General features: G+C 41.0%; 3 protein-coding genes across 3 annotated transcripts; 1 reads left to right on the top strand and 2 right to left on the bottom strand.

Moving 5' to 3' along the window:
- Positions 1-20,755: 20,755 nt before the first annotated feature.
- GUCA1C (guanylate cyclase activator 1C) lies at positions 20,756-61,111 on the bottom strand (the record flags this gene model as incomplete). The annotated part of the gene is given in 6 exon segments (XM_079766315.1): positions 20,756-20,847; positions 20,850-20,975; positions 34,637-34,751; positions 39,427-39,576; positions 60,908-60,928; positions 60,932-61,111. Coding segments are annotated over 6 exon segments (684 nt in total).
- A 5,435-nt stretch (positions 61,112-66,546) lies between these two features.
- Positions 66,547-215,295, bottom strand: MORC1 (MORC family CW-type zinc finger 1; the record flags this gene model as incomplete). Its single annotated transcript, XM_079766314.1, has 27 exons — positions 215,222-215,295; positions 213,077-213,130; positions 207,154-207,188; positions 203,139-203,207; positions 196,198-196,288; positions 193,726-193,834; positions 188,620-188,779; positions 186,635-186,740; positions 168,502-168,627; positions 160,664-160,743; positions 159,920-159,993; positions 157,651-157,715; positions 155,323-155,466; positions 152,677-152,831; positions 133,827-133,955; positions 130,461-130,566; positions 125,126-125,264; positions 111,259-111,324; positions 109,707-109,946; positions 105,038-105,142; positions 91,428-91,497; positions 89,330-89,396; positions 84,692-84,838; positions 79,473-79,560; positions 78,143-78,196; positions 70,356-70,550; positions 66,547-66,699 (listed from the first exon to the last, which is right to left on the bottom strand). The coding sequence occupies exons 1-27, from the start codon at positions 215,284-215,286 to the stop codon at positions 66,547-66,549; spliced, it is 2,892 nt and encodes a 963-aa protein (XP_079622440.1). The 5' UTR covers positions 215,287-215,295.
- A 30,275-nt stretch (positions 215,296-245,570) lies between these two features.
- Positions 245,571-268,349, top strand: LOC307097341 (uncharacterized protein C3orf85; the record flags this gene model as incomplete). Its single annotated transcript, XM_079767339.1, has 3 exons — positions 245,571-245,619; positions 266,426-266,559; positions 268,260-268,349. The coding sequence occupies 3 exons, from the start codon at positions 245,571-245,573 to the stop codon at positions 268,347-268,349; spliced, it is 273 nt and encodes a 90-aa protein (XP_079623465.1).
- Positions 268,350-288,358: the final 20,009 nt, after the last annotated feature.

Genomic DNA, 288,358 nt, shown 5'->3' with positions numbered 1-288,358 from the left:
TGGTTCTTTAAAAGATAAATAAAATTGACAAACCCCTGTGTAGACTCACTAAGGAAAAAAAGAGAAAATCCTCATATAAACAAAATCAGAAGTGAGAAAGGAGACATTACCACAGACATCACAGGTATACAAAGGATCATACTAGATTACTATCAAGGATTATATGCCACTAAATTCAATAACCTAGAAGAAATGGGTAAGTTCCTAGAAATATATAATCTTCCTAGACTGAATCATGAAGAATTGGAAAATCTAAATAGAACAATCAATAGTGAGGAAATTGAAACAACCATCAAAAACCTCCCCAAAAATAAAAGTCCAGAACCAGATGGCTTCACTAATGAATTCTACCAAACATTCAAAGAAAATTTGATAACTATCATCCTAAAACTCTTCTAAAATTTTGAAGAAGAGGAAATATATCTTAACACATTTTATGAGGCCAACATAACTCTGATACAAAAACCTATCAAGGATAACACTAAAAAAGAAAACTACACAGCAGTATCTCTGATGAATACAGATGCAAAAATCCTAAACAAAATACTAGCAAATAGAATACAGCAGTACATCCAAAAAATAATATATCATGATTAAGTGGGGTTCATTCCAGTTCAACATACACAAATCAAACAATGTAATACACCACATTAACAAAAGAAAAATCATATGATCTTAGTAGGTGCAGAAAAAGTATTTGATAAGATACAACATCCATTTATGATTAAAACACTCAATAAAATGAATATAGAAAGAACATATTTCAATATAATTAGCCCATATATGACAAACCCTCAGCTAAAATCATACCAAATGGTGAAAAACTGAAAGCTTTTCCTCTAAAATCTCTACAAGACAAGGATGTCGCATTCAACATAGTTCTGGAAGTCTTAGCCAGAGCAATCAGGGGAGAGAAATAAATAATTGACATCCAAATAGGTAAGGAGGAAGTAAAAGTGTGACTTTTTTTTTTCAGATGACATGATTCTGTAGATAGAAAACCCTAAAGACTCAATAGAAAAAGTATTAGAAACAATAAATAAATACAGTGAAGTTGCAGGACACAAAGTCAATGTATAAAAACCCACTACTTTCCTATATACTAAAAATGAAACCAGAAAAAAATATAAAAAATTCCTCTTTTGCAATTACAGCAAAAAGAATAAAATACCTAGGAATAAATTTAACAAAGGATGGGAAGGACCTATATATAGAAAACTATAAAGCATTATTAAAAGAAATTGAAAAAGACACAATGAAATGGAAAGATACTCTGTGTTCATGGACTGGAATGGTCAACATAATTAAAATGGCCAAAGCAAACAGTGGAACCTTGTTTCTCAAACTTAATTCATTCCAGAAGGTAGTTTGAGTAGCAGTTTGTTCGAAAACTAAATCGTTTTTTTCCCATTAGAAATAACGCAAATTGAATTAATCTGTTCCAGACTGCCAAAAGCAAAAACAGCATGAAAATATTCACAGCAAAATTTCCTGAGATGTTAACAATGTGAGGTTTAGCAGTAAACTGACTCATACTTGTGCATTCTTTCCTTTGTTTGTTGCCTGAGAAATGTGTGATTGATCATACAGGTATCAGCATGAAAGGGTTGTCAGGTCAAGAACTGAAGTTTTGTCAACCAAGACATTTTTCCGTAAACAACGTGGTAGAGAACCAAATTGTGAGACATTTCAGAACCAAAGTTTGACTGTATTCAGATTAAATGCAATCCTCATCAAATCCCAATGTCATTTTTTAAATAAATAGAATGAAAAATCATCAGATTTGTATGGAACCACAAAAGGCCTCAAATAGCCAAAGCAATCCTGAGAAACAACAAGCATAAGGAATCACACTCCCTGACTTCAAATTATACTACAGAGCTGTGGTAATAAAAACAACATGGTATTGGCAGAAAATCAGACACACAAACCAATGGAACAGAATTGAGAACTCAGAAATAAGAGACATGTATATGGGCAAATAATTTTTTTTACAAAGGAGCCAAAAATAAACAATGAAGAAAAGAAAACCTCTTCAATAAATGGTGCTGGGAAAATTAGAAAGCCACATGCAAAAGGATGAAACTAGATTACAGTTTGATCCCATGTACAAAAATTAATTCAGATGGAGCAAAGACCTGAATATAAGACCTGAAACAATAAATTACATAAAAGAAAACATAGGTACTAAACTTATGGACCTTGGTTGCAGAGAACAGTTTATGAATTTGACCCCAAAGGCAAGGGAAGTAAAGGCAAAAATAAATGAATGGGACTATATCAAACTAAAAAGCTTCTGCACAGCAAAAGAAACTGATAACAAAGCAGAAAGACTTCCAACTAAATAGGAGAGGATATTCATAAACAATAGCTCTGACAAGGGGTTAATATCCGAGATATATATTTAGAACTCAACACCAAACAAACAATCCAATTAAAAAATGAGCAGAGGACATGAACAGATACCTCTACCAAGAAGACATGCAAATGGCCAACAGATATATGAAAAGATGTTCAACTTTGCTATTTATTAAGGAAATGCAAATCAAAACTATAATGAAATATCATCTTATACCTGTTAGAATTGCTACTATCAATAAGATAGGCAATAACAAATGTTGAAGAGGTTGTAGAGAAAAAGGAACACTCATTCACTGTTGGTGGGAATGTAAAATGGTATAGCCACTATGGAAAATAGTATGGTGATTCCTCAAAAAGATTAAGAGTACAGTTACCATGTGACCTAGCAATACTTCTTCTGGGTGTCTATCCTAAAAACTTGAAAACACTTATTTACAAAGATATATGCACCCCTATTATTTATGGTGGTCAAGATATGGAGACAAACAAAGTGTCTTTCTATAGAGGATTGGATAAAGAGATGTGGTACATATATACTATGGAATCTATTCAGCCATAAGAAAAGATGATATACTGCCATTTGTGACAACATGGATGGACCTTGAGAATATTATGCTAAGCAAAATAAGTCCATCAGCAAAAGCTAAAAACCATATGATTTCATTCATATGTGGGACACAATTGCAATTCATAGACCCAGACAACAGCATGGTGGGTATAAGAGGGAAGGTGTTGGAGGGTAGTAAAGTATAAAGAGGGCCAAATATATAGTGATGGAAGATGATTAGACTTTGAGTGGTGGGCACACAATGCTATATATGGATCATGTATCATAGAAACCTACACTTGAAACATATATATTAACCAATGTCATCCCAATCCTATCTAATAAAGAGGAAATATGCTAATTGACCATCATGCCTTCACAAAGATGGCAGTGCCCACAGCCAATAAGGAGGGAATATGCTAATTGACTGTCACGCCCTCAAAGATGGTGGCACCCACAGCAACAAATGGTGGCACCCAGTCCCCTCAGCTCTGCTGGGGCGGCAGGCGCGCTGCACAGCCGGGCCCACCCCCAGGTGGGTATAGCCACTCCGCGTGCCTGCCTCCAGAGTGCCCCAGTCCCCTCAGCCCCCCATCTGCCCAGGGCCGACCCGAGGGACTACCAAATGACTGAACAAGCAGGCTGCATGGGGCAACCAGGCCAGCAGGGTGGGGCAGTTGGGGGTGACCAGGCCAGCAGGGGGGGACAGTTGGGGGCAACCAGGCCAGCAGGGGGGGCAGTTGAGGGTGATTAGGCTGGCAGGGGGGGCAGTGAGAGGTGACTAGGCTGGTGGGGGGGCAGTGGGGGTCACCAGGCCAGCACGGGGGGGGGCAGTTAGGGGCCACCAGGATGGCAGAGGAGGGTAGTTGGGGCAACCAAGCTGGCACAGGGGGCAATTAGGAGTGACCAGGCAGGCAGGTGAGTGATTAGGAGCCAGTGGTTCAGGATTGTGAGAGGGATCCCGAATTGGAGAGGGTGTAGGCTGGGCCCCCCTCCCCCGTGCACAAATTTTGTGCACCCGGCCTCTAGTAAATAACAATAGTAAAATGGTTTTTAGAAGAAATAGTACACTGATATGCAGTAACAAGACTGACTAAAGATCTGATGTAGGATTGTAAAACCATGAAAAAATTATGTGCCAATTCTCAGAAAGTAACCCACTGTTGAACCTTGAAGGTGCTGGTTCAAAGGCAAATAAAAGGGAGTATTTTTACTTAAAAGTAAATATATGTATTCAATTGAAAAAAATAGTTTCAATAATTTATTTTTAGTGAAAGTCATTTATAATGAATTATTGAAGGACATTAAGGCAAATTAAGAATACAGTTTCAATAATTAAGAACAATACAGTGGTATTATGGCCCTGGCCAGATGGCTCATTGGTTGAAGTGTCATCCATACACCAAAAGGTTGTGAGTTCAATTCCTGGTCAGGGCATATACCTAGGTTGCAGGCTCCTTCCTTGGTCGGGCATACACAGAAGGCAACCAATCGATGTTCTCTCTCACATCGATGTTTCTCTCTCTTCCCCTCTTTCTAAAATCAATAAGCATATCCTAATGTGAGAATTAAAAGAGTCAAATTTATGAAGAATGTGGATTATCAGTTCATCAATAAATTTTCTTTGATTTTGAAGTAGGTGAATATATGTAATATGATATTTATTATATCTTGATTATATATTATTTAACCTGGCATTAAATAAAAATCAAAATCTTGCAGAAGTTATTCCTATAAAAATGAAGCTCAGTATTATTTAAGTCTCTGACAATGACTCAGATACAATAGTAACCAAATAGTGATCTTTCAGCTTTGACATATGAAAAATACTGTGTTGGTAAGAAACTAGCACAAACACTTCTAAATAATTGAATGAATAACCAAATAACTATAACAATTATTTTTAGGTAAATTTATGTGTGACAAAGTTAAGTTATTCTCCAGAGAGGTCAATTAACTGTTAGAGATACATTACTGGAACAACATATTAAAGACATTACATTAGAGGATGAAATGGACATGTCAATGTGTTTGGAATAATTCTGTGAAGGACCAAATGTGGAAAGTTTTTGCAAAACCAAACAGATATGGGACCAAAAATGATGAATGTAATTCATTGGGGATATATCCAAAATACTCTTCTAGCCCATAAGAAATGCCCCACCATGAGCTGCATATAAAAAATGATGTTGTTTTCAACTACCTTCAGAGTAGCGTTGTCAGTATGAGAGCACGTAGATGTAGGAGAAGCACCTGCTGTTGCACAAACCCACAGTTAATTGGAAGCCCAACAAAATCAGAAACTTGAAAAACAAAGAATATGAATGAGCATAAGAATAAAAATTAGTTAACATAGATCAGAAAATTAAAAACTGTAAAATATAAAGTATGAGCTTATTCTATTTTTGACATGAAAGAAATGTTTATACTCAGGTCTTCAATAACTATTCAGATTTGTCTGAAGTTAAAGTACATATACAAGAAGAATAGCCTGATGTACCATGGAATAAATTCAGGGTGAGAAATCAGAAGACATTGGATTTAGGTAGCAATTCTTCAATGTATTTGCCATGTAACACATGCAAATCACTTTAAAACTGATTCTCAGTTTACCCATAAGTAAGGATAATAATACCTATGCCAGGCAACAGATGTAGAAGATAACTAAAATAATTTTGGTAAAAACATCATAGAAAATGGCAAAGTTGGTGTTCAATATTATACATTCTAAATCCACAATTTAACTGTGCTGATTTGAATTGGAAAGTTTCTTTGTTAACTGGATTAGCTGAAAACAACTGATATAATTAAGATGCTATCTTAAAGGTAACATATCCTCTCTAATAAAATGGCAATATGCAAATTAACCATCACTCCGCTACATAAACCACGCCCACCAGCCAAGCCACGCCCACCAGCCAATCAGAGCGAGTATGCAAATTAACCCCAATCCAAGATGGCTACAGCCACAGAGAGCAAGGTTTCCCAGGTAACAGAGTAAGCCAAGCTTTCCATAGCCGTTGCAGGCCTTAGCCTCCACTCAAGCTACAAAGTTTCAATTATAGAAGGTAAACAAATTCAAACAAATGGCGGCAGAATGGAGCTTGAGAGAGCAGGCCAGGGTTGCCAGCGGCAACAGGGGAAGCAAAGCTTTCCACACACCCTGGCCGGGCTCACCCGCTTAAGGCTACAAAGTTTCAATTGTAGAAGGTGAATTAACTGCCACAGAAATGGCTGCCTCCTCAGGCTACAGAGTTTCAATTGTAGAAGGAAAATAAATTCCAGATACCAGGGCCTCCCTTTGGGTTGCCAGAGGGTGTGGCCGGCCTGCAGACCACCACAGGCCCCTCACTCAGGCCGCCCCACACCCCAAGGGAACCCCACCCTTAACTGTGACACCCTTCAGGGCAAACCAGCTGGCCCCCACCCGTGCACCAAGCCTCTATCCTATCTAATAAAAGAGTAATATACAGATTGATCATCACTGCAACACACAATATAGCTGCCCCCATGTGGTCAAAGATCCTGCCCCCATGTGGACACAAGATGGCCACTACAAGATGGCCAGCAGGAGAGGGCAGTTGGGAGGCACCCGGCCTGCAAGGGAGGGCAGTTGAGAGGGACCAGGCTTGCAAGGGAGGGCAGTTTGAGGTGATCAACCCTGCAGGAGAGGGCAGTTAGGGGTGACCAGGCTGGCAGAGGAGGGAAGTTGGGGGCAAACAGGCTGGCAGGGGAGCAGTTAAGCATCAACCAGGCTGGCAGCGGAGTGGTTAGGGGGTGATCAGGCTGGCAGGCAGAAGTGGTTAGGGGCAATCAGGAAGGCAGGCAGGCAAGCAGTTGGGAGCCAGCAGTCCTGGATTGGGAGAGGGATGTCCCAGATTGGAGAGAGTACAGGCGGGCTGAGGGACAACCCCCCACTGTGCACGAATTTCGTGCACCGGGCTTCTAGTTTATAAATAAAGCTTGATTCAGAATGAAACAACCAAATCTCACCTTCGGCAGAAGGATTGTCAACATCTGAGTGTTACATTTAAGGAAAAGGTAAAAAATAAAGAATGACACTCCTTAAATAGAATAAGAAAAAAATAGCTATGGAATACAAATATTTCCCCAAACAAACTAAAAGATTGTAGAGGGCCGCCTGGGAGGCACCTGGGCATTTCTTTTCATTATCGTCAGCTGATCTCAGGGTGTAGGCAGAGCCACGCCCTGGGAACATGCTTCCCCAATAAGGCTGGACATGTTAATCGGTTCTGACTTCATAGCAGCCCAGGTGTCAGCAGGGGCGGGTCTAGATATGTAAATCCAGTAATGGTAGGGCCTAGTTAAGAATGCAAATAAGCTCCTTTGATCCTAAGTTTTGGTGTTACTTCCTGGATTTTTGGGATATAAGATAAACCTGCTGGGTGGCTCAGGGTCGTCGTCGTTGTCGTCATGCTGCTTCTCCAGCAGACAAAATGGCATCCCACCCAGCCCCCAGCTTTGTGAATCTATTTCTGTGTCTTGCTCTCTTTATTTCTATTATTTCTCAATCCCTGACCACCTCCATTTAGAACCGGTTCGTTCATCTCTCTTTCTGAGCGGGACGTGGAAAAGGTAGATCCCCACCATGTTTGTCCCCCGCCGCATCAGGCCCCCGCAAAAGATAATGTGGATTTTCCAGTGGAGGTGGCTGGAGTATGAATGTTGGTGCCTGGAAAGTATGCTCATCTAAACTAATAAAAGGGTAATATGCTAATTAGACCATACGTCTTCCGGATGTCCTTCTGGACAAAGCCACGATGGTGGGGGCTGAGGCAGAGGTGGTTAGGGGTGATTAGGGCAGCAGGGGAGAGTGGTTAGGGGTGATCAGGCCAGCAGGGAGAGCGGTTAGGGGCATCAGGCCAGCAGGCAGAGGCAGTTAGGGGTGATCAGGCCTGCAGGGGAGAGTAGTTAGGGGTGATCAGGCTGGCAGGGGAGAGCAAGAGAGCAGTTAGGGGCATCAGGCCAGCAGGTAGAGGTGGTTAGGGGCCATCAGGCTGGCAGGGGAGAGCAGTTAGGGGCAATCAGGATGGCAGGGGAGAGCAGTAAGGGGTGATTAGGCCAGCAGGGGAGCAGTTAGGGGCATCACGCAGGCAGGCAGAGGCAGTTAGGGGTGATCAGGCAGGCAGGCAGAGGCGTTAGGGGGGATCAGGCAGGCAGAGTGGTTAGGGGCCAGTGGTCCTGGATTTCGGATTTCAAGAGGGATGTCTGACTGCCAGTTTAGGCCTGATCCCTAGAGAGGGTGCAGGCTGGGCTGAGGCCCCTCCCCCCTCCCCCCCCCCCCCCCCAATATATGAGTTTCATGCACTGGGGCTCTAGTGTAATGTACAAAAGAACAGCTGTATGAAAAGAAAATGGAGTTGGATGTATTATCACCAGAGAAAAGCAAAGAAGGGTTTTAGACCAAAAAGCTTTGTGGGAAAAAGGAAATAAAAGCAATTATGTAAAGAATACAATATGATAACATGACGCTCAGGTAAAAGGAAAGAGAACTAAAACAACACGGAGGGTGGGGGGGGGGAAGTAACAGGTTAAAACAAGTATGTGGCAAGACCAGCTGTATTGAAGAAGCACCTTGAAGGGAGGAACTCAAAAGAAAAGTTCAAGGACATCACACATTCCACCCTACTTTTAGGATTTAAATGTGTAATCTGGATTAAGATGCTCAGGACTTGTGTGGGTTTAGTTTTACAGTAAGGAGTTTTCAGTTTTACTGGATAGGATCTGAGCAAAGAGGGGAGTAGTAATGAAGTCTGGAGGTTCCAGCTAAGGAGAAAGGAAGCTCAGGCTCCTGAAAGGGCTTCCTCTGGCCTGAGGGCTTACGTTTCTTTACAAATAAATGGAAGGATTTAAAAGCTACCTGTCCTCTCAATGATAATTAGTAAGACAAAAAAACAGCTTTTATTTTGCTGTAAAGCAGTTACATTGGCAGGACTCTGTTTGAGAAGAGCTGGGTGAGTTTTCATAATCCTGCTCTGTGATTCAGATACAAACACTTGTTTCGGGTTCATGGTTGGAGGGTGTGAGCAAACATTTGCTTTTATGTTTTTCCCCTTCATAGTGTTCACCCTTCCATGTACAATACTTAACAACCAGAAACAATAGCACATGGCTGAAGCTCCATTTTTATATATTTTTAATGTGAAAAACGTGGCATAATTCTCTAGTGAACAGGAGATATTCTAATAGGACTTAGATGTATGAGCAAACCACACATTTGTTTATCCTTCTCAAACAGAGGGAAAAGGCTGTATAAAATTATTGTTATTATTTGCTTTAGAGGACAAAAAAAAAAAAAAGAATACAATCCTATGGGACTGGGGAGAGAGAAGTAACAACCATAATCCCTCTAAAGAACAGATTTGGACACATTTATCCATCTATTTCATTCTAGTGCTTGATAGAAGCAGGCATCCCAATTAAAGAAGAAAAGGAAACATGAAGAGATACAAAGAGGTAGGAGAGAGTGGAGAAAGACATGCTCAGTAGGCAAGGTTGGATCTAGCTCTACATACTGGTAGGATTTTTCTGTTCATTCATTCATTCATTCATTCAAAAACTCTTTAGCCTACTAATTGCCAGCTCAATGATAAATCATAAAGATAGAATGGGTAAAATAAATAATCATACAAAGAAATATAAATTATAACTAAAAAAAAAGAGAAATAAAGGATATTGTTAAAGAACTTAGGGAAGTTTCCCAAAGACATGTAGTTTGAGCTAAAAGCTCTACGAGGGGAATACTGAGTAAATAGGAAAAGAAAAATATTTTCTGAAGTGCGTACAACAGAGCAAAGGCCCTAATGCAAGAGGAAGTAAAGTGAAGAGAAATTGAAAGGAAGACAATGTGAATAATGTAGAGAAAGCACAAGGAAAATACGGTGTAAGCTGGGGCTGGAGATGTTGACAGAGTCAGACAATGTTGAGCCTTATAGAGCTTCCTGTTAATGACCTGGGGAAGGTTGTTGTTTTTTATTGTTGACACTATTACAGGTGTCTCCCACTTTCCCCACCTCCACCCATCTCCAGTCCTCCCCTCCCTCTGGCCCTCACCACACTATTGTCCTTGTTGGGAAGGGTTTTGAATTCCAGTGATCAATGCATAAGATTGTCAAGTTTTCTAGCTCTATTACCCATCACAGCTTTTCAACATGCCTCTCAAACTGTTATTGTCTTTTGGGGAGTAGAGTGTGTTGTGGTTGAGAGGACGTGATTTAGAGTAAAAAACATATATTTAAGTCCTGATTTGGGGATTTAATTATCTAAGGTCACTTAAAATTAATCTGAGTTTTAATTTATTGATTGATAAAGAAGGACTTGTTTAATAAAGCCTCCTCACATAGCTTCAATGAAGATCAAATAGGTAACAAGTGTGAATGTTCTTTGCAAATTGGGACGTCTTGTACAAATGCTATTATTTATTGTTACTGAATTAAATTTAGTTACTGAATCAATTCCCTTTCAAGGTTTATTGTTGTGTGGTGTTTTTTTTTGCCTTGGTGAAAAAACACTGAGATCCATGTGTGACACTTTTTATGGCCCTTGACAATTGTGGGAAGTTCTTTCTTTATTTTTTAATTGATTTTTAGAGAGAAAGGAGGGGAAAAAGGGAGAGAGAGAAATACTGATATGAGAGCAAGAAATCAATTAGCTGCCTCCTGTCCACCCCCTACCAGGAATCAAGCCTGCAATCTAGGCATGTGCCCTGACCCAGAATTGAACCAGCAACCTTTCAGTGTATAGAACAACACCCCACCAACTGAGCCACGCCAGCCCGGGTGGGAAGTTCTTGTTAAATGTGTGATTATATCTACATCTACATCTACAAGTATATGCACATCAATCTCTCTCTTATCTATATGGACCTAGCATCTCTACTACCTATTCTGACTCAGTTACTGAAGAGAGATTTCTGTACAGGAGAAAAGATCAGGATAATGAACATGCCTTGTTACTGTGAGGACTTTATCCGAAAGAGGAACCCAATTGTAATGAGTTATGCATATTATATAGAGAATTCCTTTTGCCAGGTTACAGGGAAGCTTAGAAACCTAGAAGTGGCTATAAACTCAAATGCTAGGTAGATCATTTTAGTGAAACAGACTGGGCATATTAATAGATGGTGGTGAAAGCTGTGACAAACTAGGAAGCACATTTTTTGTCTAGAGGGAGCAGCTGCTACTCAATAGCTGCCCAATAGTCCCCCCAATCTTCCAACTTTTCAAAAGGAGGAAAAAACCTAGATTTTAAAAAATATACAGAACACATCAAGAATTTCTGTGTCATCCTTGTACAAGGGCCCTGCTAATCTTCTCTGTACCATTCCAATTTTAGTATATGTGCTGCTGAAGTGAACACAATTTTTTTTTTCAATTTTTGGAACATACCATGGATACCATAAGTGACTGTATTTGGTCCATGAACTTCTTCTTGGAATTCATGGCCTACAACCAACACAGGCAGAGCTCCTTCCTTGTTCACTCTCTCTAGGGTCTTAATTAAACCTTAGTCCTTCATGGTTTAACACCACAATGGTGAAGCAAGGCCTGCATAGGAGGAGTCAGCAAGCAAACTGCCCATCAGCTGGATCAGTGGTAGCAATCTTGGCTGCACATTGAAATCACTAAAATGCTGATATCTGGATTCTAATCCCAGAGATTTTTATTCCCCTCATCTGGGTTACCACCTGGGCATAGGAATTTTTTAAAGCTTCCAAGTAGATTCTAATCTGCAGTTGTGGCCAGGGAAGTGGGGAAGGGAAATTGAGTTTGCCCAATGCCTGGAGCAGTGGCTATTAATACATTCAGTCAGCAGTGGGAAAGTTCTGAAGTCTGGGGATTTGCAGCAGCAATGAAAACATTTCATCTGAACACTTATAGATTAAATGCCTAAATAGGCAAAGATTTATACAATATTTTTAGACCATGTTTAATTCTTTCTTATTTTTAAGACAATGATTAAAATTTGCATAGACTCTGCAAGTTTTTGTTTTTACAATTTAATAAATGGTGGTTTTGCCTTACTTAGCTCTTTAAAGAAGAGGTGATGAAAGACTACTACAGGCGGTGTGAGATGAGGCCAAGTACTTATATAACTTCAGTGTTATATGCTATTCTGGTCTATTGAGCTTTCCTTCCCTTCTTCTGGAAGCACAACTCCTCTATGCTGTGAGGACCCCATTCTTAAGATTCAGGTGCGGCTGACTGACAATAGTTCTCTCCACTGCCTACCCCTCAATATACACCAAGTCAAAGAGGGTGTGTGTGTGTGTGTGTGTGTGTGTGTGTGTGTGCGCGCGCGCGCGCGTGTGCGCGCGCGCGCTCACATGTGCATACACAGCTAGCCAAGCCTGCATTCCCCTGGCCAAAGTGATTAATGTAGGCAATGACTAAAGACTGTCTTCCATTTGCTATATGGGTGCTTGGGGTCAAAGAGAAGGGGAGAGGAGGGAGACGCTCTTTGGCATGGATAATTGTAAGAATAATTTAGGTTAGATTAATTTGTGTTCATCTATCCCAGCCTCAGAAAGGACAAAGAAGAAAATGAGGCCAACTCAGAGAGACAAGAAGACATGAGAGACCCAGAGATCTGATAACATCCTGTGAGCCCTGTACTCTGTAACCAGCTGTCTGAATGTTTGTTATGTGAGTAGAACTCCCTTTTCTACTTAAAGCTATTTTGAGCTAAGTTTCTGCTGTTGACTATTATGTTAGAACTAGTAGCCCGTTTGCACGAAGATTCCTGCAATAGACCTTCATTCACCTGGCTGCCTGCACCAGTTTTCTGCCGGCACCGGGGACCCAGGCCTTGGCTGTGGCCACCGCCTTCTGCCTTTTTCAGGGTTGGGGCTTGGCCCCGGGCAGTGGCCTTGGGCTCGGCCACACCCAACGTCCCTGCTACCGATCGCAGGAGCTGAACCCCAGTGGTTTCCTGCGATCGGTGCAGGCTCCCCGCTGGTGCCCAAGGCCCGGAAAGCCTCCGCCCCAGGCTTTCCCGGCCTTGGGCTCGGCCGCACCCAGCGTCCCTGCTACCGATCGCAGGAGCCGACCCCCAGTGCTTTCCTGCGATCAGTGCAGGCTCCCCGCTGGTGCCCAAGGCCGGGAAAGCCTCCACCACACCCCAACGTCCCTGCAACGGTTTCCTGGTGGGCGTGGTTGGTGGGCGTGGCTTGGTTGGTGGGCGTGGCGAAGGTGCGGTCAATTTGCATATTTGTCTATTATAAGGTAAGATAGCATCCTCCTGGTATAAGAAGAGTCATCAGTTTATTCTAAACCATAACACAGACACCTGCTAAAATGGAGCTTAGTTTAGGAGACAGGAAGGCAAGCTTTATTTTCCACACCCGATTAAAATTGTATCAGAAATACTCCAAGTGGAAAAATAAGCTGTACACCCATAAGACCAGATAGAACCTCAGGGGAGATAAGCTCTGATCCGGCCCAGCTTTATCCAGGATACAGGGTGTGGGAGACGAGCTCAAGGAGCATGAACAGAAGAAGGTACACACAGCATGTTGTTGTTACAGTTCTTATCTCTCACTGTTAAACCAACCTATAAATTCAATGTAATTCTAATGGAAAATGCCAGCAGAGATTTTGTGGAAATTGACAAGTTGATTTTACATTTTCTATTGAAATCCAAGGGTCAAGAATAGCTGAGATAATTAATTGCAAAAAAAAAAAAGTAGATGCCAGATATCAAAATTTATTATAACACTACAGGGATTAAGAGTTTGGAATTGACGCAGGAATAGACAAATAGGTCAATGAACTAATTTTAGAATTACAGAAAAGCTGCAAAAATGGTACAAAGAATTCCCTTATATCTGTTACCCAATTACACTTAATATTACCATCTTATGATTGATTTTTAAAAGAAACTTTAAACATTACGTATGGAATTGTTTCTATTTTGTTTTAATTTGTGATGTGTTTATTTTTCCTATTAACTATGCCCTTGAAAACTTTCCCTTGTGTCTGCTAATCAATTATCACTTGTATTTTCTCCTTTGCAAATTTTTTATCCTAATAATTTCACAATCTTTGGAGTCTTAGTGTTTTTCTTATAAATTTTTCTGAACTTTTATATTTTGATGTGTTTGTTGTCACACTTGTACAAATGAAATCAACTTTTTATTTGTCTTTTAATTTTTGATCTAATAGTTCATATTTTTACAATTTTTATAGTATTAATTTTTTAAGTATTTAAAAATCATATTTTGAGAACAATTTTGCTCTCAACAGTGGCTTATCATTCTATTATTTAAGAATATATTTTGAATTCTGAAAAGAGCCAGAAGTCATTTGCAGTCAAGTCAGGTAACCAGAATACAGATACATATCATTTTGGTAAGAAAATAAATAAAACAAAAACAGAACCATAAGCCAGCTATGATGATAATATAATGGTAACATTATGATTTTCTTGTGTGATTAAGAAACTCTTTAAAAGCCAATTTCAAATGCATTCTTTAAATGGCAGCATCAGTTGGAATTTATGCGCTCCCATGGAAACTAATTTGAAGGATAATAAAAAAAGTATTTCCCCATCATTACTTTTGTGACAAAAGAAAGGGTATATGAAATAAAAGAAGCAGGGAGATTAGTTAGGAGTTTGCTATAATCCAGGTGACAGATAATGGCAGCCAAAAGCAGGCTGGTAGTGTGGGAGGTTATAACTTGGTAAAGAAAGGGGTCGAGTTCTGGATATATTTTTAATTAATATTCTTACATATATTGATCTAAATAATATATATTAAATTATTATCATAATATTTAAATTATCTTAATGGATTGCTATTAATGTTGATATTACATTTCTTAATGTCCTCATTAAATGTGTAAAATGTTACCAAAACGTAAAATTTATTATCAGAAAGTGTGACCATATGTGCTGGAGCAGAGACCAAGGGTGCAGTCTAATGATAAGACTTTTGCTGAAAATCAGTGAGGACTCATTGCCATTTTAAGAGCATGAAAAAAATCTTAAAAGTCTGTATAACTAACAGTTTGAGGGCCTGTTCCCTGTTGGCATTTTAAAAGTTTTGCCCATTCAGAGATAATAATTTATAGATGATTAGAGGCCCAGTGCATGAAAATTCATGCACTGGAGGGGGGGGTCCCTCAGCCTGGCCTGCCCCCTCTCACAGTCCAGGAGCCCTCAGGGGCAGGAGGTAACCCGGCGATCAGGGGAAGGTGATGCCCCCATCACACCTCTGCTGCTGCCACTGCTGGCAGTGCAAGCCTTGGCTGATCCTGGTTACCTGAGCCTCGGGCAACCCTGGGCAGCTGGGCAGCTGCCATCCGAGGTTTGCCTATACCTCGGGCTGGCCCTGGGTGGCTGGGGGGCTCAGGGGACTAGGGGACTCCAGAGGCAGGCGCGCTGAGCGACCAGACCCGTCTGGGGGTGGGCCCAGCAGTGCCACACATCTGCCACCCCAGCGGGGCTGAGGAGACTGGGTGTCACCATCTTGTGGCTGTGAGCTCCGCCATCTTTGAGGGCGTGGCAGTCAATTAATATATTCCCTCCTTATTGGCTGTGGGAGCCGCCATCTTTGTGAGGGCCTGATGGTCAATTAGCATATTCCCTCTTTATTAGATAGGATTGTATTCTCAGACCTCATTAGAAGGGCCAATTAAATGTGGCTTGAGAGCCAAGATATTAAAGTGTCTGGGACAAGTATGTAGCCTTTGTCTAGGGCAGAAAGGGAAATATTGCCTAAGAAGTAACTTTAGCTTCATATATCTGAGGTCTTAAAAATTCTAATTAGAAGAACAATATGTACTAAGTAAATAATGTGCCAGGCACTATTTTACCCAATCGTATATTGATGGGCACTTAGGTTACTTCCATATCTTGGTTATTGTAAACCATGGTGCAATTTACAGAAATCCATATATCTCTTTGAATTAATGTTTTTTTTTTATTTTTTCCAGATAATTACCCAGAAGTGGAATTGTTGGGTCACATGGTAGTTCTATTTTTAATTTTTTGAGGAATCTCCATACTGTTCTTACTCTATGAAGTAATTTAAATCTCATTTCATGAGTGTGGAAATTCAGACTAATTGAATTTAATTACCCTTGACTCATCAACGGTAATAGCAAATTTGGGAGGCAGGATTTAAATTAGTCTGCATGCATGCAAATCCTTGACCTTTTGCAATATCTTACAAATAAAGTATGTAGGACTCCATGGTTCTACGGAATTTAAAAGGTCAATGCTATAAGATAGAGTGTGGATGGATTCTGGCCTTCTTCAGAAGAATAGTGAAGAATCCATTTGAACACCTGTGGTTTCTATGCCTGGCCATAGACCCCTTATCACTAACCTACCATTCTGTACATGATGAAGAGCAACTCACAATGAGAGATGGGTACAAAAATAACAATGGAAGACAGAGACAATAGGTAGCAACCTGAAACCCACTGGCCATAAAAGTCTTTAAAAATATGAACTTCCGGCAATTTGCATCACATACAATTTTTCTTAAATTTTGTTTCTAAGCAAATAACATTTTTGTGGTACTGAGTTGTCATTCCCTGCATTGTGAAGGAACCGAAGTGATTTTTCCTCCGCCTTGAGAGCTGAAGGGACCAAGACTCAGAGGGGTAAAGTGGCTTGTCCAAGGTCACTAGAATTCAGATCTGGATATAGTTCAGTGCTTTTTCCACCAAGCAGTTCTGTATCCCTAAATAATTATCTCAATATTGTCATGCATCTGATAAAACTTTGTATTCCCTGGGTTTAATTTGAATGTCCAATTTTGCATACCTACAGCTATCTTCAGAAACAAACTTGAAATATTAAATAAATAAAAAAAGCTATTCTCTGTCCACACAATTTTAATGAGTTAGATTTCTTCAGCAAAACCCTAGCTTAGTTTCAAATGTCAAGATTTTTCTGTATTTCATTTTTATTATTAAAGGTTATTCCAATATAAGCAGGGTAGTGGGAGCAGAGCAAGCAGGCACTCATCTTGTTTCTTTAATGGACTAACTCTTCCTGTAGGCCTCTTCATTGTTTCTCAACCATATAGTTCAATTCAAACAAATCATATTTCTGATTTATTTTCTCATCATATTATGCAACATATTTTGGAAAGAAAAATAAGGGAAATATTTGCCCCTCTTAAACCATTTCTCTGCTCCCACAGTCTATTAAACAGCAGTTCTATGTCAGTAGACAGTTTGCTGGGTGGAATATTCTTTGTCTGGGCCAGAAAGAATCCAGGCTTAATTGAAGGAGCAGCTGACCACCTGCCACTGACTTGAAGAAAAAGGTGAACAATATGGATTAGAACCTGTTCTCATCCTGGACCAGCTGCCATTAGCATATTTCCTCTTTTTTTCTTTCTTTATATTTTGGACCAAAGAATCAGGCTATCTTCCTAGAACATCTTTAACTCTAACAGAGCGATTCGAGTAATATGATTTTAGTCGCTTTCACTTTTATAAGGTAAAAATTATTAGACCCTTTAATATTTTCCCTTTCATCTTTCTTTTTTAAAATAGTGTTTTTCCTTCAAAGCATAAAAGAATTGTAGCAGGGGGAGGAAAATATGTTACAACATCTAGGTTCTCTCTAGATTGTAATAATTCTTGTTGGGCCACTGCCCTTTGGTAAATGAGAATGACAGTCTCAGAAATTAATTAAAGCTTTTGAGGTTCTTCACACACTAGACTCAACTTGTCCTGGAATTCCTTACTTGAAATATTGCTCTAAAACCATTAAGGCAAAACATGTGGAGTTCTGATTAAATTTTTAAAAATGCATTTTTAAAAAATCATTGGGCAGCAGGCTTTACTTAAAGGTTATCATGTGAAGGGAAAAAAAATTTCCTTAAATAAAGACCATGTTTATTATGAACATCACTTCATATGCAGACTAGGACTGTTTCCTTGGACTGGGCTCATGATACCAAGTTGCAGAGGAAAGCATGGAGAAGAAACTTGACTCCAGGGAGATATGAAAAGAAAAGACTTAAGGGAAACAATGTGGTTCTGTTTTCCAGCCTCTTTTTTTTAACCATGAATTAATCCAAATTATTTTGAACCTAAATTTCAGACTCATCTTCTTATCACCACCCTCAGCAAAATTATAGAGTAAATACTATTTTATTATTGGTTTTCTTATAACAAGCAGCTAGTATCTTTACACTCTTTGTACCCAACAACCAATGTTCCTAAGAAGTTGACAAGGGTGCGCTTTGTGGGCCTGCCTGTCTTTCTTACAGATAAGACGAGGCTATCCTTTGGAAAGGGAAGGATTCACGAGCCCTAGGGTCAACTTCAGAAGAGGTCGACATGGAGTGGGTGGGGTACAGTACATGGAACAGAGCTTAGAAATCTAAGAGGCAACATCCAGGGAAAAACTAAAACCAAACCTGAGTAAACTAAACAAAGCAGTCATGATCCCAAAGCGGGTAATGGGAGGAGGAGGATTCAGGGAAGAGGCACAGGGCAGCCGGAGCCTGGGGAAGCCAGATGACAACTACAGGGCTCAAAGCATAAGGTGGGAGGTGGGGTCTGGGGTAAAGCAGAGCTAAGATACTGGTAATATGGGACCTAGGGGTGGTAAGCTGTCCTTAAGGTGTCTATTTGACTCACCTGACCTATCCTAACTGTACTAGTAATTAGGATATAAACTCTCAACTCCAAACCCATCTTTCCGTATTCCGCTTTGTGAAGCTAGGCTGGGGTCATATTGACCCAATGGCTTCTTTGCCAGCTTTTTTCCTGTTAGCTAGGTTCAGCCCAAAGAGGATGCTAGAGGGGTATTACCAGGCATTAATTTTGGGGAAACAAAATTACTGAGTCCCGGCTACCAGACATAAAGTGAGCCAGGTCACTGGGCTATTCGGATTCAGCAAGCCCACTTGGCACAGTTCTAGAGTAAGTACTCAATGCATGTAAGGAAAGGAGCGGGTGGTTCCTCACCCTAAATAGAGTTGACCCTTCAGTCAAAGTCCAGTATTAGCCAGGCTCCACTCAGGGAAACAAAAACCACTTTAGTTATTTTAAAGGAAAAAAAATAGTGCAAGGAATTAGTTAAAAGGACATTGGAGGACTGAAAAATCAAGGGGAGGACACTGAAGTAACACAGACATGGCAAGAAGCAGCTCCCACCCTAGGTGGGGGGAACAACGGGAAGAGGTTTGGGTTATTAGAACATAGAAGCTTGGAAGGGGGAGCTGGGACCCTGTGGAAAGGACACTAGGTTCCTCAGAGGAATGGGGCAGGAGATGAGGGAGGCCTAAAATAAACTACCACTGCCAGAATGTGGTTGTTGCTAGGCAAGACTGTAATGGTGTTTTTCTTTTCACTTTTGGCAAATGAGTAGAACTTTGTGTTATTAGAGTGGCAATGATCTTTCTCACATTATTTTTTTAATCCTCACCAAGGATATGTTTTTATTGATTTTAGAGGGAGAGGAAAGGAAAAGGAGGGAGAGAGACACACACACATTGATGTGAGAGAGAAATCTCCCTGGGTTGTCTCCCATATGATCCCCAACCAGAGATGAAACCCACAACCTGGTATGTGCCCTGATCAGGAATTGAACCTGCGACCCTCCAGTGCATGGGACAACGTTCCAACCAACTAAGCCACACCGGCCAGGGCTGTGATAATTTTGTTTTAAAATATTTTGTATTATATTGTGTACTTCTTTGTGAATCTCAAAATCTTTTGGAAACCCCTAGAATATTTCTACCTCCGTCTATACTACTGTTGTCTTTATCTTCATCTATATATCTGTAACTTTTTTTTTACCTCCATTTAGTTTATTTTTACTGCATGTATGCCTCATCTACACCTCTGTATATGCAATACTTTTATCCACATCTGTAACTGTGAGGGAGACAGGGACAGTAAACTCTGTCTTTATAGTTTCAATTGTGTGTTTTAACCCAAATTTGAATATAAAACCATAATTAGGAAGCTTTTTACAAAAAGACAGCTCACGAATGCTCTTCAACCTCCACCAGGTTTCCAAAAGAAAGCCTTGCATTGAAAGATGTACTAATGGGCCTATGATATAATAGAACCCCAAACTTAAAAAGTCCTAACCCATCAAGAAATCTCATTCATCATTTCCTTTTTCAGAAAGGATATAAAAAATAAAATGTCAGAACTATAATGTCAGGACCATTTAAAATGTCAAGTTCTTGTTGCATAGCTTGGCTGTCTGCTGTTCTGATCAAACCTGCAACTGGCATAATAATTACAGATGATGCATTGCATTTTCATGTACAACTGGACCCAGATTTATAGCAAATCAAACAGAAACATTCTCAGTGCCCAGCCTGAAATTTTCTCCTTTTTCTACATAGCTTAAGACTTTGCCATTGGAACATAACATTAATACTGATTCAAGACATCATTTGGGCCAGGAATGAGAAAGAAGGGCAGAAAGAAAGTTTCTCAATAAATCAGAACATAGTCATTTGTAATATACAAATGCAACAAGAGCCAAGAGACAGTAAACACGTTTGCCAAATGCATGTTTAATCTAAGAAGAATGCTAAATTGTGGAGATACTGCCTGGATCATCTAGTTCCATTTCAGATGCCGGTTATTTTAGTTGTGCAAGGAAACATACATGTAAGCTCTATTTTGAACTAATAGATATGGAGACAGCTCTTCAGTTTAATTGTCGTATTCTGATCTGCTCAGAGAATACTAATGTCTAAGCAGAAAAATAGCAATGCTTCTGTCTAGGATCTTTATGGAAATCTTCATGGGAATTAAGATGAGTGATGTATTCATAAACTGACACCAATTATAATAAAATCCTGAAATCAATAACATGTACATGGGGGGCATTTCATTTCTTCTTAATTGAGATCTGGGAAAGGCACTCCGTGGTTGGCCTTCCATTGACAAGCCTTGTTAGATGGTTTGAAGGAAGCCTTCTCCCGTGTCTGCCTTCTTCCCATTACAGATAACTTTCAGTACATTGGAGAAGTCAAAGCTCTCAGAAACAACCTCCAAAAGATCCTGATCTTTTTCTGTACCACTGATAAATTCTTCTAAAGTCAATTTTCCTAGAAAATAATAAACAAACAATAAGAGGCTTTGTCCATACTACTCACTGGCATATACAATATAGTCACTGGTATTATTATTGACATACTTCTTTTGACATAATTTTACCTCAACCAGACTCTAAATTCTTTGAATATTCTTATAAAGAAAAGCATTCGATGGAAGGGTTGGTAGTGAAAATAAAGATGATGAATTCATTCCATTTTTATTTTGGGTTGAGAATAAAAGATAAAGCACCCATGAACACATATGCATTCACATCTTTACACAGTATTGATTACTTAGCCATTAATCTTGAAGATATACAAAGTAATAAAAGCATAAAGATTGAAGATTTCTAAGACCTGGAGGAAATTGTTTGCAAGGCTGTTTTCAGTGTTCTTCTCTCTGAGAAAAATATTCTAGATTGTCCAAAGCTGGGAAGAAGGTTAAACATTTATTCATTCCACATATAATTATAGGTCATTAGTTCTCCTCTTCTGTTCTGATTTTTTATTCCTAATATTATTATGTTGACTTAAGCCTTAGCCTATGCTGGCCAGTCTGATGCTATAAAAACACTATAGACCCTTGAGTACTTGCTGCCATACTTTTCCACTAACCTCATTCCACAAGACAACTTTTCAACATTTTGGTGGAGATGGGGTGGGGCCCTCTGTTGCCTTAAATTATCCTAATATATAAAAACCCAAGGTCCATAATGACTGACCGAAGGCTCCAATGAACATCAGAAGTCAGTCCTGCTGACTGCCGAGGGGGCTATGGATCAGGCCCGGAGAGAGGCCCAAAGAGAGATGCAGGTCTGATCCACAGCCTCCGTGGTAGCTGTTGATCAGCCATTGCCTCTCTCTTTCTCTCCAGGCTTCGCCAGCAGCATGCCTCTGTTTCTTTCCGGGCCTCTGAGGGGGCCAGATCAGCCCCGCCTCTCTGATCAGGCCCAGAGATAGGCCTGGAGATGCTGACTGGCATAGAAACCAACCAATCAGAACCAAATCTGGGTGATCTGTGAGGAGCCAATGGCTGCCCAGGAGACGGAGCTTTTGACGCTGACTGGCATAGAAACCGACCAGTCAGAAACAAATTGGCCAGCAGGGGAAGGCAGTTAAGGACGAGATCAGGCTGGCAGGGGAGGGCAGTTAGGGGTGTTCAGGCAGGCAGAGACAGTTAGGGGCGATCAGGCTGGCAGGGGAGGGCCGTTGGGGGTGAGATCAGGCCAGCAGGGGAGGGCAGCTGGTGGCAATGAACTGGCAGTCAGACATCCCCCAAGGGGTCCCAGATTGGAAATGGTGCAGGCTGGGCTGAGGGAACCCCGCACCGTGCACGAATTTTGTGCACTAGGCCACTAGTTTGTATTATAATTATGAGCAGATTCAACTGAAGGAGTAGAGATGCAATTTATTATTTCAAAGAGATTGTACCCAATAGAGTTTTGGCTGAGTGGAAGGCCAGCCAAAGACAACTACATTCAGTAACTAGAGGATGTGCACTTGGGACAGAAAGTCAGCAGAGACTGAAATCAGGTGTTACACTGTACCTGTACTTTTTAATGATAAGGACAAATATCTAAAATACAACCATGGTGCCCAGCCAGTGTGACTCAGTTGGTTGAGCATTGTCCCATGTACTAAGAGGTCACTGGTTTGATTCCTGATTAGAGCACATGCCCTTGTTGCGGGCTCGGTGCCCATAGGGGGCATTCAGGAGGCAGCCATTCCAATCATTCCCTCATATCAATGTTTCTATCTCTGTCTCCCTTCCCCTTCCTCTCTCTATAAAATCAATACAAACATTTTAAAAATAAAAATATCATAGTGATTCAAATATAAATAAGCATGAATCATCACATTCTCATAATATACATTTTTCTTTCACTGGCAAAATACTACAATACATTTTCTAGAGGGAAATCTAATCTTTGCTCCATATGTTTTCCTTATGCCAAAGAAGTCTGTGCAAAACCCTAGTTAACAGAATTCCCTATGTCTTACAGGGAATGTACAAGTGTGGAATAAACCAATATGAAGTAGAGAAAACTGAAAATAAAAAAGTGTGGGGAGTGTGTGGGTGGGGAGTATCACACAGGTGAAGAGATAGGGTGGGGGGGGGGGGGGGAAGAACCACAAGAAACAATAGAATAACTGTCCTTTGCAAAGGAAATTCACACCTGCTAAATTCTCAGCCCAAGAGATTTTTTCAAATGAGGAAAAGGGAAGTGGGAGTGGAGATAGGAGAGCTGAAGTAGATTTTTGACCACCCAGTTGTCACACTTCTCTGTTTCACTGCTGGCCGTGAAAGAAGCATGTCTGCAGGGCGGGTGTATAGTCACCAAGTTGATTAAAAAGCAATGCAGGTTACTGATGTAAAAAAGAGAAAAAGGAATTATTTTTCTTTATATTTTGTATTGTGATATAATTATATTCTTTTTTCTCTTTTTATTTTCCAATTACAGTTTATATTCAATATTATTTTGTATTCATTTCAGGTGTACAGCTTAGTGGTTAGACAATCATATACTTTATACAGTGGTCCCCTTAATATTTCCAATGCCCACCTGACACCATACAAAGTTGTTACAATATTATTGACTGGATTCCCTGTGCTGTCCTTTACATCCCCGGGACTGTTTTGTAATGACCAGTTTGTACTTCTTGATCCCTTCAGATAGCTCTCCACAGCTGGTCAGAGTTGCAGGTGTTCTTCCATCACTCAGTACCAAGTTCAGCACTTTCACTGGTGATAGGACAGCTACCCATGACTTTTTCTTTAGTCCTGTTTTTGCAATCTGGTCATCCTCTTCATCTTCCTAGTTTGTGTATTTCTTCCTATTAACATTGTAAATATCTTTTATAACAAATCAAAAAAAACACTGCTCCCCAACCCCACCCCCACGCCCAAAGCCAAATGTGATTGTACATGTCCACATTAGCAGATTTGCTCTAAATAAATCAGTCTGGTTTTAAGAGGTTTTTTAAACCAGCCTGTGTAAAAAAGGTTTTTGTCCCCAATTATTTCTAATTCTTTTACATTAGAATTTCTGTTAGATTTGATTGAGCAATTGAATCGATACCCCTCCCCCAGGAACTGGCTTTTCAGGCCTTTTCACTATGGACATTCCCTTTGCTGAGACCACATTTCACTTGCTGTGGCCACATTCCATGATCTGCCCTCCGGGTATGCATAAAGTCTCCGCCCAGAAAAATCTCCCCAAAAGTCCTTTAAAGGCAGCTGCCTCCTGTCACTGGGGCCTGGAGCCTACTAGGCTCAGCCACCTGGTGTGCAAATGATTGAAAAAATTCATAATCCCTCACCATTCTGGCTCCTGTGTTCCTCCTTCGGCAACCTAACAATTTCAAGAAAAGAAATGGTGTTGGGGCTGGGAAATTAGCAAAGATGAGAATGGGGAGTCTCAAGAGATAAGAATGACCAGATATTCAAGGAAGGATGCTGGAGAAGATTTCCAATGAAACCAGCTTTGTTTTAAATATTAGGAGGCTTTTGGAAATTTTATGCTGTAATCTTGATAGCTTTTAAATTTTACTTTTTTGCACTAAAATGTGACTGCTTTAGGTTCATTATATGTTACACAATTTTACCATGAGATGAACTACCGATAAAAATTTTAGTTAACACTTTAGGAACAGCTTTATTGTCCAGTACAATTGATTTTTCTAGAATATTCGCTTCTTTCGATTGGCCAGTTTAAATTAGTCTGAAAACTTGACTACTATTTTACTGTCAAATTTAATACTCTAACAACCATCTTATTTTACCCTGTAAATATTAGTGGAGAGGATTATTTGCCTTCTTGAGTAGGCCCTGAGCATTCCTGGTGCTAGGCTGAATTTAGATATCAAAGACCCCAGTTCCCCGCATCATGGGTGCAAGACATCTCCATCAAGTCTTGTTGCAGTGAGAGGGCATCTGCTGTCGGCCAAGACTCTGTTACCTGGGTCCCGATTTGAGCTGGGCATGGGAAGCTAAGCAGCCTTGAGGGCAGGAGACCTCCCTCAGCAGGGGTGAGGGTTCAGGCCCCTGCAAACTTGGGGGTGAAGGTCTGAAAAGGGGGATAGTAGAATATCATGTAAGGAAAAATATCCTGTAAATAAATTATATCTAGAAAATTTTTACTTTAGAAAATTAACTTTCATTTGTAATGCTAACAGCAAGACACGCATTAAAACATATATGGTGTCAAAACAAGCCAAAGGTAAATCGTTTGGGCAAAAAATGAAATAGGATCACAAGTCAAATTTATAGAAAAGATCCCTTTATTAACTTTTGGTCGAGAATATGTTTGTATATTTTCAGAAAACAACTACGAGACCATGTGGATTCCTGCAACAGAGAGGAATTGACAGGAGTGCTCCAGCCATGAATACAGAAGAGAAACAGTCCAGAGATGGAAGACGCTGACAATGCCTTGCCATACTAGCAGTCAGCAGATGTGCGTCACTGCAGATTGCCCAGGACCAAACCAGAGAGGGTCAGACCTGCATTACCACCATTTGTCCATCATCCAGAACTGAAATATCATTGCTGTTATGTACACATAAAGATCTGTTGGACATAGAAATTGGGACTCAAAAGAACTGTTGGCCCAGAAAGAAACTCACTACAGACTAATTCATTTGCCTCTCAGCATAACCATTATTGCTTGTCTCATTTTCAGTTCCTATAAGTGTATTCCTAGTATCACATGAGCTCACTCATCTAGGGGAAAAGATGAACAACATAGACTGAAGAACAAGAACAGCATCGATCAGACTGTCAGACCTCAGAGGGAAGGTAAGGGAGGGTGGGGATAAGGGAGATAGATCAACCAAAGGACTTGTGTGCTTGCATATGAGCCTAACCAGTGATCACGGACAACAGGGGGGTGGGAGCATGCATGTGGAGGGGTTTGGGATGGGAATGGGGGTGGGGGGGTTGAGGACAAATATGTGATACCTTAATCAATACAGTAATTTAAAAAAAAAAGAAACCAGCTTTGTGTTTGTTAGAAAGGTGGCACTAGAAGTATTTAGAAGCATTTTATAGCCAAGAAGTTTTATTTTGTATTTCAATTACAGTTTATTAAGAGTTAGTTTCAGGTGTAAAGCATAGTAGAAGTAGGGTAATTACTGAGCAGACATTTAGGGTAAAACAAACAAACCAAAAAAAAAAAAAAAAACACACACACACACACACACAAAAACGGGGACAGAGCATAAAGGAAGACATCACTGAGTGACTAATCAGAGTTTTTAAATACAATCATAGCAGAGATGTTTTTATAACTTTATTTTTATTGTTGACACTCTTACAGATGTCCTCATCCCCTGCCCCTTTGCCTACCTCCACCCAGTCCCCACACCCCCTTCCCTCTGGCCAACACCATACTGTTGTCTGTGTCCATGGGTTATGCATATACATATGTTCTTTGTCTACACTTAAAACTCAAAATACAATCATAGCAGAGTTTTAAGTACAGGGTTTCGTCCCTTATATGAGGAAACTCAGTTTCCTCTGATCTCCTGGTGGTTCTCAGTTTCCCAGTTTGCTTCACTGTGACCTTCATGGCTTTCCAGAATGTTCCAGTCTAAAACACATCTTTAAAAAAAAAAAAATATATATATATATATATATATATATATATTGTTTTTAGACAGGAAAGGAGAGAGAAATAGAAACATCAATGAGGAGAGAGAATCATTGATTGGCTGCCTCCTGCATGCTCCCCACTGGGGATCAAACCTGCAACCTGGGCATGTGCCCTTGACTGGATTCGAACCAGGGACCCTTCAGTCTGCAGGCCAATACTCTATCTACTGAGCCAAACCAGCTAGGGTACATCTTTTGTGGCTCAATGTCTTCCTTCAGGTCCTGTCCCTGTTTTCTTTTACCCTAAATGTCTGCTCAATTATCACCCTCTTTCATTTCTCCTTTGGCTTCCTTTTGTCTCTTTTGACTTTCACTGTTTATTTTTATGAGCCACTTAAGTCTCCCTTGTCCCTGTGCTATTTGGCACTGTGTTAAACTTTCGGCACTTAATGTTGTGTGAACAGCATCTCTAAATCTTCCTTAATCATGTCAGGAATGACTTCTAAGCAGCTCATGGTAGAATGGGGATTGCTCTTTGTCCTGTGGTAAAGGTTATGGAATTCCACGCTCATTTATCCTGACTTGTTTCGCTGTCCTCTCTCTTTTCATTCTTCAATAATATTGAATGTTGAACTTCAAATTTCTGTCTTTGAGGAGAATTCGCATCAAGTTCTCCTTCCTGGATGCTATTGTGCATAATCTATATATATATAAACAGACTAGAAGCCCGTTGCACGAAGTTTTGTGCAATAGACTTTCCTTCACCTGGCTGCCAGCAGCAGTTTTCCGCCAGCACCAGTTTTCCTCTGGCCACCTGCCGATCGGAGCGCCTCCCGCCAGCGCGATCACTGGCTACCCGCCAATCGGAGCGCCTCCCGCCAGTGCGATCGGCCACCCCGAGTTCCTCCAGTGCTGTTTCCTCTGGCCACCTGCCCATCAGAGTGCCTCCCGAAGGCTGGGGGCGGGACTCGGGGTGGCCGATTGCGCTGGCTGGAGGCGCTCCGATGGGCAGGTGGCCAGAGGAAAACTGGTGCTGGCGGAAAACTGGTGCCAGCAGCCACGCAATCGGCCACCCCGAGTTCCGCCACCGGCGCCTCCGCTGGCCCCATGGGTCCTCCCGCAGCGCCAGCCATTGGGGGGGGCGGGGACTCATGAGTCCCTGTCCCCCGCTCCTCTCGCCAGCCCAATTGGCCACCCCAAGTCCCGCCCCCAGCCTTCCACCGGCCCAATAGTGGGCATAGCGGAGTGATGGTTATTTGCATACTTCCCTTTTATTAGGTAGGATAATATGCAAATTAGCCTGGCATCATGACTGGCTCAGGAAGAGGCTGCATCACAACCACTCAGGAGGAGCTGTGCCTGCAGATGGGAGGAAGGGACTGCGTGTCGACCCCAGCCCCAGCGGACACACACCAGGGGTGGGGGCGTGTTTCAAGCAGCTGAGGCGCGGCTCAGAGCACACCCGTGGTGGGTGGTGGCAGCAGCTGAAACAAAGCAGCCTGGGTCCCAGATGCTTGGCAGTGGCAGGAGCAAAGCAGCCTGGGTCCCGGTGGGTGGCAGTGGCAGCTGGAGCAAAGCGGCCCAGGTCCTGGGTGCCAGAAGGAAGCCGGTGCCAGCAGTCAGGGAAAGGAAGGCCTATTTTTGCATGAATCTTTGTGCATCAGGCCTCTAGTATAAAAATAAAACTAACTTGCTGAATTATAATACACTAGAGGCCCAGTGCACGAAATTTGTGCACGAGGGGGTGTGTCCCTCAGCCTAGCCTGCACCCTCTCCAATCTGGGACCCCTCAAGGGATGTCCGACTGCCCGTTTAGGCCCAATCCTACTGGAACTGGGCCTAAACAGGCATTCGGACATCCCTCTCACAATCTAGGACTGCTGGCTCCCAACTGCTCACCTGCCTGCCTTCCTGATTGCCCCTAACTGCTTCTGCCTGCCAGCCTGATCAACCCCTAACCACTCCCCTGCCAGCTTGATTGACCCTGACTGCCCTCCCCTGCAGGCCTGGCCACCCTTAACTGCCCTCCCCTGCAGGCATGCCCCCCCAACTGCTCTGCCCTGCAGGCCTGGGTCCCCCCCAACTGCCCTTCCCTGCAGGCACGGTTGCCCCCAACTTTCCTCCTCTGCCAGCCTGGTCACCCCTAACTGCCTTCCCCTGCAGGCTTGATCGCCCCCAACTGCCCTCCCTTGCAGGCCTGGTCCCTCCCAAATGCCCTCCCCTGATGGCCATCTTATGGTGGCCATCTTATGGTGGCCATCTTGTGTCCACATGGGGGCAGCCATCTTTGACCGCATGGGGGCAGCCATTTGTGTTGGAGTGATGGTCAATTTGCATATTACTCTTTTATTAGATAGGATGATCATGGTAAAAAATTCAAACACTGCTGAAAGGTATAATGAAATGCAAGAATCTCCCTTTAACCTCTCTCTGGCCCCCCATTTGCACTCTCCATTGATAATTAATTCCTGCTAATCAATCTGTGTTTATATTTTATGAAGTTTGCAATGCATATGCATATATAAGTTAATTTCCAAAGTAGTTTTATTTTAAAAAGGCTTTTCTTCCCACAGATAGCATTGAATATTATGCTTGTTTCTTCTTTATTTCTTCCTTTACTTTTCATATGACATCTTATCAGTCATTCTTTTTGCAACTATTTCTAGAGTATCTACTATGTGCCATGAAGTGTGAGAGCGCAGGAAATACCAAAGAATATAAAATGAAAATAGTTCTTGCCCTGACAAGTGTGGCTCAGTTGGTTGGCCTTCATCTGATGATTATTGGTTTGATTCCTGGTCAGGGCACATACCCAGGGTTGTGGGCTCCATTCTTAGTAGGGGGAATGCAGGAGGCAGTGTATCTATGTTGTGCTCTCACATCACATCAATGTTTCTCTCTCTCTAAAGATCAATAAACTATTCTTTAAAAAAGGAAAATAGTTCTTACCCTCATGGAGCTTATAGCTCTTCATTTTTTATTTTCTTAGCATTATTCCTATATTTCTCTTTTGATTAATCTTCTAACTTTGAGTTGTTAACTGCAATGATAATTATGTGTAGAATACTTTGGAGTTGTTATGTATTTTTTGTATGAACAGATTTGATGTTAGTAATTCTTTTGCAAATAATTTGCAGTCTAATTGGGATTTTCATATATGGTATGTTCCTGAAGTTTTTCTGTTTGTATCTTGGTGAGTTGTGATCTTTATCTTTGGTGTCAATATTCATTGGATCATCAGGTACTAATGATATGCTTGCTTTTTATACACATACTAGAGGCCCGGTGCACGAAATTTGTGCACAGAGGGGGGTTGTCCCTCAGCCCAGCCTGTACCCTCTCCAATCTGGGACCCTTCAAGGGATGTCCGACTGCCCATTTAGGCCCGATCCCTGGGATCTGGCCTAAACGGGCAGTCAGACATCCCTCTCACAATCCAGGACTGCTGGCTCCCAACTGCTTGCCTGCCTGCCTTCCTGATTGCCCCTAACCGCTTCTGCCTGCCAGCCTGATCACCCCCCAACCACTCTGCTGCCAGCCTGTTTGCCCCCAACTTCCCTCCTCTGCCGGCCTGGTCACCCCTAACTGCCCTCTCCTGCAGGGTTGATCACCTCCAACTGCCTTCCCTTGCAGGCTTGGTCCCTCTCAACTGCCCTCCCTTGCAGGCCAGGTGCCTCCCAACTGCCCTCTCCTGCTGGCCATCTTGTGGTGGCCATCCTGTGTCCACATGGGGGCAGGATCTTTGACCACATGGGGGCAGCTATATTGTGTGTTGCAGTGATGATCAATCTGCATAGTACTCTTTTATTAGATAGGATAGAGGCCTGGTACAGGGGTGGGGGCCAGCTGGTTTGCCCTGAAGGGTATCCCTGATCAGGGTGGGGTACCCTTGGGGCGTGGGACGGCCTGAGCGAGGGGCCTGTGGTGGTTTGCAGGCCGGCCACGCCCCCTGGCAATGCAAGCAGAGGCCCTGGTATCTGGAATTTATTTTCCTTCTACAATTGAAACTTTGTAGCCTGGAGCAGAGCCAAGCCTGGGGCTCCCTCCGAGGCCCGCGGCCATTTGTGTTGGGGTTATAATTGAAACTTTGTTGCCTTAAGAGGGTGAGCCTGGCCAGGGTGTGTGGAAAGCTTTGCTTCCCCTGTTGCCGGCAGCAACCCTGGCCTGCTCTCTCAAGCTCCATTTTGCCGCCATTTGTTTGAATTTGTTTACCTTCTATAACTAAAACTTTGTAGCTTGAGTGGAGGCTTAGGCCTGCAACAGCTGACAGAAAGCTTGGCTTCCTCTGTTACCTAGGAAACCTTGCTCTCTGTGGCTGTAGCCATCTTGATTTGGGTTAATTTGCATACTCGCTCTGACTGGATGGTGGGCGTGGCTTGTGGGTGTGTTGGAGGTATGGTCAATTTGCATATTTGTCTATTATTAGATAGGACTAGAGGCCCGTAGCAAGAATTCGTGCATGGGTGGGGTCCCAAGGGGGGTGGGGGAATGCCAGGACACTATTGGCCCTTTAGTCAGGCGGAGATCTGGATCTGTCCCACTGACATTCATGCTGATTTCGGGAGCCACCTGGTGGCCACTTTTATATTGTTTCTTCCTTGCGAAGTGTCTAGGTAGGGGAAGTGGCCATGGTGCCCAAGGCTGACTTCCAGGAGGCCAGCCGTGCGGTTGGTATTATACCAGAGGTGCTGGTCCATTGGTGGTGCCTGGCCTGTTCTCTGAAGATTAGACCTGCAGGACTACTGAGGGAGTGAGTGGTTGCTGCTGGGCTGGTCGGCCTCCGGGAGGAGTTGGTCAGCTGAGCGGCGCTCCCACTGTGGGAGTACACTGACCACTAGGGGCCAGCTCCTGTGTTGAGCATCTGCCCCCTGGTGGTCAGTGCATGTCATAGTGACCGGTCGTTCTGGTCATTCTGGTCATTCAGTTGTTCAATTGCTTAGGCTTTTATATGTATAGATACATGCTTATCTTCATATATATATAATGTTGGCATATAGTCAAACACTATTCTGATATACTTAATTGAACATTTCTATTTCTACCAACACTGACGTTTTTATAACAATAAAAATAAAAATAATCATATTTTATTAGGCTTGTATAAATGTAGAGACATTCTCCTCTGTGGTACTAACTTCCCTTTTATGTGTGAATGAAGCACTTATTTCTCCTCTGCCAAATACTGGCAAAGTTCTTTTACACTTCTGCAAATATCAACCTTGTGCATCTTTATTACTTTCTCTTCCTTGTCCTCTGGCGCACTGAGCTGTCTTTGTCCAACAGTACAATTTTATCATCTTTTCTTTGGTCCTTCTGGGAAGAACCCAGTTGTCTCTTGATGAGATGATATAACAACCTTTAATAATTTTCATATAAAAAGCAAACTCTATCAGTTTTAGCTCTCCATATGCATTTGTCAAGACACAGCAATTCACTGTTATTCCAAAGTGCAACTAGTTTATTTGATATCTTCATTTTGTAAAAGCCAATGATATTTTTTCTTACATACATGTTTCTTTCAGAGAAAATGATTCATGTGATTAGCTCTATAAGCTATTCCATAAACCAAAAAGCATTCTCTCTCTTTTAACATATTCTTCCAGGTCAGAAAGCTCACCTTTCTAACTACAAATAACCTCAATTATTTCCTTAGCACAATACCTTTACTCCCCAGATCCACAACCTTTCAACCCAGATTTTTCTTTCTAGACCTCTTCCAGCCCATATTCCCCATTTTAATGGTTCCTTATACTTTGTTCTTGAGAAAACTGCATAGATAGTACTAGTAAACAAAGAGTCTTCCATCATTGTCTTGTTTTCTGGGACATATTTTCTGTTCCTTCAAACTAATAGAATCTGAGCCTCTTCTTAAGAATACTACAATTCTCATATTTCTCCAAGGAAGGTCACCTTTTTTCTATCCCACTTCTCCCTGCCCTAGAAACAGGATTTATAGATATTTTCAAACATTCTTGACCTGACTTGTGAAAATCACTGTATACTAAGTCTTATACATTTGTGATGTCCTATCTCATCCTTTAATCAATGATTTTGTCCCCCATGGAGAAATGGTTTATTATCTCTAATCTAATCTAATCTAATCTAATCTCTGCCATCATGGAGGACCTCTAAGATTAAACATTGAAACAAAGCAGAAAAAAATCTGTAGCATGTCTCCTGTTTGGTGATCACCATTTTTGGTTGCATATCCCAAGCAAGGTTTCATTGACTTCATAAGACTTTCCATTCTCCATTTCTCTGTTCCTTTTCTAGCTTCACTAAACTTCCTTATCATCTCTGCCTAATCTGCATGTGTTCCTTGCAAGTTTTCATATGAACTGATTTATTTTATTTTCAATCTGTAGAGACCCAAATATGAGTGATTACACCAAATGCTTTGATCTTGGTAAAGTAGTAAGTGAGCATTCTGACTTTAGATTAAGGTGAGGCTGATCTAGAACTAGATCCTCCTTACAGGGAGGATAGACGGTATTGATTATTTCCAAATATTTTTCTGAAAATTCTACTCTTGTCCAGTTGTTTGGCTCATTCCTAATGGTGATTTCATTTGAACTCTCTTTCAGCCTCCTCATCATCCCGTCCTGCCAGAATGAGCTACCACATTTGACTAGTGCAAACTGCCATACTCAACATGGGTCTCTACTGCCCTCTAATGTCCACTATAAGAAGTGACCCAGGTGGACAGGTTGAACCTGTGGAAAAAGTTACTGTGAATTAATGACAACCATGGCTGGAATCCCAATGCCTCACAGCCATACTTCTTAAAAATCTCTTACTAACATTATCTATCTATATAATAGAGGAATTGCAAATTAGCAGGAATGTCGTAATGTCACGACCGAATAGCAGGGACCTGAGGCTGCATGGCGCCTGGCTGGGGCAAGGGACCTCAGGCCGCACCACCCACCCAGCAGGGTTTGAAGGGGGACCTCAGGCCGTGCCCCCAGCCCTGCAGGGCTTTATGGGGGACCTCAGGCCATGCCCTCTGCCCCAGCACCAGGCCGGGAGACCTCATGCCGCGCCCCCCACCTGGCAGGGCTTGATGCGGGACCTCAGGCCGTGTCCCCCACCTGGAGGGGCTTGACAGGGGTGGAGCTGGCTGGGTCTGGGTCTCACCCAATGGGGGTGTGGCCGGCCAGGTCTGGGTCTCCTGTGTTTTCGAAGTGCATGCAGGTGGTGGACGGGGACTTGACTCTAGGTCCCATGGCACACCTCAGACTCTGACAGGAGGGAGATTTTCATATACATTTTATTAATTTTCTTTCATCTCTGACACTTCTGTTATAAAGAAAGGGCAAATAGCAACATTAAAATATTTCCTCTAATTAATTCCCTTTTAATGTGCATGAACTTTGTGCACTGGGCCACTAGTATTTTATAAAATTACAAATTTTGTTATTTTTGAAGACCATTCCTAGATATGCTGCATCAATATCAAATTAATATGCTCACTAGCCAATTGTGTAAGCATTCTCTCTTCTCTTGGAATATCTGTCTTCTCTTTTCACTCTGCCTCTGAAGAAGTGAACCTTCTTTGATCCAAAGAGGAATCCATATTTTAGGGTAGAAAGAGCAGATGGACAAATAAACAGAAAGAGCAGGAATGGAGGCAAGTTTGGACAGCTCTTTCCAGAAATGGGTAGCCAATGGGAAGAAACAGTAATTAATACTAGAAGAAAATATCATAATTGAAAGAAGGGTTTCTTCAGTAAGGAACATTAAAGTTTCTTTGTAAGTTTATAAGAAACCTCTGGTAGAGTGGAAATAATGACTGGAACATGTCCCAGAGTAAACAGTAGAGGGCCCTTCATCTCATATTCTCCTACTTTTCTTTCCTCATATCTCCCTTTACTCTCCATGCTAAAATATCAAGCACAATGTATTGAATATAAATATGGTCAATAAATATTTCCTCAATTAAATTGTACCAACTGGAAAACATTAGACTGGTCAAATTCTGTAGCTCAAATGATATCACAACTAGGGATCTCTTTAAACATTCATGCTTTTGTCTGAATGGCACTTCCCACCACCACCATCTCTTACTTTGGAAGAAAACTGAGCCTGAGGAGAGTAGCTGCCTTCCCATCATGGTTTATACCAATCTTATGAAATACCAAGTTGGCGAATTCTTCAGGACTCAGAGTTTGCTGACCATTAAGGGCTTGTACAGTCTGCAAAGAGAAATTAAATCAGGGAGTTCAAGTTTGCTGGAAATAAATACATTTTATGACATTTCTACCCCAATGTGACAGAGTTTGGGGATGCGTACATATCAGTTTTGCTATCTAACCTGTTCTAATTGTTAAAAATAAAAGATTGTATGCCAGTTCTTAGTAATGAGGCTTGGAAGTTAAATGGACAAAGTACAGTCTGAAGTTGGATTTCATACAGCACAGAGGGATCTGTCCAACACGTTAGGTCACAAAAGATGCCAGGAGCCCACCAGAGAAAAAACTTGTAGCCGTCACTGTCATCACAATTACAGACCCAGAAAACAGACAAGGTTTTCAATTTCAGACCTAATGTCTTCGACCTTATGAATGAACATAAAAGGATGATGTGTAAGTCTCTAAGGCTTCCTTTCTGGCTTCTGACAGTGGAACCTCTGGTCCTTTCTGCCCTTTTGTAGAATGTTTGACTGGGAAGAGATAGGTGTGCCTTGGAAAGACACTGAGTTTCTCTCACACTCTGCCAGAACCTCTTCATAAAAAGTTTCAGGGGAATCAGGGAAAATGACACTTCCAGTTCTCCCCCCGCCCCACTCCCTACCCAAGGTGATTAAATTAAATGACCTATACCTGACATAGAAATTCATTATAAAATGAAAGAGAGAGACACACAGAGAGAATAAATTAGAAACACAGAGAGAATACATTTGAACATAACTATCTTGATTGAACATCAAGGGATCTTTGGAAGCACTGGTGGCAACACATTTCAATTAGAGGGAATGGTCTTAAATACGACTGTCTCTTTTACTGCTTCCCAAGCACTACTAGTCTTGAAGCCAGGATTAATCATAATAAATAGTGGCAAAGCACCGCTTGTGGCTTTAGCAAGTCGAGGTCTTACCATCAAACATAGGGTAATACTTAGAGTGATGGTTACATCTATGGAGCATCTTATTATATGAAATTTTTAGGGCTTTTCAGTGTCTTAGCAGAGACCCCAACACCTAGAAAATGTGGGCAGGCCTCCATATTCACACATCCTGAATTGATACTAGACCACATGTAAGAGTCATAATAAACGATTATAAAATTTCTAGGAGTTGCCCACCACTCATCCCCTGGCAATGTCTGTGAGAGTGAAGGCTTGATTGGAAGGTGACAAAGCTTGAGGGGATAATATTTTTGGAGGGAATTGTCAGTGTGCCTTGTGTCTTTCCTCTTCTTCTTATAGGAGAAGCATGTGGGGAGAGATCAAAGAGGCATAGTTTGTTTCCTTCCTCATTTAGCACATGCTCTTTCTCCTGCATTTGGCTGAGCTTTTCTCTGGCTACTCTCTGAGTGGGAGCAGGAGGAGGTGTGAGAGAAATGGAAGCAGCAGAGCTCTGACTTGGTACTGACGTGGTTATCTAGTTTCAGAGCTCCGGATGGCAGATGTCTAAAGTCTACCTTTTTCTGAGGACCGCCCCCCCACACACACACACACACCTCCTTTTTATTACTGAGACTCTCTCTTGCAGTTCTCTAAACATAAGCATGCATTTTGATTTCAGCTGATCCTTCCAGGCTCCTCTACAGCCTCCAGGTGTTTCTCAACACATATACACAATTGGCATCTTGGACGAGACAATTCTCTCTTGTTCAGAATCATCCCCTGCATTGTATAATGTTTAACAGCAGCCCCAGTCTCTAAACAATAAGTGGTGGTAGCACCGCACCCTCCCCAGCTCCCCAGCTGACAACCGAAATATCCCATGACATTGCCAACCATCTCCCGGAGAAGAGTGTACAATCGCTCCTGGTTGAGAGTGGACTCAGAGAACACCAAAGCCCCACTGAAACAAATCCTGCACCAGAATCGTGTCTCCAGCGCAGCAGTTATAAACACAGCGGGTCCCCACAGCCAATTGGCCTGGAGGACAATTCCTCCCAGTGTACCAACAGCAATCAAGACTTAACTACACCAAGACTGTGCACACAGCCCACAAATGGGTGTACTAAGAGCAACCACCTTGGGTGATTGGGGAAGCTGAGCTACTGTCCCCTAGAGGTCACCTACCACACCAAGCCACTCCATCAACACAGGGAGGCAGCCAAAATGCGAAGACACAGAAGCATGTCATGAATGGGAGACATGGAGGAAAGTAAACTACTGGACGACACAGTGTTCAGAACCACATTTATAAGGTTACTCAAGAATCTTCTAAAAACCTTTGCGAAACTTGAAGAGACCTCCAAGGAACTTAGTGAGACCTTCCAGGACCTTAATGAGAATGCCAAAAAAATGGAAAAGGACCAGTCAGAAATTAAGCATACACTGTCTGAAATAAAGAATATACAGAAACTCAACTATAGATCAACGTACCCCAAGAGTCAAACCAAAGATCTGGAATATGAGGAATCAAAAAACATCCAACCAGAGAGGTGGAAAGAAAGAAGAATCCAAAAGTGTGAGGATAGTGTAAGGAGCCTCTGGGACTGCTTTAAGTGTACCAACATCCGAATTTTTGGGGTGCCAGAAGAAGAGAGAGAGCAGGATATTGAAGGCCTATTGGAAGAAATAATGTCAGAAAACTTTCCCTACCTGGTGAAAGAAATAGACTTACAAGTTCAGGAAGTGCACAGAACCCCAAACAAGAGGAATCCAAAGAGGACCACACCAAGACACATCATAATTAAAATGCCAAGAGCAAAAGACAAAGAGAGAATCTTGAAAGCAGCAAGAGAAAAACAGTTAGTTACCTACAAGGGAGTACCCATACGACTGTCAGCTGATTTCTCAACAGAAACTATGCAGGCCAGAAGGGAGTGGCAAGAAATATTCAAAGTGATGAAAAGCAAGAACCTACAACCAAGATTACTCTACCCAGCAAAGCTATCATTCAGAATTGAAGGTCAGACAAAGAGCTTCACAGACAAGAAAAAGCTAAAGGAGTTTATCACCACCAAACCAGGATTACATGAAATGCTGAAGGGTATTCTTAAAGAAGAGGAAGAAGAAGAAAAAGGTAAAGGTAAAAATTATGAACAACAAAAAGACATCAAATACATACATACCAACAAGTGAATCTAAAAATAAAGTGACTAAAAAATCTGAAGAACAGAATGGACTGGTGAATATAATAGAATCAGGGACATAGAAAGGGAGTGGACTGACAATTCTCAGGGGGAAGAGGCTCTGAGGGGTGCGGGAAGAGATTGAACAAAAATCTTACACCTATGAATGAAGACAGTGGCGGGGGGTAAGGGCATGGGGTGGGGTGGGGAATCAGGTGGAGGGGAGCTATAGGGGGGGGGGGGGAAAGGAGGAACACCTGTAATAATCTGAACAATAAAGATTTATTTTTAAAAAATCTATGTAATTTTCCCATAAGACTTAGACAAGATCACTTTTATCCTTTAGTTCTTCCTAATTCTTTTGAGACTCTCTCTGATTACCCTTTCTCTCCTCGAAAAATGGATAACACACAGGGAAAATTTTGCCCTCAGTGTTAAAGGCCTGGGGATCCCTTATGCACAGATCCTAGGATAAGAAGCTCTGTTCTGGGTACTGCTTTAGAGGTTTCCCCTAACATCTGTATGCTGTATTAGATATTCAGTGTTTTTAAAGTAAGTTTGAGTATATTTATTTAAGAAGATATTTTCAAATTTATATGGGGTTAGGCACTTTCTGTAGAACATTTTAGATTATTAATTTTGTGTTGCAACCTGTAGTATATCTGCAGAATTTCTGAATTTAGTGCTTACGGAGTTTGATTATACAGTGCCCCTTAATACATTTTGAGAATGATCTATGTGAGATTAAAGTGGAAGCAATAATAGTATTATTATATTTTTGAATTCTTTCCATATGTTGATTAGCTCTACATTTGCTAAAAGTTTTAAATTTTAACAACTTTGTCTACTTGAGGTATTTAATTAAAATTATAGTTCCAGCCTTCTTTTGCATTTTTACTAATATTTCTGCTATAAATTATGTTTGTAACTCAACTCCTTCATCTATAAATGAGAGAATTTAGACCAGATTATTTCTAAGACATCTGATTCTAACTCTGATTCTGTTATACAGTGTATTACATTCATAATGTTTATTTTACTTTATATATTCATTTAGGTACAGTCTTCCACTTAATCACCTTTTACTTTGAAATCCATATTATCTCATACAATGATAATAACTATTCCCACCCTGTTGGTAAAGGGGGGCTAGATTTATAAAAGGACTTATTGAACTTTAGAGATGGAAAGGATCAGATATTCCTGAGCTGTCTGTCAGAAATACTTTAGTCAGCTCCCAGAAAGATTAGTCCTCAGGTATCTTTATTCTTAGTCCATGTCTCTTGTTATATAAGCCATCTTCTATTTTATCTGCTCTTTGCAATACTTTCTGCACCAAGGCAGAGAAAAAAGACAAGTTGTTTTAGAATGTCATGTTTATTTCATTTTTCATCTTAATACTCCGCTAAATTTGTGAACTTCAGAGTGGACGACATACAGAAGAAAATGATTTGCAGTTGTACACTCAGTAACCAATAAGATAGTGAAACTTGCATTGTTTCAGCAGTTCCAAATGCATCTCCCAAAATAGCCTATCACATAGCCGTCACCAACTCCATAGGGAGGAAAATTGAATTAACTATATAACATTCTGCAAAGGATATTTGACTACTTCACTTACCATGAAGATGTTTAGCAGTTCCTTTTTGTCAATAGAACCATTTCCATCAGCATCATACAGCTTAAAATACCACTTTAATTTTTCCTCCATTTTCCCTCGTACAACTAGATTTACAGCAGCAGTAAACCCTAAAAAGTCAATAGATCCATCTTATGGAGAGCGAGGTGGAAAGAGAAACAAATATTTTAAAATAACAATTGTTTTTTATTTGAGAAGTTATCATTTATGAGCAGACCTTTAGCACAATTTAATATAACCCACAAAATTTTAGCATAGAACTTTTTCCTGGTGTTTCATTTAAAAAATAATATATAGGGCCCTGGATGGTGTGGCTCAGTTGATGGAGCATCATCCCATGCACCGAGAAGTCACCAGTTCGATTCCTGATCAGGGCACATGCCTGGGTTCAGGGTCAATCCCCAGTAGGGGGTGTTCAGGAGACAGCTGATCATGTTTCTTTTTCTTATCAATATTTCATTCTCCCTTTTTCTCTTTAAAAATTAAATTAATTAAAAATAATGATAATATATAGGTATGTGTATAAGAAAAATGGGTTTTAAAAAAGAAATGAGTAACTTTAATATGTAGTTAAGTACCTTTTTTGGATAAAATCTCTACTTCTTATACCTAAAAAGAAATGGTTCTAAAATGCCATGACGGAAGGCTGAACCCTCACCACTGAGCACCTACAGTGGTTGTCTTCTCCTTGGCATCTTCAGGTGTTGCTGTTCACTCAGGGAGAAGACCAGGTACTCATTTTTAGTGGAAGGAAAGCATCTCAAGTAGCCAGATTCTGCACTCCTTGTTAAAGACTCTGGTTGATCGTTTTGGACTGCTAAGTTCCAGGATTCCTTTTAAGGGACTCATTTTTGGTGTCAACCAAAATTTATGAGCTTCTTTATTCTAGTAAGATTTTGTCAGATGACAAAATCTTCCTCTCTAATAAAATGGTAATATGCAAATTAACCACCACTCCGCTACATAAGCCACGCCCACCAGCCAAGCCACGCCCACCATCCAATCAGGGCGAGTATGCAAATTAACCCCAACCCAAGATGGCTACAGCCACAGGGAGCAAGGTTTCCCAGGTAACAGAGCAAGCCAAGCTTTCCAATAGCCATTGCAGGCCTAAGCCTCCACTCAAGCTACAAAGTTTCAATTATAGAAGGTAAACAAATTCAAACAAATGGCAGCAGAATGGAGTTTGAGAGAGCAGGCCAGGGTTGCCGGCGGCAACAGGGGAAGCAAAGCTTTCTGCACACCCTGGCCGGGCTCACCCACTTAAGGCTACAAAGTTTCAATTGTAGAAGGTGAATTAACTGCCACAGAAATGGCTGCCGGAGCCCCAGGCTTGGTTCTGCTCCAGGCTACAAAGTTTCAATTGTAGAAGGAAAATAAATTCCAGATACCAGGGCCTCTGCTTGGGTTGCCAGGGGGCGTGGCTGGCCTGCAAACCACCACAGGCCCCTCGCTCAGGCCGCCCCACGCCCCAAGGGAACCCCACCCTGATCCGGGACACCCTTCAGGGCAAACCAGCTGGCCCCCACCCGTGCACCAGGCCTCTATCCTATCTAATAAAAGAGTAATATACAGATTGATCATCACTGCAACACACAATATAGCTGCCCCCATGTGGTCAAAGATCCTGCCCCCATGTGAACACAAGATGGCCACCACAAGATGGCCAGCAGGAGAGGGCAGTTGGGAGGCACCCAGCCTGAAAGGGAGGGCAGTTGTAAGGGATGAGGCCTGCAAGGGAGGGCAGTTGAGAGGGACCAGGCTTGCAAGGGAGGGCAGTTGGAGGTGATCAACCCTGCAGGAGAGGGCATTTAGGGGTGACCAGGCTGGCAGAGGAGGGAAGTTGGGGGCAAACAGGCTGGCAGGGGAGCAGTTAAGCATCAACCAGGCTGGCAGCAGAGTGGTTAGGGGGTGATCAGGCTGGCAGGCAGAAGCGGTTAGGGGCAATCAGGAAGGCAGCAGGTGAGCAGTTGGGAGCCAGCAGTCCTGGATTGTGAGAGGGATGTCCGACTGCCCGTTTAGGCCCGATCCCACCAGGATCGGGCCTAAACGGGCAGTCGGACATCCCTCTAGGAGTCCCAGATTGGAGAGGGTATAGGCTGGGCTGAGGGACAACCCCCGCCGTGCACGAATTTCGTGCACAGGGCTTCTAGTAATAGAATAAAAAGCCTGACTCTTGGAATGGGTGCTCTCTATATATCTGTGTGTCATTAAGCTTCAGTTTCTCTGTGCTATGGAAAAAAGATGCTGTAAGCTTTAGAACTCATCACTGTATGTTGTGCAAGTATTTGTGGACATATGTAAAATAAAAGTTATATAATGCTTCTACTTAAAAGAAAAAGATTTTGTCATATTAGTCCATCTTAGAAAAGACTGTTTAAGTGTTGCAAGTTTAGGTAGTTCTATCCTTTTTTAAACTGGTGAAATGTTCTGAGTTGAAAAAGACAAAGTTGTATAATTCATAAGAACCATACACTTCAAACTTTGTTCAGCCAAACATTCAACCATCTTAATTAAGAAAGGTGGTCAGCTCTGAGTGTGTGACTCACTTGGCTATTTTTCCATGAGTTCAGATGCCGGTGATAGAATATCCAGCCCAAGACATGCTGTCAGTTGCATTTTCATTGGAATATTTGGAATGTCAAGTTGTTTTTTTAATCTTCATTGAAAGTATTACATATGCCCCCTTTTCCCCCCATTGATCTATTTCAGCCCACACCCACCCCCCACCCCTGGCCTTCACCACCCTATTGTCTGTGTCCATGGGTTTTGCGTTTATGCAGACAAGTTTATTGGTTACCATTTGCAGCAGCATGGATAGAATGTCATTTTTTATAAAACTGGATGTGACATAAAGTACCCATTTCCCTTGGAGATAAAGAGTGTTAGACTCATTGGTCTGTAAAGTGATATGTGTTTGTCCTGAGTCTAATTCCACCAGATCTCTAAGAAAAGCAACTGAGAAATCAACAGTAGGTCTGGATGTGAAGCAGAGCCTGTTTGGTTGGGTAATGTTTTTTTTGAAAAAAGGCAACATCATCATCTCCGATATTGGAAGCCAATGTGCTTATCACTATAGCATTATCTTCAAAATGTATTACATTTTAAAATATTCTTCATGCTTTGAATTTTTTACCTCTATAGTAAAAAATATGCAAAAAAACATAAAGTATTTAAAAATCATATCACTACATTTGGGTGTTAGAGTTTTACATTTTACAATTTAGGCATCTTTACTCCACTGATAACTTTAATACTTCTGATGAGATGATGAGACTAGAGGCCCAGTACACAAAATTCATGCATGCGTGTGTGTGTGTGTGTGTGTGTGTGTGTGTGTGTGTGTCCCTCAGCCCAGCCTGCACCCTCTCCAATCTTGGACATCCCTCTCACAATCCAGGACTGCTGGCTCCCAACCGCTCTCCTGCCTGCCTGCCTGATTGCCCCTAACTGCTTCTGCCTGCCAGCCTGATCACCCGCTAACCACTCTCCTGCCAGCCTGATCGATGCCTAACTGCTCCCCTGCCAGCCCAATTGCCCCTAGCTGCCCTGCCCTGCTGGCCTAGTAACCCCTAACTGCCCTCCCTTGCCAGCCTGGTCACCCCTAAATGTCCTCCCCTGCAGGCCTGGTCACCCCTAACTGCCCTCCCCTGCTGGCCTGATCACCCCTAACTGTCCTCCTTTGCCAGTCTGGTCACCCCTAAATGTCCTCCCCTGCAGGCCTGGTCACCCCTAACTGCCCTCCCCTGCTGGCCCAGTCACCCCTAACTGTCCTCCCTTTCCTGCCTGGTCCCCCCAACTGCCCTCCCCTGCCAGCACGGTTGGCCCTAACTGCTCTCCTCTGATGGCCTGGTCACCCCTAACTGCCCTCCCCTGCAGGCCTGGTTGCCCCCAACTGCCCTCCCCTGCAGACCTGGTTGCCCCCAACTGCCCTCCCCTGCAGACCTGGTTGCCCCCAACTGCCCTCCTCTGCCAGCCTGGTCACCTCCAACTGCCCTCCCTTGCAGGCCTGGTCCCTCCCAACTGCCCTCCCCTGCTGGCCTAATCACCCACAACTGCCCTCCCCTGCAGGCCATCTTGTGGCAGCCATCTTGTGTCCACATGGGGGCAACCATGTTTGACCACATGGGGGTGGCCATCTTGTGTGTTGGAGTGACAGTCAATTTGCATATTACTCTTTTATTAGATAGTATAAGACGTGGGCTAACAGATTGGTATCTGGTTGAATGAGTCTCCTAAAGGAAGTTTGCTCAAGTATATAAAACATAAAGTGATTTTACCTTTTCTCCATCTGCCTTTCCTATTGCCTGTTACCACCACCTTATTAATCCCTAGCAGAGCTGTGGCTGAGACAAGGAAAACATGTTTTATAGAGCTGAAATTTAAGATGACATCAAGATACTGTATCTCCAGATTTGGCAGGATATGACCATTATTTTTCAGAAACAGAACTGACAGGTGCAGAGAATGTAACCTGGGTGGACAGTATCCAACCAGGGGCACATCTGCTCCCAGGTCTCCCTACTGTGTCTTTAGAGCTGACCAATCAACACAGCTGTTTCCCAAAGGTCACAGAAGCACCTTCCCTGCAAAGACTGAGTTGGCTAGTTATAAAGTTGATCCTCCAGTGTCCCCATAACAACTTGATATTTTGTGATGGTTTGTTTCATTTTTCAAATCCTGCATCAGTGATCACAGTTTTCAGTGTCACCTGCATGATGAATGGCAACAGGCTAGATTGAGCAATGTTGCCTGTAGAACAGTTGGTGTTTTTGATGAGACACAGTGGGTGAGTGGCCCTAGCACCTTCCAATTCAGGCTCTGAAAGCTCTGGGCAAACCCTACCAGGGAGATGAGCATAAATATTTTTATTGTATGGTTTTAAAATGGACAACCTGCTTAACCTACAGCCAAAGTTGATTATGGGTACAAAACCTTTCTACTTAGACAAGTGCAGTCTCTTCAAAAGCTCCTGGAAGAAAAATATTTCCTGTTTGCATTTCGGCATTTTGTTATGTAGTCAAACAAATTACTCCTTACAGTCTGCAGCCAACCTTCTTTCCAATTATCTTTCTGTTAAGATTTTGTAGAAATTTGCATTAGGGAGATGATCCCAGTGAATGTGATTTAATAGCTTCTGTTAGTGTTGGAAAGGGGTTTAGGTAAATGCTGTTCTATAAAGCGAAAAAAAGAAATGATTGCCTTCAGTTAATCTGCAGATTTCAAAGATGGGAATGGGGGCTGAGTTACAAAGAAGGTGAGGTGTCCCTGCAAATGTGAATGCAATAGAGAATGCCCCAAAACTGTTCTTAGGGGAAATCCAAAGAAACACTGTTATGTTCATAGTTCTGTAGTTGGGCTACAGGAGTCCCCAGGACACACACAATTGCCTGGTGATGTCAGAGTGGGGTTCTTAAACTCCCTGTATTAGAATTATGTCGGGACAATGAAATATGCAGATTCCTAGACCCTAACACCAAACAACAGCATCAAAATTCCTTGGGATGGGGTATAAGAGTCTGTATTTTTAAATGCTCCCAGGTGAGTCTTAGATATCCCAAGACTTGGGAACCATGGACCTTAGCTGTTTTTCTTATCCACGTCTTTCTTTGTAGGCAATGTAATCATCTAGCCATCTCTCCGAGTGGCTATTGTAAGTGTGACTTATTTTTACATGAATTTATGCAACCTTATAAGACTGATTAGAAAAATTAATTCTGACATAGTCATACAAATACAGTCCAGCAATCAAAAATTAATTTCAAAATAACACCTAGTCTTTACTTTCATTTCTGGAACAAATACAAGTTGCACAAAATTTATGCATTTCTTCGCAACACCCCTTCCTCTCCCATCTGCTCTTTCATGTGCTCCCTGCTGCTCAGTCTTCAACAATCTCCATAGCTCAATGTCTTCGCTGCCAGCCTAGCATGAGACCATTTCACCCTCTTACTCCACCAATTCTTCTCATTATTCTGCATCACAAAATCCTAGAAAATCAGTTTGGCAATGGCAGGATCCTCTTTAGAGGATGAGGGAAGGTTGGCAAATTGGGAACACACAAAGCCATTCCATGAGCCTCAGGAATGAAGAGTTTGGGAGGATGTATACAAAAATAATTTTAATCCAACACATTTATAGATTTATACATCTGAGGATGGAGTGGTTTACAGAAGAGTCAAAATAGGGGTCAAGATATGGAAGCATGATAGTTTCTCAGGCATCTGGGGGAGTTTGGCTCCATTAATATAAGTCATTTTATAGAAAGGGTTTAAAACAAGAAAAAGAAGTCTATATATATTAGACTTTAAAGTCTATATATATTAGACTTTAAATTTAAACTTTCTCCTGGTCTCTCAAATGTATGAAAACTATAAGCATGCTTTTTACATCTATAATAATGTGTGTGTGTGTGTGTTTTCTGTAGCATTTCTATCCAACAGAAAATCCATAGGTGAAATATGTGGCCTCCAGAAAATGTTCATGACCTGTCAAAAATCACAGTTATTTTCAAGATATAATAAATTTGAAATGCAGGTAGAAAGTTGAATTACAAAGCTTATATACATATGAAAATAATTATTTTATTTATTACTAAGAGTTATGATTTATATTTCAAAAAGGGAATAAAGTCCATGTTCCAAGCACTGTACTAGTCACTTTCCATGCATTATCTTTAATTCTAACAGCAATTTTACAAATAGCCTTATTATTATTATTATTATTATTATTATTATTATTATTATTTTATAGAGGAGAAAAGTGATTATCAGAAAAGTTAAACTAGTTAAAGTAACAGGACTGGCATGTGGGAGAGTCCAGGATTTAAACCCAGTCAGCCTTACTTTACTCTAAGACTTTTGTCCTTTGTACCACCCTATAGTATCCCCAAAACTCATTACAACTGAATTCTCTTTCTGGAAAAGGTGTCCATAGGCTTGAAGAGATGGGGCATGCTCGATGCAGCATATTGCTCTGGATTCCTATGTGTGAACTCTTTCGTCTCTCAGTTGCTTAAAGTAAGGGAACTCTGAGTGTCTGAGATGCTGTCCCTTGGAGCTTGTGCTGCCTTCATGCCTGGGGCTGCCCAAGTAAAGCAGGCCTGTCTGCTCTAAGCTGCTTGGCATCAGGGAGACTTGTGAGCCAGAGGGCTCTCGGGGCTAACACTTCCAGGCCCTCCCTCATCCGGCCCCATAGCCATCTGGCCCAGCAGGACAAAAGTTGTTCATTCTCCTCTTGCCCTCTCCTGCTGCCTAGTGTCTTTGATGAAATTTCCTCTCTCATTTGTATCCTTAGCCCCTGTCTCCATAGACAACAGCCTGTCCCAGGAAATTTACCAAGCTGCCCCTCCGGAACCTGAAGCGTACCTACTGGTCCTGCTTTCGTCGATCCTATTCTTAGTCTTCATCCATGCTGTTGGCTAGGAATCTATAGCCTTTATTTGATGTGTAGCTGGTTCTTGCTTTGGCTCAGCATTTCCCCCTCTTCAGGGCCTCACACCTGCATTACAGCCCTGAGTAATCCTTCCATTCTCCCCACCCTGTAAAGTCCCTGGGTAAAATATCACTGTAGATGTCATCCAATATATCTAATATGGTCCTGCCATCACTCTCTCTCTGCTTGAGTGACCCCAAGAAGCAGAGACATTAGGGTAACTTGTCTTCATTTACTTGATTCAAATCATAGAATTAAAGCTCTGGAAAAAGTCCTTCGTTTTGCAGATGAGAAATGGACTCGACTATGGATAATAACAATTATAGTAATAGTCATGATGACAATGATAACTATTGGTGTTCACATAATACTTGCTATACGTATTGTGCCAGGTATTGTACTTTACATACATGAGCTCATTTAGCTCTAACAAGACAGTACACAGTACTGACCAAGAAGCACATCATCCTGGGTCTAGTAACACTAAGACCACAGAATAGAGATAATTGTCATAATAACAACCTCATTTGTTCTAGTGGAGCCTCTTATTCAGGAAAACAAATAATTCAAATCTAACAGAAATCCACCAAACTATAGACCCAGATTAACCCCATTTCCTCCCACAACATTAACTTTCTGCTGCTTTTCACAGCATCACTATCTATGAGAAATGCATGAATTGTCACAGCCCTTAACCTAAAGACATGCAGATGTTTTCTTTTTCCACATGTGACACTTTTCATTGACATTTTACCAGCTGTGATGGGTCAGTAACAACATAAGAAGTGAAATGTTTGAAAATGGTTATTCAAATGGTCAGAAGGAAGGAAACCCAGAGAGCTGGTGTAAGCACATTACAGGATTGAGCAACACTTATTAGGGATATTTAATTTGCATTTTAGGAACTGCAAGGAAAGCAGGCAATATAAGGGCCACCTTTATCATGACAAATACATGTGAATACTTTTAAAGCACTTTTGTAAATTTATAAGGGAATTGTTATGTATGACCTTGCCCATTTTCACCTCCAGGCAATTATATTCATAAGAAACACAGACTCCTTTTCAGCCATGGAATTGCTGGAACGTCCTGAGGAGCGACTCCCCTCTGTAAGATGAGAAACATACGCTGGCTTGGTAAATTGGTTCTCTTATGTGATCTTTATGCAGATCAGACACGGTTGTTCTGGACTTAACCATGACTATACAAAATCAAGGATCCTAGGACACAAGGCTTCTCATAATATTTACTCACCAAGTGCTTGATTATTAATAGGTTTCCTGGGTTTATCAGCAAGCCCTGACCATCTGCCCCCAGGTTGCAGCCAGTTCAGCAGGTGTCCGACCCACTGCGAATTAGAAGCCAGTCTCCTGCAATTGGCGATGCAAGACAATTGTCTGAGCTTGATCATTTTTGAATGAGCTAATTACAGCAATGGCAGCCTTTTGCAAGGCATTTCCTCAGGTAGCAAAGGTGGGTTTCCTCTTATAAGTACTTGTCTCCTTAAACTGACATTGCAACAGATACAATAAAATTCAGCCTCACCCTGATTCAGTCAGCCTGTCTCATAATGGTGTTGCATTTCCTAGGAAAGAGCCTGGATCATTGTCCTTTAATGAATAGAAGAGTTGAGTAGAAAATGTAGAAATGGCAGAATAGATGGTGGAACATATTTACAAGTAACACATCATGTAATACTTGCTTCAAGGCCATGTTCCTTTACCAAGACTACAAATAAAAAAAGTTGAGGAACTGCTTCTGGATTAGTAGTTTTGGATATAGAATCCCTTTTTTGTATGTATCCATGGTACACAGCCCTTTGTTGGCAGGAATGGCCCTAGAACCCAGTTTTTTGCCACTTTGTGGTCTTTCTAGTTTAGCAGTGGTGCTCATGTCTGGCTGCACATCCCAACCACATTGCAACTTAAAACAAGCAAAACAAAACAAAACCTTGCTTTGATTTAATTGGACTGGGGTAGAGACCCAGCCACTGGTATCCTATCTAATAAAAGAGTAATATGCAAATTGACCATACCTCTGCTACACCCACAAGCCACACCCACCAGCCCATCAGGAGTGAGTATGCAAATTAACCCAACCAAGATGGCTGCAGCCACGGAGAGAGCAGGAGGCTTGGGTTTCCCTGGCAATGGAGGAAGCCAAGCTTTCCGCCTGCCCTGGCCTGCCTTGGCCTCCACTAAGGCTACAGAGTTTCAATTATAGAAGATAAATAAATCCCAACAAAAATGGCAGCAGACACAGAGCTGGAGAGGGCAGGAGGCTTGAGTTATCCCCGATGATGGAGGAAGCCATGTTCCCACAGCCCTGGCCTGCCTTGGCCTCTGCTTAAGGCTACAAAGTTTCAATTATAGAAGATAAATAAATCCCAACAAAAATGGCTGTGGCCACGGAGCGAGCAGGAGGCTTGGCTCCATTCGGCTACAAAGTTTCAATTATAGAAGATAAATAAATCCCAGATACCAGGGCCTCCACTAAGGTTGCCGGGGAGTGTGGCTGGCCTGCAAACCAACAAAAGCCCCTTGCCCAGGCTGCCCCATGCCCCAAGGGAACCCCCACCCTGATCCGGGACACCCTTCAGGGCAAACCAGTTGGCCCCACCCATGTACCAGGCCTCTATCCTATCTAATAAAAGATTAATATGCAAATTTACCATCACTCCAACACACAAGATGGCTGCCTCCAAGTGGTCAAAGATGACTGCCCCCATGTGGACACAAGATGGCCACCACAAGATGGCCAGCAGGGGAGGGCAGTTGGAAGGGATCGGTCTGCAAGGGAGGGCAGTTGGGGGCGATCAAGCCTGCAGTGGAGGGCAGTTAGGGGTGACCAGGCCAGCAGAGGAGGGAAGTTGGGGGCGACTGGGCCTGCAGGGAAGGGCAGTTGAGGGGGGGACCCAGGCCTGAAGGGGAGAGCAGTTGTGGGGGACCAGGCCTGCAGGGGAGGGCAGTTAGGGGTGACCAGGCCTGCAGGGGAGGGTAGTTAGGGGCAAACAGACTGGCAGGAGAGCAGTTAGGCATCAATCAGGCTTTTTGGGGAGTGGTTAGGGATTGATCAGGCTGGCAGGCAGAAGCGGTTAGGGGTAATCAGGAAGGCAGGCAGGTGAGCAGTTGGGAGCCAGCAGTCTTAAATTGTGAGAGGGATGTCCGACTGCCCGTTTAGGCCCGATCCCAGTAGGATGGGCAGTCAGACATCCCTCAAGGGGTCCCAGATTGGAGAGGGTGCAGGCTGGGCTGAGGGACACCCTCCTCCTCCCATGCACGAATTTTGTGCACCGGGACTCTAGTCCTATATAATAAAAGCCTAATATACAAATCAACCCAACTGCAGAATGATTGGTTGCTATGATGCACACTGACCACCAGAGGGAAGATGCTCAACACAGGAGCTGCCCACAGCCCGCAGGCCCCAAGCCAGCCAAGATGGGTGCCAGCATGGGCCCACCTATTGCCCTGCAAGTCGCCCCACAGATTGGCCCTGATTGCCAGCCAGGCCTAGAGACCCTCATGAATTTCGTGCACCGGGCCTCTAGTTTTTCATAATAACCCCACGTGCTTCTACTATGTAGCCAAAATTAAGAAGCACAATTCCAACAGATTTTGTTAAAATATATGAGTTACAACAGCCAAAGTTTAAATGTATATAAGCAGGCACAATTGATATCTTTAATGGGTAAAATTCTGTGAAAGGCTCAGCCAAATGTTAATAATGGATGATATATGTGAAAATGTTCTGTAAATTATAATATGCTAAACAAATATGAGGTGCTTTATTATCACCAGCAAATGTCTCCTGAGAGCATCTATGTTGGTGGTTGTGAAGTTAATAGCCTTGGTCTTTACCCTTAAGAGACTGCAGTCTAAGAGATGGCCATTTGTTTCCAGTAAATGTGCCCCAAGAATAGCAGCGGTAATTGTGGTCACCTTGTAGGTCAGACAATCGGACACTGCCTTACAGACTGCAGGGCAGCCAGGGGGTTAATGAATGGCAGCAATTATGACTCAAGTTAAAAGCCAGGTGGCCTGATCCAATTTTTTTCCCCCAAGAAACTTCTTTTAATTAAACCTTAAGAAATATCAAAGGATGAAAAACAGAATCAGTGTTAGAGCTCTCAAAGAATAACAAGCTTGTTCATCTGAAGGCAACAAAAGAAGTCAAAAAAGAAAGCACATGAAATTCAATGTCATCAATTCCTTTGCAATGAAAAACAAAAGTAAAAAAAAAAAAAAAAGAACAAACTGGAAAAAAAGTATTCATGACAAATACTGCAGAGGGTTACTACATATATAACATAAAAACTTCACATTAGTTAAGAAAAAAATTCCAATCCATAAACCAGCACAAGGCAAACATAAATGGGTTTCTTTTCAAATCACATAAATCTTTCGCTTGCTCCAGTTTTTAAGGGCTCTCCCACAAAGAGAAGTGAAGGAAGCAGATAACCAAAGGTCACTTCTGAATTTCAAGTAGAGCTGGAACTCCCATGCAGGAGTTGTCCTAGTTAGATTAAGAAGACAGTTAAAACTCTAAAAATGATTCCCATTTAATTAATTTAATTCTCAAATGGGCAAACCATTGCAAGGGGCCAATATTGCCTCAAAGAGCACAAAGGAACGCCTAGGGCACTCGGATCAATTAGAAATGAGAAATGGCGGGAAAGCAACTCCTGCCCCTGCAGGCACTCTTTCATTTGGAAATAGAATTTGAAATTGAAAAAAAGTAGAGTTAATCTTCACTGTTATGAAAACTGCGGGGGTTGAGGTCAGAGTTATCTGCATTTTACAGATAAACATATCATCGCTTTGTGGGCTGTGTTTCCTATTTTTGCCAAGTTTCCTCCTATGTTATTTCACAGAAGCTCAGTGAAATGCAGGCAGGATAGGTCTTGCCTGATTTTAGAAGGGATAACTTTCACACAAAGAGATTATGAGCCTCGTCCAAGATTATACACAGCAGTAGGGTCAGAGCTGAGGGGCTGGGCCACCATCCCCATGATGACAAAGAGATTCACCACAGGACTTATCTAAAAATAGCAAGGACTTCTGATACATTAAAGCTAGGATTTGATTTGTGAAGATATTTATTGGAAAACTAACATGTATTAAATCCCACAGGTTAGCGCTTATCCTCACTTTTCTTTCATTCACCATTCCTTCCCTCCTGCTTCCCAGGAGTTGTCTGAGGCTGCTAATTTAAGTAACCTGAAAATTTGCTTTGGCTGTTTTGTTTTATCCTAGTGTCTAGATGTATTCTAGTTCTGACAACTGTTTTTCCACGTTAAATCATCATTCTATTCCTGGTTTGATTTCCAAACCCACAGATTCAGAGAAACCATTTTTACCTCCCTTGTTTATCTCGGAGTCTTAAGAGGCAAATCTTCGAACAAGTGTTCTGGGTCCATTTCCCCTCCAATCCCAGCCGCATCTCTACTCCTGCTCCAACAACCAGTCTTTTCTTACCCTACTTCTGCTCATTAGAAAAGGCCTCGTCCCTGCCCTCTTGCATGCACATATCTGGCAAATGATTATTCCTAGAGCACCTTTGATCCTATCTAAGGGCTGGCACTGGCACTGTTTGGATAAAATCCAGATGCCTCGGTGTGTCCCTGAGGGCCATACATTTACCTTCTTACCTAATACAGGAGCAAGAACACAAACCAAGAGCCAGAGGGACTCAGTCCACAGTCCCTAAACCAGCACAAGGCAAACATAATGGGTTTGGACTGACTTTCTGCTCTAGATTCTCCAAGCCAGTCACCCACTATTGGCATCTCATGCTTTGAGTGTCTCGTGCAGTCCCAACAACAGGCTGGTTACCTGTAGGAACAAAAGATACAGATGAGGTGCCTGGCATGTGCTCCCTTGGCCTTAGTTAAGTTCCCCATACCCTTGTTTCTTTTATCTCATACTTTAATTTGAGCTTTTCTCTTCATTGAAATTCTCAACTCCTTTCTTAAAGGTGAAATACCACCACAAGTTAGAGTATAGCCCTTCGGGTCAGACTGCCAGCATTCCAATCCTGCTGTGTAGTTTTAGACAAGTTAGATAACGTGTCTGTACCTCGGTTTCTTCATCTGTAAAATGGGAATGATAAAAATGGTGCCCACTCATATTATTGTTGTGAGAATTCTGAAATAATAAACATAATATCCTTAAAACAGTGACTGGTACAGAAATAATAATTTAAGTTCTTCACTTTGCTCGAGATCCCCAAATGCCTCAACTTCTCCAGAAAGCCTTTCCTAACTAACTCTACAACTTAGTCCTCATTGCATCTCCTGGGCCCAATAAATGTACCTTGAATAGAGCAGCCATACTAGTATGTCATATTATACAGCCTTATTTTATTCTTTGGGCATTTAATCTTGGTATAATGTTTATCCTCAAGTAATTTTTCAACTCTTTGGGGGCACAGAAAATCATGTCTTCTACCTACCTACTCACCCTCACTCCTCCACATCTCCACAATTTGAGTGTGATTTTTCTACCAATTCCTACCCTGATGGGATGAAATTAAAGACTTCCCCGGCCCTTCCATCCAGACTGCCTGTCTAGGAAGAGGCTGGGCCACAGATCACATTACTGGGCAGGGTTTAAAGCATCTTACAGCCCAGGCAGTATTGCTCAGTGGTTGAGCATTGACCCAGGAACCAAGAGGTCCCCAGTTCAATTCCCGGTCAGGGCACATGCCCGGTTGTGGGTTCAATCACCAGTAGGAGGTAGCCGATCAATGTCTCTCTCTTATCGACATTTTTATCTATCCCTGCCCTTCCTCTCTCTCTAAAAATCAATAAAAACATATTTTAAAAATAAATAAATAAAAGCATCCCTATAATACCTGAGACCCATCTGGAACCTTGCAACTAGAGTTGGGCTTTGCCCTCTCAATCTTTATTTACTACCTTTTGTTTGTTGAGGATGCATTTGTCACCCCTCTAAGATTGTAAACTCCTTTGAGGAAAGGGACCAATTTCTATTCATCTTTGTACCTACTTTCCTTCCACAAGCCTCCAGGTCTTCAATAAATATTTGCAAGTGCAGTGGGATAATAATTGATGTAATCAGGATGTGACTTTGCCCCCTGGAAATCCTCCCACGTTCAGTAAAGACATTTATTGCTTGAGAGATAAGTCATTATAGCAAAAAAAAAACAGAAATCAAATGCTCATTCTTAGATCTCGAGTTTCAGGAATTTAAGCCTTCCAGGATTCTGAGAATAAAATTGGTGTCATTAACAAAAAATTTCGAAGAATACATAAATTAGAGCTAGTTTCTCTAGTTTCTCCTGGCTATTCCCAAAGTAGATAAAGATTCCATAGACTGGGGAAGTATGGAATAGGGAAGGAAGAGAGAGTTACAAGACACTGGGCAGTGGGGAGGAGGAGGGAGAGGTTACCACTTTGAAAGGCCAAGAATGGTTGGAGGGCTGGCTGATAGATACGCCAGGTGGGGTTGGCAGATGTAAAAGCAGAAGCACCTATGATTCACTGACTGGGTGGAAACTCGCCAAGTTTCCCTGAACCTGACATAGTTTTGGAGGAAAGGCTGTAAGGAGTACTGTTGGACAATTCTGAACCAGTCTACAAGGCTTCTGCGCCTACGAGTATAAAGTAACTGAGAGAAAACTGGACCCAGCAGGCCCAGCTGAGCAAGACAGCAGCCTTGTAAGCGAAGTAGGAGGTGAGACATGATGCTACCTCAGCAAAGGCCTATTAATACTTTGAGGTTTAGATGTGTCCATGGGGTTTATATGCAACCCTGGAAAGTGGAGGGAGACCTCTCCTTGGTAAAATGGGACTAAAAGTATAAATTAACTGCATTATGGAAAACTAAAGATACATTTCTTCAATGCCTGAGTATGTGAGCTGAAATTCTTACCTGCTACACAAATTAAAAATATTTAATATTGGTACAGCCACTGTGGAAAACAGTATGGAGTTTCCTCAAAAAATTAAAATGGATCTACAATATGATCCAGTGATTCCACTTCTGGGAATATATCTGAAGAAACCCAGAATATTAGTTAGAAGAATATATGCAGCACTATTAAGCCAAGACTCAGAAGCAGCTAAAGTTCCATCAGTAGATAGTGTTTAAAAAAAGCTGTGGTACGTTTATACAATGGATACTACTCAGCTGTAAAAAAGAAGAAAATCTTACCTTGTTCCACAGCATGGATGGACTTTAACTTATGTTAAGTGAAATAAGCCAGTCAGAGAAAGACAAGTACCATATGATTTTACTTATATGTGGAATCTAATGAAGAAAACAAACAAAATAGAAACAAACCCATAGATACAGAGAACTGTCTGACAGCTGTTAGAGGGGATGGGGTTTGGGGAACTGGGTGAAAAAAGGTGGAGGGATTAAGTAAAACAAATAAACAAAAACCTCATAGACACAGACAATAGTATGGTGATTACCGAGGGAAAGGAGGGTGGGGGTAGATAGAAGTGGGTAAAGGGGGGATAAATGATGACAAAAAGAGACTAAACTTTGGGTGGTGAATACACAATACAATATACAAATGATAAAATTATAGAATTGTACACACAAAACCTATATAATTGTATTAACCAATGTCACCCCAATAAATTCAATACAATTTTTAATGTATGTATTTTTTCCAGAGAGTATTTGAATTTATTCATTTTTTTATTTTTTGTTAATTCTCTCCAGAGGATATTTTTCTATTGAATTTTAGAGAGAGTGGAAGGGAGAGAGAGGTACAAAGAGAAAGAAACATCCATGTGAAAGAGACACATTGACTGGTTGCCTCCCACACGTCCCCACCAAGGCCAGGGGATCAAGCCTGTAATCAAGGTAAATGCCCTTGACCGGAATTGAACCTGGGACCCTTTAGTCTGTAGGCTAATGCTCTATCCACGGAGCCAAACCGGCAAGGGCAATGAAAAAAATTAATAAATTTTAAAAACCTTCCTTGAGATAATCACTATATCCTTGGTATAAATACAAGACAAAAATGGAGGGAAGGAGAGAGGAATGGAAAGGAAAAAGTGTGTGTATAAAAAAGTGAGGATACTAAAGTTGTCACTTCTCCTATTATTTTATTTAGTTACTTTGTAAATATCTGTTCAAGATCTACTATAAAATATATATATATATGCCATAGGTGCCTGGTCTGGGGAAGCCATGTAACCAATCCATGTATCTCTCTCACATCGATGGTTCTTTTCCTCTCCCCTCTGCTCCCTTCCTCCCTCCCTCTCCCTCCCACTCTCTCTAAAAAAATCAATGGAAAAAGTTTCCTCGGATGAGCATTAACAAAAATAAAAAAATAGAGTCCTTATTGTTATATTGAATAATGAAGTCTTTGTAGGTGAAATCGTATAATGTTTGAGTGGTTTATTTTATTATAAAACAAATTTCAGAAAAAAAAATAAGACTTCGAAGCAAAATGAAAAAATTTTGATGTGTTGAAAATGGATGATGGGTCAATGGGAGTTAATTATTCTACTTTTGTATATTTGTAAAATTTTTGTAATAAATTTTTAAGTCTCTTCAGTTTAAATTTTGAGGGTTTTTTTTGCAGTTAGCCTTTTGTTTTCAAATGCACTGTTAAATTGGCTAAATAGCAATTAATAATATTGTATTAAAATTCTCAAACATAGTAGATAATGCATCAATGTCATCTCTTCGGGTCTTCCTCCCTGAGACCCCTTCCTTCTTTTTCATCTAGATTAGCAGCACGTTGGGCTTTCTGCATAATATTTTATCTGGCCTTTCCTTCTCCATGATCCTGGATGGAACATATTTATTTTCCTATGTTGGATTCACTCTGGCCCTCTTTGTCAATAGATTCCCTCATTTTACTGAAGCATGTGCTCCAGTAGCTTCCTAAGGGAGGTGGGGGGAGTGTGAAGTAAAATTTTCAGTCATTGAATGTCTTTATTTTCTCTCACATTTGATTTGGCTTGATACTTTCCCCCTCAAAATTTTGGAAGCATTTATCCATTTAGCTGTACTTCTAGTCTCTTATATAGGTCTTAAGAAGCTCAAGGTTATTTTACTTTTTTGAGAGAGAGAAGAGAGAAGAGGGAGAGAGAAACCTGCAACCTACGTATGTGCCCTGACTGGGAATCAAACCTGCCACCTTCTGGTGTAGGAGATGACGCTCCAACCAACTGAGTCACACTGACCATGTAAGGCTATTTTGATTTCCATTTATTTCCCTTTTGGAAGATTTTAGGATCTTCTTTTAACCATGTTGTTACAAAACTTTTCAGCATATGCTGTAGGTTGATCTTTTTTCTATTGATTGTGCTGGGCCCTTGTATCTGATAGGTCTAGGAAATTTTTCTAGTTTGTTTTGTTTTGATCTTACACTAAAGGCCCTATGCACAAAATTTGTGCAAGGGCCTTGGCCCCTGCTGCCACGGCCGGGACCCTCTGCCTCGGCCCCTGCCTGCTGCGGCTTTGTCCGGAAGGAAGGACATCCAGTCTAACTAGCATACTATGCTTTTATTATTACAGATGTTCTCTGGGCTCTTTTTCTGTGACTCTTATTCATAGGATATTGGACTTCTTAATCCAATTTAAGACATTTACTTGGAGAAATGATATGTGGAAGGAAATAGGAAGAAAATCAGGGAAGCTTGGGGGAGATGTCAGACCAAAATGTTAACCTGTCCCAGGTGAAGAGAGCAAGAAAAATGTCCTAAATACTCCTTAAATCTATGGTTGTGGACAAAACCTCCAGGGAATCCTTGAGTCAAAGTCAGGTGACAATGGAATCCCCTGTCTTTTAGGAATAGATAGGCCTTATTATTTCTGGTGCGCTCGTTCACTGGTGGTTATCTAAACCCAGGCATGGACTCAATACAAGCGCAGTGATTGGTCTCAAAGTGACTCACTGGGGCCATGGTCAATTAACTGCCTTTCCTTGTGGTCTGAGGTGCCACCATCAGTACGTTTTACAATCATGTGACATTGAATGTGTTCGTCTATGTCCTGTGCCTGGAACTGTGTCAGGCACATTATAATAAGCATTCAGAGAGCATTAACTATTGTTACTGAGTGCCAACGAGAAGCCTGCAAGGGTGTGGGGTTGGGCAAAGGACTTGTTATAAACCTGATACTCTAAACTTCAGAATCTATTTACTTTTACTTCATGCACTATTCAAATAAGTTTGGTCAACGAGTACAAGCCAAACCCAGGTTTTAAAAGGGCAGAGTAAAGCCCTAGCTGGTTTGGCTTGGTGGATAGAGCGTCGGCCTGTGGACTGAAGTGTCCCAGGTTCGATTCTGGTCAAGGGCACATGCCTGAGTTGCGGCTAGATCCCCAGTAAGGGGTGTGCAGGAGGCAGCTGATCAATGATTCTCTCTCATCATTGATGTTTCTATCTTTCTCTCCCTTCTTCTTTGAAATCAATATATATATATATATATATATATATGTAAAAAATGGCAGAGTAAAAAGAGATTGGGATGTTAAAGCTTTAACAAAAGCAGGTATATTCAGGAATTTTAACATTAGGAAACTTAGCCCCAGCAACTTCAATAGGCATGGGTGCTTCATGGTATTTTATGAATGTAACAACCAATGTTCATAATAATGAGTGATATCAAGAAAATGTTTTGCCAGCACTTTGAGGAGGAGGAAAGTAAGAAATGCATTTTAGAATGATTTCTCCCCAGAACAGTGAAAGCAGCAGAGGAGCTCCACAGAAAGAGTAAATCCTCCAGATTATGGACAGCTGATAGTTTTATTGATCTAATTACATCCATGGCCCTTTTGTTTTCCTTTGCATAATTGCATATCATTTTTTACTCACTTGACAATGAACAATCATTAGCCTTCTCATTTTATGACTTGATTTTATGTTGAGATCCCCACACCCCTCATGGCATTTGTCATCACTGCCTGGTGCTCTTGCTTCCTAAGCAAACATAAAATCTCTACAATAAATCACGAATGCTAGCACAGCTTCCAAGTCGTTTACATTCCTGAGATGGGCTTGGTCACTGAGAGGATTCTCACTCCTATGGCACATGCCCTAGGCCGCCTGTCTGGACATGGTGTGCTTCCCTGACAGCCGGCTTCCTTTTGCCAGCACCCTGTTTCTACTCAGCACTGCCTGTCATGTGTTCCTGTCGTGCCTAGGAACCACAGACATACACAGTGCTTTCACAAACAGTGGGCTGACAGCAGGTTCACTGTCCTGGGATATGACATCGACACCTTTGGAGAATAACTGCAGAACTTGATGGGAAGTCATCTTCTCAGCTCTCAGGAGTAGGGTCAGAGCCAAGAAGCTGCTGTCTAGAACAGACTTCCACTGTGAAACCGAGAATGACAGTGTGAGAGAGCAAGCGAGCATGCCCTGAGATGGCCACAGAGGTAGAGACAAAGAGAAACAACACGCGATGTGCACATGGTATCCTGCCTTAATTCCACTGCTGTAACAAAACACCATGGCCTGGGTAGTTTAACGCAGTTCTTTAGGCTGGGAAATCCGAGACCAAGGCACAGATTCCCTGTCTAGTAAGGACCAGTTTCCTGGTTCATTGATAACTGTCATCCCATTGTGTCTTCACATGGGAAAAGGGTGACAAAACTCTCTCTGGGGGTCACTCTATAAGGGCACTAATCCCATTCAGGAAGGCTCTGCCCTCATGACCTGATCACCGCCCAAAGACCCCACCTCCAAGTACATCACATTGGGGTTTAGATTTGAACATATGAATTTGGGGTGGCACATTCACTCTACAGCACGTCCAGAACATATTTCAGAGTTAAGAACACAAGCAGAATCTTTCTCATTTTCCCACTGACCTGTAAGCTCCGTAGGGGCCGACCCCCTTTTGCCTGCAACTATGCTAAGTACAATTTATGAGGAAAGCACAGTCATGCTACACAGGCGGCGCTTCATTTGTGTTTGATAACAAGAAAGAAAAGACAACAATGTCCTCAAAGAAATTTGTTCCTGACTTTACTATAAGGATTAAAATAGGCATTAATTTCACGCAGTTCTTGGTTATTAACTCCAGTTCTTTGTTATTAACCCCTTTGGTCATCTGCTTTTTGGCTTTGGAAAAGGGCTGTGCTGGATTCCACACATCCTAACAGTCAGGCAATCATTTTAATTGTAGTAAGTTCATCAGTCATTCTTTCTCTTCTATTGTCATGTCCGGCCTTCCAATGTCATCTGTTTTTCTATGAGTAGTATTCCCCCTTCCCTTTTATTCTAGATGGCATCAATACACTTTGAAATTTACTGATCTACAAGTAAAATAACTGAAATGCACAAGGAAAAACAGGCAGCAACATCTTTAGCCTGGGATTTCAGATTACTTTTTTGATCTTATTTTTACTATTCCATATTTTCTTTTCTCATCTTAATATTTTTTCCAACACATGAAATGAAATGTGCTGGGACTCCTCAGGAATGAGTAAATTTAGGACAATAGCTGAGTGACTATCTTTAGAAACTAAAATTTATCTGAATTTAAAATTATAAATAAATTGTTTTGTTTTTCCCCCAAAACTAAATTAGTCAGATATGAGGGAAAGAAAAGTATTATGAAGCATTTCTACTTTTGAGTTGGGCATGAACAACACATTGGCTAATTTGTATTGATTTTATCTGCCAATCTAGATGCAATCACACCTTAGAAAGCAGATTTTTATAATTTGCTTTTCTATAAAATGTCACCATTGCATTAAACACTTTGATAATAGTCTTTGTAAATCAATCTGCACTTATTAGATTTGTTTAAATGATAGCATTAGCATTCCATGTGGAGATTTAATTTTGGTTTTAAAATAGCTCCCTACATGCAGAACATTTCCGAGGGTGGAGTGGCTGGTTCCCAATTATTTTCACGCCGTCAGTGCTAAACGCATTCAATAACTCACTCACCCACAAGCTGTGGGGTCTCTGAAGACCTCCCCAATTCAGAGGGAAGCACATGTTTTACCTCAGGCTACTTTATATTTTTAAAAAGGCAAAATGCAGAACCATAGCCAAATGCAAAGTAAAAGTTCTTACCTTGTTCATGTCAAAGGTATTCTAGACTTGATCAACATGTTGATTGGCCTTTTGATTCAGACCTTGCAGACCTAAGAGTGTCTTAAATTCATGTAGAGTTTGCAGGCCGGAGGGATATTCCATCATAAATTTTCTGTACCACACATAGCTCTCCTTGGCAGGAATTGCTGTCAGGCCTTCAGATATAGATGCGCTATTTCCCATCATGACTCAGTCTGCAGGTTTTCCTCAGGTTGTTTCCAGGTAGGGTCTATCTGTATTTAGTCCCTCACGCTTCATTAAAACTTGAGGCTAACATATGCCCTTGGAAAGCTACTCTAAACCTCTTACAGCTAAGGCTAAATAAGAATAGAAAGCCATTGAGATGAACTCATCTGTACAGTTTTAAGACTAGGTCTTTTACTGCTAACTGATGGGATTGTGCTAACTAGCTATTCAGAGATACAGCTCTCTGTGTAGGGCAGAGGCAGTAAGTTAGAGAGAGTAACTCTTGCCATATTGTTAGCCATAAATTCTGCCTACGTTATAGTGACACAGTGGAGCTAATGAAAGAACTTTGAGTTGCCATCAGGAAGTTTGGGTTCAAAGCTTTGTTTGCCATGTAATAACTACATCAAAACATTACTTATGTTCTCCAGTCTCAGTTTCCCTATCTGTAAAAGAGTAATAAGACCATTTGCCGTTTCACATCTAATTATTGTGAAGATAAATTTAGATGAAAAACATTTTTTAAAACCATGAGGGAAACTAGACATTATGAGTATTGCTAAATGAAAAGAATGTCTACGTATAGGAGAGGGAAGTGGGTAAGAGGTAACAATATTATTAGTAGTAAAAATAAAGTTGTAGATGTAGTATGCAGACAAGTGTGGTTTACAGCCACAATGAGGAGTAAGAGAATCACCTTATTTCCACGTAGAGGGTCCTCTGGTTCCCAGCATGCTGCTCCTCTCCTAACCTCACTCCATTCCCCTCACCCCCAATTCCTATTATTGACTTAGTTCATAAGTCGGTCTCTGCCTTAGTCCCTACTCCTTAATGCTGATTACGTGTTTAAAACCCCAGATTCCTCAAGAACGGGAGCCATTGGGGCCTTAAATGAACTGTCTTGATAGGAAGTGGTAATGGTTAAGGTGAATATGATTAATTTTGTTTCAAAATATCATTATAGATTTTCAATAGAAAATTTTAATTTCATAGAGTTGTGTAACAAGTGCTCAATAAGATCATAGAAATTTGGAACTCATTCATTTGGTAGTGTTATTTAACATGATTAGAGTAGATGAGATAATAAGGACTCAGCCCTGGGCATTATTCATTTATGAAACATGAATAATATCCTGTTAGAATCTTCAAAATCTATTCTCTGGAAAGTCCCTCTTCAGACTCTTTCTAAATGTCTGCCAGAAGGGTGTTCAGAGGCACTGACTTCTTATCACCATTAGCATTTATTAATCACTAATTTTTAAATTAAAGGAAGAATGGATACTGATGATGGCAGAGAAAGGTAATGAAAGTTTTCAAGGGACCAAGAAAATCCCTCAAGGAAGAAAAAGTCTGAGTAGGTCAAGAATACAAGGACATGAGATTCAGAAATCACACTTTAAAAAACTACATAATTATTAGTTGTTGATAAATGAAATAAACTATTACAAGTTATATGAGAATTCTTATATTGGATGCAATATTGATATCTAAGTAAACATCAGGAGTCTTGCTATATACAACATTAACCAGTTATGAGATAATGGGAGAAAAATAATGGGAAAAGGCTTCATTTATAATAGGTCAAAGAATAAATCTAATTAATTACAATGAATATTAACTAAAATGTTCTAAGTGTATTTGAAGAAATATTTTAAATGCTAATACACGGCACCAATGAAGACTTGAACATATAGAAAGACATATTTTGTTTGGTCTTGGGTTGAAAAATGTGATATTTAAAAAAGGCAATTCTATCTTAATCCATAATATCACCACAAACCTAACAAAATACAGAAAATTTGAGGGTGGGTGGTGACTAAAAAGCTAAATCTAAGTTGAATGAGAAACATGCAAGGACACACAGGAAAATCCTGAAATATAAAATTACTGCCTAGTCCTACCCAGACAACATGGGCCTGACATAAGAAAAGAGGGGACAATCAATGAAAAATGAGAGAAATTATTTTTAAGAACTTGGTCCAAATATAAATAGGAATTTAACATGCAATAAAGGTGGCTTGCAGATCAGTGGGAGAGAAGATTGATTATTTAATTAATAATTCTGGACAATACTGTGACTATCTGGAAACACACACAAAATTGGATTTTTAACTTACTCCTTACACCAAAATAAGTTCTAGATGAATCAAAGATTTAACAATATAATTATTTAAATCATTTTAAGAAAACAAAGTAAATTTTCTTTATACTTTTTCCATTGGAAAGTCCTCTCTAAATATGGCTGCAAAACCCAGAAGCCATAAACAAAAGAAAATTAAACAAAAAAGTTTTAAAATCCTATATGGCTAAAACCACTATAAAAATTTTTAAATGAAAAATTATAAGAAAATATTTGTTATACATATAATATAAAAAGATAATTTCCCTAATATGAAAATCATTCCTATACATCAGTAAGAAAATATCACCGAATAGAAAATGAACAAAGGCTAAATTTAAAAATTCAAAAGAACTTTAAACATTAAAAGATTCTCAACCTTACTCATAAGAAATATACATTAAGCTACAAAGATATACCACATTTTATCCATTTGATCAGCAAGATTGGAAAGATTGATAATTCACTAGGTAGGTAAACGTGTGAAGAAACAGGCACTGCCCCAGCTGGTTTGGCTCAGTGGATAGAGCGTCAGCCTTCGGACTGAAGGGTCCTGGGTTTGATTCTGGTCAAGGGCACACGCTTAGGCTGCAGACTGGATCCCCTGTAAGAGGCGTACAGGAGGCAGCTGATCCATGATTCTCTCTCATCATGGATGTTTCTCTCTCTCCCTCTCCCTTCCCCTCTGAAATCAATAAAAATGTATTAAAAAAGGCACTCATACATTGATGTGGGAGTGTATATTAATACATTTGTATAAAGTACTATTAGGCAATATCTATACTAATAAAAGCCTAGACAGCACTCGTGCCCTTGCTCCCTCACATCATCACAAGATGGCCACCACAAGACAGCCGCCCCCACATCGTCACAAGATGGCCATCCCATGTTGTCACAAGATGGCCGCCACAAGATGGCCAGCAGGGGTAGGGCAGTTGTGGGCAATCAGGCTGGCAGGGGAGGGCAGTTGGGGGTGAACAGGCCTGCAGGGGAGGGCAGTTGTGGATGATTGGGCCAGCAAGGGAAGGCAGGTGTGGGCAACCAGGCCAGCAGGGGAGGGCAGTTGGGGGGTACCAGGCCTGCAGGGGAGGACAGTTGGGGGCAATCGGGCCAGCAGGGGAGGGCAGTTGGGGGTGATTGGGCCGGCAGGGGAGGTCAGTTGGGGCGACTGGGCCAGCAGGGGAGAGCAGTTGGGGGCGATCAGGCCAGTAGGGGAGCAGTTAGGCATCAATCAGGTCAGCAGGGGAGCCATTAGGGGGTGATCAGGCTGACAGGCAGAAGCGGTTAGGGGCAACCAGGCAGGCAGGTGAGTGGTTAGAAGCCAGTAGTCCCGATTGTGAGAGGGATGTCCAACTGCCAGTTTAGGCCCAATCCCTCAGGGGGTCTCAGATTGGAGAAGGTGAAGGCTGAGCTGAGGGACACCCCCCCAATGCACGAATTTCATGCACCGGGACTCTAGTCTATTAATAATAAAATGTACATTCCCTTTGACCTAGCAATTCATCTTTGATATTTAACAGATATACTTGCACCTATGTGAAATGAACATATTTAAAAGAATATTCAGCCCTAACCAGTTTGGCTCAGTGGATAGAGCGTTGGCCTGAAGACTGAAGGGTCCCAGGATCATTTCCAGTTGAGGGCACATGCCCAGGTTGCAGGCTCAGTCCTCAGTGTGGGGTGTGTAGGAGGCAGCCCATTCACGATTCTCTCTCTTTATTGGTGTCTCCCTCTCCCTCTCCCTTCCTTTCTGAAATCAATAAAAAAATATATATATTTTAAAAGAATATTCACTGTTGTGTGCATGTAAATCCAAAATAATAGATAAAATGTAAATATCCATTGAATAAGAGAATCGTTAAGTAAATTTTGGTATGTCCTTGGAATGGAGTAACAAGGAGCAGTTAAAGATGAGTGCTCTACATGTATGGATCCTGATATAGAATGATCTTGAAGGTATATTAAATGGCAAAGCATCAACATCTTTTGGCTGCTATTCCACATTTATCCTATCTAATAAATAGGGAATATGCTAATTGACCCTCATGCCATTGCAAAGATGGGGGCACCCACAGCCAATAAAGAGGGAATATGCTAATTGACTGCCATGCCCTCAACGATGGCGGTGACCGACAGTCCCTCAGCCCCGTCGGGGCGGCAGGCGTGCAGCAAGGCTGGGCCTGCTCCCAGGCGGGCCCAGCCGCTCCACACGCCTGCCTCCGGAGTCGCCCAGTCCCCTCAGCCCCCAAGCCACCCAGGGCCACCTGAGGTTCAGGTAACCAGGGCTGGCTGAGGCGTGTGCTGCCGGCAGTGGCAGCAGCAGAGGTGTGATGGGGGCATCACCTTCCCCTGATTGCCGGGTTGCCTCCTGCCCCTGAGGGTTCCCGGATTGTGAGAGGGGGCAGGCCGGACTGAGGGACGCCCCCCTCCAGTGCATGAATTTTCATGCACCGGGCCTCTAGTATCTATATAATGATTTGTATGGTTTTATATGCACTGATTTTACTTGAATGGACTCACAAGAACTGGTAAAAGCATGCCTCTTGAGAAAACTAATAAGTCGCCAAAGACAAGCAGGGGGTGGAGAATTTGCACCATATGCCACTTCACAAGTTCTGAATTTTATGCTTTGTGCATGTACATAAAATTAAAATACACAACTCCACAAATAAATATTAAATATTTATTGTTTTCGTCCAATGCAACAGACATTTCTAAACAAACATAAAAAAATCAGTTATCAAAGAAAATGTAAAAACACAATGCTTACATATGTGTAATGTGTGTTCACATTATACTTAGAAGAGTGTTTCTTTTACAATAACTCAATAAGAAAATTATGACATATATACAATAGCTCAAAGTTTTTTGAGGATTTGTATTTTCTGCTGAGTACTGGCTGTGGTGGAAAAAGAGCATAATCCCTGTCTTTTTTAATACAAGTTTCAGAAGAAGGTGATTCTATAGTTCTGTGTACATTGATTTTGATAACCACTGTTTTCCAGTTTTTACAATCTTTTAAGTAAAATCAAAATTTAAGCCTAAATGGCATTTCCATCTTTCTTAGTTGCTCACCTGGGAATTACAGAACTCAAGAAATAGTTTCTGAAAGAACAGAAAGAGTTAGGGAATAGGACGGGAAGTATGTAAATTGTTAATCACTCTCCATTTCCAAAGTATAACTAGTACAATTTCTTCAGTGTCAAACAGGACGAACTTCACAATAACAAGTACAAGAGGAAATATTTTTTTTTGAAAATAAGTTTCCTTTTTCTTATTAGCATTTTAAAGAAAGGAATGACTTTTCTGACATTTAGTTTTGAGAAGTACTTTCATTGTTCTCTAAAGGGAGACTATGTCCTGCATCTGTACTCCCTTTATTCAAAGTGTTCCCCAAAAGATGATCTTCTTTAAGCAAAGCTTCTAAACAACTGTCAATCTGCTCCATGTCTCCTACTGGACCTCCCTGGAAAAGAAAAGCAACAGTCATAGCAGGGAAACAAGCTACAACTATAGCCTGGGTGTCCTCTGAACAGTCTTCTCTGTGATTCAGGTAACATCACAACCCACCTTCCATCTGAAAAATGTTTTTAACGTTTCAAAATGTTTTCACATTTAACCCCATTTTATGTCTGCAAGGGGTTAGAAAGTTGGATCATTTTTTCTTCTTTAGTGGAGGTTAATTTCACTGTTGTTTTTTCCTTCTACTTAATTACTTGTTTTATTCCTAAAGCCTCTCCTTCACCCCCCACTCATCTTTCTCTGTCATAGGCTCTTACCTCCCATTTAAAAAATTCATGAATCTTTAGCCTTATAACCCCAAACAGATGACTAGGAAAATTTTGACTTTTCTGTTTCTCCTCTTTCCTCTGTAGCATCTTTCCCTGCGACGCTTGGCTTGCTGCCCGCATCTGCTCCCTTTTCTCTTTCCCCCCAGATCTCTGAGTTAATTTCATGCTCTCCTTCCCTGGGCTTCTTAATCCATGAACAGCTGAACAAATGCTCCTTCTTTACTGACCTAAATCTCACTCCCCTCAGGCCCAACCATGGGATCAACCCGCTCTCCAACTGAGGTGATGGAAAAGAGAATTTTTAGGAAGGATCTTTCAGAAACAATCCCAGTTTTATTATTGTTCCCAACAAAGGTGTAACACCACCATCCTACTTTCTCCATCCGTTATCTGATTCCATGCTTTGCTCCCACTGCCCTGGATCTGCTTAGTCCTCTAACAAGACTAAATTGTATTATGTCCCAGCTTTGTGATATAACCCTGTTCCTGGAAATAGGTGTCCACAATATTGATATCACTGACCCTGGGGAATACCTTGTGTGACCTTTTCTGACACTGACCACTCTCGGCTTAGTTGGTCTAGTCCAGTGGTCAAAAAACCGCGGCTCGCGAGCCACATGCGGCTCTTTGGCCCCTTGAGTGTGGCTCTTCCACAAAATACCACGTGCGCACGTACAGTGCGATTGAAACTTCATGGCCCATTCGCAGAAGTCGGTTTTCGGCCTGGGCGAGTCTATTTTGAAGAAGTGGTTCTAACACCGAGCCACACTCAAGGGGCCAAAGAGACGCATGTGGCTCGCGAGCCGCAGTTTGCTGACCACGGGTCTAGTCTAATCCTCTGAATACTGCTCTCTACCTGGCCGACTAGATGTCCTCCTAGAACTTCAGGTGGGTTCCCAGCTTCTTCATGTGCCTGCCGTGTCTGCTGGTGGGTTTACCTCACCTCGAGTCCTTGCTCTATTCCACTGCAATTGCTCTGGCAATCAGAGAGAGTAAAAATGGAAACTTCAAGTCAGGGATGAGAGCAAATATATTTGGGCAGGAAACTTTTGAGTCCCTCTCCAATGATACTAGATAAAGAGTGTCATACTTGTGGCCTAAAGCATTTTGCCTCCTTACCAAACTTTGAGAAGAAAGCAAATTAAATTAGTATAATTACCCTGACTATTTTGGGGAGAGCCCAGGGGTTTGGCATAAAGAGCAAATTAGCTCTAGCCTGTTTGGCTCAGTGGTTGGAGCATGGACCTGCAGACTGAAGGGTCCCAGGCTTGATTCTGGTCAAGGGCACATACCTGGGTTACAGGCTAGATCCAGGCCCCATTTGGGGCGCTTGCAGGAAGCAACCAATTAATGTGTCTCTTTACCATCAATGTTTCTCTCTCTGTTTCTCCTTTTCCCTTCCATTCTCTCTAAAAATCAATGGAGAAAATATCCTTGGGTGAGAAATAATCAAAAAGAGAGAGGGGAGAGAGAGAGAGAGAGAGAGAGAGAGAGAGAGAGAGAGAGAGAGAGAGAGAGAGAGGAATTATTATTGTTTCTTTTTTTTTTTTTCTTAGCCAAATACACATTTGCTTTTCTGAGAACCAACAATTTTTATGAACTTTTCTTATAAAGAGTGATATTCAATTTCTATGATATAGAATTTCTTTGGTCTCTCTAGTTTTCCTTCTTAGTGAAACAACTATTATGACTGAAACTTTACCATATGCCAGGTTTTGTATTAGACCTTTTGCCCATAAAAATATTTCCCACCCTTTACAGCCACAAGAAACAAAAGGAGCTGCAGTCACATCCCACTCTTACAACAATAAACCAACTTGTATAATAGGCTCATTTAGTACCACTGATAGAAGCACAAATATAATTACCATTATGTGAAAACAGCATTAATTGTCTTTATATTTTAATAATGAAATATTTTAACTGTTGCCTAGACCACCCAAGGTGGGGAGGGGTCTTCTCTTTTGGCTCTCTACTTCAGTTAAGCAAAAATATTTTCTGCATTTTATTTTGCATTCAATATAATACAAAAACTCCAGAGAAAACAAAATATGTTTATTAGTTTTTAAGAACAAATGGACTATTAGCTTGAAATGTTCACAGCCAGGACTGAAACCCAGGCATTCTGCCTTCAAAGTCCATGTCCCTCCCCAAACCCCTTCCTGGCAAGACAAGCCTCAGTCCTCCCTGTCAGGGCTCGCTGGGGAGACTCAGCCCCTGCCCTCGCACCCTGCACAGTCCAGGAAGGCCCTGTCTGTGTCCCAGGTTAGAGATCTTTCTGAGGAAAATGCCATGTGCTCACTGTTGATTTCTCAGCTTATTTCTAGCATTTACAGAAAGACTTTTCAACCTTGGCTATATATATTTTAATTTTTGATGTGTTTTACCTAACATTTCTATGTAATATAGTAGAAGATAAAATTTTTAATGTTACCTAACATTAAAAATGTTCTAGTATGTACTTTAAATATCATAGGAGCCCAATTCTTTTTTTTAATTTTATAGTTTTAATATTTTTCTACAAAAATCAACAATCTTCACGTAGTTACATTTGCAACAAAGGCTCATGGGGAATTTCAGTTGTTGCCGTTACTAGGAAATAAACATGAATGTAAAAATGTAGAAATAAACATGTCATGTAAAAATGTAGACCTTATACTCTTATTTACAACTTTAACAATTCACATGGAAGACTGACAAGATGAAATAGTTTATGGAAGACTTTATGTATGTAAGAGAATAAGCATTTAAGTCAGGTGAGTCCTAAACTGTAGCCTTTCTAGTAATTGAAAGAGTTTTTCCTGTGAGGATGCTAATCATTTGTCCAGCTTTCAGCTGCTTCACTGAGCACCTTAATTCTAGAAGCCCAGTTCTTTATGCATTAAACTATACACACAAACAAGAGAGACAATAGTCCATATATACATGGTGTTTCCTGACCTCTCCAATCTATCCTCTAAGATTAGAAGAGTCTACTTTTATTTATGTATCAGGATAAAAATAAATGAACACAGTTTGCTTTCTGAAAAGATTTAGAAAAAATTTCCTGCTAGAAACATACTATTGAGGAGACCTGAGGGTAATCAAACTATACCAACAGCACAAGGCAAGATTCTGATTTTGTTGAGAGAGAGAATAGACCTTTAAAAATGTTCTAGTGTGTACTTTCAAAGTTCACTTATCTGTCATTTCAATATCCGTATAGGGAGAGTAAGGGCTAGGTTAGTGACTTGTCCAAGGTCAATAAATAGATAATGCTGTTAGGAGAGGAAGCTAGCCGAGTGCTCTTTCCACAAAGTTTATTCCCACCACTAAAAGTCCCATCACTTACCAGCTGAAGTTTCTGCAGCAATGCTGCCAGTTTTACACGAAGATTATTCAGTCTATCTTCAGTGACTTTTCTTTTTTGTTCACATCGCACCAGAGATATTTCATTAATCACTCCTCTTATGTTAGCATCATAGATAATAGATTGCATTTTTCTCTTCAGATTTTTTTCATATTGGGCCATGTACACATCCTGGATCTGGGAATGTTTGTTTTTAAGTTTTAGTATATTTTTAAATTTTACTTTTCCCCCTAATATCAGAAAACAATTTTCTATTTCAATTACATGCATATATACTGTGTGTCAACTCCATAGATACTAAGTGTCAACTCCATGAACTTAAGGAACGTACAATCTGATGAAAAAGAAAGAAAAAGGAAGGAAGATATATAATAGTCCAGTAACTATAATATAGCCCAGTAACTATAATGCTTTGGAATGAAGAAGGAACCCAGTACTGGTTGAATTTGTTCAAGGCACGAAGGGGAGAGGTCCCTTTAACTCTCTCCACAGAACCAGTATCTCATAGACAATGACAGCAGGGCCAGCCACTCGGGGCTTTCATGGCAGATAATACTGTGTTATTTATAACTCAAGTCTGTAGCACCTGAAAAGCACAGCAGCTACAGTAAGAGAATTCCTGTTCTGTCTGTCGCTTTCTCGGGGTCCCTTTCCCCGATGTAAAGAGTACAGTCATACACTAACGCATACAACCCTTGCTCATTCAAGAGTCTTGGTTGTTTTCTAAGAGCTCATGTTGCGCGTGAGGCACTCACAGAGTAGAGATAGGTAATGCAGAGTACAAATGCTTCCCATTTCAAAATGACATTAATTTCTTGTGTCAACATTTTGAGAGGGCCTGGGAATCCTACCTAATAATAGACAAATATGCAAATTGACCATACCTCCGACACACCCACAAGCCACACCCACAAGCTATGCCCACTATCCAATCAGAGCGAGTATGCAAATTAACCCAAACCAAGATGGCTACAGCCACAGAGAGCAAGGTTTCCTAGGTAACAGAGGAAGCCAAGCTTTCCGCCTGCCCTTGCCAGGCCTAAGCCTCCACTCAAGCTACAAAGTTTCAATTATAGAAGGTAAACAAATTCAAACAAATGGCAGCAGAATGGAGCTTGAGAGAGCAGGCCAGGGTTGCCCCCGGCAACAGGGGAAGCAAAGCTTTCCGCATACCCTGGCCGGGCCCACCTGCTTAAGGCAACAAAGTTTCAATTATAACCCCAACAGAAATGGCTGCCGGCCTCGGAGGGAGCCCCAGGCTTGGCTCCACTCCAGGCTACAAAGTTTCAATTGTAGAAGGAAAATAAATTCCAGATACCAGGGCCTCTGCTTGGGTTGCCAGGGGGTGTGGCCGGCCTGCAAATCACCACAGGCCCCTCGCTCAGGCCGCCCTATGCCCCAAGGGAACTCCCACCTGATCCGGGACGCCCTTCAGGGCAAACCAGCTGGCCCCCACCCCTGTACCAGGCCTCTATCCTATCTAATAAAAGAGTACTATGCATATTGATCATCACTGCAACACACAGTATAGCTGTCAAAGATCCTGCCCCCATGTGGACACAAGATGGCCACCACAAGATGGCCAGCAGGAGAGGGCAGTTGGGAGGCACCCAGCCTGCAAGGGAGGGCAATTGTGAAGGACCAGGCCTGCAAGGGAGGGCAGTTGGAGGTGATCAACCCTGCAGGAGAGGGCAGTTAGGGGTGACCAGGCCGGCAGAGGAGGGAAGTTGGGGGCAAACAGGCTGGCAGCAGAGTGGTTAGGGGTTGATCAGGCTGGCAGGCAGAAGCGGTTAGGGGCAATCAGGAAGGCAGGCAGGCAAGCAGTTGGGAGCCAGCAGTCCTGGATTGTGAGAGGGATGTCCGACTGCCCTTTTAGGCCCGATCCCGGTGGGATCGGGCCTAAAAGGGCAGTAGGACATCTCTTGAGGGGTCCCATATTGGAGAGGGTACAGGCTGGGCTGAGGGACAACCCCCCTCCGTGCACGAATTTCGTGCACCGGGCCTCTAGTATTCTGATAAAAGAGATAGATACAAGGCAAATCCTGTTTTGATAATCATGTGAAAGTTTTTATAATGCGATTTCTGTGCACTAACATGACTGGGTTGCCAGGAAAATTGCAAGGTAGCTTTATTTGTCTTCTGGGTCTACCCTTTCCCTTTCATCCCTTCTCCACCACACTCAATAATATGTGCAGGCCCTTGCCAAACATTGTCCACATGGTCTCCTTTGCGCTCATTGACCTCATCATGAATTTCTTCTCTTTCTAAAAAATCCTTTAAACAAACAAACAAAAACTCCTAAGTATATTAAGTTCTGTTTAATAGACACTCACCAACTATTTCCTAAATTTGAGGCATTGAATTTAATAATAGGTAATACAAAGACATAAGGTTCAGTCTTTGCCCTCAAGCAACTTCTAGTGTTAAGCACAAGGAATTAGACTCTGGAAGCCTTGACCTAACTCTGCCTCTTTTTACCTTATTTCCTGAGTTCTAGGCCTTGTTCCAGGAATACACCAAGCTCATTTTGCCTCATACCCTTCACCTCTGCTATTTTTCCCTGTTTGAAAGTTTGACCCCAGATTTAGACAAGGCTGCCTCCTTGCCTCAGGTCTGTATTGAAACGTGGCTCAGGTATTCTGTGCTCACCGGGAACAGCTTCCCTTTCCCAACACACACCATCACTGTCTATCCCCGGCCCTGCAGTTATTTTATGGCATATCCCATTATATGTTTATTTATTTATGTGTTTAGTATCTATCATTATGTGACACTGCACTATGTTTTATTTATGTGTTTATCCCTTTCTCTAGAATGTTACCTCAATGTAAAAAAAAAAAAAAATGGTTTTGTTCACCTCTGCATTTCCAATGCCTGCCACACAGTGAGGCCTAAATACTGGGGAGTTAGGAGAGCAGATATGTAGCTTTCACAGTAAGGGGATTTAAGACATGTGGGCCAATCTTCCTTTGGAATCCAGGCCACATTCTGAGATCGTGGAGGAGAATCTACTTTCGAACATCCTCAGGTCAACCTACATAAAGTTGATGACTTACAACTAAGGCAACAACACCTCCTCCACGGAGTTTCACAGATGCTTCCTACGGAGGCTTCAGTCAAACCCAGGGAGTGACATCCCCATGGTTTGCAGGTGGAGTAGGGTAAATAATTCAATTCAGCTGGAATAGGGACAGGTCAGATAGGTCAGATGTCACCAGCCATCAATGCTTCTTAGTTTTCAGAACTCCAGAATCTTACAACTTGTGCCAGGCTGAACAATAGCCACAAAACCCTCTTTTATATAAGCAATTACAATAAAACAAATAAAATTGAAAAAATAGATAAAATATAAAAAACAACATTTAGAAAAACAACAGCAACAAAAAGGAACACACTATTGACACACTTAAATGGACCTAAAGGGCGTTATACTGAGCGATTAAAGCCAATCATAATATAAGACACATACTGTATGATTCTATTTCTATAAAATACATGGTAAATCCTGTTTTGGAGATGGAGAACAGATTGGTGGTTGCCCGGAGTTAGGCATATTTGTGCATGGGAGGAGGGACTATAATGGAGATCTTTGTGGTAATGGGAGTTCTGTATCCTGGTTTTAATGGTTACATAAATCGGCATATATGATAAAATGAGACGCATATTTTACCAATTTCATTGTCCTGGTTTTGACATTGTAATATCTATACTAATAATAGCCAAGGTGGTCGTCACATCCTCATGTTGTCACAAGATAGCCGTCACAAGATAACCATCACAGGATGGCCATCACAAGATGGCCATCACAAGATGGCTGCGCACACGGTGGAGGTGGGGCCCGGTGGCCACCCTGTGCGGTGAGGCCTGGGGGTCCCGCGGCTCTGCACAGTGCGGAGGCGGGTCCCAGCAGAGGAGGCGGGTCGCAGCAGGGGAGGGCAGTTGTGGGCAATCAGGCCAGCAGGGGAGGGCAGTTGGGGGAGATCAGGCAGGCAGGGGAGTAGTTAGGCATCAATCAGGCCAGCAGGGGAGCGGTTAGGGGGCGATCAGGCTGGCAGGCAGAAGTGGTTAGGGGCAATCAGGCAGGCAGGCAGGCAGGCGAGCGGTTAGGAGCCAGCGGTCCTGATTGTGAGAGGGATGTCCCAGATTGGAGAGGGTGTAGGCCAGGCTGCATTACATTATTTTGTAAATTTTTGTGTATCTATAATTACTTAAATAAAAAGTTCAGAAGACAACATTGTTAATATGGTATGACGTTAAGAATGTTTACATAGCACATTACATTCAAAGTCATATGTAATTTCTCAAAGTTCACTGTCTTGTAACCAGCAAACTATATCTCCTTCAAATACCACCAGCCTGTTGTTTCCTGATTTATTCTTCTGCCTTTCTTAGGTTAACATTTCTAGGAGGTTTCCATAAAAGGTAGCAATTTTGACAACTTTTAAAGTTCCATATACAGGACTTCCAGTTGTATTGACATTTTAAGGTGAGTAGATAATTTTAACAAGATGAGAGGCTTGGTTCTGCTGGATAAACTTCCTCTTGCAGAGGAATTGTGGCAGATCAAAACCTGAATTCTTCCCAAGCAATAAACTTAAATTCAACGCACAAATAGTAAGACCCAGATGCATTCAAAGTTACTGATTGAATGCCATCAGTGTACAGGGTTTGGTGAGAGAGGATTGTTAACTTTAAAGATTCTATAATCTCGTTTGTGGGGGAAAAAAATACCACAAACTACTACAATACAATGCAGAAAATTTAATGCTAAAATCAAATGTTAAGGCTCTCTCTCAGAGCACAGAAAAGTCAAGATTAATTTCCCTTGGAGTGAGCAAGGCTTGATGTAGAAGGCAACACTGACCAGGTCCTACATGGGGTGGGCAGGATTTCAAGAGGTCAACTGTGGACTGGCAGAGTACATAAGAGTATTCTGGGGTACAGCATAGGGAAACGCTCAGAGGCAGCCTAGTCTAGTAGGTTGGAGCAATTTCAATCTGGATGGACCAGATGGCTTGTGAGGGGAAAAAATAAAGGATGGTGGTTCTGTTACAGGTCAGTGAGAAGCTAGCAAAATTTCAGGGCAGGAGGAATAGGGAAACTGAGATAAAGTTAAAACAAGGCCAAACAATGTGACAATTTGCAGTCAGCTTGTAAATAACAGGCCCTTATCTTCCCAGAGCCAAGGAGGCTTCAGAGCAAATGGTTAAATGACTAACTAAAGAATGCAGAAAAGGAGAGAGAAGGGAGGTGTCATTCTCAACCACCAAAGAAATCAACACTTTGGCGGAAGGAGAAAGGAAAGGACAGTTTCTTTCGTTCTTTTTTTTTTTACTCCCAAAGTGGAGGATGGCTGGATGGTCGTTTAGGCTTTTATATATATTGATGATAATAATATACACTAGTGGCCAGATTATTATGATCTCTGAATGCATAATAATTTGGTCACTCAGTATATATCCTATATAATAAAAGGCTAATATGCAAATTGTCCCCTCGACCAGGAGTTCGACCAGTAGGCAAGCCGGCCAACTGCCCATGTCCCCTCCCCCTGGCCAGGCTGGCCGGAACCCACCCATGCACGAATTCATGCACCAGGCCTCTAATATATGTATACACACACTCACACACACACACACACTGAGTGGCCAGATTATTATGCATTCAGAGATAATAATCTGGCCACTCAGTGTAGTGTTAACATAGGATAAAAATATATTAAAAGAAAACTTAGTCTTTTACTCTATTCTAGTTTGGAAATGTTGATAATTAAGTCTTCAAGCTGAAAATGTTCAATTACTCCTTTTTCAACAAGACATTATTCAGAAAATAAACTCACTTTTCAGTTGACCAATGATGAGAAACTAAGACCTACAACACTCCTTCATTTATGCCTATCGCAGCCCAGTAGACACTCAATCAGAAACATCAGAGGCAAATATATCAACCAGGATGTGACATTTAGGCACACCCTAAAATTCAAATACAGCCTTTCTAACAAGAAATCTGGTTTAGGTTCTAATTTTCATTTCAAGGTTGCCTAGTTATATGTCTTTGGGAACTTATTTCACAATTCTATTTCATTTATAAAACCAGATTACTCAAATATACTCTATTTCTTACTAAAGAGAAGAGGCAATGCCTTTGCTTATAGTTGTGCTTTGCATAACTTCAGGGGATACCATTCACCTCCTAGTCTTGATAGATTTGCATGTTGTTGTGATAGTTTCCCAGAAGATGACTGTACGCATTGTTAAAAAAAAACAAAACAAAATTTAACAGTAAATTTGAAGATCTAATTGGCTTTATTAAGCAATTCATTATTTGGGCAGTATCCCATTTAGTAACAAGAAGGGCTCTCCAAGGGTTTGGACAAAATGGAAGGCTTTTATAGAAAGAAGGGTGGGGCAAGGGAGCTTTTTTTACTAACAAAAGAAAAGATTATTTTTAGACTAAGATATCTTTTGTGGGGAAAGGGAACAGGGTTTTTATTATGTAGATTGCCTTTTCTTTTTATGGGGGATGAGGAGGGGCCATAAGACAAATTACTTCATTAGTATTGACTAGAAAATTCCAGGTTGGTTGATTTAGAATACATTTCCAGGGAGAGGTTAAAACAGCAATTAGGTCAGGTATTAAATCTAGGTTTGGTATCGTGGGATTTAATGCAAGGGATGCTATTTTGAGTGGTTTCCTCTTTAACAGCATTAGCAGATGGAAGAAGATGCTAGTATATTTGTTAATGATGGAGCTGATGTACCTGTTTGAGCAAACCTGAGTGTCAGTGAAGAGTAACATCTCAACATTGATCTTAGTGTCATGAAAGTTCTAGGTGTTGTGGCCTCTGAGGAATCTGTGAACCTCCGGTTGTCTTGGCTCCAACACTCACTCCCTTTGTCCACTTGGGGATTAGGGTTAGAGTTTACATCTTGGAATCTCTGTTCCCTTGAGTGTGAGTTAAGGGAGTTGAGGCATATGATATTTTTAGATATTTCTCTAATAGAACTGAACGACCCTATGGACTCTTTCCCTTCCCCCTCCCCCTGGAAATCTTTAAGACCTACATACACAGTATTATTGAAAACATATACCGAGAGAGAGAGAGAGAGAGAGAGAGAGAGGTTGTAATGAAATACACCAAAATAGTAATAGATAGTAATAGCAGTGATCTTGGAATGGTTTGGGACTATGAGTGATTTTTCTTTTCTTTTACTTTTTTTAGTAGCACTAAGTATTTTTCTAATGAAAAAAAATCATAAACTTTAAAAACTGTTGATAGGATACTAAACAAACAAACAAAGCCAGGGAAATATGAATTTGTCCAGAATACAGCAGGTCCTCAAATACAGTAGTTTCGTTCAACATTGTTTCATTATAACATAGATGAGATCCCACAGGAATTTCACTCTTGTTTACATCAACAGCCTACAGCATTTTACTTAAAGTCAAGAACCTATCTACGAAGTTAAGAGAGGACTTAACTGTAATTAAAACTTTAATCTATGATCAATTTCTGGCTTAGTCAGTGACTATCTTTCTTAAAGACTCCGAATGTCTTGTTTCTGGTACAAATAACAATCCTACTCCAAGCATTTCATAAGCTTTATGCTGTGAAAACATTTGCGTTTTAAAATTCAAAATTCCACGTCTTGATAAGTGAAGGCAAATTTGGTTTCCTTCCAAACAGAACATTTGGAAATGTATATTATTTCTCCTTTGGAATACAGGATCATTTAGAATATAAATGACTACATTGAAAGGAAGCTTACCTGTTGGAAACACATTTTCAGCTTTCTGTTTGTCTGCTCTGTGCACTGCTCCAGCTGTTTTCATAAATTATAATAAAACAGGATATTAACTTTTACAGAATCAGCTGTCTACAGCAGTTACAACATGCAATATCTAATATAAAAGAAGCATCAAGTCCTAGAACTGGCCAACCCCAATACAGTGGGTCTTTTAAGCCTGGGTCTAATTAAATTAATTCACTAAGGTATACCTTACCTCATTCGAAAAAATGATGAAGGCAGTCCACATAATTAATACAGCATGGTTAAAACAATTGCAAAGAACATAATCAAGGTGAAGGAAAAGTAAATGATAAACAATAAATATTCAAAGCGATATCAATAAGGTAGTTGGAGTCTGCATTTCTTAGATGGGAACACCCAGAAATAGACGGGGGGTGGTGGTGGAGGAATCACTGTATTGAAGACCTGAGCAGTCAGGTAAGTAAGTGACCACTACATGTCAGCACAGTGATCACGGGGGGCCTGGCAGGACAGCCGCAGTGAAGCAGTGGAGTCAGAAGCAGGACGGAGACCATGAGGTGAGAGCACAGGGTGAAGAAGCAAAGACAGTGATTATAGATTAGAGAACTAAGGACTTCATCCAGGATCAAATTAAAGCACGTGGCACTATGGCCAAATTAATAATTTGGTGCTCATTTCACTGACAGTCTTTCCACACATACCCATCTTTCCCAAAAATCACACTGAGCATGAGGGTGGGAAGATACCCCACCCTCTGCATCATGCTGGCCCTTTTCCACACTGGGAGCAGCTCTGAGCTGTGGGCCTGCACTCCTCACTGAGCTTCACCAGGGCCTGTGGCGACTGGGCAGCGTGTGGACACCCACTGTAAGGCAGTGTGAGTCTCACCCTGTCCACCCAGGTAACTAAGTAAAGTTTTCCTTTCCTTCATATATGGTCCGTCTCTGAGAATAGATTTGATAAATGCAATTGTTTTCATCTTTCCGGATGAAGTCTCAGTGATTCTAATAAGACACTGAGGTGGCTGATGAAGTGTATCTGAGAGACAGAAATTCTGTTTTTAATGCAAGGGAGGGAAGTTGGACTATGTCTCATTTCCATTGACTAGTATCTCTGCAACCGACTGTTCTCAGTCTGCAAGATCTTACTGAAGCTTATTTAGCCCTTGACCACATTGGTTTTAATTCTGAGTCGCCCATTTGGTATAAAGATCCCCATCTTCATTCACTTAGTTCCTCTTACTGGGAACACTTCACATTTTTCTTCACTGAAAATTAAATTCAGGCTCTTCTATCATTCCCTCAGAGTTCCACAAAAACTGACTTACCTCCAAGCTTGCCACAAATTCCTCCACAGATGAGTAGCCAATTTCTGATGGTAGCTGGTACTCAGGAAAGAAATATAGAATAATCTCCCTGGGGGGAAAAGCACAGCAGAGATGGGAATGTACCAGGAAAAGAGACAGAGCACTCATCTGTCAGACTGGCCCTGACTCCTGGGTGTTAAACATCTTAGCAAACATGAACATTTATGCCCACCACACTGTTTTACCACTGGCATTAAAGAGTTCTTCAAAAGCATAAGCTGGGAGAGGAAGGAGTATGGCTATTAAAAGGCAATAGGAGGAATCCTGTGGTAACAGTATTGTTCTGTGTCTTGACTGTCAATGCCAATGTCCCTATTGTGATCCTGTTCTATTGTTTTCTAAGACGTTACCATGGGGAGAAGCCAGGTAAAGGGTAGACGGGATCTCTGTATTATTTCTTACCACTGCATGTGAACCTACACTTGTCTTAAAATAAAAAGTTTATGGAAGGAAGGGAGAAAGAGAGGAACGGGGGGAGGGAGGGAGGGAGGGAAGGAGGGAGGGAGGGAGGGAGACAGGGAAGGCTCACAATTCCCACCCCTAGCCAAGCAGCTCAGGAAAGCCCAGCACCCCCGAGTGCTCTGGGAAGAGAACTCAGCATTGCAAAATTCCTGGAGAGAAACAGGCTATGGGTTACTGACGTTTTTCCTAAGAAAATGAAACTTAACTCTCCAGAGGAAGTCCTTTCATTGGGCCCTCCAGGACACTCTCACAAATCACACGTGGACCCTGCTCTTCCTAAACAGGGATGGCCATTGTTCTAACAGGTGCTTCATTTGGCAAAAGGCAGTGACACTCTCCCTTCTCTCGAGACAGCTTTTCTAGGATTAATCACCTAGATCAGTGGCCGCCAACCGGTGGTCCACGGATACTGGTGGGCTGTGAGGTCTGAAAGGTTAGCGACCACTGACCTAGATGACACATATTTCATTCCGGGGAGAATATGAAATCTAGACACGTATAGCTACACATCTTTAAATTGTATAGTGCTTTTATGTTGAAGTGCTCCAAGAACCTTATGTACAATATCCAAGGGACTGACAAAACTTTTCAACTGTGAAATAATATGGCACACAAAAGACAAAACAGCTGTTTCTTATCAACTGACATTCCCAGTATTCTAAGTATATTATTGTGCTAATATTTATTTATAGGTTTAAGGAGATTCGATCTGAAAAGTTAAAAATTTTCAGCATTGCATAGCATCCAATATAACACACATGTACACCCCAAACCCCTCCCCCCCACACACACAATCTGCAGAATTATTTGTCTGGCTAGTAAGAAGGCGAGTGGTTGGGCAGAGTGATATGGAGCCTTCAGGAATTTGAGAAGAGCAGAGATCAGATGACACATAGAGAAGAGCTACATCTGGAGTCCCTGGGAAAGAGACCCTATGGTTGGTTTGGTCAACCTTATGAGAGTTCTTTTACATAAACCACTCCTCTCTCTCCATAAATCCAGCTTCTCTTCCTCCAATACAGGGCTGAACTCTCTTCTGAGCATTGGTCCTTTTCATGGTGGATATGAACTCTTTTGGGTTTACAGATTATCAGCAACCTCCAGAGGAAGTACTTCTAGAAAAACATGTTAAGATGAGAATGAGAATGCAGCACCACAGGTACTGATAGAAAGGACCCTAATCCATAATTTGGGGAGCCCCAAAGAGAGGAGTTAGCCAGCTGCAGGGAGCAGGGGCTGGGGCATTGCTATCTGCTTTATATACATAATTTTTATGGAAACTCTGATTTAGGAGTTATTCCTATTTTGAACATCTCTGGTTTCCTGGTATTAAGGACCTTATCCCCACCCTTACCATCAGCCTCAAGCAGGTTGGCTGTGCTCTCCTTTTTGTCTCTCCCTCTAGGACCCCAGGATTCAGCCTTTTGCTCTCTCCTCCACAGAGCTGCTACTAACAGCTTTTCCTTGGGAAATTCTGTCCCATAAGACTAACTAGAAAAGCAGACATTTTTATGGCCTTCTAAAAAGTCTCTTTTTTTGTAGGTTTAGATAGTAAACTTCCTGAGGGAAACAGACTGTTAAAAACAAAACAAGACAGGAAAATGCTAAACTGAGCAAAACACTCTAAGATAACAAAAACCACAAATGTAGGAAGTAAACAGAGGTGCCCTGACTCTACTTCAGCCGTGTGGAAAGGGTAAGGATGATGTCATGTCCAAAATGAACCAAGTGGAGGGAAGGAACGCTCCACACACCTGAAAGGGCTCTAACTACTCTCTTAACCATGTGACAAGCAAGGACAAATCTGGCCAACAATAGTGAGTCTTGCCGAAACCGGTTTGGCTCAGTGGATAGAGCGTCGGTCTGCAGACTGAAGGGTCCCTGGTTCGATTCCGGTCAGGGGCATGTACATTGGTTGCGGGCACGTCCCCAGTGGGGGATGTGCAGGAGGCAGCTGGTCGATGTTTCTCTCTCATCGACGTTTCTGACTCTCTGTCCCTCTCCCTTCCTCTCTGTAAAAAATCAATAAAATATATATATTAAAAAAAAAATAGTGAGTCTTACAGAACACAGTGCCCTCCACATTGTACATAACCAGCCACAATCTTCATGCCTTGAGGGATTTAAAATCTAGTTAACACAAGGAATAATGTTAGACACGGTGTAGAACAGGAGCAGTACAGGAAGAAAATAGAGAGAGAGAAGACAAGAAACCTGTTTTCACTGGTGAAATGTAAGAAAACACACTACTGCTGTTTGAGGCAAAAGAGAAAACTGGTAAATGAGGAACTCATTTTGTTCCAGTTAGAGCCTCATGTTCTGTAAAATTCTCTTTCTACTGAGCATTTTTATAAAACCACAAAAATTCAAGCTGGTGCAGAAAAGATCTGATTTATTAATGCATTTAGCTTTCAGAATGTTCAGTTGATAATAGCATGATCATTTCAAGCACTAAAGATTCTACATGTTCATTAGGGAGATGGTTTCTGGGAAACTTTAATTTTCTATTGATGGCTAATTATAAAAGTGGATGTACTTTAAAGTCTTAGTATACTCAATCAGATTATCTCCTTTTTGATCAAGTGTGACTCATCAAAATTAATAGTAATGATCCACTTAGATGAAGAACAAAAAATAGCCAAGTTAAAAAAAAAGAAAATGATGTTACACAGTGATACATCCAAACATTGCTGCAACACAACCAGACAGGTCTCTTGAGGTTTCATAGTGTGGATGGACACACACACACACACACACACACACACTTTCATATGTATACATGTGTCTATATTCCCATGTGTGTATATGTGTATAAACCTACGTATATGTTTATATACACAGTGTTGAGGAGCATGAGATTCCAAATCAGGGAGCAGGAGGCTAAACCCAGCCCTGTCCTTAGTAGCTGTACAATTTTCTTTGAGACATTGAGTGTGTTACTCAGTTTCTCTAAGCTTCAGTTTCCTTATCCATAAAAAAAGTTAAAAGTAATACCAATCTTATAAGTTTGTGGAAATAAAAAGCAAACATATATAAAGCATTTGGGTGAATGCCTAAAATATTGTAATGGTTCAAAAATTGTAGCTATTAATGATCAAGAAAGCCTGTCACAATCATTGGACATGTGATCACATCCATACTTTAATAATATGCACACATTTATTCACATATACAAAGGCTCATATATATGCTATTTATTGCATACTACAATGTCTCAGTGACCAATGGACATGCCGGAATGTTAAAACTAGTAAGTAAAACACCAGGATTCAAATATATGGCTAACTAATTCAATGCTGAGAATTTACCTATCACTTCTGATCCAACAGTCACAGAAGGTAAGAAACTGGTTGGAGAATCCCAATCTTCAGGGACTATGCTATAGGCTGTGGCCATTTGAGACTGACATCCATCTAGATCAGTGGAGAAGTGGTCTTTTTCAATCTCTTAATATCTGTCCAACACTGAGGTCTGGCCTGCGCCTGCCTCTTTCCCAGGCTGATGTAAGCTTGCCAACCCAGTCACTATGGTAGATTTGGTGGCCAGAAGTTAGTACTCAGAAATGTAGCACACTAGCTTCATTTCTTGGTTAACAACTTGTCTCTGAAAGTTGTTAATAAAATGTGTCTTGATGCAAAGTCCAAGGTAGATCCACCTACATATAAGCAAGAGTGCTTTCTCCTTTCTCCTACAGCAGGATAGGTGTTGGGAATGTGTTCCTAAAGGACAGTAGGTGGGGGCTTCACACCCATATAAGCACAGCTCCACAGCCCTGGATGTTGCCACAGAAGTTTCCAAAAATTTGCAGGACAACTGCAGGACAGAGTTCCTGTCATTTATATACAACCAACCTCTACCTTTCTTTTTCTTCCTATCTGCTTCTATTCTTTGCTAAGTCTCTTCTCCGGGAATATTCTATCAGCCACTCATCAGAAAGTCAAAGTAACTGCCCAAAGGAAAAACAATCTTCCAGCTAGGGCATGTTGTGTGGCCTCCTTGGCTGAAAGCCTCTTACCACACAGTCTCCTCATAGTCTGCAACCCCCAACCAAACCAACAGGCTGCACTAATGCAGCCATGCTACTGCTCCTGCCCCCACCCTCCCACATGACACCTATTTAGAGCATTCTTCTGTATACTAACTTGGCTTGACTGTAAAGCCCCCTCCTATCATGGGTCCCTATTTGGAAAAACTGAATCCTGGCCTTTGCCCACTCTGTCTCTCCATCCTTTGAGAATTGAGATCCAGACATCTAAGTTCTTCATTAACCATGGCCACAAATTTAACATTCTACGCTGAGCCAAAAAGTAAAACTATTTCCCTCAGGAAGTTTAGTATCTAAAGCTAAAAAAAATGACACTTTTTAGAAGATCATACAAATATCATGAGGAATATTAATAATAAAAATAGGAAGGAAGGAAGGAAGGAAAATTATTTCAATAAGGCCAGCTCAGTAAGAATTATTCATTGTATCCGAGAGAGGACTGATGTCCACCATAGTGCTGGACCATGTAACAACAGGCATTTAGCAACTCTAGTTCTATTTCAAGGGACATTTACCCATGATCTGGCTAAGTCAGTGTAGTTAGGAGACAAATCTTAAAGTCATTTGACTAAATTTTCTCATTATTATCACTTAATAAGGAAAAAAATCAGGAGTTGTCACTTCTAAGAAATTTTAACAAAGCATGTGGAAATATGTTAGTAAATATCTTTACCATAAATTAGATGTCAGTTTTCTTACTGTTTCCTTGACAGATGGGCTCTGAGAAGACGCTGTCAACGAAGAACCAACTTCACAGCCACTACTCACAGCAACTCTGGCTTTATGTCCAGAACTTGGACCCAAGTCTTCCACTGGTATGCTGGGCAAAAACAACCGAGATTTATTATTTCAAAGTAGGAATCACATTAGATACTAATAACCTCAGAAACGTCAATATATGACAAAGAAAATGTGAATACACATCATATAAAAGGACATACGTGTGATGCTGAAAACTCATTTAATACTAGTATAGTTATATAAAATCAATCCCCAAGTAGAAGAATTACTATTTATTCCTGACAAATCTTGTTCCAAGGTTTATGGGTGGTCACAATTAAATAAAATTGGTGGTGATTTATTATTTACAACAGTAGTCATATATCATTTGTCTCTTATTTGGTGAAAGGCTTTTAAACTAAAGTTCTAGTTTAGCCTAGGGTGGGGGAGGTACATATAGAAAGAAAACAAAACAGGGGCAAAGTCAATTGAAAGAAAAATTTAGTCAAATCTGGAGGAAGAAGAACGTTCCCGGTGAAGTGTAATGATCCCGGGATAGAAACAAGGTGGCTGATCAAAGGGGAATGAGGAGGCCAGGGCTGTTGAGGTGGAGTGCAGGGGCAGAAGGAGAGAGGTATGGGTGAGGACAGCACTGGCCATGGAGTGGGAGCTGGAATTTATTCCAAGCAGAGCAGGCACTACCATGATAGTGCCTTAAGGTGATCTGATACGTGTTTTAAAAGCATAACTGGCCGCAGCATGGAGAATACACACAATGAGGATGCATAAAGTAGTGCTGAATGTTAATGAACCCCAAAGCTTTCAATGTGGTGGGAAAAAGAAAAGTCAAAGGCTGTGCAATATAGGAAACAAAGCTGGTGGGCAGGTGTGGAACAAATCATGTAGGGGTGTGTCTGTCAGTTAATAGATTACTGTAATCCTTTCACAATTGAGATGATATAAATTAAAAAGAGTTCTATATCTTTATATTTTTATACTTTTAACAATTGGATAATAGTTCATACCAAATGAAATGTGCTTCTATTGTTCTTTGGCATTAATTATACTAACTTCAGCTATATTTCATTTAAGATGAAGAACATTATAATGCTTAATTGTCTGTTAAAAATACTTGTACAATGTCTGAATGCCCATTAACCAAAACTTCCTTTATGCTGAAATTTAACTAAAGATAAATCCTTAAACATATTTTTATCATTTTTGGCATTCTGGAGATTTATGCTGGTGGTAGGGGTGGAGGGTAAAATGCACTACCCCCGAGCACAGGGATTCTTCTCCGAGCCACTGTTCCTTCTTCGGCCAAATAACAACAGTGCCTGCCTCACAGAGCTGTGCTGAGGATTAAACAATACAAAGAATGTGTCTCAATGCCTCCTGTTATGAAACAACACACACACACACACACACACACACACACAAACACACACACACACACACAAACACACACACACAAACAAAATGTGTTTTAGTTTTTAGATGGATTTTAAATTTTAACTCAAATCTTAATAAATAACTCTAGGTTAAATCTTAATAAATAACTCTAGGTTAAAGCATTATCCATAAAATGGCCTCACAACACTGGGTGTGTTGGGGGCGGGGGGTATTACATTATTTCTTCACTCAGCAAATATGAAAGAGTGCCCACTTTCAGTCAGGAGCTATTCAGGACTCTAAGGAAACACAGGTGAGCAAGACAGCGTCTGTTCTCGTGGAGTGAGTTAGCTTTGAGTGAAAAATATATAGAAAATAAGCAAGTTAGAATGTAAAACATTAAAAGAAACAGTAGCAATGAGATAGATATTTAAAAATAGTAATAAGTGCTCTAGAAAAAACAGAACAGGATGATATGGTTTGACCATGTTCCTTGTCAGAAGTGGGGTGGCCCATTTTAGACTGAGTGGTCAGGGAACACCTCTCAAAGGCTTGGAGTTATGCAGAGGAAAAGACATGGCCCATCCTTCATAAAGGCCACACGCAATGGAAGACGGACATTCAGACAGACAATTCCACTTGACTGGGAAGCACTGCTCACCATTGTGGGACAGACCATCCTAACTAATAAAAGAGTAATATGCAAATTGACCATCACTCCAAGACACAAGATGGCCCCCCATGTGGTCAAAGATGGCTGCCCCCATGTGGACACAAGATGGCCACCACAAGATGGCCTGCAGGGGAACGCAGTGTGGGCAGTAAGGGGTGACTGAGCCAGCAGAGGAGGGCAGTTGGGGGAGACCAGGCCTGCAGGGGAGGACAGTTGGGAGGGACCCAGGCCTGCAGGGGAGGGAAGTTGGGGGGGACCAGGACTGCAGGGGAGGGAAGTTGTGGGCAATCAGGCCAGCAAGGAGGGCAGCTGGGGGTGACCAGGCCTGCAGGGGAGGGCAATTGGGGTGGGGGGACCAGGTCTTCACAGGAGAACAGTTGAGGGGGGACCAGCCCTGCGGGGGAGGACAGTTGGGGTGGACCATGCCAGCAGGGAGGGCAGTTAGGGTGACTGGGCCGGCAGAGGAGGGCAGTTGGGGGAGACCAGGTCTGCAGGGGAGGGCAGTTGTGGGCTATCAGGCCAGCAGGGAGGGCAGTTAGGGGGACCGGGCCAGCAAAGAAGGTCAGTTGGGGGAGACCAGGTCTGCAGGGGAGGGCAGTTGGGGGGACCAAGCCTGCAGGGGAGGGAAGTTGTGGGTGATCAGGCAAGCAGGGAGGGAAGTTAGGGGTGACCGGGCCGGCAGAGGAGGGCAGTTTGGAGACCAGGTCAGCAGGGGAGGGCAGTTAGGGGGACCAGGCCTTAAGGGGAGAGCAGTTGGGGGGACCAGGCCTGCAGGGGAGGGCAGTTGTGGGGGGCCAAGCCTGCAGGGGAGGGCAGTTGTGGGTGATCAGGCCAGCAGGGAGGGCAGTTAGGGGGACCGGGCCAGCAGAGGAGGGCAGTTGGGGGGGACCAGGCCTGCAGGGGAGGGCAGTTGGGGGGGGACAAGGTCTGCAGGGGAGGGCAGTTGTGGGTGATCAGGCCTGCAAGGGAGGGCAGTTGGGGGGACCAGGCCTGCAGGGGAGGGCAGTTGGAGGGGGACCAGGCCTGCTGGGGACGGCAGTTGGGGGGGACCAGGCAGGGGAGAGCAGTTGTGGGCAATCAGGCCAGCAGGGAGGGCAGTTAGGATGACTGGGCCGGCAGAGGAGGGCAGTTAGGGGAGACCAGGCCTGCAGGGGAGGGCAGTTGCAGGGGGACTGGCCTGGAGGGGAGGGCAGTTGGGGGTGACCAGGTCGGCAGGGGTGGCCAGTTAGGGGCAATCAGGCTGGCCGGGGAGCAGTTAGGCGTCGATCAGGCTGGCAGGGGAGTGGTTAGGGTGTGATCAGGCTGGCAGGCAGAAGTGGTTAGGGGCAATCAGGCAGAGGCAGGCAAGCTATTGGGAGCCAGCAGTCCTGGATTGTGAGAGGGATGTCCAACCGTCCGTCGGACATCCCTCAAGTGGTCCCAGATTGGAGAGGGTGCAGGCTGGGCTGAGGGACACCTTCCCGCCCCAATGCACAAATTTCGTGCACCGGGCCTCTAGTAATAAATAATTATTGAAGCTGAATGATGTAATATGATCATTGCAACAGAGGCTCTGTGAATACCTTTGTGGTCAGGGGGACCCCAAAGGAGAGAACACTCAAACTGAGAGTTGAATGAAACTTGACCGGTGTACAAGTTTCAGAGGACATTCAAACAAAGGAAGTAGTGTGGACCAAAAATGGAGGTATGTGATAAAACAGAACTATAAGCAACTCAGGAACTCTGGGAAGCAAAGCGGAGGCTACAGAGAGAGGGCCAGGAGTGAAGGGGACCTGTGCCAGGCTCAGGATTTGATCATTTATCTTCACAGTGACAGGGCTATGAAACTCTTTTGAGTATGAGTGAAGTGATGGGATGTGAGTGTTAGCATGACTACTGTTTAGTAAGTGTGGAACATAAAAGCTCCTGTCCTTTCTTGCACTTTATTCAAGGAGCTCTTATGCAAAAGCAGCAGGGAGGGCGGTGTTTGGATTCAGAGACACCCGGTCTGAATATCTGAAAAACAGCTTAGATAGGTTTGTAGTAGAGTGAGGGTAAGAGTTTGCTTCCTGGAAAACATTCTCTTCATTCTGTTAGGTATCCAAAACATTTACTTGCGAAGTCTCATGTCAAGAAAGCTCTAGCATGCAATGATTATTATAATTTCATACATGTATGACAATTAGATAATGAACCACACAAAAAATCGGTTCATGATTTCATAGTTATACCTTATATATGCAACATTTTCCATTCTTGGACCACATTACCGTAATTTGAATTAGTTGCCTGCTGTGAGTAGGAAGATAAGCCTGCTTCATTTTATAATTCCTAGTCCTCACAAAAGAAAATGAAAAGGTTTGGAGGAAAAGTAAGAAATTTAGTGCATTCTATTCTTTCTTGTCTCCTTTATAAAATTTGGTTCCATTCTTAATTGCTTTTGCTTGTTACTATTATTTTCTTTCTTTTTGTGTTTAAACATTGATAATTACTTTTCAATAGTGTAATTTCACTCTCTTGGATATTATATAATTGCGGTACACTCACCTTTTCCAGTTAGGTAATGAAGAGTTTCTCTTTATTTCTGCAATGTCACTGAACAGCTCCTGTTTTTCTTCAAAAGAACATAAACAAAATTAAGTCAGTCACTTTTTGATTATCACATAATAAGCTGAAAGAAGTGCTATCAGTTCATTAACTACCTGTATACAATTTGGCTTTGTATTCAAACACCCTTTTGTAAATCTGCACCAATATGTTTTCAAGGCAGTATATAATAACCTTTTTTAACAAAGTGTATACTAATATAGCATATGTAATAACCCAAGGGCCTGTAACTTGTTTTTTCATTATTTCTTTGTAGTGATGCGCACTGTCTGCTATTGCTGTGCATGGGGTGATTTGACTGGGGCTGTTCAGATTCCCTACTCTCACCAACCTGTCTACCCTCTGGCATCCTCCTCTCTTCCATTTTGGGTTCAGGTTCAAAGATCCTGACAGATCCCAGTTAGAAATGTGTCTCGGGTAGAGAATGTAACTTTAAAGCAGGAAGAGATCTAGAGTTACCTATCCAATCATCTCACTCAGAGAACTTCAGAACTGCAGGTTCAGAGAAGTCAGTGAGTTGTTTACAGTCCACAGAGAACCAGAAATGCTTCAGTCCCCTTGGATTGGTGTTAAGAGTTTTTGGGGACAGTACAAGAAATAAATCAATGTGTCCTTCCACCTATCTCTAGAATTCTTTGTGATATCTGTCCAAATAGCTTGTTACCAAATAAACCCTTAGCAACAAGTTTAGGACCATCGAAGGCCACGAGGAACAGGACAGAGCAAGGAAAGTTTAGATGGTGGGTAAATGGCTGAGGCTCTGCTGACTCTTAAAGGAAACATAAGAGAGGAGAGACATTTTCCAAGCACACTGAAGGCGCTATTTGTTTTGCTCACAGACTTTCATACAAAGTGAAGTTTTTTTAATCCAACAGCCAACTAATCCATAATTACAGTCATTTGAAAATATTTCACAATTTGTTTCTTCTAAAGCCAGGGTGATTGTTGGAAATTAAATATTAATTTTAGGGTCAAAATTGTATTAACAATTTTTCCATTGCAATTGGGAAACCCAACAGGCACACACTTGAAGGTCTGTTAATAGTTTAAAACTTCTGTAAAAGATTGGCTTTAAAATTTAGAGTTCCTTACAAAACAAATCCTGATTATAAACAGCAAATTATTCTAATTAAGATGGAAAAGAAAAAGTGTGATTTCTTAGGGACCTCACTAATGAGTTCAAATATAAAGATGTGAATGAATGGGTGATTAGGTTACCTAAGCAACAAAGTATGAAGGGAGAGCTTACAACCAAATGTGAACACAAAATGATGGCATGGATCAACACAAAAATGATTGTGAATAATGAAGCCAAAATGAGCTGAGACGATAATAAGATGACAATAAAAATAATGTACTTACTGCTTAGACCCAATGGTATAATATTAAAGTAAAAGAGAGAATACATAGAAAAATAAAAATAATGGAAACTAAGAAAATAAAATTTTCTGAGTCCAGCTTGTTCCCAGCTTCTCTCTCCAGGGAAACTGTCTTTAAATTGAGTATCATAAGATGGCAACTTTATGTTTAAAAGAAAGTTCACATCTCTCACCTGAGACAAATTAGACCCCAAAGACATGAAGGAACTAATAAATGTGATCACTCTTGTTGATCTCAGAGGATCCATGATAAGCAGGGAAAGGATTAAATGATTGAAAGTAGGGGAATGCTATTATAATTTTCAAAATAGATTCTGATAATTATAGACCTGATATCAATTCTCAGCAAATTATGAAACGAAATTCAATGAGAAGGGTAACGTAAGTCTAGTGTTGGGTGCTTCAGTCAGTGTGGCAGTGCTGGGGCTGGGGGCCCGATTCTCAGGCAGGAGGTATCTCTCTGCCTCTTCAAAACACATGCGGTTGTTGGCTGTTTTCCCACCCCTCCTCCCGTTACTAAAATAACAAATTTAATTGTTTTACATCCAAACTGCTGCTAAAGTTGTGGCCTATTTCCCACTGAAGTTATGTCACACAGTCATAGTGAAAACAACTCAAACATTATAGCTAATATATATAAACTGAATTCTATTTTTTACCTTTTTTCATAAGAGGACCTTCCTTTTTTTCATGTTTCAAGGAAACATTGCTGTCACTTGGATCTAAAATCTGAAAAACAAGCTCTTTATTTAAAGCTGTACAAAAACATAGGACGTAACATTGGGTGCAAAAACGACCTGAACATCAGTACCCACACCAGAGGAGAGACCACAGCATTGACCGAAATACAGTTTTACGTGTATGTTATGAAGGGTGACAATCACACGTGTTGTAGAAAATTATTTTGGCATGCATCATCAGGATGAGTGCATGATAACTGTCATATTTACTTCTACCATTTCTTTAAAGGGATGTTTACATTCTACCAATCTTTGCACAGATATTTTCAAAAATCCCTTATCTTGCATAGGTGTAACAATGACTCCAACAAATGAGCCAAGTATTTGATTCACCAGGAGCAACAAATGAGCCTCTGCTATTTGGAAGAGGCTCATCACACCTCTCATTGGTACAGAGCAAGCATAGAGTATGAGCTCAACAGCAGTGCAATGAAGTAAACACTGGGGAGGTTGGAGGCTGGGGTCTAAAGCCCCAAAGCATGATGGGGAAGAAGATGGGGATGGTGATTGAAGAGACACCTTGCCTTTTGACAGAATCCCAGAAAATCTGTCTAAAAGGGGTTATCAAGCCTTAATGTGTTAAATGCAAGGGCCAGGAGTGTTGGTGGCACCTTAGTGAGCAGATGTGTATGTGTGATGCTGGAGTGGGGGGCACAGCGGGGGTGGGAGAGCTGGGGGGGTGGCATATAGAAGCCAGATCATCACTTTGGGAATCCTCTATGACCCATTCAACAAGGCTCACACAAAACAAACTTACATTTTTTGGAATGTATTTCTTTGGGAGAGAGTTAATGTCTTTTAGAAAAACAGACCTAGAATGCTCCCCACATTATGTATTGTGTGAATCTGTGAGAAGGTGGGGGACAGGCAGTAGAAAAAGAAAAATGTCAAAGGCAGAGATAAGGCAAAGCTCCCATCTGCTGCTTGATCTGAAGACGCCTGAACACACACTAAGACACAACCATGCTCCCCACTTCCATGGCCTGGTGGGAGGTGGAGCTGTCTGTTTTCTGAGCTTGCCCACGGTGGATGTGCTCCTATTTCATGCCCTCTCCGCCATGCTGAGCAAACGTGGGAGGGGGAGGCTATCAACCCGCCTTCCCTCCCTTCCCAGGAAATGCTGCCGGAGAGCAGGTGGAATGGGCACACATGCAGCCCAGCAAGGACAGAACCGCGGGGCTGTCCGGCATCCCCCTTTTCCAGTTCACCCAAGTCCAGGGGAAGGAGAGCCTTGTAGGCAGAGGAAAACAAATGAAACTGATGCTAAGCTACCTTTGTCTGTTTAAAATATTTTTGTACTTATACTGCAAATAGATTCATGCTCCGGGAAGTAAATAAAGTGCATATATTTTTAAAAGTTAATTTTGCAAAATGACCTTCAAATGTATCTTGTTTATTCCTGATGTATCATAACATTTAAAGGTTTCTTTTGATGTGCTGATATTGAAGGAAAATCTATATACTTTGTTAAGTGTTTCTCACTTTGAACTAAATATGTTTTGACCAGTTTATAAGCCACATGAACGATTTCCCACAACAGTTAGCAGCAACCACAAGATAAGCTTACAAGAGGAACAATGTAATGCCTTAAGTTATAACCACTTTGTTATCATCCATGATGGTCTTGCTTAGGATGTGTTCCATTTTCTTTAATGAAAACCCTTCTTATGATGAAAAACAGATAAGATGGCAGCGGCTAAGATTAATAAAAATGACAGCACTCCCAGCTAGGAACTTCTGTTGCTGGTACTATTAACACAGTTTCATAAAATTATTTTTGTATTTCATTGTATAGTCCTCTGCTTTGAACTCTGCCTCTTGAAGGCTGATTTCATGAAGATCAGATATGTACCTTCTCCCCAAAAATGTCTCTACCATCTCTATTGAAAGAGTGATTTCCTTCTTTTCCTTTCTAGTATTTTCTTTATTCTTTGCCATAAAAATGTTTAAAAGATTTTGGATGAATAACTCACAGCCTACAGTATTTTCTTTTACATAACACCATGTAAATCTCTGAGTTCCTGGATGCTCCCTTCTATTACAATGTGCTTATGGCTTTGAAGGTCTGAATGTCTTCAAGCTGAGACAAGAAGACACAGGCAGTTAGCTGTCTTTTCATTAAACACTATTTGTGTACTTTGCTATTTACAAAGCTCTTTCACATATATTACTCCATTACAGAAATGTCTGCAGTCTGTACGCTTACCTCTGCAGTTTAGGGATATTGTTTTCCTAAGATTTCACTCAGTCATGAAATAGATAACACCTCCCACACAGTAAATGAGATGATAGTTAAGTCTGAACATGGGGCTTTCAATACCTTAATTAAAATTATGTTAACAACGAGCAGAGTGGAATTTGTCAGTCCCCAAGAGATGCAATGGATTGGCAACATACCCAAAACTCAATTTTGTGAAGTATCTGTTTAACAGGATAAATACATCATAAATAAGTTAGGGAAATGAAAAAGAACACCCTGTAGTCAGCTGTGTAACCCTTACGTGAGTCAAGGACTGATTGTGTTGTGGTTTCTTTCCTTCTATTCCTTTGTCCCTCAACCCTCCACCCCAGGCATTTATCATCATCGAGGACCCATGAAGGCTCCCAGACCAGTAAATGCCTTCCTGTCAAACGCAGACCCTTTCTGTTTTCACTCTTCCATAGTTAACATTGTGTTCTAGGCTCCTCCATTTCAGTCATTCATTTACTCAATAAAATTGATCCCCAGTCTGGGTCAGACACTGTTACAGTGAAGAGACAAAGTACTGCCTTTTTGGAGCTTATTTTCTAGTAAGGGGGGAAAAAGATATGAACTCAATAAAAAAGAAGATATATAATATAATATCAGGTAATGTAAATTCTGTGAAGAAAAGTAACGCAGGCTAGAGAAAGGTATGTCATAACTGAGCCCAGCTGCTTCTGGGCCTCTCTGTTCTCATCCCATGCCCTCATTTCTCCTCACTAGACACTTTCCAAGCATCCAAGGAGCCTCCTCTCACAAGGTTATTAATGTATTTGCTGTTAATATGTTTGTTCTGTTCTCCTAATTTCCTTCTAGTCTTTCCTCAAACATCCCCTCTTTATACAAAATTAAATCTCAACCTCACCACTAATGCTGGCACTTCCTATATGCTTCTGCTTTATTTTGCTCCTTAGTACTTATCATTACCTGCCATGCAACATATGTTACTTATTTATCTTGTCCACTGTCTGATTGTCCACTAGAAGGGAAGCACCATGAGGGAGAATTGTCAATTTTTTTCATGCTGCATCCCCACTGTCTAGGACAGTACCTAACTCTTAATATATTCATAGAATAAAAAAAAATGTTCCTGCTCTTCCCAGTACTGCTTCATTATCACATTTCATAACATGAAGAATCAATTCTTTAGACAAAATATCCATGATTAAATATTCTTTCTCAAAACCTTCCTAGAGCTCCTGATGGCTCACTACCTCAAGTACAAACTCTTTATTTGGCTTTCAAAGCTCTTCTTGCCCTGGCCAGGTGGCTCAGTTGGTTGGAGCATCATCCCATACATCAAAAGGCCATGGGTTTGATTCCAGGTCAGGGACATACCTAGGTTGTGGGTTTGATCCCTGGGAGGGCACGTATGGGAGGCAAACAATCAATGTTTCTCTCTCATATCAATTTTTCTTTCTCCCTTCCTGTCTCTCTAAAAATCAATAAAAACATATCTTTGGGTGGAGATTTTTTTTGAAAAGCTCTTCTCAATGTGATTATAAGTTATCTAGGCATAACTGCCCTCCCCACCCCCCAAACAGGGTCACTTTCTAGCTCTCCCTTTATTCCACAAGCAATCTCATGCTCTCAATTTTAATTCTTTACCCCCATCTTCTGACCCATGCAATAGAGGTTGAATTTGCTTTCTTTAGAATTACAGAAGGAGATTAAAACAATATTTCTCATAACGCACAAAAACTTTTCATTGTCACAAATCATCCCACTCATTCACATAACAACCTTGAAAGTAGGTAATATTATTCCCATTTTATAGATAAGAAAACAGAAGACTTTACATCATAGGGAATATAATAAGTAATCCTACATAATAAAGAGCTAATATGCTAATTGGACTGAATAGCAGAATGACCGTCCAGACACCCTTCCGGATGACCATCCGGATGACCTTCTGGACGAAGCCGGGGCTGCGAGGGGCTATGATGGCCAGTTGGGGCTGCGAGGGTAGAGCCCCTTGCATGAATTTCGGGCCTCTAGTATTATAATAACTATGTACAGTGCCAAGTGGGTACTGGAAATATGGGGGGCAGACACTTTATAAAGTGTATGATTGTCTAACCACTAGGCTGTACACCTGAAACTAACACAAAATAATATTGAATATAAGCCATAATTAAAAAATAAAAACTCAATCACATTAAAGACCTAAAAATAAAAGTCAAAACTATGAAACTATATAAAAAAAGAAAACAAAAGATCAAAAGTTGATACCACTGACAAGTGGCATGTAGGTCTGAACTTGAACCTGGGTTGGTCTATCAGAGTGTGGAGCCTGACTCTTTCCATAACATATTGCTATCTTGTGGTTTTGTAAAACTGTCTTCCAACTTTCCTTCTCCTTAAGGCAAGGGCCTTTTATATCTTACTATTTTTTTGGTGTCCCTCAAAATCTCTAACATTGTATTGTTGAATAAATTTGTCTTAAGTCCTTGGGGCAACTTTGGTTTGTATCTTGTAAAGAGGCTGGCTCTGCTCATGAAATTTCTGATACTGTGAGCAACAATCACAGAATCATACCGGTTCATAGAAAGGAAATGGTAACATCACCAGCCATGAAAACTGATTGAGAATTGGCCTGCTTTTAAAATTAAGGCAACTTCAATCATCTCAAAGCATTTATTGCAATATCAGTGTAGTTTCCCATTGAAAATATCTTAGAGGAATCAAAAAATTATGTGTATTTAGGGTGAATGTAGCTGGTTTAGGGACTAGGTAGGCAGGTTATTTGCTTTTCTTTTTTATCTTCTTCTGAGTTTACTGAGCCACTTTTCACTTTTATTGTCAAAAAGCACTGATGCAAAAACAGAACTTGGAGTTGTTGTTTTTGGTTTTTGTTGTTATTTGTTAGGCCACAAACCTAGATGCTGGAAACTCATCAGTCTTCCATTCGTTCCTCTGCTTTTATAAAATACCATGGAACCCAGAGGAGGTGGATAGATGACTTTCCTGAGCCAGAATCATTTGAAAAATGCCCAAATAGCTAATAGGTGTAATTGGTAAAGAACATAGCTCAGTTCTGTGATGGGAAGGTGGTTCCATCCACTCATTTTTTATTCATATATCTTTGCTGAGCCCCAGAAAGTGCCACACTTTGGGTTAGACACTGGAGGTTACATCTTTCACAGGAATACCAGACTCTCCATCACCAAACTCTTACAATACATGTCGTGGTAATCTGGTCATCATTTTTTAAAATGTCTTCAAATTGGGGAAATGAAATAAATTTACTTACCAAACTGCTCTCAAGGCCAAGTTCAAGCAAAAAAAAAAAAAAAAAAAAAGACCTGAGTGCTGAGTGACCACAGATGACATAAGGGCTAAAGACCATCCAATCAAAAAGGCATTATGCTTCCTGGTTATAAAACAGGCAGGACTAACCTAACCTTAAACAACCACACCAGAGATATTCTCTCAGTGTCTTAGCAATCTGAATTTGCCACTGACAGAGCAGTAACTGAAAAAAATATTATTTTAAAAATATGAAAAAAATACCCAAATACCAATATTTAGGAAAGAGGTAAATGTTGCTTCATATTACAGTCAGATATTTGAATGTCAACTTGGTGTATGTGCTCTACCAAGATGAATAAAACCATGCATAGCAAAAAATCCGTACTTTTACCACTGTGGCTTGAGTCTCAGCAAACTATTCCTCCCCAACTTCTCTAACTTACTGTTGGCACTGTTCATTTTATTCCCCTGGTGTTCCTCAATTTTGAAGCTTTCTTCAAATTAATCATTTGCTTTCTTGACCATCTGTTGTGGTCTGGCAACCTAATTTTCCCAGTTACCTTTTAGAACAGATCCCCTAGGAGGTCTCGTCTGTAGAGTCAGTTCTTATATCTCATCTGATGACATAACTTGAGACTGCTTGCCTGTCAGGATGCTTGGTAATCTTGTCCCATTGCTTCATTTTTATTTCTCCTGCTTCTATTAAGCATGCTGCAGTGACAGCTGATTCGAATGCATCACTTGGAGGGGCACTGGGGTGATGTGGAGCTCATATGCCAAATTTTGCCTGGAGTAAAGCTGAACTGCTGATTTATCACATGGCAGTGCACCAGAGTTTTTCACGGAACTTAGACAAATCGTTAATTACAACAGTACCACAGGGCACTGCTCCAGTAAAACAGAGCCTTGCAACCTGTCCTCAGAGGCTAATTCCCCTGACAAAGGCTGATGCATCTGTAAGAGGAGCTATAAAAGAATTTATACTCCCTTCCTGTTGGTGGTTAATGGAGACAAGTGTGAACTTTACCTGTGGGTTTAGAAATGCTTAAGACAGAAATATTTCAGCATATTCAGCATGTGTTAAAAGAGAGAGCAGGATGCATTTTGAGTGTGGAAAATGGGAAGTAATAGGATTTTCTGGAGGCCAGAGGTCAGGTGACACTAGCTCATAAAATGGGTCTGTGGTTATGTTATGACCACAAAGATGATTCGAGTGATTATCTTGGACAAGGGGAAGACTCTCCCTCCCAGGACTCATCCTGGGATGATGGCCCTGATGACTGTCCTGTGACGTAGGCTGACTGGAAAGAGAAAAGCCAGGCCTCGAGCAGTAAAGAACTTCATTGTACAGGTCCTATCTAGGGTGGATGGGGGGAGGAGGAGGAATGGGCTAAAGAGAAGTTAGCCTATTCTGAGCAAGGAGTAGATGATGGATTGATTTTTTAAAAATAAGTTCAAGAATCCTTGCTGGAGAATGCCCATTCATAAAACTTTGAAAACCTGTCTAAGCCAAAATGTTGACTGTTAACCAATGCAGTATATATTTGTACCTTGAAATCCTCACCCCTATGGAGTAAAGTATACTCCAACCTATCTGTGTGGAATGGGCTGGTTGAATCAATGTGGGGGACAGGATACAGATATATACAACAAAGAGGAAAGTCATAATAAAAAGTGGCTAAGAAAGTGAGAGCTGAAGTCAAACACCTAAGGCTCAAGGTGCCCACTGCTGGCAGTGTGACCCTGAGCAAGTTTATTTTCCTCATCTGTAAACTGGGGATGAAAAGAGAACTTACTCCTCAGGTAATAATTAAAGTCATTAAATTAGATAAATGCATGTGAAGTGCAGTACCTGAATTTCATCAGAGCTGCATAAAAAAAGAAAAGGCTGCCTCCACTAAGACTCACCTGTGTGTGCACAAAGAGAGAATTTCAGAAAATACAGCTTTACGGGGCCAGAGATCATCAATCTGGGTCACACTAGTTTCCCTGAAATGGGGAAGGGAACTGTAGCTGAGCTAACAAGATTGTGATAAAATATTGAAAGAAGTTTGCTGCCATGCAGGCTGATAGCTCCACACACATCACCTCCAAAGGCATTTTGATGAGGATTAAGATGTCCTTTAAAAGAACTCTTCATTATTTTCATTACTGGTGGGTTTTTTATTTAATTTATTAGGTTGGCATTGGTTAATAAAATTATATAGGTTTCATGTGTACAATTCTATAAAACATCATCTGTATATTGTATTGTGTGTTCACCACCCCATGTCAAGTCTCCTTCCATCACCATTTATCATCTTTACCCTCTGCTGTCACCACCACCCCTTTGCCTCTGGTGATCACCATACTGTTGTCTGTGTCTATGAGTTGTTTTGTTCTATTTTATTTTGCTTATTTCCTTCACCTTTTTCACGCAACCTCCCTCCCCTCGGACATCTGTTAGTCCCTTCTATGTATCTATGAGTGTTGCTATTTTGTTTGTTAGTCTACTTTGTTCATTAGATTCCACATATAAGTGAAATCATATGGCACTTGTCTTTTTCTGGCTGGCTTATTTCACTCAGCATAATACTCTCCAGGTTGATCCATGCAGTCACAAAAGGTAAGATTTCCTTCTTTTTTCACAGCTGAGTAGTATTCCACTGTGTAAATGTACCACAGCTTTTTTATCTACTTGGACACTTGGGCTGCTTCCAAATCATGGCTATTGTAAGTAACACTGCAATGAACATAGGTGTGCATATATTCTTTCAAATTAAGTGTTTTGGATTTCTTTGGATAAATTCCTAGAAGTGGAATTGTTGGGTTATAAGACAGTTCCATTTTTTATTTTTTGGTGCAGCCACTTTTTTCCATAGTGGCTGCACCAATCTGCATTCCCACCAACAGTGCACAACAGTTCCCTTTTCTCCCCATCCTTGCCAAACTTGGTGTTTGCTGATTTATTGATGGCAGACATTCTGAGAGGTGTGAAGTGATATCTCATTGTAGTTTAATTTGCATCTCTCTGACGATTAGTGACATTGAGCATTTTTTCATGTGTCTATTGGCCATCTATATGCCCTCTTTGGAAAAGTGTCTATTCAGGTCCTTTGCCCATTTTTTAGTCAGGTTGTTTGGTATTTTGGTGTCAAGTTGTATGAGTTCTTTATAAATTTTTGATATTAACCCCTTATCAGATGTATAATTGGTGAATATGCTCTCCCACTCAGTAGGTTATTATGACAGTTTTATTAATCTCAAGAAAATGGCTGATGTTTTAACTGCATCCCAGTCAAAGGTTTCCAAAGCTCCAAATCTGATCAAGGTCTGATCAAGAACACTCAGTACATAGACTCTGAAAATGAATGGCCTGCACTGGCTAAAAGGGCAAGTATAAATTAATATAAAAAAGAAATAAAATGTCATGGAAGTGACACCAACAAAGTATATGATCAGAAGCAACTGGAGGTGAGGAAAACGAAGGGAGAATGGTGAATGTGATACAAAATGTAGAGCAAAGAGACAAAAGTTAAAAATGACTAGAAAGTAAGGATTATCCCATTGGGATTAAAAATAAAACAACTAAATAATGTGGGTTTTTACAAATAGCTTCAATAGACTGTAGGCCTTGGAGAAAAGGAACATGAAGGGCAGTCAATCAAGAATTAGGGGAATGGGAATGGGAAGAGGAAGACATTAGGAAAACAGATGAAACTGTTGTAACCCTGAGCCACAGCAGAGGAGATGATTTGGGGGAATGAATGATTATAACATGGTGGAAATAATCAGCTATGGTCAGAGTCAACATAAATCTGAGAAGCAAACAATATTCTTATCATTTCACTCAAAACTGTACAACTGGTCAGTCAGAGAGCCAGAGCGAGGTGTGTCTGAAACTTGGAAGAGAAGGAAATGAAATGCCCTAACATGGAAAAAAAATCCTTTCAGAAGACAGACAGACATTATTAACACAGCAGAAGCAAGAACATGCTGCTGATCAGAATGGATCATACAACGTGAAAAAATACTCTCATGGGAGCACAGGTAGGCACAGTGCGAAGGAGATGGACACAGCAGGCTGTTTTAACTGGAAGCCTTTTCAATGTTCAGACATACTGCTCACCAGCAGCTGTCAGATTGCAGTTGGCTGGCCCACGAAGATTGGTGTACAAGGAAAGAATGCCCAGTGTAAGGTCAGTCTGAGATTTCCAATTGCAGTGAGGCAGTATTCATCTTCTAAATGACTAAAATGCCATTGTGATCTTATACAACAGTCTCATGAGTTCAGATCATGGGAAATCATCCCTGTAGGATGAACTTTCTTCTGTGTGCTGAACATATAGTTCTGAGCCTGTTACACCTGAAAATAATAAGACCCTGTGTCCCAGCAAATTCATCAAAATAACAAAAACCACCTGGTTATGGGGAGGGGTGGAGAGTGCCCCGTGCAGTAGCTAATTGTTCTTCCTTAAGTAATAACCTCTCATAGCACTGTTAGCCCCCGAGTGCCTTCCTTCTTCAAATGTGACAGATATAGGTCGGAATTAAAGTACACGCATGCACACATTCACACAGGCACCATAAATAGAAGATAACCGGGAAGATGCCCAGGGGTTAAGAAGAATTATGTTTGATTTCTGAGTTTAAGAATGTATCGATAGTCAAACACTCAGGATTATTTCCTACTAGGAATTACTGCAACTATAGCCAAATGGAGAAATTACTATGCAACTTTGGATAATCCTTATTTATCTGAATTAATTAGACCCCATGAGTTTCAAAACAGACTTCCTATTAGGATCACAGGGACACAAATAAATGATACCACATGCATACACACAAGTAACTTAAGAATTTGAGAAATATTACATAAAAAGACAAAAATTTTAATATAAATATCATACCTACTAGTAATCTATGAAAAGCACTAACTAAAAGCTTGGAAAAGCCCTAGCGAGTTTGGCTCAGTGGAGAGAGCATCAGCCTGAGGACCGAAGGGTCCAGGGTTCAATTCTGGTCAAGGGCACATGCCGAGTTGCGGGATCGATCTCCAGTAGGGGGTGTGCAGGAGGCAGCCGATCAATGATTCTCTCTCATCATTGATGTTTCTATCTTTCTCTCCCCTTTCCCTTCCTTTCTGAAATCAATAAAAGTATGTTTTGTGTGTGTGTGTGTGTGTGTTTTTTTTTTAAAAAAAAGCTTGGAAAGGTGACAAAGCAATGGCTGCATAAAATACAAGCCAAGAGTTTGAAGATCCTGCAAAGCAGGTGGATACAGCTATATGACATTTTGCTTCAAAGAGGTAAATAAAGTTGTCATTATTTATAATAGTAGTTGCAGTTTTCTCTTCCTTTTTGGCCTCAGATTAAATTTTTTTCTTTGGAAAATAATTTGTTGTTCCCTTTCTCCACATCCTGGATTTAGTTGTCCCTTATTGGTCAATAAGGAGGTACTTTCCTGCTCCCTTTCACAAATCAGTCCTAGCTCTTTTTAATATCCTTTCAATGGTTTCTTAAAACAATTCTAATTTATGGATGAAGTGATATGCAGCCTGGGAGTAATGGGGGCTAGGGGAGGTATGAATGAAACAAGACTGGCCATGAGTTGATCATTGTTGGAGATGCAAAATGGTCACATAGGAGTTGATTGTACTATATTTGAAAGTTTCCATAATGAAAAATTTAAAAAATAAAACCAATTATTATTAAACCTTGTACCTCATGACAATGGTTTTCTGCCAAAGGGATAGAAATTGGGCTAAAGTCAGAAGACTTTATTGGCTCATTTGTAACTAAAATCTAATCTATAATTCCAAATAGCATTCTGCAGTACCTTACCTAAAGACATGAACAATGAGCCAAACCCTTTTCTAAATACGCTCATTATGTTATGTCAAAAATAGCAACCATCTAGGTAACTATAGTTATTCTTATTTAGATTAAAATTTAGCTATAAGCTTCTTGGAAATAAAGGAAAAAGAGAATCATAGTAAGTAATAAAATTCATGTTCTGATAAAAAAAAGTCAATAGATTTTTTTCCTGGCATTAAATTCTAATATCTGAATGAACTTTGTATTATAATATAATAAAAGCCTAACATGCTAAGTGTCCAGTCGACTGGTCGGCCGTTCAACCAATCAAAGCATAATATGCTAATGACTCGAGTCCCGATGCACGAAATTGGTGTAAGAGTAGGCTTTTCTTCCCCCTGCTGCCGGCACCAGCTTCCCACTGGCAGTGGGGACCAGGGCTTCCCTCTGGCCGCTGGCAGGCACCCGGGACACCGGTCTAATTAGCATATTACTCTTTTATTAATTACTAGAGGCCCGGTGCACGAAATTCGTGTGTGTGTGGGGGTATCCCTCAGCCCAGCCTGCACCCTCTCTAACCTGGGACCCCTCGAGGGATGTCCGACTGCCCGTTGAGGCCTGATCCTACTGTGGATCGGGCCTCAACGGGCAGTCGAACATCTCTCTTACAATCCAGGACTGCTGGCTCCCAACTGCTTGCCTTCCTGCCTTCCTGACTGCCCCTAACTGCTTCTGCCTGCCAGCCTGATCACCCCCTAACCACTCCCCTGCCAGCCTGATTGATGTCTAACTGCTCCCCTGCCAGCCTATTTGCCCCTAACTGCCGTCTCCTGCAGGCCTGGTCACCCCTAACTGCCCTCCCCTGCAGGCCTGGGTCCCCCCCCACTGCCCTTCCCTGCACGCCCAGTCACCCCCAACTTCCCTCCTCTGATGGCCTGGTAACCCCTAACTGCCCTCCCCTGCAGGCTTCATCGCCCCCAACTGCCCTCCCTTGCAGGCCTGGTCCCTCCCAACTGCCCTCCCCTGCTGGCCATCTTGTTGCAGCCATCTTGTGTCCACATGGGGGCAGCCATCTTTGACCACATGGGGACAGCCATCTTGTGTGTTGGAGTGGTCAATTTGCATATTACTCTTTTATTAGATTGGATAGATATGCTAAGGCCGCTCAACTGCTCGATATGACGTGCACTGACCACCAGGGGGCAGACAGTTAACCGGTTGACCAGTTGCTATGACGTGCACTGACCACCAGGGGGCAGATGCTCCAACCGGTAGGTTAGCTTGCTGCTGGGGTCTGGCTGATCAGGACTGAGCGAGATGGGCTGGACATGCCTTGGAGCTCTCCTGTGGTCCCTCCCCAGCTGGCCAACTTTCTGTGTCTCTCCCTGGCCCTGATCATGCACCAGTGGGGTCCCTCGGCCTGGCCTGTGCCCTCTCAAAATCTGGGACCCCTCGGGGAATGTCGGAGAGCTGGTTTCAGCCCGATCCCACAGGCCAGGCCGAGGGACCCCACTGGTGCACGAATTCATGCACTGGGCCTCTAGTATAACATAATGGACAATGTCTTTAACTTGGTTTCACAGATGAAGTGTTTCTCAAGTGGTCAGTCCCTGAGTCATTCTTCCTAAACACCAAGGGCTTTTGCACTGGGTTCGGTGAGGCAAAGCAACTCTGTTGGGGTCTACGGTAGAATAGTCCAGAAATATAGCTTTTTGATATGAACTACCAAGCTAGATTCAGGGTTACTAAATCAAGGGGAGTAAATGGAAAGTATGTCTGTATTTTTTAAAAAGACATCTCTTAGCAGGGCTTTTTGACAGTAGCCTAGTTTAAGTCAATTTGGAATTATACTTTCTGATGTGAATTCATATTACAAATTACAGAAAGGTTCAGATGCTTTGAATTTGAGCATATAGGTTTTGGGATGATCTTCAAGTTATATATATAATGTATATGTATGTATATAATGTTAAAGTTTTCACAGCCTAATAACTAAAATGAAAAGCATCCTGAGCTAGCGGTCAGGATGTATGAGTTAGTTTTATTTTTACTAGTTTGTTTAGCCTTGGACAAGTAACTAACTTTTCTAAGTCTTGTTTCATCACCTAAAAAACTAGGTCATTCAATTAAATGTTTCAGTTACTTTGAGGCACTAATGAGAAATGCTTCTTGGATTCATCTAATCTTTATGAAAGTGAATAAATCTCAAGGTGTCATTTAGCCAGTAAAGTTCATCTCACCAGGATTATATCTTGATCGCTGTTGCTGGTTTCAACTTCAATCAAATCCTGACATTCTTGCACAAGGTTCTGATTCTGCTTCCTTTTCATTTCCCAAGAAGAGGCCTATGACAAGGTATTAAGGAAAATATACAAGGATTAGTAGCAATCGATGATACACATTAAACTACCTTCATTCACCCTCTATTAACTTCTGTACAGAAGCAGATCTCTGTAGGAGAAACAGAGGAAATTCAATTTCTGATCGTTGCTCTCAAGAAGTATATGATTTAGATATGCATTAGTAAAGGTTAAATAATAACAGGCAACAATTCAAAAGACTATCATAAGACAAATTAAGTATGAAATGAATGGTGTAAACTATGATGCTCAACAGTGAATCAAAAGGCTTGTAGTATTTTGCAAAGGAGCTGCAAGAATTACTGCCCATATACTGGATAAATAATGTCTCATATGGATATACACACTGTTCTTAAAATTTATGGAGGTATTGCTGAAGAGAATAAGATATGCATTCATTTCACAATATCTACGATGGCTTTCTCTTATTATGTAGTTCTTAACAATGGATACTAGACATGCCTAGTATTATGTGAGATATCTACAGTCATGCTACTGATATTGAAAGGATGTCCTCATACTTGCAAGGTGAGAAACAGAATGGAAAAATTTATGATGCAGGGTAAGGGCTTCTTTGATTAGAAAGGCTAGAGGCAGACTCTTAGCTTCTTGAGGGCAAGAACTGTGTCAATCTTAGAGTCCTCAGCACTTGGTCCAGAGTAAGTGATATATATATCACTTACTGATCAGAGAAATGGATTAACAAATAACATGGTGAAAATTTAAAAGAATTAAAAGTTGCAGATGTAGGAAACAATAAGAATATTAGTTTTAGTGGGAGACCTGTTTTCAGGAAATGGGAGGAAAGTTGTTCGGGATAAAAAAAAAAAGTGGAATCTCCTGAGAAACACAAGAGTGTGATAAAAACAATTCTCTAGGAAGAACAGTTAATTAATTAATTACCTGTATTAACAGAGCAGAACTGTGGTGCAAATGAGCTAAATCATTTGCTAATACCAGAGCCCTTTTTATCAAGCTGTTGGAGCACGTGATGAGATTTACTCAGAGCACATCTGCCTTCCTAATCCCATCTACTTAGGCTAATATTAAAATTAATTACACTCCTTTCACCTCCTTTGGCAGTGGTAGTGCCTAGTACTGTATTTACTAGACAGGATATTAAAAATTCACTGCAAATAATCCTCAAGTAATTAAAAGTTGTTTCAATTGCCGTTTAAAAGCTGATTAAATTCATTTTTCAACAGATTATAAAGAATGACACAGTCTCCTGATCTATCCACCTCACTTGTAGATTTTGGTAAGTATATGATATCTTCTGAGGTAAAATTATCTTACCTTTCCAAGAGTTGACATATAACCAGTCTCCCTTTCTTCACCCTCCACTGGCTAATCAAACTATTCTATTCTTCCCCGCTCTTTACTCCAACAAAAACAGCAAAATGCTTCCTGAGGTCATCCATATTACCTCTCAGTCATTAAGTCAATGGACTTTTTTAGAGGCCTTTTGGCCTCTCTGACCATCTTACCTTGGGTTGCCTTTTATTTTCTCTGCCCTTGGCTTTAATAATAAAACAAATTCCTGATTTCTTCTCCTACTGCTCTGGCTAGTCCCTCACAATCCCTTGTGCACACATCCTCAGACTGCTAGGCAGGTTTCTATGTAGTCTTTCTTTTCTTCTTACTCTTACTCCTCACTTGGCATGTCCCCTTGAGAGTCTCAAACTGTATAAGCTGAACTCATGCTCCTCCTCACAAGCCCAGCCATCTTCTAGCATTCCCTATTTCAATGAATGGAATCACCATCCAACCAGGTGCAAGAGCCAGAGGTTCTTCAGTCATTCTTGCCATTTCCCTCTGCTTCATCTTCTATATCCTATATATCACCCAGAAGTGTCAGTGTTCCCTCCTCAAGACAATAGAAGAAACAAATGGGTCCATTTCTCTCTACTCCCCCACCATCACCCTAGCCCTCGATACTGGTATTTCTCATGCGAACACTATAATTGCCTAACTGCCCTGCCTGAATTCACTCTGCTCTCTACTCAGCCAAAGTAATAGTCTCTCAAGGAAAACCTAGCCATGCCACTTCCCTGCCTGAAGCTCTTCAATGGTTTCCCATTGCTTTGAGGATAAATGGGAAACCTCTTATCAAAAGTTATATATAGGATCTGTATGGTTCTCGTCACTCCATCCTCGTCTCACACCGGCCTCTTTCAATCTCACTGCCCCATCACAGCTTAGTTGTCTTCCTAAGGCACTTTGTTTTCACCATGCTCCCTGTCACAGCATGCACTGCTCCTGAGTCCTCTGCTCCAGTGGCCTCAGTTTACCATCCTGCCAACTATGCCACTGTCAGAGCACTCTTTTTTAAAAATATATATTTTATTAATCTCAGGAAGGAAGGAGAGAGAGAGAGAGAGAGAAGAGAGAGAGAGAAAGAGAGAAACATCATTGATGAGAGAGAACCATTGATCAGCTGTCTCCTGCACACCCCCTATTGGGGACCGGGCCCACAACCCAGGCATGTGCCCTTGACTGGAATCGAACCCGGGACCCTTCAGTCTGCAGGCCGATGCTCTATCTATGAGCCAAACGCTGCATGCTGGTACAAGTATGGGAGTACAGGTTCTGATCCTGTCCAACTACGCTAACTGTAGGGTCTGATCCCCTCTGTCAAGGGCTAGACCTTCTTGGATACTGGGTGGTAGACAGAGAAGCCATGAGAAGTTGTGGGTGTGTAAGAATGAGTCTTTATTACAGGCCAAGTGGCCATTGCTAACAAGGAGCATCAGACAAACCAGTTCTTCACAACAGTCCCATACAGGCAGCTGCACACTGGCTGGTTAACAAATACATCTTTCCCACAAAGCAGCAGCAGCCTCTGTACCTATAGCGATTACCTGAGCAACTGTGTGTTGCCTCTAGACCAAGCATGTCAAACTCGCAGCAAATAAACGAGGCAAATCCCCAATTTCAAGATTGGGGATTTGCCAACAAATCCCCAATCTTGAAATTGCACAATTAGTGGAAGTCAGGGTTAAAGGATAAAACTAATTTATACACAAGGTATTACTCACATGCAGTATTTTGGACATAGCAAGGGCTGAATGAATATCGGCTGAACACATGAACTTGTATGTATATGATACACAATTCAAAATAAAATTCTGATGATTAAAGACAGATTCAGCTTGGCTTCTCTTTTCTCAAAAAAAAAATAAAAATTTATGGCCAAAACTTCAAAGTCATAGGGAGTTGGACTTTCAATATTTTAAGAGAACAAGCTAGCCAAAAACGGAATGGTAAAGGCTGCCTAGGAGGTAATGAGTCTCCATCACTAAAGATTTTCAAGAAAAGTCTATACACCATTTGCCAAGGATATTACAAAGGAATGTGTGATATATTTCTGTAATGTAACTATTGTTCAGAATAATTGCTTCTGAAAGAACGATGCCTAAAATACCTGGTCTCCCACAATGCATAACATAGTATATTACAGAGGGCAGAAGTTCAGTAGATATCTGCTGATTAAAGCAGTTTATTCCTTTCAGAGCCTACAGCAGTTCTTTTTAATATATTTTATGGTGGCCGATATCTACCCTTGAAGGGTGAATTTAATTTTTGGAAATAAGAAAAAGACATTAGAAGTCAAGTTTGATGAACAAGGCAGATAAACTAGGCCGTAAATTTTGGCGTGTAAAGGATTTAAAATGGTAGTGAGATAATAATGTCTGTAATAATTTAGCACTGTATCTGGCACACTCAATTTTGGGCACTGTCATTATTGTAAACTGAATCTGAGGGCTAATTCTCAAAAAGGACTTAAGTAAAGGTAACATTGTAAGAATGAAAGTACAGTGATTCTTTTAAAAGAAAGAAACTCTCCCTGGCCGGTGTGACTCAGTGGTTGAGCATCATCCCATGCACCGAGAGGCTGCTGGTTCGATTCCTGGTCAGGGCACATGCCTGGGTTGTGGCCTTGATCCCTAGCAGGGGGCTCCTGCAGGAGGCAGCAGATGGATCTTTCTCTCTCATCATTGATATTTCTCTTTCCCTCTCCCTTAAACCAATAAAAACATCTCTAAATAAATTTTAAAAAGAAAAGAAACTACTTTGGATACATGGACATTCTCAGGTAGAACATTTATTAAAATCAGTCTCAACATTTAGTTGTACTATTGAAATTATATCCCATTTTTCCAGAACCATGACTACAGGGGTAACTATTATAGAATTTGGCTAAGCATTTTTGCTATAAAGCATTGGATGCAAAATCCTCAAGTCTACAGGTTTATCCTATATGAGTATCCTATATGAGTATGTCTTAAATACAGACATATTCTTTGGGGGCCCTTTAGTTGGTTGAGCTCTCCATACATATTGCTGATGTGCTGATATTAGCAATCTGACCTTTCCTCCAAAAGAGAGAACACAGAAGAAAAAATAGACATTGGGACCTTGTCCAGGAAACTGAGATCACAATTAGAGTGCTTTAAAATGTGAAAATGAAGCAACGCCTTTACCACATGCTATTTCCAGAGAAGAAGAATACTACACATTTGGTGACTAAGAAGAGAAAAAAACACACCTGGGATCTCTCAGTGAGTCTGACCTTTTCTGGGAGGGCTGCTGGATGTCTCTGCTGTGGCTCTGACTTCTTCCTTGTAGACTTTATCACTTTAGTCTCTGAAACGAACTCCACATCAGAGTCCGTCCCTTCCGTGTTGCTCTTCCAGCTTCTTTGGCTGGCGGAGAGCTCAAAGGATGCAAGAGACTCATGCTTCGACTCATAACTCGAAGGCCTGATTTTCCGAGGTTTTGTATTTTCCTTAAACAACGAAGAGTATGTTTTTATTTTTTGGTAGTCAGCTTATTTATAATTAAGCACCATTTTTCTAAAAACCTTATAACACTTGGTGATATTTATTACTAATAAAAGCCTTAAAAAGCAGAAGCTTAGAAACAGACTTTAGTAAATGTATACGACTGTAATGGCTCATTCAGAATCTGACTCAATAGAGCTGTGCTGAGCCAACAAATATAATTTTGAGAATTCAGAAAACCCCAAATTGAGAACAGTGTGCTTCTTGATTCCTTCCAACAGAAATTTACTTGCCTTTGGCTCCCTGGTGCATATATATCAGTAATCTACTTATCTAAAAGTTGGCTGGGTTTATCAATCTCATAACCTGCCTGTTAACAAATGTAAACAACTAAAATTATAATTTTCCATATTTTCTGTGTGATGTTATAACTGAAAGCTTTATGTAAAGATTTAAAAATTTTCCCTCTACATTTTAAATTTTAGATAATAGACATTTGAGGTCTGGTGCATGACATTTGTGCATTGGGGGGGAGGGGGGTCCTTCAGCCCAGCCTGTGCCCTTTTGCCGTCTGGGAACCCTTGAGAGGGTCTTTAGTGCTGCCACAGAGGCGGGAGAGGCTCCTGCCACTGCCACTGTGCTCGCCAGCCGTGAGCCCGGCTTCTGGCTGAGCAACACTCTCCCTGTGGGAGCACACTGACAACCAGGGGCTCCTGAATTGAGCATCTGCCCTCTGGTGGGTCTGTGTGCGACACAGCGACCAGCTGTTCCACTGTTCAGTCGATTTGCATATTAGGGTTTTATTATATAGGATATGACATTTAGCAAACATAAGAAACAATGTGGCAATTACACATATATTTCTAGGCAAATATATCCACAGATAGCCTCTCTCTTTATATTAAGTATATGAATATAAGTATCATATATATCCATTGAAAATATTGGAAAGAAATACATTAAAATATATTAAATGGTCATCAGCTCCAGGAAGTAAGACAATACATGATTTAAATTTTCTTATTTATATTTTATTTTCTGTATTTTCCTAATAAACATGCATCACTCTAATAAGAAAAAACATGGTGACAGTTTTAAAAGAATTCATTAGTGCTTCACTTTTTTTAAATATATTTTTTGTTGTTGATAATATTACACATAATCTCCCATTTACACCCCCCCCCCCTTTACCTCCTCCTCCCAGAGTGCTTCACTTTCTGAAGCTCAGAAACCATGATGACATTTGGCCCTTGATAAGGCTTATCCTTTATATGAAAAACATCACACAAATGGCTCAATCCTACTTTAATCACTCACCTTAGATGCTGAAATTCGGCAGATGGTAGTGGACTCAGCGATCCTGCTTGTTGGTATAAACTGAGGCTTTTATGGAAAAAGTCATTAGACAAATGTGAGTAACAAATAACTTTCAATTGGCATATTACAATAATTCAATATTCTTCATTGCTTAGAAAAGAAGTTGGAGGTTGCATATCCTCACCGATAACTGATAATTACTTAGGGGTCCCTTTCAGTTTAGTTGTTCTGATTAGTGGGGACTGAATGGTACAAGAGAACCCGATGGCTGTTGAAGCATTACAGATCAAGTGTCTCATGAGCAAGGTCAGGGTGCCCCTGCATCAAGCACCATCTCCCCAGGCCTCTCTCCCCTTTCGGAGACACTTGGTTTCCTACTCAGAGGTCCCAGCATCTGGAATGCATTCTGACCTTCAGCAATAGCCCTGTCTAGGTCAGAGCTCCGGGCCTGAGCATCAAGGGACTTTTGAGGGTAGAGTGGCTTTAATGGTGTCCCTCCTCACTGGATGCTGCCTTAGCCCCCTCATCCAGCTGCTGCTTTGTACGCAGAGGCAGGGCTAGAGGGAGAGGAAGCATTTTCTCTCCCTGAAAAAGAAGCACCTTTTAAGCTAAATTGGCTGTGATGATCGTTATCCTAAAATAATGAGACACTAATGAAATACACAGAGAGGATAAAGAACCACACAGGCTCTGCACCCCAGGCCCAGCTTCACTCCCCTTGGGTTGGAACCCTGGGTAGGGGACCACTTGCACCTCCTTTCAGTGCACCCATCATCTCTTGCTGTTCCATTGCAGTATCAGCTCGGTCCAGATTCTCTAGGACAGAATATTTACCTTGCTCCTGTAAGTACCTATCCCCCAAATTGGTCCTGACTCTGATTAAGGGTGAGATCTGTCTTCTGCAGAAAATTTTTTAGATGTGGATGGAATGCAGAGATTTTGAAATAGTGCCTTTCCCTCTGTGCTCAGATCCAAAAGCCCCTGGTGCATCTTATAACTGCAGGTAACTTCAAGGCAACCCTTCCAAAACTGAATCCATTATTTTGCCTCTACCTGCACTCACCCCAACCAGTACTTCCTAGTGCATTCCTCTTTCTTTCTTTTTTTAAAATATATTTTGATTGCTTTCAGAAGAGAGAGGGAAAGAGAGAGAGAGAAACATCAATGATAGAGAATCATTGATCGGCTGCCTCCTGCACACTCCGGGGATCGAGCCTGCAACCCAGGCATATACCCTGATCAGGAATCAAACTGTGACCTTCTGGTTCTTAGGTCAATGCTCAACCACTGAGCCATGCCAGCCCGGCAGTGCATTCCTCTTTCAACTAATGACATCACCATACACCCAGTCATCCAAGCTAGGTTATCTCTGGCTAATCATCACTCTCAATCCCTACCACCTAATCAGTGATCAAGCCTTGTGGATTTCTCCATCTAAATATATTTTAAATTCAAAACTTTGCACTGGCCTCAAATAACCATAGTTTTGGTTGATGTTGTTGTTAATCTTCACCCAAAAATATTTTTCCATTGATTTTTAGAGAGAGGGGAAGGGAGGGGTAGAGACAGAGAAAGAGAAACATCCATGTGAGAGACACATCAAATCTTGCCTCCTTCTGGTACACGCCCTGACCAGAATCTAACTGCTCTAACCACTGAGCAACTGGCTAGGGTAAATAACCATACTTTTTAAAGGCTTTTATCATCTCTGATTGAACTATCCTATCTAATAAAAGAGTAATATGCAAATTGACCATCACTCCAACATACAAGATGGCTGCCCCATGTGGTCAAAGATGGATGCCCCCATGTGGACACAAGATGGCCACCACAAGATGGCCAGCAGGGGAGGGCAGTTGGGAGGGACCAGGCCTGCAAGGGAGGGCAGTTGGGGGCGATCAAGCCTGCAGGGAGGGCAGTTAGGGGTGACCAGGTCGTCAGAGGAGGGAAGTTGGGGACAATCAGGCTGGCAGGGGAGTGGTTAGGGGGTGATCAGGCTGGCAGGCAGAAGCAGTTAGGGGCAATCAGGAAGGCAGGCAGGCGAGCAGTTGGAAGCCAGCAGTCCTGGATTGTGAGAGGGATGTCCGACTGCCCATTTAGGCCCGATCCTACTGGGATCGGGCCTAAATGGGCAGTCGGACATCCCTTGAGGGGTCCCAGATTGGAGAGGGTGCAGGCTGGGCTGAGGGACACACACACCTTGTGCACGAATTTCATGCACCTGGCCTCTAGTTTTCTATAATCTCCCATTTTCTTGCCTCTAGTTCAGAGACTTCTCTAGACCTATGTCACAACCACTTTCTATACAGTATTATTTTTTCCCTTCATTAAAATAAGGAAGAGGAGGAGGAAGGGTGGGGGTAGATGGCATTCTCAAAATTAAATACATGTAATTAGAATCACCTGGTAAGTGTTTAGAGAAAACTGATGCCATGTCCTTATGCTCTAAAATTCTCACTGAATTGTGTGGAGAGGGGGCCTAGCATCAGCATTTTATAGAGATCTCCACGTGATTCTATATGCAGTCAGGATTGAGAACCACCAGCCTAGCAGACAGAGTCTCATTTCTGCAGCACCTAGCATATGGAATGGCCCATACAGACATTCAAGTCCCTAAAATAGAACCAAACAGCACTTACCATAACATACAATCAGCTTTCCAATGGTTCTGCCTAAACTTTCTAAATTCCTCTTCTGAGCCATTTTCTATCCCTCTGATGCCCCCTGTTGCCCTCACAGACTCAATTCCCAAACCCTACAGTATTTCCCAGGTTCAGTTTTATGTTCTCATGCCTTTGTATAGCCTATTTCCTTTGCCTGTAATAACTTCCCAATCTTCTCCATTTTTGAGATTTCACTCATCCTTCAAGTCTCTGTTCAAATTTTATACATTCTAAATACATCTCCCAATTCCCTAAGGGAAAATTGCTTTATCTTCTATGCCCATGTAGTATAATTTCTTTTTGATGTTTATATACTAGTAGATAATATATCCACATGCAACAACATACATTTAAGTCTATTTTTTATGTTTCCTTACTACTCCATTCTCCATCTGTCCAGTTCACATTCCTCTAACAAGTAACCACTGTTGCTACTTTTTTGTTTATATTTCCAGAGATTTGTTTGCACATTGATTACAAGCATATATAAATAAATTGTCCCCACTTTTTTGAGGTAGGGAAAAATGTTAGTATTTATATACATAGTCTGCATCTTGCTCTTTTAATTAAGGATATATATATATCCTAGAGATCTTTGTTAGTACTTTAAAAATTTCTTCATCGCCTTTTTCTGCTGCATTGTATTCTAATGTATTGCTGCACAACATTTTTTCTAACCAGACCTGTTGATAGACATTTAGGTTGTCTCAATATCTTACTACACAAAGTATTTTTCAATGACTTGTAAAACAGGCAACTTTATAAATAAGTAATTTCATATTTATGTGAGTACATCTGTCCAATCAATCTAAAAGAAAAATGTCTGGGTCAAATGGTATATGCACTTTTAATTTTGATAGACATTGCTGAATTGTCGCCAGTAGGCTTTTGGTTGGTCTAGCACCATGGTTGGCAAACTGCGGCTCGCAAGCCACATGCGGCTCTTTGGCCCCTTGAGTGTGGCTCTTCCACAAAATACCACGGCCTGGGCGAGTCTATTTTGAAGAAGTGGCGTTAGAAGAAGTTTAAGTTTAAAAAATTTGGCTCTCAAAAGAAATTTCAATCGTCGTTCTGTTGGTATTTGGCTCTGTTGACTAATGAGTTTGCCGACCACTGGTCTAGCACATAGTCATTCTCGTGAATATTCCAAGAGCACTTAATAAAAAGTTCATTCTCTATTTTGAGAGTACAATGCTCTATATATATATATATATCATAATATGCAAATCAACCAAAGGGCCAAACAGTGGAACGACCGTCCGGATGACCTTCTGGACAACCTTCCGGATGAAGCTGGGGCTACGAGGGCGGCTGAGGCACCCGGGACTGCGAAGGCCTACTCTTGCATGAATTTCATGCATCCGGCTTCTAGGGTATCTATATAATCATTATTATTAACTGTTAGGCATTCCTAAGCTGAGAGCAAACTAAAGTTTTTTATTACTAATACTGGTGGCCCAGTGCATAAAATTCATGCATATTAAAAGGGAATTAATTAGAGGAAATATTTTAATATTTTAATATTGCTATTTTCCCTTTCCCTATAATAGAAGTGTCAGAGATTAAAGAAAATTAGTAAAATGTATATGAAAATCTCCCTCCTTTCAGAGTCTGGGGCACGCCACAGGACCCAGAGTCAAGTTCCCACCCACCCACGCACACCTCGAAATTGCACGAGACACAGACCCAGCCGGCCCCATCCCTGTCAAGCCCCGCAGGGTGGGGGGCACAGCCTCAGGTCCCCTGGCCCCAGCGCCGGGGCAGGGGCATGGCCTCAGGTGCCCCAGCCCAGCCTCGGGTCCCACAGCCCTGGCACCAGGAAGGGGGGCACAGCCTCAGGTCCCCCAGCCCAGCCTCAGGTCCCCGGGCCCCAGCATGATGGCGTGACATCCATTTGCATATTAGCTCTTTATTATATAGGATTATTGTCTCTTTTTCTATGTATCATTTGTAGGTTTTGCTTTATGGAACTCAACACTACATTAACTGGTGAGAGATTTGTAATTGATACCATCTTCACTGTGAACTAATGACTTTTGCCTAATTAAATGCCCTTCCTTGCACTGTTTAATAGTCTTCCCCTTGAATTTCAACTTGTCTGGTTTTAGGCTAGACCCCTAATTTATTTTTGTATATTTATTTGAATTCAACCCTTCTGAATTACCATTTTAGATGTATGTCTTGCATACAGTGTAGGCTTGATCTTTGCTATGTGTTACAACCTGAATTTCCTTATCCTTTATTAAGGTAAGCTTAGGCCATTTATATATATTGATTTGATATATGTGTTTGGTATTAGTTGTCATATGGTTTTATTTTGTTTTTCTTATAATTTCTCTTAAGTTTTTAATGATACAGTGTGTTTGTGTGTGTGTGTGTGTAGGTACTTCTGATATGTAGGTTTTTTTTCTTTGTGTACCATTATAATGACAACTTTACATAATACCCTTATTCTTAGTTCTATTTTAGATAGTGCCTATAAGTTTCCTACTCTGAATAGTAACAAAATTTATTTTCTCTTCCCTCTTTTCTCACACTCTGTTATTTATTGATATTATCTTTGTTAGTGTTTATACTAGTTCCAAAAAGTATGTTTAAATTGCTTAAATGATAGATCTTATTCCCCTAGCACAGGTCAGACAACTTACCTTTCACCTTTCATTCTTGACTCCTATTTTTGTTAGCTGGATTATTACTACATTTTCAGGATATTTACACTCGGTTTGGTACCTAATGTTACATGAGTTTTTGTCTTATTTCTAGAGTTAAATGCAGTCTGCTTATTTCTAGTTCTTTGCTGTAGAATTTTATGATATTTCTTGACTGGTTCAAATTTGACCTCTAGTTGTTTCCTCAAACGGAATCATGAGAACAATATTGCCTAAAGTGTATTTTTTTTCTATTATCAAAATTCATTTATAGGTTTTTTATTTGAGAATGGTATGATGGATATAAAATTCTTGGTTTACAACTCCTTTTCTTAAGGATCTTATAGTTTACTTCACTACCACCTGGAGCTGAGACTTTTGTAGAGAATTTGAAGCCAATCTATTTTTTCCTCCCTATAAATGATTTGGTCTTTATGCTTATTCACCAAAGGATTACTTTTCTTTACAATTGAGTAACTATACTAGAATATGCTTTGTTGTTGACTATTCTGGAACAGTTTTCTCTACCACGTTTCAAATACATAGCTTGAAGTTCTATTTTTTTCTTGAAAACTTTTTCTGACTTATACCTTTAAAAATGTGTTCTGCCCATACTTCTTCTTTGGGTACTCCCTATTATGCAAATATTGACTCTTCTTTTATTACGTGTGTGTGGACACCTTTAACTTCTCTCCCACAATCTTGGAGGGGGAAAATGTCCATCCTAAATTAAACTCTCTACCTGAGTTCTAGTAATCCTTCTTACCTGTTTTTGCTGAAAATTTTCTACATCAGTCAGGCCTCATCTCTGCTGTGAACTTTCTCCAATTGCACTGGTTCCTTTCTCTTAGTCCAGAAACATTGCCAAATCTCTCCCAACCACAAATTTTTCCCAACCTTAACTGCCCTCCTACCTTTACCCCTATCTTCTCTGCTCCTTCAGTAAAAGTTTTCTAAAGTAGCTTATTACTTATTGCTCCCATTTCTTTATTTTTCATTGACTCCTCAACCAACCTGGCTTATTCTCTGAAACTTATCTTGCTTATGTGAAAAATGACTTTAAGTTATAAAAACCAATGGATCAAGACAATGAGAAGACAAACCACAGACAGGAAGAAAATGTTTGCAAAAGACATTTTCTTTCTTTGTTCTTTGGTAAAAGAACAAAGTGTTATTCAAAATGTACAAAGAATTCTTCAACGACAAAAAAAACAAGCAATCATTTAAAAATGGGCCGAAATATATATGTAACCTTACGTTCACTGCAGCATTATTTACAACTAGAGGCCCGATGCATAGAATTCATGCACTGATGGGGGGCATGGCCTATGAGGATCACTCATCCTGGTCAGCCAAGCAGTGCTCCCACTGTGGGAGCACACTGACCACCAGGGTGCAGCTCCTGTGTTGAGTGTCTTCCCCCTGGTGGTCAGTGCGCATCATAGCTACTGGTCGACTGGTTGTTCTGGTTGTTCCACCATTCAGTCACTGAGCTTTTTTTTTTTTTTTCTTTTTAATATATTTTATTGATTTTTTTCACAGAGAGGAAGAGAGAGGGACAGAGAGTCAGAAACATCGATGAGAGAGAAACATCGATCAGCTGCCTCTTTTGCCCACCCCCTACTGGGGATGTGCCCGCAACAAACGTACATGCCCTTGACCGGAATCGAACCTGGGACCTTTCAGTCCGCAGGCCGATGCTCTATCCACCGAGCCAAACCGGTTTCGGCGGTCACTGGGCTTTTATTATATAGGATAGCCAAGACATGGAAACAACCCATCTGTCCTTCAGTGGATAATTGGATAAAGAAGATGTGGTACATATATATAATAGAATACCATTCAGCCATAAAAAAAAAAAAAGATGGAATACTGCCATTTGCTACAACATGGATGGATCTTGAGAGTACTGTGCTAAGTGAAATAAGTCAGACAAAAAGGACAAGAACTATATGATTTCACTCATATGTGGCATCAAACAAATAAACAAAAAGAACCAAACTTATAAATACAGACAATAGAATGATGGTGACCAGAAGAGAAGGGGGATAGACCAAGAGGGTAAAAGGGGTCAAATACTAGGTGACAAAAAGAAACTAGGCTTCTGATGGTGAGCACATAATAGAGATTTCTCTGAACAGGGGGAGGATGATTCTAGACCATTGTAAAGCAAAGGTCATAGACAGACATCAGTTAGTTCTCTGGGACTGATTTAGAACCTCCAGATGTGTCAAGAAACCCTCCCCCCACCCCCTTGTTCAAAATCAGAACTATCGTGAAGTACAGTCCTTAAACTGAATTCAAAATGTAAAGTTGGGTCCTGAGTAAGAAGGAGATTAGGTCAAGTGAGTAGCCTGCCTTGGAAGGCAGTCAAACAGCCGTACCCTACTCTGCGCAGATTTAGGACCTGCGGTGCACCCAGGATACCAGGCAGCCTCTGACTGTCCCTGATTAGCATGCACGCTAATTGAGAAATGGATGAACATACAGTTAAGGTGCTTAAGGAATTTTTGTAGGGCAGAGATAAAATAGGCATATTTGTAGTGAAACCCAAATTAGTATTCCCTCCATTAAAAATCATTTCAGGCAACACACCTGAACCTCTACTTGAATCTCTGTGGATGGAATAAAAATGACTGACTGACATGTGGCAAGACTGCCTGCCACTGCCAAAGCTACTCCTGTCCCTCTTGGAGTAAAGATCAGCTCCCTCTGGACTCACACTGCTATGTGCCTCTGTGGCAACATTTGGTCACTTCTGTGAAACCCAGGAGCAAACGGCAATGGATGGTATTCCTTGGTCCCAATCTCCAGGGCAGAATAGGCTGACCTATGAATCCGGGAGCAGGGACTATCCTGGTCTCATCACAGAACACTGCTCTCAAGCCAGATGGTACTGATGTCCCTCTGACTGCTGGTGCTGTCCTGTTTGCTTTGTAAACTAAGAAGGTTGTTCTGTCCGGTAGTGTGACATCAATTCCTCAAGAAGGGATAAAAGAATAATCTGCACAAGCAATTCAAGTTAAGAAGCTGAACACCTTTTGTTCCTAACAGTGAGCCAGGGGTGATGGTGGGAGGTACACAAGATGCTTGCCTTCAAGAAACTTCTCTACTAGTTCGTCATGAGCAATTCGTTTAATGTCTATGCTGTGAACACAGGGCCCACAAGGGTGAATATATTATGCATCATCCCTTTTGGAAAAGCAATGCATCACCTGTTATGTAAAAGATCCAGGCCTAAGTGTTGTTGGGAATGCAGGAGAAATGGGATCTTTGTAGGGAGAGTAATGAAGTAAAATATTTCAGCTACAGTGTGTATAATAGCCTCTTGTTAGACAAAGGACTTTAGGTGTCATAAATTTTAGATTATGGCAGTTTATGTAAGGAGGCTGAAAAGTACTCTTGATGAATAAATATGTTTACTAAGACATCTGTCTGCATAGTTATACAGGTTTGAAATCTCAGCATCCTACACAATGATGACACATTAAAAAGATGAAAATGTAAATGGGGAAAAGTGTTCACATTCTTCATTACAAAGTTGTACTTAGATATGCCATTTCAACTGGAAAACATAGCTAAACGTCGTTAAGCATGTCTTCTCTCTCCACGTTTAGTGCTAAAACAACCAATGTGGGACTTGTCAGCTTAAACTACATATTGCATTGTTTGTGTCCATGTGAGCACTACAAAAGAAAAGTATGTTACTGCTGGAGTTCTTTTTCAACAGGCGTGGGGTTTAACAAAGATGCAAAGACTGTGAACACAACAATAAAATCCAAATACAGTCTCTGCACTCCCATCCAAATGTAACACTTTATTTTGAGCAAGTGTAAGGACATTTTGGTTTCCAATAACATATGCAAAAGGTTTTAAGTGCAACCTATGTAGAGTCAACCAATCCACTTAAATGAGAAATATTTCTTTTTGTACCTATTTGTAAATAATTCTGCATAAATCAAATTCCTTTGATCCTTCGTTCTTGTTTAGCAAACACCTGTTATGTAAAAGATCCAGGCCTAAGTGTTGTTGGGAATGCAAAGATAAATAAAAATGGTCCCTCCTTGCGAAAAGCTTACAGTCTAATATAGGAGACATTATATACACAAGTAACTATAATACCAGGGAGAAAGCAAAATTTGCTTGAAAAAAAACACCCATCAAGGACAAAGGGAAATGAGAGAAGCTTCATATAGGAATGACATTAGTTTCAGATATTGAAGGATGAGGGGAGAGGAAGATGGCAAAATGACAAAACAGCAGGAAGAAGAGCACTCAGAGCAGCATGGAAGTGGAGAACACACATAAGGAGCACGGAGCAGCTCAGTGGGAGACCCTATAGGAGGGAAGAAACTAATTCAAGAAAAGTAACTGGTCTCAGATAATAATGCCTGGATTCACTGTAGGATAAGAAATAAATATTGATTAGAAAATTTAATCCAGAAAGACCTAGAGGGCACACAAGCAATACAGCCCATTTGCACAAACATATTGGTTATATAAACACTAGTGCCCCAGTGCACAGATTCGTGCACATTGAAAGGAAATTAATTAGAAGGTGGCCTGCAGGGCTGGACTGGGCACGACGGGCCGGACATGCCCTGGAGCCAACCTTTCTCAGTCCCTCCCGGGCCAGCCACACTTGGGGTGGCGCCGGGGCTCGAAGGTCATCTGTGGAGTGAGCAGGGTCACTCTGGCAGGTGGGGTCCCTCGGCCTGGCCTGCGGGGATCAGGCTGAAACTGGCTCTCCGATATCCCCCGAGGGGTCCCAGATTGCGAGAGGGTGGTTCTCGGGTGAGGCACCCTGGAATCGGGCTTCCTCCTCTCTGGTTCTGGGTGTGTCACCCAAGAACCGCAGCTGCCAAGTCACCACAGCTTAGCAGCTCCTGCATTGAGTGCCTGCCTCTTGGTGGTCAGTGCGCATCATAGCTGCCAGTCAGACAGTCAGCCGGTCGCTTAGCCTTTTATATATATAGATACTACCCATTAGCATTACTTATGTATAAATGGGTAAATGTGAGTAGGCTTCATTCAGGGAATTAGGTTATCATCTGTCTTCTAATGACTGAGAGCCTCAAGTGGATTTAAAGTGATACCAAAAAAACCCTGAATGAAATGTATCCCAAATTGTATTTCTTGGGCACAATCAAGACACATTCATCCTTGCCATACAATTGAAGGTAGAAGAGAATCTAAATTGTATGTTAAAACAAAGAAAGGGGGAAGTTAGCTCTACTTAATGGTTTTATTTTTTTTTAAATATATTTTATTGACTTTTTACAGAGAGGAAAGGAGAGGGACAGAGAGCTAGAAACATCGATGAGAGAGAAACATCGATCAGCTGCCTCTTGCACACCCCCTACAGGGGATGTCCCCGCAACCAATGTACATGCCCTTGACCGGAATCGAACCTGGGTCCCTTCAGTCTGCAGGCCGACACTCTATCCACTGAGCCAAACCGGTTTCGGCTACTTAATGGTTTTAAATTGTTGTCTTGGTTTAATGAAAAACAGAATAAAAATTATGCAGATAATAGGACAACTAGTTAGTAGCTGAGCAATTCAAGAGACAGGGAAAATGGAAATGCTTCATAGTTTGGCCAGCAGGTGGCACTAGTCACTCAGGTTATAGAAAACAGCAGGTACTAAGGGGTGAGCTGGAAAAGCAGTTAGGAACAGATTACTCCTTCATTTACTCAGCAAGGAGAAAGTGGAGTGGACTGTTTCAGAAGCACAAGGGATAAAGAGGGTCTTGGCTTGCTGACACAGCCTATCAATTATATCTTGAATTTGAGCTCACCTATTAAATTTATCAGTGAAAACGCACACATTTCCCTAACAAATATGATCTGTTTGTTGCCTTTGTAAATGTTCTGGGGCCCTTTTTGTCTGTGTTTATCCTGTGAGAGAATGAGATCAGTGCTAGAATGAAGCAAAAAGGAAACAAATTCCAACTTCGCTATTTAAAGATGTGTGACTTGATTCAAGTTATTTAACTTCTTTGAACTTTACTTCCCTCTGTTGTTATAATTGATGTAATCAGCTGGAATGTAGTGAGGATTTATAAGACACCACCCGTTGAAATGACAGCTCTGGACGCAGCTACTTCATTTTCTCCCAGAGGAACAGGTCCAATCATTGGAATACCGCTTTTATCGGAATAGTGTCCTAACTCACTGTGGCTCTTCTCTAACTAAGACGTCCTGGGGTGGTGCTCTTAGAAATTAGACTGTCACTCTACACGCCAGTGGAGTATATGAGGGGTGGAGAAGAAGCTGTAGATGTCTCATACTAGTACCATAAGGCTACTTTGCCATTATTCTATCCCTCTTGGTTGTCAATGACAAAAGCCCAGAAACCACAGAATCTAAGATCCAGAACTGTATTTGATTTAGTCAACTGTCCATTTTTTTAGATCAGGATGCCTTCTGCCATGAAAGTTGAAGCACAAGAGAATAAGAAGTGGGGTGTGCAAATTTAGGTCATTTTTATACTTGCTTCACAGGTCTGGTCAATGGATGAGTAGGCATTTTTGTAGTCGGAAGCAGGATGAGAGAGCAGGAGGTAGGCAAACGATAATTACCTGGCATGCCTCTAATTATATCCTGATATTGAGATGCTAGGCTTATTTTCACAAAATGGGGCAAAGAGAATGGCGAGCAGTCTATATCCTTTAAACTGGTGAAAGTAGGTTTGTGTTTGAGTACTGCTAAACGTCTTTGTTTATATTTGAAAGAGACTGAATCGGCAACCCTGGCTCAACTTTTTATGAAAAAGTCAACTACCGAGAAAGAAAGAATAAACAGAATGGATGGCCCAAATCTGTTATTCCACCAGCGACCATCAATCAAAACCTCTACCTCACTAATGAATAAAACATCCAATCCTAACAAACAGAAAGGTAGTTAAGACTTCATGATGGGCACTAGTACTTGCCAGGGTCAGCTCTGGCCTTTATAGGGAAAAAACCCACAACAACAAAGATCAAATCAATTCAGGTTGCGCTGAATGCCTCCACAGAGCTACCAGGAGTGATAAACAAAATAAGAAACAGAACAAATTACAACATTCCACAGTGGAAAGATATGACTCCACCTAATTATTTATGAAAATAAGTGCTCTTAGAAGTTAGACTGTCACTCTACACACCAGTGGAGTATATGAGGGGTGGAGAAGAAGCTGGAGCTGATTTCTCATACTAGTACCATAAGGCTACATTGCCATTTTTCTATCCCTCCTGGTTGTCAGTGACAAAAGCCCAGAAATCAAGGAATCTAAGATCCAGAACGGTATTTGATTTAGTCAACTGTCAATTTTTTAGATCAGGATGCCTCTGTCTACCTGATCGCCCCTAACCACATCTGCCTGCCTGCCTGATTGCCCCTAACCACATCTCCTGCCCCCCCCCCCCAATTAAGGTAATACCCTTCTTTACTTCTGACCTGTTATAAAACCCACCACTAGAGGCTTTAAATTTGTAGAAATCTGAGCTGCTTTTAGGGTGATAGGGAATGCATAGAAGAATGTATTCCCAAAGTGACTATCAGTATTTTCCCCAAAGAAACCTTGCCAAGCCAGACTATAAAGGAGGGTCAGATTTCTTGAGCTGTGATATGCAAATCAGGTTTCAGATGGCAGCTGATTTGCATGGCAGATCCCTTGCCAGTGGGGAGAGGAAAGAAAACAGAAACTGGGGTAAAAAAGAAGGCTTATCTTCTAAGAACCCAGGAATACACATACTAATAAGGCATTAAATCTAGGGGGTCTTACCTTCCTCTCTGCAAAAGAGTTTTTGATTTGAATGAGCATCTTATGTCCTGACATGTAGAGAGGGGTCACACATTTGGACATAGGCGGCTGAAATTCTCAAGTGCTATTTGAAGAAGTTGACATGCTATACTATTAAGAATTATTGAATTTAGGTGCCAAATCCATAAAGGAAACAGAGATCTAATGACTTTATTAGAGCAGATATTAAAACAATATTTCTGCAAATTTTCCTTCACTTGAAATTGTCATGGTTACCTACATTTACTAATAGTAATGTTTTATTCATTGAATTTTCTTAACAATTAAATATGATTCTGAATTTCTGTATTAACAGGCTAATATTTATTTAAAAGAACAACTCTTTACTTTAAAAATCCGCCCTTAAGGAAGAAGCTTAATAAATTTAAAAGAGCCTAACCTTTGGAGTCACACAGACTGGTGTCCCAGTCTCGACCACTTGACCTTTGACATGCTGGGTGACCTCTATGAGGCTCTGCGTGCAATCCTAGAAGGAAATAAGCTCCCCGTTCCTCACACCACTGCTGTGCAGTTGGGCTCAGATAACACATGTCCAGTATTTTTTAAGAACTCTCCTCTCTGTCTGGCCCCCGGGAGCCGTTGTGCTCACCTCTAGAACAGTCCTTAGATCCAAAATTGGGAGGAGACGACAAGAGGATGGAAAAAAGAGGCTGCACGTTTTATCTGGGTAAACATTATTAGTCATTTGCACACATGAAACCAACAGCTCAAGCATCAGGGTGGATTTTGAAAAGAATTAACTGCTTACCTCCAGCTGCTGTTCTGCCAGTTGATCCTGATACCTTCGGACTGACTCCTGAAGTCGCTTCTCTTTCTCATTTTTTGATGGTGATACTGTGCTCGTGGTGCCCAGGGGGATGGGAGGTAAGCGTTCCGCCTGATGACAACTTCACAATCAACAAGTACAAGAGATAATATAATAACATCAGGAGGAAACATAAAACTATTTACTGTCTGTAAAGGATTCTTTACTTCTACAAGCATAATAAAAGTCTTTGTGTCTTATTTCCAAAATTTGAATATAAGGGAAGAGCATTGTATTGATGACTTTAGGAAATACAAGACCTTAAATCATGAAAAAGAGCTTAATGGGGGGAGGAAGGGAACAGCTAAATGGAAAAAGTGAAAGGTCGTATATATTTACCAGAATGAGAAAGCTCTTCATTATTTACTAACTAGTGGCCTGGTGCACAAAATTCGTGCATGGGGGGGTGTCCCTCAGCCCAGCCTGCACCCTCTCCAATCTGGGACCCCTTGGGGGATGTCCGACTGCTGGTTTAGGCCTGATCGGGCCTAAACCAGCAGTCAGACATCCCTCTCACAATCTGGGACCACTGGCTCCTAACCACTCACCTGCCTGCTTGCCTGATCACCCCTAATCACTCTGCCTGCCGGCCTGATCACCCCCAAATGCCCCCCCCCACCAGCCTGCTTGCCCTCAACTGCCCCCCCTGCCGGCCTGCTCACCCCCAACTGCCCCTCCACTGGCCTGCTTGCCCCCAACTTCCCCCCTGCCAGCCTGCTCACCCCCAACTGCCACCCCCTGCTGGCCTGCTCACCCCCAACTGTGTCCCCCTGCCAGCCTTCTCACTCCCAACTGCCCCCCCCCGCCAGCCTGCTCGCCTCCAACTGCCCCCCCCCACGGCTGGCTTGCTCGCCCCCAAGTGCCCTCCCCCCCACTGGCCTGCTCACCTCCAACCCTCCCCTGCTACCCTGATAGTCCCCAACTGCCCTCCCCTGCTGCCTGATCACCCCTAACCACCTCTGCCTCGGCTCCACCACCATGGCTTTGTCCGGAAGGATGTCTGGAAGGTCTCCTGGAAGGTCTCCCGGTCTAATTAGCATATTACCCTTTTATTAGTATAGATGCTTCATTTATCTCCCATTATCAGGAAATGAGGCCTTTTGCAAAAATGTTTTTAGATCATTAAATCTTATTTTATTATTATTAAACACTAGAAGCCCAGTGCACGAAATTCGTGCACAGGTGGGGGGGGTTCCTCAGCCTGGCCTGCACCCTCTCCAATCTGGGACCCCTCAGGGGATGTCCGACTGCATCTAGCAATCCAGGACCGCTGGCTCCTAACCACTCACCTGCCTGACTGCCTGATCACCCCTAACCCCTCTGCCTCCCTGATTGCCCCTAACCATGTCTGCCTGCCTGCCTGATTGCCCTTAACTGCTCCCCTACTGGCCTGATCACCCCTAACTGTTCCCCTGCTGGCCTGATTGCCCCTAACCACCTCTGCCTCGCTCCGCACCCGGGACCCGGACCCAGGTTTCCCTCCCTATGGCCGGCTGCAGGCACCCAGGCCCCGGGCCGGCTTTGCCTGGGCCATGGCCACAGGCACCAGGGACCGCGGGGCAGGCGGCTTGTCCCTCTCCTGGGCCATAGGCACAGGTGCAGCCACTGGTGCCCAGGACCACAGGGACCGTGGGGCGTGCAGATTGTCTCTCTCCCAGGCCACAGCCTGGCTGGTCCCCATGCCTCTCTCATGAGCTCATTTGTGCCTGGCTGGTCCCCATTCCTCTTTCCTCAGTGTTGAGTGTCTGAGCCGTTATGGCGTGATGGTGTGAGAGCGTGATGACCATTTGCATATTAGGTCTTTATCATATAGGATTTCCTCCCCCCCAACCCCCCCAAAAATATTAGAGATAGAAATCCATCTGTCTGTCTGCAATACACCAAATAGTTCTGCTTCTGAAACACACGGAGCCTTTGCATGCTGATTCAGGATCACTGTGAAGGACCTTGATGTGATGCGCTCACTGACAGCCCTGGGGGAGTGGTAGAGTCCTTCACCAAATAACCCCCCAATAACACCCCCTGCTGCAGCGTCCTTCTCTCCTGCTGCTGTCAGTGTATCTGCTTCTGGTGATCATTCTGCTTCCCAACCTCTAATCACCAGTGTGTTAACACATGTATATCATCAAGTAGAACTGTGTCTAAATGACAATAAACAGGCTGCGAATGAGGGTTTCCCCTGCTATGGCTACAAAAAGTGCTAAAGACTTTTGGGACATATGATTTGAAAGGTTTGAGGCCTTTCCCCCTACTTTTGGTTTTTTGGCTATGTGCTGGGAGCTGAGTTAGCCATATTGTTGAAAAACTGAGAGATTATATTGTTCACCTTGGAATCGAGGCTTGGCAAGGATAAGAGGTTCAACTCCCACTGGGCATGGCTTTGTTTCATGGCTGAGGATGAGCGGTTAAGGTCAAAATGTTAAGGTCAATTCTTAGAGCCTGCTTTACACAGGGGTTTTCTATTATGTAGGTAATAGAAAAAGGAGAGGGAAGGGACAAAATACATGGGTGTTAGGCTAGGAGAGGGAGGAGGAGGAGGAGGTTGGGAATAGAGAGACCTTCTCTCATCTGAAACAGTGCATAAGCACTTTTGATCTGAAGCAGATCAAACCCACAATTTCTTTGCTTTGGGGAGCTGCAGCTTATATATATCTTATACCTACCAACAGAGAACTACAAGCAAATTCAAGTACTACTGTGAAAAAACTTCACACACACTTAATTCCACCCACGTATGGTATTTGTTGTTATTGTTCTTTTCAAAGAAAGGTGGTGGATAAACAAATCAGGGGACACCTACTATATATGTAGCCACCCGTGGTGTTAAGATGAAGACACCTGTGGGGCGGTACCTATAAAGTTTCTATTTCATGGGAGAAAGGAACCTTAAATTTTTATTCAAAAAAGAGAAACCCCACATATTTTATGAAAGTGCTATCCATTCAAATATCTTCAAAGATTTTTGGAAAAAAAAGTTAAATTTTAATATACAATTCCATATATTTAGCAAAGCAAAGATTTAAAAAGAAATTATAAGTATAAAAGAACTTTCTGCATTTTAGGCTTGGTCCCTCAGTTTTCTGCCAACATAGCTAAATTTATCTTGCCTGTCGTCACAAGTGGCACTGTTTTGATGTGCAAAAGAGACAGAATTAGAGCAGCTTTGAAACAGTACTCTCTGATGGCATCACCACTTTTCAAGGAGAAAAGGGTATGAGTGTAAGTAATGATAATTTGGCAATAAGGAAACTGTAGAGGGTAGTCTCCAAGTTCTATGGGTCTGACAATGACTAAGACTGATCTAAGAAATCAAGGTACTTGGTTAGTCCTGTGGAGAGGGGCCAAAATTCTCCAGGGGCATGTCAGATTGACTTTACAAGGGGTTCAGCTAGACCCAGAAAAGATGCAAAAGATACTATTATTACACCCCACTCTAGGTGATGGGAAGCTGAGTTAAAAAGAGATTGGACCCCAGTTGGTATAACTCAGTGGACTGAGCTTGGTCCCATGCACCAAGAGGTCACCAGTTCAATTTTGATCAGGGTATATGCTGGGTTGCAGACTCAATCCCCAGGAGAGGGTGTGTAGAAGGCAGCTGATCCATGTTTCCATCTCTCTTTCCCTCTCCCTTCCTCTCTTTCTAAAATCAATTAAAACGTATTAAAAAATAAGAGAGAGAGAGAGAGAGAGAGAGAGAGAGAGAGAGAGAGAGAGATTGGATGCTTGTTCAAGGTTTTTCACAGCTAATAGAGGTAGGAGTCAAACCCAGGCAGTCTGGCTTCAGGGTGTGAACTCTAAAACATTATTCTACGCTGTATGAAAAGTTCTTAGTTCACAATAAGGGTCAATGTTATTAACTATTCTTTTGTTGTTGTTGTTTTGAGGGTTGGGGGCTTAGGTCAATTTTATTTATATTTTCAAGCACAGGTCTTTCCACACAGAAATTTAAAAACAACAGCAGCAACAAACTTCTATTAACACTTCGATAAAAATAATGATACTGGCTATGAAAACACTATATATCAGACTATTAATACTGAAACTAAGCCAACACTATTCCTATTTGGGAGATATTTAAGTTCCAAGTTAGGGCTGAAATCAGGTTAGGAATCAAAAGACGTTGGCTAGTGGCTTCATGAATAGGTTTCTGAGGCCCCTTTTGGGCTTCACTTTTCACTTCTCTACAACGAAGATGTGAGACTAGATCAGTGTTTCCTAAGCGCACTCCCTGGAGCTCTAGCTCTTTGCCAACAGCAGGGAACAGAAGTGGGAAGTGGATGGGTACCTTTGGCCCCCATATTCCCAACCTTCAATTCAAAATGGGGCAGTTCTGCATTTATCTAGTTCATATATTTAGGGTCTGAAGCAAATTTTATTTGGGGGAAAACAAAACAAAACAGGTTCTGCTGCAAACCAAGAAAGGGAACCTAGAAAACCTCGGATCATGTGAAATCTAAGAGCCCTGTCTGTCATCTGACTTACTTTCTTAGTTTCTAAATATGATTAACCTGGGGACTCCAAGTGGGGTTGTAGTAGTAGTTTCTGAATATTTTCTTCTTTAAACATTTTTTATTTGTCCTTTATTTTTTCTAGACTGGATAAAAGTAATCCATCAAGAGCTATTACCCTAATGTCTCTATTAGCAATATTGATGATTTACTTATCCAGGCCAAAGGACTTACAGCAAACTCCATGGAAAAACAATGCTTGACTTAGAAGTGACTTTATTAAAGGGGTATACTAACTCTTCTGCCTCCCCCCAAGAAAAAGAATATAAGTTTAAAAGGACCTGTAATAACACTGGCATTCATCAATATTTAATCGGTCTTTTTCCTGCTTTTGTCTGAATTTCTTCTTCCAAGAGCACAAAGCAATGGAATCAATATATGACTTAAATAGAAAATGCACGTGGTCTAACAGTTTAGGGCTCCTGGAGACACCATCTGGATAAAACTCCTGTATTATAAGGTGCTATGTTGTGTGAAAATGAACTGAAAGGCAGATATCTCTTAAATATGAGTGGTAGTCTCCCACCAGTGGAAGCCTAGAGCTGCACACCCCAATGTTTACAAAGCATTACAGCCAGGCCTCTTTCATCTTAATGGAAAAGCACACTAATCAACTATCTTTCCACAACTGGCAAGGTGCTAGAGAGAGTTCCAGGGGATGACAGCGACTAAGCTGAAATGTACCTAGAGCTAACATTTTCCAGTTTCATACATATGTATTTCAGGAATTAAAAATGGATAAAGAATTTTAGAAAACCATCAAACACTACCTGTTTTCTGAGAGGTTAGGATTATTAGCACAAATCCAGATGTCCAAAAGTTCTTTTTCCTGATAATCAGTAGAGGGAGGCAAGACTCTCCATTTAAGGCAAAGATCTGATCGTCAAAACAAAATCACACACAAGAAAGACCAGTCAGAAGTGTATCCTTCATAGTAAGACGTCAGGTTGCATATACCAAAAGTATGAGGTATCTTTCCAGCCAAAGGCAAGTGAATCCTTGATCATATACCATTACTCTTGATGGCACAACTAGTCTATGATTCTATTAGCTACCCTTGGACACTCCTAATAAATTATTATTATTATTATTATTATTATTATTATTATTATTATTATTGCTTAAGTTCTTTCCAATTGGTTTTTTGCTTTCAGCCAAGAAAATTTAAGTAATTGATCCCTCTCTCTTCTTAAACCACATGAAGACTTCCATGACTTTCCTTTCCCATTTCTTTGCCTTCCTTGTCCATTTCTCCCTCGCGGTCCCTCCTTGCTTTTAGGACCAAGACACTCCATACTCTCCAGGCTATTCTTAACTTAAACTCCTCCCAGACATACTGCTAATGCCTCTTAGGTAAACATTTCTCTCTGCTCATCTTAGATGGAGGCAGTTTGCACAGTGGTTAAGAACCTGAACAGCTCCACCAGTTACTACGTCTATGATCTTGAACAAATTATGTCTTTGTGTTTCAGTATCATCATCTGTAAGAAGAAAATCTATTGGTACTTACCTAAAAGGTTACTGAGGGTTAACATACATAGTAATAATGATGAAAGCCAGCATTGATAGACATTATCTGTGCTGGTTAATTTTATGTCAATTTGAATGGGCCATGGGGTGCTTGGTCAAACAATTCTGAATGTGTCTGTGAGGGTGTTTTGAATGAGATTAACATTTGAATTGATAGACTGAGTAAAGCAGTTTGTCCTCCCTAATGTGGGGTGGGCCTCAGCCAATCAGTTGAAGGCCTAAATAAAACAAAAAATGGCTGACCCCCTGGAGAGTAAAAAGGAACTTCTCTTTCCTGATTGTCTTGAGCTGGGACACTAGCTTTTTTCTGCCTTCAGACTCAAATTAAAACATCAGTTCTTTCTGGGTATTGAGCCTGTCAAGATTTACTCTGGAACTACATCATTGGGCCTCTTGTTTCTCAGGCCTTCAGACGTGAACTAGAATTAAACCAATGGTTCTCCTGGGTCTCCAGCTTGCTGAGTAAAGATCTTAGACTTGTTAGCCTCCATAATCATGTAAGCCAATTCTCAATAATTAATATCTATCTATCTATCTATCTATCTATCTATCTATCTATCTATAATATATATTTTTTCAGCCAGCCAGCCATTCTATTGGTTCTGTTTCTCTGGAGAATCCTATTACACTATCCTATGCACTTAGTGAACTTTACATATTTTACATATGCTAATACATTGTATTTGCACAGAACTGTCTGATGTAGCTATAAATACTAACCTCATGTTATGAAAAAGGAGACTGAGACTTAGAGAAATTAAGGAATTTGCCTCATTCCATAGCTTCATAATACTAGAGATTGGATTCTAGCAGTATCTTGCACACATTAGACCAGTCAGGTCCTTAACCCAAGGCTCAAGGTTAGGGAGGTGTTCGCTTGGTTCTGTGTAACTAACTACAAAGTCTTACAAACTATGGTGTGCTTTATTTGTTTGCTTGGCTCCCTCACTGGACAGCAGACTCCTTGCAGATAATAGAGTGTCTTTAATTCTCTAACTCTAGGAATAGTGGCTAGAAGATATACCAGAGGAACACAATAAGTGCTCAATGCTTCAATGATGTTATTCTCCTATCAAATAATGTCCAATGCCTCTCCATTGCTTATCAAAGTAAAAACTCATTATCTTGGCATTTGAGACCCTCTAACATGTTTATTTAATTTGATATTTTTGTCTTTTATTATTTAGTCACCATTCATGTATTCAGTAGTCAATTATTAAGTACCAACTATATATTTAGCACAGTATTAGGTATTAAAAACAGAAAGATGGCTGTTTTAAAAGAAAGATAAACAATCCAATGAAAAAATGGGTAAAGGACCTAAATAGAAATTTTTTGAAAGTGGACATACAGAAGGCCAAGAGACTTATGAAAACATGCTCAAAGTCACTAATCATCCGAGAGATGCAAATCAAAACAACAATGAGGTACCATCTCACACCTGTCAGAATGGCTATCATCAACAAATCAACAAACCACAAGTGCTGGAGAGGATGCAGAGAAAAAGGAACCCTCTTGCACTGCTGGTGGGAATGAAGACTGGTGCAGACTTTGTGGAAAACAGTATGGAGTTTCCTCAAAAAGTTAAAAATGGAACTCCCATTTGACCCAGTAATCCCACTTCTAGGAATATATCCCAAGAAAACAGAAACACCAATCAGAAAGGATACATGCACCCTATGTTCACAGCAACACAATTTACAATAGCTTAGATTTGGAAACAGCCTAAGTGCCCATCAGCAGATGAGTGGATTAGAAGACTGTGGTACATCTATACAATGGAATACTATGCTGCTGTAAAAAAGAAAGAACTCTTACAATTCACAACAGCATGGAGAGACATGGAGAGCATTATGCTAAGTGAAATAAGCCAGTCAGAGAAAGATAAATATCACATGATCTCACTCATTTGTGGAATATAATGAACAGCAAAAACTAATGAACAAAAATAGATCCAGAGACATAGAAGCATCGAACAAATAGTCAAACCTCAAAGGCAAGGCAGGGGAGAGTGGGAGGTGGTAAGAGATCAACCAAAGGACTTGTATGCATGCATATAAGCATAACCCATGGACACAGACAGTAGGGGGGTTAGGGCATGTGCTGGACGGGGGCGGGCAGTGGTAGTGGTGGGAATGGCCAGGGAGAGGTCAATGGGGGAAAAAGAAGACATATGTAATACTTTTAAGCACTAAAGAATTAAAAAAAAGAAAGATGGCTGTTTATATCATTCCACCCCTAAATTTTTAGCTGAATGTTTATCTGATATTAACACATATCTCCTGCTACTTCTCTGCCTATCAAAATTCTATTTTAAAGATCATGGCAAAGGCTACCTCTGTCATGAAGCCTTGCCTCAACTTCCTCTTTTTTTGAACCCTCATAGAACTTTGTGCCTCTGTTCTATCATTTATCTGAATTTCATCTCTATTATAATTATTTTCATGCTTATCTTTACCTTTCTCCTAGACTCTAACCTCACTGCATATAAAAATCAGGTTTTACCCACCACCTTTGTCTCCTTCACGCACGATTAAAGGCACACTGACTTGCATATTTAAAAACTCACTAAATGATTGCTAATTTGAATGGAATTCAACACTCACCACACTGAATGATGAATGGGATGGCCATGGCTTGTCTTCTTTGATGCTGAATAGACTCTAAAGACCTCTCTGTGTCTTTGTTATTCTGGTATCCAAATTCATTCCAAAACAATGTTAGGTTTCTATTACCTAAAAACAAAACAAAACAGGAAAAGAGTAATAAAAGATAATCAACAAGATTAAGATGATAAGCAAAGAAAAGTTTAGATGTAAACACATGTATGTACAATATGATCTCAGCTATGTAAAAACCAATACACAGAAATAAGATGTTAAAGTATTATTGTTGCTTTTCTCTGAGTATGGGTGAAATTTGTTTTCTGTTTTATACTTTCTTACATTTTCCAACCTGTATATAATATGCAATAACTTTATAATAAAACCAAACACAATAGCAGTATATACATATATATATATATACACATAATATATATATGTATATATTACATATATATAGATAGATAGATATAGATAGATATCTATATCTATATATATATATTTGCAATGAAATACAATGACATTTAAAACTTTTTTCTTAAGTACTCCCAGGAGGGATGGCACTGAATAAACTTAAAGGCAACCCTTAAGACTATTTATACAGATATTTATGATCTTGTCTCACAGCCAGAGTTTATCTTTATTTTGTCTCTGCCTCCCTTTTCTACCAATCTTTATTGTTTACGCTCTACCCTCACGCCAGATTCTCTACTCCTTCCTTGCTTAGAAACAGCACTTGTCATGAAGGACCATCCAGCAATTACACTGATAGGAATCTTCCCTACAAACATACACAACAATGGCCATGTACATATTAGAGCACTATTTGAACAGAAAAAAAGGGGGGGAAGGGAACATCATGAAAGACTAGAATACGAAATGAGTAAATTCCATTTCCAAACAAGGAAACTTTTAAAACGGGAAGTTAAAGCTAAATGTATTACTTCATCAAGACATCAAAGACAGAGTTTTAATTTTATTTAAAAAATGTAAAACAGCCTACCTAGTATAGTCAATTATTGTGATTTATAAAAAGCATCTTATATAATAAAAGACTAATATACAAATTGTCCCCATGGGCGGGAGTTTGAACTGTCGGGAGTCAGACATGCGCTGACCACCAGGGGGTGGTGTGGAATGAAGGAAGGCCCCAGCCGGCAGCCGGCAGGGGCTAGGGACCCTACCCAGGCATGAATTTCATGCACTGGGCCTCTAGTATACATATAAAACTTTGGTGGATATTTCTTTTCCTGAAAGGAAACAAGATGTTTTAATAAGGAAAACCACTGGAGAGAGAGAGAGAGAGATTGAGAGGAAGACAGGGGAAGATACTTTTACTTTCCATTTTTTACTTTCTAAACACTCAATACTTTTATATGTGCACTTATTACTTTAAAAATACACTTTTTAAAAAGAATTTTTGTGTACCATTCTGTCCAATATGACCACTAACCACATGTGACTACTGAGCACTTGACATATGACAGATACAGAACACTTCATCAATTTCAAAGTTCAAAATGAGGCTCTAAAATATAAACCTTTGAATTAAAATGCATGAAATAGGACTGGCCATATATCACATGACTGTGTAATTCACGCAAAATACAAGTAAGCATCCTTACACCTTACTAATCCTGTTAAAATTTAGATTCAGAATGTTTTGTGCCTGGAAGACCAGACAGCCTTCAAAAGAGATTTTACAACTGGGCCAGGCTGAAAGCTGCCTTCACAAATTCCCAGGTTCCCATTGTCTCTGCACAAAATCCCTAACACCATGGTCGGCAAACTGCGGCTCGCGAGCCACATGCGGCTCTTTGGCCCCTTGAGTGTGGCTCTTCCACAAAATACCACGGCCTGGGCGAGTCTATTTTGAAGAAGTGGCGTTAAGAGAAGAAGTTTAAGTTTAAAAAATTTGGCTCTCAAAAGAAATTTCAATCGTTGTACTGTTGATATTTGGCTCTGTTGACTAATGAGTTTGCCGACCACTGCCCTAACATCTCTCTACTCAGATTTCCCTTTAGATTCTGCTTCTTGGGCTTTTCTCAATTTAGACTTTCATATTTTTGCTCTTTGCTCAGCATTTAGTCTTGGCCCAGCCCTGACTCCATTTCTGTGCTGCACGCTAAATCCTGATATAGTTTTTGGTGTCTGGACTGGGCTCGTGAAGACTTTTCCTCTGATTTCCACAAGAACTACTCAGTTAAGGTAAGAGGAGTTGTAGATTAAAGTAAGGTGGCTTCCAGTGCTGTATCTGGCACACATTACGGGTATAATTGTGGAAAGCCACTAAAATTTCTTAATCATAAAGTATTTCCAATAACCTGCCCAACAAGTTTATCAAAAAGAGTAAGTGTAAAGGCACATTTAAAACTATAGAACCCTGCAGACATTTAAGTTGCTTTTGAGTTGCATTTATCTTCTCTCTAAATGTTACTTCCTGCAGAAGACTGTGCCTTTCAAAGGAGGAGCTGTGCTTTAAAACATTGCATGCCCTTAGCACGCAGCTCAGCATCCGGTACCTAAGAAACCCTCAAAAACTACTGCTGCTAGTCTTGACAAAATACCTCATTAATGTGTTCTGTGGGATAAAACGAAGGTGAAATACTATCTTTCCCTGAAAACATTAACTAAACACAGTTAACACAACACAGCTACATTTGAAAACGCATATCAACTGTGAACCCTGACACAAACATTTAAGAGTGATAAAACTACTAGGATGTTAGAAACATAAACACACACTCCTCGAGGGTAGAGTGATACCTTCTCTGTGATCACACCACTCTTACAGCACTAACACCCATCTCATTTCAGTTTGCTTTGTGCCTATTTCCCCCTTTGGATAGTGAAATCCTTGAAGACAGTGGTGAAGTTCAGGATCTTGTTTTCAGTAGCTGACACACAGAGCTTAATGTTTACTTACAGGATTAAATAATACTAAAGAATTGCAGGCTAGCCAGACTGGTGTGGCTCAATGGTTGAGCATCGACCTATGAACCAGGAGGTCACGGTTCGATTCCCGGTCAGGGCACACACCTGGGGTGTGGGCTCAATCCCCTGTGCGGGGTGTACGGATCAATGATTCTCTCTCATCATTGATGTTTCTATCTCTCTCTCCTCTCCCTTCCTCTCTGAAATCAATAAATATATACATATATATATATATTTATATATATTTTATTGATTTTCCACAGAGAGGAAGGAAGAGGGATAGAGAGCTAGAAACATCGATGAGAGAGAAACATCGACCAGCTGCCTCCTGCACACCCCCCACTGGGGATGTGCCCGCAACCAATGTACATGCCCTTGACCGGAATCGAATCTGGGACCTTTCAGTCCGCAGACCGATGCTCTATCCACTGAGACAAACTGGTTTCAGCAATAAAAATATATTTTTTAAAAAAAGAATTGCAGGCTATCAAAGGCACAAATAGAACATTCACTATACCAAACACCTACTGACCAGAACTGATGGAAGATATGCTATTCAAGGCAACAACCAGGGCAAAGAAAGTTTTTAAACTCAAAATCAGAAATGGGTTTTTCTAATTGCCAATGAAACCTTGGTTTTTTCTCTTCAGATAGAAGCTAGTCCAACATGTACAACTAATGATGTTATTAAAACCAATTTCCATGGAGTGGACCCTGAAGACTAGGTAGATGCTTCAACAAGCAGATAAGCCAGCTGTCCAGAGGGAAGGCAGTGGGAGAAAACATATCATGTCAGTTTCTACTTTCATGTGTTACCTCATGTAGAAAAAAAAATCCTCCTTGAGAAAATAAGTTCCTCCCATACAAGGGAACTCATTAGACTATAAACAGATTTTTTTTTTTTTTCAGAAACTTGTAGATCAGGAGAGAGTTGAATGATATAATCAAAGGGCTGAAAGAGAAAAACACGCCAACCCAGCATACTTAATCTGAAAAAGCTCTCCTTCAGAAAATGGAGAAATAAAGAATTTCCCAAACAAACAAGAGCTCAGGGAGTTCACTAGATCTGCCTTATAAGAAATGTTAAAGAGAGTTCTCCAAACTGAAATGAAAGGACAATAATTAGTAACCCAAAGACCTAAATATATGAAACTCACTGATAAAGGTAAGTATATAGTCAAAATCAAAATATTCTAATATTATAATGGTGGTGTATAAATCGCTTAACTCTAATGTAAAAGTTAAGAGATACAAGTATTAAAATATGTATAGCTGATACAAATTCCAGGGCAGGAGGAATAAGGAAACTGAGACAGGAAAGTTAAAACAAGGGCAAATAGTATGAGTAATTTGCAACCAGCTTGTAACTAACAAACCATTATCTTCCCCAGCCAAGGACACAGAACAAATGGTTAAAAAAACCTCCCTAATGAGGGAATACAGAAAGGGGGTAGGGGGAAGGGAAACAAGGGCAATTTTACCCACAGAAAAGCCAGCAGTCTCGAGGCTTGGCAAAATATAGTTGTCAGGTGCTTCTCATGATTTCTGGAAATGCCACAATGAAGTAAAAAAAAAGAGGACCTTGAGAATTAATTTGTATCAAAATATTTGGTAGAGGAATTTTGAGACCTATAGATAGGAGGGTATATAATGCCTTGGACCCACTCCCAATGTGCTCATCGATTAGCTAGAGCCTGTCTGTGTTCATAAGGCAGATGCACAGATTTGCTTGCTTTGCTTTTTTCAATAAAGGTGCATGCTTTAATAAACTGGCTTTTCACAATGCAGTCAGGGTCTTGTATAAATTCATTTATATGAGAAGACAAGGATCGAGGTTGGGGACAGCCCTCTCCCACTGACTCAGGGGGTTGTCCTGTATAGTAACACCTTTCATCTGGAAGTCCATTAAGAGCAAAAAAGTGAAATTTCAAAACGTGATTTTTAAAAATATATCTTAAATATTTACACCCCCTATTAAGTTCTGTAGATAACCCAAAATTTATTAATTCCAAAACTATATTATTTCAACGTCCTCAAGGTATTCTGATTTAAAAATCTGTAAAAAAAAAAATGCTACAAACACACAAGTAATATTTAAAACTATAAAAGAATACATATCTCGAGACTTTTGTTTAGATAAACAAGCTTGTTAAATTAATGGAATAATCAGGGATTAAGGTACACAGAATTAAAGTCCTAATTCCTAGAATAAGTATCTGAAAAAACTGAAAATTTAATTTACTGCTAGCTATATATGGAGTATTTAATTTAGAAGACTTCTGTTTAATTTCATCTGATTAATTTTTTAGGAGCCTCTTAAAACCAGGAAAAAATAATATAAAATGCTGCAATAACTTACTAAAACCTTGTCAAAACCAGTAACTAAAAGAGCAGTTTACACAGATTTTGCCTCTGAAAAACAGGAGAAATGTAACACCTTCTGAGATGTCAGTTTCATATCTGTTCATAGAATGTACAATGACATCCAAGAAAGCAATTACCCAAAAGGAGAAGTAATAAAATTCAGTAATAAACTGCTAAAGCAAAGCTCTGATGGTTTAAATAAAAATAAGAAATCCCAAATAGTTTATGAAATCAAAGCACCAGGAAAATGATTATTTAAATCAGGTTCCTGCCTTCAGGTAGTTCTGCCTCTAAACAAATTATTATCTTCTATTTTTAAAGATCTCCTGAGATAGAAATTGCACACCACTCTCAGGGGACTATAAATCATGTCTCCTCTTGTGTTGAATTATCGTCCTGTTATTACCCTCTTTTTTTAAAAAACCAAGCTCTGGTCAGTTTTATTAAAGAAAAATGTTGCATGATTTACTTTCCACCAGTCTGTTTTGGCATGCTTCTAATGATACCAGAATCACCTGGGTCAATGACAGTTGGTGAGCATACTCTGTAGTCTTTTCCAATTCAATATCATTGCCACTGTAGAGATGGACACCAGGCTTGGCCAACATGGCATAGCACTCTATTTCAAATTTCCTCAAGGCTGGACAGTTGCTGGTAAGGATGACCAGTTTTGCTTTGCCTTGTCTGATCATCTTCAGGGTTTCCTGGTACCCCCGGCATGTACTGTCCAGTTTTCATAACAAGTTGGAGCCTAGAGTTGATCAACTCAGCAACTTTTTCACCTTCATTTTCACCTTCACATCCTTAGGTGCAGGATGGCCCCCAAACAGGAGCAGCTGCCAAGATGGCTAGGGGTCGAGAAAGGAAGGACTACTCTCTCATTTTTAGATAAACCAGCCATTCCACCCTTCCTAAGCTGATCCATGGTGTGATCATTTGTCATCTATATTCTCAATAGAATTTCTGGATTAGAAATGGCAAACTGGTTCCAAGTGATATTCCCATTCTGATCAGTTGGCTGTGATGCCTGTAGGATCAAGAGGCCAATCGCTGTCATGTCGGCTCAGTCTGTGGTGCATGTGAAATGAGAGAGGACCTAGACAATCACTTCCCAAAGGGCTCTATTTGAATTGAAGGAAAGCAAGGCAAAATGTCTTCAGTGGTGAAGGTGCTTATGGCCCCATGCCTTCTCTTGGCTCCAGCTTGTGGCAGAGTGGAGTGGGCCAGTCTCACTTAGGGGTACAGTCAATGGCAGAAGTAAGTGGCAGCTGCAGTCAGAACGTCTTCACTTCTCCACTCTACTGTAAGCACAGTATGCTCCACAGCAAAACTCCAGGAATCTGCTGAGTTGCTCCAACTTGCTCTAGGCAGCAACTTCATTACTTTACCTGGCAATGTAGCATCATTTTCTCATTCCATATCAGTGGTTTCCCATGCGGATCTCCTTAAGCTGCAAAATAATTTCAGAACCACCATCCCTGACTTGAGAAAATGCATGATGACAAAAAAGTAAGCTATGAATTTAATAACGTGCTTATGAGATTTTGCATTTTACTACCCACAACTACATCTGTACATGTTTGAAAAATGGTAGCATATTTATGTATAAGGCATAATGCCATTTTAGACAAGAACTGGTAGACCAGGATTCAAGAACTTCTAGTCATACTCTAGGTCCCCTAGGGCTTCCTGACTCCCAGAACCACATTCTTCTGTGCACTGAAGACTAGAAGGGAGAGGGTCAGAGGCCTCATGATGACAAACCTTCAAAAACAAAACTAAGGAGCCCTAGCTGGTGTGGCTCAGTTAGTTGGGCATCGTTCTATGCACCAAAAGGTTGCCGGTTCAGTTCCTGGTCAGGGCACATGCCCAGGTTGCAGGGCTCGATCCCCAATAGAGGGTATGCAGGAGTCGGCTGGTCAGTATTTCCCTCTCATATCGATGTTTCTCTCTCCCTTCTTCTCTCTCTAAAAATCAATAAAAATATTTGGCCCTAGTCAGTTTGTCTCAGTGGATAGAGCATTAGCCTCAGACTGAAGGGTCCTGGGTTGGATTCCAGTCAAGGGCATATATCTAGATTAAGGGCACGTACCTCAGTTGCAGGCCTGATCCCTGGCCCAGGTCCCTTTCTCACATAGATGTTTCTCTTACTCTGTCTCACCCTCTCCCCTCTACTCTCTGTAAAAATCAATGGAAAAATATCCTCAGGTGAGGATTAACAAAAATTAAAAATCAATAAAAATATTTAATAATTAAAAAAAAAGGAGAGACCTTTTCTGAGTCTCCCCTCAGGAAGAAATAACTTTTACTTTCTCTTTTTAGGTTGCAATTTTATTTAGTCATTGTCACTGTTGTCCTTTGGATACACTCCAGTTTTCCTAATTCTGTCTACAATGTGGAAATCAAAATTAGATAATCTAATCTAAAGCATATTCATAGACTGTTCTGTGTTATTGTGGGCAATCACCTCATCAACTACCTATGTCTCCCCAATTCCTGGGTTAGCACAGTTTATCTCTCTACCAGGACTCTCCTAAATTTACTCAGACACATACATATACATAGCCCACTGACTGACTCAATGTTCTTAAGAATCGAAGATTTTGTTGCTATTGTTAATACAACTTATATTTAATCTTTATTGCACTGTTTTAAATTCAGTCATTAAACACAATTTGTCTTTTTTGCTTAAGGTAGACATAAGCAGACTGAGAGAGATTTCTGAGGTCTTGCTTCTCATATGGCAGGGAAAAGTCAAACCAAGAATAAAAGTGTATTCTCTATTCTATTCCATTGATCTATATGTCTGTTCTTGTGCCAGTTCCAGGCTGTTTTGAGAACAGTGGCTTTGTAATACAACTTGATATCTGGTATTGAGAGCCCACCTACTTTGTTCTTCTTTCTCAGGATTACTGCAGCTATTCAGGGTCTTTTCTTATTCCAAATGAATTTTTGGAAAGTTCCTTCTAGGTCTGTGAAATATGCCATTGGTATTTTAATGGGGAGTGCATTGAATCTATAGATTGCTTTGAGTAGTATGGACATTTTGATGATGTTCATTCTACCAAGCCATGAACACGGTATGTTCTTCCATCTGTTTATGTCTTCCTCTATCTCTTTTTTCAGCGTCCTGTAGTTTTCTGCATATAGGTCTTTTACCTCCTTAGTTAAGTTTATTCCTAGGTATCTTAATTTTTTTGGTGTGATGGTAAATGGGATTGCTTTTTTAGTCTCTCTTTCTGTAAGCTCATTATTGGTGTATAGATATGCCAAAGATTTCTTAGCATTAATTTTGTATCCTACTACATTGCCGAATTCATTTATTAAGTCTAATAATTTTTTGATGAAGGTTTTAGGGTTTTCTATGTACAGTATCATGTCATCTGAGAATAAGGACAGTTTTACTTCTTTTCCAATTTGAATGCCTTTTATTTCTTCTTCTTGTCTGATCGCAATGGCTAGTATTTCCAGTACTATGTCAAACAGGAGTGGTAAGAGTGGGCATCCCTGTATTGTTCCTTTTCTTAGGGGAAATGATTTTAGTTTTTGCCCATTGAGTATGATGTTGGCTGTGGGTTTGTCATATATGGCTTTTATTATGTTGATGTATGATCCTTCTATTCCCACCTTGCTGAGAGTTTTTATCAAGAAAGGGTGTTGGATTTTGTCAAATGCTTTTTTTCTGCATCAATTGATTTGACTATGTGATTTTTATCTCTCAATTTGTTTATGTGATGTATCACGTTTATTGATTTGCGGATAATGTACTATCCTTGCATCCCTGGGATAAATCCTACTTGGTCATGGTATATTTCATGATCTTTCTGATGTACTGCTGGATTCGATTTGCTAGAATTTTGTTGAAGATTTTGGCATCTATGTTCATGAGGGATATTGGCCTGTAATTCTCTTTCATTGTGTTGTCTTTATCTGGTTTTGGTATTAGGGTGATGTTGGATTCATAGAATGAGCTTGGAAGTGTTTCTTCCTCTTGAATTTTTTGGAATAGTCTGAGGAGGATAGGTTTTAGTTCTTCCTTGAATGTTTGGTAAACTATACTCAATTAATATTCGACAAAGGAGGCATGAACAGTCTCTTCCATAAATGGTGTTGGGAAAATTGGACAGATACATGCAAAAAATGAAACTAGACCACCAACTTACACCATACACAAAAATAAACTCAAAATGGACAAAGGACTTAAACATAAGACGGGAAACCATATAATACTAGAGGAATCCACAGGCAGCAAAATCTCAGACATATGCCAAAGCAATTTCTTCACTGATACTGCTCCTAGGGCAATGGAAACTAAAGAGAAAATAAACAAATGGGACTACATCAGAATAAAAAGCTTTTGCAGAGCAAAGGAAACCATCAACAAAACAACAAGAAAGCCCACTGCATGGGAGAACATATTTGCCAATGTTATCACCAATATCCAACATTTACAGGAAACTCATACAACTTAACAAAAGGAAGATAAACAACCCAATCAAAAAATGGGCAAAGGACCTAAATACTAGATACTTTTTGAAAGAAGACGGAAGTAAGGCCAAGAGACATATGAAAACATGCTCAAAGTCACTAATCATCCAAGAGATGCAAATCAAAATGACAATGCAGTACCATCTCACACCTGTCAGAATGGCTATCATCAACAAATCAACAAATGACAAGTGCTGGTGAGGATTCAGAGAAAAAGGAACCCTCGTGCACTGCTGGTGGGAATGGAGACTGGTGCAGCCACTTTGGAGAACAGTATGGAGTTTCCTCAAAAAACTAAAAATGGAACTCCCATTTGACCCAGTGATCCCACTTCTAGGAATATATCCCAATAAACTAGAAACACCAATTAGAAAGGACATATGCACACTTATGTTCATAGCAGCACAATGCACCATAGCTAAGATTTGGAAACAGCCTAAGTGTCCATCAGCAGATGAGTGGATTAAAAAACTGTGGTATATCTACACAATGGAATACTATGCTGCTGTCAAAAAGGAGTTCTTACCATTTGCAACTGCATGGATAGAACTGGAGAGCATTATGCTAAGTGAAATAAGCCAATCAGAGAAAGATAAATATCACATGATCTCACTCATTTATGGAATATAATGAACAACATAAACTGATGAACAAAAACAGATCCAGAGACAGAGAAACATCGATCAGACTGTCAAACCTTAACAGGAAGGTAGGGGAGGGTGGGGGTAAGGAGGATAGATCAACCAAAGGACTTGTATGCATGCATATAAGCCTAACCAATGGACACAGAAAACAGGGGGGTGAGGGCATGAGTGGGGGGGGGGGGGAATGGGAGGGTAATGTGGGGATAAGGACACATATGTAATACCTTAATCAATAAAGAAATTTTAAAAAAAGAATAAAAGTGTATTTAATTCAAGACAAAAGAAGTGCACTAGGATTTTTAGTATTTTATTTGCAATATAAATGAGTGAGATCCTCTGAGGTATTTTAGCAAGAAACTTCATTGTAGATATAAAAATGTCATTATCATGGTAATAATACAAGTGCAGTCAGAAAGAAAAGAAAGCTTAAGTGCTGTCAATAGTACTAATTTCAATTACTAGGTGATAGCACTGTAAATGGATAAAATCTAAGACCGTGAGTTTTTAAAAGAGAAGTCACTCCAGTGAACTCCTGAACCATCCTGCTGTTTGCAGGGAGCTGGCATAAGTAACAATATTAAACACAGTAAATAGTTATGCCATATAAATCAGTTAGGCAAAATATCTTCATCGTTTTTAATATTTTGTTTTTATCTCCAATTTCTCTCACAGAAAGCTTTTATCCAATGCAAATTGTTGAGCATATAGAGTTCTACTGTTGCTTCTGTCAAATAGTAAAATCACCGGTGGATGTGGATAACCAAATGGGAGATGAAAGGAAGTTTTTCTTTATAGAAATATTAGAGATAACAAATGATGAAATAAGATAGAAACAGAATATAAGGTTATAGAACTCTTAAAGGATCTGAGTATTCATCATTAACTGTTCATATAATTATAAGAAAGACAAACAATATATGCCTCCCCATGGAAAAACGTGATACTACCTATGAAGCATCTTAAAAAAAAACCCAGCCCTGGTTAGTGTTCTCAATGGTCAGAACATCAGCCTGAACACCAAAGGACCCCTGTGGAGGCATGTGGGAGGCAACCTATCAATGGGTCTCTCTCACATCAATGTTTCTCTCTCCCTCACTCTCTCTCCCCCCTCCCTCTCTTCTTTCCACTCTCTCTAAAAATCAATGGAAAAAATATCCTAGGGTGAGAATTAACATCAACAACAAACACACACACACATCTGAATTTGATCAAGCTGCTGTATTCTACAAATGTACAAAAAATAAATAGAATGGAAGAATCTGTTAAACTACAACCCATAATGCACTGAGCAAAATTTAGACTGTAAAAACTACAAGTCAACCAACCCAGTTTTTCCTACAAATAAATTACAAGGAAAAAAAAAAAAGGGAAATATGGGGATGGGAAGACTGGCTATAAATTATATTATGACAACAAATAATGAGAAATGTAAACAATAAACTAGATATTTTATGACATTAAGGACGTATTAATTTTTAGGTGTAATATTTATACCATGGTTATGTTTTTAAAGTGTTTTTTCTTCTAGAAATACATGCTAAAATTCATATAGGTATAGTTATATAGTGTCTGGAATTTCCTTAATAATCCAGTTGTGGGGGAACAGCTTGGGAATATGGATGAAAACAAGTGCTCAGGGCTTGATAATTGTTGCGATTGGAAGATGATTTTACAGGTTTCATTATAATGTTCTCTTTAATTCTGTCTAATCTTGCAATTTCCCACATATGTGAGTTTGCTAGGGCTGCATAGCAAATTACCACAGACTGGGTGGCTTAAACAACAGAAATTTAATTATTCACAGTTCTGAAGATTGGAAGTCTAAGATCAAGGTGTCTGCAGGTTTGCTTTCTTGTGAGGCCTCTCTCCTTGGCTTGTAGGTGGCCACCTTTTTGCTCACATGGCCTCTTCTCTGTGTACACCCACTGCTGGTGTCTCTTTTTGTCTCCAAATTTCCTCTTATAAGAACACCAGTCAAGCCGAAGCCGGTTTGGCTCAGTGGATAGAGCGTCGGCCTGCGGACTCAAGGGTCCCGGGTTCGATTCCGGTCAAGGGCATGTACCTTGGTTGTGGGCACATCCCCAGTGGGGGGTGTGCAAGAGGCAGCTGATCGATGTTTCTCTCTCATCGATGTTTCTAACTCTGTCCCTCTCTCTTCCTCTCTGTAAAAAATCAATAAAATATATATATATATAAAAAAAAGAACACCAGTCAAGTTGCATTGGGCCCACTCTAATGGTCTCATGTAAACTTGATTATCTCTTTTAAGGTCCTATCTCCAATTTATATGAATTTAAAACATATACATTCAGGAAAGACACAATTTAGCCCATAACACCATAATGAAATATTTAAAAATAAAACAAAATATATTAAATATACAATATTTTAAAAATAAAGTAGAATACATAAAATACATAATAAATACGAATTGTTTTTTGGCCTATATCTTCATGTAAACTTGTCTCACAGTCTCTCTCACCTTTTAATATTTTACGTAGGCCTTCTCATTTAGTGTATATCCCTAGCAGAAATGTTGTATTTCAATATTTTTGTAGTGGCTTTCTAAGATCTCAGATGCTAAAGTACAATCATAAGGTAAACTAAATTTTGTCGTGAGCAGCTAGCTATATCTAGCTACTAGAGTTTATGAACTGAATGTACGCGCCCCACAAATTTATGTTAAAACCTAGTTTTCAATGTGATGGTATTTGAAAGTGGGGCCTTTGGGAGGTAATTTAGTCAAGAGGGTGAAGCCCTCATGAATGGGATTGGTACCTTATAAGGAGGCCAGAGAGCTAGCTCACTCTTTCCACAATAAAAGAGAGATAGCTCACTCTTTCCACAATAGAAGGATACAACAAGGTATCAGCCATCTGTAAACCAAAGGAGAGTCTCAGCAGGACCCAACCGTGCTTGCACCCTGATCTTGGACTTCCAGCCTCCAGAACTATGAGAAATAAATTTATGTTGTTCATAAACCACTAGTTTATAGTATTTTATTATAGCAACCCAAGCTAAAACATAAAGTATTATCTATTTTTAAAGAAACTATTCATCTAGCTAATATTATATTTCACATGTATAAAATTATACACAAACTGAGAAATTGATGAGTTAGGTGACAGCATAATTAGGAAAATTTTGTAACTGGTTAACTGTCCTCACCGAGTGTCCCATTTCCACCTCAGTGGAATTCATAAATGGAAAGCTAAGTGCTTGCTGGATTTAAATGAAATCATAGAGAAAATAGTGGCCAAACTTAACATTGCTGGAAAACTAGCGTGTTATTTAGAAGTCAACATTAATTCCTCAAAAGGTCCTGACGACCTGAAAGGACGGCCCCAATAAGGTGATAAAACTTAGTAAGAATATAAATGTATTATTCTACACTAGGGCCCAAAAGCATTACTGGAAACATATAAGTATGGCTCAGAAGAATACACATTACAAATTTTGTTAAGAATTTAAATTGGGGGGCGGGGGGGGGGAGAAGTGGGTCCTAATATAAGATGACAGGAGAAGATCTGATTTTGGGTGGTGGACACACAGTGCAATATACAGATCTTGTAACATAGAAACCCACACCTGAAACCTGTATGCTCATGTTGATCAATGTCATCCCAACCAATTTAGTAAAAAAAAAAAAAGAATTTAAATTGTTTAATAAAGATGCTGAGGGTCAATAATGTATTGATTGAGTTACTATATTAGGCGGTATCAACAGAATTACAACTTCTTATAAAAAAGAGATGATCATCCCATTTTATTCAATGTTTTTCAGGTTTCATATGAAATTTTTGTTTCTAGGTGATACACTTTATAAAGTATAATGTTAAAATGGTGAATATGTCAAATGCCATGTTAAATGAAGAAGAGCAATAAAATTAGAAATATTAGAATAAAACAAGGCTGGAGAGAGATAGAAAGCTTGTCTTTAAATATGTGGAGGGCTGTCATGTAAAAAGGCTTTAGGCCAATCACTCATGACCCCAAGAAGGAGAATTAAGTTGGCCTGGCTAACTTTAGGAAATGTCGCTTCTTCAGCGATTATGAGCCGATCACTAACTTCCTCAGCACTCATTCTCTCTGTTGCACACCAATCCTATTTCTAATTGTCAAATCATATTAGCTCTGTGGGATTGTAAATTCCCAGAAAGGTGGACCAGGTCTGATTTGTTAGTCCTATAACACTCAGTGCCTAGCACAGGTGAATGAATGAAAGAATACATGAGAAATAGATTTGACTTGAATATGAAAATGTTTTGTTTTGGTTAATCTTCACCTGAGGATATTTTTTCCATTGACTTTTCAAAGAGAGTGGAAGGGAGGGATGGGGAGAGACAGAGAGAGATAGAAACATCAATGAGAGAGAGCCACATTGACTGGTTGCCTTCCACATGCACCCTGACCTAGGTATGTGCTCCCAACCCAGGTACATGCCTCCTTAACCAGGAATCAAACCGGTAGCCCTTTGATGCTCTAACTACTGAGAAACACCGGCCAGTGCTAAAATATATTTCTTAGTATAGTTGTGTAGACATTCTCAGGCTCCATCAAGAAGTGGCAATTTTGCCCTAACCGGTTTGGCTCAGTGGACAGAGCATCGCCCTGCGGACTCAAGGGTCCCAGGTTGGATTCCAGTCAAGGGCATGTACCTTGGTTGCGGGCACATACCCAGTAGGGAGTGTGCAGGAGGCAGCTGATCGATGTTTCTCTCTCATCGATGTTTCTAACTCTCTATCCCTCTCCCTTCCTCTCTGTAAAAAAAATCAATAAAACATATTTTTTAAAAAAGAAGTGGCAATTTTTCTTTCATGGGAGGCCCTCACTGAGGGTTAAAATTGCAGCCACTTGCCTGGGGCAGGTAGGTGATATAGATGGGATAAAGCATGAGGTAGGGGTGACTGGATTGAATGATTTTTAGCCTCCTTGCCCACCTGAGGCCCTATAATTTCAGTTTTGCTGGGAAAGCTTATGCTTATTATATCATATATTTCATTTCAGTGCATCAGCCATATTCTGACACATTTTGGAAAAGTTTAGTAATGAATTTCTATGTAATTGCTTCTGTTCAAACTCAAATCTCAGTTGATGATTCTACTTTTCCTTTCTTCTCTCCATACTCCAAAAAGCTGACCATTAATATTTCTGTTTTACTATAAGGATATATAAAACTTCAGAAAACATAAAATCAGGCAGTGAGGTGAGGTCAGACTCAGAGACGAGGAAAATATTTGAGACCTTTAGCATCAGCTATGCCAAAAGGAAATGCAGATTGGATAAATGACACAAAGTCATTACCTCTCATTGCCCTTTCTGTCCATTCCATTTTTTACAAGGGCCCAATTTTCCATAGAAACAGATCAGATTTACAGCAAATACAAAGATTGCATCTTTTATTTATAAGGCAAAAACCCTACCAAACCTATTTTTCATTAAAATTGTGTGTCCTATAATACTGGCCTTCAGAGTATTAGGCAAACATTACATGACGCTTTGGTTATTCCTGTGGGAACCATTAGGCAAAGATCTTGAAGGTCAATCGCCTCAGCACAGTTCTGAGACTACCAATTCTGACCTTGATTACTTGACTCAGTGATAATGAACTTTTGGGATGAAGTTATGAGAGGGTGAACAAATGCACATGCTCACTGTCCTATCTTCACTCTGCCTCCCTTCTAGAGGAACACCTTTTGTGAGAATACCCTGGAGCCAAAATCAATTCATAGACAATTATGAGATTAGGAAAATAATATGTTATTAACAACTAATAATTAAAATGCAAATATAACATTTCTTTTGGATCTTATTACATCCATTGAGAAGGTTTTGGAAAAAGTCAGGTAGATAAGGTAGAGACAGGGAGTTACTTAAGGAGTAGATAAGAGGGGAGAAGACTGACAAGTGATAGCCTGGAGTAGAGAGTACAATTGTTGGGAGGGCACACACACACCAGACAAAGGGGCTTCAAGAAAGCTCCTTCCCCACAGGACTGACATGACTGTCCTGAGTAAATATGACCTGGACGGAAATAATCCCTGTCACCTTTAAATGTTAATGTCTAACTCTTTCTGAAGACTTAGTTCCTTATTTTAAGGATGAGGAAAACAAGAAAGAGGCTTCAGAGAAAATATACACAATTTTCAAATGCTTAACATTTTCCTTCTGTACTATGTCATGCTGGCACTTAAAGACTAGAAAGTAGGTGCTTGATTTTTACTGCACTCTGTATATTCTTTTTTTTTATTTAAAAAATTTTATTTATTGGGGTGACGTTGGTTCACAAAACCATACAGGTTTCAAGTGTACAACTCAATAAAACATTATCTGCACAGGCAGTCTCTTCTCCTCCCCATTTCTCCCCCTTTGCCCACCTCCACCAACCCCACCCTCCTTTTCCTCTCGCTATAACCACACTGTTATCTGTGTCTATGTAAATATATATATATGTGTGTATATATATATATATATATATATATATATACACACACACACACACATATATATATATATATATATATATATATATATATATCCTATCTAATAAAAGAGTAATATGCAAATTGACCATCACTCCAACACACAAAATGGTTGCCTCGATGTGGTCAAAGATGGCTGCCCTCATGTGGACACAAGATGGCCGCCACAATATGGCCAGCAGGGAAGGGCAGTTGTGGGGGACCCAGGCCTGCAGGGGAGGGCAGTTGGGGGGTACCAGGCCTGCAGGGGAGGACAGTTGGGGGGGACCAGGCCTGCAGGGGAGGGCAGTTAGGGGTGACCAAGCTGGCAGGGGAGCAGTTAGGCATCAATCAGGCTGTCAGGGGAGTGGTTAGGGAGTGATCAGGCTGGCAGGCAGAAACGGTTAGGGGCAATCAGGAAGGCAGGCAGGCAAGCAGTTGGGAGCCAGGAGTCCTGGATTGTGAGAGGAATATCTGACTGCACGTTTAGGCCCAATCCTAGGATCGGGCCTAAATGGGCAGTCGGACATCCCTCGAGGGTTCCTATATTGGAGAGGGTGCAGGTTGGGCTGAGGGACCCCTTCCCCCGTGCACGAATTTCGTGCACTGGGCCTCTAGTATATATACACACCACACACACACACACACACACACACACACATTTTTTTTGGCTAATCCCTTCACCTTATGCTTTCTATAGTTTTCAGCAAACCCTATCAAATAATGTGGTCATTCCTAGGTTTAGTATAACTTCAAACATGTCTGAGAAAAAAATACATGTGAAAGAAGTATGCCTATGCTAAACAACAATTACATGGCGTACTTTTCAGAGCAGTGCTTCTCAAGCTTTAATGTGCATATAGATCACCTGAGATCTTGCTAACACACAGATTTTAACTTAGTAGGTCTAAGGCAGGCCTATGATTCTACATTTCTATTAAGTTATCAGGTGATGCTGGTCCACAGACCACACTCTGTGCAGGTTTTAGACCAACACATGCAAATCCGGCTTTGGCAGGAAATCTGTGCCCTCAAGTTCATTCTCACTTTTATTCCCCGCCTCCCCCGTACCCTGAGTTCCTGCATTACTTCTTGTTTCACTGGTATGAGAAAATTTTAAGACCAAGCAGAGTGGGTACAAAAGAAAATAAAATATTCTAAAATATCAACCTCAAGTGGAGCAATAATAAGATTTTAAGTTGTCTCAAGGGTAGAGACATAATTTTTGATATGCATAAATTATACATACTTCATGCAAATCATTGAACAAATACACAGTAGCCTTCTCTTTGTTTCCATAAATGAAGCCCTGTCTGCATAGCTTACAGGAAGTTGATTTAATTAATGCACAGCACACTACCTTATTGTTCAAGTATCTCTAGAGAGTGAGGCGATCTGAATAATTCAAATTTTCCAGATAACTGAAGTTTATCTTTTTTAGTTTCCAAGTATATTTATTTTAGTGATTTTTAACCAAAATCTTTCTGGAACTAACATATTTAAGACTTCTTAGACACACAAAACAAAGTTTAACATATCTACAATTATCCAGGGCCCACAATGATTATTCTATGGCACCATATAACAATGCTATAGGAACCACGCAGGTCTAGGTGGGCTGTGTGCTCTTACACAGTAGAGTCTGAGACACACTTTGGAGGTCTCTCAGCCTATTTGGAGCAAAGTTCTGTCTCCTTCCTCCACGATCAGCTGCCACTTCATACTGCTCTCTAATTGCCCTCCAATTACAATTTTTAATCTGCTGCTTTATTTTTCGCATAATACATGGGAAAGATTCTGTGACTGGCTCTCTTCTCATTTCCCTCATGTTTTCAATGCAGGAGCTCTCTTTCAGGGCTTTGGGATAGTGGTTACCTGAATCAGTACAATCATTTCAGCTTACTTAAAGAAATCACGCAAGTTAATCCCCTTTAAGTACCTCTTACTATGACTGATACTCACTGATCCCGGTGTCCTTACAGTACTGGACCAAGAACTGTCCCATGACTCTTAGTAGATGATTATATTCTTGGACATTGAGAAATTCCTGCTTATTATGAGATGGTTCCATGATCTCCAAAGGTATATTGACAATCCCAATCACGCCTGCACCAAGCCTAGGGAAATACAGACATATAGAAATTTTGGGAGAATATTTTAGAAAAAAATTAGCTAAGGGGGAAAAAAAGCAAATATACCCAGTATTTTTAAATTAATTTTTTCAAAAATAAATGAGCTCACTTGGTCTGAAACATGCCAACGTTTAACAAGTTATTTTACAATGTATTTTGCTACACAAATCTATGATAATCCCAGGTATATTTGGTCTCATAATACAAAATGTCTTTAGTACATAATTACTGAACTAATATGCATCCTTTGCCAAACCTATCACCTTACATGGGGAGTCAGGATTGGGGGAAGAGGAGGTCTCTTAGCAATAACCACCACTAAGAATGCTTTGCTGCAAGAAACTAATATAATTGGCCACAAGTAACTTTCTTCATCCTCATTTCATCTGTCAAGTTGGATTTCTCATCATTGCAAAGGCCCAAAGGATGCTCAATAAATTCTACCAAGGGAACATAATGGCTGGACTATTCCTGAGAATAACAGGCATCTGCCTGTTAGTCTTATGAATAAACTCAATCCCCCCCCCCCCCCCCCCCGCCCCAACCACCACCACATTTTTAGCAGCTCATGATATATGTAACTAGGATATCCTACTTAGTGACATAACCTGTTCTGGGAAAGAGTATCTGGACTCTAACTCTTTAGGGCCTACCCAAAAACCTTGGAATGGCATACAAATCAAGCTTTCCCAATTTGGGGCTTCTATCAAGTTTTTCACCACTTCCCCCTCCCACTGAACCTTTCCTTCACTATTGATTGTGTAAGTCTAAATTAGGTCATCATTTCTTCTGGGAAGCCTGACTGATTTGGTTTATTGCCCCTCCTAGATGGTCTTTTAAACCTGATGCTTGCCTCTAGCCTATATTCATTCATTCATTCATTCAAGTTGAGCACCTGGCCCTATTCCAGGAACTAGGAATAGAGTAGAACAGAAAATGTCGCTGTTTATGAAGTTTCTCTGCTATTGAAGGGTGACAAGGCATAATGCTAGTAAAGGCATCAATGTACAAAATCTCTTCAGATGGTGATAAGTGAGCTGAGGAAAATAAAGCAGGTGCTCTAATATGTAAAATGTGATAGACAGCCCTAGTTGGTTTGGCTCAGTGGATAGAGCGTTGGCCTGAGAACTGAAGGGTCGCCGGTTCGATTCTGGTTAAGGACACATGCCCAGGTTGCAGGCTCGATCACCAGTGTGTGGGGCATGCAGGAGGTAGCCAATCAATGATTCTCTCTCATCACTGATGTTTCTATCTCTCTCTCCCTCTCCCTTCCTCTCTGAAATCAATACAAATATACATAAGTGATAGATAGGTGAGGGGAGCAGTGATGGCAGGGGCTAATTTTACTTGGGCAGTCCAGGAAGACCTTCCTGAGGAGGAGACTTTAGGGCTGGTGCCTCAGTGGCATGCTAGGACCAGCAGTAAGATCTAAAGACAGAGGCTCTAGGCAGCGTAAATGGCAAGTTCCAAGGACATAAGGCAGGAGTGAGCTTAGGATGTCTGAGGAACAGCAAGTAGGGTGGTGTGAGGGGAATGCAATGAGAGGGTGGGCATGGGTGGGGCAGGGTGTTACAGGGCCAGGCAGAGACCAGATCACTGGAAGACCATGGCAACTACCTCTATTCTGCATGCATTGGGTTTTTAAGCAAGACAGTAAATTAATTTATGTTTTAAAAGATCATTCTTGCTGTTTCCATACAATATGAAAAATACATATTTATACACTCGTCCCTTTCACTGGACCATAAGTTCCTCAGCAAGTGGTAGTAGGTCTTCACCATCTTGTGTGCAGAGCTTAGTTCAATGCCTGGCCCGCATGATACTGCACTATAAGTGCTTGTTAAGTGAACATTTGAATGAATTGCTAATTCCTTGAGAGTGAGGAAGCAAGATGAAAAATTTCCCCCGAGCCATTCTACTGGTCACGGTTGTCTTGTCTGTCTCTGTGCTTCCCTATGGTCTCTTTTCAGGACTTTACATAATTCATGAAAACAGCTTGTGGAGTTTCAGACCATTGGGCAAGCACCAGACTGTATTACTCCGGAATTCAAACAAGCTGCAGTGTTAAAAATACATGCTAATATTGGCAAGAATCTATACATGAAGGGGCTATGAGCTGATTTGTAAGACTATGGATTTTCCTTTCCTAAAATTTCTTTAATGTGCCTGCATTGCTTTTTACTTGGTAAAATACTAAAACCTTAATTTGAGTAAATGGCGCAAAGAATGGTAAAACATCAAGTTGCTCAGAAGATGCACTGAAAACATTTCCAAAAGTGAGCTTCTTCCTTGGAGTAGGCATACAGCTCCACTGGTGTAAATTAGGCAGATTAATGGCTGTGCAATGATGGGAAGGGTGAACCGAGGATATGACACCTGCTCCAATTATGTTTAGTCACTCATCCAACTCCGCAGACAGAATCGCACTGCAGCCTCCTTCCTCCTGCCTCTGCTTCTGAAAACAAAGCATACTTACAAGGACTTCAGTTTCAACTGTGGGCCCACTTTCTCATGCATCTTGATCAAGCGGTTATTACTGTAAATGAACATCCCAGCGTGGCTTCGGTTTTCTATGTTCACTCCAAAGAATAGAGAGAGTGTCCTTGCTGTTTTTAATTCTCTAGCATTATATTTAGAAAAGTTAAAAATATTTTTATTAAGTAAAAATATACAGTTTACAAAAATGTGAATAATTAAACTCAGAAGGCAACTATCAAAGGAATTACATATAAGATATCCAGGTATTTTGCAAAACCAAGTGGGTACACTCAGCATCCCTGCATAGCCAAGTATTCTGCATAAATATAATGGCCAATAACCATGCCAGGCAAACACAAGCATTCCTGGTTTCAAAAACAAGTTTGCCAATTTTCATTTATAAGAACTAGAAAATGCCAAATAGCTGACCTAATTGCAGCCCTTCTGAAAACTGATGATTTGACTGTTTTTAAATGCAGATATTTCTGACACTGGATGTGATTTCTAACTTCTAGCATGTTCTCAAGCCTCCCAGTATACTACATAGGTCGGAATGTGCCACAAGAGATTCTTTACCTTTCTTTTTTCCAAAATCAAGGGTAAATGGAAGTTAATAAAGCAAGTGTAGGCAGATTATGAGCTCCTGTTTTTCTAACTCTGTCCTGCAATACTGTGTTTTATATGACTTTTCTATTTAAAAGGGTAAGATGGAAATTGAGACAAAGCAGAATGTGGTAGAAACAACTGGACTAATAGGAGGCTGTGTGGAGCTATGAAAAGTGCCTGGATGTAAGAACCAGAAAGATGGACCTGGCTTCAAATATAAAAATAAAAGCCTGTCTTTGTAACAACCATGTACTAACTATGATGCGTCACTTCAACTTTCTGTCTCATCTAAATAATGAAAGAAAACACCTCTCTAGCCACATGGAATGCCATGAAGACTAAAGGAGATAATGTTAAATATAAACCTGGAACAGATTAGGTGCTTAGCAAATGTTATTTTCTTTTCCCAAGAATGACTGCAAATATAATTCATCCTGTAGTTTCTTTCATTCCACAAAAACAGCTTTTTCTTTTCAAATCATGCCCACCAGCTATTACAACTGACATCAGATACTTACTGGACTGATTAAATGTATCTATCATTGAAGGATGACAATAAAGTTCTATCAGTCCTTCCATGGGATATGATATGAGTACATCAGACTTTCTGAGGAAGTTATTAATATGGGTTCATAATTATGTGTTTTTAAATGCATGTACATGTAGGGTTAAATATATATGGATCAAACTTTTCCTCAAAAGTGTCTACTCAATAATTAGACCCCCATTCTTTGACAAAAAAAAAAGAATACTATGTAAGGAACCCCAAAACAGGGTGTTACAGGATATGACACAGTCACTCCGTGATATTAAGTGGCATACTGATTGCCTTCAAAGTTTTTTTTTAAGCATTTTGCTATAAAGATTTCACACCAACTGGCTTTATTATTAATAAAATATAGGTTGGTTACATTTCCTGCATATCATTGTGACTTCAAACAAGCCATCAAACAGCTTTTTCTTCCTGAAGACTTTAAAGAGGCCTTTGCTTTTCAATGAAGATTTCTCTGACATTCACTTAACATTTATTTTGATAAATGCATAATTAATATTTCAAATTTAAGGTTTGGGGAAAATGATGGTTGTATAGCACTTCATGGTTCACAAAAAAAATAATGCTGAAAACTAGTAATAATTCCCTAAAAACTTGTTTCTCAGAGTTAATGCAGTTTTCAAAGTCTGACCTTACTTGAATAACAGCAATTATTTTCAGTTTAACTTGTGAAACACCTGAGTCAACCTTACAAATGCCAATAATGGTGTTGTACTATAGGCTTGCAATTTTTATCTTAACTACATATAAGTGATAATTTATTTGAAAGATTTTTCCATCATAAATTTTCATCAGTACCAGCAGAGGGAAGAAACGGGACCAACTCTCCAGACTTTAAATGGCAAAGGACACAGGGAACATGAAGTTGTCAGCTGATCCCCTGGGCAGTTCACTTCTTCGTCTGATCAGACACTGAACTAATTTTTTACTCTGTATTCAGAAATTTTAACATTATGTAAACCTATGTGTAGATGCAAATATATACTTTATAAATACTTTAGATTGATTATGTTGGTTGGGGGATTTTGATGCTTAATATCATAAGATGTCACAGGTTGAGAAAGAGAACTTGTCACAAAAACCACCAAATCTGCCTTACTCAGAAATCAGAATTTGTTTTTAATATAGCACCAAGGATTCTGGCAAACAGAAAATCATATGTCTTACCTCCTTTTCTCTTTAAGAATCTTATGCTTTGCTTCCACATCTTCCAAAGCTTTCTGTAATACGTCCTGGAGAGGTACATTTGGTTAGGAGGGAACATTATGCCATTAGATTAACAAAAGCTGATCTGATATTTATTATCCTATTATACAAATGTTTCACAAGGGTAACAGTGATAGGTCACATTGCCTAATGCAATATTACCACAGTAGATACTCAATAAATACTTGATAAATGACTAAGTTCTAATAGCTAAGAAGGCAAGCTAAATCCCAGCCCGCAGTTCTCATCTTGCACTAATTCCGATGTCCTTTCTGCCTTTCAGAGAAAGGGCCACTGCTCCCTGTAAGCACAGAGGTTTTTCACATAAACTTCCTGACAGCTCAGGAAAGTCATTCAACGTACCGAGGCTCTGGCTTTCATCTGTGAGAACAGAAAATGCTGAATCACTCCATCAATCACTAAGGCTTCTCTCAGGAAAAAAAATTATGATTAAAAAATTTTGTCAGACCTGAAACCTATATAATTTTATTAACCAATGTCATTCACCCAAATAAATTCAATAAAAAAGAAAAAAATTATATGAAGAAAATGTTTCCTTCATATAAAGTTCCTGATACTCCCTCAACTTTCCCTTTAGGATATCCCACCTAGGCTTTCTCCCTCTCAGAGTGCCTTAGTACCAGGCTCTTCTGTCTTTCTTCTCTTTTATTTGATATATTTGGCTCATTCACTACCCTATCTCTAATACACTCCCTCTAACCAGACAGAAAAAAAATGCATTATTATTTCACAAATAAGAATAGACTTTTAACACGCTCCATCCACCTGATGTGAAAAATGGACATCTCATTTGATGGGTATACTGCTGACTGAACACTATTTTCACTGACTTAAAAGTAAAAAAAAAAAAAAAAAAAAAAAAAAAGGTAAATGGTTGGTATTTCATTTTACTTCAAATTCAACCACTCAACTGCCAAGAGGAATTTTAGAGGTCAAATGCAGAGGTCATTCTGCTTTGCTCTCTTCTTTGCGTTAAATGAACCAGTGTGCATCAGAGCAACAAAGTGAGCTGGTCAAAGACTTCCCTGCTCTTCCTGTCCGCGCTGAGAGCACCGGACAAAGAGGCAGTGAGAGGTAACAGGTTAAGGCAACAAGAAAGCAAGGTCCTGACCCATTAGAAAGTCTGTTTCTCTTGTTTCTCAAATACAGAAAACCAAGGAAATTTATTTCTTAGAAACAAAATAACAAAAGATTAAACTTTTAAGTTGATAGCAAGATAGGTCTAGCCTTATTTAAAAAAAATAAGTGGGAGGGGGCAAAGTAATAGAATTTGGGGGAAACCATGGATAGCTTTGGGGAATGACCAGGTGCCACTCTTCGATTTAATTCCCAATCATGACCATTAGACATGAGAACTCTTCATCAGATACAGCCCTGGTCTTCACATGTTTTAGGGCAAATCTCGGAAAGAAATCATACACTGAGTCCGTAGAAGAGAATGAAGGAAAGATGAAGTAAAACCTTTTTCTCCCCTCCAGATACCTACTTATCCCTTTGTATGCAAGCAAATATGTAATGATTCACTATGCTAGAAAGCTTTGTATATTTTTGGTAAAAGTTGGAAAACTTAAATTCATGTCTTGCAGCAATATTCTTCTTCTCTTAGTTGCCATGCATTATAATTAATAACAATAGTTCTTTATAACCTATCTCACTCATGGGTATACTGCAAGAATTACAGAGGATGTTTATGAACTGTGTGGAACACCTCATAAGAAAAGAGCTGTGTGAGTTGGAAGCATTGTTATTAATATTCATAATTACAGCACATAATTCCCAACTCTAGAAAGAAGGATTGTATATTAGTCTTCTCCCTGCTCTGTCCGTTTATTTAGGTCCATAGGGAGCTATGATTTGAAAAGATATTTTCAAGAAGATTTGATAAGCTAGCTTTTGTCTGCTTTTCATTATTTTCTCCTATTACTTTTCTTTTCATTTTAAAGAAATAAGTTGTGACTCTCTTCCCAACTGTTCTGAATTCACCCCACATTTTGTTCATCTTTGCTCTGTCTCAGCCCTCCCCTACTTGCTGAGTTTTGTCTAGTTTCTCTGCACTCGTCTATTCTGTTTACCTGTATTCAAATTAACTTAGTCACCTGAGCTTGTCTGCATTTAAAAATTTAGGGAGTAAATTACAAGAGACAACTGTGAACAGGAAAAAGCAAAGGACACTGTTTGCCATTTAAGAAGATTGCTCTTTGTGTCATACCTTGGCGGGAGAAGACAAGGAAGTTCTATCAGGCTGGTTGGCCCTAATTCGAGCATCTTTCAATACAAGTTCAGCTAGAAGCAGAAGCAAGGTAATTACACCATGAAATTCTTTCAAGCAATTTTCAGTGAGCATTTTATATACTTACATAGATATATATAAACATGACCAAAAAGAGGAGATTACAAATAATCACCTCAGAAAATCCTATATTCCTTCCATAGCACTTACACATACTAAGTGTAGGTAGCATACTTCCTCTTAGACATGACAATTTAAAGGGCAAAAACACATACATATAAACTAAAAAGTCACAACTGGCTGTTGGCTGACTGGAAACTATCTAAAATCCATAAAATATGGACGTAAAGCTACTCCTCCCTCAGGCACCACTGGGAAACGATGGTTCTGTCCTCACTGTGAGAAGCGAATGTGTACAACTTTCCTTCCTGAAGTGGATGCAGCAGTAATCTTGGAAACGATCTAGCTCAGCATCAGTGACAACAAGGGTTCCTAAAATAGGCCCATCCAGTTCCACTTGGATCATACTTAAACTACTAAATAACAATAATTTAACAGAGATGGAAAAAATGTGTATATAATTCCTTAGAGGAAGAAACTACATTTGATTCATTGTGGCTATTCCTACAATGCCTAGAGCAGTATGTATCTTAGAATATATGCACAATTAATGTTTGTAGAATGAATGAACAATAATAAGGTAAGCCATAAATAGTTATATACCAATCTTTACTGCTTCTTCTGCCTTTTTAACTTCATTTTTAAATGCTCCTTTAAAAGAAGATGTGATATACAGATACTTTCTGAAAATTAAAAAATAAAATAAAATAATCAAGTCAGATTATCATTTTAAAGTATAGTACAAAAATATCCGTTAAGAACACTATATACTCCAGAGATACATAATTATTAAGAATAACTTATAGAGTAAGTTGCATCCAGCTGATAAATAAGAAAACTTTATGCCTAAAAAGAAACTCGTTACCATTTAATACTTGAAAATTTTGCTTTCTTATTGAATTTATTGGGGTGACATTAGTTAATAAATTATATAGGTTTTGTTGTACAAGTCTATAACACATCATCTGTATATTGTATTGTGTGTTCACCACCCCAAGTCAAGTCTCCTTCCATCATCGTTTATCCTCCTTAAACCCTCTTCTACCTCCCTCCTCCCCGTTTTGTTCTGGTAATCACCATACTGTTGTGTCAATGAGGTTGTTTTTTTTCCTTAATCCTTTCATCTTTTTAACCCAGCCCTGCAACCCCCCTCACCTCTGATTACTGTCAGTCTGTTATCTGTATCTGAGTCTGTTTCTATTTGGTTTGTTAGTTTATTTTGTTCATTAGATTCCACATATAAGTGAAAATATATAAGCCAGTCAGAGAAAGACAAGTACCATATGATTTCACTCACATGTGGAATTTAATGAACAAACTGGACTAACAAGCAAAATAGAGACAGACTCATAGAGAGCAGGCAGACAGCTCTGGTGAGGAGGAGTGCTGGGGTGGGATTGAGCAAAAAAGAAAAAATAAGAGAAAAAACTCATGGACGCAGGCAACAGTGCAGTGATTTCGGGGGAGAGGGAGGTGGATAGAGATGGAAGAGGGTGTAGGGAGAATAAATAGTGATGGAAATAAAATAATAAAATAAAACAATAAAATATAAAATAAAATAAGAGAAAAATGGGAGGAAAACTCTTAGACACAGACAACAGTGTGGTGATTACCAGAGAAAAAGGGGTTTGGGGGAGTTTGAAGAGGGTAAAGGGGGAATAAATAGTGACAGAAGAATACTTCACTTGGGGTGATGAACACACAATATCATAGAATTGTAAACCTGAAAACAATACAAATTTATTAACCAACTAGGGGGCCCAGTGCACAAATTTGTGCAACTTGAAAGGAATTGTGGGCTGCTAGGCTGCAGTGGGCACAGAGGTGGGTCTCGGCCCATCCTCCACGCCTCCACCTGGCCCCTCCCACCGTGGCCCCTGGTCCCCTCTCTGCCCGCAGCCTTGCTCCCACCACTGCCGCTGCTCCCACACGCTGATGGCGCCAGCCCCGCTCGCACTCGCTGACGGCGTGGAGTGATTGAGGCCAGTGCCAACAGGAAGTGCAAGCAGAGCCAGCACTGTCAGTGGGTGTGAGCAGTGGCTGCTGCCTCAATCGCCCCTAAGGAGCAGGGGTAGATGGAGAAGCCCTCAGGGGCGATTGCGGCTGTCACCAACAGGGGGGCGAGAGGCGGCTGCTGGCCCCTATTGCCCCTCAAGGGCAGGGGGAGGTGGAGAAGCCCTGAGGGGCGATTGGGGCCAGCAGCCACCACTCGCACTCATTGAGGGTGCCGAGAGATCAGGGCCAGCGCTGGGCACCAGCAGCGGGTGTGAGCGGCAGCTCTGGCACCAGCAGTGGGTGCAAGTGGGGCTGGTGCCGGCAGCAGGAATCATGGCACATGGGAGCAAAGAATTTTCAGTAACCACCAGAGGCTCACCCTGATGATAGTGACCAGTGCCCCACCTTGGTCTGGCACTCCTGCTCACCTGCTCCACCATCCCACTATGGCCGACACCCACCATATTCCACATGTGCCCCCTGGTGGTCAGCACACATCATAGCAACTAGTTGTTCAGTTGTTCCACTGTTCAGTCTATTTGCATATTAGGATTTTATATATATACTAGCGTTCCCGTTGCAGGAAAAATCCTGCAATAGGGTTTCCTGCTGCACTCTACCCCACCCTGCCTGCTCTCCTCCCTTGTCCCCCGCCCCGCGATCTCCGCCAGCCCCCCTGCTTTTCTAACTTCTCCGCCAGCCCGCTCTCCTTCCTTCTCCCCTGGCCCCGCCTCCACTCCTCCCTTCTCCCCCGGCCCCGCCTCCGCTCCCCTTCTCCCCCGGCCCGCCTTCTCTGCCAGCCCGCTCTTCTTCCTTCTCCCCCAGCCCCGCCTCCGCTCCTCCCTTCTCCTCCCCCCGGCTTGCTTGCTTCTCTGCAGCTTTGCTCCCTTCTGCAGCTCTTGGCTTCTTTCTACGCTGTCGCGATATGCAAATTAGCCGCCATCTTTGTTTGGATAATTTGCATATTCGTCCTGATTGGTTGGCGGGCGTGGCTTGGCTGGTGGGCGTGGTTTGGGCGTAGCGAAGGTGCGGTCAATTTGCATATTTGTCTATTATTAGATTAGATAGATAGATGTCACCCCAATAAATTCAATAATAATAATAAAATAAAGTATTAATTTCAATAAATAAATAAATAATTTAAAAATTCTCCCCACACAAATGGTCACTTATACATGTAAAATAGGATAATTTTCTTATAAAGAAAAATGTCTAGGCAACTGCTCCATTCTCAAAGTTTCTGGTTAATACACATAACCCTCTCATCCAGATCATCACTGACACTGAATTAACTGCTTCTCCAAGTCCCCAGTCATCTTTAACTGAAATGCTGAGAAACACATATTATCATTTTAAGCTACTCAATCATATTTTCTACTTTATTACCACTGCTTTAGTGAGAGCAAAGACATTCTAGAACAATCAAGGAGCTGGAAAATATATATACCTATAAACTCCAGCTCAAAGGGAGCAAAGTATAGGTGAGAAAAGCACTGTAGAACACATGTTCTCTGAATGAAGTTGAAACTGTGTATATCTATTATAGAGGCTTCTTGGAACACAGGATTTTAAATGTTGACTTAAATCATCATGGAGAGAAAATTCCAGAACGATATTTGGTTTGATAATGCTCAAACCTCTATATACCTCATTTTATAAATTTTGCCTTATACCTCAGACTCAGTACCTTCATGTTTAGAAAGGCATCACATTTTCAGCAAGAGTTAGGTAAAAACCTATAGATCATTTCTGGAAACCCAAATTATCTTAAGACATATAAAGAGAGGTACTGGCTCAGGTAGATGGGGAGAGTCTAAATCTATGTGCTCCAATGAGTTTATGCCAGGTATAGGTAATAGATGGTCCATGTGCCAAATTGGACCAGTCAGCCCGCTTTTGGTATAACCTAAGACCTAAGAATAATTTCTCCATTGTAAAGGATTGTAATATATAATATATATATATATATATAAAGTATATGCAAATGAGGCTGAGTGTAAACAGAGATTTACTATCAGGCCCTTTACAAAAAAGGTTTGACAACCCCCAGAAGCTATGCTAATAACAATGGATTTTAAATGATAGCTTGATCTATAACTGCTTTTGTATATTCTAACTTTATGTAAACAGTAATGCAAATTTTTATCAACAGGTCACATGTAGTTTAAATATTGTTGACTCTCTTCCATTATCTCAACAGCAGCAGTGCTGATGTACTGAAGACAGAACACCTTCATGATGGAGCAACATCTGCCTGGGTAAAAGGTCTAGTATTAACCCTCCTAGTGTGTAAGACTGGGCAAATTACTTCGTTTTCTGTGATTTCATTTCCTTATCTGTAAGAAAATGATAGCTGAATGATAATAATAGTATCTATCTCAAAAGCTGTCATGAGAACTAAAGGTGTCAATAGAGCTAAAGAACTTAGAACAATGCTGGTTTGGAATAAGTCAGTGATTTTTAACTGGTGTGCTGTAAGAATTTTTAAAACATGCGACACCTGGCTATTTAGCCAGGGGCACTGACCTCTTTTCCCCGTAGATTGTCAAATTTTTAAAAATGACAACAGCTAACACAATAGCCTTCAGTGTAAATGAATCAAAAGTATACTTTTTTTGTCAGATTGGCAAAAAATATATTTTTTGGTGTGTTGCAGAATTTTAGTAGTTAGTTTATGTGTGCCATGAGATGAAAAAGGTTGAAAATTGATGGAGTAAGTACTCAATATGTTATTATCTATAATAATAAAAGCATAATATGATAATTGGACTGGGCATCCTTCTGGACGTCCTTCCAGACGACCTTCTGGATGAAGCTGGGGTTGCGAGGGATGCCCAGGTCCTGGGTGCCAGAGGGACGCTGTTGTCGGCAGCGGGGGGAAGGAAGGCCTACTCTTGCATCGGGCCTCTAGTTATCTAATAAAAACAAATTTTAAGTACATACTCCCTCAATGTGTGTTTAGAGGGAAAATGCATTGGGAATGAAGAAATGAAATGAGTAGCTGGATAAATTTAAGAATCTGAAGTATTTGTAGAAGTCTTCCCAGGTACCTACATTAAAAAGCTTAATGTTAAAAATAACTAAATTTCATCCTATATTCATCCAATTCATTGGTTTCATGAACAATTCAGGGAGAGGTGGGGAGCGTCCCTAAGACATTAAAAGACTGTCCCAGAAAACCAGTGTTGCAGAGTCTCCAGGAGCAGGCCATAAACTTGGCGTCCCTGAAAACCTTAAAAAGGACTATGCTGCTCCAGAGAAAGCAGGTGACTCCACTTCCATGAATTTGGCTCATTTCAGTATTACTGGTCTGCAGTGGTCGGCAAACTCATTAGTCAACAGAGCCAAATATCAACAGTACGACGATTGAAATTTCTTTTGAGAGCCAAATTTTTAAACTTAAACTTCTTCTAACGCCACTTCTTCAAAATAGACTTGCCCAGGCTATGGTATTTTGTGGAAGAGCCACAGTCAAGGGGCCAAAGAGCCGCATGTGGCTCGCAAGCCGCTGTTTGCCAACCACGGGTCTATGGCAAAGCCGTGTTAATGAAAAATGAAGATCTTCCAACAGATAGTTTGGCTCTGCCTGCCTTTAAAGAGCTTTCAAAAATGACCATTTTATGTCCATTTTGCCCTCATATGCAGAAATTTAGCATCTATGTAAATCTGAGTGCTATTTATCTACTAAAGTTAAAGAATTCAAAGCCAACAGAAATCAGTAATGTCTGTTGCCTATGTATGGCTATGGTACTTGATCAGTAAAGATCAAGTACCATAGTCATACATTAACTTGTCTGTATTATATAAACAATATTTAAGACTCCAAGAATTACAGGCTTATAGAATCTTTAAGTTGAAAGAGACCTTAGAAATCACCTAGCTGAAAATCTTCCAAAGGTAATAATGCTTTCAACAACAATCTAGACTCTTCCAGGGGCAAAGTTGTCCTCATCTTCGACGGCAGGCCTTCCACTGCTGAAGAGCATGAACTTCATTAATCTCGTGGCATATCATGGCCCCATCTGAGTTGTTATACCTCAGGCCAAGTGCATCTGGGGAAACTAAATGCGCCATCCTGGACTGGATTTCATATTCTTGACATTACATCTGGAAACTGAACTAGAGGTAGACTGGAGTGCAACCAAAGGGAAGTAAGTGAGCAATCAAAACCTCATAATGTGTCTTATCCTCAAATTCTTTCCAATAGAAAATTTTTGAATTAGGGAATAAACAGGTAGGTTTACAGAGAAAGGCTAAGCTTAATATACTTCATTTTTCAAAATATAATCTACAGATCAAAAGTAATTAGAAATCATCCAGCGGGTGTGACTCAGTGGTTGGTCACACTATGAATCAGAAGGTCACGATTCGATTCCGTCAGGGCATATGGTGGAGTTGAGGGATCGATCCCAGTGTGGAGTATGCAGGAGGCAGTCAATCAATGATTCTCTCTCATCATTGATATTTCTGTCTCTCTCTCCCTCTCCCTTCCTCTCTGAAATCAATAAAAATATATATTTTTTTAAAAAAGTAATTAGAAATCAAAAGTAAAGTTTTTTGGGAATCCCCTGGTGTGTGCTCAGGGCATACAATGAACAGATCTGTAATTTTTAATATTAATATGAGTGATTGCAAGGCCCAGGACAGCATCTACTTTTTCATGGAAATAAGACAACATAACAAATATAGGTCTATTATAAAAATAGTTAGTGTGGTATACGGAAAGGAACATGGAATTTGAATTGGTAAAGAATTTGAAGCTAGAAGGTTTTTTGAGCTCTTGTCCAGTTATGACATTTCCTTATCTCTAAAATGGTGATGATAAAATATAACCCCTGGGGACACTGCAAAAATCAGGCAAAACAATACATGTAAACAGGCATAAATATAGTTTTCGCTGGTACATCTCCTTTGGTTGGGGCGTCGTCCTGTACACCAAAGGGTGGCAGGTTGATTCCCAGTCAGGGCACATACCCAGGGCATGTGTGGGAGGCAACTGATTGATATTTCACTTTCACATCGATGTTTCTTTCTCTTTCTCTTTCTCTTTCCTCCCTCCCTTCCCTCTCCCTTCCTCCCAACCTCTCATTCTCTCTTCCTCTCTCTCTCTCTGAAATCAATTAAAAAGGCATATATATATATATATATATATATATATATATATATATATATATGTAGTGTACAAGCATTAAATGTTTCTCCCAGTTGATATTAAACTCCTCAAACTAGAGCTAATCTTATTCTTTTATGCTTTGTACCTAGCACAACCTCAAGCTCACAAAAGACTTTGATAAATGTGCAATGAATGAATGAATGCTCACCCAGAAAACCAATACACAAAGCATAACTTTTTTTATTGCATTTATAGTTGGTCAAGGTAAGTTTTATAATATGCAAATGTCAGCTTAAAAAAGTTTATGCTGGTACAATCTTCCAGTAATAAAGTATGTCTGGGATGTAATGTACAGTCTGGTAAATATAGTTAAATTGCATATTTGAAAGTTGCTATGATAGTAGATCTTAAAAAGTTCTCATCATAAGAAAAAATTTTTGTGACATATTTGGTGATAGATGTTAACTAGATTTACTATAGTAATAAAAAAAGGTTTATGCTAAAATATTAAATATAAATGAACTCAATGTGTATTTATAAATATATCCATTCTATACATAAAATGTATACTCATAGAAGTACATGATTCAATAATTCAAATATACTGAGTAAACAAAAATTATAAATGAACTGTGATTTTTTTTTTATGGGAACTATCACAAGCAAAGCACCTAAGATTCATTAAAGTACAAACCAAATTCTTACTTGAGGTGCTTATCTAACTTACAGAGTTCACTGCAGTGTTTTGGTATTTTGGGCAAATATTTGTTACACATGATTACTCTTTAGAAAGCCTTCCAGAATACAGTTTAAATTTTATTTACAACTAGAGGCCCGGTGCACAAAATTCATGCATGGGTGGAGGGGGTAGGTCCCTCAGCCCGGCCTGCACTCTCTGTAATCCAGGACCCCTCACGGGATGTCCAACTGCTAGTTTAGGCCCGATGCCTGTGGGATTAGGCCTAAACCGGCAGTTGGACATCCTTCTCGCAATCCGGGACCACTGGCTCCTAACCGCTCGCCTGCCTCCCTGCCTGATTGCCCCTAACTACCTCTGCCTGCCGGCCTGATCACCCCCTAACCACTCCCCTGCCAGCCTGATTTCCCCTCACCACCTCTGCTTCAGCCCCCGCCACCGTGGCTTTGTCCAGTCTAATTAGCATATTATCCTTTTATTAGTATAGAGAGCAAAAATCTTACTGTCAAACTGTAAAATCCTGCTATTACATTATAGAAATCTTACTACCAAATCACCTTAACAATTTTGGAGAGGATGACATATTGATTTTATAAATAAAAACTGTATGAAGATAATTAAAGGAAGTTGAGTTACCTGGGTCTGTAGAGGCAATGACATAGGTGTTTTGTTTTAACTTTTTTGGCCTGAATAAATATTCTCATCAAAGGGTCAAAATACAGAACAGAGGTGTAGGCTCTGAATGACCATCTCTCTGGGAAACTGTAATAGAAAACAGCAAAGGCTATTAGAGGATGCAATAAGGACACATATTTTCAGAAGATAATAAAATCAGACTATCAGGTTATGATGGTTACTACTAGCAGCCTCAGGAACTTTTCTTCTAAACCTAATGACACAGCAAACACAAGCCAATCTTGCAACACTCATGTACTTCATTAAGTAGGCTTCTTTACAAATAAGTGGCTGAATCATGAATACTAGGTTTTATTTTTCTTCTCACATGTAATTAAAAGACAACTGACAGATTTAAGTAAAAATAACAACAACAACAAAAAGCAGACCTCTAAAGACAAGGGCTTACTTGAATAATCTGCACTTTGATTAGAACTGAACTTTTGTTTGCAAATAACTATTTCCAAGTATACTTACATCAGCAGTATAAAACATATTTTCCATTAAAGCTATTGGCCCAGAAGGACAAAACCAAGCCAAATAAACAAAACAATCCCCCTGCTCCAACATAACAAAAAGAATCTAGGCCTACATGAATAAAAATATTTCCATAAAACTATTACAGAGAAATACAGTAAAAATGTTTCATTTGCTTTGAAAATTATGAACTAGAAACACAAAACTTCATTCTGCAAGTATAATAAGTATTAAAATAAATGTTTATGTCCAAGCAAGGGGAGGAATTTGATGACGTGGTAAGTGAAAAAGAGGAGAAAAGATAAAAATAAAGGATGGGACGACAATAAAATGGGGGCAGAAACTATGTAAAACAGCCTATGTTGATAAATCACTGTGTTGCTGCATACTAACTGCAGGGAGCTTCTATATTAAAGTCCATTTATGAACTGTATATCTCCTCCAATCAGACAAGAACAAGCCAAGCCATATGTCAGTAGTGCTCTTTATCTACTGGGTCCCAGGAAGGGCTACACTGAAGGGCTTCCAAGGCCAAATAGAAAGCAGGGAGCAGTAAACCCATCAATTTTGCAATCCTACCTCAGTCCAGCGGGAGCAAAGATGATGGGAAGGAAATATATAACCTATCGCAGGGAGACTGCTCAATGGGGTCACACTAATGCCAGTTACTCTGTAAGAAAGAGCAGAGCTCTCCAAAGAATTTACAAAAATGAAGATGAAGTCCATAAGAAATCCAAGGATTTCCTGGTTGCTAGTACCAGGTAAGTTTCTTCAGCAGTATCTGAAGTTCATTAAAAAGCCAGGAATTTCTTTGAATTGTTAAAAAAAGAAATTATTTTAAAGTAAGTCTTGAGTAAAAGTTTCCAATATAAATTATAAAAAAGGATCTAGTCCATGGATATTACTCTATAAATATTATTGCATTTTTATTGTGACGAGAGGTTATCTGCATTTGGGTATAGCACTACAATAATGTGATTGACGTTAGTATACCAGGAGCTGCACAATCAACTAAGTCCTCATCTGTTCAATGAAAAAAAAGTCACCTCAGGACACTATAAACGTTTTGAGGACTTTTGCCATTATTCAAATGCTTTCTGGATCTCCTGATTTGAAATTGCCTGTAGATATAATATAGCTTTCTTTTGACTGTCCTAAAAGCAAGCACGTCTCTGTCATTTGGAGGTAAGTCAAAAGTAATTCAGAGCCAAGTTTGAGAATTAGAGAAATATAATAGGAGATCAAATTGCGTTAAGACAAGTTTTGGTTAAAAAAATGTATACAAATCCAAACAAGAACACTAATACTTCTACCTCTTGTTAGGTCAATTATCTTACCTAATAATAGACAAACATGTAAATTGACTGTACCTTCGCTATGCCCATAGCCAATCAAAGTGAGTATGCAAATTAACCCAAAAAAGATGGTGGTTAATTTGCATACATAGGCGCCCAGTGCCAATGTCCCAGGAACATCCTGGCACCCAGGTCACTGTGAGGTAAGGCTGTGTGGAACCAGAGCAGCCTGGGAAGGGCCTGAGCCAGGGGGCTCCTGGACAGGGCCAAGCCTGCAATCAGAACAAGGAGGCAGGAGCGGAGCCTGCGATTGAGCACAGGGAGCTGGGGGTCCACTCCTGCCCAAGGCCCCTGGGCAGTGGGCAGGGGCGGAGCCTGCCATCGATCGCAGGGAGCTGGGGGTGCCCTTGCTCAAGGCCGAAAGCCTCTGCCAGAGGCTTTCAGCCTGGGCAGGCCTGGGCAGGGGCAGAGCCAGTGATCTATCACAGGGAGCTGGAGGGCCCCTGCCCAGGCCTAAAGCTTCAGCCAGAGGCTTTAGGCCTGGGCAGGGCCCAGCCCTCCATTGGTGTGAACTATAGAGGAAACACCTTTTCTGACTGCACATTGGCTAAGCTTCCTGTATGTCACTGGTAATATTCTTAGTAACTTGGGTAATAAGAATCCAAAAAGGTGATCTAGGTTTTTTCCACCACACTTCTGGAGAAAAAAACGAAGGTCCGCTGCTGGAGGGCTAAGAAATGTCATATCCTGCCCTAGCTGGTTTCACTCAGTGGATAATGCCAAGGCCTGCTGACCGTAGGGTCTGGGTTCAATTCTGATCAAGGGCATGTACCTAGGTTGCAGGCTTCTCCCTGGCCGGGGCCCAGATCAGGGCTCATGCAGGAGGCAACCAATCAAAGTGTTCCTCTCACTTTGATGTTGCTCTCTGTCTTTCCCTTTCTCTTCCACATTCTCTAAAAGTCAATGGAAACCTATCTTCAGGTGAAGATTAAAAAAAAAATAAAGAAATGCATATCCTATGAAAGACACATCTTGAAAATGCCTAAAGAAAGTTGTCATTTTTTTCTTGGTGAAGGGACTAGAGTCCATGTTGATGAAAACACCTTGGTGGCTGTGGTGACTGGCAGTGGCTGCATCAGCGGAGTGATGGGGCTGGCGCCTTCCCCTGATCAGCCTGGTTGCCTCCCACAAAGGGAGGCCAGAATGCAGCTTAGGCCCACTCCTCATGGGGAGTGGGCCTAAGCCATCAGTAGGACATCAGTAGGACCCCTGAGGGCTCCCAGTATGTGAGAGGGGGCAGGTTGGGCTGAGGGACCACCCACCCCCAGTGCACAAATTTCATGCACCAGGCCCCTAGTCTATATATATAAAAGCCTAAGTGACCGAACGACGAAATATCCGAACAACCGGCTGACCGATCACTATGACATGCACTGACCACTAGGGGGCAGACGCTCAATGCAGGAGCTGCCCCTTGGTGGTCAGTGCACTCCCACAGCCAACCTCCTGTGGCCGGCCAACATCCCGCGGTCCTTCCCCCTGGCCAGCCAGCCCCGATCGGCCCCAATTTCTGGCCAGACCTAGGGACCCCACCCGTGCATGAATTCGTGCACCGGGCCTCTAGTTTCACTTAATAAATATTCATTGTATCTGTATTGGGGATCCTCAAGACCTCCTCTGTGTTAGGAGAATTGCTGGAAGGTCTCACAGGACTTATCATATAATGGTACTCATGAATAAGATTTATCACAGTGATGAGTAGGATAAACAGTGGATGATAGGGGGAAGAGAGGTGGAGTCAGGAAGAATCCATGTGCAGCTTTCATTTGGCCTCTCCTTCTCATGACAGGTCACACAAAACATACTCTTTCCCCAGCTATGAAGGTGCAGGAACATGTATGTGATGTTTCTGCCTAACAAAGCCCATCACAGACTCAGCACCCAATGTTTTCATTGGGAGCTGGTCACGTAGGCACCCTCTGCCTAGCATGTATCAAATTCCAGAGTCCCAGAAAGTAAGTAGGTTTTCAGTATAAACCATATTGTTTGCATAGTCTAGACACATTGTGCCACCTTTCTCTGTTAGGAAAGGTTTATATCCGTGTAGGGAACTGTATATCGTCCAAGTTCCCAGAAGCCCACCAAAGACCAACCTTGCAAAGAAGACACAATGAATAGAAGCCTTCCCCATTAACCCTTTTCTACACACATGTGTACTTTCAAAGTTCCTTTTTATCTGTGACAAACAGAATAGCAATGCCTCTTACGCTACTGTGATATCCATGATTTTTTTTAAAAAAAAGGAAAAGAAAGTGAACTATAAAATCTGTATAGGAAATGGGCCATCCAATGTAACTTTTTTTTTAATTTCTTTATTGATTAAGGTGTCACATATTTGTCCTCATCCCCCCATTCCAATCCCACACCCCTCCCCACAGATGCCCCCACCCCCCTGTTGTCCTTAACCATTGGTTAGGCTCGTATGCATGCACACAAGTCCTTTGGTTGATCTCTCCCCCTTACCCCCACCCTCCCCTACCCTCCCTCTGAGGCCCGACAGTCCGATCGATGCCTCCTTGTTTCTGGGTCTGTTCTTGTTCATCAGTCTATGTTGTTCATCATTTCCCCTAGATGAGTGAGATCATGTGTTACTAGAAATATACTTATAAGAACCGAATGTGAGACGAGCAATAATAGTTATGCTGACAGGCAAATGAATCAGTCTGTAGTAAGTTTCTTTCTGGACCAACAGTTCTTTTGAGACCCAATTTCAATGTCCACCAGTTCCTCATGTGTACATGTCCGCACTGACTCTTCAGCTCTGGATGGTGGACAAATGGTGGTAATGCAGGCCCGACTCCCTCTGGTTTGGTCTCGCCCGGACTCAGGGGCGCGCGCCCTCACCCGGACCTGGGACCCAGCATCACCCAGGCCCCAGGGCACGTGGCCTCACCCAGACCCAGGTGTGCGCGGCCTCACCCGGACCCGGGATCCAGCTTCACCCGGACCCAGGGGTGCGTGGCCTCGCCCGGACCCGGGGGCGCGTGGCCTCACCCGGACCTGGGACCCAGCCTCACCCAGATCCAGGGGCGCATGGCCTCACCCGGACCCGGGATCCAGCTTCACCCGGACCCGGGACCCAGCCTCACCCGGATCCAGGGGCGCACGGCCTCACCCGGACCCGGGATTCAGCTATACCCAGACCCAGGGGCGCGTGGCCTCACCCGCAATGTAACTTTTAAACTTCTTTTTATGATGTAGAAGGTCTTTCATGATCTGGCCCCCTCTTAACTTTCCAGCCTTGTCTCTTACCAGCTTCTATCTAGCCATTTAGGACCACTCTGTTCTTCAGATATTGGGTCAGGCTTTCATGGCCCCAAGCCTAGGCACATTCAATATTTTGGCTGATTTCAGTTGGCTCCTTTTCACCCACGAGAATGCAACTCGTAACCTCACTTCCTCTTAAAGCCTTCTCTCACTCCCCAAGGTAAATCACTCTCCTCTGGTGCTCCCCTTCTTCTTTGTACCTCTCCATCGCAGCACGTCACTTACTGGTGCCATTGCCTGTTTATCTGTATCCCCATCAGGCTATAAATTCTATGAGACTAGCATCCTCAAAAATAAATATGTGTTGTCTAAAAAATAATTATTCAGCACTCCCTTGGCTTAATTTAAAATGAACATCATGGGGTTCCCTGTGTAAGAAAGACTTTTAATGATGGATCATCTTCAGTGATAATGCTATCATTCTTTATAAAGCCATTTGCTTGGGAAACTGGGATACAAATGTACAAAGTAATCAGGGTATCTTCAGAAGATCTAAGGAAATATATACTCTTACTCTCTATCCATTAGGAACTGCTTTGCATCTTTTTCAAAATGTCCTCTTCTCTTGTTTCCTCCTAAATGTCTCTTTTCTGTCTTAAACTTTGCCTGAAGTGTCCATAGCTTTATATGTATCTGAACCTCTCTTTCTCTCTTACCTTCCATTTAACTGGTTATAATAAACTGAAAAACAAACGAGAGAGAAAGAGCGAGCAAACCTCCCAACACACACACACACACACACACACACACACAAAAAAAAAAAAAAAAAAAAAAAAAAAAAAAAAAAAACACCAAATGCACACAGAGTCACATGACAGACATAGGGAAAGAGGGAAGTATTTTAAGGCAGAAACTGCCTTGATAGTCTGTGGAATATGACAGGAGACAAAGAGGTTTTTTGTCACCTGCTCAGCAACGGGTACTTTTAGAAAGTTTCTACTTCACCTCCAGCTGTGGCTGTGGCCTCTCTGTGGCCTCCTCCTCCCAATATATCCATGTTGTTCTGCTACTGTTTTAGGTGTTGATCCATAAGTGGACTGGTGTGTTGTGGTCAGCAACTGTGTTAAGGTCAGGAGAGGAGCCAGAAAGTGGAATCCTGTAGCCAGTCATTATCTCCTTTATCTACCAACTCAGATTCTCTGTGGCTAGAATCTGAGAAAGTGGATTTTTTAAAGCTACCCAGGTGATTCCTTGAACTCTGCCTGTTTTGAGAACCACTGCCCATAGACCTAGTGGACAGGGTGGTATGTAAGTCAGGTTGCCTGAAAAGGGAGTAGAACAGTCTATCACAGGTGTTTAGACCTAGGACACCTTCTACATTTATCCACACTGGGTATGCAGACAACAGACTTCCATTCAGCCCAACTACTGAGGTCCATGGTTGAAAAAATAAATCTAAACTCCGGGCACTAGACTAAATTAGATCCTTTTTGGAATATCTCTTAAGTGCCATATTTTTATTCATAAAAATACTGTATAGTATTACAAAAATTGTTTTCTAAATTTATTGCTAAAGTCCCTACAAAATCTCTGAAGTTTTCTTCAAGTTGAAATTAACAAGTCCTGTATTATCCTACCTAATAATAGAAAAATATGCAAATTGACCGTACCTTCGCTATGCCCGCGATTGGCCAGGAGGCTCGGGGGGGGCGGGACTCGGGGTGGCCGGGGTGGCTGATTGGGCCGGCAGGACGCTGAGCTCGCGGCGCCAGCAGCAGCTCGAGCTCAGCGTCTGCGCCATGGCTATGCTGCGGCACAGAAGGGGCCTCTGGGGCAGCGAGCTCACATCCCACCACGGACCATCAAAAGCGGGGGAGCTGGGTGCCTGTCCGCTCAGGCACCAGGCCTTTCAGAAGCCTTCACTGCACCGGAGGCTTCTGAAAGGCCTGGTACACCAGCGGACAGGCACCCAGCTCCCCCACGATCAAAAGCAAAAGCGTGGGAGCTGGGTGCCTGTCCGCTCAGGCACCAGGCCTTTCAGAAGCCTTCGCTGCGCCGGAGGCTTCTGAAAGGCCTGGTGCACCAGCGGACAGGCACCCAGCTCCCCCGTGATCGAAAGCGAAAGCATGTAGGGGACCCTACACGTGCATGATTCAATCATGCACTGGGCCTCTAGTCCTGAATATAAAGAAATGCATAAAGATTTTTAACTAGTTTAAATTCTGAACTATGAATGGGCTAACCAACTTTAATCTTAGGGTAGGTTATACCTAAGAGAAATAGCAACTCAAAGAGGTAATTTAAAAGAAAAGTTATAAGCTTTGCAAAGTAATGAAAGTACTTCTGTCACAACCACAGTGTGGCAAACCACACATTAGAACACCTTGAAGCTGTAACTCTTGATGTGTTCCTAGCCAGCTCAGTTAAGACATAAGCTAGAGACTTGATTATGGAATGCTGCCCAATGCTGTCAATTTAGAAACACTCTGCCAACTTGGCATCTAATTTCAAAACATTACTTAGCATAAAATTTAAATCCCATTGCTCTGTATTATAGCTTCACACTCGGGGCTGTTTTAGGGGATGGGTTGCTTCAGCCACTTCAGATCTTGCACCGCATCAATTCCAGGAGCACAGCAGGCCCGTTTGATGACAGTCCCTTCCACAACATGCCTTCTTAAAACCAGAATCTCTGCTTTCTTTTATTTTCTCATAAAGTTGAGTATGTATACTATTTATAACACTAAGAAAATAATAGGTCACTGAAATCAATATGGACACAAAGAAATCACACACACACGAACCAGGGGAAATGGTCACATGGTCTTGAGCCCCACAAAGAGAATCAGGAAAAATGCTATAGGAGTGATTAAGTTTTCATAGTTTAGAACTCAAATGAGATTTTAAAGGTAAGAAAATCAGTTAACAAAATGTCTTAAAACTCCCTCTCTCACCCTAATAAATATCCCCAATGGCCTTCACAATGGAGGAGAGTGGAATCCACTACTGAGAGTGCCAGCAGCTTCCAGGGAAAACATCTGCAATATCCTTAGAAAGGTAGCTAGATGTTGTCAATCAAGTCAGTTTACCTGAATTCAATTCATTTGTTGCTTGCTATATGCCAGTCACTGAGTTAGTTCCCAGAGCATTACATGAGTGTCAAAAAGAAGTGTAAGGGACAGTAGAATGGAGGGAAATAAAACACACTGAGAATTTCCATGTGCCAGGTACTGTGACTCTTCTAGTTCTCTAGCATTTATATTAAGTAGATGATGTTATATCCTCTTTTTATAGATGAGAAAACTGAAGTTCACAGTCAATAGACAACTTATCACTGGAATGAGAAAGAATCCAAACCTCTAGAAAGAGACATCTGTATGTTCCTTGATCTATATCTCCAGCTCCTAAAACAGGGCCTGAGACTCAATAAATATCCATTGAATGTAAAACTAACTAGTCAGACAACTACTATTGATAGTGGGGAAGGACACGTAATAAGAATAGAGCAACAGTTGTTTAATAAATATTCACCTTACTAACTATAGGTCAGAATTTTTCTTACAAACCCCTGGAAACTGGAGAATGAAACAAGGCTATAAAAAGATAGGATGCCTCGATGGATCTATTTCTCAGAAAAGAAATACATTTTGAGAACAGACCAAGGACAGGACACGCTTTGATTTGGTTGCTGTGCCCAGACCCTGACACCCTTCAGGAGTTTTTTCTCAGGATCACTGATCATTCTCTGGTCCCAGGAATGGGGCTGAGCTGTTTGTAACATCATAGATTAGCCACCTTGTTATCAGACTTTGAGCTCCTGAAGGCCAGACTGCAGACTCTACCCTCCCCTTTCCATGTTACACTTGCAGCTGCATGTAGCTATCTTCTCCCTCGTGTGAGAAGGAAAATGGACATATCCATAGACACTGTAAGATGGTCTAACATACTAAACTCAGAAACTGAGGATCAAGGAGAAAAAAGATATGGGTGATATGAAGAACTTAATTAAAAGCTTTATGTAACAGAATCTGTCCTTATCAGAATTTTATTTCCAATTTTTTAAAACACTAGGCCACAAGAAAATCTCAACATACTCTAAGAGCAGACAGCACAGGCTTCATTCTCTATTCCTCCAAATATAATAAAAGATACAGAACGATAATAAAAGTATATTTTAAACCCACCTTAAAAATCCTATTCACTGGTAGATTTTTAAAATATCTTTTAAAATTAATTACTGAGCCAAAGAGAAAATCAAAGTGGAATTTATAAACTATTCAAAAATAAGAAACACTGATAGTTCTAAATTTTGAAATCATGTAGCCATAACACAGAGAGTAAATAATAGACTTAATTGTTTAGATTAGAAAATGAGTTTGAAAGTAAGCAAATAAAATACATACCTCAAGGAAGCAGAAGAAATGAAATAAAACAAAACTAAAGAATGTAGAAGAAAATAAAAATATATAACATTAGTATCAACCTAGTGGACTTAATGAAAAGAATCCAAACTGTTATATTTTTAAAGAGAGTTGGAAAAGAAATGGCTTAAGCATATGACATATAATTTAGCATGTTTCTTTCTCTACAGGTGCAACACACTTTATGCATATCACCCTGGAACCGATGTATGATTCCCTGCCACCCATCACATACCACATTCATAGATTCAAATTCTGATTTAAAATATCACACATTAAATGCAAATTTCTACCTCATCAGCATTCTGAAATTCTGAGATGTCTGTTATCTATTTACACACTTTTAAAATTTAAGTGAAAACAGGTTGTCTTTGGACTGATATCGCAAAAGCCCAGGCCACCACTGCCTGTGTGCTTGAACATCACTCCTGATGAAATTTTCATGAGGTTATTATCATATTGAAACAAGGCCCTGCCAATGATCTGGTTACTATGGTTAGAGCCTCAGCCCAAAGCAGATAAAGGGTTTTGATTACTAAATTGAAAACTGAGGCCAAATATTCACAAGAACTATACAAAAGTTCACTCTTTGACTCAGTAGCTACCATCCTGACACTCTACCTTAAAAAATAATTCAAAAGAATTTAAAAAATCCATCAGCATGAATACATTTATGTTAACACTAAAGGCCCAGCACACGAAATCGTGTGTGAGTAGCTTGCTGCTGCTTGCCGCCGCTTGTCACTCACTGCCCTGCCCACTGCCGCTCGTCACTTGGGCCACCGCCCTGCCCGCCACCACAAGCTGCTTGCAGGCTGAGGGAGGGAGGGACCAAGAGGTGGTCAATGCACCTCATGGCAGCTGGTCGAGCAGTCATTTCGGTTGTTACGCTTATGGTCCCTGGCCTTTTTATTATATAGGACTAGAGCACACGGGGGTTCCCTCAGCCCAGCCTGCACCCTCTCACAGTCTGGGACCCTTGGGGGATACCCACCTGCTGGCTTAGGCCTGCTCCCTGAGAACAGATGATCTAAAAGAAATAATCATATCCTTGGGTAAGGATTTTTTAAAAAGGTAATGGTTGCATGAAAATTCACTGCCGGTGGGGCTGAGGGGACTGGGGGACTCTGGCGGCAGGCACGTGGTGCGCTGGACACGACTGGGGGCGGGCCAGGCCACGCCATGCGCCTGCTGCCCCCAGCGGGGCTGAGGGGACTGGGCGCCGCCATGTTGTGGCTGTGGGCACCACCATCTTGTGAGGGTATGATGGTCAATTAGCATATTGCCTCTTTATTATATAGGATTACCCATAAATAATGTGAAACTTTAAGGACAATGCTACCATCCAAAAATACAGGAATAGTTATGTAAATTATTATGAATCAATTCAATGGACTATTATAAAGTCACTTATCAAGAAAGCATTATGAAATCAGACTAATCAAGCCTACATAGCAGATGATATGATACTGTATATAAAGATCCCTAATGATTTCAACAACAACAAAAATTACTGGAACTGATTTAAAAATTCACTAAAGTATAGCAGGATATAAAATAAATATAGAGAAATCAGTTGTATTTCTATACACTAATAATAAACTATCAGAAAGGGAAACTAAGAAAGCTATACCTTTTACATACAATTGCATCAAAAAATAAAATACTGCCATGGTTCGCTCAATGGTTAGAGCATCAGCCTGTGCACCTATACAGATTCAGGTTCGATTCCCTGTCAAGGGCAGGTACCTGGATTGCAGTTCACTCTCCACCCCCAGCAGGGCGAGTGCGGGAAGCAACCAGCCAATGTGTCTGTCACACTGATGTCTCTCTCTCTCTCTCTCTCCCCTCTGCCCGCCCCCCCCCCCATCACCCTCCCTCCCTTCCAATCTCTCTGAAAAGCAATGGGAAAAAATATCCTCATGTGAGGATTAACAAAACAAAACAAACCTAGGAATAAATTTAACCAAGGAGGTAAAAGACCAGTGTTTGGAAAATTACAAGATACTGAAGAAGATACAAATAAATGGAAACATATACCATGCCCATGGAAAGGGAAAAATAAACATTGTTATAATGTCTATACTTAGCCAAAGCAATCTATAGATTCAGCACAATTCTTATCAAAATACCAATCACAGAACTAGAACAAATAATCCAAAAATGTATATGAAACCACAAAAGACCCCCAAGGGCACAACAATCTTGAGAAAGAAGAACAAAGTTGGAGGAATCATGCTACCTGATATCAAACTATACTACAGGCCATAATAATCAAAATAGTATGGTACGGTCATAAAAACAGACATATAGGTCAATGGAACAGAATACAGAGCTCAGAAATAAACTCACGCCTATTTGGTCAATTAATATTTGACAAGGGGGCAAGAAGATACAATGGGATAAGACAGTCTATTTAATAAATGGTGTTGGAAAAATTGGACAGATACATGCCGAACATGAAAGTAGACCGCCTTCTTATACCATATACAAGAATAAACTCAAAATGAATTAAAGACTTAAATGTAAGACTTGATATCATATCTCACTCATTTATGGAATATAATGAACAACATAAACTGATAAACAAAAACAGGTCCAGAGACAGAGAAGCATCGATCAGACCATCAAACCTCAGAGGGAAGGCAGGGGAGGGTGGGGGTAAAGGGGAGAGATCAACCAAAGGACTTGTATGCATGCATATGGGCCTAACCAATGGACACAGACAACAGGGGGGTGAGGGCATGAGTGAGGGTAATGGGGGGTAATGGGGGAATAAGGACACATATGTAACACCTTAATCAATAAAGAAATTAAAAAAATAAAAGAAAATCAGGAAAAAATACTGAATCTAAAAAAAAAAAGAAAAGACTTGATATCATAAAAATCCTAGAAGAAAACATAGGCAGTAAAATCTCGAGCATTTCTCTTAGTAATATTTTTATTATCTCCTTGGGCGAGGGAAACAAAAGAAAATATAAACAACTGGGACTATGTCAAACTAAAAAGCTTTTGCACAGCAAAGGAAACCATCAACAAAATGAAAAGAAAACTCACTGCATGGGAGAACATATTCACCAATGATACATCTGATAAGGGGATAATATCCAAAATTTGTAAAGAACTCAACATCAAAAGAACAAACAATCCAATTTAAAAATGGGCAAAGGACTTAAACAGACACTTCTCCAGAGAGGACATACAGATGGCCAATAGACATATGAAACTATGCCCAATGTCACTAATCATCAGAGAAATGCAAATTAAAAACCACAATGAGATATCACCTCACACCTGTCAGAATCACTATCATCAATAAATCAACAAACAATAAGTGTTGGTGAGGACGTAGAGAAGAGAACCTTCATGTACCGTTGGTGGGAATGCAGATTGGTTCAGCTATTGTGTAGAACAGTATGAAGTTTCCTCAAAAAATTAAAAATGTAACTGCCTTTTGACTCAGGCTGCACTTCTAGGATATAGCTGAAGAAATGTGAAACACTAATTTGAAAGAATAGATGTACCCCTATGATCACTGCAGCATTACTTACAATAGCCAAGCTATAGAAGCAACCCAAGTGGCCATCAATAGATGAGTGGATAAAAAAGAAGTAGTTTATATACACTGAGTGGCCAGATTATTATGATCTCTGAACATATAATAATCTGGCCACTCAGTGAGTGTGTGTGTGTGTGTGTGTGTGTGTGTGTGTGTGTGTGTGTATTAGAGGCCCGGTGCATGAATTCGTGCATGGGTGGGGTCCGGCCAGCCTGGCCAGGGGGAGGGGACAGGACATGGGCAGTTGGCCGGCCTGCCTGCTGGTCGAACTCCTGGTCAAGGGGACAATTTGCATATTAGCCTTTTAGTGTATAGGATATACACTGAGTGGCCAGATTATTATGCGTTTGGAGATCACAATAATCTGGCCACTCAGTGTATATATACAATGAAATATTACTCAACCAAAATAATGAATGAAATTTTACACCAAGGGGGTGAGGACATGAGTGGGGGGGTGGGGGGGTAAAGGGGGGATAAGGACACATATGTAATACCTTAATCAATAAAAAAAAATAATAAAATAAAATGTTATAAGAAATAAAAAGAAATTTTACCATTTGAGGCAGCATGGATTGACCTAAAGGTATTATGCTAAATGAAATGTCAGTCAGAGGAAGACAAATACCATATGATTTAACTTATATGTGGAATCTAAAGAACAATATATATGATCAAACAAAATAGAAACAGATTCACAGATACAGAAAATAGACTGATGGTTGCCAGAGAGAAGGGGGTTTGGGAGGCTGGGTGAAAAAGGTGAAGAGATTGAGAAGTACAGATTGGTAGTTACAAACTAGTCATGGGGATGTAAAATACACCATAGGAAATACAGTCAATAATACTCTAATAACTATGTATGGTACCAATTGGATACTGGAAATATCAGGGGAAACATTTTATAAAGTATATGATTGTCTAACCAATATGCTATTTACCTGAATTTAATACAAAATAATATTGAATGTAAACTGTAATTTAAAAAATGTTAAATATAAAAATAAAAAAAACAGAAAAAATAAAATGGAAAAATATTGCATAATAACTAATAATAAAGCTTAGAAACCAACCATAAGTAAATAAAGAAATGAGAAATTGCACTTAGAATGGAATAATACAAATTAACACTCAATGATAACATGTAAATTCTCTTCCTAAAATAATTTTAAAATATTATTTTACTTTTGGTTTTACAGTAAACAAAATTTGAAGGAAATAATTATACCAGAAAACCTCTTCTCTGTGGCCAAATAAAAGCCTGAAAGGTTGCATTTCCTTATTCCTGTGTAGAAAATTAAATCATTTTCAGAACCAGCAGGACCACACCATCTAAAATGGAAGGTGAAAATAGCACAATTCCAACATTTGAAGCGTGTTTTGAACGGATGTAGAATCATGCCTGGTGGGCTTAAGGGGTACAATAACCACAAGAAAGAGAAATTTAAAAATAAATGTTGAGGGAGTAATAATAAGGGAATTATTATTACACTAGTGACCTGGTGCATAAAATTCGTGCACGGGGAGGGGGTTTCCCTCAGCCCAGCCTGCACCCTTTCCAATTGGAAATCCCTCTCGCAATCTGGGACCACTGGCTCCTAACCACTCACCTGCCTGCCTGCCTGATCACCCCTAACCTCTCTGCTTGCCTGCCTGATTACCCCTAACTACCTCTGCCTACCTGCCTGATCATCCCTAACTGTTCTCCCCTGTTGGCCTGATCTTGCCCCCAACTGCTCTCCCCTGCCAGCCTGATCTTGCCCCCAACTGTCTCTGCCTGCCAGATCACCCCTAACTGCCCTCCCCTGCCAACATGATCTCGCCCCCAACTGCCCTCCCCTGCCAGCCTGATCTTGCCCAGTCTGTTTTGTTTCCACCTCTCCATCCCAGTCTCTCCCAGTCTCTGTCTCTCTGTTTTTCTCAGCAATCATCCAGGCCTCCCTACCTCCCTATCTTCCTCTTCCTTTTTCCCCGGCTGGGAGGGGGTAGGGCCAGTGGGGGCTGCTCCACCTGCCCTCCCTTCCATCCAAGCCTCTTCAGGCCCAGTCTGTTTTGTTTCCTCATTCTGAGAGAGGCCCAAGAACGAGCTTGAAGGGAGAGAAAGAAAGAAAGAAAAGGCTGTGAGCTGGTGGGTACTGTGTGTCTGTGCGTGTGTGCGGTTGTGAGTGAGTGTGAGTGCCGGCCCTTTCTTCCCCGGCCCTGACCCTGCTGCCACAAGCCCCCACCCACCAGAGCCTGCTGCACGCACAGCCTGGGCATTAGGTGGAGCCTCCAGTTGTTGTGGATGTGACGGACCCAGGGTTTTTATATATTAGGATTACAAACCACTTGTTCTAGAAACCAAGATAATGTAGACTGTAGTTGATTAGAAGTTCAAATTTCAGAAGTCATAAATGCAAGAAGTGTCAGAAAAATCCACCTTGGTCCAAAAGTATTCTTTGAGCCCCAAGAGTTAATTTTTTTCCAGTCTCTTAGTGAAGAGGAATGGGGTGTCAATGCCAGAACCCACTGACTTTTCAGAGGAGAAAACAGGTGGCATTACTATCTTCCCCTCAAGATAACTGCCACCCCTTTTTGGCACCACCATAGTACTGGTATTAGAAGCCATGAAATGTATAGCATCCTTGGTACAGACCACATCCTCAATAAGACCCCATCCTTGTCTTTAAAAGACTTTGTGATTGAACTATGAAAAATTCTGTTAAAAAATCAAACAAAAAGAAATCAATATACTGGGAGGGGGGCGGGCAGGTGAAGGTATATGCTGGGGGGTAGGGGAGGCTGGGGGGAGGTTAAGGGGGGAAAAAAGGAGACATATGTACTACTATTTGTAATACTTCAGACAATAAAAAAAAATCAATATAGTCAACATTCCAAAGTGAAATTGTATATATCCTAGGTGTGATCCATTTTCTTTATTTTATAATTAACTGCCTAAACAGCTTAAGAAGCTGCTGGCTTTGTTAAACAATCTGGAAACAGTAAGAACTTTTCCCCAAAGAATGAGCTGTCAAATTATTCCTCTAATAATGTCTTGTTTCCTGGTGCTCGTGTTGAAATGCCAAGGCACTCTGACAGATAACTGAAAATTTATGCACAAGGCTTTTAAACAGCGTGACATATTGGTTTTAGAAGCAGCTCTTAAGTGGAAGGACAGGGCCAGCGGGAAAAGGGGGAGATAGTAATGGAGGTGCCAGGAACAATTCTGGGCCTCCTTTCTGATATTGGCATATTAATGTTAGCAAAAGGCTTCACAACATTTGTCCAGTAGTAATTAGGCTGGATTTTTTTCCAAAGGAAAAAAACATCCATTTCTGTGTAAATTAAGAATTCCAGATATTGGAATAAAATGAGGAAAAAATATAAAACAGGAATAAGTTGAAAAGAAAATCTAAAAGTTTGTTACCAAACAGTAAATTTTCTAACTGTGGAAGGGACTTTCTAAATTTTACCTCAAAGGCAAAAAAAAAAAATTCTTCTTTAAGTTGATGTGTTTACTTGAGTGTTAATATCTTAGTCTAAAATTGCCCTGTCCAAAATGGCAGCTAGTGGTCACCCATGCTTATTGGGCACTATTTCAAATTGATTTGTGCTACATGTGTAAAACACACTTTGGATTTCAAAAATTTAGTATTAAAAAGAATGTAAAATATATCTTAACTAGTGGCCCGGTGCATGGATTCATGTACATTGAAAGGCAATTAATTAGAAGAAAGATACATGCAGTAATTGTGTTACTGCAAAAAATTACATGTCAAAATAGTATATATAATATAGTATTATAAAATTAAAACGTGTGTGATTGGTGCCAGCGAGAGCTTTATAGGTATCGCACATGCGCGACTCAACATTTATTTTTAAATTGCCAGTGCGTGTCATATGTACTGCTGGTCGGTCAGTCGGATGGTTGGACAGACGGACGGTTGGTCACTTTGCCTTTTTATATATAGATATTTGCATATCAAAAATGAAATTATAACATTTCATATATACCAGATTAATTTAAAACATTAAAATTAATCTCACCTGTTTCTTTTTACATTTCTTAATGTGGCTACTAGAAAGTGTAAGAGTACATATGTGATTCATATTTGTGGTTCTCATCATACTTTTATTAAACAACACTGGTATCTGAAATGATTACAATTGGATTAAATTCCTTTAAATTCCCTCTAGCTCTAAAGTTCTAACATGAACTGCACATTTAAGCTTATACATTTTAAATACAAAGTTATTTTAGAGAAACGTAAGTTAGTCACTATTTCATTATTTTTTCACACTTTTTCACCCACACACCCCCCCAGTGCTTTCTCATGCTGTTTTTATGGATTCCTAATAGCCAAGAAAAATGAATCTGTCTATTTATTTATAAAATACAAGTATGCAGTTCATAGCATTGTCAATTGCTATTTGGTCCTATTCCTTTTTGCTTCACATTATGCTCATGCATTTTTAATGCTCTGTATGAATAATGAACTCTGTGTGTGGGCTTTTCCATTTTAATATTCATCAAGCAGGAGGTTTTGAATTAAGAGATTATTAGAGATCTTATATTTCAGTGTTCCCCAAACATGCTGGCACCTCTGAGTCACCTGGGGAGCATATAGAAAATATTCAATTCTTGGTTTCATGTCTGGAGACTCTGACTCAGTAGGTTTGGGATGACATAGGATCCTATACATCTTAAGAACCTGCCCACGTTACTCAGAAGCTCAGCGAGGTTGGGAATCAGCGGTCTAGCCCAATGGCTGGCAAACCGCGGCTCGCCCCTTGAGTGTGGCTCTTGCACAAAATACCAAGGCCTGGGCGAGTCTATTTTGAAGAAGTGGCGTTAGACGAAGTTTAAGTTTAAAAAATTTGGCTCTCAAAAGAAATTTCAACCGTTGTACTGTTAATATTTGGCTCTGTTGACTAATGAGTTTGCCAACCACTGGTCTAGCCTAACTTTCTTCGTCTGTAAGGAGGGTAAAATGAATTGTCTCAGGAGCCTCAGACCCTGAACCATGATGCAAGGCTCCTCACTACAGCTCTATGCCATTCTGAGAGACCTTCTGTCAAACACACACATTACTTACTCCTCAAGAGCTTCGGCCATCAGTATATCTTCCTTGTCAGTTTTAACATCCAACTCTGGTTCTCCACTGAGCAGCAGCTTCAAGTTATAAATAACCAGCAAAGTACCTAGTGCAAAATAGATGTTTAACTTGTCAATATTTTAACTACGCTAAATATTGGTCATGGTGATATTATCACATCTATTGATTTAAGCCTGCCCTCGGCCAAAATTCCCTTTGTACTTCAGTAAATATGCTTGGGTAAGTTCCAAAATATATGTCTTATAGAAAATTCCACTCTCTGCCAAAGAGTGTTGAGTTTCCACAGTAACAGTGCTTCTTATTACTACTCAATTTATTATAACTCTTAAAATGTGTATTCTTAAACTTGGGCACTTTTCATAATTTGCATTATAAAAATTATTAGGAGCCTTAGCCAAATTTGTACTGCAGGTAAAGCTCTCATTGGTGGAACTACAATCAATGCACATAAGAACAAATACCAGTTTAAAAAATTTGTACAAATATGAAGTATTGCTTTTAGACCCTACGACAGGTGTTGGCAAATTTTTTTGTAAAGGGCCAGGTAATAACTATTCCAGGCTTTGCAGGCCATATGGTCTCTGGCACAACTACCCACAATTCAACTCTACCACTGTAGCAAGAAAGCTGCCACTGAGAATACATAAATGTGTGAGTGTGGCCATATTCCAATAAAACTTTATTTACAAGAACAGGGATGAAGCCAGATTTGACCTGTGGGGGCCATAGTTTGCTGACCCTGCTCTAAAGCATAGTTAACAAAAAACAAATGCTTTATAAAGTTATTATAATATGAAGATAAACAGAATTGTTAGGCAAATTAAAAGAACAACCAATTACACTTTTTTGGTAGTACTTAAATATAAGGGAGAACAGCATAGTGGCTAAGAACTGGACTTGGGAGCAAAATGCCTGGGTCTAAATCCTGGATCAACCATGTACTTGTGCAATGACCTCATATAAGATTCCTAGCATCGCTGAACCTAGTTTTTCTCATCTATACAGTGGCACTTATAAAGTACCTAAAACGCATACTTGCTTTAGGGATTAAATGAATTTTCATAAACCATTTAGAAAAGTATTCAGGAAATAGTACACTCTTCATTACTATTTATAAGAGTACTTCACAATTAGAAGTCAACTAAGAGATGACATCAACTATCCTCAAAGTATATCGTGTATGTTAATAAAATGAATACTATAATTGCCCATATTTTTCTCTATGAGAAAAAGAAAAGGATGGAACAAAACACCACTAATTAAACAAAATGCCACAGGTTAAAGAAGTTTCAAAAGTAACATAGGCTAACTCAGAAATAAATTTGTTGAAATTTTTCTATAAACATTACATAAATCAAGGAGTTTGAAAAAAACAGAGTGCACATAGCTTTCTCTAAAATAGGATTCTTTTTGCTTCTTGATATAAGAAAGCCTAGAGAAAGATTGGCACTGAAAATATTACTAGACATGGTACATTCTTCATGCTCATCAGAAAGTTGGTGGAGATTAAAAAATGCAAAAGAGATCTATTAATTTGGAAAAGAGTATCTACAAAGTTATTGCTAATTTCCACAGAAACTTGGATTCATTACTTTATAAGTTACTAACTCATAAACCTGGGATCATCTAATCTTAAATGCTGCAATAAGCATCTCCTAATTGTATCTGGTGCCGGGACTGTAGAGTCTCTGTGGTCATAGTTTTATCATCCTCTTCTCACCGTTATTTACCAAGTTCATGCAAGTACACACCTTTCTCTCATTGTCAGGGACTTGAAGTTATATATGTTTGGATTCTCTTAATACAAAAGTTATACACTGTAGGGCTAAAACAAATGATTTCCCCCATGTGAGATGCATGTGATATTATAAAGAGAAAAAATATAAACACATACATATAGTGCCTTTCATAAGACAATGAAAACAAATACTTCCATCAAGATTTCAATGTTTTTATGATCTTACCACATTTCCCATAGATTAAATCAAATTGCCGCATTAATTCAGCTTCGGTTTTATATGGGGAGTACTTATAAATTATAGACAATTCCGTTGAGAATTTCTGAGGATCATCTGTGACAGATTCTCTGGTTTTTGTTAACCACGAAGGCATTGGAACTACAACCTATTGAAAAAGCACATCAATTTACTATGAGACACACAAATAAAAACCATCACCTTTTTATCTGTTCATAATTCAGTCTACTCTTCAGCCAAATTACAAAACCAAACATGAAGTTAAAAGTTTATTTCCCTCCTATATTCTAGTTTTATAAGGAAGAGACACATAAACATAACATATATATATATACACACGTGTGTGTGTGTGTGTGTGTGTGTGTGTGTGTGTGTGTGTGTGTGTGTTTATATACTAGAGGCCTGGTGCACAAAATTTGTGCATGGGGGGGTGTCCCTCAGCCCAGACGACACCCTCTCCAATCTGGGACCCCTCGAGGGATGTCTGCCTGCCTGTTTAGGCCCGATCCTACCGGGCCTAAACGGGCAGTCGGACATCCCTCTCATAATCCAGGACTGTTGGCTCCCAACTGCTCACCTGCCTGCCTTCCTGATTGCCCCTAACTGCTTCTGCCTGCCTGCCTGATCACCCCTAACCATTCCCCTGCCAGCCTGATTGATGCCTAACTGCTCCCCTGCCAGCCTGTTTGCCCCTAACTTCCCTCCCCTGCAGGCCTGGTCACCCCCAACTGCTCTCCCCTGCAGGCATGGGTCCCCCACAACTGCCCTTCCCTGCAGGCCTGGTCACCCCCAACTTCCCTCCTCTGCTGGCCTGGTCACCCTTAACTGCCCTCCCCTGCAGGCTTGATCGCCCACAACTGCCCTCCCTTGCAGGCCTGGTCCCTCCCAACTGCCCTCCCCTGCTGGCCATCTTGTGGCGGCCATCTTGTGTCCACATTGGGGCAGCCATCTTTGACCACATGGGGGCAGCCATCTTGTGTGTTGGAGTGATGGTCAATTTGTATATTACTCTTTTATTAGATAGGATGTATGTATAGAGAGTGTATATACATACACACACACACACACACACACACACACACACACACACACATATATATATATATATATATATATAATGGCTTTATTCTAAAATGGTCCATTGTGAAATGTGGGGACAGATAGAATCTACTTTTGCTTTCTTTTAAAATATGGGTAAAATGGCAGAGGGAACAACAGTAGCAGCATTTAGAAACTGGAGAGCAAATGACAGCATTTCTAAGAAAAGCAATCCAAAGATCATGCCAGAAAAGAGAAGCAGCCTGATTTATAATTCAGAATCCACTAAAATACTCCAAAATTGATGACATGAATCAACCCTAGACTTGGGCAAAGGGGAAAGAGAGCTAAATGTGCATCCAGACCCTCATCTGGCAATAAGTCCTCAACTACCTCCACAAAGACTGGATGTTCACTTTCTGGAAAGGCTGGAACAAAGTGTTTCTGAATTACAAGACATGCCAAGTATAGCTGTCAAGGGACCTTACTGAGATGATAGGGATTAAGTGAAAGTGTACATATTGGGTACTAAGAACCTGAGATCTCTTCTCCCATTTAGCTTCCAGAAAGTTGTCAGGTAGGTCTTCAGGTAGAAGACTGTAGAAGTCTTCTCTGAGAAATCTGACAAACCCAGAAGGAAAGACATAAAGAAAATTATGTTGAGGGTTTCCCAATAAAACAGCCAGCTAGATCTTCCTATCGTGACACTCATAGCTGCCAAGCCCCACCACCCACACTCACAGAATTTTCAATAGGCATTTTATTAGACTAACCTTTAAAGTACAGCAGGCTCTCAAATGCTGTTTTGTTCAATGTTCTTTTATTACAATATCGATGAGAAAAAAACTCTCAGCAGGGGCCACTGCCTGTGTGGAATATGTAGGTTCTCCCCATCTCTATGTGGATTTTCTCCAGGTACTCCAGTTTTCTCCCACATCCTAAAGATGTGCACATGATGTAGATTGGTGTGTCTGAACTGTCCCAGTCGGAGTGAGTGTGGGTGTCTGTGAGTGGCCCTGCAATGGAAGGACATCCCCTCCAGGGTGGGGTCCCACAGCGTGCCCTGAGCTACTGGGAGAGGCCACCCATGACCCTATACTGCAATAAACAGGTTGGCAAAGAATTAATCTTGTTAATTTTTCTTGAATGCATGTGTAGCTCATATTTATTTCAATGTTTAATATTGGAAGCATTTTGGGTCTTTCTTTATAAGTTTGGTAATGTTTTGTAACCAGAAATACACTGTAAGAACTTGACTCTTGTTTATATCAATTAGCCTATGGTAAAATTTGGTTTCACTTAAAGTCACAGTTTCCAAGAACCTAGCTGGGAAGTTAAGTGAGGACACACTATGTTCAGGATGAATAACTATCTAAGCAAAGCCTCTAATATGATAGACTCAAATAAGCATAAACAAAGCAACTCCATGGAAACAAAAAATATAGAACATAAAACTTTCAGAGGAAAAAAAAATCATTGTTAATATCTTCAAAGCTCTAAGAGGAAGTACTGTATCCTCAAAACAAGAACTAGATATCTTTTTAAAAGGAACATTGAGAGAAAAGAAAAGACTTCTTGGGAATTAAGAATATGATTACAGAAAAAAACTTTTATATGAAAAGGTTGGAAGATAAATGTTATAAAATCTTCCAGAAAACAAAACAAAAATTTAAAGGACAAAATATAGGAGAGGAAAGAAAATTTAAAACTCATCTCAGACATCCAAGAGCTAAGAAATAGAAGCTACAAAAATATATGGGTAAAATAATCATCAAATGTTATAGGAAAATGCCCCCAAATTGAAGGATACGAGATTCCAGATTGAAAATGTCCAACAAGCCCCCAGCACAATGGATGCAAACAGAACCACCGAAAGGCAAAACACTGAAATCAGAATACTGGGGACAAAGAAGATTCCATTGACCTTCAAAAAGTAAAGGTCAGGGGGAAACAACGGTCACATACAAGACTCGGGAATTAAAATGGCTTAGACTCCTTAAAAACAACACTAGAAATTAGGAGATAATGGAGGATTGCCTTCAAAGTTCTGAAGGAAAATTTATTCCAACCTAGCAATAAGACCAAACCAACTATCATTACATTTTTAAGCAAGAAAGTAAAAACACTTTCATGCACTTGAGATCTCAAAACGTTTTACCTTTCATGCACCCTTGCTAAAATGCTACTGGAGAATATGTTACACCAAAAAGACAAGAGACTTAGGATCTGAGATTTAACACCGAAGAGAGATGCAGAGACTCGCCGGGACAACGGCAGGGGCAGATCCCAGGATGGCAGCTGAATACCACCCATGGAAAACAGAATTGTGAGCTGCAGCACATGAGCAGTGGTAAAGACACAGAAAACCAAGCAGATAGTCAGTGGTAGTGATAAGTATGTAGAACACTAAACAGACAATTACTGATTCTAGGGAAAATAAAAACTTGCAGGAGAGAAAAAATAACCGTTTATGACATGGTATGATTATGAATGGTGTTTATATAGTCTCATAATGTAAATACTGAACATTGTCATAACCATAATGACAAACGAGCTATGGAACTGGAAGGATGTGTGATAGGAGTACAGGGGGGAAATAGATAAATCCTGTTCTTTTATAGTAGGAGGTTAACAGGTAATGCCTAAATCAAATCAAAAGTAGCAATACAATTGCACAAAGGCATGGTTTTTCTTATGATTTCTTATAATGCCAAATTGCATGCTGGAAACACTCATAATATTTTGCAATTTAGTTAAATATTTGCACAGTTTTATTGCAATGTTGATTTTTGTGAATTTATTGATTAAATATCTCCCCTGCAAAAGAAAAAAAAAAAGCAATACAAGCCTATTACACACAGATATCCAGAATTAAAGAATTAGCTAATATTATTGAAAGAGACTGCCTCTATGGAAATGGAAAGAGGTTGTTGGTTTTTGTTTTTTTTTAAATAAGGGTAGGGTGAATGGTCCATTTTAGAAAGCTATAGCCACAGAGCATAGGCCCCATTTTGCGTGCCCTTTACATACATAAAGTACAACATAAAAGCTTAAAACATTGCTTTTCTTCATGTCAGCATCCCATCTGCTATTCCCTATTGCCTGCAGACTGTTCCTATTACCCAGCCCCACTCTACTGCAGCCAGTGAGCACGCTCTGCTCTTGCTGGGCAATCTCACATTTCCATACTGTCCCTTCAAACCCCATTCTTATTTCCGGGTTTGAGACTTTCTGTACATCATCTCTCTCCACAAACCAGCCTTTCTAGTAATAAGGTGTACTCACTCCATAAAACCGCCATTGATCACTAACATGTCCATCCATATCATTGCTTTCGACAATTTGTAGCAGCAGGAACACATACTTGTTGAACAGCATTCTTTTTAAGCAATTCCACTTTGTTATTTAGATAATTCATATGTGTCTGCCTTACTTTGTGGCAGTGCTAAAAACACTCTGCTGGTCAGGTGGTCTACTTCTTGTTTACTACCTTCCACAGGGCCTACCCAGTGCTGGACAGACAGACAGCAGTTCCTTAACCTATACTTGTGTTCTGAATTATAATTGATGTTTCTAAAAGTAAAACTCAGACACTGCAAATTAATAAAATGTCTCTGGGTCATCAAATGGAGTTGAAATTATTATGGTCACTGGAGTTACGAGATTAAGTATATTTCACATTCTGTTTCTTTAGATTTTCTATATCAAGACTTTGAATCCAATATTCTATTTCTTTTAAGAATGATAATCCATTTATGGCACAAGTGGTATAATTGATGTGAAGGCTTCTTCCAAAAACACCTCATTGGGCCAAAAGGAGCCTCTTATTTGGGGAGATTTGTAGATAAAAGTTCTGAAAACTTCCTAGAAGTTGAAAACCCAAAAGAGAATAAGATAGGCCTCCAATGACCCAGCCACTCTTTCTTCATCTCCCAAACATAGTCCTAAATTTCTAAATCATAACCAGAAAGAACTCATTATAGATTTTACCTCCTGAGATAGGAAATGAAAACAACACTGATACCTTTTTAACCAAAGAAAAATCTCAACTCTTACCTCACTCAGACCTTCTCCTTCACAGAATGTCTGAGAAAAAAACACACAGGTCATCGTTTCTTCCTTCTTTGTGAAAAGAATAAAGTCTTTTCCAATCCTCATGGACCCACTGTATAAAGATCAAGAACATAACAGTTTACATGTCAAACACTAAAAAGGAGCAATAGGCAGGCATGATACTGTGTTCTCTAATGCGTTTTCTCTTCATATAAATAGCTCCACTGTTTTGCTGACCCATCACCAAGAGAGTTCAATATGGTGTGTTTTTTCTCAAAGCAGAACAGATGGATTTGAACTAGTCCAGGCCCACACTCTTGCTTGAGACATGACTTCTAGAGATAAAGATGGCCTGGGGTTGAAGAAGAGCACAATCATCTGCCTCTAGCAGTTGCCACACTGCTGATTGTGGCCTGTGGCCTTGCTTTTCATTGAGATACTAGAAGCCATGCCCTGGAGGGGGAATCCCTCAGCCTGGCCTGCCCCCTCTCACAGTCCGGGAGCCCTCAGGGGCAGGAGGTGACCCGGTGATCAGGGGAAGGTGACACCCCATCACACCTCTGCTACTGCCACTGCTGGCAGCACAAGCCTCGGCTGGCCCTGGTTACCTGAACCTTGGGTTGCCCTGGGCAGCTTGGCAGCTGCCATCCAAGACTTTCCTGCACCTTGAGCCGACCCTGAGTATCTGGGGGGTTAAGGGGTCTGGGGGACACAGGAGGCAGGCACACAGAGCGGCCAGGCCCGCGCTGTCCCAGCGGGGCTGAGGGGACTGGGCGGCACCATCTTGTGGCTGCGGGTGCTGCCATCTTTGAGGGTGGGACAGTCAATTAGCATATTCCCTCCTTATTGGCTGTGGGTGCTGCCATCTTTGTGATGGTGTGGGGGTCAATTAGCATATTCCCTCTTTATTAGATAGGATTCTACTAAAACAAACCATGGACACAAATGGAACTTATGCTAAACTATGCTTTGAGAAATAAGAAACCACAGAGATGCAATTAAGCTCAGAAGTACAGCAATTCATGAAAAAAGATTCATCACTTATTTGAAAATTAAATTTTAAAATGTTGTAAAGATCAAGTCAGTTATGGGTATGGAGAATCCAAACCAAGGTAGGACTCCCAAGTTTATATTCTTTTTAAAGTTCTATAAACTTGGACCATCCTAATATATAAAAACCCAGGGTCCGTAACATCAAAAACGACCGAAGGCTCGACCAACTGGAAGTCAGCACTGACTGCCGACGCTGCAGGCGCCCCGACCCAGCACTGACTGCCAAGGGGGCTGCGAATCAGGCCTGGAGAGAGGTCTGGGGAGAGAGAGGCAGGGTCTGATCCGTAGCCTCTGTGGAAGCTGTTGATCAGCACTTGCCTCTCTCTTTTGCTCAGGGCCTGGCCAGCAGCCATGCCTCTCTTTCTCTCGGGCCTCCGCTGGGGCTGCTGATCAGGCCCATTGATTGGCCCAGAGACACTGACTGGCATAGAACCAACCAATCAGAACCAAATCTGGGTGAACTGTGAGGAGCCAATGGCTGACTAGGAGGCGGAGCTTTTGACACTGACTGGCATAGAAACCAACCAATCAGAACCTAATAGGGGTGAACTGCAAAGGCAGAACCTAAGGTGGGGGCTGAGGAGGGGTTTTAAGGGCAACAGCTGTTTGGTGTAAGGTGTAAAAAAGCAGTTCAATTTTTTAATGACCAGTTTGGCAATATAGTGCATATGGCTGGCTATTAGTCCAGATAGAGGGATTATGTATTTTTGTCTGCCAAGAGCATCTCCTCCTGCTGAAAAAGCCCCCGCCCCGCATTTAAGCAATCTTATCCTTTATAATCTATCTATACTACTAAAAGGGTAATATGCTAATTAGACCGAGTTGACTGGCAATCTTCCAGACATCCGACTTCCTTCTGGACAAAGCCATGGTGGTGGGGGCCAAGGCAGGGGCTGTTAGGCGCAATCAGGGCAGCAGGGGAGGGCAGTTAGGGGTGAGATCAGGCCGGCAGGGGATGGCAGTTGGCCGCGAGATCAGGCCGGCAGGGGAAGGGGGTTAGGGGCAATCAAGCAGGCAGGCAGGCAGTGTCAGTTAGGGGCAATCAGGCAGGCAGGCATAGAGGTTAGGGGTGATCAGTCAGGCAAGCAGAGGGGTTACAGGCAATCAGGCAGGCAGGCAGAGGCAGTTAGGGGTGATCAGCCAGGCAGGCAGGTGAGCGGTTAGGAGTCAGTGGTCCCAGGTTGTGAGAGAAATGTCCAACTGCCAGTTTAAGCCCGATCCCTGTGAGATTGGGCCTAAACCGGCGGTCACACATCACCCAAGGGCTGCCCGATTGGAGAGAGTGCAGGCTGGACTGAGGGAACCCACCCTGCCCGTGCAAGAATTTCATGCACCGGGCCACTAGTTTCTACATAAGATTGCCTTTAACTAAATATTGTTCCATTATCAATAATATATGCCTTAAAGAAAAGAAATTCTCACCTTTTAAGACCATTGCCATATTGCCCAATAAACTTCAAGGTTGATAACCGTTTCTTGGATGTTCCAAAGTAAATAATATCTGAGGCTTCCCCTGTAATCCACAAAAGTGTTTTAGGTGGTTAGGAATTATGAGTAGTTCACAGGGGCCAGACATCCAGTTCTTAGCACATCACACATATCTCAGAACACACATATCTCTTGGATCAGCCCAAAAGCAAGGCTCCTTATCAGGCTCCATAATCGCTGACCAGGATCTTAATAGCATCATATTTAAGGAGGTCAGACAGACCTAACCATGTGATTTTAGGGTAAATAAGAGTTTAAAACTCTGAAGCTTAATTTCCAAATCTCTAAAAGGGAACTACTTACATTAAAAAGATCATACACCATGACCAAGTGGGAATTATTCCAGAGATGCAATATATGCAAATCAATAAATGTGAAACATCACATAAACAGATTGGTACAATATATGCAAATCAATAAATGTGAAACATCACATAAACAGATTGGTACAATATATGCAAATCAATAAATGTGAAACATCACATAAACAGATTGGTACAATATATGCAAATCAATAAATGTGATACATCACAAACAGATTTGAAGACAAAAATCACATGATCATATCAATTGACACAAAAAAGGCATTAGATAATATCCAACACCCTTTTTTCATAACAATTATCAGCAAAGTGGGATAGAGGGATCATACTTCAACATAATAAAGGCCATATATGACAAACCTACATCACACTTAATGGATAAAATAGTAAAATTATTTCCCCTAAGAACAGAAACAAGACAGGGATATCCACTTTTATCACTTTTATTCAAAATAGTACTAGAAGTGCTAGCCACAGTGATCAGACAAGAAGATAAAATAAAAAAATCATTCAAATTGAAAAGGAGGAAGTAAAATTGTCGATATTTACAGATGACATAATATTATACATAGAAAACCCTAAAGATTCCATCAAAAAACTACCAGCTTTAATAAATGAATTCAGCAATGTAGCAGGATACAAAATTAACACTTAGAAATGCATGTCATTTTTATATACCAATAATGAACTCTCAGGAAGAGAAATTAAATAATCCCATTTACCACTGCAACAAAAAAAATTAAGATAGTTAGGAATAAACTTAACCAAGGAGGTACAAGACTTGTACTTGGAAAACTACAAAACATTGAAAAAGGGGACAGAGGAAAATAAAAACAAATGGAAGAATATACCATGTTCATGGATTGGTAGAATCAACATCATTAAAATGTCCATACTATCGAAAGCAATCAACAGATTCTGTAATCCCTATTAAAATACCAACGGCATATTTCACAGATCTAAAACAAATACTCCAAAAACTAATATGGAAGCAAAAAGGATCCCAAATAGTCGCAGCAATCTTGAGAAAGAAGAACAAAGTTGGAAGAATCATAATACCAGATATCAAATTATACTACAAAGCCACCATAATCAAAACAGCCTGTTACTGGCATAAGAACAGGCATGTAGATTAATGAAACAGAGAAGACAACCCAGCCCTGACCGGTTTGGCTCAGTGGATAGAGCATCAGCCTGCGGACTTAAAGGTCCCAGGTTCGATTCCAGTCAAGGGCATGTGCCTTGGTTGCGGGCACATAACCAGTAGGGAGTGTGCAAGGGGCAGCTGATTGATGTTTCTCTCTCATAGATGTTTCTAACTCTCTATCCCTCTCCCTTCCTCTCTGTAAAAAAATCAATAAAATATATTAAATTAAAAAAAGAAGACAACCCATAAATTGATCCAAGCCATTATGCTCAATTAATATTTGACAAAGGAGGCAAGAACATACAATGGAGTAAAGGTAGTCTCTTCAATAAATGGTGTTGGAAAAATTGGACATGCAAAAAATAAAACTAGATCACCAACTTACATCATACCCAAAAATAAACTCAAAATGGATGAAAGACTTAAAGTTAAGTCCAGAAACCATAAAATTTTTAGAAGAAACCATAGGCAGCAAAATCTCAGACATCTCTTGCAGCAATATGTTTGTGGATACCTACCTCTCCTAGGGCAAAGGAAACTAAGGAAAAAATAAACAAATGGAACTACATCAAAATAAAAAGCTTCTACACTGCAAAAGAAACCATCATCAAAATAACAAGAGAGCCAACTATATGGGAGAACATATTTTCCAATGATACATCTGATAAGGGGTTAATCTCTAAAATATATAGGGAACTCATGCAACTTAACAAAAGGGAAACAAACAATCCAATTATAAAATGGGCAAAGGAAGTAAATAGATATTTCTCCAAAGTGGACATAGAGAAAGCTAAGAGACATCTAAAAAAATGCTCTAAGTCACTAATCATCAGAGACATGCAAATTAAAACAACAATGAGATACCACCCCACACCTGTCAGAATAGCTAACATCAACAAACAACAAGTGATGGTGAGGATGTGGAGAAAAGTGGACCCTAGTACACAACAAGTGGGAATGCAGAGTGATGCAGCCACTGTTAAAAACAGTATGGAGGTTCCTAAAAAAATTAAAAATGGAACTCACATTTGACCTAGTGATCCCACTTCTAGGAATATATCCTAAGAAATCAGAAACACCAATCAGAAAGAATATATACACCCCTATGTTTATTGCAGCACAATTTTCAATAGCTAAGATTTGGAAACAGCCCAAGTGTCCATCAGAGGATGAGTGGATAAAAAGCTGTGGTACATCTACACAATGGATTACTACTTGGCTGTAAAAAAGAAGTAACTCTTACCATTTACAACAGCATGGATGGACCTAGAGAGTAGTATTATGCTAAGTGACATAGCCAATCAGAGAAAAATAAGTATCACACGATCTCACTCATATGTGGAATTTAATGAACAAAATAAACTGATGAACAAAAATAGATCCAGAGACATAGAAGCATGGAACTGACTGAAAATTTCAGAGGAAAGGTGGGGGTGTGACTTGGGGAGGGAGAGATTAACCGAGACACGTATATGCTTGCATGCATAGCCCATGGTCACAGATAATACTGTGGTGAAGGCCTGGCAGGGCAGATGTGGGATGGAAGGTGTCAATGGGAAAAAAAAGAAACAAAGGGGACACCTGTAATACTTTCAACAATAAAGATACATTTAAAAATAAAATAAAAGGGAACTATTAATACTTGTAACACAGTTGTTGATAAATATAAATAAAATGAATTCAATAAGATGATGCATTTTTCAAACCCTGGACACAACGCATGGAACTTGATAAATGCTAATAAATTTTAAATATTCTGATTACTTGTACCACTAGTAATTTTCTATAAAGTTGGCCTTTATCGAGCCCCATGTGAATCTAAGAAGAACGAAATGGCTTCTGGTCTGATACAACCTGGGGAGGAAGGGCTATTTGTTTCAGACTTTTAGAGTTAGTCTCCTGTTCTCTTAAAGGCATTCTAGAATTATAGAGAAAAATCTTCTGGGTTTCAGAAAATACATACCTGCAGAAACAAAAAGCTCCAAGGGAAACAAGAAAAGATAGAAATGGGTCTCCCAAATGGCCTACTTGAATACATGCTTTAGAATTGTTCTGAGGAACCTGTGTCCGTCTGGGGGCACCTGGTTTGGGGTGTGTCGAAGCTACCAGATACTCTGCTTGTCAGAACCTAATCTGACATTCAATCTCATGTTCTTATCCAGGGTTGGATATTAGGTGAGGGTATCCATAATGATAATGTTAACTACAATTTATTGATTGTTTAGTGCGTTCAAGGTGCTATCAATATATTTTACATGTACCACTTAATATTGATAACAAACCTACAAGGAATAAATTATTATTATTTGCATGTTACAGATGAGGAAATTTAAGTTTAAGGAGTTGATGTAACCTTCCCAAGGTCACACAGCTCATAAATGCTACCACCAGGATTACACCCCAGACCAGATTTGTCAAAGACCAGATCCCAGGGTTTTCATTACACACCACATAGATTCCCATGTATGGGGCCAGAGATCAGGGCAGAGAGTCAGAACACTGAGTAGAACAGACATGACCCTTGCCCTCAACAACTTTATGTCATGGTAGGAGAAACAGACTGAAAGAAGTAGCCAAATAAACAAGACCATTTCTAAAAGTGAGGGGGCAAATGACACAAGAAATTGAAAGCATTACTAGAGAGTATGAATTGTATTCTAAGGTAATGAAAAACCATTAAGAGTTTTTATAAACAGAACTAGAGGCCCGGTGCACGAAATTCGTGCACAGAGGGGGGTTGTCCCTCAGCCCAGCCTGTACCCTCTCCAATCTGGGACCCCTCAAGTGATGTCCCTCTCACAATCCAGGACTGCTGGCTCCCAACTGCTTGCCTGCCTGCCTTCCTGATTGCCCCTAACCGCTTCTGCCTGCCAGCCTGATCACCCCCTAACCACTCTGCTGCCAGCCTGTTTGCCCCCAACTTCCCTCCTCTGCCAGCCTGGTCACCCCTAACTGCCCTCTCCTGCAGGGTTGATCACCTCCAACTGCCCTCCCTTGCAGGCCTGGTCCCTCTCAACTGCCCTCCCTTGCAGGCCTGGTCCTTCTCAACTGCCCTCCCTTGCAGGCCAGGTGCCTCCCAACGGCCCTCTCCTGCTGGCCATCTTGTGGTGGCCATCTTGTGTCCACATGGGGGCAGGATCTTTGACCACATGGGGGCAGCTATATTGTGTGTTGCAGTGATGATCAATCTGCATATTACTCTTTTATTAGCTAGGATAGAGGCCTGGTACAGGGGTGGGGGCCAGCTGGTTTGCCCTGAAGGGTGTCCCAGATCAGGGTGGGGTTCCCTTGGGGTGTGGGGTGGTCTGAGCGAGGGGCCTGTGGTGGTTTGCAGGCGGGCCACGCCCCCTGGCAACCCAAGCGGAGGCCCTGGTATCTGGAATTTATTTTCCTTCTACAATTGAAACTTTGTAACCTGGAGCAGAGCCAAGCCTGGGGCTCCCTCCACGGCTGGCAGACATTTCTGTTGGGGTTATAATTGAAACTTTGTAGTTTAAGCGGGTGAGCTCGGCCAGGGTGTGCGGAAAGCTTTGCTTCCCCTGTTGCCGGCGGCAACCCTGGCCTGCTCTCTCAAGCTCTGTTCTGCCGCCATTTCTGTTTGAATTTACTTTCTATAATTTAAACTTTGTAGCTTGAGTGGAGGCTTAGGCCTGGCAAGGGCATGCGAAAGCTTGGCTTCCTCTGTTACCTAGGAAACCTTGCTCTCTGTGGCTGTAGCTATCTTGGTTTGGGTTAATTTGCATACTCACTCTGATTGGATGGTGGGCGTGGCTTGTGGGCATGGCTTGTGAGTGTGTTGGAGGTATGGTCAATTTGCATATTTGTCTATTATTAGGTAGGATAATATGATATGATTTATGTTAAAAGAAAAAATCTACTTAGGATTTCCGTATGGGGAACAGCCTGTCATGGTACAAGACTGGGGGGTGAGAGAGTTTGGAAATTACTGCAGTCATTTTCTGTGGGTCCAGATTGATCTGGCTCAGTGTGGACAACCGATAGATTCTATTTTCAGTCATCAGATACACTCCTCCTTCTACCTTATTACTCAATTTCTAAGCAATATTAATAAAGAATTGCTCTTTCAACACTTGTGGGCTTTTAAAAAAAATACTACTTTTTATGTCAACTAACATGTGTTCCTTCTGAAGATGTGAACCTTTGTCACTTTCTTGAGTTTTGATCATTTTGTTTATGGAGCCATATAAAATGAGCTGCTTTTTTTTATTAAAGAATTGCCTTAAAATGTATTCCATATTCTGTTATTTATCTTAAGAATTCAGGAAAATGAACTTAACATTCATTCTAGATGTGGGAAATGAAACTGCTTTTTCAGTGTGGTTTTCTCACAAACTCTGCTCTCTTATTTAGTTAAACTAAAGAACCAACAATACTTTTTCATCAAAATGACCTGGAAAAATCAAAATTACTCAAAGTTAGAATGATAACTGAGTAGACTATCTGAGCATTTCTAAACTTGCTAATAAATTATTCTATGACTATTCAGACCAAGACTTTTCCAAGACTCAGAAGACAGAAGACGGTAACAACTTTACTTTGTATTCTCAGCTGCCATCAGCATGAATGAGCATTCTTTCCTCTGGTGTGAAGCTGACCTATACAGTCCCATGTTACTTAACTCCTTCACTATTTTTAAATCCTGGCTTGTGGCACATACACAAGTGTTATAAGAATTCACGGTTAAGCGAGTCCATGTAAATCAAGCCCTCATCAGAGGAAATAAAATAACAATTCAATTCCACAGCAAACAGGTATTATGTACCTATGTGCTGGCTTTTTCCAGCCTTGATGATACAAAGACAGTCGTGTAATGTATTGTAGTTATTCATTATGATAGGTACATCTAATCAAAGCAACTAAACCCTTGAACATGCAAAGAAAAATCACAAACTGCTAAAAACAAAGAAAGATGACCTCTACCTCAAGGTTAAGCAGGAATTTTTAAATAGCCTAAAGGCTTTGGAAACTGCCTAAGAGGTCTCGAAAGCAATACCTGAAGGATGGTCTAAAAACAATCTCAGAGTGCAACCAGTAACTATTTGCATTCCATTCACTCCCAGATGCTTTTTCATACAAGTAATTAGGTACCCTCTGCCTTTCATTTTTCTGGCAATATTTATTTACGCTCACTTTTGTCTTGGTGTTACATGGTTGCAATGAATTTATTCTGTCAGCTGAAATATTTAAACCTAAAAAGTTCAACAATACATTAAGGCTGGGATTTATTTACCCTAATAGCTCCATATCTGTTTTTGCACAGATACCTCAATTTACTTTTATTTATTTTATGAGTTTTATTGTGTAAAGTGTTACAAATAGTTACTTTATGAGTTGTAATACTATTCCCTCTAACAGCCAGTTAGGTATCTAGATAATTAACTTACCAGGGCTCATACCACATCCATCATCCAGAAAGCACAACATGAATCCGCCCTGCAGTTTTTCATTATCCACTGTAAGAGAAAGCAGTTATTACTAATAAATATTGAGCCTAATTTGTTCGTCAAAAAGACATGCTGCTCACAGAATTATTCGTCCTCTTCAAATGCAGCCACTGAGTGATGACAGTTATGGTACAGTGATAGAGCTCAGAAAAGCATTTTGACTACAATTTCACACAGAAAATTGCAAGGGGGAAACAATCAAGCAAAAGGCTTTGAATTACTATAAAACACCTGCACATTAATGAATTAATGACATGCTCAGCTCCAGAATGTGACCGGCCCATTAGACTCTATGTATCCCCTCCCTAGGGAAGGGGAGAAAAGTAGAGTGTGGTGTGACCCCAGGATCCCTCTGTCCTAACTGACCATCCTGTATTCCCTTCCTCCAAAGCTCAATTCCAAAGTCAAGGCAGGCCATTCTCATTAAATTCATCACTCTCTCTTCCAACTAGTTAAATCCCATAAGAGCCATTTGAGAATGCTTCTTTTGTTGTTATTATTATTTTTTATTGTTGCTGTTATTATTGGTGTAGATTTTTTTTTAGTTTATAAATTTTTGCTTATTTCAATGTCACACTAGTCATAGGCCCAAAATTACAGAGAAATGACCAGTCTTAGAAACTTTCAGAGTTCTGACTATTAGTAAACTCAGGTTTTTTTCAGTAGTGTCTTTAATTATAGATTTATCCAATTTGAATATTTTACTATTTATACCAAACACTAGAAATATCTACCAATTCTAAATAACACCTTTCTCCCTTCCTAGGAACTTGTCGAGATGGTAAAGGCAAAGAAAGCTGCTCAAGAGCAACTTCTAAAGGCAAGTAGATCCAAGAAATGGCTTAAGACCATCTTCGTTGTGTGTGCATTTTTATAATAAAACTGAAATACTTTGCAAATTTTCACTTAAAATTATACTTATGGTAAGCATTTGAAAGCATGCCATTCCAACATAATTTCTCAGAGCTCTACCCTTCACTGGGGTAATCTTATCCTTTGAAAGTCTGATGCAGTATTTCATTCTAATTCCCAAGTACCAAAAATGGTCTTGGGAGAGGGAGAAGGAGGGGGCGTACAGGAGGCAACCAACCGATCAATGTTTCGCTCTCGCGTTGATCTTTTCTCTCTCTCCTTCTCCCTTCCTCTCTCTCTAAAATCAATAAAAACCAACAAAAAAGAAAAAACATATGGAATGCATACCCATGTTTACTAGAACTAATACACACAAAGAGATAAAACACCCATGGATAAACATATATTTAGTTTGAAATTTATAGCCCTCAGGTTACCTGAAGAAAACCTAAGACTAGAGAGTAATTCAGGTGCCTCAGTAAACAATTTGGAAATCAGCCCAATACCTAGATTAACTACGTATACCCATACAAATTCTATCTATTGGTGCATACCCCATTTCTGGTTTGTTTATTTGTAAAAATCTATTTGCTAGGTTTATAACCATAGTAGAGTTTGTTGCAATAAAAAAACTTTATAGCTCTGGCCAGTGTGGCTCGGTTGGTTGGGTGTCATCTGTGAACCAAAAGGTTGCTGGTTCCCGGTTGGATACATGCCCAGGTTTTGGACTTGATGCCAGTAGGAGGCATTCAGGAGGCAGCAGGTCAATGTTGTGCTTTCACATTGATGTTTCTCTCTCCGCCCCGCCCGCCCCCCCCCCCTTCCTCTCTTTCTAAAACAAATCAATAAAAAATAATAATAAAAAGAAAAATTTAGCCCAGCAGGTGTGGCTGAGTGATTATCAACTCATGCACCAAGAGGTCGCCAGTTAGATTCCCAGTCAGGGCACATTCCCAGGTTGCGGGCCAGATCAGGAGACAGCCAATTGACTTTTCTCTCTCATCAATGTTTCCATCTCTCTCCCTTTCCCCTCCTCTCTCTCTAAAATAATAAAAATATTTAAAAACAACTTGACGAAACCGGTTTGGCTCAGTGGATAGAGCATCAGTCTGCGGACGGAAAGGTCCCAGGTTCGATTCCAGTCAAGGGCATGTACATTGGTTGTGGGCACATCCCCGGTAGGGGGTGTGCAGGAGGCAGCTGGTCGATGTTTCTCTCTCATCGATGTTTCTAGCTCTCTATCCCTCTCCCTTCCTCTCTGTGGAAAATCAATAAAATATATTTTTAAAAAAAAATTTTTAAATAAAAACAACTTTATTGTCTCTCACTATTAGAAGGCATGTTCCATGAGTGCAGAGACTTAATCCAAAATTCTGCTCAATGCTCCCTCCCCAGCACCCAGAATAATTACTCGGTTCATTCATAATAGGCCCTCACTAAACTGTTATTGAATAAATGAATGAACCTGTGAACTAGTCTACTATTCTTTTCCTCATGGTAATTCCTCAGACAAGAATATTCTTTTCTTCCGCCAACACTACTTGACAAAAATCACATCCATATTTCAAGTCCCAGCTGTTTTACGTGAGGCATTCTTTCTCTTTGTTCCCACCATACTCTGGGCCTCTCCTGGGCAACAGACACTTATTCTATTTTACTCTATGTAATCCTATATAATAAAAGCCTAATATGCAAATTGTCCGATTGATGGAATGACTGGTCATTATGACTTGCACTGACCACCATGGGGCAGACGCTCAACGCAGGAGGTGCCCCCAGCCTGCAGGCCCCAGGCCAGCTAAGATGGGTGCCAGTGGGGGGGCCCCTGATCACCCTGCCAGCTGCCCCACAGATCAGCCCTGATCGCCAGCAAAGCCTTGGGACACTACCCATGCATGAATTTCATGCACTGGGCCTCTAGTTGGATACATAAGGGAAGTCGGCCTCTTCTCCACTACTGCTGTTTCCTTCTGTGTGGAATAGAGTTCAGCCAGTATTAGTAAAGAGGCCCTTTGCTGTCCCTGGACTCACTTTCCCTGCAGCAGTGAGCTCACTCTCTGACTGGTAATTTGGGGAGGCCCTGCTCAGATCCCTCATGTTCCCTCTGGGGAGTGAGCTGCCTGCAGAGAGCAGAGGTCCTTTGGGCAGAGCCTGAAGCCACTGGTGGGAAGTGCCTGGTTCTGGGTTTGATCAGCAAGTCTGCTGGCTCTCACACCAAGCTCCTTACTCCCACCGAGCACTTATCAGTAATAAAGAATGACTATTGTTTTCTTTCTCCTTTTCAGAACATGGAGGTAGAAAGGGAAGAATACTGTCATTTATAACGTTCCATCAGACCTCTCAAGATGTCCATGTCTCTCTCCTGTGTGAACCATACACACCTGCACAAGATCTAAACACTTTGAACTGAGTTGCTTTTTAAATATCGATATGGATTTACATCGTGGACCGTATTCTCTCGCCTGTGACCAATAGCCAATATTAGCCAGCATCTACAGGAGATCTGACACAGTTGGGGATGGGGGTCATTTTTAACACCACGGGTGCTTCTCTAGGAGTGTTCACTGCAGGGCTGGATCACAGAACCTAACCTCCTTTGCACCAAATTCTAATGAAATGAACGAATAAAAGCAATAAATACTTGGTGACTAGAAATGAAGTTAATGAAGAAAATGTATTTGGTGTGAATTTTATAGCACTCAAACATTCATACTGCACTTTCACTTACGCATTTCAAAACTGTGTTAAGTTGAGATGATGTATACTTAATTGTAAATACTTGCTAAGTAAACACCCTTTTAAAAATAAAACTGTTTTCTCCTGGCAGACAAAGTGCCTGTTCTGAATCAGTCTGAGGCTTTCACAAAACCCTGAAAGATCTAATTTTGTAAAAGGTCCTGTCACAAGTGAACAATGTCACCCCAGCAGCGTACTTATCTCAACTCAGCTCCATGGGGTCACTGTAGTCACAAAGCACTTAGATTACATTACACACCTATAAGATGTGGGTGGATTTCATGGAATAAAATAAAAGCAAAATAACTACAGGCTTTTCCTGTGGAAAAAGAAAAAAAAAGAAGAAAAAGAAAGCAAATCTGCTCACCTGAAAACACATCGAGTCTTGCAGCCCCGGCATCTCTGGAAACAATATAAAAATGTCATTGCTTCAGTATGAAATTGTTTTTAAAAATTACCTTGATCAGAACTCATGGAGTTCCCCACCTGTGGGGGGTGGGCGGCCTGGTGGTTGCGGCCCCCTGCTGGTCATGAGAGAAACAGCCAGCGGGGGGGGGGGGGGGGGGAAGGGGTTTGGGGTATCCCCGCCCACACACCAACCCTCCACGCGCCAACTCCCCCCACACTCGCAGCCTTCTGTCCTTGGTGCCCCATCCCAGGTTGCAAAAAACCCTGCCCAGCGTGGTGGCGGCACCCCCTCCTCTCCTCCAGGGTGCCTCCTGCTCTGGATGGGGTTTCCCCCCAGATTGCCTAGGGCTGCCTTCACAAACAATGGCAGAGGTGAGTAGTTTCAACTGAGGATATGGAGCACACAGGGGTAAAAATACTTCCTATCTGGCCTTCTACAGAGAAGTATGCTGATTTCCCACTCTATGTGGTAAGATTGCTGGATGAGTTTTTCTTTTCTTTTTTCTTAATTTTCTACAATTCACAGATATTATTTGCGTGTATTTTAAAGTAAAAACTTAAAAAGGGAAGGAGAAAAGGCCAGAAGATCCTAGCTTCAATATCAAGGGTGTGAGAGAAAGGAGAAAGATAATGAGAATAAGGTCTTAGATGCAGAAGAGGGTATGTTGAGGGAATGAAGGATCTAAAAGGAAGCTCAGAATAATAAAAACAACCAGATTCTGATGGGAAAATCTGAGTATCTTCCCAAATTTCCATCAATCCCAACCCAAAACTATCCCGTAGAAATCTGAATATGTGCACTGTACTTGTTCTACATGCCTAGTTTCAAAGTTAGCCCCTTAGCTCCTTCCTCTAACCAAATTGCTTCTTCTAAGCTCCTCCTATATAGAAATTCTGGTGTTACCACTGCCATTTCTTCAGCATTTTCTGTGTCTCAGGTAAGCACTGAATGAAGTATTTTTTGAACCATTTTTTTTATTTTTATTTTTACTATTAGGAGGATACGCTTCTAATTTTTGCCACAATTGCATGAAATGTAGGTATCATTGTTTCCATTATGTAATTATACATAATTCAAAGTACCATGTACAGAGAAACCAAGATGGCAGCATAGGTAAACACCTATATTGCTGCCTCGCACAATTTCAAAACTGCAACTGGAAGACAGAACAGACATTGTCCAGAACCACCGGAAAGCTGGCTGAGTGGAAATTCTACAACTAGAAGGAAAGATAAAAGGACACTGAGATGCAGGCCAGACGGGAGTCGCAAGAATATTCAAAGTGATGAACAGCAAGAACCTACAACCAAGATTACTCTACCCAGCAAAGCTATCATTCAGAATTGAAGGTCAGATGAAGAGCTTCACAGACAAGAAAAAGCTAAAGGAGTTCATCACCACCAAGCCAGGATTACATGAAATGCTGAAGGGTATTCTTTAAGAAGAGTAAGAAGAAAAAAAGGGAAAGGTAAAAAATTATGAACAACAAAAAGACATCAAATACATACCTACCAACAAGTGAATCTAAAAATCAAGTGAATAAAAAATCTGAAGAACAGATTGGACTGGTGAATATAATAGAATCAGGGACATAGAAAGGGAGGGGACGGACAATTATCAGGGGGAAGGGAGTCTGAGGGGTGTTGGAAGAGATTGGACAAAAATCTTACACCTGTGAATGAAGACAGTGGTGGGGGGTAAAGGGCATGGGGTGGGGTGGGGAATCAGGTGGAGGGGAGCTATGGGGGGCAAAGAGGAACACCTGTGATAATATGAACAATAAAGATTTATTTAAAAAAAAAAAAAAGGACACTGAGACCCAGAGGAGCTGTGGAGGACAGAGGTGTGGAGACCTGCGCACAGAAAGGGCGGGCAGCTGAATACGCAGCTGTCTTATTTGCAGCACTCAGGAGGGCAGGCAGCAAGTGCGCGGCTAGCTTTCTCGTTCGGGAGGGAAACAAAACCTTCCAACTGAACTGAAACCCAGTTTTGGGTGAGACTTTGGGTACCCAGACTCATTCGGGGAGAAACTGGACTGTCCGGCAGCGGGCGAAATTCGAGGGCAGCCTTCTCTCAGAGGTGGGTGCAGCCATTGCCGGGACACTGAGACACAGAGGCCTCGTAGGGCGGGGCTGATGGGAAAACAAGGCTGTCTGCTCCACCCTGAGACTCCGCCCCATCCAAGCTGAGCACAGAAGCTATCCCAGCGGAGACACAGCTGATCCTCACAGCCAATTGTCCTGGAGGTCAACTCCCCCCAGTAATACTAACAACAATCTAGGCTTAACTACAACAAGACTGCACACACAGCCCACAAAGGGTGCACCAAGAGTGTCCACCTCAGGTAACTGGGGAGGCTGATCCACTGGGCCCTGCTAGGACACCTAGCACACAAAGCCACTCCATCAACTCAGGGAAGCAGCTAAAATGCAAGCTAAAATGCAGAGACAAAGAGGCAGGTCACAAATGAAGGAAATGGAGAAAAGTAAACGACTGGATACAGAGTTCAAAACCACGGTTATAAGGTTTTTCAAGAATTTCCTAGAAAAGGCCGATAAATTTAACGAGACCCTCGAGGATATGAAAAAGGACCAACTAGAAATGAAACATACACTGACTGAAATAAAAAATATTATACAGAGACCTAACAGCAGACTAGAGGATTGCAAGAACCAAGACAAAGATTTGGAATACAAAGAAGCAAAAAACACTCAACTGGAAAAGCAAAAAGAAAAAAAGAATCCAAAAAGTTGAAGATAGTATAAGAAGCCTCTGGGACAACTTCAAGCGTACCAACATCAGAATTATGGGGGTGCCAGAAGAGAGAGAGCAAGATATTGAAAACCTATTTGAAGAAATAGTGACTGAAAACTTCCCCCACCTGGTGAAAGAAATAGACTTACAAGTCCAGGAAGCACACAGAACCCCAAACAAAAGGAATCCAAAGAGGACCACACCAAGACACATCATAATTAAAATGCCAAGAGCAAAAGACAAATAGAGAATATTAAAAGCAGCAAGAGAAAAACAGTTAGTTACCTACAAGGGAGCACCCATACGATTGTCAGCTGATTTCTCAACAGAAACTATGCAGGCCAAAAGGGAATGGCAAGAAATATTCAAAGTGATGAATAGCAAGAAACAACAACCAAGATTACTCTACCCAGCAAAGCTATCATTCAGAATTGAAGGTCAGATAAAGAGCTTCACAGATAAGAAAAAGCTAAAGGAGTTCATCACCACCAAACCAGAATTATATGAAATGCTGAAAGGTATTCTTTAAGAAGAGGAAGAAGAAGAAAAAGATAAAGATAAAAATTATGAACAACAAATACGTATCTATCAACAAGTGAATCAAAAAACCAAGTGAATAAAAAATCTGATGAACAGTATTAACTGGTAAATATAATACAATCAGGGGAATAGAAAGGGAGTGGACTGACAATTCTTGGGGGAAAAGAGGAGTGGTGGTGCGGGAAGAGACTGGACAAAAAGCGTATACCAATGGATGAGGACAGTGGGGGTGGGGGAGGTAAGGGCAGAGGGTGGGGTAGGAACCTGGTGGAGGGGAGCTATGGGGGGAAAAAAGAGGAACAATTGTAATAATCTGAACAATAAAGATTAAATTTTAAAAAACAAAAAAGAACCAACAAAGTATCATGTACACAATAGGTGCTCAATAACTACCCCTGTACTGAAAGTTTTCAAAGAAACTGTTTCCTCACAGAAATTCTAGGCGTATAAAGACATAGAACAATAATTCAATTTTATAACACATTAAGTCATTTTATAATAGGCTGTAATTTAGCCCAGGTCAATTTCTCTCTGAACATCTCTGTATTTAGCAGAGGCTCCTAACCACACCTTCCTGTACTGCCACATATTTTCCTTATCAATTTACAGCATTCCTTTAATATCTTCCCGTTCTAATTTTGAAAACTATAGAAAATCATCAGAATCTTGAGTAAAATAATTTTTTAGAATAACAGGGGACTATATGAAGATCTTCCTTATGAGACCAAGCAAACATCTTGACTAAATCTATCAAACAGCTCCATTTGATGTGAAATACGAGCATTTAGCATCTAAGCAGTGGTGGCAAAGCCAAGTGTTCACTGAGGACAGAGGAACTAAGGAGGTGGGGCTGGCTGTTGGGCCATTAGGAATGGCCAAGCTGAAGGCACAAGCTGGTCCAAAGAGATTTTTCATATGGTACCTCCTATTTCTTAAACTTTACAAACAATTCCTTCTTTTTTTCCTTTTCTTTATAAACACCGTGTGAATTTTCACTATAAATCCAACAAACACGAGACAGGCCACACTTGGTCAGGGGCTGCCAGTTTACAAATGCTGCTCTAAGAATTGCTTTATTGATCACATTTCTCTCGCTCCCCTGAATCTGAACTCAATCTTTCTTTGCCAATCACCCTCTGCTGCATAAACTGTTCCTGTTGTTCTATTTCTTCTACATTCTGAGTTTATCTGCCCTCCACTATTGAATGAATGAGTGAAACAACTTCAGAAGAGAAGACAGTTGGCAAAGTAGACAAACGTGTCCTTTCAGAGTAACCAATGTCTTCTTTCAGAGTGACAGAAAGCAAGTTGCTGAAAATGGACACGCAGTGGGAGGAAGGACTAAGGGATACCAAAGGATCCTTGCTTCTGAGCTGTGGGCAGAAGCAAATAGTAGCAACCCTGAAACCCTATAGGGAGACTACCCATGAATGTTCCTGAGTCTTGGTCCCATCCCTGTTTGCTCCTTCTAAGTTGAGTTCAGGGCTCTCCTAACCAATCAACTTTATTATTTTTCTCCTCTCCCCTCCCTTTCTGTGATAACTGTGATTCCATTAGTTCTACAGAGAGAGAATTTAGTGTAAGAAAAAGTCAGTGACTTTTTCCTTAGTACAGTGCACTGCTGTGCAGAAAGTTCTGGATGGCTAGTCAGCTCAGTCATCTCCCTTCTTAGACAAAAAAAAAAGGGGACAAATGCAAAAAGTTGAAATCCATTTGTCAACCTGTGGCAGGGAATTTAAGTCTCTCTACTGAGATCCCTGATCTAACAACTTCCTACTACTTCCTGGGTAGACTGCTTTCTGTAGAAAAGGTAGGTAAAATCTTCCATTACAAGAAAATACAAATACAAAACAAATGCAGTGCCATATTTGATTAGCTGAAAACAGACTCACAAGCCCCCACAAATACACTTAAGTGGCATTTAAACTGTTAATGAGGGTTATTTAAACACCAGTGCTTTTGTCAGAGACAGTAAAATGGGGTAGGGGAGTTCTAAACAGACTAAATTTGAATTCTAGTTCTGCCAATATCAATATTATGACCCTGATTAATTCATCTAACCTCTCTATGCATCAACTTCCACATCTGTAGAACTGAGATAAGTATAGCCACCTCAGAGTGCTTTTGTAAAGATGAATGAGCTAATACCCATCCATAAGGTTCTTAGAACAGGGTCTGATGATAGAAGGAGATCAACAGGTTAGCTCTTTTCTCCTTAACTATGCAGTTCGATTTGATGCAGACTTCAGTAAATGCCCAAACTTAAATCTAAATTCTCAAGACACAGTATATGTTGATATGCAGTATAACTCAAAAACATCCAAATGACTACCTGCTGTTACATGCTTATTAACACAGAAACAGACCCTCACTTTACCAGTATCTGCACTTCAAGTTTGATCATAAAATACAAACTGAGTAATTCCTCCTCTCACCTGTTCTTTTTCCTATAATATTTTTAATAGCAGTTAAATTCACAAAATATTGCAGGTGGGGGGAAATGACATTATAATTTCATCTTCAAATACAACAAGACTGGAACTGTGTGAGATGCCCCCAACAATCTTCGTTCACTGATGAGCCTTACCTTGCATTGTCCAGCAGTTCAGCCAGGGCTCCAAAAAGGAAACTGTGCGTGGTGCTGGTGAAGAAACAGAGGGAAAGCCAACAGTTAAACTAACTCTGGAATCAGTGCAAAAGGTTCCAGAAAGTTGCAGACAAATGTTCTCCAGGTCTAGACAGATAACCCAGTAAGGAGTTATTCTAGAAACAACTTTCTCAGCGCCGTCAAGATTCTGAAGTAGATGTGCTTCATTACAAAGCCAGCAGGCCTAACACGATGGCCGAAATATCCTGTCTACTCCTAATGAAGCAAAGACTTCACAGGCCTTCCTGTACTTAGAGCAAATTGCTTTGTAAGCATTTGTTCAAGTTTGTTTTTGTGTGTTTTTTAAGTTCACACTGACAGCTTTCAGAAAAATGGACCATTTGGGGGATCAATAACTGGAAACAGAGAACGCAGTTTAGAGGCTATGTGGAGGAGTCCAGAAGGGAGGTGGCAGTGGTTTGCAGTAGTCAATGGTAGTGCAGATGGAGAGGAACGATGAATTTGAGTCTTTGAAAAGATAGCATGAAGGGGACTTGATGATGGATTGGATGGTGGATTGGACAGGAGAGGTGAAGCAAGGGAGAAATACAAAATCACTCCTTGTTTTTACTGTGGGAATCTCAAACAAAAACGACCTGGGGGAGTGGAGAAGATACCAATTTGTATCTGATTTTGCTTCTGCTTGTGCTGCTGTCAATTTTGTTATTCCGTTTCCAGACCACCAACTGGGTGATTTGGGGGAGGAGAGGTCTGCGAAGCAATATCTGCAGAAGCTATGCAAAACTGAGGCTGAGGAAACTTCCCAAGGTTAAATTCCCAGTCCTTCCAACACTGGGCTTGTAATTTTTCTAAAATGCAACTCAAAACTGCTATTTCTTCATTTGTCTCCCACCTCTGTTAACTTTTAATTAATGTCCCTTCCAGCTTGCAATTATTCTCTGTAATAGAGAAATAAAACTAAATATCTGCTGAATATTACCTGTTTTACTCATATTTTCTGTAAAAATTGCTCTGTCCCATACAGCAAGGCTGGCTAACCCTGGTTTTCTTTACATTTTTTCTGTGGTTTCGAATCTGGTGCATCCGTTGTATCAGTGATTTTCAGCTGGTGTGCCACAGGAATTTTTAAAACATGCAATACCTGACTGTTTAGTCAGAGGCACTGACCTCTTTTTCTTTAGATTGTCAAATTTAAAAATGACAACAGCCAACATAACAATATCTGGCCGGTGTGAATGCATCAAAATGATACCTACTTTTTTTGGTCAGATCAGCAAAAAATAGAAAATATTTTTTGGTGTTCTGCAAAACTTTAGTAACCAGTTTATGTGTGTATGAGATGAAAAGGGTTGGAAATCACTGCTTCATATCAATCAATACTTTCAGAAAATCCAAATTACTGAAAGATCCCCCCAAACAACACACCAATGTGAATTACACAGCACTCCCTGCTATGCTTTGCTGTGTTGGAGAAGACAGATGGAATAGGAAAACCTGTCTTCTTCCTCCGCAGTCTGAGCATCGGAAATAACACCTAGTCAGTAGCCAAAACGCATCTGGGCCTGACAGAGAAGTCAGAGGGCCCTTGTAATAACCAAAATGTGAGAATTCTAACCTCAGAGAGGTCACGTTTTTGGAAATACTCTGGAGGCCACAGACGCTGGAATCAATAAATACAAATTACTCTCTGGAGGCAACTTTAATCTTTAAAATGTCAGGATATTGGGCAGGGAAGTCACTAGAGACGGGCAACCTTGGTGGAATGAGGGTTCTCTGGCCTACAATTCCACCGTTTTGTTAAATGATGAATGTAGGGCCTTCCTACCACTTGGCGTTAATGGGGGGAAAAAGTAAAAAGGGTTTAGCCTTCCCCAGAATATCACTTTATCTTTGTTTCATTCTTTTTAAAGCATACACTTTAAATAAATTGTGTTTCTCTTTTTAAAGCATAAACAACTTTAAATAAATAAATAATATTTCCATACGTCGATGATACCAAGTTCACGTATTTCGCTAGGTCCTAGGAGACAGACCAAACTTTTCACGGTGAGACCCTCCCCCCACCCTCCCGCCCCCACCCCCACCCCCACCCCCACCCCGTTCAGGCTCTACCGAGTCACTCACGAGTTGGCGTGGATGAAATCCAGATGCAGCTGTGCCCGCCGCAGAGTAGCATACTTGTCACCCATGTCCTCGAAGGCGACCCACGCGCCCCTCAAAAACGCGAAGGTCCGGTCCTCCCGCTGCTCGCTCACGCCCACGCTCACGCCCGCGCTCACGCCCCCCGGAAACCGGCTCGGCGAACGCGCGCGCCCCCTGGTGGCCGGAGTGCGAAGCTCACACTGCGCTGTTGGCTGGCGTCTGGCAAGATAAATTGTTGCTCAAAGGACAGCTTTGAGCTCTGGCTGGTGTGGCTCCTTGGTTAGAGCACAGGCCCACCGCACCGAAGGGTAACCTGGTTCGATTCCGGACACAGAGCGCTTACATGGATCCTCCTCTCTCCCACCCCCGCCTCACCCTCCCCTTCCACTGCCTAAAAATTCAATGGGGGAAAAAATATAGCCTCAGGTGAAGCATTTAAAAAAAAAAATGCCTTCTGAGCAAAACAGGCATCTGAGCTAGGTTCCTCTTCCTGAATTAAGATTTCTGTTGTTCCTGTCATTTTCTTCCGCTTCCCTAGGGGAATGGAGCCCTAGGTTGGGATTAGAATTTGATCAGAAATAACTACATACACACATAAAGGATGTGACCAATCAAGGTTGGGGAGCAGGAAAAAAACTCATAGATACAAAGAACAAATTGACGTTTGACAGATGGGAGAGGAGGTAGGGAGGATGGGTGAAAAAGAGGAAGGGATTAAAAAGTGCAAATTGGCAGTTATAAAACTAGGCACAAGGATGTATAATATAGCATAGGGAATATAGTCAATAACACTTAATAACTGTAGGATGTCAGGTGGGTACTAGATCACTTCATACATTACATAAATGTCAAACCACTATGTTGTCCACTTGAAATTAATATAATATTGATGCCAACTATAATTGAAAAATTAAAAAAAAAACATTTAAAAAGAATCTGTGTGGAGAGGTTGGGGAGTGTGGGGAGGGAAAATGGGTAGTTCCCCTTTACTTGCACAATTTGTTACACAGCACCAGAAGCAAAGGCGTTTTGTGTTCTAAAACCCACACTTACCTTCCTGTGCCTCTTGGGTTGATCATGTTTTTTCCAGTTGAAGAAAAGAGAACATCCAGAGAGAGAATGGAAGGAAGAAATAAAGTGAATCGGAACAAAATTTAAACTATGCCGTAATGTGGAGACCTGTGTTCTCTAAGAACGTTTTTCATTCAATTATTTAATGTACAGCCCAGCTTAAGGAATAAACACTCTGTATATTCCAAAAGATAGAACTAGGCAAATGGAAGGTTGGGGGTGGGGTTAAAGATAAGGAAGGGCTTTATACACCAGCTTTCCAAATGGTGCTACTCACAAAGCACTGATTACCAACTAAGTCACCAAAAACCAGCTGAAACAGGATTTGTCAAAGATGCTGTATGGAAAGGCTCTAATTGAGATGAGAAATTTGTTGACCTGAATGGCCTCTCAATTTAGGGTTAAATGACTTATAAACTAAGATAGTTCAATAGAAGTCAGCAGAGATTTTACATGACAGTTTTAAAATCAGAAGTGAGTGTCTATTAAATAAAGAACTTGAACTAGATGTGTTTGTGATTTCTTGGACTCATACAAGCAATGAAGCTCTCAGGAAAGAAAAAAATGTCAGTTTTGGGATAGTAATTCTACTTCTAAAGAAAGAAGTTTATCAGCTACTACATTTATATGAATCAGGAGAGGAAGAGAGCATTTGAATGACAACACAAAGGAACATGATGCTCTACTTTAATTTGAAAACTGGAAGTAAACATAAACATTTCAAGTAATTTTCCTGATTGCATTTTTTGTTTAACTGTGGCTGATGTGGTGGTGTTTTGTTAGCAAACTTCTCTTTACTAAGCAACTTGAACTATCTTTTCAATGTTTCCCTTCATAGAACTTCACAAATACGATATTTCATTTTCATTTAATGGGCAAAAGAAACTTGATGAGCCTCTTCTGGATTTACTTTACTATCCTAATTTCCAACTACTGTCTCAAAGCAGTTTACTATTGGGAGGGCACTGGAGCTCTAGCCTGTAATTAGTAAAGGCTGTAAAATCTAATTTCTACCAGAGGGAAGGGTGTGATCTTCACAAAAATACTCCTAATAATCTAAGCAGAGCGCTCCTACAGTAAGTGGCCAGCCCCAAAGCCCTAGACAGAACCCTAAATGGCCTGAATGACATGCACACATGGGGGCCTGTTAGATGGTCTTAAAAAGAGGCCTGGGAGTGATTGCAAACAATTCATCAAAACCTTTTTCTGCTTCCCCTTTTCAACTCTTCTTAGCCACCCTCCAGTCATAAAGGGAAATCTTGCTCCTCTTCAAGGTTTATGTTTAGGATTCCTTATCTTAGCCACTTCCCTCAATCCTGCCTCAAAATTCATTTTAACATTATCTATATCCTATATAATAAAGAGGTAATATGCAAATTGATGGTCACTCCAACACACAAGATGGCTGCCCCCATGTGGTCAAAGATCGCCACCCCCATGTGGAACAAGATGGCTGGCAGGGGAGGGCATGTGGGGGGGACCAGGCCTGCAGGAGAGGGAAGTTAGGGGTAACCGGGCCAGCAGGGGATGGCAGTTAAGGGTGACCAGGCTGGCAAGGGAGGGCAGTTAGGGGTGACTGGGATGGCAGAGGAGGGCAGTTGGGGGCAACCAGGACAGCCGGGGAGGGCAGTTGGGGGGGACCGGGCCAGCAGGGGAGGGCAGTTAGGGGCAACCAGACCGGAAGGGGAGCAGTTAGGTGTCGATCAGGCTGGCAGGGGAGTGGTTAGGGGGTGATCAGGCTGGCAGGCAGAAGCAGTTAGGGGCAATCAGGCAGGCAGGCAGGTGAGCAGTTGGGAGCCAGCAGTCCTGGATTGTGAGAGGGATGTCCCAGATTGGAAAGGGTGCAGGCTGGGCTGAGGGACACACACACCCTGTGCATGAATTTCATGCACCAGGCCTCTAGTATATATATAAAAGGCTAACATGCTAAGTGTCTGACCATCCGACCGGTCACTATGACACGCACTGACCACCAGGGGGCAGACACTCAACGCAGGAGCTGCTGAGCTGCAGTGACTTGGCAGCGGCAGTTCTTGGGTGATACACTCCGAAACCAGAGAGGAGGGAGCACGATTCCTCACGGGGCCTCACAATTCCACCTTCAGCTGTAGATTATGTTGTTGCTGGGGCACTGTTGCCCTGAATCTGGTTTACTGCACACTTGCATTTGTGTTCCATACCCTGTACGACAGAAACTTTGCAGAGTGCCCTCTCCCACTCTGGGACCCCTTGGGGGATGTCAGAGAACTGGTTTTGTCCTGATCCCTGCAGGGCAGGCTAAGGAACCCCACCTGCCGGAGGGACCCCGATCACTCTGCAGACACCAGGGAGGGACCGAGGGAACTTGGCTCCAGGGCGTGTCCAGCCCATCTGGCCCAGTTCCACCCTGCAGGCCACCTTCTAATTAATTTCCTTTCAATGTGCATGAATCCGTGCACCAGGCCATTAGTTTCATGATATAAATACTGGAGGAATAGTAGGGAGGAGAAATTTAAAATGAGAACATAATCTGCTCATTGTATGGTTAATCCTGATTTTAAGAATCATCGATTTTGGGTAAAAGACTGAACTCTTTCTGACGTTTAAATTTCAGCTTTGGGAGATTCACCTATTTGTCACAAATGATGGCTCAAATCTTTCAAACTACATACTCCTCTTTTCTTTCTTTTTATCCATTTTATTTAATTTACTAGAGGCCCGGTGCACGAAATTCGTGCACAGAGGGGGGGTTGTCCCTCAGCCCAGCCTGTACCCTCGCCAATATGGGACCCCTCAAGGGATGTCCGACTGCCCGTTTAGGCCCGATCCCACCGGGATGGGGCCTAAACGGGCAGTCGGACATCCCTCTCACAATCCAGGACTGCTAGCTCCCAACTGCTTGCCTGCCTGCCTTCCTGATTGCCCCTAACCGCTTCTGCCTACCAGCCTGATCACCCCCTAACCACTCTGCTGCCAGCCTGTTTGCCCCCCAACTTCCCTCCTCTGCCGGCCTGGTCACCCCTAACTGCCCTCTCCTGCAGGGTTGATCACCTCCAACTGCCCTCCCTTGCAGGCCGGGTGCCTCCCAACTACCCTCTCCTGCTGGTCATCTTGTGGTGGCTATCTTGTGTCCACATAGGGGCAGGATCTTTGACCACATGGGGGCAGCGATATTGTGTGTTGCAGTGATGATCAATCTGCAGATTACTCTTTTATAAGATAGGATAGAGGCCTGGTACAGGGGTGGGGGCCAGCTGGTTTGCCCTGAAGGGCGTCTGGGATCAGGTGGGAGTTCCCTTGGGGTGTGGGGTGGCCTGAGCGAGGGGCCTGTGGTGGTTTGCAGGCCGGCCACGCCCCCTGGCAACCCAAGGGGAGGCCCTGGTATCTGGAATTTATTTTCCTTCTACAATTGAAACTTTGTAGCCTGGAGCGGAGCCAAGCCTGGGGCTCCCTCCGAGGCCGGCAGCCATTTGTGTTGGGGTTATAATTGAAACTTTGTTGCCTTAAGCAGGTGGGCCCGGCCAGGGTGTGCAGAAAGCTTTGCTTCCCCTGTTGCCGGCGGCAACCCTGGCCTGCTCTCTCAAGCTCCATTCTGCCACCATTTGTTTGAATTTGTTTACTTTCTATAATTGAAACTTTGTAGCTTGAGTGGAGGCTTAGGCCTGGCCAGGGCAGGCAGAAAGCTTGGCTTCCTCTGTTACCTAGGAAATCTTGCTCTCTGTGGCTGTAGCCATCTTGGTTTGGGTTAATTTGCATGCTCGCTCTGATTGGATGGTGGGTGTGGCTTGTGGGCGTGGCTTGTGGGTGTGTCGGAGGTATGGTCAATTTGCATATTTGTCTATTATTAGATAGGATTGGAGTTCCATGTTTAACAAATTATACAAGTTTCAGGTGCAGAATTCCACAACACATCTTCTGTACACCGTATTGTGTGTTCACCACTCTAAGTCAACTTTCATTCCACCATCACTTATCCCCTTAATACTCTCCTACACTTTCCACCACCAGCCCCACCTCTGGCAAATACCACATGGTTGTCCGTCTCCATGAGTTTCTCTCTCTCTCTCTCTCTGTTTTTGTTTTGTTTTGTTTTGTTTTTAGCTCAATCCCTTCATCTAGACCCATCCATTCCCTCAACCACGCCATTTCTGACAGATAAGCCTGGTCTCTATCAATCTGTCTTTATTTTGCTTGTCAGTCCATTGTGTTCATTAGATTCCACATATGAGTGAAATGATATAGTACTTGTCTTTTTTCTGACTGGCTTATTTCACTTAGCATAATGCTCTCCAGGTCTATCCATACTATCCCTAAGAATAAGATTTCCTTCTTTTTCATAACCAAGTAATATTCCATTGGGTAAATATATTTCAGCTTTTTTTATCTAAAAATTACTGATGGACACTTAAAGTGTTTCCAAATGTTTGCTCTGGTAAATAATGCTGCAATGAAATAGGAGCACATATATTCTTTCAAATTAGTGTTTTGGGTTTCTACTAATATATTCCCAGAAGTGAAATCACTGGGTCATAAGGCAGTTCTCTTTTTTTTTTTTAACTTGTTGAGGTAACTCCATACTGTTTTCCACAGTAGCTGCACCAGTTTGCATTCCTACCAGCAGTCTATTGGGGTGCCCTTTTCTCCATATCCTCAACAACAGTTATTTGTTGATGTATTGATGATAGCCATTCTGACAGGCATGAGGCAATATCTCATTGTGGTTTTAATTTGCACTTCTCTGATAATTAGTGATGCTGAGTAGCTTTTCATATGTCTATTGGCCGTCTTTATGCCCTCTTTGTAGAAACAGGTCATTTGCTCATCTTTTAAATTGGATTGTTTTATTTTATTTGGTGTTGAGTTTTATAGCTTCTTTATAAATTTTGGATCTTAACCCCTAGCAGATGTATCATTGATGAATATGTTTTCCCATCCAGTGGGCTGTCTTCTCATTTTGCTGATGGTTTCCTTTTTAGTTTGATGTAGTCCAATTTGGTTATTTTTTCTTTTGTTTCCTTTGCCTGAAGACATATATATGAAAAAAAATATTGCTGTGAGAACTGGCCAAGATTTTACTGCCTATGTTTTCTTCTAGGATTTTTGTGGTTTTGAGTCTAACATTTTAGTCTATTATCCATTTTTAGTTTATTCTTATGTATAGTGTAAAAAGATGACCTAGTTTCACTTTTTTTTGCACATATTGGTCCAATTTTCCCAACACCATTTATTGAAAAGACTATATCTTCACCCAATTTTATGTTTTTCCCTTCTTTGTTAAATAGTAATTGACTATAAAAGGGTGGGCTTATTCATGGGCTCTCTATTCTGCACCATTGATATTTTTGTCTTTTTTTATTTTTTCTGCCAGGACTAGGCTGGTTTGATTACTATAGCCTTGTAGTATACTCTGATATCAGGTAGCATGATCCCTATAACTTTGTTCTTCTTTTTCAAGATCCTTGTTGCTATTCTGGGTCTTTTGTGGACCCATATACATTTTTGGAATTTTTTTCTAGTTCTGTGAAATATGTTATTGGTATCTTGATAGGAATTGCGTTGAATCTATAGATTGCTTTGGGTAGTATGGACATTTTAATGATATTAGTTCTTCCTATCCATGAACCTGGTATATCCTTCCACTTATTTGTGTCTTCTTCAATTACTTTCTTCAGTGTCTTATAATTTTCTGAGTACAGGTCTTTTACATGCTTGGTTAAATTTATTCCTAAGTATTTTTTATTTGTTTTAAAGTAATTGTGAATGGGATTATTTTTTTAGTTTCCCTTTCTGTTAGCTCATTATTGGTGTATAAAAATGCAACTGATTTCTGGATATTTATTTTAAATCCTTCTACTTTACTGAATTTATTTATCAGTTCCAGGTGTTTTTTGTGGAATCACTAGGGTTCTCTATGTACAATATCAGTATCATGTTACCTGCAAGTAATGAGTGTTACTTCCTCCTTCCCAATTTGTGTGCCTTTTATTTCTTCTTGTTGTTTGATTTCCTTGGCTAGAACTTTCAGTACATGGGCTCAACAACTGAGCCACACTGGCTGGGCTACATGGATCTTGTTTTCTTATCCATTCAACTATCTTCCTGGACTTGTATATCTTTTTCCTTCACCAGATTAAGGAAGTTTTTAGTCATTATTTCTTCAAATAGGTTTTCAATTTCTTGCTTTCTCTCTTCTCCTTCTAGTGCCCTTAAGATGTAGATGTTGCTATGCTTTATATGCTGTCCCCAAGGTCCCTTAAACTGTCTTCATTTAATTTTTTTTTTTTTTTTTTTTTTTTTGCTGCTGCTGCTGCTCTTATTGTGTGTGTGTTTTGTTTTGTTTTACCTTGTCTTCCAAATCGCTGATGTGATCTTCTGCTTCATCAAGTCTAATGTTTAGTCATTCCAGTTTATTCTTTATTTCAGATATGGCATTCTTCATTTTGGAATGGTCCTTTTTTGTGGTTTCTATGTCATTTTTTCATGTTGTTGGTCATCCTTATAATCATTACTCTAAACTCTATATCCGATAAATTGCTTACCTCCATTTCATTTAGCTCTTCTTCTGAAGAATTCTCTTGTTCTTTCATTTTGGGTCTGTTTCTTTGTCTTCCTATTTTGGCTGCCTCTTTGTGTTTGTTTCTATGTATTAGATAGCTCTGTTATGACTTTCAGTCTTGGTAGGGTGGCCTTGTGTAGCAGGTGACCTGGGGGCCCCAGTGGTGACGTCACCCTGATCATCTGAGCTGGGTGCTCTAAGAATATCCCTTATGTGCATTATGTCAGCCCTCCTATTGTAATTGAGTCGTGATTGCTATTGGCCCATTCATGTGTGGGATCAACCCTCAGGCTAGCTGACAGTGAGGCTCAACCCCAAATATAGTGTGCAAGCTGCTATGCAGGTACTGATCACACAAAGTGGAATTTGCTTCAGCAGGTTTTGTGCCTGCCAATATCTTCCTGTGGATATGCTGCTTGTGAAGCTATTGGATCCTGCTCAGTTGTTTTCTAAAACTGGCCACTGGGTATATTGATTCTGGATCTCTTCAGAATGACTCTGATTCAGGCCAATGTCAGACACTGTCTGTGACTGGCCCTGGGCAACCTGTCTGGAACCCACAGTATCTGGCTCTCTCTGCTAGGCCTGGGAGCATGTGGAGAGGACCAAGATGCATACCAAGTTCTGCTTTGATTAGCACAAAGTCAAGGAGCTTGTCAGCAAAAATCTCAAAGCACCCAGAGATCCGCCTCTGGCAGTACTTTTTATCAGGGCATAAGCTCTACAGAGTGGGGCAAGAGAGATTTCAATGACTAGGGCTATTGCTTCCCCCCAGGCTGATGCTGCATGAAAGCATGTATTCTGCCTGAGACTGATGGCTTCTGTAATATGGGGAAGGACTCAGCACAAGGATCCTAGCAGCTGACCTCTGAGGTCTCTCCCTAGTGCCACCAACCCCATCTTCTTCTCACTTATCTGTAGTCTGTTCTGCCCAGGGTGAGTGGCTGTGAATGAAATTTTATTCATTGGCTTTTTATGAGGGTGCCTGTTTTTCTATCCATCTCTTCCTGGTGGACAGAAACCCTGCTGCTTTTCACAGCCAAATGTTATGTGGGTGCCTCTTCCTGTTCTGGTGCTCTGGGCTAAGGGGACCAGCTTGGGGTTAAAATCCCACAGTTCTCAGGAGGAACCCTCCCACAGTTGATATATTACTCCAGAATTTCAGCTGCTTCCCATGAGTGCCCACAAGTGCCTTTGCACCTCGTAACAGTCTTGATGTGGCCTCCTCTGCAAGTCCTTGGTTATAAAGCTTCTCTCCAACAAGTCTTCAGTTGGTTATTCAGGATTACTTTAGTTATAATTCCAGTTTGGTTCTGGGAGGAGGTGAGTGTAGCTTCCACCAAATCCACTGCTATCTTGGATCCATTCTTTTTTCTTTTTGCTACTCTGGATTGTCTTCCAAAACACTGATTCAACCATCTGCTTGATCCTACCTACTATTTATTCCTTTCAGTGTATCCTTTATTTCAGATTTGTATTATTCATTTCTGACTGGTCTTCTTTTATGGTTTCTATGTTCTTTTTCATGTTGTTGAGCATCCTTATAACCATTAATTTTAATTCTATATCTAGTACATTGTTTGCCTCCATTTAATTTAGCTCTTTTTCTGGAGCTGTTCTTTCATTTGGGGCATGTTTCTTTGTCTTCCCACTTTAGCTGCCTCTTTGTGTTTGTTTTTATGTATTAGATAGATCTACTATGATTTCGAGTCTTTGTGGGTTGGCCTTATGTAGTAGGTGTCCTGTGGGGTCCTTGGGTGCTCCAGAAATGTTCCTTGTATGAGTTATGAGGGCCCTCATGATGTAATTGAGTCTTTTTTTTAATATATTTTATTGATTTTTCACAGAGAGGAAGAGAGAGGGATAGATAGTTAGAAACACCGATGAGAGAGAAACATCGATAGGCTGCCTCCTGCACACCCACCACTGAGGATGTGCCCACAACCAAGGTACATGCCCTTAACCGGAATCAAACTTGGGACCTTTCATTCCGCAGGCCAACACTCTATCCACTGAGCCAAACTGGTTTCGGCAATTGAGTCTTGATTGCTATTGGCTCTTTCAAGTGTGTGATCCACCCACCTGGCAGAATCGACCCAGAATGGCTGACTATGAGGGTCAACCCCAACTGCACTGTGTGAGCTAATGCGCAGGTGCTGACCACATGAAGTAGAATTCACCTCAGTAGGTTCTAATTCCCATCAAGATTTTCGTTTGGATATGCCACTTGTGAGCTTACTGGATCCTTTTCTTATGTTGTCTGAATCTGGACACTGTGTGTTGTTTTGGAGGAACTCTGGTGCACGTCAATATAAGATGTTGCCGAGGATAGGAAAATGGCTGCCAATGGGAAGGCAGGCTGAAAGATAGTGTGTGAGTGAGAGAATGAAAGGAGAGTGTGTGGACGTACGGGGAGTGTCTATTTGTGAGTGAGGGACATCTATATTCCAAGGGACTCTTGGGGACTGCCGGACCGGGCTCTGCTGACCAGGCAGCCTCCACTGCTGCTGAAATATCTCCTGGAGCGACCAGCTCTGCCACAGAGACCATGCCATCTTGAAGGGGAGAGTGGCTGTGATCGGAAGCCTAGCCTTACTTTCAATTGGGAAGAATTGGATACCTCCCGGGACCCTACAACCACAACACCCAGGGACCAGCAGAGAACTTACAAACACTGGGTCTCAAGCAGCGCAAATATGCGAACTCGGACTAGCTCTGCACCTTCTCAAGGAAAGGTCAGATTTCGCCCAGAGAAAGGTGAGGTCTGCGATCCAGGCTGAAGGGAGAAAAGCACGCAGCAGAATCTAGAGGTTCAGAGGAAGTCTGCGCCCCACAAAATCCACAGATGTTGGGGCCAGTGTAGTCTGAAAATGTGGAAGGGGGTCCACAGGGCTGTTGACAGAAGGGAATTCTAGAAATCAACCCATAGTTGGGCTGGGCACAAAAAGGCAGCCTGAAGCTTTACCAGTAAACTGGCTGTGCTGTGCCAGGGGAAAAAGATGTGCACAGAGACGTGAGCAGAGTCGCACGCAGTGCTGGGGCGAAAAAGTCACGAGTTCACGCACTTACTCTGGCTCTTTTTTCTCTTTAAATCCTTGCTTTTGATTACTAAGCCCAGTATGTAGGATCACCCAATTAAAAACACTCTCAGAGACTGCAAGGGAAAGTTGTTTTTGTGGAACCTGGGGATCAGAGTGGGGAGAAATGATCAGAAAACCAGCTCTGGGGCAGTCCATACCCCCAAACCAGTATTAAGTGCAGCAGGGAAAACAAATTCTAAATACTAGGTAGAGAGGACTTATAGCCCTGGATGTCAATGCAAAAACACTGCCACCCAGGGGTTGAATCACAAACTGACTCTTGTGTAAATACAACCACAGGCAGGCTGAGTAACAAAGAAATACTGCCTGCTTGAAAACAAGAGGAGCTGTGGAACACAGGGAACTTCAATACTGTCCTGACTACCTGACAGGAAACAGGTGTACCAAACAGAACAGTAGAGGAAGTGAATGACCTTCACCACTGCACATTTTTATTTTTTATCTTTTACTTAAGAAACTAATTTTCTTCTTTTTTTCCTCACTTGATTTTACCTTTTTAATTATTATATTTTTATTTTTAATCAGTATTATTACTACTACTATTTTACCTTTTTTTAAAGTTTAATTTTATTTTCTCTTTATTTTATTTTATTTTATTTTATTTTGGGATTAGTGTTCTACATTCTATTTTCATTTTTCCTTTAGCATCATTTTACTCAATCTCAGCATTACCTTTATACCAATACTCTCTTCCTCACTTTTCCCCTTTTGTTGTCCTGTTTCTCTTACCCTATTCCTGCTTTAGATTTTCCCTATTCCTTCTTTTTTACCCCCTGTTAAAATTTCATCCTACTTATATACCATATTTTCTGGCATATAAGACGACTTTTTAACCCAGGAAAATCTTCTATACTCCCAGTCTTCTTATATGCCAGAAAATACGGTATCTAATTTCTGATCCCCTGCTCCAAGTCCACACACACTTCTCTTTCTTCACTATCCAAATTTTTTTCTCTTTTCATTTTTTGTTTGTTCTTTTGTTATTTATGTTTTTTGTTTTGTTTTGTTTTGCCCTTCTTTCTCTCTGTCCTATTGTTGTTAGTTTGATTGTTGATTAGATTGGTTTTTTTGTTTGTTTGTTTGTTTGCTTGTGTGATTGTTTCTCTCTTTTTTTTTGGCTTCTGTTTTTCCTCTCCTCCCTTGTTATTAGTTGTTGTTTGTAGTTTGCATTCATATCTGGGTGTGAGCCCTTTGCATTATTTTGGATTAGTTGTTGTTCTATTGGAGATTTCTCCCCATATAAATAGTTTTCCCCCTTTCTTTTTTATTCTCTTTCTTTTCTCTCTTACTTTTTTCCTTTTCTCAATATCATTTTGCACTTTTTTATCCCCTAATTCTCTTATCTCTGGTGGTCACCTTTATTTGGGGTTATTAGTATCGTGAATACATTTGTGTTCAGTGCCTTGTGCATTGTGCCTTGTTGTGTTGTATTTTGTGCCTTTAAGTCAATGCAGGAGAGAGAGAGCTACAAAACCAGACACCCAGAGAGGAGAGATCATGGGGAGACAAAGACACAGCCTGCATATGAAAGAAAAGGAGGCATCACCAGAAAAGGAAGTAAATGAAATGGAGGCAAGCAATATGTCAGAGAAAGAATTCAGAGAAATGGTCATAAGGTCGCTGAAAAGGATGGAAGACAAATTCAACAATATGTGTAAGAACCAAGAGGAAATGAAGAAGAACCAAGAAGAAATGAAAAATGACATCACTGCAATAAAGAACTCAATAGAAAGCATCAATAGTAGACTAGAAGAAGCAGAGGACCACATCAGTGAGCTAGAAGACAAGGTAGGAAAAAATACCCAAGCAGAGCAGCATCTAGAAAAAAAAAAAAACAAGAGGAGAGCCTAGCGGAACTTTGGGACAACAGGAAACAAAACAACATCTGCATATAGGGTTGCCAGAAGGAGAGGAAAATGAGCAAAGAATAGAAAACCTGTTTGAAGAAATAATGACAGAAAACTTCCCTGATATAGGGAAGAAAAAATTCACACAAATCCAAGAAGCTCACAGAGTCCCAAACAAAATGAATCTATAATGCCAGAAAGCACCTGAAGCACACTTTCCTTCCATCATTGGGTATCAGCAGATTATTTATTACGGACTATGATTTATAAGTTTTTTTCTCGCCAGAGGTGGTAAATGTGAGTTGAGAGGAAGAAATACACTGCAGACAGGAGCATCCATTGGAAGAAAGAGAGAGGGAAGGAGCAAGATATATGTATATGTACAGACTATTTAACTAGAGTCATTAGACTGAAGCACAGGAAAAGACAAGATTGACTAGATAAGGAAGGAGAGCTTAAGGAGGAGTTGGAGTGTCAGGAGGAAGTTTGTATTTAGTGTGATATATAATTTGGAGCCATTATTGGCTCATACAGTGGACCAGTCATTTATTTGTGAGAGTCAGTTCTATGGTAGGTTCCAAGAATCCTACCTAATAATAGACAAATATGCAAATTGACCACACCTTCGCTACGCCCAAGCCACGCCCATCATCCAAGCCATGCCCACAACCAATCAGGATGAGTATGACAATTACCCAACCAAGATGGCGGCTAATTTGCATATCAAGACAGCGTAGAAAGAAGCCAAGAGCTGCAGAAGGGAGCAAAGCTGCGGAGAAGCAAGCAAGCCGTGGGGAGGAGAAGGGAGGAGCGGAGGTGGGGCCGGGGGAGAAGGAAGGAGAGCAGGTGGCTGGCCGAGAAGGCGGGGCGGGGGAGAAGGGAGGAGTGGAGGCGGGGCCCGGGGAGAAGGCAGGAGCGGAGGTGGGGCCAGGGGAGAAGGGAAAAGCAGGCGGGCTGGCGGAGAAGGCGGGGCAGGGTAGAGTGCAGCAGGAAACCCTATTGCAGGATTTTTCCTGCAACGGGAACGCTAGTCCTATATAATAAAAGGCTAATATGAAAATCGACTGAATAGCGAAACGACCAGTTGCTATGATGTGCACTGACCATCAGGGGGTAGACACTCAATGCAGGAGATGCCCCTGGTGGTCAGTGCGCTCGCACAGGAGGAATGCTTCTGAGCCAAAAGCCAGGCTCATAGCTGGCAAGTGCAGCAGCGGTGGCGGGAGCCTCTCCCGCCTCCGTTGCAGCGCTAAGGATGTCCAACTAATGACTTAGGCCCGCCCCCCTGAGGGCTCCCGGACTTTGAGAGGGTGCAGGCCAGGCTGAGGGACCCCCTACAAGTGCAGAATTTCATGCACCAGGCCTCTAGTATTAAAAATAGAATATCTTGTTTCTACCTTCAAGAGATTATAGTTTAATAGAGATAAATTATATCAGGTTTCAACATAAGAAAAAAAAAATCATTCCAGGTATATTAGACACAAAGAAATGTAATACAGCAAATGGATGTTTCCCAACCCCCTAGAAGGGATAGAAGGACCAAAATCAGGGATCCACGCTGGGCAATTGAATTCAGCTTAACACCATGAAGTTTCAGAGCAGAGGGCAGCAGTCTCTGATGTTTCTAGTTACCCATAAAAATGGTTTTCTTTTACAGGAATACTGAGGCTGCCCATTGCCTCTACACACTCACATCCCATGTCCTTGATGGTAGCAGCAAAATAAAAATAATTAAATAAAAAAATAGATAAATAAATAATCCTCTTTACAGCCACAGTCTTGGTTGCCAACATATATAGTTTCTAGTTTTCTAATCTCTCTAACTAAAGAGATTGAAGAGAAAGTTCATAGAGACAATATACAGATACTGCTACATTGATGAGCTTTTAAGGCATTAATCAGAGCAGTAAAGTGTTACAGGTCCTCAGTGAAAAGTCTAGGTTCCAAGGCAGGAGGTGGGTTATAAAAGATTTCAAAGAAATGGTGAAACTTGAACAGTGCTTTGAAAGGTAAGCTAGGTAAACAAAGTCTACATTGTCATTCTAGGTAGAGTGCTCAGTTGAAAAGGGAAAAGTGTGAATGCATGAACATTCAGCAAGTAACTCATCATGTCTGAAGTGTGGGGTGCAAAGTAAGGCAGGAAGGGAGGAAGTACAAGTTTAGAGGACTGGAAAGGAAGAGGGTGTCAGATCATGGTGGGCCCTGAATGCTATACTGCAGAAATTGGAAAGTATCCTGAAGAGAGTGAGAAAGTAGTCATGTCTTAAGCTGTGGAGTGCCCTGAATGAATTTATGCTTCATAAGGATCACTCTGGATATATCTGAATACTGGAATGGAGAAGTTCAAGACTAGAAGAAGGAAGGCTAGTGTTGCAATAGAAAGTGAGGAATATATTATTGAGCTGTAAATAATCTTTATATTAAGGAAGGGGAAAGATAAACTGGATGCACTGATAGCGTCTTTATTTTTTCAATATTTATTTTTTATTTCAAAGAGAAAGAGAGAGAGAGAAAGAGATAGAAATATCAGCCTGGCCAGTGTAGCTCAATGGTTGAATATTGACCTATGAACCAGGAGGTCCTGGTTCTATTCCCAGTCAGGGCACATGCTTGGATTGTGGGCTTGATCCCCACTGTGGGGTGTGCCAGGAAGCAGCTGATCAATGATTCCCTTTCATCATTGATGTTTCTCTCTCTCTCTCTCCCTCTCTCTTCCTCTCTGAAATAAAAAATAATAAAATAAAATAAAGTGATAAAAACATCAATGATGAGAGAGAATCTTTGATTGGCTGCCTCCCCACTGGGGATCGAGTCGGCAACCCGGGCATGTGCCCTGACCTGGAATTGAACCTCCTGGTTCATAGGTCGACACTCAACCACTGAGCCATGCCAGCCAGATAGCTTCTTTAGCTGGAAAGGTCATCTGTAGGAGACTTGCAATAAAGTGGAAAGGAGACAACAGAGATGAGGGCTAGAGTGGTGTCAGTGGAGAGAAAAAGATGAATATGAAACGTCTTGATTAGGAAAACTTGGAAGCAAGCATTTCTAAATGGGATCAACAGATAATAGCAAATGTAGTTCGAAAATTCAAGTTTGAGTGGTTTAATTTAGTTCTGCAGGGGTCTGAGAAAAGCAGAAAGGATAGAAGGGGCAAAAGTTGCTCCACAGTTTTCAGCTTGAAGTCCTGAGGAGACTGTTGCCATTGACAGTATTGGGTAAGTCACAAAAAATACCAGTTTAAATGATGGCAGAGAGTGAGTTCATTGTTGTCATATTAAGGTTTAGCATTAAACAGCACATCCGAGTAGAGAAATGTCAATGCTCTTCAAATAAATATATGGTTTTTCTGTCTTCAGTGGAGTTAGCTAACAACAGGCTGTCATTTTCAATAAAATATAATTTTGCAATGTGGAAAATATTGGTGAATTTTTCACCAGACAGGGTCCAGGCCCGGAGTGGGTCTGCCTTGGGTGCTCTGTAGTGTGTGGATTCTTGATTTTGTGCAGGAAAAATTTCACACAACACATGTCCAGGTGATCTGGAGAGTATGTTTGTTAAATCTGGGGACAGAGAAACAAAGGAAGGTCTGAGGATAGAAGAAGCAACAAGAGAAAGCCTAGGCAATGCTCTGCTTTGGCTAGAAATGTTACAGGAAAGAAGTGAGACACCGTGGGCTGCCTTTAGCTCCCTGAAAAGTCAGAGAAGAGGGGGCCTTGGAAACAGGTTCAGGGGGTTAACCCAGGACAAGCTGCACTGCTTGCTGCTACCCTGGTTGCAAGTCTTGTGGGAACCCCTGAAGTTTAGGAGAGAAAAGTAAAGATGCACCTGGAGAGGGGAGAAAAGTGGGGCACACTCCAGAGAGAGCCCACACTGGCATCCTTTGTCTTTAGTGTTTTTATCTCTCTTCCGCTGATGGAAGCCTAAGGGAGGTCTCAGGGAGGGTCTTAACAGAATTTGATTAGTTTCCCAGGTGTATCCTTCAATATGTTGATTCATCAAAATGAGCATATAGGGGAGTTTGGGATCATTCTCTGGTCAACTTCACTGCTTTATTTTTATCATGAGTCTGTCAGGCTCTAACTGGATTTTTTATTTATTCTCCTGACTTCATCCATCCTTGGGTGTGGTTGGCACAAATGGTAGTAATTGGGTCTCTCTTACCTATCTGCATGGCCAGGGTAATTTAGCTATTTATTCTCTGGTTAGGGACAAGAGGTATACCAGTAAACCATTTGCTCTCATGTCCTTGGTTGGGAAAGATAAGGTCTTGCGATTCACTAGCTGGTTGGAAATTGGTCAAATTATTTGACCTTATTTAATTATCCTGTCTCAGTTTCCCCATTCCACTTGCCAAGGAATTTTCCTAGCTTCTTACAATCCTGCCTCAAAATTAGTGAGGCTTGTATGCCTGAAATCAGAGACTGAGAGGTTCATGGGAATGAGAGAAGTTAAATATACCAAAAAGGAAAGGAATACATGGGGAAATGCAAAGTTTTGAACACAAGTTAGTATTTGTCAAGGCTGACCAAAAATTAATCTATAAAGAAACTTTTCTGTACAGAACCCCCATTTACATGCTATTGTTTAATTTCTGAATTGAGACTATATCACCTCAATAGATTGCCAAGATCGACCTGAAAAGACAAGGCAGCCTTTTCTATTATTGTATTTCCTGGGATTTGTTCTTAAAAAATGAAGAGAAAACTGTGTTTTCATTATCTTTCAACAAAACCTTTTTTAAAACCACTGCAAATAACCAAATTTAGTGCATTTACATTAGAATGTTAATGGATGAAACAGGACACATTGATCTTTGGGGCACTCTGTAATAAAAGTATTTTTAAAAGTTCAAAGGTAGGGAAAAACCTCACCCATGTAAGGAGGACTTGTACCCTGACCTTTGTGCACAGCACTTACAGACATGCAATGAATTACTGGTAATTCAAAGGAAGAGGTAAACACATTTTTCCTGCTGTGGCAAAAAGAACCCCTCTTAAAATTTCATATCTAACTCAAATTGCTGGCCTTTGAAATGAAACAAATTGTCCTGCATGTTCCCCAAAGAAGACTTTTCAGTCTAGGGATCTTTCTTACCCATAATTATGTTATCCTCCCCTCATATTATACCACAAAAGCATCTAGAAAATGCCTGGTATATTTTAGACACTCAAATAAACATTTGTTTCTAATGCAAAATTTGCTTTCTAATATATTTTTTCACTATCATATTTCTCCATGTCAAATTGCCAGACTTCTTTTATTGGAGATAAGGGCAAAAATATTATAATTAAAAAATAAAATTAGAGCAGTTTTTGTCTATAACCAAAGCTGCACAAAAGTGTTTGAATGGTTTTGGTTTTATTTATTTTATTGCTGATTTTAAATTATTTTTGTTTAATTCTAAATATGACAGTAAAGTAACATAAACATCCAACATGTAGAAGAAATGAGCCTGTGATGTGAAGTTAGGGATCTTTTACCATCAGCACAATATTACCATCTTTTTATTTGTAGCCTAAAATTTTTTCAACAAGGCATAAAGCCTTTCATTTCAGACATAGTGCTGGGAGAAATAATAGGGTGTGTTGGAGGAGAATTACTGAATGTGGGCTGAATGTAGAAGTAGCTAGTTTCAAGCTGAAACACTGATGTTTTCCTATTATTTGGCTCAGGGGCGTTGGCTGGGTACCCCTGCCTGGGATGGGGACTGGCATAAAGTCCAGAAGGGGTGACTTGGTCTTAGACCTTTACCTTATGGTGTGGTTCATGATGGAGCTCTATCATTATTTTCCTAGGTCTAGTGACGAATAGCATGTAATGCTATTGGAAAACATCTAATCAACAAAAACAGGCCACCAGGCTTTCATATGACATATGCATATGGCCACTAAGAGACCAAAAGATCGCTCAGGTTTCCAAATTCCACAACTTTTCACCCCAAATCATTCAGCTTTGGTGTAGCACTAGGAGGTTGAGGGTGGGTGTTGAAACATTTGTTTAGAGCTTGAATCCTTTCCACAGTGGCTTCCAGGCTTTTCATAAGTCCCTGTGACATGCTTCTCTCAGTCTCTCTTTCCTTGGGGGCTATCTCTTCTGCTTTAATTCTTCCTCTTATCGCTCCCCGTTGATAGAAGAAGTACTCTCTACCCTCTGATTACCAACCATCAAATTGGTAAGTCGGGTTGTTGTCTCTATTTAGATCATCACTTTCTGATGAAGCTAATCACCCTATCAATTAAGGACACCCCCACCTCCCCCCCAATACTAGGTAGTCTCTCACCAATCAAAAGGGATATTTGGAATGAATAGCACCACTGCAAAAGTGGCATTTTCTATTTTCTTATACCTAACTCTTGCAGATAAAATAGCCCCATAAATACCAGAGTTGATGGATAATTATCATTACCACCTTCCCACTGGCAGGATTTTCCCACAGAAAGAGGCATGCCATCATAAGTCAAGGAGTTCAAGAGGCTGGGCTCCTTAGACTTGCTGGATTTATTTAATTTTTGACCACATTATTTTATTAACTTAGGGGTTTAAAATTTTTTCCAAGACAGGTAGGTGCATGATAGGCTTATAGTTGGTCATATATGTATTCCTTCTGTTTTTAATCATCCCCTCGCACAAACAGATCCCCAATTTCTATCATGTCTTGTCATCTTAGATTGAGTCCTAATGTTGCTTAATTTTTGCCCTTTTTCTCATCCTCCTTTTCAAGATTACCCCCTCTATTCTTGTTTCCATCTAAAGTTTCCTTCTTTATAGCATCATAATTCTCATGTAGAGTAACTAAGGGATCATTATAAATCCTGAGCAGGAAGTCTCATGGTGACAATAAACAACATGACATCTCACTAACACAATGAGGGCAAGGGTGTTGCCAGAGGCATTATCCCTTGTTTCTTATGAGAACTCTCTTTATGGGGAAAATCATAACTTCCATAGCTTTGGAACATGTACTAACTTTTATTTTCTAGTTCCAAAGGATAACATTCTCAGATTTGCTTGAGAAGTATATTACAATGGATAATAAAGAAAAAGAACTATAATAATTCATATAATGGCTATTTGTTATGAGGGAATAATCAAATAATCCGGTTTTAGGGCTCATGTGAACTTTAGGATTTTTATCTGAATAGCTCCTAGAAATAAAACCAACACTGCCATGGTATAGCAGTCCTCTTGCCAAGCTCCCTAACTCACTGTTGGTCATTCATACCTAACCTGATACATCTTCGTTCCATGAAAAAGAAATGAATCCAAAGTCACCTTCAATGGGATGGGAACTAAAATTTTACATTAGCCTCAACACATTGACCCAGAGATACAAATCATTTAACAATCTTTGAATTCCTAGGATTGAAACTGAATCAGGGGAGATGAGGAGGGAGGATTGCATGGGAGTATTTCTTGTCTTTCTCAAACCTCTCTTCTCTCTAAGCAAGAGGCTGTCTCACCAAGGAAAAACATCCACGGCAGACAGGTCCTCGCGGGGCTGATCCTCCCTTCTGATATTCTCTATCCACCACCCAAACATCCCATGCCTTACAGAGGAACAAGAATTGAGAAAAGCAAACTACCCACATTTAAGGGTTTTCTCTTTGCTATTGCTATGGACTAAGTAATGTTCCCTGAAAATTTATAGGTTGAATCCTTAACCTCCAATACCTTAGAATGTGTTTGTATTTAGTGATAAGGTCTTTAAACAGGTAATTAAGTTAAAATAAGGAGGTTAGGGTGTTCCCTAATCCAATCCGCCTGGTGTATTTATGAGAGGAGATTGGGACATACAGAGAGACACCAGGGATGTGCGTGCATGCGGGCACAGAGGGACAGCCCTGTGACGAAGCACCAAGACGAGAGCCAGAAAGAGAGACCTCAGGAAACCAATGTGTCAACACCTTGGTTTGGGACTTCTAGCCTCTACCTGTGAGAAATAAATTCTACTGTTTAAGCTGCCCAGTCGGTGGTATTATTCATTGTGACAGCTCTAGCACATATAGCCATCCAACTACATTTAATGGGAGGCAATTTCTGTCATTCTTATCCAGCCATTGTACCACTGTACTATGTTCTCCTTTTGCTCCTTCCAACCCCCAAACTCAAAATTTTCTGTTTATTTTCCCCAACTCTACCTACCCATGGCATTTCATTTGCATATGCTCTCCTCCATACCCCTCTCCTACATCTTATATCTTCAATCTTTTTCCCAGGGAACCAGAAATTTTAAGCAAAACTGTAAATCTTTTAAAGCTATGCCTTTCCCTGGGGAATCCAACTGTTGATTTTTATATGCACTAGACTGAAACACATGTACTTACATCTTGATCCTGAGAAAATCACACTGGTGAAGGTTCAATTACAGGTTGAAGCAGAAAAAAAGCATCATAAAATGATGGAATAGCTTTTACTTCAAATCTATACTAGATTATCAAGTTTATCTTCTGAGATTACCAGAGTCATGGGACCAGATTGCTTCCCCATGGAGCTAATACTAATGCCCACCAAGCTACCTGCAGAGAAAATCTGGTTCCATTCAGTTCCTCAGTGAATCCCCAGAGATGCTTTTTTTGGTTTTAGTTTAGTGAAGCATGGAAGACTTAGCAAATGATAGCCTGCATTTTGATAGTGAGCCAATAGGGCAGGGTCCTTTGATAGTTCTCTGCTTTGTAAACTAGCTAACACATTGCTGATATTCAATAAATGTCACTTATTGTGAATTCTCAATTATTCTGTGTACTAGAGGCCCAGTGCACAAATTCGTGCATGGGAAGAGTTTACCTGGCCCGCCCCTGATTGCGGTGGGGGGGCGGGGGCGGTCAGGGGTGGGGCTGGCTGGGGGAAGGGGCTACAGGTGGTTGGCTGGCCGGCCCTGCCCCCTGGTTGAACTCCCAGTTGAGGGGACAATTTGCATATTAGCCTTTTATTATATAGGATAATGAGAGCATGCCTTGGTATGCATTGCCTCAAAGCTTAATCAAGAAGCTGTGTGTTTCCGACACCTATTATATAATAGATATTTTTACTTGAACCACCAGACTATATACATTTGTATTAATGACACATCTTTAAATGACTCCAATTTGTGACAACAATAGAAATTACTGAAATAGATGACTATCAGTAACAACGAATTTTTTAAGTAGGCCAGTACATTATTCACAAATGTTATGGAGACATCCTCAGATGATGGCTGACTAATGTATCCTGTCCATTCAAGCCTCTTGATCTTTATCCATGTCCTTTCCTGGAATTTTCTCCCTTTCCACACTAGATATTTCTTCATGGAAAACTCAACTCACCTCACTGGGAAACTTTCCCTAAAATTATCTTCTCCCACACAAAAAGCAATGTCTAATATATCTTTACTAGAGGCCCGGTGCATGAAATTCATGCATGGGGGAGAGGGGTGTGTTTCCCACAGACCAGCCTGCACCCTCTCCAATCTGGGACCCCTCGAGAAATGTCCAACTGCCCATTTAGGCCCAATCTCGGGATCAGGCTTAAATGGGCAGTTGGACATCCCTCTCACAATCCAGGACTGCTGGCTCCCAACCGCTCACCTGCCTGACTGCCTGATTGCCCCTAACAGCTTCTGCCTACCAGCCTGATAACACCCTAATCATTCCCCTGCCAGCCTGATTGATGCCTAATTGCTCCCCTGCCAGCCCAATTGCCCCTAACTGCCCGCCCCTGCAGGCCTGGTCCCCCACAGTTGCTCTCGCCTGCAGGCCTGGTCACCTCTATCTGCCCTCCCCTGCTAGCCTGGTTGCCCCCAACTATCCTCCCCTGCAGGCATGGTCTCCCCTATCTGCCCTCCCCTGCTAGCCTGGTTTCCCCCAACTGCCCTCCCCTGCAGGCCTGGTCACCCCCAACTGCCCTCCCCTGCAGGCCTTGTCCCTCCCAACTGCCCTCTCCTACAGGCCTGGTCCCTCCTCAACTGCCCTCCTCTGCTGGCCTGGTTGTCCCCAACTGCCCTCCACTGCAGGCCTGGGTTCCCCCCAACTGTCCTCCCCTGCAGGCCTGGTCACCCCTAATTGCTCTCACCTGCAGGCCTGATCGCCCACAACTGCCCTCCCCTGCCGGCCATCTAGTGGTGGCCATCTTGTGTCCACATGGGGGCGGCCATCTTGTGTGTTGGAGTGATGGTCAATTTGCATATCACCTCTTTATTATATAGGACTAGTGGCCTGGTGAATGAAATTCGTGCATGCGGGGGGTGTTCCTCAGCCTGGCCTGTACCCTCTCCAATCTGGGACCCCTCGAAGGATGTCCTACTGCCAGTTTACAGGAATCAGGCTTAAATCAGCAGTTGGACATCCTTCTCGCAATCTGGGACTGCTGACTCCTAACCGCTCACCTGCCTGCCTGCCTGATTGCCCCTAACCTCTCTGCCTGCCAGCCTACTCACGCCAACTGCCCCCCGCCACTGGCCTGCTCTCCCCCAAATGCGCCCCCGCCAGCCTGATCACCCCCAACTGCCCCCCGTGCCAGCGTGCTTGCCCACAACTGCCCCCCATGCCAGCCTGCTCACCCCCAACTTCCCCCCCTGCTGGCCTGCTCTCCCCCACCTGCCCTCCTTGCTGGCCTGCTCATCCCCAACTGCCCCCCTGCTGGCCTGATTACCCCAAATTTCCCCCCCCCCCCGCTGTCCTGATCACCCCAAACTGACCCCCACTGATGGCCTGCTTGCCCCCAACTGGCCCCCCTGCTGGTCTGCTCACCTCCAACTGCCCCCCTGTCAGCCTGATCACCCCCAATGGCCTCCCCACCAGCCTGATCACCCACAACTGCCATCCCATCCTGGCTTGATCACCCACAACTGCCCTCCCCTCTTGGCCTCTAACCACCTCTACCTTGGCCCCGCCACCATGGTTTTGTCCAGAAGAATGTCCAGAAGGTCTCCTGGAAGGTCTCTCAGTCTAATTAGTATATTACCCTTTTATTAGTATAGATAGAGGCCTGGTGCATGGGTGGGGGCTGGCTGGTTTGCCCTGAAGGGTGTCCCGGATCAGGGTGGGGGTTCCTTTGGGGCATGGGGCAGCCTGGGTGAGGGGCTGATGGCTGTTTGCAGGCTGGCCATGCCCCCCAGCAGGGTCTCTTACTCCATGGGGGCGTGGCCAGCCTGGGTGAGGGGCTGAGGGCCATTTTCAGGCTGGCCAAGCCCCCCAGCAGGGACCCTCACCCCATGGTGGTGTGGCCAGCCTTGGTAAGGGGCTGAGGGCCGTTTTCAGGCTGGCCATGCCCCCCCCGGTGACCCAGGCTCCCAGACACTCCTTCAGCGGCGGCAGGGCAGGTGGGAAGCATGGCTTCCTCTGTCACCGGGGCAATCCAAGCCTCCTGCTCACTCTAGCTCCATGGCCGCCGCCATCTTTGTTGGGTTAATTTGCATACTCACTCCTGATTGGCTGGTGAGTGTAGCAGAGGGACGGTCAATTTTCATGTTTCACTTTTATTAGTGTAGATAATTCTAGTACTTGGAGTAATGTATTTTGAATGTGTTCAAAATAGATAGATTCTAAAGGTGTCTAGAACATAGGAAATGCCCAGTAAATAGTTATTGAGTGAATAAATAGTACCAGAATAATAAATCTGTAAATTCCCCATAGTCTACTTTTTTATGCTATTCTGTGGTGGATGTGTAAATCCTAATATATAAAAAGCCATGGGCTGTCACAACCGAAACAACCGGACGGAAGACCGAACAGCAGGCTGCGTGGGGCAACCAGGTCAGCAGGGGGGTTAGTGAGGGATGACCAAATGACCGAACAGCAGGCTGCGTGGGGCAACCAGGCTGGCAAGGGGGGCAGTTGGGAGTGTCCAGGCAAGTGGGGGGGCAATTGGAGGAGACCAGGCCAGCAGGGGGGCAGTTTGGGGCAAACAGGCTGGCAGAGGGGGGCAGTTGGGAGTGACTGGGCCAGTGGGGGTGGGGAGTTAGGGGCAACCAGGCCGGCAGAGGGGGGCAGTTGGAGGCGACCAGGCTGGCATGCAGAGGCGGTTAGGGGTGATCAGGCTGACAGTGGGGGGTGGGGGGGCAGTTAGGAGCGATCAGGCAGGCAGGAGAGCAGTTAGGAGCCAGTGGTCCCAGATTGTGAGAGGAATGTCCGACTGCCGGTTTAGGTCCAGTCCCCAGGATCAGGCCTAAACCGGCAGTCGGACATCCCCTGAGGGGTCCCAGATTGGAGAGGGACCCCTCAGGCTGGGCTGAGGGGGACCCCCTCCATGTGCATGAATTTTATGCATCGGGCCTTTAGTTACCATATAAATGGGAAATAGAGTGCAGAAGGAAACCCTGGGTTATATGGGTGGCCTAGATCTCAAGATGACAATAAGCCCCCATATAATGGGGAGTCTCCTCTTCCCCAAATCAGGTAGGATCAGTTCAATCTTTCAAAAATTCTGAACTACCTACATCTGTTAAAAGAGAAGTCTATTTCAAATGTGTTAAATTGTATTTCCAAACCACATTAAACCTAAGGCTATAGTTTTTACATCTGCAGCAATCACACTAAAAATTAATACAAAAGCAGAATACATTTTTTTAAGATTTTAGCTAATTTCCCCTAATGAATCCAGCTCCTATTTTAATATATAATGGCTGTATGTTCCCGTGTCCTGGGGAGAACAACATTCAAGGCTTAATAGTCTTAAAAAAAAAACCACACACACACCCAAAAAACATATTTTTATTGATTTCAGAGAGGAAGACAGAGGAGAGAGAGATAGAAACATCAATGAGAGACAATCATTGATTGGATGCCTCCTGCACACCCCCTATTGGGTATGGAGCCCACAACCTGTGCATGTGCCCTGACTGAGAATCGACCCTGACCTCCTGGCTCATAGGTAGATGCTCAACCACTGAGCCACCCTGGCTGGGCTAAGCTTAATAGTCTTGATGGTAAGAGGAAGTATAGTGTACTTAAGAAGAGGAGAAAAGTTAAAGAGGGACTATAACTCCTGTTTGCATTCAGCAAGGCTGTGTTCCATTCAAAAACTGAGAATAAAATTTTTTTTAATCTCCAGCTTCCAAAGCAAAACAAATTCATACATATAGAAATTCAAAAGTAGTTTTTGCATAATACCAACTGGGTCTGAACCGGACATCTTGTGCCTCACTGAAGAGCCACTTCCTGCATGTAGCACAGGATTTACTCTTTCTTGGGATGTAGTTGCCATGTCATTCTCTGCCTAAAGGTAAGCCAATAACCAGGCATGATGGGATGTTCTAGGAGGGAAGCAGCACCCCTAAGAGGTTTGACCTGATAATGATGGCACATTATACTCTTGTTTATAAGTTATAACTAATCTATCTGCAGTCAAGTCAGTTTAAAATTGATTTCTTTGCCAGGTGTTATAGTAAAAAAATTTTTTTTCACATAGCAATTCTTTAAGAATATCAAATAACTTTATAAAAATAGGTGCTATAACCAGCTTGTTTTCAATAGGTTGAATGAAGTGGAAAGCTCAGTACAATGTTTATAAAGGTTACTGTCCTCTCCTCTAACACGTTGGCTGACCCTTCCCCTTTTGCTGATGCTGATGATGTCATTCGATTATGCCAGGTTGCACCATGCCCTCTAGCACTTCTTATCAGAGTTTTATAAATGAGTCTTTCATTCTCCAAAGCTATGTAGTTTATTGGGTTTGATTGCATTGGTGGCATGACTCAGCAGAAACTAATTTCAGTTTGCTCTTTCATAGAAAGTTTTTTCTTTCTTTTTAAAAATGTTTTAATATTTGATCTGACTTCACATATTTTCTTTCTAACATGTACACTTCATTAATATGGAAGAGACAATGGGAGCTTACCAAGGTCTATCAGATCATATTAAATTTTAATTTCTAAGTATAAAGCATCAACATTGCAAACAGTCTCCCTTGATGGGCTTTATTAATCCATGTCACTTGATCCTTCTATTTTTCAAAGATATTCCAATTTTATTTTAAAGAGCATTTCTCTGTCTTTATCATTAAGATTGCCAATTTTCATTGATCCAACTTTTTAAATATAGATCATAAGAAGAAACAAACTCTGGGGAACACTATTTAAAGCCCATACCTTAACATAAAAACAAAACTGTTATATTTGTCTTTTGTGCCAATAGGATGAGACTGAATATTGTGCAGGGAAATACTGACTCAATTGAATGCAGTACAATTTCATCTGAATTGCTTGATTTAATTAAGTTAAATCATGTTTATTGAGGGCTATTGTATGACAGGCACTGTGCTAGGTACTGAAGGCATAGAGATAGCAGTAAGATGCAGTACCAGCCTTCGGGAAGTGTGTAATCTGTTTGGAACACTGAAATGTACACACATGACCATTACACAGGGAGACAGGGCCTGAGTACTAAAGGTATGCAGATGGTAGAAAGAGCAGGCAAATCTGGTTCGGGGGATCAGAGAAGATTTCCTTCACCAGGAAAGACAACATTTTCTAGCCCATGAAGGATCTTGTATTAAATTTATATCTCTCCTGTGAAACTGAATTGCCCAAGCTACATTCACCTGTGGGCCAAATTGGGGTCACATTCACCTAATTTGTTTCCTTTTACTGGCTTGTGCTCTAAGCACAAGCAGCCCAATCTACTTATGGTGCAGTTTCACCCTGTACTTGAACACCTTCACCATTGAATTGACATGAGGAATATATACTAATAAAAGGGTAATATGCAAATTGGTCAGGATGCCCTCACAGTAACGACCGAACAGCAGGCTGCGTGGGGCGACCAGGCTGGCAGGGGTGGGGAGTGAGGGGTGACCAGGCCGATTTAGGGATGTCTGAGTGCCGATTTAAGCCCGATCCCCAGGCCTGCCTGATCACCCCTAACTCTCCCCCGCGATGGCCTGGTCACCCCCAACTGCCTCCCCCGCCAGCCTGGTTGCCCCTCTCTGCCCCCCTCCGCTGGCCTGGTTGCCCCCACTGCCCCCCCCCCCCTGCTGGCCTTGTCACCCCACACAGCCTGCTGTTCGGTTGTTTGGTCCCCCCTCACTGCCCTCCCTGCCAGCCTGGTCTCCCCACACAGGCTTGTTTGATCGTCCGTTCAGTTGTTTCGATTGCAACGGTTGCTTAGGATTTTATATATATATATATAGATTAGAGGTCCACTGCATGAATTTAGGGCTGGGCCTGTTGGGAGGAGGAGATGGCAGGAGATTGGCTGGCTGGCCCACCCCAGTTGCTGATCAGGGCCTGGCCAGCTGGAGGGAGGGGCCGTGGGTGATTGGTTGGCGGGCCCTGCCTCAATTGGGGCTGGGGGGCTGATTGGGGGTGGGGCCGGACATGGGGAGGGGCTGTAGCTAGTGAGCTGGCCAGCCCGCCCCCAAATGGGGTGGGGGGTGCTGATTAGGGCCAGTGGCCTGGGGAAGGAGCCATGGGTGGTTGGCCAGTGGCCCGGGGAAGGAGCCATGGGTGGTTGGCCAGTGGCCCTGCCCCTGATTGGGGTGGGAGGGGCCAATCTGGGGTGGGGCCAGATGGGGGAGGGGCTGCAGGAGGTTGGCCACTGGTCCTGCCCCCTATTGGGGTGGGAGAGTTCGGTAGTGGGCAGTACTTATTAAAGGATACTTTTGAGAACAGTAACTGGTAAGAATGGGAAAAGAGCAAGTTTGAGCAGAGGAATAAGTAAAGCTGCAATGATGGCCAGGGATCAGCCTCAACTAACCACACAGAGAGCTCTTGGGTCAATGGGGAAAAAAGGAGACATATGTACCTGATCAGTTGGTTCGCTGGCCACAGTGGGCGTCATAGCGACTGACCATTACAGTCGTTATGGTGTTATGGTTGCTGGCCTTATATATATATAATTCATGGAAGAACTATTATTATTTTATACTTGTATTGCAAATCTCGTCCAAAATAATTGACTAATGACTCATTTTGTGAGAGAAGTAAAGTAAAAGAGATAGTATGCAACCTTGCTCCTATCCCTCCTCCAGACAAATCCCATTTTAGATCCATAAGTTGAGGAATGATGGAAGAAAGAGAAGAGAGGAAGATGAATTTCTCCTTTAACTCTGTGCACTTCAAGTAACAAGGTATTTTGCATCTGTTTTTCTTGAGACTCCTCTAGTCTATTATGCAACTGCATATTTATACCTCTCCACCGAATAAAAACAAGGGCAATGGCTGTTGCACCAATGGAATCTCATAGATAGACATATGGGATAAGCTGCCAAAATTTTGATGTGCTTATTTCCAGGTATCTGTCTTCCCGAACATTCCATCAGTAATTAGAGCATAACACCCAGCTAGGTAAATATGGGTTTCTAAACACTCTCTATAATTAAAAAATAGACAACAAGAAAGTTTTCCTCTATCACCTGTACCTCTCTATACCTACTTGTTACAGATTGCATAATCTTGATGAGACTGGCTGACATAACTGATGCATAGTTTGCTGTTTAGAGTAAACTGTATGATGATAAATTCATTTAGTTAACTGTTAATCTTGCCACTGAAAAGGGTAATTGTTTGAAAAACCAAAATGAGAAAAGTTCTGATTTTACTCATTATATTCTCTTGCTGGAAACAGATGTTACTATGCAGTTAAAAATTCCTTTGCTTTTAATTAAACTTTATATTTTGAGATATCGAGAGTCCCATGCACACTGTAAGAAATAATACAGAGAGACCCTGTGTGTTCTTCCTCCACTCTCCCCCATGGTAACATTTTGCAGACTTGAGTGGAGTATAATATCACAACCAGTATATTGATATCGATATACTCATGAGATAATCTACTAATCCTATTCAGATTTTCCCAGTCTTACATCTAATGTGTGTGTGTGTGTGTGTGTGTGTGTGTGTGTGTGTGTGAGAGAGAGAGAGAGAGAGAGAGAGAGAGAGAGAGAGAGAGAGATGTGTATTTATTTCTATTTCTATGCAATTTTATCATGTTTATGTTCATATAGCCACCACAGTCAAGATACAGAACTGCTCCATCCCCACAAGGGTCCCTCATATTGCCCTTTTATAACCAAAACCACCTCCCTAACATCTATCTTTAATCCCTAACAAATACCAAAATGTTCTTTATTTCTATAATTTTGTCATATCAAGAAGGCTATATATATGGACACATACAGGTAAGTAATTTTGAAATTTGTCCAAGTTGTTATGTCTATCAATAATTTTTATTGAATTACTGCTGAGCAGTAATTCATAGTACAGGTGTACCTCCATCTACTTAACTGTCAGCTATTGCAAGACATCTGGGATGTTTCCAGTTTTTGTGAATTATTAATAAAGTTGCTGTTTCCAGTTTTTGTATATTCCTAATAAAGCTGCTGTAAACATTCTTACACAGGTTTTTTGAATGAATATAGGTTTTCATTTCCCTGAGATAGACACCCAATAGTGCAATTTCTGGGTTGTATGGCAATTGTATGCTCAGATTTATAAGAAACTGCCGAACTGTTTTCCAAAGTGACTGTACCATTTTATATTCCCACCAGCAATATATGAGTTTTCTACCTTTTTTTTTACATCATATTAGTCTGTGTAAGTAACAAAATTAGTAAATAAATACATGACCCATGTAAAAAACAGCTCGTAAAATGTCAATCAAAAAAAGTCCAAAGGGTAAAAAGGCAGGTGCCATATAAAACAAAGCTATCTCGAACAACGGCCTCTCTCTGCCTTGCCTCAGCTCCTAACGCTTATTACAGGTAAGGTCTATATTCCTAGAAAGTCCCAATGTGCCCTAAAGCTTTCTTTGGTGTAAATTAAAATAAACAAATATTTTTCTTTTTTTTTTCAAAACAGGATCATGGCCTATAAAATGCTTCAAGTGGCCCTGTGTTCAACTTTGCTTATAGGTAAGAACCTATTTTTTTCTATTTATGTCTTTTACAACTACTAGGTCGATAGATAACCCCTCTTGGCTTTTTAAAGACATGAATAAACAGGCGATATCCATAGACCAATTCTAAAGCCTTGAGGAAAACAAACTATGTGTCGTGCTGTGTTTTTGAACATGTTAGTGTTAATTGTGTGTGTGTGTGTGATCATTTTATTCCTAATTATGTGTTAACATAGTAACATGTTACTGTTGCTAAGAAATCTATTTAACAGCTGCCATCAAAGAAGTGCTCTGGTGTCCTTGAGCAAAGAAGAAATTTAAATGCCTTTTAGAAACTGTAATACTTACATAGTACTATTATGTGGGGACCTCAAGGTACTTTGAGAGTATGAATTCATTAACCTTTAGGGCAAGCAGTAGCTCAGAGAGATTCTGTTTTAAAGACACATCAAGGAAGGCACTGGAGGCCAGATAATTTGCTGCCAAATTGGCCCGGTAATTCAGTGGCTTATATCTGAATTGAACTGAGAGATCATTTGCTTTTCTTGTAACCAAAACTGAAGATACTCACAAAGGTATAAATTATTCTCACAGTTAAATCTCTGCAATTTATAAATACTCTGATGTAGATGCTTAAATCAGAATAAATTTCTACTTTTATAATATGCCTCTGAGAACCATGCAAAAATATGTACTTTGCTTGAGGTACACACACACACACAAATATATATATATATATATATATATATATATATATATATATATATATATATATATATATATGTATATATATATATATATATATATATATATATATATATAATTTTTTGTATTTCATTTGTTTTTTGCATTATATTTTAATTTTATTTTTCAATTAAAGTTTACACTCAATGTTATTTTGTTTTAGTTTCATGTGTACAGCATAATGTTTAGGCAATCATATACTTTACAAGTAATCTCCTGATATTTCAAGTACCTACCTGGCACCATACATAGGTATTACAATATTACTGTCTATGTTTCCTATGCTGTACTTTACATCTCCATGACTATTTTATAACTAACAATTTGTACTTCTTTTCTTTTAAAGCAAAGTGGGATTTATTGAAGATATACTCCAAACGAGGAGCAGGCCAGTCCAGAGAGAGAGTGGCCTCGAACTCCTGAGTTATATGGTTTAAAAGAGGGATTTTTCTGGGTGGAGACTTTCATTTGCATCCAGGGATGATTGACAGAAAAGGGTTACATAACTATATTTCTTCTGCATATGTCCTTAGCCACCATAATGCATACAGAAAAGCCTCCAATTTATACTTCTTAATCTCTTCACTTTTTCACCCAGTCCCCCAACCCCTCTCCCCTGTGGCAACCATCAGTCTGTTCTCAGTACCTATGCATTTGTTTCTATTTTATTTGTTTATGTTGCCCTTTAGATTTCACATATAAGTGAAATCATATGGTATTTATCTTTTTCTGTCTGGCTTATTTCACTTAGCATAATTTCACTCTAGGTCCATTCATGCTGTTGCAAGTGGTAGATCTCATTCTTTTTTATGGCTAAATAATATTCCACTTTATATCTGTTCTACCACTTTTTTATCCATTTGTCTATTAATGGGCTCTTGGGTTGCTTCCATATCTTGGCTACTGTAAACAACACTGCAAGTAACAGAGGGGTGCATATATTTTTTGAACCAGTTGGGTTTCTTCAGATATATACCCCAAAGTGAAATTGCTGGGTCATAAGGCAGTTCCATTTTTAACTTGCTGGGAAATCTTTACACTGTTTTCCACAGTGGCTGCACCAGTCCGTATTCCCACCAACTGTGCACTATATCTAGACTATTAATCTAGGTATATATGATAATACATAATTAGCCTTTTATTTCTAAGCTTGTGAATAATTTTGTTAACATAGGAAACATTCAAACCTGTAAATAATTTTTGTGAGTTCATTTGAGCTAAACTGTCGACAATTGCTGGGAAGCAGAATCTCAATGTATTGGCATAATGCTCTGAAGAATGGTGGTTTTTCACCCATTTTCATAAATTACCATCAAAGGAGGAGACATAGGTGGGTTACATGAAATCCATTGGTGATAGATTGGGGAGGTGGGAAAAAGCAAAACAGGGAAACGTCTGGGATTGGATAAAAAGTAAAATGATAGACACATGCTTCTTTTACATAGATGGGTACAGGATAGTTAACAGTCAACAATTAACACAATAACAATGAGGGAATTTGTGGCCTGTGCCCTGGTGCATTGGTTGTGCCCTGAAAGGTTCAGAAAAGGGGAAGTTACAAGTTACCCTGACATTCCAAAGGTATGTTATCATAGATGCAAAAAGACAACAGGCTCAGTTAAGATCAAAGTTTATCTTTGTCAGGGAAGATACCTGCCTAGGAAGTGACTACCCACCATAACTGCTTTTAGTTAAAGTTTTCATTTCAAACCGCCCTTTGTGGTTACTTAAGTCTTTGAGTTTGCAAGACCGCCAGCCATGCAGGCCTTCCCTGAGCTAGTCAGGTAGGCATGTGGCCTTTTTTTGTCCACAATTTTAGTAAAGAGGTCTTTTTAATCCTCACCTGAGGATATGTTTTTATTGATTTTAGAGAGAGAGGAAGAAAGAGAAAGAGAATGAGAGAGAGAGAGAGAGAGAGAGAGAGAGAGAGAGAGAGAGAGAGAAACATCGATTGGTTGCTTCCTGTACATGCCCCACCTATTGCACTCTGACCTACGCGCCCTGACCAGGGATCGAACCCAGGCAGGGCTTCATAAAGAGTTTTAATCATCAATATTGCACTTTGTATTTGAGACATGTTTAATTAGATTATTTAGAAATTTTTAACCACATTAATACAAAGCAATTATCATCACACCAAGTTACAGCCTATATCTCCAGATGAGAAAAGTGAGTTTGGCTCAGTTTAAGTGAGTGAGTGAGGAGCACACTGCAAACTGAAGCCATGGGCTGGTTATAATCCATCAGTATAAAGCTTTGCCTTGACTGCTGATCCATGCAATTGACTTTAGAGTGGGTGACAGTGGATGACTGCAAGGCTAAAAGCACTACATCTGGTCCACATTCCCCTGTGAACACTACAGGGTCAAAAATATCTGGCAAAGGGAAAATGGTTCTGCAAAAGTGATTTTTGTGCACTTAGAAGTTGGAATTAACTTTAACCCCAGCTGAGATACAAATATGTCTACCTACAAAGAAACTGCTTTGACTCACTTCACTTAATAGTGAATAAATAAATGAATGACTGAGTTTATGTCATTGATGTTCATGAAAATACAGGCTGAGATCAGAAACTAAGGACAGAGGACCGTTGACACTGCTGGTGCCTTCAGCTCTCAGGAAAGAAGCTTTATTGCTTGCAGGCTGAAGAGACTGAAGTGTTTAGAACCCAGTTCATTTGTTAAACTAGTAACTAATTTAACCAACATTTTCTAAATCATACAGCTCTAAAGTAGGAAAATATTAGCTTGAATCAACTTTCTTTACTTCTCCTCCCTCCCTTTTCCATATAAGAATGTAGCCTATTCATCTACTCCTCCCTGGAGCCCTTCTGCTTATCATAAGAAAACAACAATTGAAAAATTTTGTTTGTTTCTGTTATTTAAAAAAAGTTTTCTCTGTTACAGATTAGTTGTCCAACAAATTACTTTTACCTAGAACTTAATTTGAAGTAAATAGGGAAAAGATCTCATTATCTATTTTCCTAATGGAAATGCTGAAGCTGAAAAACGATAGTGTTATTCAAGTAATTACATTTATGGGCAAAGTCCCCAAATTATTTTATTGATTTTCTCAAAATAGTAACTTACACATTGGAGATGATTCCCTAGTCAGAGAATTAGAAGTCAAGTGTCATAATTTGATTACAAAACAAAGCAACTCTCTCTTTAGCATTTAGGTCAAAAATTGCTCTCTCCTATAATAAATCAACAAATATTGCTACTTTAAGTCTTTATTATGTGTCAGGGGCAGTCCATATGTTACCTTAATTCAACTCTCAGAATCACTCTGCAAATAGGTGTTAGGATTCCCATTACACAAAAATAAAACTGAGACTTAGACAAGATAAATCAAACTACACGGTTAATCAATAGTGGATGCTGATTCACATACAAATTCTACATCCAGGTCTTTTGAGAACAAAACTCTTCTTTTTACAAACTGTCCCCTCTGGCACTACAGGGCTAGATATGGGCTATGCAGAAATAGGAGAGGCAGCAGAGCACACAGCAAGATCTCCTCCTGAAAAAGTAATGAGCCAGTATTGTAGCCATTGGTTCGACAAGCAAAGGTCTGGGGTTAGGGAGCTGGGTGACTTTATCTGAGGAAATAGAGTCAGACCAGGATATAACCGAAGATTGTTCTATGACAGTTCCTAGTTGTACTGAAGGGAAAAAGAAGTCCTGAACTCAACATATCCCACCTCAGTAGGGCACTTAATACAATCAAACAGCCCCATATCTCAGAGAGAGGAAATATAGAAAATACATGTATTTGGAAAGTATTTCACTGAATATGTAAACCAGTTCTTGGGGTTGACTCATATATGAAACAATTGGGGGGGAGGGCTGGGGGGGAGGAGGAGTTATGCCCTTATTGTTGGCCTGTGATCAGGACTATCTATAAAGCACAAGTATGTCTTCTGGTTTTAGACAGAAGAAAACCGAAAGTGCCTTCAGCCTGTTTCTCTAGCAGAGTTTAAACTCCTGTTTTTCAGTCCACAGTTAGTAACCAATTTATCATGAAGTTTGTTTGTTTGGTTTGGTTTCTTTTAACAAGAGCTGTTAAAGCTTACACTTTCTTCCCCACGACCCCATCAGCACCTCCAACCCCTCCCTTTTTGTCCTCTCTTCATGAAAGGCATGGCCCTTTTCCAACAGGCCTGCAGCCCTCCAATTTCTTGGAGAGTCTGTATTCCTTGATATACTTTTGGTTTCTTTTGTAAGATTTTTATTTTTAAAAATCTTAATTTTACCTACTCATTTTGGCTTAAGGTTGATCTTACATTGAAGAAAGTGGATAGTAAGAATAAACTGGTAAATAACTTGGTTGGACAAAAAAAAAAAAAAGTCATTGCCTATGACTAGATTCATTGAGCATGCTGAATGTTGTAGAAAAAACTCTCTTTTCCTACCATGTGGAATCTTTTGTCATGACGTTAGAGTTGGGAATCCCATCAACACACATAGGCAGTGACCCAGAAAGGCTCATTATGGGTTCATGCAAAATGCTGCTTTTCATGAGTTACAAATTTCTCTGTCTATGTGATTAAAGACCAATAAAATGTCTGCTGGCTCCAAAATATATCCCAGGGAAGTATGTGGCCAGGAGAGTGAGCGTGAATGTGGCTGTGTACTGAGAGCAGGTTAAAACAGATTGAAGTTGAACTCAAGCCATACAAGTTTCTGTTTACATTTCAAAGTACTCAACACATCAGCAATTGTGACGTCAATAAAGTTGAAGTCTCTGAGTTAAAAGTTCAGTTACAAAGCATTTTAATAACAGATGGTTTACTATGATGCTGACGATTTGAAAGCTGGTCCCACAGTCCAGTGCCTCTTTCTTTTTCCCAGTGCATGTCCATCAAACCTCCTTGCTTTGCTCATCTTACTGCCTCTTTGTGTCCTGTTCTTCTCATGACTTCTTATACTTTGCAACCTCCCTTCTTTTTTCTCTTCTTTCTTTGATTTCTTTTCTTGATCTCTCTCTTCTTATTTCTTTTTCTTTTTCAATCTTTTTCTCTCACAACCCAAATTTCTTAGCTCTCATTTTCTCTCACTAATTTTTATCTGAATTTCAGCAAAATAAAAGAATCCATTCTATTAAATATAACTATTTTATCTTCCACCATGAAGTTTTGGTCAGTGACCAAAGTGTAGAGTGGAAAGAAAAAATTAACTATTTTATTATTTGTGAAGAAAGTTATTTACTTAACACAAAGAATAAAATATTTAAGTCTAAAAAATATGAACCTAAACATTAGTATTTTAATCTTTCACAAAATTTTAAAAAATTCCCCTACATTTATATAGGTCTTGGAGAATGTTACTATATTGCCAAGATGTTTGTATATCCTTTTCTCCAGATCCTCTTTAGTGCTTAATTCCTAGTGGCCATTTATACTTTCAGTACTTAGTTTATGTGCACATATAATTGCCTAGGTACTTATATTATCTTTTTTAAAGACATCAATAATTTAAGGGCATGGGCTGAGATCATCATGTCCAATAAAAATAGTAAATAGTAAATGTTATTCTTTCATTGTTTGGACTGAGTGCTAGGTGCTTTACTTTCAGTATCCCATACCTAAGTGTTTTGAACTTGTGATAGGACTATAATGCTTATTCTCTAGTACAGGTATCAGGTAATACTACAAATATCAGTAGCACTGGTCCCCAAGGGAAAAAGCTACTGTAGGCCTGTCCTATGAACCTGGCAGATATTTTGTGTCTTCTGTCCCCACTGAATCCAAACACATTTACTTCACAGACGTTGAAGGTTACATGAGGGAAGAAATTCACAGTCATGGCTGTCCAGGGATGGCAAACTCCTGCTGGTTGGAGTGCCCTGTCTGTGATTTTTTTTTTTCTTGTTTCTTAGTGAGGATCTCAGAAACAGACCTGTTGGATTCTCTGAGCCACCTTCTAACACATACACTCCCCTTCTTTGCCCCAGTTTTGATCAGGTGGAGAAATAAACCAAAAATGATTAGGAAAGGCAATCCATTTTCTTTATTACTGAGAGAGGCCAACTGGAAGATGCAGTGTGTACTATCCTCTCTAATAAAATGGTAATATGCAAATTAACCATCACTCCGCTACATAAGCCACGCCCACCAGCCAAGCCACGCCCACCAGCCAATCAGGGCGAGTATGCAAATTAACCCCGATCCAAGATGGCTACAGCCACAGTGAGCAAGGTTTCCCAGGTAACAGAGCAAGCTAAGCTTTCCATAGCCGTTGCAGGCCTAAGCCTCCACTCAAGCTACAAAGTTTCAAATATAGAAGGTAAACAAATTCAAACAAATGGCAGCAGAATGGAGCTTGAGAGAGCAGGCCAGGGTTGCCGGCGGCAACAGGGGAAGCAAAGCTTTCCGCACACCCTGGCCGGGCTCACCTGCTTAAGGTTACAAAGTTTCAATTGTAGAAGGTGAATTAACTGCCACAGAAATGGCTGCCGCCCCAGAGGGAACAGGAGGCTTGGCTCCGCTCCAGGCTACAAAGTTTCAATTGTAGAAGGAAAATAAATTCCAGATACCAGGGCCTCTGCTTGGGTTGCCAAGGGGCGTGGCCGGCCTGCAAACCACCACAGGCCCCTTGCTCAGGCCGCCTCACGCCCCAAGGGAACCCCACCCTGATCCGGGACACCCTTCAGGGCAAACCAGCTGGCCCCCACCCATGCACCAGGCCTCTATCCTATCTAAGAAAAGAGTAATATACAGATTGATCATCACTGCAACACACAATATAGCTGCCCCCATGTGGTTAAAGATCCTGCCCCCATGTGGACACAAGATGGCCACCACAAGATGGCCAGCAGGAGAGGGCAGTTGGGAGGCACCTGGCCTGCAAGGGAGGGCAGTTGAGAGGGACCAGGCTTGCAAGGGAGGGCAGTTGGAGGTGATCAACCCTGCAGGAGAGGGCAGTTAGGGGTGACCAGGCCAGCAGAGGAGGGAAGTTGGGGGCAAACAGGCTGGCAGGGGAGCAGTTAAGCATCAACCAGGCTGGCAGCGGAGTGGTTAGGGGGTGATCAGGCTGGCAGGCAGAAGTGGTTAGGGGCAATCAGGAAGGCAGGCAGGCAAGCAGTTGGGAGCCAGCAGTCCTGGATTGTGAGAGGGATGTTCGACTGCCCATTTAGGCCCGATCCCTGGGATCGGGCCTAAACGGGCATTCGGACATCCCTCCAGGAGTCCCAGATTGGAGAGGGTACAGGCTGGGCTGAGGGACAATCCCCCGCCATGCACGAATTTCGTGCACTGGGCTTCTAGTATATCTATACTAATAAAAGCCTAGGTGGTCCTCGCACCCTCGCGTGCAACGTCATCACAAGATGGCCGCCACAAAGATGCCTGCCACAAGATGGCCACATGCACAGTGAAGGTGGGGCCTGGCAGCCGTTCTGTGTGGTGAGGCCTGGGGATCCCACAGCTCCACATGGCATGGAGAAGGCTGGTCCCGGCATCTCTGCTGCCTTGTGCAGAGGAGGTGGGTCCTAGCGAAGGAGGTGGGTCACAGGAGGTGAGGGCAGTTGGGGGCAATCAGGCTGGCAGGGGAATAGTTAGGCATCAATCAGGCCAGCAGGGGAGCGGTTAGGGGGTGATCAGGCTGGCAGGCAGAAGCAGTTAGGGGCAATCAGGCAGGCAGGCAGGCAGGCCAACAGTTAGGAGCCAGCTGTTTTGGATTGTGAGAGGGATGTCCGACTGCCGGTTTAGACCCGAGGTGTCCCAGATTGGAGAGGGTGCAGGCCGGACTGAGGGACAACCCCCCCCCCCCCCCCCCGTGCACAAATTTTGTGCACTGGGCCTCTAGTAAGTACATAACAGGCCTGATGACTAGACCCACAACTGGGCAAATTTCATACCCAATTGCAGGTTGCAGAACCAGGACAGAAAGTGTGCCCTCTGAGGGCAGCTCACTCTCCTGAGAAAAAAGGAAGAGTGGGCTGGACATGCCAACTTATGCCTCTTGTACTTACCAATTAAATGAGGCACTTCCCCTCCAGAGGGGCAGAGCACACAAAGGGAAAAAGAGAGGCCTAGGACTAGTCCAAATTGAAGAAAACAGGAATCTGTCATCAAACTCTGCCCTTTCGTTCTGTATCTTAAGTTTCACATTAATTCACATTGATCTTTTCAGTGTATGGGTTCCTACCACAAGTATTATTTTCATGGTCACATGCATAGTATACAGACGAGTCAGTCCTTTCTCCACTATCCAGTTTAAAGTGTCTTTTTCAGCCTTCCCTGGTGATGGCAATATATGGAGTCTTTCCACTTCTAATATAGCTTCCGTTGCTCCCATACTGCTCATCAGCCTGTGATGGGCACTCATCTTTGTGCATAATGTGAATACATTTTTATTTGTTTTGCTTTAATTATTGGGCAGGTCTATTTTGATTTCTCTTTCACTTATTTCTGTCTGTTTCAGTGCTGAATTTCTCAGGATGTAAATTCCTTGACAGTAGTAAGAGCTGTGCCCACTTAGCATATTCTATATGCTCTGATGACATAATACCACACAGAGAAAGACATTTTCAGTTCACGACTTATTTGGTATGAATACATCCCAGTTAAAAATATTAGAGCTGGGAGAGACCTTAGATATGATATGATGCAGCCTCATCTTACAGAACAGATAATGGAGGTACAGGAATAAAAAGTGACTTGGTGACTAGTCACTGCCAGGGCCAGGATAAGACTTTTCATCTCTGATCTTTCTTGGCTTGTGTGAAGAGAGGTGTGAACTCCTTCTGCCTGTTTCTACTGCACAGAACTTTCTGTAGAGGATATTCTAGGACGGTTTCGATAGTAGAACTAAGCTTGACAGGTCTTAGTAAGACTATAATACAGGATGAAAGAAAGGAAGGCGTGTAGGAATTTGGAAAGAGAAAAATATATTTTTATAGCTTATTATTATAAAGTTTTAAAAAGGTATTAACCTGACTCACATTGTCTACATTTAAAAAAAACCCACCCATTTAATAGCCAACAAGGTAATAAAACTTAGGGTTCAGTTTTCAAACCCCAGCAGTATTACATAGGCTTGCAAACACAAAACTCTGATTTTGTTCTCACTAACTTTCAAGGATGATCAGGCAGATTGAAAAAGGGAGGAGAGATTTCTCAAGCAGAGAGGATAATAGCATGCCCTTCTGTATAACTTACATTTTATTTCCAGTCTTGCCATTGACTTACTATGTGACCTTGAGTGAGTCATTTCATCTCCATGTGGCAATTTTCTCATTTGTAAAGTGGGATAATAAATACTACTTTCTGTCTCTCTCCTGGGTGATGTTATTATCACCATCAATTAATATTTATTGGATACCTGTTGGTCGCATAATGCTGAGGTAAGCGCTTTGTTCTGGGGGTTGGAGAGGGGTGCTGGAGGAGATTATATGAGTAAAACATTTTCCATGAGCAAAAAAAAAAAAAAAAAGATTTATAAAAGACAGAATTATTAGAGCTTAAAATGGCTTGGGCTTATATTTTAAAGCATGCTTCTCAGCCAAGATTGATGTAATAGCAATGTTTTTCTTAGCAATTGTACAATGCACCAGGATAATGATGCAGAATACTGGTTTTGCTTTTGGATGATTCTAAATAAAACTATCTTAAGAATGATTATGGGGAAAAAAGATGGCGACCGGCAGGAAGGTAGGGAGAGAGAGAGTGTGAGTGAGGAACCCATAGAGGAGAGTGTAGATGTGTGTGGTGTGTGTGTGTGTGTATGAGATAGGGTCAGTTAGATTCTGCAGGTCTTCCAAGGGGCTCCCGAACAGGGCAGCCCTAGACGGCGGAGCCCCGCGCACAAAGCGGACACTTCTCGGCCGTTGGTGCGGACGCAGAGACCACGCCATCTTGGGAAACAGAGCTGCCTGAGACTCGGATCCTGGCTTCTAACACAAACCAGGACCCTGCAGCCACTGGGGACAGAGAACTGCTATCACAGCTTCAGACAAACAACAAGAATCCAGACTTCCCGGCAGATTTCCGTGAGTCAAAGAGCCTATCCCCCTCCTCGCAGGCGCTGATAGCGCCATAGTAACTGATAGACCCGCCCCTCCCCCAAGCTGCTGAGCGCCCACAGGGGTGCAGAAAGCGCCATAGTAACTGATAGACGCGCCCCTCGCCCAAGCTGCTCACGGGCGCACGCACAGACAGCGCGATAGTAACTGATAGACCCGCCCCTGGCCCAAGCTGCCGAGCTTTGCGCAGGGACACGCTCCCTCTTAGGGAATTTGGCGCGCGCTCGCGCATGGGACAGAAGCAGCTCCCCGTCGGGGAAATCTGTCAGTGCGCACAGAGGGCTCCCCTTCGGGGAATTTGGGGGAATTTGGCTCGCGGGTCACAGCTCCCCCTTCGGAGATTCTTAAGAGGGGCTTCCCTTTGGGGAATTTGGCGCGCAGGACGGACTCCGCCCCCCTTCTGGGACTTTGGGAGAGTGCACTGAGCCAGCTCACCTTCAGGTTTTTAAGAATGTGCGCTCTAGCCGGTTTGGCTCAGTAGAGAGAGCACACACAGGACGCAGCCCCACTTCAGGGAATTTGGCACGCCGGACACAGCTGCCTGGGATCCCTGACTCACAGCGCATTCACACTAAGAGCCAGCGACCCCAATTGTTGGTGCGTGCACACACAGGGACCCTGATTGTCAACGAGAAACCGCACAAGGCAACAGAGACTTTGACACTCGAGTCTTGGTGCAGACACAGGGAAACTCTGACTCCTGGCACATGCTAAGGATCTCATTCTCGGCACATACCAACAGTGTGGTGCAGACAGGGCCCCTGATTCTAAATGTGCACACGAGACCACACGGAACACTGGGGACACTGATCCTGGGCAAGTCTGGTTCCCACCAACCAAAGACAGCCACACGTCCTAGTGTCAGTGCACTTCAGTGAAACTAGGGTGGAGCGAAGTCCCCACAGCACACGGCCCAGGTCCACGCAAACAGAAGCTTGAGCTTTCTGGTAATAGCCAGAATGGGGAAACGAAATAACTCACAGAGGAAAGAAAATGTGGAGTCGCCAAGAAAGGGAATTAGTGAAAATGAAGCTTGCAACATGACCGAAAAGGAGTTCAGAGTAATGGTCATGGAATTTATACATCGGATGGATGAGAAAATCAACAACTTATGCAAGAATCAGGAAGAAATGAAAAGTGATATAGCTACAATCAAAAACACCATGGAAAGTTTCAACAGTAGATTACAAGAAGCAGAGGACCGAATTAGTGAGTTAGAAGATCAGGTACAGAAACAAGCTCAAGCTGAACAGCAATTGGAGAAAAAAATTAAAAAGCAGGAGGAAAGCCTAAGGGAGCTTCGGGACAACATGAAACGAAGTAACATGCGCATAATAGGGCTGCCAGAAGGACAAGAAGAGCAGCAGGGATTAGAAAATCTATTTGAAGAAATAATGACAGAAAACTTCCCGGATATGGGAAAGATAAAAGTTACGCAAGTAAAGAGAGTCCCAAGCAGGATCAACCCCAAAAGACCCACACCAAGACATGTCATAATTTCAATGGCAAATATAAATGATAAAGAGAGAATCCTAAAGGCGGCAAGAGAGAGACAGAGAGTTACCTACAAAGGAACACCCATCAGATTGTCAAATGATTACTCATCAGAAACACAACAAGCTAGAAGTGAATGGAAGGAGGTATACAAAGTGTTGCAAAGCAAAGGACTGAATCCAAGAATACTATATCCAGCAAGACTATCAATCAAAATTGAAGGGGAAATCAGGAGCTTTGCAGACAAAAAAAGCCTCAGGGAGTTTATCACCACCAAACCAGCAATGCAAGAATTGCTAAAGGGAATACTGTAAAAAGAAGAAATAAACAGGTAAGAAGGAATACAGACACAAAAATAGATATGACTGCAAACAAATACCTTTCAGTAATAACTTTAAATGTAAACGGACTAAATGCTCCAATCAAAAGACATCGAGTAGCTGAATGGATAAAAAAACACGACCCATATATATGCTGTCTACAAGAGACCCACCTCAGAACAAGAGACTCACACAGATTGAAAGTGAAGGGATGGAAAAATATCTTTCAGGCAAATGGAAATGAAAAAAAAGCTGGGGTAGCAATACTTATATCTGACAAAATAGACCTCAAAGTAAATGCCATAACAAGAGATAAGGAAGGCCACTTCATAATACTAAAGGGAGAAATCCAACAAGAAGAAATAATTCTGGTAAACATATACGCTCCCAATATAGGAGCACCCAAATACATAAAAAAACTCCTGGAGGATATCAAGGGAGAGATTAATAGCAACACAATCATAGTAGGAGACTTTAATACCCCACTATCACCACTGGACAAATCCTCTAAACAAAAAATCAGCAAAGAAACAGCAATCCTAAATGACTCACTAGACCAGATGGAATTAATTGACATCTTCAGAACATTTCACCCCAAAGCCACAGAATATACATTCTTCTCAAGTGCACATGGGTCATTTTCAAAGATAGACCATATGCTGGGTCACAGGCAAAGTCTCTTCAAATTCAAGAAGATAGAAATTATATCAAGCATCTTCTCAGATCACAGTGGCATAAAACTGGAAATCAACTACAATAAATACAATCCAAAGAAATCAAACACATGGAGACTAAACAGCATGCTATTAAACAAGGACTGGGTCACCAGAGAGATCAAGGAAGAAATAAAAAACATCATGGCAACAAATGACAATGAAAACACAACAATCCAAAATCTATGGGACACAGCGAAAGCAGTCTTGAGAGGGAAGTTCATAGCTCTACAGGCCTATTGCAAAAAACAAGAAACAATGGTAATAAATTACTTAACCCTACAACTCAAAGAGCTAGAAAAAGAGCAGCAAGAAAAGCCCAGTGTAACCAGAAGGAAGGAAATAACAAAGATCAGAGCGGAGATAAATGACATAGAGACCAAAGAAACAATACATAAGATCAACAAAACCAAGAGCTGGTTCTTTGAAAGGATAAACAAGATTGATGGACCTCTAGCCAGGCTCACCAAGAAGCAAAGAGAGAGGACCCAAATAAACAAAATCAGAAATGAAAGAGGTGAAATAACAACAGACCCTGCTGAGATACAAAGGATTGTTACAAAATACTACGAACAACTCTATTCCAACAAACTGGACAATCTGGAGGAAATGGACATATTCCTAGAAAAATATAACCTTCCAAAAATCAATCAAGAAGAATCTAAACAGCTCAATAGGCCAATAACTATGGACGAAATTGAAGCAGTCATCAAAAAGCTTCCGGCAAACAAAAGCCCGGGGCCTGATGGCTTCACAGGAGAGTTTTACCAAACATTCAAGGAAGAACTAAAACCTATCCTCCTCAGACTATTCCAAAAAATTCAAGTGGAAGGAACACTTCCAAGCTCCTTCTATGAAGCCAGCATCACCCTAATACCAAAACCAGATAAAGACAACACAATGAAAGAGAATTACAGACCAATATCCCTCATGAACATAGATGCCAAAATCCTCAACAAAATTCTAGCAAATCGGCTCCAGCAGTACATCAGAAAGATCATACACCATGACCAAGTAGGATTTATCCCAGGAATGCAAGGATGGTACAATATCCGCAAATCAATAAACGTGATACATCACATAAACAAATTGAAAGATAAAAATCACATAGTCATATCAATTGATGCAGAAAAAGCATTTGACAAAATCCAACACCCTTTCTTGATAAAAGCTCTCAACAAGGTGGGAATAGATGGCTCATACCTCAACATAATAAAAGCTATATATGATAAACCCACAGCAAACATCATACTCAATGGACAAAAACTAAAGACATTTCCCCTAAGAACAGGAACAAGACAGGGATGCCCACTCTCACCACTCCTGTTTGACATAGAACTGGAAGTATTAGCCATTGCAATTAGACAAGAAGAAGAAATAAAAGGCATCCAAATTGGAAAAGAACAAGTAAAGCTGTCTTTATTTGCAGACGACATGATATTGTACATAAAAAATCCGAAAGACTCCGTCAAAAAACTAATAGACTTAATAAATGAATTCGGCAATGTAGCAGGATACAAAATTAACGCCAAGAAATCTATGGCCTTTCTATACACCAATAGTGAACTTACAGACAGAGAGACTAAAAAGGCAATCCCATTTACCATCGCACCAAAAAAATTAAGATACCTAGGAATAAACTTAACTAAGGAGGTAAAAGACCTATACACGGAAAACTACAGGACACTGAAAAAAGAGATAGAGGAAGACGTAAACAGATGGAAGAACATACCATGTTCATGGATTGGTAGAATCAACATCATTAAAATGTCCATACTACCCAAAGCAATCTATAGATTCAATGCACTCCCCATTAAAATACCAACGGCATATTTCACAGACCTTGAAAGAACTCTCCAAAAATTCATCTGGAATAAAAAAAGACCCCGAATAGCCACAGCAATCCTGAGAAAGAAGAATAAAGTAGGAGGGATCTCAATACCAGATTTCAAGCTGTATTACAAAGCCACTGTTCTCAAAACTGCCTGGTACTGGCACAAGAACAGACATATAGATCAATGGAACAGAATAGAGAATCCAGATATTGACCCAAACCACTATGCTCAATTAATATTTGACAAAGGAGGCATGAACATACAATGGAATAAAGACAGTCTCTTCAATAAATGGTGTTGGGAAAATTGGACAGATACATGCAAAAAAATGAAGCTTGATCACCAACTTACGCCATACACAAAAATAAACTCAAAATGGATACAGGACTTAAACATAAGACGGGAAACCATAAAAATACTAGAGCAATCCACAGGCAGCAAAATGTCAGACATATGCCAAAAGAAATTCTTCACTGACACTGCCCCTAGGGCAATGGAAGCTAAAGAGAAAATTAACAAATGGGACTACATCAAAATAAAAAGCTTTTTCACAGCAAAAGAAACCATCAACAAAACAACAAGAAGGCCCACTGCATGGGAGAACATATTTGCAAATGGCATCACTGATAAAGGTTTAATCTCCAACATCTACAGGCAGCTTATACAACTTAATAAAAGGAAGATAAATGATCCAATAAAAAAATGGGCAACAGACCTAAATAGAATCTTTTCAAAAGAAGACAGAAGGAAGGCCAAGAGACACATGAAAACATGCTCAACGTCACTAATTATCCGAGAGATGCAAATCAAAACAACAATGCGGTACCATCTCACACCTGTCAGAATGGCTATCATCAACAAATCAACAAACGACAAGTGTTGGCGAGGATGCGGAGAAAAAGGAACCCTCGTGCACTGCTGGTGGGATTGCAGACTGGTGCAGCCACTGTGGAGAACAGTATGGAGTTTCCTCAAAAAACTGAAAATGGAACTCCCATTTGACCCAGTAATCCCACTCCTGGGAATATATCCGAAGAAACTAGAAACACCAATTAGAAAGGATATATGCACCCCTATGTTCATAGCAGCGCAATTCACCATAGCTAAGATTTGGAAACAGCCTAGGTGCCCGTCAGCAGATGACTGGATCAGAAAACTGTGGTACATCTACACAATGGAATACTATGCTGCCATAAAAAAGAAGGAATTCTCATCATTTGCAGCAACCTGGGAGGAATTGGAGAACATTATGTTAAGTGAAATAAGTCAGTCAATGAAAGAAAAATACCACATGATCTCACTCATTTATGGATAATAAAGAACATTATAAACTTGAACAAAAAGATAGATACAGAGACAGTAAAGCATCAAACAGACTGTCAAATTACAAGGGGAAGGTTAGGGAGAGGTGGGGGAGATAAGAGATCAATCAAAGGACTTGTATGCATGCATATAAGCATAACCAATGGATGCAAAACTCTGGGGGGTGGGGGCATATATGGGAGTGGGGTGTGGGGAGGGCAATGGTAAGATATGTACACATATAATACCTTAATAAAAAAATTGAAAAAAAAATAAAAAAAATAAATTAAAAAAAAAAAGAAGAAAAAAAAAAGAATGATTATGATTTCTTTTTCAGCTGTAAATTATATACTAAGCATAATTTATTTAGAAATATTTATTTGATATTGAGGGTATCGGATTTACTTTACCTATCCATTCCTTTTGTTTTAAAAAACAACTTACTTTTTAAAAACAGAGTTAGTGCACAAAAGTGTAGAAAACTTTTGATTCAAATGTAATAAAGAGAAATCTGAAAGTCACCTATTAACACATTTCAGCTGAAACCAAAAATGTGATACTGGTCAGTCCATACTAGTCAGCCTAAATGAATGGGAGTTCCCAGTTTCCTCCCAGTCCATTCTGTCTTCCCATCCCTCTGTCACCTACTTACCTCTCATCTGGACTATTCAAAGGGCCTCTGACATTGTTTCTTTCACTCTCTCTTCCTTTTACCAGCTGCTCTCCATACCACTGACAGAGGAGTTGTCAAAAGTAAATCTATGAATGGATAAACAAAATGTTGGCATATACACAACAAAATGTTGGCATATATACAACAAAATATTTAGCCTTAAGAAGGAATAAAAGGCTGACTGACATATGCCACACTACAGATAAAACTTGAAGATATTATACTATGTGAAATAAGTCAGACACAGAAAGACAAATATTACAGGATTCCCTTTATCTAAGGTCCCTAGAATAAACCAACTTCTGGAGACACAAAGTAAAAAGGTGTTTACCAGGGGCTGGGGGAGAGGACCATGGGAATTATTGTTTAAAGAATACAGAGTTTCTATCTCAGATACTGAAAAAGTTCTAGAGATAGTGGTGATGGTTGCACAACATTGTGAGTGTACATGATACCACTGAAGTGTATACTTAAAAATGTTTAAAATGGTATTTTTATTTATGTATATTTTATCACAATAAATTTTTTTTTTTTAGTAAAACTGGTCCTGATCATTTTCTGGCACATAAATCATCATTATTTACAGACTACAGCCCAAAGTCCTTGGTATGACAGTAATAATCTTTCAGAATCAAGCTCCAGATTATCTTTCCAACATTATCTTTAATACATCTGTACCACAAAGTTACCTTCGATCACACTGACAAAGTGAGGGTCATTGAACCTGAAACTTACCTTGCTCTTCTGCTCTGAGCTCTTTATCTTCTTCAGCCTGGAACACATGCTCTTTGCTGTCACTCCTTCCTTCTAGCTGTGAAACCTTATGTATTATTCGATGCTCAACTCAAAACTAATTTCTTTGTGCAGCCTCCATGCAATATTCGAATTATTCACTCTCCCTTTGGAAGGTCTAGTCACAATATGTCTTCCTATAATTATTTATAATATGAATATAATATGAGTTCCTTAGAGGCAAGGGGTTTTTACTTGTTTTGTTAGTTTGTTTGTTTCTCTTTCCATGCAGTGGTGATTATCAGAGAGGCTGTCATTTTCAATAGACACTCATTTGGAACCAGAGGTTACTGGATTGGCAAGTTAAACTAGAAATAATAGGGCTAATAATTAGAACCCTGTTTAGTGCAGTGTTTTGCATCCAGTTGAGATGAGGGTGAGGCAAGTGGCAGTCTTATGGTACAACATTTGCATAACCCTGAGAGTGAGTTCCTTCTTATATTTGATGCCTTAGTGGCCTCACTTGCCTCATCCTAGTCTCAACTCTGTTGATTAGCAGTTTCCTTGATATTAGTAGTTGCTTATAATGCATTGCATTAGTTATCTACTATGGCATAACTGATTTCCCCCAAGCCTTAGCAGCTTAAAACAATCAACATTTATTATTTCACAGTGTCTGAGGGTCAGGAATTTGTGAATGGCATAGGTTGATGATTCTGATTTAGGATCTCTCATGAGGTTGTAGTTAAAAATGCTAGTGGGGGCTGTCGTCATTTGAAGGCTTGACTGGAGCAAAAGCATCAGATTCCCAGTGCCCAACTTACATGGTTGTTGGTAAAAGACTGACTTCCCTTAAGGCAAGGGATCCAAGAAGAGGGCAAGCCAGAAGCTATAATAGCTTTTATGTCCTAGCCCCAAAAATCACACACTGTGATATCACACATTATACACACACTGGTCAGCCCTACTAAGTGAGAGAGGTGACCACCCAGAATATGAATACCAGGAGGCAGTGATCTTTGGGGACAATCTTAGAGAATGGCTTCCATCACCGTCTGGTTTGACTGTACTGAACTAGATTATCTAGCAGCAGGCCAGAATTATTTCTGACATCTGCTACTAAAATCTTCTGAGGTTGACTTTTGTCTTTTATTTTTAAATCATTGAATAAATAAAGTTGCTAACATTTTATAAATGAAGAATGTGTCTGAATCATTTTTCAATCCTGCATTAGTGGTAGTGTTTTGCATCCAGAGGCAGCCTGATTGATGTATAGTATCCAGAGAGGCTGTCATTTTCAATAGACACTCATTTGCAACCAGAGGTTACTGGATTGGCAAGTTAAAGTGGAAATAATAGGGCTAATAATTAGAACCCTGCTTAGAGCTCAAGGCAGAGCTTGGAAAAACATGCGTTCATAGAGAATGTGTAAGTAACTGTTGTTTCTTTTTGTCTATACTGCTTAAGACTTTTATTATTATTATTACTGGTATCTGGCCCCAAGTATTCCTGGCTCACAGTCATAATATAGTGCAGTAGCTCTGAAGGGAGAATTTCATTTCTGCCTCTCACTGGCTGTGTGGCCTTCAACGTATTTTTTAAGTTTTCTATGACTTAGTTTCTGTGTCTGCAAAATGAAATGATTGACAGTGCTACTTCTTAGGTTTGTTGTGAGTATTAAATAAGGTAATTCAGCTAAAGAATTTAGCACCATGCTCAGTAAGTGCTAGCTAATATTGTTAATATTTGTGTATATATACTTGTTTTCAGAGATTAGTCTTGTAGATTCACAATGACTTTTGCTCTCATTATTCCAACAGTTTAAAATTAAAAGTCTTGTTCCTTCCCCCATGAAGCTAATTTAATATTTTCTTCAAGGAATAGGTTAAGCAATTTCCTGACCATGAAAATGTCTGCTTGTGTCCCAAAACCCAAGTGCTCAGTAATATAAGCTTCTCCAAAACTCTCTTAGCACAATCAAATCTTATGTTTTCTTGTTTTGTATCTTAAGCCTTTCCTTCCTCTTTTCTATAGAGAAATTTCATACCTCATAGCTCACTTACCCCAATCCATGCAGAGTATTTGTCAATAGATATCTGTTTAATGATGAATCTGTAGAGTGCCTAACATAACAAGCTTACAATTAGATTTGTAATAAATGCTTCTTTATCACAAGCAATAAACAGACTGTATTGTTACATATAGGTGAAGATTGTGTGTTTTTCTTTTTATTTTATTCAACTTACAACTCTGAACCTTATTGTGTTTTCTTTAAGAATAAAAACACAATATAGACTGTTAAAATTTTAAGATCTTAAGGAAGTTTGGATTTTTAAAATAATCATCTTTTTTTTTTTTAATCCTGAAGTGTGAAGGAGATAGAAAATACAGGTCTGTTTGACTTAATGATGGCTCTATTGATATTAACAATTTTAACTACAGTGCCAGACTTCTGAGGAATCTACTTTAAACTGAAAGATATGTTCTATTTTAGAAGGCTTGGAAAGCAAGGATAACATTGTTGACTGCCAGATTTGAGCCAGGTAGTTTATATTTATTAATTTGTCCAATTCTTATGGCAATCCAATGTTATTTTGTTACTGTGTTGTTATTATTTTTATTATACCATTTTACATATAAGAAAACTAGAGCTCAGAGAAATTAAACAACTTGCCTAAAATAGTGATAGGGCTGGAATTTGATTCTGTTGGCTCCCATGCATGTACAGAAGCTCTGAAAAATCTCCATCCACCACACAGCACCAGCTTTCATGCTGTGCCATATACAGCTCACACAGGGTGGTGTCAGTACAATGGTGGCAAAGGACTAAGAAGCAGCCACCTCCCTCAAGGCAAAACTTTTCCAAGGATTCCTTCCTAGGTGCCCATTTTCCCAGGACCACAGCTGCGTCTCTTTAAGAGGAAACATTGATATGTAAACTGTTGCCCTAAAAGATGCTGTGCTCTTGTACTCTGAATTACAGGAGCATTGGGAGCGCCATTTTTGTTGGAAGATCCAGCAAACCAGTTCCTACATCTCAAAAGACACATATATTTGCAGGATTACTGGGACCCAGATCACAGTCCGAATATGTGGGAACACACACTGGCTGATCAGGTATTTGCATTTAAACAGGCATCACATCAGCTGGCTTTAACATACCACCAACCTAGTCCTGATTTTTCCTCTCCATCTGCCATGAGCTATACCTGCCCTTTCCTCTCCATAAAGTGCCTTTGGTCTGGTGAACTCCACATCTACTTTCAAAACTAAGATCAAATGTCTCCTTTCTGATGCCTCTCTCTGCTTTCCGGGGGGGGGGGGGGGGGGGCATTTGTCCTTCCTTCGTCACTCCCTTTTGCATGCTGTTCACTTGTGAATAGCTCACAAAATGTCAGACTGAAATTATTTGTTTCATGCACCCAACCTTCCTGCTTAGGCTACAAAGGTAAAGTGCAAGTCTTATACATCAAAATAATTATTCTCAGGAGCCACTAAAATGACTGTTATGCAGTCAAGTCTCAATAAATGATTTCGTTCGGGTAGGTGGATGGATGGATTGCGGTCACATTTTAGTTCTCTCTCAGTTGTTCAGCAGCTAACTTCCCTCTGTTATAATTACCCAAGCCTTTAATGTCATTTCATTTGCTTGTCTTTTTTACATTTTCCTATTCACTTGTATACTCATTCCAAGAGAAATAAAAAAGAAACTTGCATTCACCAGTTTTATTTCCTCTTTTTGATGGAAGAACACTTTGAAACTCCAGCCCAAATGAAATTGCTAAATTATCTGAAGATTTCAATCAGTCATGATTTCCTTCAGTCATGATTTCCCTCTTACAACTCAGCAATTTAGAAAATGAGGATGTATAGCAATTAATTCCTTCACTGACCTGCTCATTCTTTCCACATGTATTAGATTTTCACTACCACCATGTATAAAAGTTGTATAAAATCATTATAACCCTAGCCAGTTTGGCTCAGTGGATAGAACATTGGCCTGTGGACCAAAGGGTCCTAGGTTCGATTCCAGTCAAGAGCATGATTGTGGGCTCCTCCCTGGCCCGGGCACAGGAGGCAAACAATTAATGTGTTTCTCTCACATTGATGTTTCTCTCTGTCTTTCCCTCTCTTCCACTCTCCCTAAAAATCAATGGAAAAATATCCTTGGGTGCGGATTAACAACAACAAAAATAATAAATAAATAAATAAATAGATAGATAGATAGATAGATAGATAGATAGATAGATAGATAGATAGATAGATAAAATCATTGTAAAAGTTGAATTTCCGTGTTTTCCTGAGGCTTGGGTCCTCTCCTTACTCCAGATAGCTGGGTTTTAACTGGTCTAGCAGGATCAGCTTGGTTCTGCTTAGCATTTGCTGATGGAAACCAGCAGCTTGAATAATGCATCTAGTTTTATGCCTGTTTTACTCCTACATGCATAATCTAGAGGTATTAAAAAGAAGACTTTATTTCTTTGGCAAATTAAATAATTACACAGACTGGAAGGCTGTTCCTTCCTTATGGAATATTCAAATTTCAAGTATACTCCTGACTGTAATTGTAGATCTGTGCTGTGATCAACTGACAGATCCTGTAATGTACCATGTACCATGGCCCTGTGAATACTGAAAAACATTTCATCAGTCAAGTAAACAGGTGACTAAAAGTGTGAAAACCAAACCTTACTTGGAATTATTCTTCTATTGTATTTCTCTCAGTCTTTTAGAAAATATCTGTATGATAATCAGAATAATTGGTACCCGTGTTCTACACACTCAGAGATCATGACTTGAGTTTCCTTTTATTGCAGGCTCATGAAAAATGGACTTCTTTGAAGACAACAGCACAGTATTACCTGAATATGAATCCCTTCACTTCTGATATATCTACCACCCAATAAATGTGCTTTGCTGGTTAAACCAGCATAACAAAAACGGTGGGAGTACCAAAACCACGACTTTGGCGAGCTGAAGGCAAATGCTTGTCACTTACTAGATTATTTATTATGTCTGTCTCACAGAGATGTTGAACAAAGTAAATATGGAAATTTATGTAGTGACCTAGAATTCAAAGATCTCTGTAAATGGTAGATAAAATGAGAACTAAAATTAAAAAGACTGTAGTAATAACATTTATTAGAAAGGTATTTTATTGAAAAAGAAAAAAAATTAAAGCAGTATCATTAGAATTCTCTGTTCATAGCTATTGCTTTCTATTGCTTCTTCTTTGTTAGTTTACTTTTTAACTCAAGGAAGAGGGATTTCTCAAATGGAGCTGGTTCTCTCCTCTTCTCTTCAATATTTGTCACTGTCTAAAGCCAAGCTATTTTAAGACAACACTCCTGAAACTTTTTTCATCAAATGTTTATTACTGAGAGCAGTAGAAAATAAAATCTTAACTCATATTAGGGAGTAGGTGGTGACTAGGACCCCACTGAAAGCCACTCATCTACATAAATGTCAACTTCCTCAGAAGTTTTACCACAGGTATGCAAATTTGAATTCTGCTCCATAATATACTATTAATGTTTATTTTACTATGAAATAACAGATTTGGCTTACTGAACATGAATATTTATTGATCTTTTAAAATAAAACTGAAAAAAATGACTCTAAAGAAGAGTGTACTACACTTATCCTATAGTTTTCCATATACCCATGAAATACCAACTCAGAACTCTAATTTGAGAAGTACTAAGCAGATGATACAAGCAAATCACCAAGGTTCCCCCTCCCCCGCAACTCACAGATAAGTGAACGTTTTGTCTCCAAGAGTGTATTTCTAAATATATACCTAAGTCAATTGTGCTCTTGGCAGGGGGAAGGGTGACAGTGGAAGGATTCATTTGGGAAATAGAAGCACTTTTCAGCAGAGGGTATATCAGTCAAATCAGATGTCAGGAAGCTGCACAGTAAAGACTGGGCCAAGCACTTTTGTCTCAAAGAGGACACTGGCAGCTAGTAAGGATTCCCCATTTCCTATCTAGTCCTTAGAAATGTTTTCATTGAGAAATTGAAAGCTAATGCATAATCTATTATGTTAACCGTTATCCACTTTCAATACATATAAACAGATATTTTTAAAAATATATTTTTATTGATTTCATAGAGGAAAGAAGAGGGGGAGAGAGATATAAGCTTCAATGATGACAGATAATCATTGATCGGCTGTCTGCAGCACGCCCCTTACTGGGAATCAAGCCCAAAGCCCTGGCATGTGCCCTGACCTGGAATTGAACTGTGACCTCCTGGTTTATAGGTCAATGCTCAACCACTGAGCCACATCAGTCAGGCCAGAGATTTTTTTTCCCCAATAAAACACAACTAAATGGACAAAACAAAGAAGATGAATCATTTGGTTTTACGTTAAGATATAAGTTTGAGATTATACATAAGCACATCTTCAGAGTTTCAAAAATAATATACATTTTGCTACTACAAAGTTCTATTCTTTGATTACTTAATACAAAATTAGAGAATGTTGGGTATTGGTCAAGGTTCTCCAGAGAATCAGTCAGAATCAATAGGGATTTTTTTTTTTTTTTTTTTGGAATTGGTTAATGTAGTTAAGGAAGCTGGCAAGTCCAAAATTGGCAGGCTGAAGACCAGAGAAGAACCAATGTTGCAGTTCAAGTCCAAAGGCCAGCAGGCTAAAGATTTAGAAAAAAGCCAATATTGTAGTTAAGTTCAGTCTCTGAGATCACCTGCTGGCAGAACCTCCTCTTGCTTGGGAGGGAAGTCAGTCCATTTGTTCTCTCCAGGCATTCAGCTGATTGGATGAGGCCCACCCACATCATGGAGGGCAATTTGCTTTCCTCAAAGTCCCCAAATATAAATATTATTCTAATCCAAAACATCCTTACTGAACCATCCAAAATAATGTTTGACCACAGATCTGGGCACAGTTGACACACAAATTAACTATTACAACCTATTTTAAGTTATTTAGATTGTCAACACATACACACACACACACACACACACACACACACACACACACACACATACACATATACATGCCCACATATTTACACAGCTGTGATTGAAGCAACATACAGTGGGGAAAAATAAAAATACTTTAATTCATGTGTTTTGTTCAGTGTAGTACAAGAAAGAAGCTTAGTGGATTGTGGACCCCTAATGAAGTAAAATTGTAAGTTAGCTGCCATGTTGATTTTGATTTAGGTGACACTGAGAAGCAACTCTGTTATTAGGTAGTTACCTGATCAAGCAAGCATGGAAAGGAGGTTTCTTATTTAAACGTAGTTACATGAGAAGTTTTTGGAAACTTACATATCATAAAACTAATAAACAAACAAAGTAAAACAAAAAATAAAACAACCTAGGTCTACATAAAATAATAATCTGGAAATCTAGTTAACTCCCACACAGCTGAGCAGGAAGTGGTGACGATTCATTTTTTGGATAGAATTTAAGAAAACCCAGGGACCACATATTTGGCGTCTATATGCAAAATCAGCTTAGACCAGAACAACTCTGAATTCAGTGTTTAACAAAATTGATTGCATTGAGGTACCAATTGTCTGGCTGACTCTATTTAATGGATTGTTTTCAAAATGGTATGTAAGTCGACATAACTAATTTTTTTGGCGGGGTTGGGAAGCTCCAATATGGTTTAAGTCTGTATCTAGTGTAAAAACCCTAGGTAAGTCTTTCTATTTGAAGACTAAAGACTTTTTAACATTTTTAAGAGCTGTAAACAAACATCAGTGACATGGATAATATTAGGAAACAGAGAGGATCAGAGATTACACTTTCCCCGATTCACTTCCTGAGACTCCACATGACGCCTGCAGCTGGGATGTTCATGTGTTCTACTGCAGCATCAGAACATACAGACTGTGGTGATTCTGAATTCTTCTGAAGTAGAAGGTGTTTGTTCTCAAACCTAAAAAAAAGCGTGTTGATTTGCCTTCTTCGTCTGATTGATTAAACAGCCCCACTATTTAAGTGAAAGTGACTGGGAATGATATTCCCACTACATTCAGACTCCCCTGAGACTTTGCTGAAAATTTGAGGCTCACCAGTGTCACTCTTTTTATTACATAAATAGGATTCTGCTAAGTTTTCCTGCATTTTTATAGACCCAGTCAACAAATATGCCAATAACCAGGCTGACCTTTTAATTATGTTTTTATTAATTTTTAGAGAGGAAGGAAGAGAGAGAAATGGAAACATTGATGAGAGAGAAACATAGATTGGCTTCCTTCTGCATGTCACCTACTAGGGATCAAGCCCAGAACCAGGGCATGTGTCCTGACCAGGAATTGAATCAGTGACTCCTTGGTTCATGGGTTGACACTCAAACACTGAACCACACCATCTGGGTGAGACTGACCTTTTCTATGGTCTCTTGGACACTCTACCCTTTAGAATTGCTGTAATGCTAATTTACATGGTTCCCAAGTGAATGATCCAATGCTAAATTAGTCCAAAGAAACAATTATGTCTTTTTTCAATGAGATTCATGAGAAGCATGGTTCTAATCTTATATATCCTCCTCAAAAACCTGATTAAAAAAAAAAAACTGATGAAGAGGGGGAAAATAACATTTATTGGGATAGAGGCTTTGCTGTGCACGATACTAGATAGTTTATATATTTTATCTTATTGAATACTAGTAGCCCTGTGCATGAATCCATGCACCAGTAGCTCTCTGCGGGGTCTGGCTGCTCTGCGCCTGCTGCCCAGAGGTTTCCCACTGCCCAGAGGCCCATCCATGCCCCAGCCTGGCCAGAGGCCCATCCGCGGTGGAACACTTGCCTCGTCACCACAACAACAAAGCAAGCATTCCGCCAGGCTGCTCACGCTGCCCGCCTTCAGTGGCCGCCCGCCTGGGACTGGGGGACTTCGGCAGGGCTGAGAGGACTGGGCACTGCCATCTTGTGGCTATGGGCGCCGCCATCTTTGTGACAGAGTGATGGTTAATTTGCATATTACCCTTTTATAAGATAGGATCATTAACATTCTAATAAGGAAGATCCTGCAGGACCCATTGTACAGATAAAAATTAAAGCTTAGATAGATTACATAGATACAGCTAACTAAGGTAGGTCTCAAACAGCAATTAGAAAGTCTAAACCTAAATCCTGGCTTTACCAATGCTAGCTGTGCATGCCACTTACCTCTTTGTGTCTCAATTTCCTCTCTTGTATTATGGGAATAATTGGACCTATTTAATGAGAGAAATACATAAGACAATACACATAAAGCACTTAGAATCATGCCTGATATGTAAGTAAACAAGCAATAAAAATTAGCTATTATTATTAGCTTGCCTAAGGTTACATTAAATGCATACTTTTCTTTTTTTATAAATATAGTTTTATTGATTTCAGAGAGGAAGGGAGAGGGAGAGATAGAAACATCAATGAAGAGAATCATTGATCGGCTGCCTCCTGCATGCCCTCTATTGGGGATTGAGCCCAGAACCTAGGCATGTGCCTTTGACTGGAATCAAACCCAGGACTCTCCAATCCACAGGCCAATGCTCTGTCCACTGAGCCAAACCAGCTAGGGTTTGTGACTCCAGAATTCTTTATCCAGAACTCAAAGCTCCCCATGATCTGGCCCCCTTCCTATTATTTTATTTACTCTCCTCAAATATTCTTGATACCTTGCATCATGTATTGACTCATTTATTCAGTTACTTAACAAACACTGCTGCCAGATTCCTTTGGCCTTGTCAAGGTGGAGATACAAAGAACATTGAGACACAGCCCCTTAATCATAGAGATTTAAATTCAGTAATAAAGATAAGTACCTACTGTATATATCCAGATAAATTACAGAGACTTAAATTCTAAATCATGTGTACATAGTGGATAGACAACTTATTCAGTCTGAGGGATTCAGGAGAGTCAGGTAATTCTCCATGAAGGAGGTGGCTTTAGATTTAGGTTTCAAAGGATGCATAGGAGTAATATATGCAATCACTATAATTATAGCTTTTATAGTATTATAGTATATTTTATACATATCGTATATTTTATACTATTATTATCATAATATATTTTTATTATTACAGTACAAACTTTTTAAGGGCAGGATTTACATGAGATTTATATTTGCAACTCCAACAATACCCAGAACAGTGCTTGATATGCAGCAAGAATTGGATGAATAAATGGACTGTTGAGGAGGGTGCCTGTAGGTGGTATTCCCAAGATTTTCCTCTTACCTTTGCTATAGATGGAATGTTTGTGTCTCCCCGCCCCCGCCCCCCCCCCCCCCAAATTCATATGTTCTAACCTAATCTCCAATGGAATGGTATTTGAAGGTGGGACCTCTGGGAGGTGGTTAAGTCATGAGAGTGGAGGCCTCATGAATGAGGTTAGTGCCCTTATGAGAGAGACCCCGCGGAGTTCCACAGCCCCTCTGCCATGTGAGGGCACAGCAAGAAGACGTCTGTCTGGACCAGGAAGCTCCTCTCAGCAGACACTGAATCCGCCGGCACCTTGATGTTAGACTTCCCAGCCTCCAGAACTGTCAGAAATAAATTTCTGTTGTTTATAAGCCACCAAGCTGATGGTGTTCTTTTATAGCAGTCTGAACAGACTAAGACACCTTGTATCAGTGACAGGACAAACGAGTAAGATGCAATATAATTTATCCACACGTTGTCCAGTAAATCAATAAGAGAACTGAATAAGAACTCAAAAATACTTTTCACTTCTGGTCTTTAGTTTCATCCACACAGCAGACCCAATCTCAAAAGACGTCCATCCTCCTGTGCCAATTCATTATAATTTAAGTAGAATAACTAATGGCTGAGAACACTGCACATATAGAACAAATTAAAAGTAAAGGTATTTTCATGTGTTGATTTCACTTATTCTGTTCATTTTCCTTGGATAGATCTAACACATCTCAGCAACTGAACCAGACAGAGGATATATATCTCTCACACTGTTATCTCCAATGATAGTGACAGCCTGAATGAATTTTATTGAAAGTAATTTAGCATTGACTGGTTAAATATACAAACTATGCATCTGAAGCAGAGTCACTGCCACACGCCTTCAACTTAGAGACAAAAAAATAAACGTTTGGAGATTGCATCACAAATTGGAACTGTCTTGGTAGGCAGCTCATATGTAAAAATAAAATAAATTATTTAAATTCAAAACATTTTATTCCATTCTTCACAGTGGCAAAAGCAGCTACATTTCCGCCTTCTGATCATAATGTCAGAAAAGAAGCTAATTATTTTTTAACAGACAATTTCAGGAGAGTTATGCCTTCTTAGCCTGACTCCTTTTTACTCCATCAAAAGTAAATTGAGCCGAAACCGGTTTGGCTCAGTGGATAGAGCGTCGGCCTGCGGACTCAAGGGTCCCAAGTTTGATTCCGGTCAAGGGCATGTACCTTGGTTGCGGGCACATCCCCAGTAGGGGGTGTGCAAGAGGCAGCTGATCGATGTTTCTCTTTCATCGATGTTTCTAACTCTCTATCCCTCTCTCTTCCTCTCTGTAAGAAATCAATAAAATATATTTTTTAAAAAAAGTAAATTGAAAGATGTTCATTGATTATCTTTAATCTAGGCAGTAACTATATATAGAAAAAATTAACTTGTAGTACAGTTGAAGTGTTTAATACCTTTAAATACCATACTCTGACTCTCGGACATTTTTTTTCTGAGATGCTTAATGTCTAACTCCTGGTTCTGCCCCTTCCTAATGGGAACAAAGGAATATAGTCTGGTATTTAAAATGTAGTCTTAGGCCCCGGCTGGGTAGCTCAGTTTGTTAGAACATCATCCCAATAGGTCAAGGTTGAGGGTTTGATCTCCTGTCAAGGAATACAGGAAGCAACCAATGAGTGCATAAGTAAGTGGAGCAACAAGTCTCTCTCTCTCTCTCTCTTCTTTTCTCTCTCTCTCTCTCTCTCTCTCTCTCTCTCTCTCTCTCTCTCTCTCTCAAAAATCAATATTTTTTAATGTAGTCTTAGATCACTGGCTAGCATTGTCTGCTTGGACATGCCACTTAGCCCTGTGGTGACTGAGTTTCTTACCTCTGAAATGGAGATGACAAAGGCACTGACCTTGGCCTCATGGGGTAAAGTAAAGCTTGCATGAGATGAGCTTCTCACACATGACAGGCCCTCTACAAATACTTTTTTGCAGTAATAGAATGCACATATCTCCACTTTGATTTCAAAAATCAATTTAACTATTAGAAGAATGCTTCATCTTATAAACATACAAGGGCTACTGGTTTTTGTTTTAAACTTAGAAATTACCTGATTATGAAAAAATTTCCACCAGAAAGCCCAGTCAACAACTGTATTTTATCATCTGAATTTCTCTTTTTAATTCACATGTCACTGAAGATCATTTGTTCTTAACGCAGCTCTTGGAGAAATGACCAAGAATGAGAGGCTAAAAATAATAATAATAAATCAGAGGCAAATCACTAAAAACTTTTTAGACTTCATTTTGTGTGTAACAAAGACCATTGAAGGATTTGCTATGGAGGAGTAACTTGATTAGCTTTACATTAGACCGACACTAAGCCACTGGTGTCATTGTCCGAGATTATCTGGAGGAAGAACAAATGACAGGCTGGGGAGTGAGTTTTGTCCTGTCTTCCAAGGTTTTAGCTGATTGATCTGGGTAAACTAATAAATGTCAAAGTGTTAAAAGAAAATTGTTCATAGAAAATCCATTTTTTCCTCTAGGTAATATGTATTATAATGGTTGATTATTGGAGAGAATTTTCTTCTTTCCCTTAGCAATAGCGGAAGATTTTTGGAAGCATATTGGGCTGCCTTCTTAAGATTTTCTTGAAATCTTAAAGAGGATGGGTTATATAAAAACCCATTGCTATTTAAGAAAATTTAAAAACCAAGAAAGATTCTGTTTTATATGTTCCATTCTGGCAGTACAGTAAAAAATTACATTTGGCAAGTTATTCCAACTGTCTTTTCCTCATTTGCTCCAACTGTACACTGGTATAAACAAAACAACAACAGCCCAGCCGGCAGTGGTTCAGTGGGTGAGCATCAACCTATGAACCAGAAGATCACGGTTCAATTCTCGGTCAGGGCACATGCCTAGTTTGCAGGCTTGATCCCCAGTGGGGGCTGTGCTGGAGGCAGCCAATCAATGATTCTCTCTCATCATTGATGTTTCTCTCTCTCTTGCCCTCTCCCTTCCTCTCTGAAATCAATAAAAATATATTAAAAACAACAACAACAAACACATTGCTATTTCAAAAGGCTCAAAACTAAGCGATAAGAGAGAGGACAGCCGAAACCAGTTTGGCTCAGTGGATAGAGCATCGGCCTGAGGACTCAAGGGTCCCAGGTTCGATTCCGTTCAAGGGCATGTACCTTGGGTGCGGGCACATCCCCAGTAGGGGGTGTGCAAGAGGCAGCTGATCGATGTTTCTTTCTCATCGATGTTTCTAACTCTCTATCCCTCTCTCTTCCTCTCTGTAAATGGTCAATAAAATATATTTTAAAAGAGAGAGAGAGAGAGAGAGAGAGAGAGAGAGAGAGAGAGAGAGAGGACAGAGTCAAAGATGATATCAGTTTCAAGTGTGGGTGTGATGGGTAATGAAGACTTCCAGAACAGGAGAGATGAGCAGGAAAATCTGATAGGTTCATGAGGTTGGGAGATGACATGTTTGGTTTTAAACATTTAATTTATGCTCTATTCCCATTTCATTCTTCTATCTCTTCAGATCATATTATGCACAAACATGGGTGTTACATATGGGAAGTTATGGATTCACTGTCGAACTGAAGATTTTTACTTGAAAAAGACAATTAGTTAGTGCGACTCTAGATGACAAAAAGCAAAACAGGCAAGGAGAAAGAGACTCCTGGTTAGCAGTGTTTGCTGATTTCCGTGGTGTACTAGTAAATACTCCCACCATGGCCAGTTTCAAACTGCTGGCATCATGTTACTAAACTCTAAGTTGGATGAGAAGCATGTAACGCTCTCACAGCTGGTTTGAACTGGTTCCCAGCACATCACTGGTTCTGGTCCTGCACTATTACATTAAGTTCAACTTAAGGTCTTGGCATTAAGTTCAACTACTTAGCTGGATTTCCTAGATCTTTGATTGCTGACCACACCCTCTCACCTTATTTTTCTGCCCAATAATTCTAACTAGTCACTATCCTCAGGTCCCAGGATTATCTCCTGCTACTTGTACCCCCATGCTTTAGCTACCATTGCCACCTCTGGGTCCTAAAACCCTTACTTCATCCTTCTGCATATTTACTTATTACACAATTTTTTGTGGACAAACTAAAGGCCTTCCTCTATAAAATCTTTTCCAGACACACAAAGGTATCCCTCATGTCTCTCCTCTGAAATGATAGGGCAGGCTGAGGGATAATATTTAATCTCAGTAATGGTGATATTACTGGATATCCAAAACAGATCAACATGGTGCTGTGGAAACAGCTCAGAACTGCATAGAGAGAACTGGGTTCCTATATTAGTGTACTGAGTGGTCATGGGCAATTCACTTTGATGCTCCAAGCTTCGGTTTTTTCATTTGTAAACTGAAGGAAATAGAATACGTTATTTCAATGAACTTTCTATTCCCTAAATTCCATTATTCTATACTCAAGGTACTTTACCAATTTATAAACAAAAACCATCTGACCTACTTTCATTAAAATTCAATGTTCTTTTGATTTTGAAACAAGTCAACTTCTCCATGTTGATCATGTCAAAGAATTAAAAGTAAGGAGGTACCTATGTAGCAACTCTTAAAAATGGAAGTTTGTGATTCTTAAATTCTTTTAACATACAGATGATGAAGTATTTTTAGTATGACCGTATCTTCAAGGTCTAAATGGAGCAATTGGGAAGAACTAATTTGACAAAATATTTTGTTCACATGCAGCTTCATGGAAATTATATGATGATATGGTGAGATTAAGTTTTATATTCAGTGAGCAGGCCAAACTAAACTATACTCTTTAATTTCAGCTTTATTGAGGTATAATTGACATATAAAATTGTAAAATATTTAAAGTGCACCTCCTGGTGATTTGATATATGTATACACTGAAGAATAAATGCTTCCATCACCTCACAGCTTATTTTTTATCTTTTTTTGGGGGGGGGAGGGGAGAACATTTAACTCCTACTCTCTTAACAAACACAGTGTTATCAACTACAATCACCATGTTATACAGCAGATCCTCAGGTCTTCCTCATCTTATAGGTGTAAGTTTGTATTCATTTACCAACTTATCCCTATTTCTCCCAGTGCCTGGCAACCACTCTCCTACTCTGTTTCTATCAGTTTGACTGTTTTTTTTGTTGTTACTTAGATTCCACAGAGCCAAACTATATTCTTAAACAAAACAAAAGTAACCCATGATTAAGTCCCATAATTTTTCCCTTTATATCTTTCTTTCTGGAGATAGCAAAGGTTTTCTTTTTTTAAAAATAATTCTTTATTGTTGAAAGTATTACATATGTCCCCCTTCCTCCCCCATTGGCCCCCTCCAGCCCTCTCCCATCCCCCCAGCCCCACCACAGGCCCCTCACTGCCCCATTGTCTGTGTCCATGGGCCATGGGTATATGCATACAAGGTCCTTGGTTGATTACCTCCCACCCACCACCCTCCCCCTTAGCAAAGGTGGTCTTTATCACTAAACTCAAGTCCAGTTCCAGTCTTTTCAGAATCTTGGGCTTATTTTCTCCTTTTTCACAGTGTGTGGTGAGGTAATTGCAAGGCAAGGAGCTGTGCTTAATTCTTTACTGCATGGTCCGACTTGGCATTCTGAAGTGCACAATTGCACCAATTCAAGCTGATATTGAATGCAAATTTCAGCCTATTTTCTCAGCATGATAGATAGTGAAATCAAGAAACTACAGGTTGTAAGTGAATTCAGAGGGCATCTATTTCTTTGCAACTTACAGTGTGGTTAGAGACCAGCAGAGTCAGCACCACCAGTTTGTTCAAAATGCAGAACCTCAGACCTCATCTCAGACCTGTTGAATCAGATCCTACATATTTTTTTAAAGTTTTATTAAAGTATAGTTGCCATATAACGTTATATTAGTTTAAGATGTACAACATTGTGATTTGACTTTTATATGCCTTTCAAAGTTATCACCAAGATCAGTCTAGTAGCCATCTGTAACCATACAAAGTTATTACCATATTATTAACTACTAGAGGCCGAGTGCATGAAATTCGTGCATGGGGGAGGGTGTGCCTCAGCCCAGCCTGCACCCTCTCCAATCTGGGACCACTCAAGGGATGTCCGACTGCCCTCTCACAATCCAGGACTGCTGGCTCCCAACTGCTCGCCTGCCTGCCTTCCTGATTGCCCCTAACTACTTCTGCCTGCCAGCCTGATCACCCCCTAACCACTCCCCTGCCAGCCTGATTGATGCCTAACTGCTCCCCTGCCAGCCTGATTGCTCCTAACTGCCCTCCCCTGCCGGCCTGGTCACCCCTAACTACCCTCCCCTGCCAGCCTGGTCCCCCCCAACTGCCCTCCCCTGCAGACCTGGCCCCCCACAACTGCCTTCCCCTGCCGACCCGGTCACCCCTAACTGCCCTCCCCTGCCAGCCTCATTGTCCCTAACTGCTCTTCCCTGCTGGTCTGCCCCCCCCCAACTCCCCTCCCCTGCTGACCCGGTCACCCCTAACTGCTCTTCCCTGCTGGTCTGGTCCCCCCCAACTGCCCACCCCTGCAGGCCTGGGTCACCCCCAACTGCTCTCCCCTGCAGACCTGGCCCCCCCCAACTGCCCTCCCCTGCCGACCCGGTCACCCCTAACTTCCCTCCCCTGCCAGCCTCATTGTCCCTAACTGCCCTCCCCTGCCAGCCTTGTCCCCCCCAACTGCCCTCCCCTGCAGACCTGCGCCCCCCCAACTGTCCTCCCCTGCCGACCCAGTCACCCCTAACTGCCCTCCCCTGCCAGCCTCATTGCCCCTAACTGCTCTCCCCTGCTGGTCTGGTCCCCCTCAACTGCCCACCCCTGCAGGCCTGGGTCCCCCCCAACTGCCCTTCCCTGCAAGCCCAGTCGCCCTCAACTTCCCTCCTCTGCCGGCCTGGCCACCCCTAACTGCCCTCCCCTGCTGGCCTGATTGCCCACAACTGCCCTCCCTTGCAGGCCTGGTCCCTCCCAACTCCTCTCCCCTGCTGGCCGTCTTGTGGTGGCCATCTTGTGTCCACATGGGGGCAACCATCTTTGACCATATGGGGGCAGCCATCTTGTGTGTTGGAGTGACAGTCAATTTACTCTTTTATTAGATAGGATATTTCCCATGCTGTATATATTACATCCCCATGACTTATTTATTTTATAGCTGGAAGTTTGTACCTCTTATTTCCCTTCATCTTTTTCACCCATTTTCCCACCTCTCTCTTCTCTGGCAACTATCAGTTTGTTCTCTGTATCTATGAATCTGTTTCTGTTTTAGTTGTTGTTCATTTGCTTTTTTAGATTCCATATATAAATGAAATCATATACTTGCCTTTTCCTGTCTGACTTGTTTCACAAGCATAATACCCTCTAGGTCCATCCATATTGTTGTAAATGGGAAGATTCCATTCTTTTTAAAAGTTGAGTAATATTCCACTAAATATATGTACCACATATTCTTTATTTGTTCCTTTTTTATGTGTACCTAGGTTATTTCCATATCTTGACTATTATAAATAATGTTACTGTGAACATAAGGGTACATATATCTTTTTTATTTACTGTTTTATTTTTTAAATTGGAATTGTTAGGTCCCATGGCAGTTGTCTTTTTCTTTTGTTGAGGAACCTCCACACTGTTCTCCATAGTGGCTGCACCAATTTACAATTCCACCAACAATGCACAGGGATTCCCTTTTCTCCACATCCTTGCCAACACTTGTGATTTGCTCATTTTTTTAATAGTAGCCATCTGACAGGTACAAGGTGATAACGTGTGGCTTCTATATTTTAACAAGATCTTCAGGTGATTAGCTTACCATCTAGGATAAAGTGGCAAAAGAGGCTGTACTTAAGTGTATGGAATCACAAGAACTCATTCTAATTCCTTCTTCCTCCAGAATCTCCTAATCAGTACTTATGATTCATTTGGAAACATTGTTTTGTTTTCATGGTAACTTCCTCTTGCTGAAATGAATCACTTGATGTCCAGATTTAGTAGTCCAGAATTTGTCACCAAACCCAATCTAAACTTTTCTATCCCTCTTTTTAAGCCTTTTTTATATGGTGCATCTACTCCAACAAAATTAATCTACCTTAAAAGTAACCTAGAAAAAATTTAATCTGCCTCTGTCACATAACAACCCCAGTGATCAATTCTGTCTATAGCCTGCTCCATACCATTCTTCCTCTCTGGAACCTCTTTTCTTACCTCTCTGCTCGTGTAGATTCTATTCACCCATGAAACCCCACCTCAGTGCTCTTCAGAGGACAATCTGGCTCACCTATATGTCCAAAGACATTCACTGGAATCATCAGTGCCTTATTTATGTGTTTTGTTTAACCTGCATGGAGTTCCACTAGAACTTTCTCATCTAAGACATTCATGCAGACTTGACAGCTGAACTGAAGAGAGTGTTAGGGTTGCTTTCTACACCTGAGGTAATTCAAGCTGATTTCAGCTTAGATGCCACTGACATAAAGGCGACAACAATATCTGTCCACAGTTCCAGAGGTTTGCCATTTTGGGCTCATCACAGTCATACAAGTACTCTACACACAGAAAGTTCACAAAGGAGGGGGAAAAGTAGATCTTTGTGAGTTTTGGGTCAAATTTAGTAAGTTACATCTGTTTGTTTTTTATTAATTTATTAGTTTTTGTTGGAAGATACTAAGAATTATACAACTGGGGAATTATACTCTGAGGGAATTATATTTCAGTTGGAAGAACAAGATCTCACACAAGAAATGTAAACAGACATGCTATTATGAAGTAACATATGTCTAAATGTCAAAAAAGAGACATCCTATATAATAAAAGCCTAATATGCAAATTGACCAAACAGCAGAACAACCAGTCGCTATGACATGCACTGACCACCAGGGGGAAGACATTCAATGCAGGAGCTGGCCCCAGCCTGCAGGCCCCAGTCCAGCAAAGACAGGTGCCAGTAGGGGCCCCCCTGATCATCCCTCCAGTCGCTCTGCAGAGGAAGGCAACTGGTGGCAGTGGCAGTGGGCGGGACCAGCAAGCAGGCGGTGCCAGGCTGGCCATGGCAGGTGCCAGCAGAGCCCCTCAATCGCCCCACCAGTTGTCCCACAGATTGGCCCTGATTGCCGGCCAGGCCTAGGGACCCTACCCGTGCACAAATTTTATTTACCAGGCCTCTAGTAGGCAATAATGCTGGATGTTCATAAGGAGATAAGTTCATTGTAACCTGATGAGGTCCGGGAAAATCTCATGAAAGAACCATACCTCAAGAGAGAACTCATGGACATATGGAAAACAGTGTGGTGATGGCAGGGGGTCGGGGAGAGGGAGGAAAGTGGAGGTGGAGGTGGAGGTGGAAGAGGGCATAGAGATGATAAATTTTTTAAATGGTAAAGAAGGAGAAGAAGAAGAAGAAGAAGAAGAAGAAGAAGAAGAAGAAGAAGAAGAAGAAGAAGAAGAAGAAGAACCATATTCCAAAAAAGTGGCCTCTTGTGATTTTTCCTTCTCTGTATAGCATGGTTTCCCTGCTTTAATTGGTTTTATTATTATTTATGTATAGCAAGGCCAATGATCAGGAAACAAGTGCTCAGCTGCCATGGAAATGATGGTTTGTTACTTCTTGTTCCCAAGAGGAGTGGACACACCACATCACTGAGAACCATGGGGAGAAGTACCAGAGGGAGCTGGAGCAGGGGGGAATGTGGGCAAGAGTCTTTATCTGGTTTCTGTTGGAAGGAATGAAAGAAGAGAGTAAGCAGGTTTAGGGTTGGCTTGGTTGAATAATTTCAATGGTCTCTGAAGCAATGTGGCTCTCCCCACTTGTCTGGTAATTAGAGCTGGTGAATAGTAGGCAGAGTGTGAGAAACTGATCACAGAGTTAACTAGGGATATGGGCTCTGAAGGAGCTGGTTTGTGTTTAAAGGTATCCTATGGGCGAGCTGTTTGCTATGTCTAGGAACTGCCTAGCCCTGGAAGGCCCCCAATGTCAAAACATCAGAATACAGAAAATAAAAGACATGATAATGTACATTCTAAGAAACTCAGCAGTGTTTTGTTGTTGTTTTTTTGTCTTACTCTACAGCAGGTGCATTTGTCTTTGTACTTTTTTTTTTTTTTTGCCCATAATCAAAACTTTATTGGAAAACTGACACCTAAATAAGAGATCTCTGTTGTATACTTACAAAATTAAATGTAATTACATTATCTTGGTAGATTAATTGGAATTACTGAACTGATAAGGTTTTCTGTGATATAACACAAATTCAGCAAGTTGTGTGGATTACTAGTGTTGCTTTCTTCTAAGTGAACACCCTTCTGTGAGTCTAGCCTTTCCTCCTGTTGGCTGGCACAACATGTTGAACAATGCAAGCAAATAACCACCATCCGAACATGGCTGAAAAACCATGGTAGCAACCTGAACATTTTATATCCATAAAATAAGAATTTAAACTTTGAATTAATCAGTTCTTTTTACGTTTTTTGTTTTATTTTGTGTTGTTTGGGTTTTTTTTTCCTTTTCCTTTTCCTTTTCCAAGGACAGATGTAGTAAAACTCTACCCAAAGGCATGTTGATCCTTTTGCAAGCCTAGCCCATCAAGATCTCTGAGGGGGCGACCCTGGCCAGCAACACACGATTGTCTCTGTACTTTCCATAGAAGGCTAAGACAGGAAAATTTGAAAAACTCAGTCATCCTGTGGGAGTACCTCCAGCTTACATTCTTAAAGATAACAGTGCACAAGGGCATCTTGGGCAAAAAGGAAGATTAATGGGAAAGCAAAAGCTACTGATAAGAAAGTCCTTCTGCAAGCATTTCTTTCTCTCTTTTTCCTATAGTAAAGTTAGAGATGCTCTCTGAAGATTCTTTTCTAGGCTTTAAATCATCAAACAAGATGTTCATTGATGACAAACTGGTTTACTGATTCAGTAGGCTTCTGCTGGATGATCAGATGGATGACTCTGAGTTCAGCAGACATGACTTCTCCTCTGGGGTTCTGCCTGTTTTGGCAAATTCCCGATTTAACAGAGAGAAGAGTCAAGGTGCACCAGAGGCCTAATGAATTTATTTATTTTAAACTTTTAATATGTTTTCTTTGACTTTAGAGAGAGAAACATCAGTGTGAGAGAGAAACATCGATCAGTGGCCTCAACTTGGGATCAAACCCACAACCTGGGTATGTGCCCTGACCAGGAATCAAACTGGTGATCTTTTGATGCACAGGATGACAATCAACCAACTGAGCCACATTGGCCAGGGCTGATGCATTTCTTTCAAAAAGTGTGACAAATGGAACGTGCATTATATCTGCATACATCTAGGTACATATGTACACAACATACACATATGTGCACAGACGCACACATGCACACACATTCAAAATGGCAGATGATAGAATACTCGGAGAACCAGTCAGGATGTGCCTGAACCAAATGCAATTGTTCCCTTATTAGTTCTACTAGAAGCCTGACATTGTTACAGGAAGTCCCCAGTTGATGGCAATGTGATGAGGGCAGGCTGCCTACTACAGAACTGAGGTCAAAGAATCCATTTTTTCTCCATATTTACATTCCAGTTGCTTTCCTGGAGGAAACGCTTGTGATATTTTTTTGGCTAACTAAATGTAGCACACTTTAATATTAGGAAAGGGGGTAAATATTTACATAGGCCCTTGTTTATCTGAGGGTCATAGGAAAAATCTTAGACAAGGGAAAAAGGACAAAGGAATATATAATTCAAAACAGCAAATAATCCAGAATCTATTTTTATAATGCAAAATTACTAGTTAAAACTGAGTTCTGGTTTCTGGTGATCCCTTACTGCCCATGAACAGGTAAGAGTGCATTACCAGAAGCGATTGGAAGCTTGGTGTTTTTGGAACAAGCTGGCTTGCTCACTTTAGGTGGTTGGGCAGGTCTGTGACATTTTCAATGAGATATCCCCAGTTGTCACTTTCCAGAAGTCTTTTCTCTTGTCGAAGTCTCCAATGTCCTAACTAATTGATAGGGTTCTGGGATGCAACAGGGAAAGAGGAGCTGAAGAGATGCATATTCAATATAGACTAGTTTTCTTTACTAGGTGTACCAGTTAATAATGCGGATTTTTTTCAATAGATGGAGTTACACATATGTTGATATATATGTGATCTGAGACGTATGCTATTTTGTTGTATTGACAACAAGCTTCAAAACTTTATATGTCAAATTTGCTGAAGATGTTAACATCATAGATATTTTTACACTTAAAAATGTCAAATTTCATGCCCCCAAAATGCTGGAGTCTTATCCGCATCTAGAAGGGTTCAGGAATCTGGAAAAGGGGCTGTGACGTAAATTAATAAAGAGACTAGAGAAGAAATATGGATTTGGAAGGCATTTTGGGGGAGCCAGAGGAGGCTTAATTATAGCAACTAAGTGCTTCGAATCTCTGGGCCCAAGGCTTTTTATTCCCACATTTTGCCCTATAGCAAAGCAGATATATATATATATATATATATATATATATATATATATATATATCTCAGAGGTAAGATTTGGCAAACAGTAAAAGTATTATCAGGTTGGGGGATCTGCCCTCAACTGTCTGGCAGCAGGCAATAAAATGTAGATCTTCGGCTCTGCTGAAGCCCCTAGGTTCATCAACCTTTTGATGAACTTCTTGCATTTATGACCTGCTGGAATTAGCCTCCAGCAAAAAAAAAAAAAAAAAAAAAAGCATTTGAATTTGTGGGGAGTTTTAATTCATTACTTTATTTTGAAGAAAAGTGCTGCTGAATACTTCGGGAAGCTTATGGTGAACATGCTCCATCTCAATATACTTATAAATGCTGGTTTACATGCTTTAAAAGTGATGATTTTGATGTGAAAGACAAAGACATTCAGATCAACTGAAAAAGTCTGAAGACCAACAATTACAAGCATTATTGGATGAATATGCTTGTCAAACTCAAAAACAACTTACAGAAAGATTAAATGTTGCTCAGCAAACAATTTCCTATCATTTACAAGCAATGGGAAAGATCTTAAAGGAAGGAAAATGGGTGCCACATCAACTGAACAAAACACAAATGGAAAACCAAAAAGCAATCAGTAAAATGTTGCTTCAATGACACGAAAGTCTTTTTTGCATTGAATTGTGACTGGCAATGAAAAGTGGATTTATTTTTGAGAATCCCAAATGCACAAAATCATGGGTCAACCATCAACATCGACTGCAAGGCCAAATTGCTTTGGAAAGAAGACAATGCTCTGCGTTTGGTGGGACCAGGAAGGTGTGGTGTAAAACCAGGTGAATGAAACTGTTAATACTGATCACTACTGACAACAAATAATCTATTTGCACCACGCTTTGATCATAAAATGAACAGAATGGGCCAGAAGACACGGCAAACTAAATTTGCTTCACGATGATGCACCATCACACACTTCAAAACCAGTTAAAGACATGTTAAAAGATCTAGCCTGGGAAGTATTAACTCACCCACTGTATTCACCAGAACTTGCTCCTTCAGATTACCTCTTGTTCCGATCAATGGCACACGCACTTTCTGAGCAGCACTTCAAAACATATGAAGAAATGGAAAATTAGGTCTCTGAATAGTCTGCCTCAAAACAAGAAAAGTTTTATTGGGATGATATCCACAAATTACCTGAAAGATGGGGAAATGTGTAGCTAGCGATGGACATTACTTTGAATAAAGCACTTTTGATGTTTCTCTTGAAATTATTGTGTTTTCTTTTATTACAACATTCGCATTATTAACCAATACACCTAGTATTTACATTTTCAGATGGCCTTTTCCCCTCTCCTACCAACTGTGATCTGGTCCTCCATTCAAGAAAGTAAGTCTCAGTTTCCCTGACAGTGACAGAGGGAAGCTGCCTGACTACATAGTTTGGACTTTGGAGAAAAGAACCCAAGGTTTTACTGTTTCTTGAATAGAATTGCAGTCAATCCCATTTCTAATTGTACCTGCATCCCTGCCTCCAGACATGCCTGGTATCGCCATGCTGAGTCTGCTGAGCTTCTATAGAGCGAAACAGCTTGCTTCTTGTTAGTTTCCCCCATTGCAGGCACTGATGTTTCAAATTTCTCTGATCAGTTAAAATAATTACCACCCAAACCTCCTGCTTTCCCAATTGTAAAATTCTGTTGTCCTCCTTTGAATGCTGTCTTGGTTTTGGGGCAAGGAACGTCTGTTAAAGAGGGATGAATTAGCCCTAGCCAGTTTGGCTCAGTGGATAGAGCATTGGCCTGCGGACCGAAGGGTCCTGGGTTCAATTCTTGGTTCAATTCTGGTCAACGGCATGTACCTCAATTGCAGGCTCCTCCTCCAGCTAGGGCCCTGGTAGGGGCGCATGATGTGTTTTTCTCATATCAATATTTCTCTCTGTCTTTCCCTCTCTCTTCCACTCTCTTTGAAAATCAATGGAAAAATATCCTTGGGTGAGGATTTTTTTTTTTAAAGAGGGATGAATTAATCATACTCCTCAGTTCATGAACCGACATTATTTTCCAATATAAGAGTTCTCTCTTGTTTATTTTTATATGTATATTCTCTTCTTCCTTTTCCCATTCCTATCTCTTTCCTTCTCCAAAGGTAGTGATACCTTGTACGCTTAATGCATATATTGTTGAGTTCTTATAAATGTGTATTTTTATTTTATATATATAAACTAGAGGCCCGGTGCATGAAATTCGTGCACAGAGGGGGGGTGGTCCCTCAGCCCAGAAAGCACCCTCTCTAATCTGGGACCCCTCCAGGGATGTCCGAC

The sequence above is a fragment of the Cnephaeus nilssonii genome (genome assembly GCF_951640355.1).
Source record: "Cnephaeus nilssonii genome assembly, chromosome: 3".
Classification (NCBI taxonomy): Eukaryota; Metazoa; Chordata; class Mammalia; order Chiroptera; family Vespertilionidae; genus Cnephaeus; species Cnephaeus nilssonii.
The sequence above is the reverse complement of the archived record's forward strand: the minus strand, read 5'-3'. Positions and strand labels throughout refer to the sequence as shown.